The 288,358-nt window shown below is 31.2% G+C and overlaps 2 protein-coding genes and 2 long non-coding RNA genes across 9 annotated transcripts in view; 1 reads left to right on the top strand and 3 right to left on the bottom strand.

The window, feature by feature from the left end:
- The window catches only part of LOC127713992 (uncharacterized), a 24,958-nt gene extending 15,425 nt beyond the window's left edge, over positions 1-9,533 (top strand). Inside the window, exon 7 of the mRNA XM_052219942.1 lies at positions 9,416-9,533. Coding sequence (XP_052075902.1) covers positions 9,416-9,533 — 118 coding nt within the window. The remainder of the gene's footprint in view (positions 1-9,415) is intronic.
- Positions 9,534-56,224: 46,691 nt separating this feature from the next.
- On the bottom strand, positions 56,225-271,869 carry LOC127714802 (slit homolog 3 protein-like). 6 transcript variants are annotated; one of them, XR_007987942.1, is made up of 9 exons: positions 271,820-271,869; positions 96,622-96,693; positions 95,811-95,882; positions 94,790-94,861; positions 93,608-93,679; positions 91,561-91,709; positions 89,273-91,023; positions 58,105-58,160; positions 56,225-56,299 (listed from the first exon to the last, which is right to left on the bottom strand). XR_007987942.1 is itself a non-coding variant. In XM_052220837.1 (9 exons), coding segments are annotated over exons 1-8 (561 nt in total). In that variant the 5' UTR covers positions 271,822-271,863; the 3' UTR covers positions 56,225-56,438; positions 58,105-58,137. The 6 variants fall into 6 exon arrangements, 2 of the variants coding, with proteins under 2 accessions (XP_052076797.1, XP_052076796.1); XM_052220837.1 differs by having other exon boundaries at positions 56,225-56,438; positions 90,925-91,023; positions 271,820-271,863; XM_052220836.1 differs by having other exon boundaries at positions 90,925-91,023; positions 271,820-271,863.
- LOC127714805 (uncharacterized) lies at positions 98,633-107,077 on the bottom strand. The gene is made up of 6 exons (XR_007987945.1): positions 106,792-107,077; positions 105,257-105,328; positions 103,821-103,892; positions 102,727-102,798; positions 99,426-99,497; positions 98,633-98,804 (listed from the first exon to the last, which is right to left on the bottom strand). It is a non-coding gene; the product is annotated as an uncharacterized LOC127714805 (long non-coding RNA).
- Positions 110,166-116,006, bottom strand: LOC127714806 (uncharacterized). The gene is made up of 3 exons (XR_007987946.1): positions 115,665-116,006; positions 112,085-112,133; positions 110,166-110,731 (listed from the first exon to the last, which is right to left on the bottom strand). It is a non-coding gene; the product is annotated as an uncharacterized LOC127714806 (long non-coding RNA).
- Positions 271,870-288,358: the final 16,489 nt, after the last annotated feature.

The following is a 288,358-nucleotide window of genomic DNA, read 5'->3' as shown; positions in this document are numbered from 1 at the left end:
TTTGTTACAAATTTATAAACATGTATAAAAGGGATTATTTGATTTAAGAATCTACACTTTCGGACCATTGCTTCTTTGCTTCAAGTATATTTTATTAAATTTCTTCCCTACTTCCGAAGCATGTTGATCGGAAGTAGATGGACATGCGCATTTTCTATTCTTTAAATTTACTGGTCAACTTAAGCCAATGCTGTCCTTGGGTTCAAAGTTAATTCAAAGATCTCGACATTATCTCCACACTTATGCATTAAACTTGTTGTTTTTCACGGTGTTTGCTTCCATTGTTCAAAAAAGTATAAATACTGGAGAGTTTTGTTACATTCTAGGAGTGGCTGTATTGAGCCGGCTTGCATCGAGCCACCCTCAAACCATCCAGACGGTATCAGTCTACTTGGGCGAAAAACGTTTTTAGTGTACAAACACTCTAGTGGCCTTGACCTTAAAGGTATGTAATTATTGTTAGATAAATGTGAGGGACCGTCTCTAGAGACATAGATATTACTTTGCCGACACTATTTGATAGGTTCGTTTAAGATAAAAAAAAAAAAGTAATTACAATTGATTTAAGGACAAGTTATTAATTGAAGACCCTTTTTAAAAAGGCTTTTTTTCAGAACAGTTGTCTGTATTCTGTATTGTTAATACTTTACATTGTTGAATTTATATGCAATTTATTGAACTTTACTAATGTTGTTGGTAAATAAATATTATATTGGAAAAATTCTTGTTTAATTACATTAGTGAAACATTGAAAAGAGAGACCTTTAAGGGTAGAATGTATCCTGCTGATCGAACCTAAGCGAAGTACTACCACTACATCATGTACATGATGTCCCAGGGGGCCTATATTATGGCATTGTTGATCCCCTCCTGCTACAATAGTAATGAGTACTATACATTTAAAGATATAATATTATCTATTAATTTTCGTTTATAGTTTGATATAGACGAGTGACATTAACCATAAAAAATTATGGTTATATACATATACAAGGCGAAAAAGTAGGTCAGACAAACAAAACTTCTCAAAACACTATATCGAAATGTGCTAACACTAAATAAACCAATATAGTGATAACAGTCGCTCAGGAAGGGTATTCCATCTTAATCAATCTGAATTATTATTTTCAGTCATATTTAATAAAACAACTAATAAAGTATATAATAATGGTTTAACATTAAAAGGATTTCGCCGTATTTGATAATGAAAAGCGCATGGTACAATCAGTTTTCATTCGATTATTGAACAAGGATAAACTTCGTAACATGTCTTTACACATCGGAAAACTATTTTTTTTTACCAAATATACCTTTTAGTTCCTTTATTCAATTACGTTTTTTTTCTAAATATGTTTGATCCTTATATGCCGATATTGACAATATTATCTAGCCAATAAAAGCAAAATGATCCTCATTTGCAGATGGTGTTTTTTTAGTGCAAAAGCTTCATAAGAAGGCTGAATCTGGACCTATATCATATAAGTTGCAGTTTAAAATGATGAAAAATTTCCCTCGGCCTATAAACGATAAAAATATTTAATTTTTGACATACAAATATTCAAACTTCAGAAAACAATTAGATTTTATTGCAATTTTATCATTTTTGGAAGTTTTTTTTAAGAAATGCAATTTTCTGTAAATAAAGCGCAATCATCATTTCAGTTTGCATTTGATTTGGAATTATGGTAATCTGTTTTATAAGGTCAAGATAATTTTTAGAAAAAAAAAATCCATAAAAGTACCAGAAAATGGCATTTTGTTTAATTCTGGCAAAATTACGAATGATCAATTTTAACCTTTGACAATTTGCACCGTACGAATTATTGACGACCGGGCAAAACAGAAAGTTCAGGTAATAAGCTTTCGAATGATATATATATAATATAGCCGTATGTTAGGTGGGGTGCATTAAAGTTGTTAACTAGGTGTCTTTATGAAAAATGTAACTCGCCTAATAGTTCTGTAGTCAGTTGGTGAAAAATCTCGTTGCCACTCCCATGTGTTAACTCTTGATACTAGCAACCACAAAATTATTTACCTGTGTGACCTACCGAGTTGGAACCTAAAATGTCCCCCATGAACAATTGTGCAACGACATAAATTCATGTAAATTTACGACGCTATGTTTATAATAAAACTATTTCACTTGATACCGTTTTCTTTAAAAGTTAGGGCAGGATTACTCCGAAGAGCTACCTGTCTTTAGATAGACCTTCTGGAGTGGTGTGTATGTACTAGCAACGACTATTTTTTTTTGTTATCTGTATGTGTAAATAGTTTTGTCGTTTCTAGTAAGTAAGTAAATTTATTGAGGTGGCAGAAACCAGTTTTTTTTTACAATACATCTTTAGATTGTTATGAATTTATGATTTAATTTTGCTTGAAAAATCTTTCAAGCTTACATACAAATAAAATGTATGGTTTTGAATAACTAAGATGTGTGCGTGCTGATGTGAAAATATAGAAAACCTTTAAATGTGGGTGTCTGGGTGCTGGCAGTCCCTCAAAACTCAAGGATTCATCTTCTTTTTATAAACTATGTAATGATTTTATACTTGAAAAATTGAATGTAAAAAGTTGTAAATATATACTTGGTGTGAACATAAAGAGCACAAACAATGCTGTCATGGCAGAAGTGGGACATTTACCCATACAATTGCCTATTTTAATAAGCATCCTTAAATATTTGATAGCTTTAGAAAAATCTGAAGACATTTTATTAAAAGAAGCACTGGCACTGTCTAAAAACCTACATGAAAAAGGTCACACTTCATGGTATAGTTATATTATTAAAGTTTTGAGCTTCTGGATCTCACTCCCAACAGTTTACTACATAAGAGTAAATATTGTATTAAAAATATAGTCATGGGAAAACTTAAAGGATTGTATATAAAAGAATGGAAGATTAACATTTTTAATGATGTAAGAAGTATTAATAACCAAAAAAATTAACTTCGTACATTTCGTTTATTCAAAACAAATTTTAATTTTGAACCCTATTTAAACCTGCTAAACTTTAAACAAAGGCAGGCATTAACAAAACTCAGAATTGGGGACCATCAGCTTGAAATTGAAACAGGGAGACACAAAAACATCCCAGCTCCTGAGCGTATTTGTAAACTTTGGGAGGAGGAGGTGGAAGATGAGATCCACTTTCTCCTTCAATGCAAAAAATTAGAAAATTATAGAAAAACATTTATAAAAGAACTTTGTATTTCTTATCCTAATCTAAAGAAATGTAGCACCGAAAATATGTTTATATGGCTATTGAGTTGTGAGAATCTAGAAGTTCTAAAACGCCTATGTAATTTAATAATCAGTCTCTGGACTAAGAGGGATAATATTATGTTAGAAAAGGTAAATGATGCCGGTTAACTGACCCAGTGAATCACTCATAGGCCAAATTTGAATTTTATGGCACTAATGATATCCATAAACAGTTGAATATATGCCTCAACATTTCTATATGTTAAATATATATACATATCTGGGGTTTTGCTTTTTCTTTTGTGTTTATTTTTTCTCTATTCTATATTTTGTCATTATATATCATTAAGAATTAATAATAATCATTGTAATAAATTATTTGTAATTATACTGCTCTCTTAGGGCGTCCTTGATTGACAATAAAAATATTGTATTGTATTGTATTGTACAATATTCACGTTTCGTTTCAGTTTCTGTCCAACATGGAGATTTTAAAATTCATAAATGCATTGCTAATAAGTCTTAAATATGATACTCGGATACTAATCTAATCTTCACCTTTAGAATCATGCGAAAAGGCGACAAGACTTCTATTCAAAACTCAAGAGATTAATGATATTCAATTAGAGCCTTGTCCGTACCTATCCTTACTATCAAAATCTTAAGATATTTTTGTTTACATACAACTGCATTTTTTCCCCACTTTGATTTCATGTTAGACATATTTGATCTTATAAGGGGACGACCATTTTGCATTTTTTACATCACTGGGTCGATACCTCTGCTGGTGGACTATCAGTCCCCGAGGGTATCATCAGCTCAGTAGTCAGTACTTCGGTACTGACATGATTTATAACAAACCTTTCTAAAATTGTCTGTTTATAAATTTTGAAATTACAAAAAAAACTAAGGTTTCAACTCCCTCTGGCAAAGTTTACCATAGATGAATTTGGCTATTTGTTTTAGGTAATTTTGTCATATAGCTCTTCAACTGTTTCGGTACTTATACATCCCTGGGATTTCAAATGTTTGGCTTTGAGCGTCCTGATGAAGGTAAATCCATAAAAGCGCTTCGGACGCATGAAATTATTAAACGTGTTGTTTGCAATTTTTTGATATTTTGGGGGCCAGGAGGATTTTGAAAATAAATAACTCAGCCTTGATAATAACAAAAATAAATGGTTTGTTCTAGGGTAGTTTGAAAATAAATAACCTGACTTACGATGTATTGAAAATAAATAACTCGGCAGGTCTTTTAACCCATTTTATAATAAATGCTATTCTTAAGTATGAGATGGCACCAGATTCTTCCAAAATTCGTCTTTTTAAATATTTTTTTCGGGAAAAACGTCCCAAATCTTTTAATAATACAATGTATAAATATTAATGTACTTGAAATTTCAAAACATGGGTTTCATTTAACTTAAGGTATATTGTCTCAGGAACATTTACCTTCCTTTTATTACAGGGCTGTAAATACATCAAGGCAACCGCCTCATGTAGGAAATTTAAAAAAACAAAAGATTGTCTTCATATCAAATTGTTTTCACGGCGAGTGTCTTGCAAGAATCAAGTTCTGTTCACCCTCTGACGTAGCCCCCGTTTTACGGGATCCATGTTTCGCATTTCTTTTAGTTTTCAGTGTTATTTGTGTTTTGTTTGTTGTTTTGTATTTTATCTGTTCTAGGGTTGTCTTAGTTCATTGATTGACCTTCTTAATTATTTTCTTTGTGTTGCATCTCCATTTGTAATTTAGTAATTTTGTTTTAAACTTGAGTTTTATTTTATTTTAAAGGACTTTTTATCTAATTTTGCAAACTTCTTTAAATTGTATCTCAGTTAGGAACTACATCAAGTTGTAATTGAAATGTGTTATAAAAACTTACCTGACATAGTTATATCAATGATACTCAGCCCCTTCTTAACTTAATTTTTAAAAAAAAAACAAATAATTGACAGTTATAAAAGATTTTCTGCAAGCCAAAACACCACTAAAAAAAAACAGCAGCCACATACTTAACTATGTGAATAACATTTTTTGCTTTATCCTACATATTGGTGTTTTGATGTTGTTCCTAAAAACTAAAAGTCTAACGCTGAATATATATTTTTTGCTTTGAGACCAAAATATTGTCGAAAAATAATTAAAACAGAACTTGTTTTTCAGATTAAGAAAGGGTCTGGGAAACGCACAGATTGCATGATTTTGCATCATTTTTCTATACCTTCTTGAGGCCTTCAGCGGCCTCCAAACCTTTGGCCGATTTTTTTTTCTCGCCTCGCTCTGCTCGGCAAATATGTGCCATTACTTTTAAAAAGAGGCTAGATACAGCCCAGCTTTAATACCTTGTACTTATGCAATATATGCAGTTTGGAATTCAGAAGATTCACTTCCAGCATGTCCAGAGGAGGAGGATTAATTATGATTTAATGGTACATAATCACTTGACTATACAAGTATTATTTATTTAAGAAAAAAAAAAATGAATTTAAAATTTGTGTGTTTTCAAATATTAGAAATATAATTGTGAAAATAAATAATCGGTCCCTTGTTTTAATGAAAATGAAAAATCATTCTTCAACAGTGCAGAACATAAATAATCTGTCCTTTTAGTCCACAAAAATAAATAACTGATCCAAAACTTTTAGTCCACAAAAATAAATAACTGATCCAAAACAAATCTTCCTCCCCCCCCCCCCCCCCCGAATATCAAATGGTCGTCCCCTTATAATTCAGAAAAACTCACATCTTCCATTGCAAGAAACTTGATTTGGGACTCCACCCTTACCTAAACAACAGTCAACATTTTATTGTAAAATCTTAATAACCTGCTTATAGTATGTAACTGACCTGTTGGTTATTGTACAAAGCGATATGTCCTCAATGTATACTGTAAGGTTTTCCAATTACGTCTTGTCCCACTGGCTGATGCAAATGGAATGGCTGACCAGGGTTCCGCATGCAAATCACGTGCCTTCTTTTTCCCGCATCAGACACTGGGGAAGCAGCGTCTATAAATAGCTTACGGAATCCCGGGATTAGTGCCCAATTTCACTACATTCCTCCCCACTTTAAAAAAGAGGGAACCGCTATAAATAAACGATGAAATATATTCTTAAACCTATCGGCACCTCTCTGCGGGATTTAATTCCCAAAACTATAGGTTACCTAACTTTAACTTTTAGTCCTCAGCAAAGCCAAATGCCGAAGTTCCCATAACCAGAACTCAAACCCCAACATGAAAAACACGTGAACTTAACATGATATAGACTAACACTAAACAAGTATTATAAAATGATCTTAATGCGACCCAAGCACTGCTATCAGACTGTCTAGCGACATACGCAATTACAAGTCCTTTAATCTCAGCTATCTGGTGACAAACACAAGTAGCCATACAAGTAATTAAGTACAATTCAAGTGTACACAATATTCACAAGTTCTGTCCAAACAGAGACTTACTCTGCAATCGCGACTTATTTATGCTAAAAGGGTAAACATATTAAAACAATATAAGGGCAATATTTACCATAAAGTTTTCTTGGTTATATCACGTTCCAACCCTGGGGTTTACATCCATCCAATGAAGCAACTTACTTAACATAATTAACTTAATACTAATCACTATTCCTTAGCATATTAGCACAGATACTATCTCTGTTGTATCACTGTCCACTATGCACAATCCAAATTCATTCTGCTGTACATAATTTCCTATTTCTATGTGACTGGCACATCCCGCGCTAAAGGGGGTACAATGGTTCCCAACGATATAACACTATAAACAGTTCTTGGATTTTTTCAGTAAATCCAAGACACTCTTCCGGGAACATTTCGCTAACTGCTGTTCCAAATATCCAAAAACATATAAACAGATGACTCATTTGTCAATGATCACACGTACCATACATTTATACTCTATTCCAGAATACCGGAGAACTATAACCCCAAAGGTGACTGGGGAATAGAAGTATGGTCACCATTGGTCTTCCTCCGACCGGCAGTAAAACCCTTGCTAAAGTGGGGCGTCCGTTTGGCTCTGCGGGATGTACAAATTTGCAGCCACGTCCGGTCAGAATGAGGACGTTAAATCCGATGCCTCGTGTAAAGAGAGTGCCACGCTCTTTGTACGTTAAGAACCCTTGAAACAACTCTTTGAGGGGTCCCGCAGGTGAATATGCATGAAATATTTGCCACTAGACGTTAAGCAACCAATAATCAATCCGGAGAACTATGTCCGTGTCCATACATGCTCCTTTTAGACCAATTTAAATGGGAAATCACAGTTCGTATATTTATATAAAGTCCACAATAATATTCACATCACAGTTCTGTATGTGACGGGTAACTGGGGGTAAGCAGTCACCCAGTCGTCCCTGTCACACACCCAGTATTCGGTGAAGTGCGGGAGAGATATCAAAAAGAATATCCACTGTCTCCTGATATATTAACACCGGGTCGTACCTGAAGTTGACCTCCTCATCATCACTGCTGTAATTTCCTTTGTATTCTGCCCTACTACTACAAAATAAAGAAAAGTTATAAGTTTAATGTCAACTGCACATATTCCACTTCTCCTTACTATGAAAAAATAACCCCTTCCCTATCGGCTCACTTTATTACAGTGTGGACACACATAAGTGTCTAATTCATCAGCCGCTACTTGTGATAAATTAACACATATAGACCCCTCAAAGAGTTGTTGTAAGGGGTCGTTTCGTGCCGAGAGCGTGGCAAAGGTATTCCTGCCCATCGGAAGAAGAGATGAAGTGACCACATTTCTATTCACCAGTCACTCTTGGTGTTTCCAGGTTTCAAAACGGAATTCACTTCATGGTTATTGCAGCAATAATGATAAGGTGCAGATTATTTCGGATGGAAGGGAAATAGTTTGAACTCTTGAAAAACCTATGCATGTTTTCAAGCAACTGTTCTATTTGAATTATGAATTTCCTTTTTTGTCCCAGCATTTTCATCTCAAATATAAACAGCTGTCCCCTTTTCAATATGGCAGCAATAACTGTTCTAGTTCTGACTGCGGACAATTATAAGAGATATTTTCATGAAGTAAAATGCTAATAACACCTGAGGACCATTACAATTTTGTTTGACTTGAAATGTTAATGGTATTATCTCTATAGATATAGTTCCTTATCATGATCTTGCTACCTTCTTTTAGCATATTTATCCCCCCCTAATCGTAGCTTAGAGCTAGCATGGCTCTAGTTACATCTGCTAGTCAAAAATTTGCTGTGGATTTGTTTCTAACAATCATGTTGGTAATGTCTTGTATGGCTAGAGTTGCCTTTAGTGGAACATGGTATGGTTGGTTCTTTCCAGTTGACATTAGGAACTGTATTGCGTTCATTCTGGAAGTAAAATGCAAGGTATTAACTCAGCTTGTAAAATTTTAAGTTTTATTTTAACTGAATATTTACACAAGGTAAATATTTAGCCGATAGCTTGGATATGGATTCAGTAATTTAAGAGATATACTACTAACTTAATAGAGTTTGTAAGTTGGTCTGACAATTAAGAATATGTTGAAGTGGTGTGGTTGCTATTTAGACTACTCTCCTCTAGAGACAATTTGACATAGAAGTTTACATGTACAAATGGCTTTATACTTACTTTTTAGCGTGTCAATACTGGCTGCTGGAATGCAGAGGTATTGATTTGTATATAGGTCAGGTCAATGACCTGAACCTGACGCATAATTTAATTGTTGATAACATCAAGGAGTGAGCAGACAGTAGGGACGAATTTAAAAAAAAAAATGAAATAAACATGTAACATGTGAAATAAAATGATAAACATATTATGCATATTAAAACAAAATGTAATAATATCTAGTGTAAAATCTAAAGCATATAAAAAAAACCATCAGGAATGTTTTGAATATCATATGATAATTACATGATTTTGTTTTACATCTTGATCATTACGGATTCCATAAAGAAGGAATATAAAGAAAGTAACTTTTTATCAGTGTGCGGTAAGTTCTGTGCAAGTAATATGTGTTTAATGCATAATTGTATTCATGAAAACGATCTTTGTAAATATAAAACAAAAATTTATCTAATTTGTTCTGCACTGTCCTCAACTGAGCAAAAAACTTACCTAAAAACGCATTGCCTCCATCTCTAGAAAGTCTAGTTTGTAGTCAGTTGACATCATGTCTTCAAAATTCATTATATCTACTTGAAGTGCACCTGGTGTTGGTGAAAGTGCTGGGGCTGGTGTAACAACTGGTGTTGGTGAAGGTACCTGGTCTGGTGTTCCCGCCTGTATTAATATGCAAATGAAATATAAGTTGTTATCTTAAGATTTCTTGTATTGGTAATCAATTAATATTTCTGATAGAATCTTACAAAAACAAATGTTCAGCAACACATCGGTACTTGTACATACGATTTTGAAAAGTTGAACATGCTTTACAAATAGTGCCATATTATGTGAGACCTAAAGTAAAGGGTTTTTGTTGGCTACTACATTGAACTGTTTGTCATCGAGTGGTGTTAGGCACATAATATTACCTAATGATTTCTGGAGAGATGGACTTTTAATTCCTCTTTCCTTCGGTACACTCTCTGGCATGTGTCACAGGAAAACGTGCCTGCTCGCTGCTCTGTCTGCTGCCTGAATAACTATAACAAAAAACATTGGAATTGTCTACAGATCCGTCCTTATTTTTTACTTATAACAAAGTATTTCGTGTATTTTCGTTTCTGATTGATTTGGTATAATCCATAGTCGAAGAACTGATTTATTCATTATTGAAATTTGATAAATGATTGAACTCGAATAAACATTTGACGAAGGTAGGCGCAGAAAGTGCGCTGCAGATGCAACAAAAACGATATCTCTCATTAACATTGTCGATAATAAAATCAGAAATCTCTTTTGTATTCATACATTCTGCATTTGTATGTATCAATTATATGATGTAATTACATTTCACTGGTATAACACAAATTACAATAATATAAAATCGACTCATTTTGTACTTAATAATAATAACCTGATGTACTTTTCGTTCGTGCCTTCTCAAAGTCTTTAGAACGGAATGTTTTGGTACATTTTCCACACCCTAGTTGATGCTTTGTATGGACAAATCGGACGTGCCTTGACACCCGATCTTGAAACAAATTCCTTATCACAAATATTGCACGTGTAAGACTGAAATATAAAAACAAAGCATTTAAAATATATGATCACATTTTACTCGTTGCCATCCCTACTAAATATAGGACTTACTATTAAAAATCAGATTTAGCAAACAATTTACTGCATGAAAGTTGCCGTTCAACAATATGAGATGCATAAATAAAAACCATAATAGACTTTGATGAGTTACACAAGTTCTTTAGCGCCATTATGATTGTCTACTTTTTAAACTCAATAAACGAAAACAGTTGACTTAAAGCTTGTAACTTGCCTATTATTTTGTATACATGCTGATAATATTCATAACCCCGATAAAAAAAGTATTACACGAAGTTTATATATTAGTACATGCAAAAATGAAATGTTTGGTATATAGGTAAATGTGTTAATATTGATGTACAACACTTCTTTTCAGATTGGCTTCCCAATATCCCACTTATGTGCTTGTCAAGGAAATGATAATAGGAATTGACATTGCCGCAAACTACTCGCCTTATAAGTTAATTAATGAAATCTGCCAGGACACTGAAAAATATTTGACAACTGAAAATAGAAAGCGAAGAAAACAGAGTGTAAACCAAGAATGATGTTCGCTGTTGTTATTTTGTGAAGAATGTAATTATATTATAGTTGATGAGGAATTGTTTTCTGTTTTTGTTCTCGCAATTTAAAAGATAACATTTATTTTAATTGTACGATATCGACTTGATAGTTGGTATACAGCTACATCTTACAGTTTAAATTTAAATTTCGTTTTGAATCAATGATTTATGGCTCATTTATGCGCCTTTAACTTGCATGTGTTGTTCAAATTTGCAATTGTTAACATGGTATTTCGTATGTAGCTATATCTTGACGAGTTACAGTTTACGTTCGAATTTCGTTCTGCTCCGCTGTTCCTTTAACTTCTATATACTGTTCAAATTTCCAATACACAAATTATATTGGCATGAGTTCTAGCCAATGAATTATTACTTTAAAAGGAAGATGATACTGTTTTATAAAAGTTTCACTTATATTTGCAGCTAGTAGGGAACACTATATTGCTATGTTCAATACTACATTAATACATACACTCTCCTCCACTTTTATATAACAACATCAAACATATACACCCCCAAGGGTGACTGGGGAATAGAAGTATGGTCACCATTGGTCTTCCTCCGACCGGCAGTAAAACCCGTGCTAAAGTGGGGCGTCCGTTTGGCTGTGCGGGATGTACAAATTTGTAGCCACGTCCGGTCAGAATGGGGACATTAAATCCGATGCCTCGTGTAAAGAGAGTGCCACGCTCTTTGCACGTTAAGGACCCTTGCAACAACTCTTTGAGGGGTCCGTAGGTGACCTGTTGCAAGGCTAAATTTCTGTCCCTATCCAATATACCCTCATTTCCCGTGGTAGTCTAAATTTCTCCGACCTTAATCCCTTAATCTATTACAGAACCTACCTTATTGTATTTATTGTGAACTTGTTCTCATCCTGAATATGCATGAAATATTTGCCACTGGACGTTAAGCAACCAACAATCAATCAATCAATCAAACATATACTTAAAATCCTATCAGTTAGCACTAAATACCTTTTATTTAACAACAAAAACACATGCTTTATAACTAACACATACAAACTACTACACACTCATATAGCACAAAAAGTAGATCTAAAAGCCTTTTTACTTAGCAAGCACTAAAAACTATTCTATTTGCATTTAAACATCAAACATTCAAACAACTATACACTGACATAAAATAATCAAAAAGCACTGCAAAAAAGTCCTACCACATATCTTCTCAATATACTAACACACATCCACCAGAAGAACCAGAATTACTAATAATTACTACTGTGTCTCCTACTACTAGTGGTATGTCCGTATATTTGTTTTTTTCTTTTTTTTGGGGGGGGGGGATGGGGGGGTTTCATTGAAGGAAAATTAAAAAGAATGCAAGGTGTGATTTTGTTTTACATCTTGATCATTACGGATTCAATAAAGAAGGAATATAAAGAAAGTAACTTTTTATCAGTGTGCGGTAAGTTCTGTGCAAGTAATATGTGTTTAATGCATGATTTTATTCATGAAAACGATCTTTGTAAATATAAAACAAAAATTTATCTAATTTGTTCTGCACTGTCCTCAACTGAGCAAAAAACTTACCTAAAAACTCATTGCCTCCATTTCTAGAAAGTCTAGTTTGTAGTCAGTTGACATCATGTCTTCAAAATCAATTATATCTACTTGAAGTGCACCTGGTGTTGGTGAAAGTGCTGGGGCTGGTGTAACAACTGGTGTTGGTGAAGGTAGTTGGTCTGGTGTTCCCGCCTGTATTAATATGCAAATGAAATACAAGTTGTTATCTTAAGATTTCTTGTATTGGTAATCCACAAATACACAAATTATATTGGCATGAGTTCTAGCCAATGAATTATTACTTTAAAAGGAAGATGATACTGTTTTATAAAAGTTTCACTTATTTTTGCAGCTAGTCGGGAACACTATATTGCTATGTTCAATATTACATTAATGCATACACTCTCCTCCACTTTTATATAACAACATCAAACATATACTTAAAATCCTATCAGTTAGCACTAAATACCTTTTATTTAACAACAAACACACATGCTTTATAACTAACACATACAAACTACTACACACTCATATAGCACAAAAAGTAGACCTAAAAGCCTTTTTACTTAGCAAGCACTAAAAACTATTCTATTTGCATTTTAACATCAAACATTCAAACAACTATACACTGGCATAAAATAATCAAAAAGCACTGCAAAAAAGTCCTACCACATATATTCTCAATATCCTAACACACATCCACCAGAAGAACCAGAATTACTAATAATTACTACTGTGTCTCCTATTACTAGTGGTATGTCCGTATATTTGTTTGGTTTTTTGTTTTTGTTTTTTTTTGGGGGGGGGGGGGATGGTCATTGAAGGAAAATTAAAAGAATGCATGGTGTGATTTTATGTCCGTATATTTGTTTGTTTTTTTTGTTTTTTTTTTGAGGGGGGGGGGGGGGGGGGGGTCATTGAAGGAAAATTAAAAAGAATGCATGGTGTGAATTTTACATCTTGATCATTACGTATAAAGAAAGTAACTTTTTATCAGTGTGCGGTAAGTTCCGTGGAAGTAATATGTGTTTAAATAATTTTATTCATGAAAACGATCTTTGTAAATATAAAACCAAAAGTTATCTATTTTGTTCTGCACTGTCACCAACTGAGCAAAAAACTTACCTAAAACAGATTGCCTCCATCTCTAGAAAGTCTAGTTTGTAGTCAATTGACATCATGTCTTCAAAATCAATTATATCTACTTGAAGTGCACCTGGTGTTGGTGAAAGTGCTGGGGCTGGTGTTGGTGAAGGTACCTGGTCTGGTTTTCCCGCTTGTATTAATATGCAAATGAAATATAAGTTGTTATCTTAAGATTTCTTGTATTGGTAATCAATTAATATTTCTGATAGAATTTTACAAAAACAAATGTTCAACAAAACGTCGGTACTTGTACATACGATTTTGAAAAGTTGAACATGCTTTACAAACAGTGCCATATTATGTGTGACCTAAAGTAAAGGGTTTTTGTTGGCTTCTATATTGAACTGTTTGTCATCAGTGGTGTTAGGCACATAATATTACCTGATGATTTCTGGAGAGATGGACTTTTAAGTCCTCTTTCCTTCGGTACACTCTCTGGCATGTGTCACAGGAAAACGTGCCTGCTCGCTGCTGTGTCTGCTGCCTGACTAACTATAACAAAAAACAATGGAATTGTCTGCAGATCCGTCCTCATTTTAACTTATAACATAGTATATCGCGTATTTTCGTTTCTGTTTGATTTGGTATAATCCATAGTCGAAGAACTGATTTATTCATTATTGAAATTTGATAAATGATTGAACTCGAATAAACATTTGACAAGGATAGGCGCAGAAAGTGCGCTGCAGATGCAACAAAAACGATATCTCATTAACATTGTCGATAATAAAATCAGAAATCTCTTTTGTATTCATACAGGACTCGGAATGATTTTTAGCCCTTTTGATAATATGTTAATATCTGAATCAGATAACTTTTCTCTTGTGAACATTTTCACATAATTTTCTGCCTTTCGATGAGAAAAGTTATCTGATTCAGATATTAACATATTATCCAAAGGGCTAAAATTTATTCCGAGTCCTGTTCTAAAAAGAGCAAAAATGACCTTCTGTGTGACTGGGAAAATTTATCTCGTAGAATGAGATTAAATTACTCATTTAGAAACACTGAAAATTCTTTTGAAAAACATCCTTTCAAACTAAAGTCACAATTCACTCCTGAATTTGCAAATAACGCTGTTAAAACTTATTTATGGAAAACCAAGGTAGAACTTGAAAGATTACCTATGGTTAACAGTAGAAACAACCTGACAAAAAATGAATTCAATTCATTAATTTCGCTAAAGATAAACGAAAACATAATAATTAAGAATGCAGATAAATGCTCCTCGATAGTAGTATTAGACAAACATATGTATATCAAACAGGCAATGACTCAACTCTCAAGTGAAATCCATTATCATAAGCTGTCAGAAACACACAGCCAAGATATTTACAACAAGATAATTGAAATAATTATTCCTCTACACAACATGGGTCATATAGACAAACATTCGCTAGATTATTTGACATCTGGCAAGGAGTTCAAACCAGGTCGTTTATATATGCTTCCAAAAACACATAAATTAAGCATTGATCAAATAAATGACATCGAAAAAGACAAAAATCTCATTAAAGATATAAATATACCCGGAAGACCAATTATATCTATGTCAGGCAGTCCTACAGAGACAACTGCACATTTTATAGATTATTTCTTACGGGAAATAGTCTTTCAACAATGGACATACACGAAAGACAGGACTGCGTTTATAAATGAGATAGATTGATTGATTGATTGTTGGTTGCTTAACGTCCAGTGGCAAATATTTCATGCATATTCAGGACGAGAACAAGTTCACAATAAATACAATAAGTAGGTTGTGTAATAGGGGCTTCCGGGATTAAGGTCGGAGAAATTTAGACTGCCACGGGAAATGAGGGTATATTGGATAGGAACAGAAATTTAGCCTTGCAACAGGTCACCTACGGACCCCTCAAAGAGTTGTTGCAAGGGTTCTTAACGTGCAAAGAGCGTGGCACTCTCTTTACACGAGACATCGGATTTAACGTCCCCATTCTGACCGGACGTGGCTGCAAATTTGTACATCCCGCACAGCCAAACGGACGCCCCACTTTAGCAAGGGTTTTACTGCCGGTCGGAGGAAGACCAATGGTGACCATACTTCTATTCCCCAGTCACCCTTGGGGAATAAATGAGATAGAAGAACTTAAGCTTCCATTTGAATTTATCATGGCATCATTTGATGTAACAAGTATGTACACAAATATGGAACATTCCGAAATTATTAATGCCATTGATAGAGCTTGGAATAAGCTAAGATCATGCAATTTGAAAATAAAAATTCCGCTTAAACAAAGTATGTTAGAACTTATAAGAATCATACTAAAAAATAATGAGTTTGAATTCAATGGTGAATTGTTTCGACAGAAAATAGGGGTTCCGATGGGAAGTCCTCTATCGCCTTCTCTCACAGATATCAGGATTTTTGAACTTATCAATGAGATTTTAAACAAGTTTACGATGAGAGACAAAATCTTGCACTTATCAGTGTACCGTGATGATCCATTCTTGATTTTCAATAAACTAAAGCAGAATTAACTGAATTCTTTGACATATCGAATAGCATACATCCTCTCCTTAAGTTCACTTTTGACATTAACGAGAGTCACATTACATTTGTAGATGTGACCGTATTTAAAGGAGAGAAATTTAAGAAAGAGAGGACTTTAGATTTTCAAATATACAGAAAACCAACAAAAAATTTCAATATTTGCATCAAAGTTCATCGCACACAAAATCAGTTTTCAAGGGACTGGTTATAGGCGAAACTGTCAGAATAATTAGATGCACCAGTGAGTCAAAAACTAAGGCCGAAATTAATTTCTTTAAACAAAAATTAATAGAAAGAGGTTATAAAAACGACGAATTGACTAACTGGATAGCGAAGGCAACAACAATTAAAAGATCAGAAGCTTTTAAATATAATCAACGCTCCAATAGCAAAACTGCTCCTTTGGTATTTTGTACAAAATACAACCCAATGTTTAAACAATTGAACAGAGTAATTAGAAAGCATTGGAACATTATCGAAAAAGATGCAACCGCTAAGAGTCTTTATGAGAGACCCCCCATGATTGCATACAAACAACACAAAAATCTCAAAGAATACCTGACATCTGCTAAACTGAAAGAAGAGAAATAACTCTAAAAAGTTATAACAAATGTATAACATCATTTCAAATATGTATATAAGATCACCTAGTGTCCGACTCCTTATACCTCTCTGTGTAATAACAATTGATTACTTTATTTCTGCATATAGGAAGAACAATAAAACCTATATACAAGGCTAGAGTCGCTGATGAGGGTACGGCCTCGATCAAATTAAAATATATAATTGATCTAAATAGGTACCCGAAACACTTTGGCTGGTCGAATATATTGGAACGGATTGGGAGTGATCTCATTTCAATAATACTCCACGTCAGGGTGGTTCAACACGCCGTCTTCTTTCTTAAGGTGCTTCTTCGTCTGCATCAACTGGGGGACGCCTTCTCAAATTCCTTACAACTGGTTGTGGCTGTTGTGCTTCTTTCTTAGGAGCCCTCTTGACCCGTTGAGGCAATTAATCCGACTTCCTACAGGGTCCTGTCGGCGACGCCTATCTCTTCATCCTGGCATTGTTATAAACTATTATAATTATAAAATAGACAGAATAGATACATACATCAAGTCTTTAAAGCCCGGTTCATATTCAAAATATGAATTCAACTTGATTAAATTGAAATACCAATATATATATATATATACACTACATACTCTTAAAAAACTTTAAAACTTGTTAAGGCATTAAAACATACGAGGTTGATTATAAAAACATCGTTAATTAACGGTATATTTCCTTCTATTACCAAGAACTACTTTCACTGACGCATGTTATTGTGTCGGTCATTTACAGTTCGTCTATCCATTTATAAATACCAAATATGTACATGTATGACAAATTAGTTTAGAAAAACATGGTGAAATATAAATTAACTCGAGGGTTGATATTTTTGCCTCAATAATGCCATGTGAAGAACCATTTGAACTTCAAAAAGACACCACTCGGTACAATACACAGTACAAAGTTGAGTGAACTTGACTAAACTATTAAAATAAAAACAAATAAAAAAAACAAACGGTAAAATAATATAAATTGAATTTAAATACAAAACTTAGGACAGGTGCATAAAAAAACAGCGGGTTTAATCGTTTTATTTTGTAAGTGTACTTTATATTTTATACAAACAATATCGTGTACGACAAGACAACCTCATCAAAATACTTAACTTAACATGATTAAAGAACTAAGTGTGGTAAACATTCGATAACTGTAAAAAAAAGTATTTTCAAAAGTGTCCATTACATATAGATATTCTAACCGAGGGAAGAAACACAATTGAGAGGTTTAGCTAGCTATACAACCAGATTTAATCCACAATTTTCTACATTAAGAAATGCCGGTACTACGTCAGGAATATAACAGTTGTTTTCCATTCGTTTGATGTGTTTGAGCTTTTGATGTTGTCATTTGTTAATGAAAGGACTTTCCCTTTTGATTTTTCTTTGGATTTTGGTATTTTTGTTATTGTACTTCTTTTGATATCATACATTAAGGAAAATTCAAAAAGATTTAAGAGAATGAGCAGTATTGGATTCCATTTTGAAAGAGAGTTAAATGTTTTACTTCATAAATTATTAGTAAGATTGAATTTTAACAAATGTAATATGTTTTGTCTTCTTATTATATTTCAAAAAACACTCAACATGATACGACAAATCAATGACGAATCATGAACATAAAAGTTTACCAAAAAATCAATTATATTTCCCAAACAGAACAAAGAGTCGCATCAAAGCAAAGCAAAGCCTTTTATTTAGGCGACTTGACTGTTATTGAATGCTATGACGGTTCTTTCTGCTTTACAAATATGTTTGATGTCGATGTCTGGTGGGTTTGGATTTACAACTGTGTGCCATAAGAATAACTTAGTCTGTTGGAAACAAAATATAAGGCAACCGGGTATTTTACAGTTTGAAAGATGCCAATCTGCTGATATACTCCGACGATTGAGTCGTATAAGTATCCTGGAATGTGTGAAAGAATGTATGGTAACCTCACATTGTACTGGCATAAATTATAGACATTTCTGGCTGATGTGTGATATACTTGGGGATTCAAAAGATCTGACTTCTGAGATCAACTGTGTTTATAGCGCAATCAAAACATGGGACCAGGTAGTCTTAAATAATTTTAGATGAAGGTCATACTTAATGAGGTCAAATCAAACTAAATTGTCGATGTCTCCGAAGTGAATAGAAATCATTTGTGCAGCATTTATCTTTTTTATTTTATTTGTTTTTTTTTGTTTTTTTTTTCCGTTTTACCCTTTTTTTATTTGAATAAGTATATGTAGTTGTCTTATTTGTATTGTGATTGGTGTTTCTTTTGTGTATCCTGATGTTTTTTTTTTCTTTCTTTTCAATGTAAACACGAATGGCTTTTAAGTCAGTTAAAATTTAACTTTTAGTTTGATTTATTACATAGAAAATGGGAAGGAAGATACCAATGATTCAAAACTAAAATCGATAGATTAGCAAACGACAGTTCACAAACTATGGTCAATTTTGAGTTCTTGTCTTTCATTTTTGCTTATTCACTTTGTCTTTATGCCATTTTGTGTTTCTTTGTTGAAATAGTTATTTGTTTTATAGTGATTAAGATTATATTACAATGTTGACTGCTGTACCCTAATTTTTTGACATTTTTACCTATTATGTCTGTTTGTTTTGCTCACACATTGTTATCAACATATTGGTTTTCTATGCGACTGTCATACAGGTGAGAGGTTTAGCTAGCTATACAATTAGGTTTAATCTACCATGTTCTACATACGGAAATGCCTGTACCAAGTCAGGAATATGAAAGTTGTTTTTCATTCGTTAGATGTGTTTGAGCTTTTGACTTTGCCATTTTATTAAGGACTTTCCGTTTTAAATTTCACTTGGAGTTTGGTATTTTTATTATTTTACTTTTTACATAAAACACTACAAACTGTACAATTCGAACTAAAAAAAGACAAAAGAATGAAGGGTGCTTCACGAGGGTTAACATATTCTGCTTCACATGGTCAATTCAATTAGCTTCATGTTTTTATGCATGCTTCTTAAACTTATTTGGCTGAATACATATATCAATCTAAAAGGAATTAATCAAGAGTTCTTAGTATACTTATCGAACTTTTTTAATTTAATGTAAAAAGTAAATATTAATAACTGTTCATGTTTCAAGATATAGAATGCAACGTAACAGTTCAAGATTTTAATCAGATTAGTGTCACAGTAGATTATATTTTTTTTTCTAATTGACATTGAAACTTCAAATGCAATTTTTTTTATTTTCCAGAAGACATGACAAATAAGATGTTAACATCAGATATTGCAAAGCCTGATGTGTCTGTGACTCGAATTAAAAGCGACACGTTTTTGCGGTATTCTACCTTTTTTTCTACGATTCATTCGTATTTTTTTATATTCTTTGGAATCAAAATAATAAGTGGAACAACTTTTAACACAACGTATTAATACTAAATGCATGTGCATTAAGAACAATGAAGAACAAGACTAATGAAATAAGAAATATTTTAAAAAGTTATATTACAGATGACAAGGGGTCTTCGATTTGAGGTAGACAAATGTTGTTGTGGTTTTTTTTTTTTGGGGGGGGGGGGGGGGGGGGGGAAGTTATGCATGTTATGTAAAATGTATTTTTTTTATATTTTGGCTTTTATTTTTATTTTTATCCGACAACATATCATTTTGATACATATCAATTGTGTCAATTGTATTGAAAAGGAAACATGTAATTTGGTGTGAAGTTATCTAAAACACTTCAAACTAATATATTCAGTATTGCTACATTGTATCTTGTTTTCATTTTTATTTAGGTCCTTCAAGATCCGTCCTTTTCCTTTGATCGATCGACTCTGCGTTAATACGATATATTATTGGCGACTTCGAATATTGTATCAGTGTGGGACTAAAACAGGTTGTAAATACAATAATCGGCATTTTTTTACATATAATGTGCAAAGTCTCGTTACAGGCAGGACATATAATGTAACATGATTGTTTTATCTTTTGTTGAAGACATACTGTGTTTTGTTACCATTGTCAGATACGCTTTTATATACTTGATAATCTGCTTACCCTTCCATGGCACCTGTCTTCTTCGAACGATGCTTATTTCACTATCAATATTAAATCACGTGATTTGTCTTTTGTTCTCCAAGGTTGTGTTAAATCTAAACCAAGTTTTGTTTAAATAATGATTGATTAATTGATAAGTATTTAAAGCCTTCTTCAGCACTATTGGCTAGTTTGTGGCAATCAGTTTTGCATTGGAAGAGGAAGCATGAGTGCCCAGAGAAAACCATCAATCGTTGACATTGGCAGAAAAAACTGACAATCCTGGTCAATTAGGATTGAAGTCAAACACACCTGTTATGTGCGAAGTTCGATCTAACAACCTTAGTGTTGACAGGCTAGTAATACTGTTGTTGACACACTTAGACCACTCGGCCACCGAGGCACCGATTGATTAAGGAATCACCTGTTTTCTTGAATAGCATATGCATCATTATTCAACTATGATTAAATAAAAATGAAACATTTTAGGGATTTTCAGGTGAATGTGAATTTCATACCTGTAACAACGGAGAGAAATGTTTTTTGACGGTGAAATTCCGAAATGTGAACCTGTATGTAAGTAGCATACCTTCACGTTAATATTTAAAAAACATAGAACATAATTATACAAATACATAATGGATTCTAAAAAACCTACATGATCATTTTCATTTACATTAGTGTTGCAGATCGTCTTTACGTTAAGGTGTACAGAAGAGAAGAAGAAATAACTCCTATTCATTTTTTGCATTGTCGACCCTGATTTTATTTTCCTTTATTAAAATCAGGTACAACATACAAAATTTCCAGAATGTCATGAAAGTTTCACCTGTATTTAAAAACATTCAATATGCGTATGATAGCAAATCTATGAAAGATCATGTATAAATATCCATTTACAGAAATAAAAAAATAAAAAAACATCATAAATGGCACTCTCTCAAATGTTTCAATTTGTTATGCATGTCAATATTTTAATTGAAATTAAATTATAACAAGCCTGTTATATGTTAATGATTTTGCATAAAAAACACATATGTATTGACTCCCGTTGACATCTTCTTCCGAAAACAAAATAAATGTTTAAGTTAATTTGGGACGATGATTGAAGAGGACGGGTGTAACATGTGGAGCAGGATCTGCTTACCATTCCGGAGCACCTGAAATCACCCCCAGTTTTTGGGGGGGTTCGTTTTGCGCAGTCTTTCGTTTTCTATGTTGTGTTTTGTGTACTATTGTTTGTCTGTTTGTCTGTTGGTCTTTTTTTTCTTTTTTTAGCCATGGCGTTGTCAGTTTATTTTCGACTTGTGAGTTTGAATGACCCTCTGGTATTTTTCGCCTCTCTTGAAAGCATGTGATATAAAAGTTATGGTGTGGATAAATAAAGATATTTTCACTACCAATAAAACATAAATCCTTTTTAGTCTAGTTTTTTTCTAAAATATGTATCCCTACATTCACACGCTTTGTGTCTATTAAACGAGCCTTTAACTATTGTTGTCATTTAAAAACAGTTAAATGATAAGCTATCCTTTAAAACAGTAGTTAAAGCGAGTGAATTGCTACATAAATCAAAAAGGGGAGGTAACATGTATTAACATGATTGTTTTAATAATCATTTTTTTTATTTGAAAATTGTTTTAATTTTTATTAACGAGTTTGCTTAATCCAAAATCAAGCGTTTTATCATTTTATAGAGGCATATTGTTTCTATTCAAAAGACGGGACTAATAATGTTGATAGTGTATTGACATAAACACCATATAATAAGGTTTATAGTAGTGTTCCCCCCCAAGGGTGACTGGGGAATAGAAGTATGGTCACCATTGGTCTTCCTCCGACCGGCAGTAAAACCCGTGCTAAAGTGGGGCGTCCGTTTGGCTGTGCGGGATGTACAAATTTGCAGCCACGTCCGGTCAGAATGGGGACGTTAAATCCGATGCCTCGTGTAAAGAGAGTGCCACGCTCTTTGCACGTTAAGAACCCTTGCAACAACTCTTTGAGGGGTCCGTAGGTGACCTGTTGCAAGGCTAAATTTCTGTCCCTATCCAATATACCCTCATTTCCCGTGGCAGTCTAAATTTCTCCGACCTTAATCCCTTAATCTATTACAGAACCTACCTATTGTATTTATTGTGAACTTGTTCTCGTCCTGAATATGCATGAAATATTTGCCACTGGACGTTAAGCAACACACAATCAATCAATCAATATAGTAGTGTTCTGTTTTGCATTGATGTTAAAATTGTGGCATTACTATAAACTTGTGTATACTTAATTTTATATTATATATATAGTTTGCGTAGACAGTCCATATGCCCTAAATGCAGTCAGTGCTGAGAGATTTGGTACATATAGAAATATTGGAGCCGCAGTTAAATTCAAATGTGAACATGGTTATGAACTGAAGGGACAACCGTACTCAGAATGTCAGCCTACAGGGCAATGGGAAAACTGGTTTTCATGCGTGAAGAAAGGTAACATTGTAATGCAAATTTACTAGGGAAAAATGCGAATCTTTTTATGTTAAAAAGGAGAAGGGCTAGAAACCCCATTATATGGGCCTGCAAAGGTGTTTTTTTTTACTTCAATAAAGGCAACGGAAGTATACCGCTGTTCAAAAGTCATAAATCGATTGAGAGAAAACAAAGCCGGGTTACAAACTAAAACCGAGGGAAACATCTCAACTATAAGAGGAAAACAACGGAACAACAAACACTGAAGTGCTACAAAAACAAACGCCAACATACACAGAAACGAACTATTTGATAACAACTGCCATATTCCTGACTTAAGACATTTTAAGAAAAATGGTGGGTTGAACCTGGTTTTATGGCTAGCCAAACCTCCAGCTTATATGGCAATGTTAAAAAATATCGCTAAAATGACAACACTACGTTACATAAATACAGCACAAACAAACGCAAGAACAGTCAGTACAGAGAAACGCACAAATACATAATATAATAGTCGTTACAACATGTAAACAGCAGAATAACAACAAACATCTTCAATTAACGACAGCACAGGACATCACAAACAGTGACGTTTTTTTGTAACGAATATATAATCTTGAAAATTACACAATTATTTTTTCAAAAATAGTCCAAAAATTTGTCATGATTATGACGGTATTATAAGACTATTTTAAGTAGATGCTGTGACGACGTTATAATTATTTGGACTAGCACAATACTTTATTCATGGAAAATGGAAATTAATTCGACTATACTGAAAAATAAGACATACGTGAAATATACCGAAAATACAGAATTCAAACCACAAACGATAAGACATAACACAACATCTAACCGAAACAACAGCAGAAACATCATAAATGAATACATGAGTGTCGGATGTATAAATACCGAGACACGTCGTAAAGCACTGCAAATTCACACTCAGCAAAACAGTCATATTCGGGAATAGGTCACGTTCGGTACTTATAAGACAGACGACATAGATGTTAAACCTATTCATACAGTAAATCTAACGTGTATGTATTGCTAAACGTATGAAATTTAAAAGTATAATTAGAAAAATGGTATATCTGCTTCATATTTATGAAGATGTCAGCCTAAAATTGAAAAAAAAAATATTTTCGTCCATTTTCCTAAATATGTTCAATTTTTTCCTTCTTTTTTCATGATCTTATATTATTTTTTTGTTTTTTAATTAAGGAATATTGTATATAAAGAAAATTTTATTTGTGGGCAAAGGGTAGCGCCAGAGTTAATTTTTCAGAAAACTGTCATAAATTTTGCAGAATTCTGCAAAAAAATAGGATTTGACGAAATTCACCAACATAATGACGTCACATATACGTTATGCATGGCGCAATTGGTGAACACATTTTTTTCGCAGCAAAACTATTGGACATTTTAGCATATGTTTTCATTAAATTTTCACTAAATTTTTGGAGTGAATTTTTTTTTACATTTTTATGGCCAACAATTTGAGTTAGTGAACCAACTCCTTTGAGATGGCAATAAGAGGCCAATCGATAATCACAGTATCATAAACAAAGTGAAAGGTCACAAACTGTTTGAACCATTACCAAAAAGAATTATCTTTTGAACATGCATTGCGGCTGATGGATTAAACTAGATTGGTCCTTATGATTTTAGGGGAAGTTTGTGATTTACGAAAGATATTTGGTAGTCTTGAAAATATATTCCCATCTTTAAAACACAGGATTGTTAGAAGAGCAACATATTATGCATGCATTTCTCTACTGTAAGAAATAGTGTGTGTCTTATTTTAATTCTATGTCGTGTTGACCCGTCGTATGCATGTATACATTGCATATAATTCCACATTTCCTCAATTTAGGTACACGGAAAAAAAGCATAAAAGAGAGGCAAAAAATACCAAAATAATATTTAAACTCACAAGTCGAAAACAAACGGATAGCGTCATGGCAAAATACTAAAAACGATCAAATGGCAAATGTTATGCAAAACACATCACAGGTTAAAATATGTTACAGTGTATAACATGCAATAATAACTCATCTACTAACGTCGTTTCATGGTTTTTTATATGATGATATTATATGTATATATTATTGATTGATCATGATTACTGTATGTACGAATTTACCAAATTATCTGTTTTTCTAAATCAAACTAATAACCATGATAATTTTTTCAGAATCATGTCCTGATAAATGGATCAGTTTTTCAGACACATGCTTTCTGATTGAATATGAAAAGGTTGAATGGAAACAAGCTGTAGTATGTTGTTTTATTCGGTAATGCCGTATTTATAGAAAGCATTGTTTATTATCGATCATCTCATTCTTGAATTTGTTTGTCTGTGTTTATCATTCAACATACACATGAATAAAAAAAAAGAGTGTATTAATCAATAATTGATTTGCGTCAAGAGCTGATACTCGATGTTTAAATTAAAGTTAGAAAGTATAGGTGAATTTAGTAAAATTTAAAATGTGCAAGTCAAGGAGCCAGTGCAATGCAAGCGTTTTCTGTTATGAAATACATCTCCAACTATGCATATCGGAAAGCAAATCTGAAATGAAACAGTCACCAAACGACGACAAAATAGAAAATAGAAAACATGGAAAATAGACAAGTTTCTACACACTATTTGAGATTGATTTTTTTTTAGTTGTTCTTGTTGAAAACATTTCAGTTCTTAAAACTCATACGTTAATCACCGTAAATTATCAATATAACATAGCATGACCAACTTAATATTAAATAACATATTTGTGACATACATTAGATAGCTTTCATATTGGCAACTTCCTATTTCTCAGCAGCAACATATCCGCTGTCCATTGTATGGCGTTACTTTGTTTACAGGTAAAGGGTGTTCCTTACACACTAAAAACTGTACCTGCATAGAAATGAGGAAGAACGACTTAAATTGATACTACATTAGTCTTAAATCCAAATGTGTTGGAGTCTCAACTCATAGATATACATGTTGCATTTTTAGATCTTTAGATACTAGTAGAGTCGTTTGATATTGATTTTAACCACGCAATCGATTTTTTTTTCTTTTAACTTTTGGAGTTCCAACGATTCTCTCATAGTTTTTTTTTTTTTTTACATTTCTTTGTCTCTTTTTGATCGATGTAGGATATTTGACCATCACTTAATTACTGTCGCCTTAATCTACATACGAACAATATAAATACAGATCGATGTTTTTAAATTATAACTGAAAAATATTCAACTAATTTTCAATTGACTGGATTTGGTCTTCACTGGACATTGTGATATATCATTTGAATCAACGTTTAATGCTTTAGTTTTTGAAGAAGAAAAAAATCAATGCTTACGTAATTGTACAAATATTACGGTATAAATTCAGGTCGCCTTTTGAGCTTTTTCAAATGTTTTGTTCTCCTACTAAACAAATGTTGAATACAATACATGTAATCTTCAACAAATTAAACACGTTTAATATTCCTAAATTTAGCATGTTAATACAATTTTTTTATACGCCAGTTCAGATTAGCTAGATTAAAAGCATTTATAAATATTGTTTGTGTTTTTTTTTTTTTTTTTTTTATTATTATTATTTGTTTTGTGTTATTAATCAAGAGCTTTGCTTCACCACATTCTCAGACACATTTAATTTAATTCACCGTGAAGGAACACATTTAAGTTAGAAAATCCCTCCATGAGCTGCATCTTTATTTTTACAGATGAAATGTAAAGAATATGGTGGACATTTGGCAAAGATTGAAAATGACCTCGAACACTCGTGGTTGATTTTTCAATTAACAGGTACAACCCTCTCGTAACTGAATTCTACACATCTAATTCTTTTTTTATAGTAAGCTATTGACCAGTTTAACAAATGGCATATAATGTGTATGTTTTAATGTATGTAGAAGAAATATGAAGTGAACATAATGAAATATATTATTTAGGCAATAACACACATACCATGCTTGTATAAATACATATTCTGGGATTTTTTTTCATACGGCAATACCAACACGTGTATGTACAACAATAATGCATACAAACAGTACTTCAATTGTCTTCATTTTTTGAATTCCTGATACTATGTATACTAGTCAACAAAAGTAACAATACACAAGTTTGAACTCCAATTTATCATAACATATTATAAATAAGACAAAACTGTTAAATTATCTGATTAAAAACATTCATTTGCAAAGCAAATCCATATGATTAAAAGAATCTGACCAAATTGGAAAGTGAAACAATACCGTGTTATTCAACACAGGGGTCAAATTTATTTTGCGGAAAATGATGACAAAAGTTGGCACTTAATTTCGAAGATGAGAATAAAGTATTCAAATTTCGGCAAAGACATTCAAAATTTTAAGCAGACCATGTTTACGTTTAAAGTTTTAAGTTCTAATATCGATTTTTGAATTTTTGGGTGAAAATACGATTTTTGAAATAACAAATATTGGAAAAAAATAGTAACGTTTTTGCCTCAAATCAATGGTTTTGATAAGAAAATAACACTCTGTAAATATTAAACCAATTGGGCAATTATTGACCTTGGTACAGTGTATCCAATTTTATTATATATGGAATTTACACTGCCTTGTATCGTTTCATTTGTTGACTAGTATATAATGCTTTATACTGAATCACACACATTTCCACAGAATCTGTAAAGCATTATCCGATAAAGTAAAATATCACACGGCTGACACATGCTGTGTTGTCGTTTGTTTTTGTAGCAGTTCAGTGTTTATGTTGTTCCGTTGTTTTCCTTTTATAGTTGATGTGTTGCCCTCGGTTTTGGTTTGTGACCCGAATTTGTTTCAGTTAAGACGATTTATGACTATTGAACAGCGGAATACTACTGTTGCCTATTTTTACGTAATGTAACATTCATGACGTTATAATATAATGTCCGTCTAAACAACAATATCAGATAAAAATGTTATTGATACGTGTAATAGTGTTGAATAAAAATTGCAAAAACTAATAATGAATTTCCGATCAATTAAGTGATTGTTACAACTGCAAGCGTCTGTGCCTAATTTCGAAGAAAATAAGGGTTTATAAGATATCTGGACCAATATAACTTGTTTACTTTATAGCGCTACCTTACTTTCGAAAACGGATATATATTATTTATTGAAAGCAATTGTTCAAGAAAACAAGTACATTTCACACCGATAAAAAGGTTCCGTTTAATACAGCATGTGTCAAGCGTGTAATTTTTTTCCAGATGGTGCATGGATTGGATTAAATGATATTGAAAATGATGGCCAATGGCGCTGGATTTCAGACAGTTCCGGAATTAACTATACCGCCTGGCTACCGGCTGAACCTAACGGTGGAACAACGGAAAATTGTGTTAATTACTGTAAAGAATATTGTGGAAAGACATTTTATGGATGGAATGATACAAGGTGTAAAATGCTACTAGGATATGTATGCCAACGTAATTTAAATTAAGTGTTCGTCTGTTGACTATCATTAGAAAACAAATTGATTCATTCTAAAATAAGGAGAGACATTTGAAAAAAAAATGACGTAAGTGATACAATCTACTAAAATCAAACTTTCCACTTTGTCAACAAACGGAAAGAATTGAAAAACTCTGACGATGATTTTTTTTCTCGATTATGGCAATTATTACTAATCATATTGAGCTTAATATATTTGAAGGATGCTTCATAAACTTGTTTGCTGCATAAATATATTGGAACGTATTAAAAATTAACTATTTAAGAAAAAGATTAAATTGAAAATTATTATTGCCGGTAATAGCATTTAAAAGTAATACTAAAAAACTCATTTGAGTTTAACTTTCTTGTAAACTTAACAACAAATAAGAAGGTATATAGATAAATATCCCAACCACAGCCAAATATAATTTGGTACCACGAATGTATTTTGCAACAAGACCTTAATAAATTTATATATTGTTGAATGTCTGCCGTCACACAAGAAGTTTCATATGAAACGAGTTTCTTGTAATTCAAATTTTAAAAACTTAGTGAACTAATGCTTGCAAACTAAGACCTCTATACCCATGTTTTACATTTATGATAAATCTATAACGTAATATAAACAATATATATAGTGATTGTAGATCGCAAGCTCAGTAACTTTCAAGTATGTTGCCGACGGTTGGCGGAAAGTGACATTGATAAACATTCATTCAACACAGAATCGTTGAGCACGTGTAAAAATAGTATCGATTGTGAATTTGTAATAAATCATTATCATTTCATGTGCTTACATGGTTCTTAAGCGGGAAAGATTTTGGAAAGCATTTGCACCGATATCTGTTCTACTATTTCCATAAAGATTCCTGAAAACAAAAATACTCCAATTTAATGTGATCTGTAAAAGTATGATGCAATTGTTCCATTTTTTGTCAGAAATAAAAATTTTCGACGGTATATAAGTCAGATAATTCACATTTTATTGTGTTTCTTGTCGTTGTCAGGATTGTCAATCGGTGTTATACGACACAAAATTAAAACGTTTATATATGCATTATCTATAACATAAGTTACTGTATGTGTTAAAATTGATGTTTTTTGTAGTAGAATGTGGGGAAATAAGACATCAATGTAAAACGAACAGTTATATTTCATCAAAACACATAGAGGTACAAGCTACTGGATTGTTAAAACTGGCATAAACACAACATTTAATCGTGATTGGACATGCAAGAAGAAAAACAAATTCTACTTTTATTAGAAATAAAAATATATTAACTTTAAACATCAGAAGGTATGCCTTCCATATTCAACTGATGTAATTTCAATCACGTTCGTAATGAAATAGTACTATCGAAACGTCAGGAGTATCGTTTTTCATATTAAAAAGGTAGATATAAATAAATAATACTTCAGGCTAAAGCGTAAATAACGATCGAACAAATGAAGAAAGATCATTTTCTTATGATTTATTCCATTGTTCATGCTTATCATATTATCAACACATACGCAGACATACACACATATCCACGCAAGTTTATAATTAATTGTTGTGTATGCTAAATTTGAAAGCTGCTACATGATATCTTACAATTCGTACAAGTTTGGCATGTCTTTGATTGCTCCACTTTCAATCTGTTTCACTTTACTCTGTTGTAACCGTCTACGTGGTATTCATTAAGACAAAATATAAGTAATAACCAACTTTGATTAAGTGCGGTACAGCTGAGATATCAAAATAAGAATTAAAACAGGACAAAACGATTTTCGACTTCTGGTTTTGTGTATGGGCGGTTCTCCATTCAGCTAAAAAGTCAGTCATGTCTTTTTCTGATTGGAAATCCCTCATTTGTACATCACAAAATGAAAAAAAAATCAGAAATTAGGTTATCTTGATTCCTTAATGTACACGTCTTTTTTTTTTTACTCTTTTTTCATATGTGTTCTATCTTGTCCTTGTTCTGATAGGTATAATTTACTCTGGCCAATAACGTTTATATATGAATATGAATAAATAAAACCTAAACAAATGACCGAAAATCTTATATGTATTAATAATTGGAGATATCAGTAGGAATTACTGTATTCTTCAAATACAATATTCTATCAAGCGATAACATACATCGTGTATATGCTTTCCAGTCCCACAAAAGTTTCTGCTAATATAGTACTGATACTGTTATAATGTAGATCTCTGCAATGACAAAACGGCAATATTATTTCAAACATGGAACAAGAGCATTTATTTCCGTTATACACTTAAAACTAATGTGGAATATATGTAAGAATATCTCGGACGTCGGTTGCCGAGTGGTCTTTATAGTTCATATACTGTTTCACTAGCTTGTCAACACTGCAAGTTCCGTTATACACTTTGAACTTATGTAAATTGAATGTAAAATTATCTCAGACGTCGGTTGCCGAGTGGTCTAAGTTCTTCGTATACTCTTCCAATAGCTTGTTAACACTGCAAGTTTTGAGTTCGATCACCGCATGTTTCAAGTGCGTTGGACTCCAATCTGATGTGATCAGGATTGGTAGTTTTTCGTTAGAAATATATGATAACAATGGCAGAGATATTGTATAAACATTACAGCACCAGTAATTTACCAACGTTTAAATGTCGTTAATCGATTAAGAAGAGAAAGGTCAAGATAGAAAAGAAAACCTGAGGAAATCGCATGAACTTCAAACAACCGACACTGGTGTGCGTTTCGTCATTTCATCAACATTGGTTTTACGGAAAATCAACATACATGTATCAACGATATAGTTCATGTCAAACAAAAGTGCTGACTTCTGAGCTGATGATATCCTCAAGGCAACAATGTTTGCTAATAATAGAATAGTATCAGTTGTACTGAAAACTCATCAAAGATAGCAGGCTTAGTATTTTGTACCATGCACGACTTTTTTTTTCTATAGAGCATTCGTAAGTGACGCTGTAAAACAAGACAGTGGGTACAAAGTCTAAGTTGAAGAGCTTTAAACTTCAAAAATTTCAAACTGTTGTGCAAAATAAGACTACGGCATTATACATTTGGGGCTAAAGAAAACATAGTGTTTTAAATTTCAATATTTTATTAACGGTATATTTTAAGAACATGAACATATACAAGATAGTTCATGTCAACACACAAATTATAATTAATAATCTGCACTAGTTAATGAATTCTAATCACAAAAGGTCATTTATATCTTAAGATCTTCTGATGAGTATAGAAATACATTATTCGGTCATGTTCAGTCTTGCAGTCTATTTATAGATTTATCCATTGCCAAAGATGCATTACTGTTCAGACAAATCGCTGACTGTTAATTCAGTACTATTCAGCAGCTTTTCGGACAACTTAGTATTATGTTGATGTGTAACGGTTAATATCTACTATTGAACAGTCCGAACATAGACTGGGCAGATCTTAGATGACCGCAAGCGAACAATCTTATTTGTCTGCAAGTTTAGATTTGCCGAAATGGACAGGTCTGAAAATTTACTGCATGGCTGAAAATTTACTGCAAGGCTGAAAATTACATACTTATTTATTGTAACGTATTTTAAGAGCTGTTCGTACCAATATGACCGTTTTAGATCAAAATTGGTTTAGTAGTGCTTATTTCGCCCTTGGGACTAGCAGTTGCACCATCCGAATTATTATTAAACGTCATCAAATATACCGGACGCATGTTTCGTCTACACAAGATTCATCAATGACGCCCGAATTGAAACAACTAGAAGTGCAAATACTAAACGAAAGAGCATTAAAAACCAAAAACAAGAGTAAATTTACAAAAGTAGAAGTATTGTTAATGTCAAATCAACGTTTATAAACTATATAATATTACAGTTTTTTTTTTTTTTTTTTTTTTTCACTCTGAGATATATTAAAACACATATGCATCTCCATTATTCCCAAATCATACGTTTGCATTATATGGTCAAGAGGTTAGGATTTGACATAATGCAATCATCCAAGTCGGATATTTTGTGTGATGTCAAGTTAATTATGTCTGTATGGGTTGTTCACGCCATTATTTGTCTTTATAACAAAACTAAAGACAACTGAACTGTTATACCTGTGGGAGGTTTCGACATTATAAAACTATGTTTAACCCGATATGTTCTTTTGAAAACATATTTACCAAGTCTGGAAAATGACATTTGTGTTCTAGTCATTCCATTGGTTGTAATAGTCGAGTGTTTGGTTTTGTCAAGTTTATGGAGTTCTCCATTTTTGACTTTAAATTAAGTTCTGTATTTGTAATATTAAATGTATAGTTATTACCGATTAAGATACTAAAATGTTCCTAAGATTATAATGTATAGGTTATGAAAAATATATGTATATTGATAACAAAACATGTGTATTTATCAGTAATTTAAAAAACAGATAAATTGAATTTCAAATTAGGCTTTAGACTAAGGTTTAATGAAATTGTAAACTGATATTATCCAATTTCTTGGACAGCGATGAAATCAGTATATAACTCAGAAAAAATCATGCTATAAAAATAACCATTCGACATGTATCTTAAATTCTTTGGTTATCTTTGCATATAACATTCATCTATATAAAGTATTTATATTTTTTTTATACTTATTCTTATTTTGTCAACTAACGTTTAAAGTATTTTAATTAAAGGCAAATACATATGCAAATGCGACGAATTCAATGTTCCTGTCTGATCTTCGAATATGACGACATCAGTTAACAACAATATTACTCAAGAATCAGAAGGTTACCTTAAAAAAGAAGTGTAAAGAAAAAAACAAATATGAAACAAAACTGTCAGAATAATGAAAGAGAAAACAGTATGTAAACGGTATGCTTCCGAAGCGCATGTTCTGGATTTACCTTCATCAGGACCGCTAAAATCAAAATAAATGAAAGCCTAGGATGTATAACAGTTAACATGCCATTGAAAAAATAAACTCAAAATGAGAGCGTCAGCACCTTTTGATTATTTATAAGTGTAACAAATTCAATAAGTGATGTGTTTTTAACGAAAAACGACAATTATATTAAAATCTTTTTTTTTAAAAAGAAGATACATACTTTAATAACATATATTTTCTGGCAACAACTAATCTGTAGTAAAACCTGAAAATAAATATTAACAAATGAACCAAACAGCATACAACTAGGCATAAAAAAAGGGTAAAATAATATCGTGAAACATGCGTGAAGAATAATTCATTATATTTGACAATATCAAAAACATAAAGTTTATGTTTTACTTTGTAGCGGCATTAGCCTCATGATATCTGTATTGTTATTGTACTTGCATAATTAGTATCCAAATATTCACATACTATGGATTGAACGTGTTAAACATGTGAAATCAACATACTAAATATTTAAAAAAGGGTAACAATTATAAATGCTTATGAATGGATGTGTGCTTGCACTTTTAGTTTGTTCAATAAATAACGAATCTCTGTGTGATTAAATATACTTACATAATCGTCAACTTCGAAAGATTTTTGAAGGCATTCCCGTCAATTTGTGCTATGCTATTACTATATAGAGATCTGGAAATTTTTTTATTCATATTTGACTTTTTGTATCAATAGTTATTATTATTACTGAAATGCATGCACACAAAGACGACAAATTGATCAGCATATTTATAACTAAATAATATGAAATAAGGTTTAACACCAAAAACAAGACAGCAACATATTGTCCGTCCTGTTACACAATTTGGTGTATACATGTATAAGTATATTAGGCAGCATGATGTGTTCAAAGTATTAGTAGTAAACACTGATGATATATATTATATTATTTAAACATTGTATAATAATTAATTTCAGGCAAAACATGTAACAAGAAGACTGATTTATTTGAGAGAAAACAATCGAAGTAAATCAAATAAAAGATGACTCCTTCAAAGTTTTCTGTTGCAAAAATTAACATTAATATTACAATAAACACGAATGATTAACTGTTTTTATTGTGTAACCATTTTGGATCTTATTTTGACCTTTTGCTTCTTTTTTTTATAATTCTGAATGTTATTTTGCTGTACGTCATTCTGTAATAACTATCCATAGATCACCTGATTCGATATCGTTAAACAAATCCTGTATATTTTGTTATGCTATGAAAGTACAAGAAGACAGCTTCAAACTAATTTTAAGGGAACTGAAGTTAAATCAGTTAAAAAAAAAGAAATATGTCTTTTGACATTTCCATTATAGATTAATATTTTACGAATAAAACGTAACATTGAAGCCATAAGCGTATTCCACATGTGCTTCCAAGCTTTTTGCGGCTGTTACTTAATGCGTAAAAAAGAATCATAAATTTGAATTCTATTTGACAAAGTTTGAAATACATATATTTCAATAATACTTAAGCAACCAAAAGTATCCTTGAAACTGTTTATTTTAAATTGAATATACATTGCACTTTAAATAAAACAGTATATACTTTAATAAGAATGTATAACCATCGGTAACAGATCTTTTTCGATAGTAACTACTAAGTATGCTAACAGATGAAAAACTTACATGTAGTCCAAGTTGGGCAAGTCTTTGAAAGCTCCAGTTTTCGTGGCTTCGGTATAGTTCTCTAAATAGTCAAGGTAGTGTCGTGGTATACGAATATTAAAGATTCAAATGATAATGATAAATTGATGAAACATGAATAGATATCACTGAATTGTTTTGTAAATCATTAAAAAAAAAAACCCCAAAAAAACGCATAAGGTAAAAAATAATAACCTTGAACACCGAACAAGTTTTGTTTGATTAGTATACCTTATACAAAGCTTTGAATATTTCGGAAATGTCGGACTGTTTCTATGATATGACTTGTCGGGGCTATAATCAAAATTTTTTTTTTCCAATTAGACCTATTTACACATATTCCGCCATAAATGCATCCCCAAAAATGGCGATTGGTTGCCTTGTGTTTTCGAACCCCTCATGTTTCATAACATTTCGTCTTATCATTTGAGTCTGATATCGTTTGTAGTGAACCGTACAAACATCATTCCTAAGGAATTGGAAAATGCAAACACGTTTAAGAGGGGAAATATGTATATATAAAACAGACGACATACTATTCTCCATGACGATAGACACGAATTTTGTAGGCCAAGTAATTTCAATATCAGTTACAGGTCCTATTTGAGTACTTCTATATCAATTTACTTTTGAATTTTAAAGTGCATTTGCTTGACCTATTTTGTTGATTTGTAAGATTACAAACTGAGACTGACGAGACTAAAAACCAAATATTTAGTTAGGTTTTAATGCGGGTTAGAGAGGTCATTTGTTACTTCGACAGCACGGTTTCTTTTCAGTCTGTTTACATAAGTATCATACGTAACTGTTAACTGCAGATCAATCATTTGCTTAACACAATTATGGTACCTAATTCTTGTAATAAATCTTTGATAAAAAAATACGTTTCGTTCAAAATAATTATTTAAAGAAAAACTTCAACCTGACTATTTTGATAACCAAACAATGATCAACCAATTTTGATCTAAAACGATCATTTTGATCGTAATATCTTCTGAAATGGCTGAATAATAATTTATTCCGTCTTATTGAGTGAAGGTTCAAATCTATCTACTGTAAATTCAGAACTGTTCATATAATTTGCTTGCAGTCAATTCGGTACTGTTCGGTAGTTTTTCAGACGATTCCGTATGTTGTTGATCTGTACAGGTATATAACAACTACTTAAAATTCTGAACATAGACTGAACATATTGACTGCAAGCAAATTGTTTGAACTGTACTGAATTTAACACATTGGATTCAACTGAAAATTGACTGAAAGACCAAAAATTATTTCATAATATAATGTACAGTCTTTTAATGGTTGTTCAGAACAAAATGACAGTTTCAGATCAAAATGCGTGTACTAGCCGAAAATCTTGATAACTATGATGGTCAATAGATAAATACATACGTTCCATGAATGTTTTTCAGATCAACGAATGCTTCAGCTTCTATAGTTTGGAAATTGTTGTAAGACAGATCTCTAGAAAGAGATCAGCAATATTCTGCAATGGAAATTACAATTACATTGTACCAATTTTCTGTAAAGTACTTGAAACAATACACCAAGCGCAATTTTTTGTTCATGAATATTATCTTTTATTTCAAATCACCTGGAATACACAAACCTTTAGCAGTCCCTGCTTTTATTGTACATATCCCATTTACATTTTAATTCCCTATCTCCGTAAGCATAATAATATGCTATAAAATTTCCTATTTGAAGAAGTAGAAAAAGCAGAAGTTATAAGCAATAACTTGAACACTCGTAATTAAATAAATTTATTTCACATACGACCCATGTAATGTATGTACAAAGCATATAATAAACGTTTTTCTACAGGATCTGTTTACGTTACTTGTTGACTAAACTAACGCGCTTAAATTATGGTTTTCATATTAATCTTATGATTACTCATTACTACCGTAAAGTTCATGAAATACCTTTCGTATAAGTTATGTGTGGGAAGAAAAATTACAAAAATTAACTTTCATAAATCGTTTAGTAAGATCGTTACATGTGTTCTTGATTTCTCCACATTTTCTGTTTGGCATGATGAAATGTAACAAGCAAATGCAACAGATTATTTCGATTTTTTAATGTATGCAGTCACGATATTTGATTAAAAACCGAAAAAAAAACATAACGTTTTAAATAATCTTCTTTTTTTCTTGGGACAAGATAACAATACCGAACAAGCTCTTGTAATTTTTTTTCATCGTGCAATATGTTATGGAAGGTTTACTTGAGAAAAAACGTAAAAAACACCAGTTTTCGTTTGACTCAAATAGTCTTTGTAATTCAATAAAACGTCAAGAGTTTTTTAAACACTATAATGATATGAAAAATGCATAATAATATAACAAATATTAAACAAGTCAAATAGAAATCAAGTTAATGTTTTACTATAATTCGAATTTTACCTTTTGATTACTGTTAATCATAATTATAATTTTAGTTTCGTCTAACGGAGATAGCGGGAGCGATATGCATGGCTCAAAACCGCAGAAATAGTTGCCTTAAAAATTTGTTTTATCGTTTATAGATGATTCTCTCGTGGTGACAATGACTGTTCTGTTATCACTCTATTTTATTCATTTGGCATACATAATCGTTAGTTTTACTTTTATGTCAATGCGTACTAGTTCGCGATGCTGCCTTTGTTGCCAGAGATTTAGGATAGTGAAATATTTAGTAGTCAGAGTTTTTCACATTTCCTTATTTTTATGGCATTATTATGCATGTCATTTTGTTATAATTTAGCAGTAGTTTTCAAAATGTAATAAAAAGAACGATGATCCCGATATAATTTTTTTTTTTGTCAAAATGAGAAATTTGATTTATATTTGATTTCTAAAATTAAACTCTTCCTTTTTATAGGTGACTTTTTCTACAACTTATATTTCACACTTTTATTAGAATAAACTAGAAACAAATAATCAAAATATAAATGTTAGAACACGAACATGACATCAACAACTTGTGCGGACGTTATTACAAAACGGTTATAGTTCTTGATACGATCTGCAAATCTTGTTTCCGAACAGAAAAAACTTTATAAATCATTTCATTCATAAAAGAAGATCTTAAGTACTTTTACTACCAATTTTTATTTTCTATGATCAAACCATGCTTATCTGAAATATAGCCGGTCTAACCTTAATTTTGTTTAACTGTTTTGTTTTCTATTGTGACAAGATGGAATTACTTTCTGGAGGGATTGCGGTATTGACTATACTCATGTATCCGGCAAAAAAAAAATATCATGAACCAAGAATAAAGTACATGTTTTTAATACACTATTTATACCATTCCTCTCACAATATCTCAGCTTGTCCTGTTTCACGATATGAATGCAAAAACATGAAATATGCTTACTCTGCGTATACTTGACTATTTTTCAGACCGTTTTCAAACAAGCCATTTTCCGGTTAATGATTTCAGCGATGTTGATTTTACTTTAACGTGCCAAATACTGTAACATAAGCAATATTTTTACCGAGTTTTACGACGATTGGAGAAACAAAATACAATATAAAGACATAAAATTCTGATCTTTTGCACACAAAAATGAAACGTTTGACATACCGTTTCTGAGTTTACGCCCCTATACAATTACAAAAAGACAAATTCTGAATACGATAATTTAATCATTAATCGTAATTGATGCACATTTATTGAAGTTCATAAAATTAATATGTACACTAACAATATATATATAATATACGATAATTATGTTTGTAAGTGTATTTTATATTATGTACATGATGTATACAATATCGTTTATGACAAAACCACCATATCAATATAACTACTCAACAATATTATTTGTTTTCTATTTCTATGTCGAATTGCCTATTATAATGAACTGAACCCACTGACGTGATAACCCAGGTGTGTATATTCAATGAAACAAAACAGAATAAAATATATATTTTAATCATTAAATGACATCTTAAAAATCAATTTGTCGCACCATTCTATATCTTTCTGTCGAAATGTAATGTACTAACAACGACAATGTTTCAAATAAATTAGAGATTTATAAAAGATTGGAAAAACATATTTAGTTTATAATGATTTACTTTATACATGGTAAATGTATAAATGATTGTTAATGTTTGTGTACTGGAACTACCAATTTGTCATAAAGGGAGGATTTCCAATAGATAACAAAATTAACATTTATAAACAAAAGAACAATATATGCTGTATAGTTGTGTTGATTGCTATATTGGTTTTAAAACTGATAAGCTTTTATACCGATTGAAAGTTTCAAAACAGAAGTAAAATAACAAAAATACAGAACTCCATCAGTTCAAAACGGACGGTCCCTTATCAATTTAATATTACATTTAACGTTGTGAAAAAAAAAATGTACTTAAAGAACTGAATGTGATTAACATTCTATATAAATTAAAGCAAAACATGTATGAGGAATACAGTTATTTTGGATGACAGTTTCTTGAATATTAGTTCAAAAATTAAAATGAAAATAAAGTATTGAGTCAGACATAATTTATTCAACAACATTTTATGGGATCAGCTAAATTATACTTCATTATCAAACGTAAAAAGGGAAAGTATTTTTCAAAAGTTGATTGTATAAAAAATACAAAAGTAAATATACAAAACTCTAACAATTTGTCAGCTTAGAGGAAATTTCTGTTATGTTTAACACATAGTATCATATACCAATGCAATATGTAGACAGCTCCCTCACAAGCCAAAAAATCTAACTGTAAATTATAAGTGCAAACACTACAGGCACGGGGACACACTCATCTACTGCATCCACACAGCACGAGAAACAAACCCTGCAGTAAATATGAAAAAAAGAAGATGTGGTATAATTGCCAATCAGACAACTCCCCACCAGAGACCAAATGACGTACTATGATGGAATATGTAGACAGCTCTCTCACGAGCAAAAAAACCCTATAAGTAAAATATAAGGACATCAAGGAAATTACAAAAAGATTAAAGAATACTAAACAGTATTGGATTCCATTTTGAAAGACGGTTAAATGCTTTACTTCCATCAATTATTAATAAGATTGATCTACAACAAATGTTATCTTTTAATTTTTTTTTACACTTAACATGATATGGCAAATCAATGACAAATCAAGAATAAAAGGTTCACTCAAAAATCAATTATATTTTCCAAACAGAACCATTAGTCGCATCAAAGCAAAGCAAAGTTTTTTACTTAGGCGACTTGACTGTTAGTGACTGCTATGAAGGTTATTTCTGTTTTACAAATGTGTGTGATTTCCATTTCTGGTGGGCTTGGGTTAAAAGCTGTATGTCATAAGGATAACTTAGACTGTTGGACACAAAAAATAAGGCAACCGGGTATTTTACAGTTTGAAAGATGCCAATCTACTGATATACTTCGACGATTGATTCGTATAAGTTTGCTAGAATGTGTGAAAGAATGTATGGTAACGTCACATTGTACTGGCATAAATTATAGACATTTGTGGCTGATGTGTGACATACTTGGGGATTCTAAAGATCTGACTTCTGAGATGAACTGTGTTTACAGTGCAATCAAAACATGGGACAAGGTTAGTTCAATAATTAAAGATAAAGGTCATACTACAAGAGGTCAAATTATAATAAATTGTCGATGTCTCATTAGAGAATAGAAAGCATTGGTTTAACATTTCTCTTTTTTGGATTATATTTGTCATTGCTTGAATTCATTTTCTCTTTTTTTTTTTTTCGTTTTAGCCCTTTTTTTTTAATTAGTGTTTGTCGTTGTCTTATTTGTATTGCTATTGGTTTTTCTGTTGTGTATCCTGATGTTTTTTTTCTTTTCTTTTTCAATTGTTGTATTAACGTTTAAAATGTAAAAACGAATAGTTTTAAAGTCAGATACAATATAAATAACTTCTAGTTTGATAAATTGCGTAAATAAGCGGGCGGAATATATCAATGACCCAAAACAAAACAAAAATCAGATTATGACAAACAACAGTCTACATAAACATTACATAAAACCCTATAAACTGTGCATCTCGAACTCCAAAAAAGACAAGGGAGTTAAAGGTGGTCCAAAGGGTTAACATATTCTGCTTCGCATGCTGCAGCTTTCCCTTGATTCAATTACATTCAGGGTTTTATGTGTGCATCCTAAACCTATTTGGCTAATTACATTGAGAAATCTAATAAAAATTAATCAATGGTTCTTAGTGTATATATTGACGAAATAAATGTGAAATATTTATAAGTGTTAAGGTTACAAAAGATGGATTGCAACGAAAAAAACTCAAGTTTTTAATCAGATTCATGTTACAACGGATATATTCATAAAATCAAAACTGGAACTTTAAATGCCACAGTTGTTAATTTGTGAATGACAAAAAAACACAAGATGCTAAATTCAGACATTTTATTTGCGGTCTTCGACCTTTTTTTTCTTCTTCGGTTTATTCGTGTTTTTATTTATATTCTTCTAAATAAATGTAACAAGTGGAACAAAAGAACATTAAACAAGAAGTAGTTATACCAAGTGCACGTACATTAAGAACACGATTAAAGAAATAGGAAATGTTTAAGAAAATTGTATTACATATGAAACAGAGTCTTTGATTCAAATAATAAAAAAAACATGGTTTTAGTTGTTATGGACATCACGGTGTTGCAACTGGATTAGCACGATCTACCTATCGTTAAAAGATGCTAATATCTTCCCCGGATATCTGTCGCATTCTTTGTGTTCTTGTGCAGTGTGCAGTTATTTATTATTTGTTTATGTTTTGGCTTTCTTATCATCATTTTGTCAATGGTCCTTCGTGTCAAGTTTACTCAAGTGGAATATAAACATAAATTTCGACCTGAAGTTATCTGGAAGACTGCAAACTAATATATTCAGTATTACTACATCTTGTCTTTTCTATCACTTATTCCTTTTGTTTGATCGACGAAGGGGTTTTAACGACCTTGACTACCCATGAGGGTCTTGCACTGTTCGATCGACTCTGCGTTAATACGATAGGTTATTTTCGAGTTATACTATCGTATAAGTTTACGAATTTTGCTGATGAAGCAATCGGCATTTCTTTGACATATAATGTGCAAAGTCTCGTTACAAGCAGGACACATCATACTGTATCATGATTTTCTTATCTTTTGTTGATAACATAATCGTGTTGTGTTAACATTAATAGATACGCTGCTATGTACTGGATTATTAGTATAGTGGAATATAGTAAATATGTTCATCCTTAAATCAAATCCATGTTATGCCTATCATTGAACGTTTGGAATATGTAATGGTCTTGTTGTTGGCTTATACTGTTGGTTTTTTTTATATTTGCAAAAGCCTGAAATAAAATTTGCACCTAGTTTTTTTTTTCCTTTTACGAATTATAAAATGGAGTGCTAGTTACATTATAACATACTTGTTTGGAAGCTGAGGGTTAAACCCTTATGAATATTTTATTATTCACAAATATTATATTTCACCAGTAAATGGTAATTGCTCCATATACCTAAAAGACAGATTCTAAATTCTAATTTCGTGAAAATCAAATGACTGATTTATTTTTTTTTTATATATATAGGTCAATAACTATTGAAAATACAAACGAAAACAAAATTGAGTTTGAGTTGACATTTTTCAAAATAGCAAGCAATCACTTTGAACCAAATATGATTATCAAATCAGTATACAGTACATCTCTCCGTGGGTATAAACATAAACAATAGGTGCAAATCCTCCGTTTTTATACTAGATACCAACACTTGCAAAAATCATTATCAGGCACGATATTTAACCGTGTCCTCAACGTATCATTCTATAGTCCTACCTAACTCCAATATAGTTCTTAAGATCAATGACAAATGTGATGATTTTACTTTTTATTTGTCAGCATTTACATACCCTCTGGCCCATCATATAGAGTTTATATATTTCAGTTCACATCTTACGGACTTCCTTACCAGGTACTGACAAACAGTATGATCCAACCGATGTAACAGAGGAATATCGACTAAAATCGACACTTCATACGTTTTGGGGTCAACATGACAACTACGTTTAACCAATACAATGTGTCAAATTGAAAATCATTGAAAAATATATTTCCGTATATGTTCTACCTTGTATGAATCCCCAAATCAACGTAATAACAAATAAAAAATCCATTTATTCAAATATCGAAAAATATTCAACACTTGACAGGAAAACACTGATAAATTAACCGTTCGTGAATAAATGTTTTGTTCGAACACTTGTTGAATCTTTTTCCATATTTGAACTTTTGGATTAGTTGTGTCTTTGAGTTATTAAATTTAGTATCTTTTCTCCTTGAAGCTCACTACATTATCTCTGTTTGTATCTTAATCCTTTCCATTTCACACAATTGATACAAATTTTAAGACATTTTTGTTGCGTTAAGTATTGTTTTTGTCGACATACTTTGACGTAGAAATGGTGTTAAGGGCTCAAATTAATCCTCAAAATACAAGCAATGTGATTTGATCAAACGTCTATCATTATCTGTTTAAAGTCGATTTGCCTCTTAATGACAAGTTTTTTTTTTTGTTTTTTTTTCTGTAAAAACCATCTTGTTTACCAAATGTTTACCCTATTAGCGCAACAATATGTCTCCAGACGAATCCCCCTCCCCCACCACCACCCCTTCCCCCATCATGGATATTGTACTTTTTTCACATTTTCCCCTCAAGTCACGTGACTTTTGGAACCACACCAGAATTATTCAATCAATTATCTTTCATATGCAATATGACCAGTGTATGACCTTTGGTGCGAATGCAGTATTCAATTGAACTTGGTAGTGTATTTTCGATAGGTAAAGGTCTAAAATGCATGAAAGAGAAAGGGTTAATAAGAACAAATCAAAAACAGTAATGCGGTAATGTTCGCACTCTTTCTATAACACAATTGATAAACTTGCCAGACACTCTTTGTTTTTATTAAAGTTGTTTGAACTCTGTATCACAGTTAAAAAAAAAACAAAAAACAAAAAACCAACACTTTATAAATGTCATACGTCCGGCGCGCTTTTCTGGATTTACCTTCATCTTGAACGCTTATAACCAAATATTTGAAAGCCAAGATGTATAAGAACCCAAACAGTTGACATACATTATAAGTAAAAAAAAACATACAAATAATAGTCAAATCCATTCAAGGTCAACTTTGCCATTTCAGTCAATGAATAAGTTATATTGTTTTTAATGTGTTAAAAAAGGGCATTACCATAGGAAAGAAATAATATAATTTTCTGGTTTTAAATTCAAAGTCCCAATATTAAATTACATGTATTCTTCGGATAATGCTTATTTCACTAACACTATTAAATGCACGTGATTTTAGGTTGCGGGATATCTTTTGATTGAATCGGGATTGATTGAATGATTAGTATTATACGCCACTTTCAGCCTTATTGGCTATTTCGTGGCGGTCAGATTTTAATTGTTGAGGAAGCCAGAGTGCCCGGAGAAAACCATCGACCATTGGCATCGACAGAAAAACTGTCAATCCTTGACAATTAGGATTGTAGTCGAGCACACCTGCCACGTGCGGGGTTCTAACTCACCACTTAAGTGTTGACAGGCTAATGATACAGTAGTTGACCAACTTAGATCACTCTGCCACCGAGGCACCGATAGAATAATGAAGGGAATTACCTGTTTTCCTAAAGAGCATGTCCATCATTTTTTAGCTATGATTAAATGACAATCAAACATTTTAGAGCATGGCAGGTGAGTGTGAATATCATACCTGTAACAATGGAAATAAATGTTTTTTCGACGGTGAAAATCCGAAATGTGAACCTGCATGTAAGTATCATATCTTCATCATATTCATATAATATTAAAAAAAAAAAGATTATATATAATCTTACAAATACATGCATGTAATGTATTTAAGAACCCTCGCACGATCCTTTTTATTTATGCAGTTGTGACAGATCGTCTTTACGTAAGAAGACATAATTCCAATTTATTGTTGCATTATTGACCCTGCATTATTTTTGTTAATAAATGTCAGGTATAACACACAAAATCTCCAGCATGTCACGAATGTTTTACCTGTTTTTTAAAACCTAAAATATGCGTATGATTGTGAACCTGTGAAAGATCATATAGTAATATGTTTAAATGAAAAAAAAAAATAAAACATATGCTATGCATTGTTTCGATTTATTTCAATTTGTTTGATAAATGTCAATATTCCGAATCAAAATATGATTATTGTATATTAATGATAATGCATAACAACATGTATGTACTGACTCCTGTTGACAATTTAAAAAAATGAGCAATTTAAAGTAACTTCGGGACTATTTTTGAAAACATGTGATATAAAGGTTATGGTGTGGATTCAACATGAAGATATTTTCACTCTCTAAAAAAAAACAGATTCCGTTTTAATCAAGTATTTTCGAAAAGTGCTAGCGTTTTCTCTACACTCACACGGTTGTTGTTCATTAAACGAGCATTTAAATATTCTTGTCATTAAAAAAAAAAAAAAAACAAAAAAAAAAATAAACATGTAAATAATATGCTTTTCATAAAAAAATACTAGTTAAAACGAGTGAATATGTACCTAAATGTAAAAAAGGAGGTAACATGTAACACCTCAAACTGATTTATATGATAGTTTTTATAACCATTTTTGTATTTGTAAATTATTTTTATTATTACCAAATAGTATTCTTGTTTGCTTTAGCTCAAAATCAAGCATTTACCATTTCAGGGACAGCTTCGTGAGGCAGATTGTTTCTTATCTGCTGTATTAAAAAATGCACCGTGTAATGCTTATAGTACTGTTCTATTTTTTACACATGTTAATAGTTATCAAATGTACCAGGATTATAATTTAATACGCCAGACGCGCGTTTCGTCTACATAAGACTCATCAGTGACGCTCAGGTCAAAATAGTTATAAAGCCAAACAAGTACAAAGTTGAAGAGCATTGAGGACCCAACATTCCAAAAAGTTGTGCCAAATACGGCTAAGGTAATCTATTCCTGGGATAAGAAAATCCTGAGTTTTCCGAAAAATTCAAAATTTTGTAACAGGAAATTTATCAAATATGACCATATAATTGATATTCATGTCAACACCGAAATGCTGACTACTGGGCTGGTGATACCCTCGGGGACAAAACGTCCACCAGCAGTAAGTTGTGGCATTACTATATCAATGTGTTTACCTATTATTTTACATTTTTATATATAGTCTGCGTAAACAGTCCATATGCCTCCAATGCAGTCAGTGCTGAGAGATTTGGTACCTATAGAAATATTGGAGCCGCAGTTAAATTCAAATGTGAACATGATTATGAAATGAAGGGGCAACCATATTCAGAATGTCAGCCTTCTGGGCAATGGGAAAACTGGTTTTTATGTGTAGAGAAAGGTAAAATTGTAATGATAATTCTACTGTAAACCAAATAATTTTTGCAAGCGATTTATTTTCGCGACTTTCGCAAGTAGAAAAAATAACACGATCACAAATCGTCGCGAACACGTAGAACGTGGATCCTTCCTCATTTAACTACATTAATAAATTTTAAAATCGCAAAATTAAATTTCCGCGAAGTTGGCTAGTAAGGGATAAACGCGAAGTATAGTATTCGCTAAAATAAGTTGGTTTAGAGTATTTACCGCGATTCAAAGGGGAAAATAGCAATGCAAATAATAATCAACAAAACATACAAAAAATTAGAAAAAGTCATCATCACAAATCAAATCAAATATGCTAAACTTTCTGAATCAATAAGACATCGCATTACTTTTTAAACATGAAGTGTTGTTGGTGGTTGGAATTAGGTTTGTCTAAATGTTATAGGGGAAATTTGTGGTTTACGAAAGATATGTGAAAACCTTGTAAATTTCAAATTTTAAACACAGAACAATTAAACAAGTTACAAATTGTGCAGACATTTGTCTATTGTAAGAGACCGTGTGTTCTTTTTTTTTTTTTTGTTTGTTAATTCTGTGTCGTTTTGACCATTATTATACATCCATATGTCACATTTCCTTCATCGGGATACGAACAAAAGCCCAAGCTATCCAATTGGCATAGTTAGAATGGTGTACACAGGAAAATGTATAACATTCTTCCATAATTTGTTTGCACACCTCGTTTTATGGTTTCTCACACATGCACATGCTGTTGTATAGATTAGTGTGTTATTGATTTGTCTCAATTATTGTCCGATAAATTTACCAAAAAAAGTTCTTCTTCTAAATAGAATTCTTTTTTTCAGAAAAATGTTCTGATGAATGGACATTTGTTTCAAACAAATGCTATCTTATTGTATATGAAAAGGTTGAATGGCAACAAGCTGTGGTAAGTTGTTATATTCGGTACTGCCGTATCCATAGAAACATGAAAAATGAGCTTTTATTATCGATGATCTCATCCGTGAACGTGTTTGTCTGTGTTCATCATTTCAACGTAAACATGAATAAAGAGTGAAGTATATAAGAGCAGATACTTGATGTTTAAATCTAAGTTTAAACACAAAATATAAATGAATTCAGTAAAATTGAAAAAGTTCATTTCCAGGAGCGTGTGCATTGTAAGCGTTTCCTGTTATGCATACATATTCAACCATTCATATTGGATAACGAATTTGGAATGAAACAGTCACCAAAAGACGACGAAGACGACAAAAAAGAAAATAAACAACATAAACAATGGGCAAAGTTTCAACACACTATATGAGATTTTAACCGCGCAAGAATATTCCTTAATCTTTAAACGAACGATATAAATAAAGATCGATGTTTTCTAGGTAATAACAGAAAAAGAATCCATTAATTATAAACTGACTTGATTTGGTATTCACTGTATATTGTAATATATTATCTAAATCATAATTCAAGGCTTTAGTAAATGAAAAATATTTGATTGTTAAAATAACTGTATACACTCTTAGCAAACAAATAGTATTGAATAAATTCAAGGCGTTTTTGAGCTTTTTCTAATGTTTTGTCCTCCTTCAAAAAATGTTGAATACATTTTAGCTAAAATACACGTTCAATATTCCTAAATTTAGCATGTTAAACTAAATTTTCGCGATACGGCAGTTCCAATTAGCAAGATTAAAAGCAATTATACATGTTGGTTGTGTTCATTGCCATTTAATACTTAAAACATGTGTGTATCACGTTTCGATCACCATAGATGAAGACACAACTTCTTAAATGGCTCAGGTTTTTTTTTAAATGTATCAATTGTATTTTTTTATAAACAAGTTTTGTTTAACTATATTCAACGAAAGGTTTAATTTAATTCACCGTGAAGGAACAATTAAAAGCTAGAAAACTCCTCCATGATCTACATCTCTATTGTTGCAGATTAAATGTGAAGAATATGGTGGTCATTTGGCAAAGGTTGAGAGTGAGTTAGAAGACTCATGGTTGATTTCTCAGTTAACAGGTAACTGAATTCTACACTGAATTATTTAATACTTTAGTTATGTCAAGCTATTGATCAGTTTCAAAATAGCCACAACACGTGTATGTGGAAGACATATGAAGTGCATATATGGAAAAATTGGGTAAAGGCAATTACACAAAAAAACATGCAAGTTTATAAACACATGGAGTTCATAAATAATTCAGCATACGTCAAGATCAACACGTTAACATGGAACAGTCAAACATACAAAATATACTTCAATTGTCTCCTTATTTTGAATTCCTGATATAAATATATCATGTATATGATGCATTATACTGAATTACATTGATTTCATCAGAAAGTGTAAAGCATTCTCTAAGATCTTATTAAGTCAGATAAGTTATAACTTAAAATACACCTGTGACGTAAATCTTTTGTTCAAACTCTCCATTATTTTTCAGGAGTTATTTTCTTTTGTTCATCTTCATTCATTCGGACGTTTTGCCCTTTGGGTACTTCCATGGGCACTTTCTTCAAAAGTGTTCACCCATGGAATAATTCTAAAGGACGTAAAAATGCGATATAGAATGAAGATGAAAACTTACTAAAACGGCTGATACTGGAGTTTTTTTGTTTTAATTGAGATCGTAGTAATACAATGAACACCAAATATCTCATTATTAGTAAACAGCTTCTGTGTGCGAAATGTAATTCCATCATATAACATATAGTATCGTTTTCACTAAAATTCCACAACATTATCCACAATGTGTTTTCCGATGCAAATCTTGGCTGAATTTCAGTCACGGATAGTATCCAAGCGGGTAAAAACGAATATTTCCCATTGAGTGCCATTCCTCTTGTGTGCATCTATAAAATATTAAATGTGCTAACTCAGTTGAATTCTTTTGTAATATTGAACACATTAACATTATTCAATCAGGAAAATTAGAGAAAAATATACTTCACTTACAGATTTGATTTTATTTTTCCCGTTTAAGATATCATTTGCTTGAAATTCAAAGTGTTGTATTTTTATTTTGTACAGCAAAAATCGTTTGTTCGATTTTAATATGTACATTAAAAAATGAAATATTACTCGGATAGTTTCTACAATAATATTGTGGTTAAATAGAATAAATAGATGAATATAACATTAATAAATAGAATTTGAGGGGTATGGATAACATTTGAATAACTTTAAGACTTAAGTGAAATATTGGGTGGAATTTTTTTTCAATTTTCAACAGAAATGCCTCCTTTCTGGTAATAGGGAAGAATGAAAAATATTTTCAGTTTGCTTGTAATGCTATTTAAAACTCATCTAAAACATGTATAACATTTTTTTCGTTGTTATAAGCAAAAAGAAAGAAAAAAATGTTGGGTTATGCATGAAACATGAAACACTGTTTTCTTGTTAAATTTTATTTGATCTAATAGAATGGTTTGAAATATAGAATCATATTTTGTTTCAGATATGACTTATAATCGAGCACACCCTTATTAGTTAAATAACCTATACTAGAGTGTTACATACCTGGAAATTTATTCTAGTTGTACCACGTCATTTTGATCAGACGATTCTACATCCAAGATTTATCAAACAAAAAACACACATAATCCATTAACATATATGCATGAATACTTGTTTTTTCTCTCTCCCGAAATACCACTTAAAGACAAAAATAAATATCCTTTTAATCCCACTACAAGAAAGACGTGCGTATCCAACGACTTAAAATATAAATCGGGATAAACTGTATTCAATATCTTTTTATAGTAATTATTTTACTGTTCATAAATACTTCGCTAAGTGAGTAGATTGTCAGCTTGACCTTAAATTTTGCCTGTGGATTATTGGGTACAACACGGGGGAAATGAAAAGAAAACAATTACATAATGAAATAAAATTCTTTAAAAGGTTATAATCTGAAGATTCGTTCTTAAAATTTAAGGTGTATTTTAATTTAGCGAAAGTCCATATAACTGTCCATTCCTGGAAAATAATGGGCGTCGGCACTACGGGCCTCCGCTCCTTTATTTCCAAGGAATAGACAGTTATTTGGACTTTCTCTATAACATAATGTTCCTCTAAACAACGTTCAGATATAAATGTCATTGATATATGTAACAGTGTGAAAAAAATGCAAACATAGGTAATATATTTTCGATAAATTGTGTTATTCTTACAACTGCCAGCGAATGTGCTATATTTCAAATAATGGAAAATTGTGTAACATATCGAAAACAGTAAAACATATTTAAATTTATAGCGCTACTTAACTTTGGAAAACAGATATTAATAGATTATACCACTGTAGCAAGTGTGATACGATATTTATCCAATCGAGCTTGTTTAATTTTCAAATTTAAAACGCGAGGCTCGCCGAGCGTTTAAAATCTTTAAAATGTAAGTGTTGAGAGTGGATTCATATCGTTTGACAAGAGATTTGGTGGTGAAATCTGTTTCTCTAATGATTTTTAAACAATATACAGACATTCCCAATCCATCTTTTCGAATGATCTGCAAACAGATGTTTTCTTTCTATGGGACGTCATCAGACAAGATCGCTTTTTTCGTGACGTCACAATAGGAAATAGGAAAATCAGAGAAAAGTAAGAAGATTTGACGTCATATTCGAATGTTGACCAATGAAGAACTGAGATAAAACAAACCACACCTTGATTCAATAAAAATAATCAACCAGTAAGGAAAAGGATAAATCGCTTAAGAATTAGAGAAATATTGTTTCGTGAAAGCAAAGGTAAAAGAAAACAATGCACATCTTACATTTTACTTGTAAAATGGAATGCCCGTTTTGTATCTTTTGCTTTTCTTAAACACTGCTTTAAAGGTTCCGTTCATGACTTAATACAGCATGTATCAAGCGTATGTTTTTTTTGTTCTTTTTTTTGTTCAGATGATGCATGGATTGGATTGAATGATATTGAAAATGAAGGCCTATGGCACTGGATTTCAGACAATTCCGGACCTAACTATACCAACTGGTTACTAGCTGAACCTAACGGATTTGAAACAGAAAATTGTGTTAATTACTGTAAAGACTATTGTGAAAAGAAATTTTATGGATGGAATGATGGAAAGTGCAACAGGCTGCTAGGATATGTATGCCAACATCACTTCATTTGAGTGTTCGTCTGGTGACGTTCTTTAAACAATAATTAATTCATTTTGAAATAAGAAGAGCCATTTTAAAAAAAAAAGTTTAGCAGCAGTTTTCAAATTAACATTTTTATTTCAAGAGGACTGTTTGAATTTGCTGATATCATTAGAATTAATCATGATTAATACGAATGGGTTGTCATAATCTAGTTCATTTCTATTACAAGAAAATGTCGTTTTAGAAATTTGGGGTATTTGTTGCTCTAAACTTGATTTACGATATAACCTTCAGTATGTCAAACCCAAAACTTTGCAAGCCATGAATGTATATCTACTTAAAACTACTTTTGGAACTTTATGAGTTAAACTAATATAAAACCCCTAGTCAAATCTCAAATACACATGTCCTGATGGACATGGAGATATAATTTCTTAGACATTTCTAAATTTGTCAATGTTATCATAAGCAACCGTGTAAAAAGGTTACATTCTGATGAATTTTATAGTGTTTAAATATTCTACCCCTGTGTTTTTAATTAATTGGGTTATTTGAAAAGTATTAACAACTCCAAGGTAAATTCAAACAGAAGGAAGTCCATAAAACCAGACAGAATCAAACGTTACACTATATCGAAGAACGGAATGGAGGATGAAAAACAATTGTCATATTTCAGACTTGGTACAGAAACTACCCGGGGAAAATGTTGGTAAAACCTAGTTTTAAAGCTAGCTTAACCACCAACATGTCTGCCAGATGTTATTGATGTCGTTATATTGTGACAATTGGATGAGCAACCAAAACAGACATAATTAGTTAATGTGACAATAATTGGGATCCAGCAGTTAAAATAAACTGTATTGGACATTACAGTTTTAATTTTGTGTATGCTAGTGGAATTTTGTATGTTTGATTAGCCATTTCTTCTCGTTTTCACGATTGAAGACCCTTAGGTCAACGGTACAGGGATTCGCTCGTTTAAGCAAACGTCAGGTGTTTAATGTATAACTCTTTAAAATGCACAAATCGTTCCTGTGGATGCACAATGCTAATCTTACTCTTAATTGTACGGTATTCTTCTTAACATAATTTAAAAGTTTAAAAGGCTGATAGACATTTGTATATTAATTTGCTTTGTATATATGGTATTGTCAATATTTTATTAAATAATCGTTTATTTATCTTTAACGCATTTATACACAACACTGATATATCATTTTTTTATTTATTGATATGTCTTTCATCTGTTGGTAATTTCGAAAGGTGGCACAACTTTGATAGTGTCTGTCAACAATGGTAGACGTGTATCAACACTTTTCATATTAACATGAAGTGATGCAGGGCTTTCCACACGGTATATATAGTTACATCTGATTGAATTGTGTGATGAACATCAGTTTACGTCACCGCTGGGCATGTGTATTGAGAATATGAAATAATAATAATAATAATAATAATAATAATAATAATAATAATAATAATAATAATGTATACACTGAAGCAATCCAGTTGAATGATAAGATAATTGAATCCCATACGTTGTAGAAAACAAGAGAAAGCACCGTCGGAGAAAATATAAGTTATGGATCCACAGTATTATATTTTTGAATAATTGTACTTGAAATGTTCATAGTTTTTAGTCTTAGCTATTTCGATGTGTTCAGATTGATTGGGTTTTTATTCTTAAGAGTTAGGTTAGCCGTAGAAAGTATTCAAGCTACAATTTTGGTCTTTTCTTTTGAATCATTTTACTAGTACTTGGAAATAATTGTAATATAGGAACATTTTACAATTTGGCAAGTGCAGTTGTTGCATTAAATGCATAATTCAAAACACAAAGCATGTGTGGATGATTAATTGTTAGTGTTCAACGCCACTATCAGCACTCTTGGCTTTATCGTGGCGGTCAGCTTGTATTGGTGGAGGAAGCCGGAGTACCCGATAAGAACCACCGACAATGACACATGCATTGTATGTACCTTGACGACTTTTGCGTCGATGGCATTAACATGTTAGTGTATTGGTATCCATGGGGGATAGATTCAATGAACGTTGTAACTAAGTTATTTGATCAGTGACAGGACGTCATCTTTATACCGCAACTTGATGTTAAAGGTTAATGCTAGATTCTTTTCGCTTGTGTTGAGAAGTTCTGGTATGAATTGTGCCTTAAAAGAACTAAAGAACGAGGTCTGCATATGGCCGCAATTTAGAAGATGCTGTATACTTTCATCAAAGACTATATTGAAACGATAACATACGGGTTGGGGACCATTGAAGTCACTTCTTTATTGAACTTAGTTCTTTTTTCTTGCAACTTTGTTTGGTTAGTTGAACAGAGAAATAATCTGTGATTCAATCAAAAGAAAGAGATAAGCATAGAGTTTTTTTTTCATGCTACATTGTAATCAATATTCATATCCAAACAGATCTGGAATGAACGTAAAAACATGAACTAAAATATACAATTATCTAGAAGAAACTTTAATTGAATACAATACATGTTACATTGTTTAATACCATCTAAGGTTAAGTTTTAACAAAATTGATTTTAACTGAAGATCCCATGGATAACAATAGTAAATTGTAATAAAACGTTATTTTGATATTCATATTTTACGTGTGTAGCCATTAGTTTTAAAGAATCTTCCTTGAGTGATTGATGACTGGTGTTTTACACCACTTTATGTGTCAGACAACCAATTAAAAATCCTTATCTATTCAACCATTTTTTTTTTAATGTCCACAAGTTTCTAAAAATTTTACATTCATTTTAACTTCATAGAAACCAGGTATAACCTGAATTTTACAGCTATCCCCTTTCTACATGCCCATTTTCAAGCAATGTTTAAAGTTTTGTAATGAAGAATGACCGTTCGAAATAGAACTACTACTGGAAGTTACCCCTGGTTTTCTGGATATCTTCAATAAGTATACTATGGAGCGCATTATTCCCCGATTTTTAAAGCAAACTAAGGGACAAGTAAATGTTCTAAATATATTTCACTTTCACCAAAAGTTTCATTTCTGCAAATTTGTTGGTTAGTTTAAGTAAACAATGACATCAAAAGCACTATTTTTGTCAGGGAAGAGATACTTTCACATACGTTCTAAATTGGAGTCGGTGAATTGGTGGTCTGACAACCTTAATGACTACTGGCTATTTGAAGGCGGTCGGATTTTATTGATAGATAGCCTGGAGAGACCCACCGACCTTCGGCAGGAAGACTAACAATCCTTGTCAATAAGGATTGAAGTCGAGCACACCTGCCATACGCGTGGTTTGAACTCACAACCTCAGTGTTAACAGACTAGTGGTACAGTAGTTGAACTACTTAGTCCGCCGGGCCACCGAGGCCCTACAAATAGCTTCATAATAGTGATATAATCGCCAAAAACAAACAAATGAACAAAAAAACAAAATATAAAGACAAAAGACATTAAATTTGTACATTAGAAAACAAGCAATACACATGTATCAGCTTTACTTAATGATTGAAAAAAATTGGAATACTAACAATCCTTGTCAATTATGATTGAAGTTGAGCACACCTGCTACACGCGTGGTTTGAAGTCACAACCTCAGTGTTAACAGACTAGTGATACAGTAGTTGAACTCCTAGTCCGCCGGGCCACCGAGGCCCTACATATAGCTTCATAGTAGTGATATAATCGCCAAAAACAAACAAATGAACAAAACAAAAAATATTAAGACAAAAGACATTAAATTTGTACATTAGAAAACAAGCAATACACATGTATCAGCTTTACTTAATGATTGAAAAAATCGTGTAAAATCGGGTCGACTTAAGGTTGCTTAACAATTTGCTTTGTATGTTTTTAGTATATTTATTATGTAAAGATAGTTTAAAACATGTGTATCATGTAACAATTAAAACATCAAACTATCTAGCAGAGCACTATTTATGGTGTGCAACGTACTGAATGGTTTGTATTTATTCGAATTCATTTTTTGCACCATTGGGAAATGGGTTGATCTTAGGTACAGTAGCATCTTGATGTTAAGTAGCATTACATGTCTCCCCTTGAAGTTTCCAATTGGCACAAGTTAACATTGATAACGAACGAATACTTACTCGTACACAAACAATTTGAACATATTGATTATTTAAATCATGAATACTTAACAACACTGCCTCAATTCGTAAGCATGACGCTCATAAAACATACGCACAGTATGTCAAAAATGAGCATTAAAAGTATTGAGCCATAATAAATGTATAAATATATCATGTATATAGATATATAGCATTCTAAATTGTAGACACCCATGTCTCTGTATCAATTTAATATAAATGTAATAAAGATTAACATATATAATGAAAAAAATGCTTTACATATATAATGAAAAAAAATGATAATATCTGTGAATAAGATTTCATTTCGCTATTCATACAATGAAGCTTTAAACACCTATTGTAATATATTGTCTTATTGCACTTCGTAGTCATTTCTGGGTAGTTTGTACCTGTAACCATCCTCTTTTATCAGATGTTTCGTTGTCCTTTTTGGTCTGTTTTCCTTCGTTTTTATCGTCTGTTTGTGTTAAAAAAGAGACATAGCATGACTTTGCATTGCATAGAGAATGGACATAAATTTCAATGTCAGTAGGATTTTAGTAGTTTTCTCATCTATAGCGAAATAACAATTAAGTGCAAAACCATACTGCAAATGACTACAAAGAATAAGAATAAAAAAAAGAAAATTAACGAATAGTGTATATATATATAGAAGGATGTCGTGTGGCTTACAACACAAGACGACACCAAACTGACAATCAAAACTCACACTTCGAAGATAAACAGTTTAAAAACAAACTACTTAGAGATGGTTTCAGCTTCCCAATCGTGGATTTTCATTTTTAAACCAAGAGTTCCAAATGGTGAAGTTGAAATCATCACTTTGTAAATTTTACGGACGCCATCACGAGTTGGTTGACCGTAATGGAATATCCGTTTCAAAGATGATATCGGATGTGTTCCTTATGTCGTTACTACAGTCCCGTTCCCTTTTCACGAATGTGACCTGCCGAATTCGACTATTTACCCCTATTTTTGAAATTTTTACCTATTGTTTTTGTTTGTTTTGTTCACACATCGTTATCAATATAATGGAATTTGATGCGACTGTCATACAAGTTAGAGGTTTAGCTAGCTTTAAAACCAGGTTCTATCCACCATTTTGTACATAAGAAAATGCCTGTACCAAGTCAGGAATATGACAGTTGTTATCCATTCGTTTGATGTGTTTGAGCTTTTTAGGGCTTTTGATTTTTCCATTTGATTAGGGACTTTCCTTTTTGAATTTTCCTCGGAGTTCAGTATTTTTTGTGATTTTACTTTTTGGAATACTAAAGACTGAGCAACTCAAAAACCCAACCAAAAAAACAGGGATGCTCTAAGGTGATCCGTAAGGGAAGCAATTATTATATAACAAGAGAACTATGTAACGTACAAATTTGTATATCGTTATTAACCCGAATAAATCTAATTGTGTAAGTTTTCAATGCGCTAAGTTAATATCCCCCATGTTCACAATCCAGATAGATAACACATGATAAATTGAAATTAGATGAGATATAAAAATAACTTTGAACCCATTCATTACTATCTAGCCCCCAAGGGTGACTGGGGAATAGAAGTATGGTCACCATTGGTCTTCCTCCGACCGGCAGTAAAACCCGTGCTAAAGTGGGGCGTCCGTTTGGCTGTGCGGGATGTACAAATTTGCAGCCACGTCCGGTCAGAATGGGGACGTTAAATCCGATGCCTCGTGTAAAGAAAGTGCCACGTTCTTTGCACGTTAAGAACCCTTGCAACAACTCTTTGAGGGGTCCGTAGGTGACCTGTTGCAAGGCAAAATTTCTGTCCCTATCCAATATACCCTCATTTCCCGTGGCAGTCTAAATTTCTCCGACCTTAATCCCGGACGCCCCTATTACAGAACCTACCTATTGTATTTATTGTTAATTTGTTCCCGTCCTGAATATGCATGAAATATTTGCCACTGGACGTTAAGCAACCAACAATCAATCAATCAATCATTACTATCTAACTTGATAAATAGAAAGTTCACATCTAGATAAACGAGGTTAGTATTAACAATTAAATATATTTAAACATTTGCATGTTTTATATAATAATGGTATTTTAAAACACAGCTACACCATAACTTTTATCTCACAGGTTCAATTTCAACCTACCTGAAATGTTTAAGTCATTAGCAGAAAGGAGTCTGCGTGTTTTTACGTTATGAATTAATACGTTTTGCATAGTTTGAGTTAATATTGTAAGACATGGAAGGTTCTCCTGACAATTTGCTTGTTTCATATCGTTACTTACCAAATGTATCAAATAAGTCATAGTATGTGCAAGTCAACAAACACAATAACCAGTACCTAAAAAAGATCCGTTGAAAATCAATATAAATTTCAACTTCTTTACATTTTTAACGAAACTAGAATATGAGGTAGTATCAACAATAGTGTAACTAGGTAGTATTATGACTGCTTTAATAATTTGTATCTTCAAACTACATAATGTGTAATAGTTGTGTCCCTAAAGACAAGGAAAATCATTTCAATATATCTTATGAGTTTGTTTTCATTTTTTTCTTTTCCTTTTTTGAATCAATTTTCAGACTGTAAGTGAATTATATACTTGATGGTTTCAATATATTATGAGTTTGTTTTCATTTTTTTGCCATTCCTTTTTTGAACCAATTTTCAGACTGTAAGTGAATTATATACTTGATGGTTTCAATATATTATGAGTTTGTTTTCATTTTTTTGCCATTCCTTTTTTGAACCAATTTTCAGACTGTAAGTGAATTATATACTTGATGGTTTCAGTATATTATGAGTTTCCATCTGTTCTTATGAGACCTAAGGGATTTGTACTCGTGTTTATTTGTCGATCCAATGTGTTCATAACTGTATATAATTAGATCATACCTGGACTGTATTGACTGTTTTTTTTTTTTTTTTTTTTTTTTTTTTCTCGTCAAGCATATTGATGTTGTATATACCACTAGAATTTACGTTATCAACATTCAATCAATCATTCTGTTTGTTAAGAAATCATTTAAATAGCTCAAAGTTTGTATAGGGTTTTGCATTTTGTGGGTAGGTCTCTTTATCGATTAGGTAAAACGTGACAAAAATATTATAGGAAATATCATGGGAAACCAGAAAAAAAACAATAATGCTACTGTTTTGATTCATCGCTAACATTTTAGCGACAGTGGCGTTGTGGACTGAAAAGAAAAAAAAATATGAAATTATTCATAAAAATATTGATATTTAGCAAATTAAAGGCTTATCAATTTCATATTTAACAAAATACCTCAGTAATAACAAAATTGGGATCTTTATAATGAATGTTTACAACCACAAAAAATCAATGAGAATTCAGTATTCCAGGTACATACATTTAACTTTACATAAAGGATTATATACGAACAAAACATAATCGGTTATTGATTTGACGATCTATCAAAATCGAAAATATATCATTTTAGATTTTAAAAGTTCAGTAGCAATAATCTAATTATTGTAAGATTTTAACTTAAAATTGTTATGAATTCAAACGGATAATAGGTCATGAAAATAAATTGTAAATTAGAAATATTCAATTTACATTTGCTTTTCATGTAGTTCTTGTACTTGTTTACCTCTTAAATTATATTGAATAACATAAATTATTTAAAATATTTTCCGGCCGTTTATTTGATAACAGCAACAAAATAAAATAAACAAAAACGTCATAAATAATCATAACTGATACAATCAATACAACAAAATATACTTGCATCATACAAACGCAGCCTTTATCGTTAATGAAGCACATGTATAACTCTAATACTACAACTATGCATGAGTCAATTAAACATAAAGCTACAACAACTAGAAAACACCAAACACCAAACATGTGCACATAACGTATATAGTAACAATAAATATAGATTGAAATATAACATAATTTATATTTGTAGAAGGTGAATTCTTTCCAAAATGTACGTCATATGTGTACTTATTTTTTTATTTTGTGTGCTACAAAATAGAAAAAGGAGATAAAATAAAAACATTTGCTTACAAACGTTTTAGCACCCAAATATTTGACACATTTTTGTAGTTTTAAATTCGGTTTTACTAACTTGATATTTTGTATTCTGACATAATACTTTAAAACTACAATTGTTCATATATACATAACAACTTATATAGTAAAGGATTTGAATAACAGTTCAATGTATCTACTAGTGCACTGGAGGTCTTGTTCGTTCCGGCATATGACATCTCCTGTATAGTTATAATAGCACATGCTCTGGTTGCATACTATCGTTGAACATTGAGGTCCTGTAATGTGTTATTTAAAAGTATTTTAGTTTCCTACAGTTGTACATGTATATATCATAAAATGTATATATCATAAAATGTATATATTTTCCTGTGCAATGTATTGTAAGTGTCATTATCTTTTCCATTATCAATTTTTCATATGCCTTTATTATGTGTGCCTGTAGAAGTTACCATTAACCAAAAAAGTAGACATGTCATACATGTTTGTTTATATGTAAAAGCTGTTTGTTTTTCCGAACAAAATTGTTGTTAGAAAAGTGTTTAGCACCAAAGAATGGTATCTCATTCATATGTATATTCACATTTCTAGAGAAAATTTGCCTGATTGTTTCAAGTGTAGGGTTCGTTTCCACAGTTTTTCTGCATGTACTATTAACATTGACTACTGTCGCTTAGCATGTTTAGCCTTGTGTTTATTTTTCTTTTTTAATTTGATACGAAGACACGCAATCGTTATTGTTATTTTTACTTTAACATGTGTCGATAAATATAATATCTGGTTGATAATTGTACAATATGTATATTCAAATATATTCTTAAAAGTATGCATTTACCATTGCATTTGTCGAAAAAACAGGAAGACAAACTTGTAAGAAGAGCATCATCTAGATACATTTTACAGATGACTCATACCTTTCGACCAAATTTAGCCAATTCCTGAACGGCTTTATGTTGCAGTCACAATATACGTCAAGAGTACTGTACAAGATGTTTTATGTTCCTTTAGTGAACACTTATATGATTTGCTCTTTGTAACCATACGCAACGTTCGGGTTTTATTAGAGAGTCAATGTTATTTTGTTTGGAATGCTATGCAAACTATGCTTTTTTATGTTAGTTGCATGTGTCTTTTTTTATTTAAACATAATGTTTTCTGTCATGAGACATGTGTACGGGCCAATCTAAACAGGTGACTTCGAACATCTGTTATGACAAAAGGCAAGCTCTTTGAACAAACAAACAAATCAGTGTAGCCATCCATGAGGTCGAGAAAGATGCTTTTCACTCTTAAGAGGTTAGAATCGTTGTCACCTGTTATCAACTCAGGTTAGCAATATTGGCGGAATAAGTATTTTTGTGCAAGTTGTTTAAACGGAATTAAAAAAAAATATATTCAGAGTAGCTATAAAAACACACATTTTGCTGTTTATCAATAATTCATTTTCTCAGAAACAAATTTTCGTAAATTGCGGTATATCGTATTTTCGTAGATTTTTAATTTCGTGGCAACAAGACGCTGCATACAAACAATCAGATAATTCCCTATTCGTTTAACATTTACTTTCTTGTTACACCTTCACCTACGAAATCATTGAAAATGAGTATCCCTCGAATATTAATGAATCCAAAGTACTGATTATCTCGTGGAAAATCATTTTCTCAAAGTTATAAAGTATTATTGTATCGTATTCATAAAGCTGATTTGTCCCTGTAATTATCATATATCGAAAGTATATCCGAATTTGATGATGTTGTTTTTATTACTTTTAATGACGAATAAACCCTCATCTGTTTTTTTTTTTTTTTTTTTTAAGTATATGTCTTTTGTCTTTCTGAGTGATTTCTTTATGCAGAAATTGTTCTTTTATGGCAATTATTTCATAAATTCTGTTTTATTCATCCATTCATTCATATTTTTACCAAATTCTGAGACGTTTTTATTTTCAGACTAGTTTTCTTTATTGCGTTTTGTATACTGTTGTTTGTCTTTTGGTCTTTTTTTGCCATGACGTTGTCAGTTTATTTTAGACGTATGAGTTTAAATGTCCCTTGGTATCTTTCGCGTCTCTTTTATCAGATTGTCATGTTTGTTAGTCATTGAGGAAGCATAATGACACCGAATATCATTTTTTTATAAGTAGGTCATTTATTCATGGTTTGTATATTTTTTGGGAATATTGTTAACTCGATTACTTTATGTCTAAAAGGAAGATGCCAATTTCGATAAACAAAACAGATATATTAGAAAGTATGTCAAGTAAATAATTTAAGGAACAAGCTAATGCATACATGTACATTGTTTTATATATTCATAAAAGGAAGCGAAAACTTACACCGTTGAGTATAAACTGTCCTACTTTTAGCAACAAAGAGTTTAGTGCCAGTTTTAACATAGTTTTGACATTCGTAATCTTCAGTTTTTTTGTCTAGTTTTGTGTCGACCTGTGTATCTAGGTAAACTTCTGTCGCCTTAAATTATACATTGCTCGTTGTGTTTCTGCTGACCAAGAGTCATTGAATACACATCATTTGTGTTTTCGTTATCATCATGTAAACTTACAGAGCAGTTAAGTTTGTCATATTTCGAAACGCTCCGTCCTCAACAAATGTTAATTTATTTCCATTCCATTGTTTGTATATATAAATTTCCGTTCAAACAACACCAAACCAAGTAATAAAAAATAAATGAGTTTGAATAATCCTCTGGTATATTCTGTCTCTCTTCTGAATTTTTGTTAGTTATCTTTTGTATTTATACCTTGATATTTTGTCCACTTAGAAAATCAATGTGTTTTGAACAGAGGGTCAACTGAAAATGCTGCTTACCAAAACAAATTGTAAACATTGATTTGTATAGATTTTTACAATGATCAACCATCGTCTGTTAATAACCTAAGCAATCTGTTGTTCCGGTTTTTCATATAGCACCATCGCTGCATTTTCAACATGTAAGCATTTTATTTTATTTTTTTATTTATCAACTGCAAAAAAGTGCTACTTTAACATTTGATTCATAATTATCATAATTAAATAAAATGTGACTTAGTTAAAGGATTGCAGGTAAATATTTTCCTTGTAATTAAGTATTTTTTTTTGTCATACAGCTCCTTCAGGATTGGATTCCATGTATTTATGAATCCTAGGTTTTCGTATGTTTCGGTTTTAAAGCTTCTGATAAACGTAAATCCGGGTGAACAATTCGAACACACGAAGTTATAAAGTGTTACATGTAGTTTAAACTCAGAAGTTTTAAAATTAGAAATGAACTCATATCGTTCTTCGTTTTTCCGTTAGACTTGTTGACATATCTTCGTCAAATTCACCAATATCGTGTTATTATATTTTACATTTGCCACCGGAACATGTTGGGAACTCCCTGCGGGTAAGAATCTATCAAAAGCAATAGGCAATTTGATATTGAATTATTTCAGTGCTAACGTGATCAGCTGGAAAATTGCATAATGTATATTTGTTTTATATTCGTAAATAATTTTTGATTTCTTTAGTTGATGTCATAAAATGACATATTAATTTGTTTTTCTCAACCACTAGTACATAACAAAAGCGTTGAACGGCAGTTTTGATCTAAGAACAATCAGTAAAGAATGAACTTCAGTACGTTAATTCTCGTAAAGAGCTTTCCTAGTGATCGTGACGCATGTGAATACATATGTTGTTCACTCTTTTCCTATCATTTTGCGATGATTCATTTTATATCTTATAAATAGATAATACCTTACAAACTATACAGGTTAGGCAAGTCTTTGAAAGCTCCACTTTCGATATGGTTCACTTTATTGTTTTGTGGGTTTCTAAGTCGATAAAACAATATAAAAGTATCCAATTTAATAAAAGCAGGTAAATATTATCGAATACATGGATTTGTGTATAGGTCCTTGATTTTTTTGTCATATATAAAAGACAACCAAAGTTTGCCGATGTTCAAATCACATCAACTCCTTTTTCATTATTGAAATCAAATGAGAGAATTACATTAACTCAAAAAAGGACACGATTCGTAGATCCGTTGAAAATGTACCATGTACTAGGCGAATGTTCAGACCAATTCTCATGTATCGTTCAAAGACTGTTAAGTTATGAAGTTTAAAAGTTAATTTATATTTAAATCTTTGACTGAGCTTTTTGATAAGAATTTCAAAAACTTATATATGTTTGTCCTTTTTTTTAATTTAAAGAAACACATTGTATTGAAAAAAAATCGTAAAACATAACGGGACTGACTTATATCTCCGGAAGTTAAAACTGCTTACTTATCATTAATCTATTGATTTGAATAAATAGAGAATATCATATGGCTTTTTTCGATATCACATCTGTATCAACACGAGACACCAATATAATCCCAAGAGCTCTGCCCGAGGGATTATATTGGTTGAGGGTTGATACGGTATATAATATTGAAAAAGCCGTATCATATACACTTTATTATATACATTTGAACCTCAAGTAGATGTTATTCACATGACATGACGTAATACAAATTAGGTATTTGATAAAGTCTTCACTGATATTGATGACGTGACGACATACAGATTAAGAGTGTAATAAAGCCTTTTCAACCGTGACTGATATCGATATCATCACGGATGGTTGATAAAGCACGATTTTACACATACAATTTATCTGTATTTACTACTTATTATATAATAAATGAAAATAATCATTATCATAATAGATAAATATCATAAGCACAATACATACATCACTTTTAGATATGCGTGTCCTTCAAATGAGCCTGCTGTTAGTGTACTGATATTGTTAGTGTCTAAACCTCTATGAAAACAAACAAAAGGTATTGTCAGTAGAGGAAACGAAATGAGTTTATATATTATTTTTATAAATCAATATAAAGAGTCGAGCGCGGTGCAGTTTATGCATAACTTAAATAATATGTATTGCGCTTGCAAAGTTACTGTCAACAGATACTGTTTAAAATCATGTTGCAGCTTTTCAAGGTAATATTGACGTTGGACAGTTCTATATGAGTAATGTATCGATTTGTAGACTGGCAAACGTGTTATAATGTTAGCTTCAAAAAATATAATATGATTCTGAATCCACTTATCCTTATTGGTTTTACTTAACCCAGTTTCTGTAAAACAGTCGTCTAATAAACGTTTTGAATCAAGGAAATTAACTTGAGATAATTCTTTGTTGTCTATTTATTCATATAAACTCGTAAATGGGTGTACCGATAGCCAGGATCGTACAGGCGTTGGTAATAGAAGATAAATGTTCAGGTACGGAACTCGATTCCTAAACCCGGATAATAAAATGTTTGGAATTATTCTTAGCTTGAAAAATTTAATTATAATCACTTTGAATATAATCTTTTTTTTTGTTCACCATATTGGGATATTGGTCTTCATTTTAACTGCCAAAGAAGGCAGTGTACAATTTACAAAATGTAGGTGTCATATAAAAGTTAATTTTATATACTTTCATTTTAATGTAAACATGATGTTCATTCGGACAACTTATGTCAGTTGGTAAACGGTGTCTCCCTCGAGTTAAATATATAAGAGCCATAATAAATTAAATCAACAAGCAAATGAAAATATTGATCATGCTATTTATTGTTCGGAGAGAATGTTCAATAAAAGTCTCTAAAAATAACATATTAACAAAATTACAGCATGTGTTAGCTATACTAAAAACTATTTTTTATTTGAAAGTGAAGAAGTAATTGAGCTTAAACATTTGGAAGTTTTAAAATGTTAATTTTCCATGTATACGAGTAAGGCATCAATAGCCTTAATCGTATAGGCTTTGTTAATGCAAAATATTGTAAAAACTGTTTAAGGTACGGTATTCAAATCCCACATCCGGAATGAAAAAAAAAGTCTGATTACTTTTGTTTTCGAGATCAATTATTAATCACACAGAGTATAAAGTATTTCTATATTCACCATGGAGTGAACAAACAATGTTCTGTTTGACTCTCGAAGGAGTAATTTCACCATTGTACCTGGTATGTTAGACTTTATTTCATTTTAATGTCGACATGATATTTGTGGACCACTAATGGTCATAAGAAATAAAAACGATTGATAACATGTATCATAAAACTAAAACCATAATTAAAGGACAAATATTGTAGGTACAAATTTACGCTTGACATCAAAGCTGGCGAGGTCAAAAAGTCAAAATATTTCAGATCAATTAAATGGTCCACGGAAAAATTAAAGGGTGTGTCGTCAACTTTAATTTGTGTACTGAAGTTATCATCTTCGGTTTGAATCAAATTTAAATCCATACTAATGCAATCATAATCATAAAGATGCTACGATTCCAGTTTTATTACTTTGCACCAATGAACACAAAGAGACATGTAATGACATTGAATGAGAAAAACAATCCTTCGAGACAAATATATGTTTAATCTTATTGCCTCTCGTTCCAATAGCACATTCAAAATATATCTAGCGGATCTTAATAAAACATGGTATACCTCAGTTATATTCAAAATAGTGTACATGTAATGTATGGACGACCAAACAATGCATACTTAAATTTACTTCTAAAACGACTGACAATCTAACTATTTTTTTTTTCATATAATTTTAAAACTTAGAGGCTTTCTTCATGTCCGAAATACTCCAAACATATTTGTTGAATTTGGAGCTAGACTTTTACAACAAATTGTCGGCATTCCTATAGGAACGAACTGTGCGCCTCTCCTTGTCGACCTCTTCTTATTTTCATATGAGTCGGAGTTCCTTCAGACACTTGTTAAAACAAGAAGATCAAAGAAGCCAGATCAATTCATTTCACATTCAGATACATTGATGATGTTCTGTCCATTAACAATCCCAACTTTTCGGATTGGGTTCCATTAAAATATCCTCCAGAACTAGAAATTAAAGAAACAATAGAAACGGCTTCCTCCGCCTCGTGTTTAGACTTATACCTCGAATTTGACATAAATGATCATCTCAGTACCAGAGTCTATGACAACGAGACTATTTTAATTTTGAAATTATCATTTTTCCCCTCCTTAGTAGCAATATACCAACTTCACCTGCATATGGGATATACATTTCCCAACTCATTCGGTATTCAAGAGCTTGCAGCTGCTACCTGTTTGGTGCTTATCTGTGTTCTTAACTGTAAAACTATTAGACGTATTGTTTTCCTCCCGTGGACATTCGTCTTCCATATCTGGTTGGTTATCACTCAATGCTAGCTTGTAATTTCGGACGAACGAAATGAAGCGTCTGTTCAACGAAATTGTGAGACTTATCGGAGTACATGAATATATATCTATACTGATACTGAAATATGTAGGATAAGTACTTTAAAGACATGTCATCTTTTCTCCTCACTCCCCCCCCCCCCCCCCCCAAACCCCCAACCCCCAGTTTCCCTCCCCTAAATCCAAAACCAAAAAATGTACCGAAAAAAGACATCTACACGGTAAGCAACAGACTAATGACTTTTAAAATTAACAGAAATTTGAAAAAGCCATTTACACTCTTATTGAATTAGAATTTTTTCGAAATACTAAGGATTTTTTACCCCAGGAATAGTTTATCTACATCTTTCAAATGTTGAGTCCATTATACTGTTTAACTTCTTAGTTTATTTGGCCTTGCATTTTTTTTTTATTCGAGCGTCACTTATGAGTCTTTTGCAGAGGAATCGCGCGTCTGGCGTACACAATTTTATTCCGGGTATCTATGATGAGTTCATTGAAAATCAAAGAATACGACTCAGTACATCCATGATATCGCTATGCAATTAACTTTAAAAGAACCCATAGATTTGGTGTAAGAAATTGTTTTATTCTTTTTACGATCTTATATCTTATATAAGTATAATGTCAAGAAATATACATAGTAAATTGTTTCTTATAGTATGGTAATTTCAGTGATATCGGTGATCCTGAATTTGACAGCTAAGGCCCCTTTATTTATTCATTAGAATTATAATACATGCTTGTACGATTTTTTTTTTTCGTATCTATTTCTTATATAAATGTCTTCCTGACCATATGAGTATGTGGACCATACGCGTATGGTTGGACCATATGAATATTTTACTCGTTTGGTTATTAACGGGCCGGACCATATAAGTATTTAGACCACATACATAATATAGGTATTTTTCTAATAAATTCGAACTTCCTTCGCAGGAGCACACAACTTATTCTCTGAACCCAAACCGGCACACGTTACTAATTTTAAATATTGTCTGAATCTTGGTGCACCTGTTATCTTGCCTTCGCTAGAATCATTTAAGAGTGTTTTATCTAGCATGTTTATCTATTGTCATAAAAAGTCATAATATAAGATAAAATTATTAGATTTGGCTAAGTGAGTACTTCTAATTGAATAAAGTAACATTCATTTTTAGTGGAAAATTGTGTTAACGTTAATTATAAAAATGAAGGCTTAAATTAATAATTGTTTGCTATCCCTGCTTTGTGAATAATGTAAGATAAGTCTGGCTAATTTTCCCAACATTTCATCATTATTGGGAGATAATATATTTCGGTTTTCATATATAGTCTTTTTGAAAAAAGTTCAGATGCTTTATATAGGTTACAATAAACCATAAGATTTTATGGGCGCAGCCATTTTATGAAGATAACATGGTATTCAGAATTAAGAGTATGCTTTAAGAAAAGCAACGGGAACCTATATTTTTTGGACTAGAAAATACTGTTCGAATTATTTTTCTTTATTCTAGCAAGGATTCGTTCTAAAAATCAACTTGCTACGGTCTGTATCTCGAAAAAAACTACTATTGTCGCCTTTGGGGAAATCAATTTTTGTTTGCAATCTGTAGGTTCCAATCCTAATTTCTCACTAAAGGATTCGACATAAGTTTGAAGTTTCTGGATTAAGAAGGTGGTTATGGTGTTCTGTTTTTGTGTTTGTGCGTATGTGTATCTTGTGTGTATTTGTGTTTGTGTTGGGGGGGGGGGGGGGGGGGGGGGAGTTACAGAGTAAACATGTTTTTGTCTTTAGGGAATCAAGTAATGCAGATAAATTAAGACAATATGTCTGCTTCGTTTTAATTCTGACATGATTATATACACCATATTATGGATGTCACTCTTGCATACAAATGACACATCAAACGAATTATTTAACACAATATTCGTCCTCCAGCTTTAATGCAGATTCTAAATGATCAATATAGCCAACAGTTGTTAATCTATAAGATAGTGACTGCTAACGAAAGCCAACGCACAGTAAAATATATTGGTTTGAATTTTTTAAACCTACTCAGAAATATGCTCATAGCTCATAGTTGTGTACAAATTTATATAATATAGTCGTTTACATTATTTGCCTCTATTAGTATAAGACGCAATAAAGATCGTATGCTTGCATCAACTTAACCAAATAAAGATTTATTTACAGCCTGAATATTTTGACATTTTTATTTTTTTTTATCCGTATCAGTTTTTTAATATTATCACAACTTCCTGTTAAGATTTGACTAAATGTCCTTATCCCGATATCGTCAGTTAAATACGTAATTTAATCTTGTCGGCGTTTTCGTCCGCAAGTGAAACCACGGTTTTTTGTTTTTTTTTGTTTTTTTTTTTTTGGTAAGGACCTATTTTTCTTTTTTCTTAGTGTTTAAATTATAATTTCTGAAACAAAATTTCTTCTAATCTCAACTTATTTCCGTTTAATTATTGTGTTTTTCTCCCATTTATACTATTTTTCTGTTAATTTTAGATCGTATAAATAGGAGCAAGAACTCATTAAAACATTAAAAACAATTTGAAATATTTAAGAAATTTTGATTTAATAAAAACACAGAAAAGAAAGAGGGGATAAGGACCAAAGTTCCTGTGAATGAAGCAATTGGCGCCTTGTTTAACAGTTCATTTAGTTATTTCTTGACGTTATTCGACATATTGAGTTTCAAACAAATGAACAGACAAAGCAATGATGACCATGTAAAATTGATTTTACTATATTTCTTATTTGTAAGTAAAATTCACTTTATTTCATTAATCATGTAACAATGATAACAATATGATAGAATAAGTAAACATTTCGTTTTTAGAAGCTCTTAATTTATGGGAAACCTTTTCAACGTTCATTGTGTTAATTAACCGGACCATATGAGTATATACGCATATGGTCATGATCATACGCGTATGGTTCAAATACGCATATGGTCCGGAACAAATACACAACGTATATTCTACTACTTGTTTTTTAATTGTTTTTTTAACTGCATGTAACATTTAAGAAAATTACTAGATTATATGAGAAAATCGCTGTCGCTAGCGTGAGCTCAGGAATTCAGTCAACAGATGCTAGTAATTTACTAGACGAAGGGGCACTGAGGGCATTCGTCACAGAAGCACTCTCCAAAAAACTAGATATAGGTATAAACGGGACCGAAATAGTTCATCTTTCTGGATTCGGAAAGCAAAACAAACAAGTAAGGCATATGCAACTGGCAACGATATACTTAAAAACTGACGATGGAGAAAACATACCACTCGATGTACTTATCATACCTGAAATAGCACTACCGCTGCAGACACACATTAAATCAGTAGTTAAGATGGGACATTTGTGTGGTTTGAAATTAGCGCATTCAATTACCGAAGATGACATGTTTGATATCAATTTACTTATTGGAGCAGATTATTACTGGAGTATAGTTAGAGATAAAATCATAAGAGGTATCGGACCGACTGTCGTCGAATCTAAATTAGGATATTTACTTTCTAAACCAACGACATGTATAAGAGGATCAAACAGAAATACAATATTGAACGTTATTGTGTCTCATCAAGCAGAGGGATGTAACTTATCAAAGTTTTGGGAAATCGAGTCCCTTGGTATAGAAAGCAAGAACACTAATACAGATATAGACTAATATCAAACGATGTAAGAAAACTCATCAGTGTCATTTCTTGACAACAAGTATAATGCAAAACTACCTTGGAAAACCGGGGATCCGCCATTACCGACAAACAAAGCAGTTGCCTTGCGTAGGACAGAAAATGTTATTAGACGTCTTAGTAAAGAACCTCAATTATAACAAAAGTATGGAGAAATCATCGAAGAACAGGAAAAGCGAGGGTTTGTATAGAAGGTCGACAAAGATTAAGTTAAACCAAATACCAAGTTACATTATATCCCTCATCATGCAGTGATTCCGCAACTACACCTATCAGGATCGTGCATGACTGTAGTTGTAGACAAACTACGAACACCGCCAGCTTAAATGATTGCCTACTTGACGTACCTCCAAAGTTGAATGATGTAACCGCAATACTTTTAAAATGAATAAATGAATAAATACGCCGTATGTACAGATATTGAAAAGGCCTTTCTCAATGTTGGACTAGATATTGAAGATTGTTCTGGTTAAGCAATCCAACAGACCTAAGCAGTTGTATTACGACTTACAGGTTTAAGTCTGTATTATTCGAAGCCACGTGCTCACCCTTTATATTAGATGCTGTTTTATCAAAACATATCAAAAACCACCAGACAGAATTTACTGACAATTTAATGAGAGATTTGTACGTATACAATATTGTTTCTAGTTTTAATTCCGCAGATGAATTGTCACGATATTTCAAGGTTATTCGCTAATCATTCACAGATGGTGGATTCAATCTACGCGCGTGGGCATCAAATAACAAGTTATAACAACCCACAACTTGCAGAATCTGAAAGAGTTCTCGACACAGCACAGGTAGTCAAAATATTAGGCGTGCGTTAGAATACAGATCACTATACACTAAATTATGCTGAAAATATGCTAGATACGGGAATAGACCTCATAACGAAACGCGAAGTACTAAGAGAATCGTTCAAGATTTATAATCCACTCGGGATCATCAGTCCAGTAACTTTGGAGCGAAAATATGAAATGGGACGAGCCATTGCCTGATCATATGATAACAGAATTGATTGACATCAGACGAGATATTAATGAACCTACAAAAGACCGTTATACATCGCAATTACTTTACAAAACCTCTTGAAGTGTCAACAAATATAGTCTTTATAATAGACAATACTTGTGATTTCAATTATCCTTCTACTTCTAGAAGCTTAAAGTGTTGCCATGGAGGACATTACGAAATGGACAAACGAAAATAATTCATAATTCAGAGACTTTAAATTCAATTTTATTTAGTTTTTCATAGAAGTTAACTCATTTCAGAGATTTTAGAGTTTCTCAATAATTTTCTAGTCAAGTGTCAGATAATCTTGTAGCTTTAATATTTGTAATTTCATCTTTTGCTCGGCCCCAGGATGTTGTGAAGTCCGCTTACTAGACGTACAGTATAGCGTGCCGTTCAATTATAACGTCACTATCGTTGACGTACTTCCTTTGGCTTTTTTAATACATTCATCAAACTAGCAAGACGTCTGTTCTTTAGTTCATGCCATTAGACGATATCTTAGCCACTATACGCAGTACCAAACAAAATTGGCTACGTTTTTTTCGAATTAGTTTGTTTGTTTTTTTTTATCATTAGTCATTAGTCCTTGTCACAACTGTTTGTCCGTAGACATTGATAAACAAACTAGTGCTGAGAAAGAGTGACATTCAGAATTGCAAAACATAAGTATTCCCCTTTTGCCTATAAGCAATAAACATAAATAAAATATAAATACTAAGACCAATCCAGGCCTCAAACTATATTCAGATTTACGTTTTTACACGAATTTCAACCTCTTGATTTTGCATAGACGCTGATTTAAAATCTATTGTTACATAAAATTGCCTTAACTTGATTCATTTTTCTGACATACCACTGAAATTTCTAAAACCTTACTACCAATATTTCTATATTGACATAACAATGGAAGGAAGACACAATTTAAGTTGAATTACTTACCTAATATAAGGGAGGTCCTCCGTGCAAGAAAGTTGTGTTTAAATGAATAACATTTGCAAAGATTAAAGTATGTTAACGTATTTGGTTGTTAGTTATAAGAAGGCTCTTTGATTTGGGATAAAAGAACATTAACAAGTTTGTGCTCTATTGATTAGTAAACTCTTCCTGGTTCATATTTTACCTATTTCATATCTTTTATTCCTCAGACTAATGTATGTAAGTGAGCAGCCATTTTGTTATTGACTATTCGATATATTTAACCTTCTTCCGACTTCTAGCTAGAAGTTGATTCGATATTTAGTTTTTCTTAATCATAAGAAATATGATCTCGAATAATTATTCACTTAAATTTGAAATTCATATCAAAACCAGTAATTGTATAAGCAGGAAATTCTTTTCTTTCTGGAGAATTAGGCGAGTGACATTTTTCAAAAAGACGCTTAGTTAACGACTTTAATGCATACACCTAACATACGGCTATATTGTATATCATTCGAAAGCGTATTACCTGTACTTTCTATTTTGTCCGGTCGTCAATAATTCGTACGGTTCAATTTTCGTTAAATCAAGGTTAAATGTCAAATATGAATATTCTAAAATTTTGCTAGAATTAAACACAATGCCCTTTTCTGGTACCTGTATGATATTTTTCATCTAAACATTGTCTGAATCTTATAAAATCTTATAAAACAAAATACCATAATTCCAAATCAAATGCAAACTAAAATGTTAATTGCGCAATATTTACATAAAATTGCATTTCTTAAAAAAACTTCCAAAAATGATAAAATTGCACTTAAAGGTAAATAATTCTTCAGGTATCAATATCTATATGTCAAAAATATAACTAATTTATCGTTTATAGGCCGAGAGAATTTTTGCATCATTGTAAACTTAATTAATATGATATAGGTCTAGATGCAGCCTTCTAATGAAACTTTGCAGTTGCCCTATAAAAACACCATCTTCAAATATGGATCATTTGGCTTTTCTTTGGCTAGATAATATAGTAAATGTTGGAAGAAAATGATTAACCATATTTGAATAGGTGTAATGAAAGTGCTTTAATGAATAAACAAGGTATATATAGTAAAAATGTGTTTCCGATGTCGAAAGACGAAGTTTATTCTCGATCAATATTCAAACGAATACTGTTCGCACAATGCGCCTTTTCAATCACAAATCCAGCTGATTCTTGTAAATGTTAGTTCATTATTACATATGTTATTAGTTGTTTTACTAAATATGACAGAAAATTAATATTGTGGAAGATTGAATATATTCTTACTGAGCAAATGCATTTACCACAGGTGTAATGTAGTGTTCGCACATTTCGGTATAGTGTTTTAAAAAGTGTAGTTTGTTTGCCCGACTTTTTTGCTTTGTTCATGTGTTATCTGTTTTTTTTTAAATTGAAAACCAGCTAGATCAGATATCGATGTATGATATAAACCTTGCGTCTATACGTCGGTTTGTCTTTAAAGTGAAAATATGGAGATTGTACATGAAGGGATTTTTTTCATGATAAAAAAATAGTTAAATAATAAGCAAATCAAATGTACCATTACATCTCATAATCTTACCTTAACACAATCTTATTACTATATGGATCTCTGATTTCGTTATCCTCATTTATTAACATGCGAGTTGCAACAGATCTGAATTTTAAACAGATTGTTTTAACCAATGTTATTTACACTTATGCATACCACTTGGTATGTTTTGTTTCACGCCAACTAATATCACGTTCTATTGATATGAAACCTATGCACGAAAAGTTATGACTATAGTTTTAGACTGCCTCATTCTTATATATGCCAATGTATAAGCAATGCATGGCAGATGATCTACTAAAAAGTAAAATGACAAACATACCGTACTTCAAGGGAAATTCAGAACTGAAAGTCCTTTATAAAATGGCAAAATTAACAGCTCAAACACATATAACGGACATGGAAAGCAACTGCCATATTCCTTACTTGATACTACATTTTCTTGCGTATAAAATGGTGCATTAAACCTGGCTTTATAACAAGCAAAACCTATCACTTGTATGAAACGGCGCTCTTGTTTTCTGATGTCTTAAATGAGAATATTCTGTGGTACAGTTACAATTAGATTTAAATGCAAAACCATAGGCAATTGAATTTAGAATAAAATCGGTTTAAATGCATATTTATACATCAGTTTTTATTAAGAAAATTTACTTGCAACATGTAGTTGTAGTAATTTATTTAACAACATCTACATCAAAACTGCTTTGTTTGATTAGAGGTTGCCTACTTTAACAAAAGGCCATTGATGATGGTTGGTTGCATTTTTGTATGACACCTACACAGTTATTTCGTCATTCATACTAATAAATATAATTAAAGTATTACTAGACGAAAAGGCAGATTTACAACAATTTGGGCAATCATGTAAATGTTTGACAAATGTAACTACTTTTCTGCCAGATATATTTGCGGACCTACTAATGTATATGTAAATGTATTATTCCTTTGGCATTATTTAGGACGTCCTCGAAGATATGCTAGAGATAATTATTTCATTCCCATAGCTTTATTCATATTCCAAAGATATGGCGGATTTACCGGGGGCACGGGGGGCACGTGCACCCCCCCCCCCCCACAGTCGGGGTCAACAAAAAATTGTCTGACAGAGTTTTATTGCTATTGTATCTGCTTATCTAAATTGAAAATCAAGACAGCTTGATTTGACTTCCTAAACCGGCCGTTAATTAACCCCAGCTTCAACATGTGTGACTTATGACAACTTATCGATTGGTGTGTAAATATTGACACCTTTGTTGTGGTAATGTCTATATCCAAAAGCATTTATGTAAACTACATGTACATGTACATGCTGATTGGAATTATTACGAACATATTTATTGGTTTCTAATATACAATATTACAGGATCAAGATCGATTAACAAGTGAAATCTTCTGATCAGGAAATAAATTACCAACTAAAATCGGTCTTAAAAGAATATGTAAAAATAGATGTTTAGTGACAAGAATGTTAGTTTCGATATGAGATAGGTCTTTTTTAACAAATACTAACATTGTATACGGTTTCTGGGGAAGGTGCCTGTCTCAAAACAGCCTTTTTCATACTTTATTAAACAACAAACGATTTTTTTCAATGCATACAGCATTTTTTTTTTAAAACTGAATGTCGTGTTTTTTTCCTCTTATTTTGTTTATGGAAACAAAACCTTCCCCCTCCCCAAAACATGAATGGTCTGTGCCTTATATATAATCATTAATAAAATTATATTGTATCATAGAAAACCTACTTATATTTGAGATGAAGAACAGCAATGAAAGGTTATTGCGTGTTTTTTAGCTGTGCATGTACTGATTTTGTGTCATGCATGGATGAATACCCCATATCCTTTGTTTTTCTATTATAGTACAGTAATATGTTTATATTTTTTTCTTGTTTTAATTACCATGTATGAGGGTACGAATAGGTTAAAAAGTTAAGGCTAGAAAAAAAAAGGGCCCAAAAAATATAGAAAACAGATTAAAGCTGTGATGAACTGTAAAGAATAGACGACAATTGGCAACAAATAAAAGAGTAGAAAGAAATGGACCAAAAAATAATGAAAAGATATAAAAATGAAGACACGACCCCACCCCCCCCCCCCCCTAACCCCTCCCCCATACGACCACCATCATCCCCAATACATGACTCCACCACCACCCACACTCGCATATATGCATATATAAAAAAAATCTTTAATTTTGGTTTCATGGTGCGCCCCCCCCCCCCCCCCCCCCAGACATCGACGTCCTGGATCCGCCCCTGATAGTTCTAGTCTTAGGTTATTTTTTACTTTAGTGGACCATTTTGTTCATGGTATTCATCCGCTGGCGTTGTTGCATGTCTCCTCTCTACTATGACGTCTTGGGTAGCATTTTTCATTTCTGTACTTTTGTCTTTGTGTTGTAAACGTTTACACTTAATTTTTTCTGTAAATGGTTAATGAAACTTGGTTGATAAAAACGAAGCACTTAGTCTGCCATAAATTAGTTTTGGCACAATCTTAGTGCTAAAGATTAATCGCATCTGCTAAGAGTGTCTCTAGTAGCAAATTTAGAAGGATTGGCAGCCTTTAAACTCATGTTGCGCTTGCAACCCTTAGAGTACTCTTTATCTTCCTCGAAACGCTCGGTTAATTTTTATTTGATCTACTTGAATCGTCATTTAATTCTCATAGCATATGATATGTGTCAACATCCTTTTTTTACTGAAAACTTTACAGAAAATTGTAAGAGCGGTCAGGGCACCTTTTACACCTAGACTATGACCTGCAACCCCCAATGCTAGTTAATACGGGTGCAGTACTAGTCCATAACTTATGTGCATTGATTAGTAGATACAATCATGAAATGAGTGTGCGTCTCTTGCCAAAAGCAATTCACTTTTACATTCTTTTTGCATTTTTTACAATGACTATTAATTTATGAACTAACCTCACATTTTGAATAGTCATTTGAATATATATAGGCATTTGCATTGATAGATTCTTGCAGATTTGCAACTTGCATAATTAACTAATTACAAATTAATTAAATTATTAAGGTCACGTTTGGTACCCAAAGAACTAAAACTTCAATAGATAAACCTTTAAATTGAAGTTTAACCTGCATAGGTATTACAACATCGTGAACGGAGGAGTTGTATGTAAGGGAGGAATACTTATATCCGCCAGGGACCAAAGGAATTGATATTAACAGCTTCAACGATAAGCATGATGCGAGTTAAAGATTTTAAAATCAAAAATGTGCCTATATATATATATATCATGTATATTGACACAGGGGCTTCTCACCTTTTTTGTTTTTTTTATTGGAAAATACTTTTTTAATATTTCAACATATTAGAGTTTTAAACACTTATCAATGCGGTTTAACAATAACGGTAGTTTATGTATGTTGCCCCTCTTTCCTTATTTTCCGCCTGTGTAAAAAGCAAGTACAATGATACATGTTGTAGACTCGGCTGTTAAAGGACAAATAATACATGTAGTTATTTTAAGACTTTGCGTAAAATATGTATAAGAAAGAAGCGCAAGATATTCCATTATTCAAACACAAGTCATATACATTTCCGCTAAAACTATAAGTCTAGACTTCGTCTTGTTGTACAGGGTACAATTGCCTTATATTTTTTAAAGATAGGTTTCCCATGATACGAGCCCCTATCAACGTTAGTGTAACATGTAATTGTCGTTTACAAATCTTCTTGAATTATGTTAAAACAAATTTATATCAATTTTGTGACTTATGTAACCTTCAATCTTGTTTCAATGTTATTTCAATTGAAATGTGTGCAAAGTATGTAAAAAAAAAAAACAAAAAAAACAACTTATTTGATCATGATAGAAAAAAAAAGATTCCTGTCAAAGTACATATGAAAGCTGTAAAATTTTAGGATAAAATAGGCGGTAAATGAGATATCGAATAACTGATAGTTCGATAACTTATTTTAGTTTTGCGTATTTAAAAACAACACAATCAAATGACATCGGGAGCATTGTTTTAAGACAATTTATAAATCATAAAGAAATGATAATTATGTGTGCCTTATTATATTGATGGATATTGATGCTAGCGGTGGTCTTCTATTGATCTTTTCGGACCAGATCTTTCTGTAAAAGGTGATAATTGTCACACTTAACTGCTGATAAACCCCGTTGATCGGAGGAAGGACGACATCTCGTCGATGGAATGATATTATCTATCGATTTTGTTTGATTTCATTGGTAAATTGTGTGTCAATTATGACATGTGACTCACTGGTTCTTTGTATGTAGTTTTTAACTTTCTTTCTCACACACAAGAAAGTTTTTGCAGAGGACGCTTCATGAAGCACACGGAGTTAAACATCTCGTGACTGGACTTAACGGATAAGGAAAACAAATGTTACAAATATTCGTCAATAGATTTAACGTTTATATATGTGTGCAAACTAGCCGATTCTTTAAAAAAAAAAAAAACATTCTCTCAAGATGTGTTATGTGTCAAATATTTTTTGGCAAATAATATACCGACGAAGGAATATTTCTAGACATTTTTCAGAAACTTGGACTTTCTATAAAAACTTGATAAATCGCTCGATAATCTTCCAAATGCTACCGATTTTAAATTTGATACTGAGGCCGCATATCTAGTATTGTTTAGGCTTAATTTGTATATGTGTATTATTTTTACCAGTAATCAGTGACATATATATATAGAATGTATGTCTCTGCAGTAACACATAATACATATTGTAGTATATGTCTCTTTTTAAAAAAATTAATTCTATGTTTTATAAACAGAGTGAGTTATGACTCGTGCAATTCCAGAAGTTTCAAAGAGGTACTCAAAGATCGTTTTATGCTATGAGAATGAACCATTATAGCTTCCCGAGAATAGAAGATTTTTATGGATAAAGAAATTCACGCAGTACATCAAACAGAGAAGAGACCAAGAACCGATTTTGTAGACCCGATTTTTTAAATTTTTTTTTATTAAAACGAAATTATTAAAATACATGTATAATAAATGATATTACCAATATGCCAAAACCAATCCCAAAGCAGCTATATTTATCATATCATAGCTTGACCAGTAAAGCTATGGCAATATTTTGTCCATATATATACTCTGCACCTTTCAAATATATCAGCAAATTAAAAGCAAATATAACTATTTAACATACATTTCTAGCTGTCTTAAATATCTTTCTTTATAATATCTTTGCATACATATTCAAAGTTACATATGCCCAATATATTTACACATACATTTCTAGCTGTGTGAAATATCTTTCTTTATCATTTCTTTGCATATGTATTCAAAGTTACATATGCCCAATATATTTACACATGTCATTGATATTATCATTTGACCACATTTCTTAATTAAACAAATTGTTTGCAAATCTATGTATTTACCATACATTTAGGAATATGTTCAAAGGCTTTTGATATGTTCTGATTTGACATACATTTCAGCCGACTATAAAGACTAACAAAAATATTCCTTTACAATACATTTGACAGGTCTCTGCAGATTAAAGGAAATGATGCTTTACACCCCTCTATAAAGTTCTCGTTTTGAATTGGTTTACATACCAGGCAAATGTAAATGCACCTTACACTTTATAACCCCTATAAAATTATTTGAATGATGATGCTTTGCTACCTTGACAAAGAAACACATTTGCGGATAAATTTACATCATAGAAAAATATATGACAAAGATTTCCATTTGCAGAGGTATACAAATACATAACTTTGCGAAAGTTTTGAGATGGTCATAAATATATGCAAATTCTAAACTTTAAAATGGTTTGATTAGGTGTTAATATATTTTATAAACCGCGGTCTCTCATAACCGCCCATAGGAGGGTATAGCACAAGAGATGTTGATATTTACTACATGTTAAGACAAGATAAACTCAATGTTTTGTAAATATATGTAAATGTCGGTCTCTGAATACATTTACATAACATTTGCATACCTCTTGAAATCCGGGATTTCGTGTAGTGTATAATTGACGGGGATTGTCAGCTTTCTGCTGAAGGTCTCTCAGAGCACTCCGGCTTCCGCCTCCAATAATAACTGATCGCCACAAAATACTGTGTAATTGTGATGACGATACATGATGTCTGGAGTTGGCATGTCAGTAATACTGCTGTAGTCCTTTGTTAATTTGTGTATCACCGTCATTTTGCTAATTTCATCAGTTACCTATTCTGACATCGGACTCGGACTTCTTTTTAACTGAGTTTTACTGTGCGTATTGATGTGTGTTTGTTTAGTCTTCATTTGCAAGAGGTAAAGATGATGGTTGAGATCTCACAAAACATGTTTATCCCCTCCGCATTTTTGCGCCTGTCCTAAGTCAGGAGCTTCTGGCCTTTGTTAATTTTAATATTCAATTTTAGTTCATTTATATGTTTCAGAGTTAAGTGTGGCGTCCGTTTTCACTAAACTAGTACACATTTTTGTTCAGGGGCCAGCTGAAGCCTGATTCCGGGTACATGATTTTTTCGCTGTGTTGGAGACCCATTGGTGGCCTTTGTTTGTTTTCTGCTTTTTTTCGCGGGTTGTTGTCTCGTTATAACATTCCCCATTTCCATTCTCAATTTGATTTAGTAGCCAGTAGTGCCGAAAGTGGAGTTAAACAATCAATTATTCATCTTTACACTACAGTGTAATATTTTAACTACTAGTACTCAGGAAGTGAAAGTGTACTTATAGTGAACTGCTAGAATTTACATAAGTATCATACGTAACCTTCAACTGCAGATCAATCATTTGCTTAACAAAGTTATGTTACCTAATTCTTGTAATATATCTTTGATAAAAAAATACATGTTCGTTAAAAATAATTGATTAAACAAAAGCTTCAACCTGCCTATTTTGATAACCAAACAATAGTCAACCAATTTTGATCTGAAACGATCATTTTGGTAGTAATATCATCTGAAATGTCTGAACAATAATTTATTCCGTGTTATTCAGTGAATGTTTAAATCTGTCTACTGTAAATTCAGAACTGTCCATCTAATTCGCTTGCAGTCAATTCAGTAATGTTCGGTAGTGTTTCAGACGATTCGGTATGTTGTTGATCAGTACAGGTAAATAGCAACTACTTGCTATGCATATAGTACAAACTATGCGTATCGATAAACGGATTGGGACTAAAACATTCACCAAACAACGCCCAAAAACGAAATTATAGCAAAAGAACAATAGGTAAATTTCCATATAATATGTGAGATGTTAATAGCTTAAGACTTGTTTTCTTGAAGGCGTCATTGACTAACACATTTAAGTTTGTTATACTCGCATGTTGATCACTGTTAATGACCAAAGTAACATATCATAAGCTATTTAATATTTAATCATATATTCGTGATATAGATGATGAGTAGATCTTGAGATGCTTCCAGTATCGTCGTTTGGTATTTATCTAAACCATGTGTGTTCCTTTCCTGAAAGTGATATAATAATTATGAATGAATGGGAATTTGCAAGGCATATAATGAATACATGTCAAGAGAAGCTTACCCTATACGCACACTCGGTTTGTCTACTTTTGTGATTCAAGCGATTCCCTCATGTGTTATGTTTTTACATTGATTTTCACTTTGTTAAAGACGAAGAAGATTTGAACATCGGTAAACTATTGTCGCCTTAATCCACAAATAAACAATATGCATACAGATCACTAGTGTTAATGTATAACAAATAAATTATAAACAAAATTATAAACTGACCTGATTTAGTCTTTATTGAACAATACAGTATATTATTTAAATAATTATTTAGTGTTTTAGTACATTGAAAGTTATTCTTATGTGGAAGTAATTGTATAAATTTCTTAGTATAAAAATATTACTGTATAAATTTACGGCGCTTTTGAGCTTTTTCCATGTTGTAGTCCCCCCATGAAATAACTTGAATATATTAATAGCTTCAACAAGTTAAAACACATTCATTATTCCTGAATTAAGCATTTTGTAACTTAACTTTTACGATACACTATTGCAGACTATCTTGATTAAGAGTATTTATACATAGTAATTGTGTAAGTAGCTAATTAGTATTGAAAAATGTGTTTTTCACCAGAGATGAAAACATAACTTAGCAATGCGAAATATTGTCCACGTTTTTTTTTACCATATTCACAGAAAGGTTTCATTTAATTCATTGTGAAGGAGCAAACTAAAGTCAGAAAATCCATCCATGTGCTTCATCTTTATTGTTGCAGATTGAATGTGAAGAATATGGTGGACATTTGGCAAAGGTCGAGAGAAAGTTTGAAGACTCATGGTTGATATCTCATTTAACAGGTACAAACCTCTCGTAACTAAATTCTACAGATCTAAATCTAAATTTACATTAATGTATTGATCAGTTTCAAAATATGCACATAACGTGTATGTTTTAATGTATATGAAGTGAATATAAGGGAATATTTGGTAAGGTAAAATACACATGGAGTTCGTCATACAAAATCGGCACGTTAACATGAAACAATAAAATATACAAACATACTTCAATTGTCTCCTTTTTTTGAATTCCTGATACAAATATATCATGTATATCATGCATTATACTGAATTACACAAATGTCATTAGAAAGAGTAAAGTATTCTCTGAGATCTTATTAAGTCAGCTAAGTTAAAACATAAGGTTCCTCGAAACAACGTTTAGATAGGAATGTCGTTGATATATGTTATAGTGTGAAAACATGCATGCAAAAATAGATAATATATTTTCGACGAATTGTGTTATTCTTACTTCTGCCAGCGAATGTGCTAAATTTTAAATAATTTAATATTTGATAACATATCGAAAACAATATTACCTTTTCGATTGTATAGCGCTACTTATCTTTCGGAAAAAGATATATATTATTTCGTGAAAGCAGGGATAAAAGAAAACAATGCACATCTTACAATTTACTAGTAAATTTGAATATCCGTTTGGTAGCTTTTGCTTTTCTTAAACACTGCTTTAAAGGTTCCGTTTATAACTTTATACAGCATGAATCAAGCGTGTAATTATTTTTTGTTATCAGATTTTGCATGGATTGGATTAAATGATATTGACAATGAAGGCCAATGGCACTGGATTTCAGACAGTTCCGGACTTAACTATACAAACTGGTTACTAGCTGAACCCAACGGTTCTGAAACAGAAAATTGTGTTAGTTACTGTAAAGACTATTGTCTTAAGACATTTTATGGATGGAATGATGAAAGCTGTAACTTGTTGCAAGGATAGGTATGCGAACGTCAATTCGACATGTTCAATTGAGTGTTTGTCTGTTAACGTTCTTTAAAAAAATATTAGAATAAGGAGAGACATTATAAAAATAAATGTGTAGCAGCAGTTTGAATTTTCTGTTGTTATTAGAATTAACCATGATTAATACAAATGAGTGGTAATGAATTTCTCGCTGCATTGAAGACCTGTTGGTGACCTTCTGCTGTTGTCTGTTCTATGGTCGGGTTGTTGTCTCTTTGACACATTCCCCATTTCCATTCTCAATTTTATAATCTATTTCCTTTTTGTTTTATTATTTGGGTTACTAGAAAAGTATCAACAACTACAAGGTAAATTCAAAAAGGGGAGAGTCCATGAAACCTTACAAAATTAAATGTTACAGATGGGTGTAGTCCTAACCTGTACACAAGTTAACTTGGAGCAGACTTTTTGATTGCTTTCCAAGTTAACTTGAGACATTTTTAGCAGACAATCAAGTTAACTACGTCGTTGGTATACCAGACATAGGTCTGCTTTTTTAAGACTGCTGCAGACCTATTGAGAAGTCTGATCCAGACCAGACCTGTGGACACGTCTGCTATGGACCTGTCCTGAGGACAGGTCTGCCCCAGACCAGACATGAGGACAGGTCTGCTCCAGACAAGACCTATGGACAGGTCTGTTTATGACAGATTACCGTGTTTAAGACTTTTCATATTAGACTTGAGCTTTTATTATGTAAACAAAAATCACATTGTTCTTTTTTTTACAGTATAGCAAATTTCTATACCGTACTCGTAAGTGACTCTGTGTGCATATTATACACATTAAAAATTACTTTTTTCATTTCATTTTCTAATATACATTAAATAATGGCAATAAAATTACACACTTGTGATCGACAAATCTATCATGCAGCTATCATGAAAGAAATTATTATTGTTTTATCTTTTTTCAATAAATAGACTCGTAAAGTATTGTATATTTTGAAATATTGCATTCTCATATTAATAATGTATTGTTTTTTATTGTTATTCGGAGCGGACTTTATAAGTATTGTTTACTTAAACATGTGTCCAATCCGTTTTACTTTGAGTAGATAAAATATGTTTAAACTAAAACTTTGAATTTATATATGGGCTTATCATTTGTTGGTAATTTAGAAGAATGACACAACTTTGATAGTTTCTGTAAACAATGTTAATTTTTTATCATTTTTTTTAACATGGAGTAATGCAGGGCTTTCTTCATGGTGTATATAGCTACATCTGATTTAATTGTGTAAGGAACATCGTCTAAAGTCACCGCTTGGCATTCGTATTGATAATAATAATAATAATAATAATAATAATAATAATAATAATAATAATAAAAATAAAAATGATAACAATAATAATAATAATAATATAATAACAATAAAAATAAAAAATATAATAATAATAAATAATAATCTATATACTCAAAAAATCCAGTTGAATGAAATGAAAATTGAATTCCATACGTTGTAGAAAAAGAGAGAAAGCACCGACGGAGAAAATATCAATAATTAATCGACAGTATTATGTTTTTTAAATAAGTGCAGTTGCAATGTTCATAGTTTTTAGTCTTAAATATATCTATATATCTATATGTTCAGAATGATTGTTTTTGTTTTCTTGAGAGTAAAGTCATGTCAGTTTAATTCGAAAAGTAACATTCAAAATGTTTGATTTTTATGAATAAAAGACATCTATCAGATTTGTGTAGGGCAGCAATTACCTTTTGCTTGTTTGTATGCGTTTATTTATTATCTTTATATGAATGACAACTGCAATTTAGTTATTAGGAAAATAGCCGTAGAAAGTATTAAAACTACAAGCTTGGTCTTTTTCCTTGAATCATTTTACTGGTACTTGGAAATAATTGTAATATAGGAAATTTTACAATTTGGCAAGTGCAATTTTTGCATCAAATGCATAATTCAAAACACAAATCATATGTGGATGATTGATTGCTGGTGTTCAACGCTACTACCAGCACTCTTGGCATTATCGTGGCTGTCAGCTTGTATTGGTGGAGGATGCCGTAGTTCCCGATAAGAACCACTGACACTAACAAATGCATGTACCTTGACGACATTTGCATCGATGGCATTAACATATACGTGTATTGGTATCCTGTCTTACAAGTCCATGGGGGATAGATTAGTAAACGTTGTAACTACGTTATTTAATCAGTGAAAGTACGTCATCGTTACATCGCAACTTGAAGTTAACGGTTAATGCTAGGTTCTTTTCGCTTGTGTTGAGATTTTCCTGTGTGAATTTTGCCTTATGCGAACTAAAGAACAAGGCCGCAATTTAGAAGATGCTGTATACTTTCATCAAAGACTGTATTATATTCTTCTTGAAATGATAACATACGGGTTGGGGACCATTGAAGTAACTCCTTTACTGAAGCATTGTTCTTTATTCTTGAAACTTTGTTGGTTAGTTGAACAGAGAAATAATCTGTGATTCAATAACATGAAAGCGATAACTATATAGTTTTTATTCATGCTACATTGTAATCAACATCCATATCTACACAGATCCGGAATGTACGTAAAAACTTAAACTAGAATATACTATTATCAGGTAAATTTAATTAAATACAATACGTGTTACATTGTTTAATATCATCTACGGATAAGTTTTAACAAAAGTTGATTTTAACTGAAGATCCCATGGGTAACAATAGTAAATTATAATAAAACGTTATTCTGATATTCATATTTACGTGTGTAGACGGTAGTTTCTAAGAATCTCCCTTTTAGTGATTGATGACTGGTGTTTTACGCCACGTTATGTGTCAGACCACCAATTTAAAATTCTTATCTATTCAACCATTTTTTTTTTCAATTTCCACAAATTTCTAAAAACATTAACTTAATTGTAACTTCATTGAAACCAAGTATATCCTGAATTGTATATGTATCTACTTTCTACATGCCAATATTCAACCAATGTGTAAAATCGTGTAATGAAACATGACCGTTCGAAAGGCAACTACTACTGAAAGTTATCCCCGTTTCCGGATATCTTCGATAAGTATAACACAAGGTACTATGGAGCGCATTATTCTTCAATTGTTAAAGCAAACTCAAGGACAAGAAAATGTTCTAAATGTATTTCGCTTTCACCAAAGTATCGTTTCTGCAAATGTGTTGGTTGGTTTAAGTCAACAATGACATCAAAAGCATTATTTTTTTGTTAGGAAAGGGCTACTTTTACACACGTTCTAAATTGGAGTCGGTGAAGTGGTGGTCTGTAACCCTTAAGGACTACTGGCTATTTGAAGACGGTCAGTTTTTATTGATGGATAGCCTGGAGAGACCCACCAACCTTCGGATGGAATACTGACAATGCTTGTCAATTAAGATTGAAGTAGAACATACATGCCACGCGCGTGGTTCAAACGCACAACATCAGTATTGGCAGACTAGTGATACAGTAGTTAAACTACTTAGTCCGCCAGGCCACCGAGACCCCACAAATAGCTACATAATAATGGTATGTTCGCCAAAAGCAAACAAATAAACACACAAAAATAAATCTTATGACAAAATACATTAAATTTGTAATAAAGGAAAAAAAAACAATACACATGTATCAGTTTTACTTAATGATTGAAAAAAATACAAATGTAAAATCGGGTCGACTTAAGGTTGCTCAACAATTTACTATGTATGAGTTTAGTGTATTTATTATGTAAAGATAGCTTACAACATGTGTATCAGGTAACAATTAAAACATCGAACTATCTATCAGAGCACTATGTATAGTATGCAATGTACTGAATGGTTTGTGTTTTTTGTCGAATTCATTGTTTTCTCAATTGCCATTGGGAAATGGATTGATCTTAGGTACAGTAGAATCATTGATGATCAGAAGCATTAAGTGTCTCCCCTTGAAGTTTCCAATTGGCACACATTTACTTACTCGTGCACAAGCAATTTGAACACACATTATTTAAATCATGAGTACTTAACATGTCTCTGTATCAAATTAATATAATAATGATTTACATATATAATGAAATCAATGATAATATCTGTGAATAAGATTTCATTTCGCTATTCATTCAATGAAGCTGCTTTAAACACTTATTGTAATACATTGTCTTATTGCATTTCCTAGTCATTTCTGTTTTTTTTTTTGTACCTGCAACCATCCTTTTTTATCAGATGTTTCGTTGTCCATTTTTGTCTGTTTTTTATCATTTTTATCGTTTGTCTGTTTGCCATGTAAGCCTTGATTCTACTAATAGAAAAAAAAAAGATATGGGTATCAATCCATGATACAATATCAGTACATGTACAGCAAAAAAAAACCCACATAAAAAGCAAAGGAACATCGCTTTTACTGTTGTTCGTCATCTTAAAGTCATACTCAGACCTTCAACACGGAGCCAAAAAAAAAACCCAAAAAAACTATCGCCTTACTGCAAGTTTAATACGGCAAGCAGGACCGGTTTGACCAGAATTCTTTGCAAAATGATTTTGACAGACTTTGTGAGATGTAACACCACCAAATCGGGCCCGGTAAAAAAAGAACATACCCGAAAGTAGTATATAGATTAAACAATATAGTTCCTACGCATAGGCGTAAATATAAAACTATTTAGAATATATTTAGTAATTAGGTGAGTATATGAAATATTCAAATTGCAATGTGTTACGCCATTGATAGGCATGCATATAGCTAGAACCATTTTAACAACCTCCATTGTTTAGTAAAATCTTCTACCATGTTTCATTTGATCACAATAAAGCAGTATCAAAACTTCCGTGTGGGCTCGTCTCATGTTAATCGTTCACTTAATTAGCTGTAGTTGTTTTAATGTCCTTGTTTTAGTTTTCAGCTAGATGTATTTTGTCTTCTGTGTTAAAAAAGAGACATAGTATGACTTTGTATTGCATAGAGAATGGACATATATTTCAATGTCAGTAGGATGTTAGTAGTTTTACCATCTATAGCGAAATAACAATTTAGTGCAAAACAATACTACAAATGACTACAAAGAATAAGAATGAAGAAAAGAAAACTGATTAATAGTGTATATATATTCAGAAGGATGTCTTTCGGGTTACAAAACAAGACGATACCAAACTGACAATCAACACTCACACTTCGAAGATAAACAATTTAAAAACAGTTAGAATACTAAAGACTGAGCAATTCAAATCCAACCGAAAAACAGGGGTTCTCTAAGGTGATCTGTAAGGGAATTAGTTATTATATAACAAGATAACTATGTAACGTACAAATTTATATATCGTTATTAACCCGAATAAATCTAATTGTGTAAGTTTTCAATGCTCTAAGTTAATATCCTCATGTCCACATCCAGATAGATTACACATGGTCAATAGAAATAAGATTAAATATGAAATAACTTTGAACCCATTCATTTATATCTTACTTGGTTAAACAGAAAGTTCAAATCTGGTTAATCGAGGTTAGCATTAACAATTAAATACATTTAAACAATAGCAATTTTATATCATAATGGTATTTTAAAATCCAGTTACACCATAACTTTTATATCACAGGTTCAATTTCAATCTACCTGAAATGTTTAGGTTATTGGTCGAAATGAGTCTGCGTGTTCTTACGTTAAGAATTAATAAGTTTTTTGCCTAGTTCGAGTGAATATTGTAAAACACGAAAGGTTTTCCTGACAAGTTGCTTGTTTCATATCGTTACTTACCACACATATCAAATACGTCATAGTATGTGCAGGTCTACAAACACAATAATCAGTACCTACAAAAGATTCGATGAAAATCAATATAAACTTCAACTTTTTTACATTTTTAACGAAACTAGAATATGAGATAGTATCAATAAAAGTGTAACTAAGTGGTATTATGACTGCTTTAATAATGTGTATCTTCAAACTACATAATGTGTAATAGTTGTGTCCCTAAAGACAAGGAAAATCAATTAAATATATTTTATGAGTTTTTGCTTTCCCTTTTTTTAATCAATTTTCAGACTGAAAGTGAATTATATACTTGGTGGTTTCAGTATAGTATGAATCTTCATCTGTTGTTATGAGACCGAAGGGATTTGTACTCATGTTTTCTTTTATAATCCAATGTATTCATAAGTGTATATAATTATGATCATACCTGAACTGTATTGACAGTTTTGTTTTTTCTCGTCAAGCATATTGATTTTATTTATACCACTAGACGTTACGTTATCAACATTTAATCAATCGTTCTGCTTGTTAAGAAATCATTTAAATATATCAAAGTTTGTAATGGGTTTTGTGTTATATTGGTAGGTTTCTCTCTGTTTATCGATTTGGTAAAACAGGACAAACATTGTAAGGACAAATCATAGGAACCAGAAAAAAACATAATTCTAATGTTTTGATTCATCGCTAACATATTTCCGACAGTGGCGTTATGGACTGAAAAGAAAAAAATATCCAATTAATCATACAAAAATTGATATTTAGCAAATTGAATAATTATCAATTTCATATTTAACAAAATACCTCAGTAATAACAAAATTGGGATCTTTATACTTAATGTTTACAAAAAAGAATCAATGAGAAATTAGTATTCTAGGTACATATATTTAGCTTCACATAAAGGATTATATACGAACAAAACATAATCGGTTATTGATTTGACGATCTATCAAAATAAAAACTATATCATTCTAGATTTTAAAAGTTCAGTAGCAATAATCTAATTATTGTAAGATCTTATCTAAACATTGTTAAGAATTTGAACGGATAATAGGTCATGAAAATAAATTGTAAATTAGAAATATTCAGTTTGCATTTGTTTTTCATGTAGTTCTTGTACTTGTTTATCTCTAAAATTATATTGAATAACATAAATTATTTAAAATATTTACGGCCGATTATTCAATAACAGCAACAAAGTAAAATAAACAAGACGTCATAAATAATCATAACTGATACAATCAATACAACAAAATATACTTTCATCATACAAACGCAGCCTTTATCGTTAATGAAGCACATGTATAACTCTAATACTACAACTATGCATGAGTTAATTAAACATAAATCTACAACAACTAGCAAGCACCAATCACCAAGCATGTACATAAAACGTAAATAGTTATAATGAATATAGATTGAAATATAACATAATTTATATTTGTAGAAGGTGAATTCTTTCCAAAATGTACGTCATATGTGTACTTATTTTTTTATTTTGTGTGCACCAAAATAGAAAAAAGGAGATATAATAAAAACATTTGCTTACAAACGTTTTAGCACCCCAATATTTGACACATTTTTATAGTTTTAAATTCGGTTTTACTAGCTTGATATTTTGTATTCTGACATAAAACTTTAAAACTACAATTGTCCTTATATACATAACAACTTAAATAGTAAAGGATTTGAATAACAGTTAAATGTATTTACCAGTGCATTGGAGGTCTTGTTCGTTCCGGCATATGACATCTCCTGTATAGTTATAATAGCACATGCTCTGGTTGCATACTACCGTTGAACATTGAGGTCCTGTGATGTGTTGTTTAAAAGTATTTTAGTTTCCTACATTTGTATTTATCATAACATGTATATATTTTCATGTGCAATGTATTGTAACTGGCATTGTCTTTTCCATTATCAATTTTTCATATGCCTTTATTATGTGTGCCTGTAGAAGTTACCATTAACCAAAAAAAAGTAGATATGTCATACACGTTTGTTTATATGTAAAAGTTATTTGTTTTACCGAACACAATTGTTGTAAGAAAAGTGTTTAGCACCAACGAATAGTATCTCAATTATATGTATACCCATATTTCTAGAGAACATTTGCCTGATTGTTTCAAGTGAAGGGTTCGTTTCAACAGTTTTACTACATGTACTATTAACATTGACTACTGCCACTCAGCATGTTTAGCCTTGTGTTTATTTTTCATTTATAATTTGATACGAAGACACGCGATCGTTATTGGTATTTTAACTTTAACATGTGTCGATAAATATAATATCTGGTTGATCATTGTACAATAGTTTTATTCAAATATATTCTTAAAAGTATGCATTTACCATTGCATTTGTCGAAAAAACAGGAAGGCAAACTTGTAAGAAGAGCATCATCTAGATCAATACATTTTACAGATGACTCATACCTTTCGACCAAGTTTAGCCAATTCCGGAAAGGCTTTATGTTGCAGTCACAATATACGTCAAGAGTACTGTCAAGAGAAGGTACAAGATGTTTTATATTCCTTTAGTGAACAATTACATGATTTGCTCTCTGTAACAATACGCAACATTCGGGTTTTATTAGAGAGTCAATGATATTTTGTTTGGAATGCTATGCAAACTGTTGCTTTTTCATGTTAGTTGCATGTGTCTTTTTCATTTAAACATAATGTTTTCTGTCATGAGACATGTGTACGGGCCAATCTATACAGGTGACTTCGAACATCTGTTATGACAAACGGCAAGCCCTCTTAACAAACAAACAAATCAGTTTAGCCATCCATGAGGTTGAAGAAGATGCTTTTCACTCTTAAGAGGTTAGAATCGTTGTCACCTGATATCAACTCAGGTTAGCAATATTGGCGCAATAAGTATTTTTGCAAGCCGGTTAAACGGAATTAAAAAAAATATTCAGAGTAGCTATAAAAACACACATTTTGCTGTTTATCAATAATTCTTTTTTTATCAGAAATTTTTATTCGTAAATTGCCGATAATCGTATTTTCGTAGATTTTTTATTTCGTGGCAACAAGACGCTGCATACAAACAATCAGATAATTCCCTCTTCGTTTAACATTTAATTTTTTCTTGTTACATCTTCACCTAAGAAATCATCGAAAATGAGTATCCCTCGAATATTAATGAATCCACAGTACTGATTATCTCGTGGACAATCGTTCTCTCAAATGTATAAAGTATTACTGTATCGTATTTATACAGCTGATTTGTCCCTGTAATTATCATATATCGATAGTATATCCGAATTTGATGATGTTGTTGTTTTTATTACTTTTTAAGGCAAATAAACCCACATCTTTAGATTTTTTAAAAGTATATGTCTTTTGTCTTTCTTTGTGATTTCTTTATACAGAAATTGTTCTTTTATGTCAAATATTTCCAAAATTCTGTTTTATTCATTCATTCTTTCATATGTGTACTTAATTCTGAGACATTTTTATTTTCAGACTTTAGTTTTCTATGTTGTGTTTTGTAAACTGTTGTGTGTCTGTTGGTCTTCTTTTTTTTAGCCATGGCGTTGTCAGTTTATTTTTGACCGATAAGTTTAAATGTACCGTTCGTCTCTCTTTTATAGATTATCACGTTTGCCAGTCGTTGGGGAAGCATTATGACGTCGATTATCACTATTTTATAAGTAAGCTAATGGTTCATTGCTTGTATATTTTTTTTTGGAATAGTGTTAAGTCGATTTCTTTAAGTCTAAAAGAAAATGTCGATTTCGATACCCAAAAAAATATATTAAAACAAATGTCAAATAAATGAGCAAGGGTCAAGCTAATGCCTATATTGTTTTAAAATTTCATGAAAGGAAGCAAAAACTTACACTTTCGCAACAAAAAGTTAAGTGCCAGTTTTTACATATTTGTTTGTTTTTCTAGTGATTAAGATTATAACACAATGTTGACTGATGTACCCCTATTTTTGACATTTTTACCTATCATGTCTGTTTGTTTTGTTCAAACATTGCTGTCAATATAATGGAATGTTGTGCGACTGTCATACAAGTGAGAGGTTTAGCTAGCTATAAAACCAGGTTTAATCCACCATTTTCTACATAAGGAAATGACTGTACCAAGTCAGGAATATGACAGTTGTTTTCCATTCGTTTGATGTGTTTAGGCTTTTGATTTTGAAATTTGATAAGGGACTTTCAAATTGAATTTTTCTTGGAGTTCGGTATTTTTGTTATTTTACTTTTTTTACGTGGTTTTGAAGTTCTTAATCTTCAGTTTTTTGTCTGATCTGTGTCGACCTGAGTATATAGGTAAACTTCTGTCACCTTAAAGTATACACATGCCCATTGTTTCTTTTGACCAAGAGTAATTGTATACACATTATTTGTGTTTTCATTATAAATATTTAAACTTACAGAACAGTTAAGTTTGTCATATCTTGAAACGCTCCTTCTTCAACAAATGTTAATTTATTTCCAGTCATCCATCTGCATGTACAAATACATGTAATTGTATACATGTATTGTAATAGTATTGAAAAAAATGTTGCATTTATACATTTATACATTAATTTTATAGTAACAATAAATTAAGGTGATGTGTACCGTATACATCTACATTGTGTGCATGCATATACATTTATTGTTTCTTTTGACCACGAGTTATTGTATACAAATTATTTGTGTTTTCAGTATAAATATTTAAACTTTCAGAACAGTTAAGTTTTTCATATCTTGAAACGCTCCTTCTTCAAGAAATTCTTATTCCTGACTTGGTACAGGCATTTCCTTATGTAGAAAATGATGGATTAAACCTAGTTTTATAGCTATCTAAACCTCTTACTTGTATGACAGTCGCATAACATCTCATTATATTGACAGCAATGTGTGAACAAAACAAAAAGACATGCTAGATACAAATGTCAAAAATAGGGGTACAGCAGTCAACATTGTGTTATAATCTTAATCACTGGAACAACAAACAAATATGTAAAAACTGGCACTAAACTCTTTGTTGCGAAAGTGTAAGTTTTTGCTTCCTTTTATGACATTTTAAAACAATATAAGCATTAGTTTGACCCTTTGCTCATTTATTTGACATTTTTTTAATATATTTTTTTGTTTATCGAAATCGACATTTTCTTTTAGACTTAAAGAAATCGACTTAACAATATTCCAGAAAGTATATATTTGTATACTTCAATTTATGCTCAAACATCAAAGTTTCAGCTCTCACCTATTACATATGGACTTTTCCATGATTATGTATTTTATTCAGTTTAGAATGACACATTTGTTTTTATCTTAAAAAAATCGGTAAAATTGTATAGTCGCAAAGGCAAAATTGTAATGTCCAATGTAACACTTCTATCGAAAGTTTGACATAGATGATAGCCATCAGTCTGTTGATGAAGACTGCTAATTCTTATATGTCTTCCTTTTGTGTGTGTCTCAAATTCTAATAAGTTTTTTTTTTTTAACCTATTTTATTATATCACACCTCATATTATTCAATGCATTCTATAAAATTGAATGTACTCTTTGAGAATTGTTTAACAATTTTAACACACATGTGTATAATGTTTATCGTTAACTCACATTTCCTGTATATTGTCTAAGCCATTGAAATAGACCTTTTTCACATCACTTATTCTATTGTCGGATAATTTCCTGTAAAGATTTTAAATTTAAGTTCTCTTTTTTTTTTAAGATAATCCGAATAATTCAGATCCTCCCAGGTACGCTTGACTCCATTTCTAATTGACTAGGATTGTCAGTTTTTCGGCCGAAGATCGATGGTTTTTCTCTGTGCACTCCGTCTTCCTCCACCAACAAAAACTGAATGCCAGGAAATAGCACAACAGTGCTCAAAGTGGCGTAAAACACCAGTCAATCAGTCCCTCTCATGATCAACTCTGCCATTTGCGAGGTCCTGTAGACTTTATACGACAAAACGCGTCATGAATCCAGGATTTTGATTGCAGCTCTCCGGAGGAGAGAACCAATTAGTGTGTAGCTTAATGTTATCGAAATAGGTAAATCCCGAGCTAGTTCCGAAAGAATATTGGACACTTGTTTTTTAACCAGCATTTTTGGTGTAAATTTAACCATAGTTGAGCAAAGGAATATAACGAATGAAATTTTCGTGTTTACTTTTTAGTCATAATCAATATATATTTAAGCTTTTAACATGTATACAAAAGACAGAAAATATATACAATACTAAATATTGATGTTCGGTTATTTCATTAGTCTGGGATTTTTAAGTTATAGAGCAAATTAATAAAATGGCATCACTCTATATAAGATGTGTCAGTCTTGTCGGAAACACGACGCATGTATTTCTTTTTTCTTACTTGAATATTTTTATGTTAAACCTGCAACATTGTTTTGAAAAAATTATCAGGCTATCTTGGATTAATGTTTTTTTGCAAGCGAACTGCACCAAACACTTGAGTGCTTTATATGTTTAATGATTGTTGTAAAGTAATCTGTTGGTGGGGTTTACCAAACATTTCACCGTTTCATAGTCACTGTGATGATACACTTCCTTTATTCCACGTTTTTTTTCATTGCATTTTGTAATTATCAACTAGATTTAACGTGTCTATAAACTTACAAAATAACCAAATTTGTTAAATGAGAAAACGAATTTGGCTGTATTACTGCTATACTATTAATTTGTAAATCCCTGCAAGAATTAAAAACATGAACTATAATTTATGATTACAATATATATATAAACATGAATAATAAAAAGAAGAAAACAATGATATTACTTTAAAATAGTTTTGCTAGTTTATATAGTACGTATTTTCTGTATGTCTTTGTTTTTTTATTCATCACACCAAACTTACGTTCGATACCGTATATCTTTTGATTTTGTATTTATCATGTTTATCAAAATTAAGTTACACTTTATGTGTTCCTATACTTTGATGTGATTAAATATTATATTATGCTATATGATTTACCTTTCTACATTTCCTACCGTGAAGATGGTCTTTTGTCTCCTCTTTACCATTTAGATTTTTCAACATTTTGAATCTGTGGATGCTTTCTTACTATATAGTTACTGTAAACCAAATATTTTTTTTCGACCGATTTATTTTTGCAACCTTCGCGAGTAAAAAGATTATGCGACAATGTAAAACTTTGATCTTTCTTTATTGAACTTCATCAAATAAATCTAAGATAGGAGAAATTAAATCGCTGCAAAGTGGACAACAAAAGACAAAGCGCAAAATAAAGTATCCGCAAGAATAAGTTGTTTACAGTACCTCAATAAATAACTAATCGAAGCATTTCCACAAGTACCTAATAACTAAGATGATTTTTGTTTTTGTCATAAGCTAACGGTGTAAACTAACCAGATTTGTTTGGTAACAAAATAGAATTACTACTAAATATTACTTGTGATTCGTACTTACAGCATGAACAAATTCGGTAAACCAGCGAATGTTGTATTTCCAATAACTGATATAGAATTTCTATTCAGGTCCCTACAGGAAACAATGCAATATAAAAGTGCAAATATTGATAACTTCTTTTTCATTAATATTTCGAAACTTAAACAACTTTAATATTGTGTCGTATTCATGTTTAAACATGTTCACTATTGGGTGAAGAAAAACCAATGGAAAATTGGAAAATAATAAGACGAAATATCGCTATTTGTCATTTGAGTAACGTGAAACATGAATAGACTATGAAAACATTTTCCTGGTAGACAACATTCTACCACCAATTATGCCATCCGCAGTTCATTTTCATATCAGTATTTCAATACGTACAAAGTAGGTTTTAAAATCAGTCCAGTTTATAAAACCCAAGTTTCCAATCCCTAGGTCAATGTTCATTTTACATAACATTAGCTGTAATAATTGTGTTGTTGTATTTTATTTTACTTATTTATTAACTCGTTCAACTCCAATCATGGTGATGTATCTGGTAGTATTTTTCGGTTGTATTGTATTTACTTTTGGTTAATATTTCCTATTAGTCCCAATCATGTTCTTCCTATAGATATCTGGACTATTACTATTAGTGTAAATGATATGTACTTGATGGATAAATAATTCATGTGTTTGCTGCACAAATAAAACGCAATACTTTGTAACGTATTTTGATAAACTATTTAAAACATTAAACTAAAAATTATTATTGCATAAATAACATTTTTAAAGTAACCCTAACACTAGCTACCTTAAATTTTGCGTTTTTGTAAATTACACAAAACGACGGTACTTAAATAAATATCAGATACAAAAACCAAAGCACAATACCACAGCAAGTCAATTGATGGAACAGAATACCGTTTGTAGAATCAAGTACAATAATCAACACTTCAATAATAATACTGGTAAATTAGATAGCAAAATATGTTGCCCAAGCCTAATAGTTTTATAAATATCAACCAAAGTTGATAAAAAGTAACTGACAGCACGAGTAAATTACTTGATGAACTTACAAAACAGTTAACAATTCAAACCTGTTGTATATAACAGTATTATTTATGAACGCAATTTCTCTCTCTCTCTCTCTCTCTCTCTCTCTCTCTCAAATTGGTCAATACGTTTATTCTAAAAGTTCAGTAATGGCTTGGTATCGATTATGAATTTGTAATGTCATCATTATTTCTATCATTTACTTACATGTTTCTTAAACTGGTAAGATTTTGGAAAGCATTTGCACCAATATCAGTTATACTATTTAAATAAAGGTTCCTGAACAAAAAATATTCCAAAATTATGTGATCGGTAAAAATAAGATGCAAATCTGGCAATTGTTTGCAAAAGATAATATGTTGATGGTATATAAGTCAAATAATGCATATTTGAATGTGTTTCGTGTCGTATAGCACACCTTCGGGTGTCAGGATTTCCTAAGGTTTTTTTTTTATTTGATTAATCCCGAAACCCCTCGGTTTGGCATGCGACAAAAACACCCTTGATAAATGCTGTATCTATAACATAATTGACTGATACTGTATGTATTTAAAGTATTGCTTACTTTCAGTAGAATGTGAAGAAACAAAAGATCAATAAATAACGCACAGTAGTATTTAATCAAAACACTTAGAGGTACAAGCTAGTGGATAAAGTGTGATTGTTAAAACTGGCATACACAGTTAACTTTGATTAACAACGCACGTAGAAAAACAAATCAAAGTAAAATTTTAAATTACAAAATACTAATTTTAAAGCTATAAAGAAGTATGCATTATACCTCTTTATTCAACTGATATAATGTAATTCAAGTTTGTAATGAAATAGTACTATAGAAACGTTAGGGGTATGTGTTTTTCATATTTAAAGCCTAATGAAAATAAGTTATACTTCGAAAGCTAATGCGTGAATAACGAATGAACAAAATAATGAAAAACAATTTGTCAATGATACATTACACTGTTCATACTTATCATATTGAGTTTTTGGCACCAGTGCTTACCAACGCACACGCACATAAACAACCCTATCCACGCAAGTGATTATTATTTTGTGTGTATGCTAATTTTGATAGCTGCTACATGATATCTTACAATCCGCCCAAATTCGGAAGGTCTTTGAATGCTCCACTTTCAATCTGTTCCACCCCACTTTGTTGTAACCCTCTACGTGGTATTCATAAAGAAAAAATAACATGCAGTAATGATTAAGTGTGGATTTAGAGTATGTCTTGTTTATCTGTAAGTGTAAATAAATAGTAAAAAAAATAATAAAGTAAAAGAAAAAAGTCGTGTATATGTAATTTTGCTTATATTGATGAGTTAAATTAATCATCTTATGTAAAACACATGAGGAAATCGAAATTAATTTCAGCAAATCCAAACGCGGAATATTGATTGTTTATACATCTTAAAATCAAATACAGTTGAGATATAAAAATAATAATCATACCAGGACAAAACGATTTTCGACTTTTGAGTGTTGTGTGTTAGGTATAGGCGGTTCCCCATTCATTTAAAAAGTTAGGCACGTGTTTGTGTTTCGAAAACTCTCATTTGTACATCACAAAGTATAAAAGTCAGGAATCCTGGTTTAATTGATCCCTTATGTGTTCTATCTTGTCCTTTTTCTAATACTTATAATTCATTTTGGTCAATAATGTTTTCTTATGAATATGAATAAATAAAAACTGAACTATGTGCTAAAAATGTTATATGAATTATTGGTAGGAATTACTATATACTTCAACATGTTCAAATACAATATACTATCAAGCGATAACATACATCGACGAAAGGCTTTCCAGTCCCACAAAAGTGTCTGCTAGTATTGTACCGATGTTGTTATAATGCAGATCTCTGTTAAGAAAAAAAGTCATTGTTATTTTAAACATGGAACAAGAGCATTTGTTTCCGTTATACACTTATAACTAATGTAAATTATATCTGAGAATATATCGGACGTCGGTTGCCGAGTGGCCTAAGTAGTGCATTTACTCTTTCACTAGCTTGTCAACACTGCAAGTTTGGAGTTCGATCCCCGCATGTTGCAAGTGCGTGGGACTCCAATCTGATGTAATAAGGATTGGTAGTTTTTCGTTAGAAATATATGATAACAATGGCAAAGATATTGTTTAAACATTACAGCACCAGTAATTGACCGAAGTTTAAATGTCGTTAATCGATTATTAAGAGAAAAATCAAAATAGGAAAGAAAACCTTGAGGAAATCGCATGAACTTCAAACGCCCGAGACCGGGTGCGTTGACAAGGTAAGCGTCGTCTGCAATGCATGCAACACCTGCAATGCGAGTCCACACTTAGTAAAATGTTTCACTATCAGGAATAGGACAAACTCAGTAAAATAACAGATCAGACGATTATACTTCAAAAAAATTGGTACGTCAGACGTGCGTTTCGTCATTTCATAAACAGTAATTTTATGGAAAATCAACATACACGTATCAACAATATATTTCATGTCAATACAAAAGTGTGCTGACTACCGAGCTCTTGGTACCCTCAAGGCAAAAATGTTTGCTGATGGATGCATAGAATCAAATGTAGTGAAAGCTCATCAAAGATAGCAGGCTTATCATTTTGTACCATGAACGACCGTTTTTTTTTCTTCTTTTATAATGCATTCATCAGTGATGCTGGGTACAAAGTCGAAGTTGAAAGGCTTTAAACTTCAAAAAGTCCAAAATGTTGTGCAAAATAAGACTACGGCAATCTATACTTGGGACTAAAGAAACTAGTGTTTTAAATAATTCAATATTTTATAAACGGTACATTTTAAGAAAATCGACATATACAAGAAATTTCAGGTCAACACACAATACTAATTAATGACCTGCACATCAAATATACCGGACGCATGTTCCGTCTAAACACGATTCATCAATGACGCCCGAATCGAAACAACTAGAAGCACAACAAATAAATTAAAGAGCATTAAAAACCAAAAACAAGAGTAAATTTACAAAAGCAGAAGTATTGTTAATGTCAAATCAACGTTTATAGGTTGCAATTCTGTAAATATAGACAATGCAATTTCCCATAGGAACTCCCTTTGCGGCTAAAACTGTGACACTTTTACTATGAAGTTTCGTGAAAAATAATATCCCAGAACGGAAAGTTTATATGCACTACTATTTTATTCAAAGGTCAAAAAATAGGGCTGTGCGGCATATTTTCAACATTTATATGCCCTGAACTTCTAAGAGTTTAAACTTATACTAAAATTCTATACTACCCTTACCTTCATATTTGGACTTCCTAAGAATTAAAATTTAGGCGCTACCATGTTTTTCTATACTGGTTACATTTCCAAGTGATGTCTCTTTGAGATGAAACACAGAGATCATAAATGGGAACCAGTACATTAACAAATTAACATATCTATGAATATTATATATCTCCCCAAAAGAGGTGTGGTTTGAGAAACGGCTGTATTTACAAAGTGCAACCTATAAACTATAAAATATTACAGGATTTGTTTTTGTTCTCTCTAAGATATATTAAAACACATATATATCCCCATTATTCCAAAGCCAAACTTTTGCATTATATAGTCAGGAAGTTAGGATATGACAACATACAATCATTAAAGATGGACATTTTTTGTGATGTCACCTTCATTATGTCTGTGTGGGTTGTTCACACCATTATTTGTCTTTATAACAAAACTAGACAACTGAACTGTTATACATGTGGGGATTTAGATATCTATAAAACTAGGTTTAACCCAATATTTTGTTCTGAAAATATCTGTACCAAGTCGGGAATATGACATTTATGTGATGTCATTCCATTGGTTGATATAGTCGAGTGTTTAGTTGTGTCGAGTTTATGGAGTTCTCCATTTTTGACTTTGAATTAAAGTTCTGTTTTAGTAGTATTAAATGTGTAGTTATTACTGATTACGATACTAAAATTACAATGTATAGGTTATGAACAGCACATGTATATTGATAACAAAATATGTTTATGTATCAGTAATTTGAAACACAGATAAATTGCATTTCAAATAAGGCTTTAAACCAATTCTTCATGAAATTATAAACTGATATTATCCAATTTCTGGGACAGGGATGAATACAGTGTATATCACAGAAAAAAAAACCATGCTATAAAAATAACCACTCGACATGTATCTTAAATTCTTAGGTTAGCTTTGCATATAATTTTCATCTATTTTAAGTATTTATATTTTATTATAATTCTTATCATTTTGTCAACTAACGTTTCAAGTATTTTAATTGAAGGCTTATACATATGCAAATGCGACGAATTCAATTTCCCTATCTGATCAAAATGATGACATCAGTCAACAACAATATTACCTAAGAATCAGAAGTGTATCTTAAAAAAGAAGTGTGTAAATAAGAAAAAACAAAATATGACACAAAACTGTAAAAAAAAAAAATGAAAAAAAAAAACACTATGTAAACGTTATGCGTCCGAAGCTCATGTTCTGGATTTACCTTCATCAGGAACGCTAAAATCCAAATAAATGAAAGCCAAGGATGTAAAACAGTTTACTTTCAATTGAAAAAAAAATTAAAGTAAGAGCGTCAGCTCATTATAATTTTTTATAAGTGTAACAAATTAGATAAGTGATGTGGTTTTAAAAAAAAAAAAACGATAATTATAGTAAAATATTTTTAAAGAAACAAACATACTTAAACATTTTTTAATAACATTTATTTTCTGGCAACAACAAATATGTAGTAAAATATGAAAATTAACATTAAGAAACAGCATACAACTATACATAGGAAATATAAAAGTAAAAGAATATAGTGTAACATGAGTGAAGAATAATTCATTAAGTTTGGGAATACTATAAGCATATAGTTTCTTTTTTTTTACATTGTAGCGGCATTAGCTCAATGATATCTGTACTGTTATTGTACTAATATAATTAGTATCCAAATATTCAGATAATATAGATGAACGTGTTAAACATGTGAAATCTACATCATAAATATGTAAAATAAGGGTACAAATGTTTATGAATGGATGTATCCTTGCAATTTTAGCTTATTAAAAAAATAATGAATCTCTATATGCATAAATATGCTTACATATGTGTCAACTTCGAAAGATTTGTGAAGGCATTGGCGTCAATTTGTGCTATTATATTACTAAAAAGATATCTGGAAAATATCAACATAATGTTCACATTTAATTCATATTTGACTATGTGTGTCTATAGTTATTATTATTAAAGAAATTCATATAAACAAAGTCGACAAATTATTCAGCATAAACCTAATATTTATAACTAAAATATTATGAAAATAGGCTTTGCAACAATAACAGCAACAACATAGTAACCGTCTTGTTACGCGATTTGATGTATAAATGTATAAGTATATTAAGTAGCATAATGTTTTCAAAATATTGATAAAATAAAATACTGATGATATATAATATATTATTTAAACATTGTATACCACTTAATTACAGGCAGGACATGTAATAAGAAGACTGATTTATTTGTTAATCAAATTAAATATGATTGCTTCAAAGTTGTTTTTGTTGTTGGAAACATTAATATTAATATTATAATAAACATGAATGATGAACTGTAATTATTTTGGGTCGTATTTATAACCTTCCTTCTTCTTTTTTGTAATTGTTAATGTAATTTTGCTGTACGTCATTCTGTTATAACTATCAATATATCACCTGATTTAATATCGTTTGACAAATCCTGTATATTTTTATATGCTAGGAAAGTACAGGACGACAGCTTCACACTCATTTAAGGGAAGTAAAGTTAAATCAGTTTTACAAAAACACATTATTAATGAGAAAGAGGGGACGTATTCATTTTGAAATATGTGTTTGGACATTTCCATTATAGATTAATATCTTACAAACAAAACATAACATAGCAGCCGTTAAAGTATTCCATATGTGCATCCAAGCGTTATTCGGCTTTTAGTTGCTTATTAAAGTATCATAAATTTGAATTGTATTTGACAAAGTTTGAAATACATGTTTAACAATAATACTTAAGCGACAGAAAGTATCCATGACACTGTTAATTTCACATTTAATATGCATTGAACTTTAAATGAAAAAAATGGATACTTTAATAAGAATGTATTTCCATCGGTAACAGATGTTTTTGATAGTAACTACTAAGTATGCTAACAGATAAAAAACTTACATGTAGTCTAAGTTGGGCAAGTCTTTGAAAGCTCCAGTTTTAATTCGTTCCACATGGCTTTTATATAGTTCTCTAAATAGACAAGTAAGTGTCGTGATATACGAAGATTAAAGATTCAAATGTTAATGATTAATTGAAGAAACCTAAATAGGTAACACGGAATTGTTTTGTAAATCGATTTCGCTATATTGATAAAAAACATAAGGTAAAAATTAATAACCTTAAACATCGAATAAGAATTGTTTAATTAGTAGACCTTATACAACGCTTTGAATATTTCGGAAATGTCGGACGGTTTCTTTGATATGTCTTGTCATAGCTATAATCAAAATGTTGTTTTTAAATTGGACCTATTTACACATATTCCGCCATAAATGCATCACGAACAATGGTTGTTTTGTGTTTTCAACCCCCTTATGTAACATTTCGTCTTATCATCTTAGCCTGAGATCGTTTGTAGTGAACCGTACATACATCATTTCTACTGAATTGGAAAATGCAAACAAGTTTTAGAGGGGATATGCATATATAAAATGCAACAGACGGCAGACGATTATCCACGACGATAGACGCGAATTTTGTAGGCTAAGGAATTTAAAAATCAGTGTCAGGTCCTGTTTGAGTTCTTCTATACAAATTTACTTTAATTTGAATTTTAAAGTGCATATGCTTGAACAATTTTATTGACTTGTAAGATTACAAACTGAGACTGACCAGTCTAATAATTGGTGTTTGAACCTAAAATTTAGTAAAGTTTTCACGTGGACTAGAGAGGTCATTTGTTAATTTGACAGCATGTTTTTTTTTTCTTCATTTTGTTTACATAAGTATCATACATAACCCTCAATTGCAGATCAGTCATTTGCTTAACAAAGTTATGTTACCTAATTCTTGTAATATATCTTTGATAAAAAAATACATGTTCGTTAAAAATTATTGATTAAACAAAAACTTCAACCTGCCTATTTTGATAACCAAACAATAGTCAACCAATTTTGATCTGAAACGATCATTTTGGTAGTAATATCATCTGAAATGTCTGAACAATAATTTGTTCCGTGTTATTCAGTGAAGGTTTAAATCTATATACTGTAAATTCAGAACTGTTCATCTAATTCGCTTGCAGTCAATTCAGTACTGTTCGGTAGTTTTTCAGACGATTCGGTATGTTGTTGATCTGTACGGGTAAATAACAACTACTGAAATTTCCGAACATAGTCTGATCAGATTTTAATTGACTTAAAGCGAATTGTTTGAACTGTACTGAATTTACAACAGTGGATTTAACTGAAAATTGACTGAAAGACTGAACCTGACTTCCTACTATAAAGTTCAGTCTTTTAATGATTATTCAGAATAAAATGACCGTTTGAGATAAAAATGCGTGAATTAGGAAAAATCTTAATAACTAAGATGGCCAATAAATAAAAACATACATTCCATGAAGGTTTTTCAGATCGACGAATGCTTCAACTTCAATAGTTTGGATGTTGTTGTAAGACAGATCTCTAGAAAGAGAACAGTAATATATTGTATTAGGAATTACAATTATATTGTACAAATTTTGGGTAAAGTACTTTGACCAATACACCAAGTGCAATATTTTTCATGAATATTATCTTTTATTTCAAATCACCTGGAATACACAAACTCTAAACAATCCCTACTCTTATTTTACATATCCCATTTGCCAGGGAAAATACAAATGGGTGAAAAAATTACTCTCTTCATCATGCATTCTATATTAAAACTTACATCTGTTTTCAATTAGTAGTCTACACACTTTGCGAGTTTGCATAAGAATATACTATAAAATTACTTATTTCAAATAGTAGAATAAGCAGAAGTTGTAAACAATAACTTACATCATGAACACTTATAATCAATTTAATTTGTTTCATATACGATCCATGTAATGTATGTACAAAACATATAACTAAACTCTTTTTTACAGGATCTGTTTACGTTGTTCGTTGACTTGACTAACGCGATTAACCTATGGTTTTCATATTAATCTTATGATTATTCATTACTACCGTAAAGGTTATAAATAAAGGCAACAGTAGTATACCGGTGTTCAAAAGTCATAAATCGATTGAGAGAAAACAACTCCAGGTTACAAACTAAAACCCAGGGAAACACATCAACTATAAGAGGAAAAAAAAGGAACAACAGTAACACTGAAGTGCAACAAAAACAAACGCCAACGTACATCAAAAACGAACTATTTCTTAACAACTGCCATATTCCTGACTTGGTACAGGACATTTTAAGAAAAATATGATGGGTTGAACCTGGTTTTATGGTTAGCCTTTCGGGAAGTTATTGAACTCAATATGTTTCCTATCTAATGACATTGATTTCTATTGAAATAGCGATAACACTAAAACAATAAACAAAAGTTTGAGATCCAAGAGAGCGACACTGATGCACTTTTTTATTTTTTTATACCATTTTGATAACACTGGAATCGGTTGTTTAAAGTTATGAGTGAGAAGAAAATTACAGACATGAACTATAATAAACCGTTAAGTAAGATCGTTGCATGTGTTCCAGATTTCTCCACATTTATTGTTTGGCATGATGAAATATAACAAGCAAATGCGACAGATTATTTCGATTTTTTAATGTATCCAGTAACGTTTTGATAGTCTTCTTTTCTCGTGGGAAATGACGAGCAAGTCAAATAGATGTCATGTTTATGTTTTACTATAATTCGAATTGAACTGCGACTTATTTTAGTTTTGTCTAGCGGAGATAGCGGGAGCATCATGCATAGCTCAAGACCGTATCATATGTTACCTTTGTTTTATAGTTTATAGATGATTCTCCCGTGGTGACAATGACTGCCTTGTTATCACATTACTTTATTCATTTGGCATACATTATCCTTAGTTTTTGATATAATTTTAATTCAGATACTAAATAAGTGTTAGTTCAATGTAAATTACTCAAACACACAATTACTCACATTTTAAACGTGTCATTCGGAAAGTTCAACGGAACTTGCGTAAGTCCTCTACTTTTACAGAATACTGTTAATTCGCTATTCAAATTATATGAACAGGTACATTTATCAGGACACGATCCAACTAAGGTAACATGAATAAAGTAGATTAAAAACAAGGTCGATACATAAAACATCTTCATCACGGTAGAACTATACTAAAACAATAATTAAGACTGATTAGTTACAGTTTAGTGTTCGACAAGGTCGTTACACAGCTCCAGACTAGCAGTTCGTGTAGTTCCAATAATACCTGTAAAAACCTGCATAACGTTAAAAGATTTATCATTTTAATACGTAAACATATAATGAAAGAACAAAATAACGATACTTTCAAGATGTTTTTATATATATATATATATATATATATATGATCTCAATGTTTTAATTCTTTTTTTTTTCAAACAGATCAATTTACAAAAAAAAAAAACATGGAACAACGTACAAAAAAAAGTCAAGAAAAGTTACATAGCCATATAATTTATGTATACTAAAAAAAAAGATACAAACAACCCACAATAATTTACTCCGTTACCTTTAAAACTCAATTATCTCAACCAAACGCCGTAATGCGGTTAATAGCCCATGGTTTGCACACTGCAATGTTATGAACAGTCCCGGCAGATAAGGACTACACGATCTTGTTCTCTGATTAAAACATGTTTGTTAACATTTTGGATGTAGACAAACAGAATTATATATATAAATACAGAATTCGTATCATTACCAATGCTACAACTATTCACCAGAGATACTTAGATGTTATTACTGTAATTCAACGTACGATTTTCAACAATTAGCAGATCCATATCGTATGTTCAGCTATAACATACCCCCAAAAAGACGATATTTCAAACAATTAAAGCAACAAAAAAAACCCAACAAAGACCTGATTATTGTTTTAACAAAACTTGGAAATCAAATATGGCACACAGCAACCTAAGCACGGAAAAAACTTAAGACAAGACAAAATACAGAACGTAGGAATTATAGAGTACTTGCAGCTACTGAAAGCTAACGTTATTGCAACCATTGTACCTATGAGAATATTTATTATTGGTTATTATGGTTATGGAATTTCTGGTAACGACTTTGAAATTACCAGTTATAGAAAGATTACGTTTCATCAAGTCTATATTGTCACAACATACAACGGCATAGCAAACGGGAATGGAAGGGAAATATACACACAATCAAGAGGGCTCAAAACGAACATCGCCTCTCTTTTTTTGTTTGTTTGTTTATATGCAAATAAGAAGATGTGGTATTACCAATGAAGCACTTTCCACTTCAGACAAATGCAAACGTTACCAACTATAAGTTACTGCACAGCTTTTAACAAATGTTCAACGATGAACAAACCCATACTGCATAGCAATCTAAAAAAGGCCCCGTCCTCATCAATATAAAACCATTCAAATATGAAAACTAACAATATCATTTATGTATAAAATGATAACGAAAATTAAAGATGATATACAGCAATAAACGACATCAACGGATTACCATTATCCTGACTTGGGACAGGCACATACACAATGTGGCGGGGTTAAACATGTTAGTGGACGCCCATCCCTCCCTTTCCTAAGGACAGTGTTACAAATAAAGGCAACAGTAGTATACCGCTGTTCGAAACTCATAAATCGATAGAGATAAAAACAAATCCGGGTTACAAACTAAAACTGATGGAAACGCATCAAATATAAGAGGAGAACAACGACACAACAAAAACACAACATTAAAATGTAACACACACAAAAACGAACTATAATATAACAATGGCCATTTTCCTGACTTGGTACAGGACATTTTAAGAAAAAAATGGTGGGTTGAACCTGGTTTTGTGGCATGCCAAACCTCTCGCTTTTATGGCAACGTCAAACACAACATTAAAACGACAACATCATATGACAGGACCACAATACAAATAAATGGGAAAACATATAGGACAAAGAAACACACGAATAATAGCTAACAAAAGGTACAAGGCTTACAATTCAATACGCCAGACGTGCGTCTCGTCCACAAAAGACCAACCAGTGACGCTCAGACGAAAAAAATTTGAAAGCCAAAACAAGTACAAAGCTGAAGAGCACCGAGGACCAAAACTTCCAAAAAGTTGCGCCTAACACGGTTAGGGTTTTCTGCCAGGGACAAGAACATCCTTATAATTTAGAAAAATTTATAATTTTGCAAACAGTAAATTTTATAGAATGACTATATAATAGATATACATGATAAAACCGAATGGGGACTAACTACAGAATAACAACAGTAAAATAAACGGACAAATTGTACAAAACAATGAACGAAAAACAAATATGATAATCAGCAATTTGTTTTATCAAACTCTCGAAGTGCAATGAGTATTCTGAAAAATACTAGAGGCAATGTTTAAACAGCAACATTATAGTTAATTCAACTGGTTAGCAGTTTACACACACTTCTGAAGAATCTATTTGTGATATCATTTTTGATTAAACTTATCTTCCCTTTTGATTAAATTCCCTAAGGTGGATTCATACTTCCGTAGAAAAAAACATATAACAGTTGATATACTAATTGACTTATTTATGTTATATATATATTCCTTATAAAATGATGAAAGGGATATGATAGCTGATTAATAAATGCAAATGTATAAACTAGGGTTAAAAAAATGTCCACTGGAAAACATCAATTGCACGTTGCACTTATATTTTATAACAATTATTTGATGGTATCTTCAAATATTAAAATTGGAAAAATGCCATTCATGTAGAATCGTATGTAACTATAAAGAACAAAAATGTCTATTATCTGCCACTGTAAACTATATATCACAACACAAAAACAAAATACAGGTATTATTTTTCAATATACATCTTGTGCCAATTCTTTTATATTTTGAAAGGCCTCTATAAAGGAAAGGCGGGTTATTGCGAGGAGAAAGCAAAGAAATAATATGATAACAATAAATTTTCGAAAGTACATTTAGTCATATATCAGAAATTTAAGAGAAAATGATAAATATGCCATTGACTTTTTTTCTACATAACAAAACATGAACAGCAGTGCTGCACATTTCATTATAAGAGTAAGTATTCTGAATAATCTTTCATGGTGAACCATACTCTAAAATCCAAAGCAATTTTCGTAATTGGGAACAAATCACCATAAGACATATTCATTTTACAATGAAAAGTCCAACGTGTAAATGCCCCTGATGTTTATCACTAAATTGAGAAAAGTGCAACTAACGCTGGAAATTTTTAACATATGTTCACAGTTATTAACTTCTTAAATCAATAAAGTTGTATACAGGTTGATGAATAAGTTGTATCAGTACAATTCAAACGTATACTTATTGTAATGAGTGATTGTTTTAGATTGATTTGGACAGCTTTATTAGAAATATTTAATATTATACAGTTTCTATAAATGTTTCTTTTATTCTATGTTGAAAATCAGATTCTGTAAAGGTTAAATCATTTTATTGGGACGATTCGCTTATCACTTGAGTTGATTGATGAGGGTCTGAGGTAGCTGGTAGTCTTTTGTCAATTTTCCAATGATCTAGGATGCATGTGTTCAGATTTGTAATGTTTGACAGCTTCACTTCAATCAGTTGTTTTCAGAATTTATAACCAACAGTTGTGCAAAATTAAAAAAATTAACCACCAGTCTCCCCGTCAATTATGTATTTTTCTATCACGTTTTGTAAAATGATTAATTTTTTAGGCCAAAACACTCATTTTCCAGAATAATTAGGGTGCCATCGTACCTTACTTAAGAAAAACTCTGATCTTGTATGCTCAGCAGCTCTATTTCACATTGGTTTATGCCCACATAGATCGATCCTACTGCGGTACTCCGTGAAAATCAAGTTCGGCTATACAGACCAGGAACCGATGACAAAATTATTCTGCAAAAAATAGGCAAAGTAGCAGTACATTTTTCTTCAATGGTTGGTTAAATAATTTCTTTTTAACTGAATTGATCAAGCGAGAGTATACAAAATCATTTACCATCTATGATAATTGAGACAACAGACGAAATGGAATTGTACTTAGATATTAAATCGTACACCGAAATACTAGGGATTTCCTACACCTGAAATAGATTATTTTAGCTGTATTTGGCAAACATTAGGAAGTTGGGGTCATCAGAGTCCTTCAACTTCGTTATTGCATGGCCTTTTAACCGTTTTTTTATTCCGGCGTCACTGATATTTTATTTTTCGAAACGCTCGCCAGACGGCGTCAGGCATACATAATCTCAAGCCTGGTATCTATGATGCATTTTTCTTATGTTAATTTACTATAGTTCAAAAGTTATGATGCAGAGTTATACGTTCATTTTACTAATTCTTTATGACTAACTACTGAAATTTCAAAACGTACGCATCACGTTTAAAAAATTACTAACCCACCATTGTGAAATTTTCCCACAAAACATACTGAAATGAATACAAATTTTAAAGTTTAAAGCTGATAAACATATTCGGTTTCACAACAATGGTGGTTCATAAGATGCATTTTTAACACGGACAATGAAACAAAGACTTGTTTGTGCCTTTAATAATGCGGACGTTTTAGTCATGTCGTCTTGTTAAAAAACAAGACTTAAACAAATTATAATATTCACTGTAAAGCTACATAATTTAAAGGCGAAAAATCTATATTGTATTTACGAAGGAATAATACATATATGCGTATGTAACTCATGTTTTAAAGAACTAAATCATCGATGTATCATACATAATATCTCAATCACGAATACATTATAACTGTTGCAGACAAAAGCCCGAGAAATATGTTTTGCGACGCAAAATAACTAATTGTTATGATTATTCAGAAGAAGCAATATTTGTTTATACGAGACAATACAAAGGGTTTCAGAGTATAAACTAATGGAATCAATTCTGTCCAGGTTATTCTTCAAATTCAAAACATGCACGATTGCAATTACACAGTATGTTTGTTTTAATAGGATGTTACGATCTAGTAGTGATGTAAGTTAAGTAGTAAATATTCCGGTTTCCTTTAAAACCAGTGATTTTGAGACTGAAAAACAATCTCAAGTGTGTCTTTTTAGTAACAGAGTAATGCGCTTAAAAATGTGATTCATTTCTGTTAAGATAGGAATAAGTTATTCTAATTTGAAAAAAAAAAACACTGAATGAAGTTTGTTTGCCCAAGGGGATTTTTATATTTAGTAACACTAGAAGTTGTTATGCTGTGAAAATATAGATAACAAATAAGATCACCAAACTTACTGTTCTTAATGGATGACTACTGAAATGTCCTTCCAATTGATTTTGAGTCCTGAAATAGTCAATACGTAATGTACGTGAGGCAATTCTTGATATTCATCTCATTATAGACATAGTAAAAGCATCAGATTTAAAGTAAAAAAAATAGTCGCTCGAGAGCGCATGAAAAGAAAAAGATTAAACAAATCCAATATGTTCACAACATTTGTCATCTCATATACGCTGTGTTGGAGCAAGTAGTTGTGTGTGTAAAAAAAACGAAACTTTTTTCTAATGTATCTGGTAAATGCATGTCTAACATGTATTTAAAGGGTAAAGCTTAACTCGCTGATATATACTAATACATTTTCTTCGACACTACACATTCAGTTTTTTTTCCGTTTTATCATTAGTCCTTGTCACAACTGTTTGTCCGTAGACATTGGTAAACCAAATAGTGCTGAGAAAGGAGGACATTCGGAATTTGTCCGTCACTGGTAACAAAAAAAAAACATAAATATTCCCTTTTTGCCTCCAAGCAATAAACATCAATAAAATGTAAAGGCTAAGACCAATGCTGGCCTCGAATTATATTACGATTTACGTTTGTACACGATTTTCAATTTCTTAATGTTCTATATACGCTAAGTTAAAAGCTAGTATTACATAACCTTACCTTAACTTGATTCATTTTTCTGACGTTCATACCACTGAAATTTCTAAAACTTCCTTTTCAATATTTCTATATTGACACAACATTGGAAGACACAATTTCAGTTGAATTACTTACCCAATATTTAGACGTCCTCCATAAAAGAAAGTTGTGTTTGTATGAATACAGTTTGCAAAGTTTAAAGTCTGTTAACGTATTTGGTTGTTTGTTATAAGAAGGCTCTTTGGGATAAAAGAACATTAACATGTTTGTGCTCTATTGATTAGTAAACTCTTCCTGGTTAATCTTTTAACTTTTTCATATTTTTTGTTCTCCAGACTTTTTGTTATTGACTATTCGATATAGTTAACATTCATCATCCGACTTCTTGCTAGGAGTCGGTTCGGTATTTATTTTTTGTTAATCATAAGAAATAAAAACTCGAATAATTATTCACTTAAATTTGGCTCTCATATCAAAACCAGTAATTCTATATGCAAGAAATTCTTTTTTTATATAATTTTACGACAGAATAGTGAATAAAGTTTCATTTGGAATTTGTTTATATCGTTTGTCTTGTAAACGTTGATAATTTGCGGTCGTATTTTTCACCTAAACATTTCGCGTTGTTATTTAACATTGTCTGTTCTAAATCAGGTAAGATTGGTATAAAATCAAAATAATAATATTAATCATAAAAAAGTGCATTTATTGCAAAATCTTGGTTTTAATGGAAAATTTCGTACTTTGTACCATTCAATTTTGCACATAAAAATAAATCAATTTCCGTCTGTTGTTTACAAAAAAATATTTTCATACAAAATTAGCTTCTCCTATTACTACACTAGTATTAAACGGCTGTTTTGATATGATCAGGTCTTAAAACATGTTAAATACCGAACAAAAATATTGAGTCATTTATAGTATTTCGGTCAATTTTCAGGCTTATCCATTGATAAATTCAGTGCTGCTAAGACCATTGATTGTAGTCAATTAATATCTGTTCAGTCTATGTTAAGATTTTTCAGTAGTTGTTATTTACTTGTTCACATTAACATCATACTGATTTGTCTATAATGATATTGAAAAGTAGAAAATTTACCGCAGTGGATAAGTCTCAACAAGTAGAATAACAAAATGGCATAAGACACTCTATAGACAAAGCACTTAATAAGAAATAAAAGACAATACTACAAACATGAACTTGGCACGTTAACAAAATGGTGGGATGTATAAATACCGAGCCACGCCAAAGTATATTACCAAAATAAGCTAAACAGCAAAAGCAAAAAATATACAAAATTGGCCGAAAGAATTGGCATAACTCAATAATATATTGCTCAGATTTTTTCTAATGATGTAAAGATCAAAATGATCGTTTCCAACTTATATCTGATTCGTTAGCTAAACAAACGAATAACACCCTCAATTTTTATCACGATTACCACTCAATTTTGATCTAAAAAGCATAAGTATAAGGTCACGTGAACTCAAGTTTGATATAAAAAAAAAAAGAAGTTTTGAATGCATGTTATTCAACTATCATGTCAAAAGTTGGGGTACAGCAGTTAACATAGTATTATATTCCTAAGCATCTTTATCAAAACAACTATGTCATCAAAGAAAAAACAAAATGGCATTTAGACACTCTTTAGGAAAACAACATAAGCAAAAATTACGGACAAGCATAAAACAATGACCATAGAAAAATAACACAATGGCGGACTGTATAATCTATACGTCAAGACCATCATGTATTATTTGTGAGGTTGATATGGAATATTCATTACCAAAGTCTTGGTTTCTTCCGATGAACTTTTTTAAGAAAAAAGACGAGACGTTCTTTGACATACAGGACTCTTGTTCGTCAACTTTCTGCTCAGACACTGGTGACGTTTTATAAAGTCTATGTAGCAGCTGCAAGCGCTTGAATACCAAATGAGTTCGGAAATGTATATCCATATGCAGGTTAAGTTTGTATATTTTGCCTCAAAGGTTTGGGAAATTTTATAATCACAATCGTCTCGTTTGTCATATATTTTGTGATCGAGATGAGGTATAAGTCTAAAATGAGGTGGATGAAGACTTGTTTGTTTTCACAATTTATAGTTCTGGACAATATACTAATTGAACACAATCAGAAAACATTGCATTCGTAATGGAAATAGATATAAGAAGATGTGGTATGTGTGCCAATGAGACAACTCTCCATCCAAGTCAAAATTTATAAAAGTAAACCATTATAAGTCAAAGTACGGTCTTCAACACGGAGCCTTGGATCACACCGAACAGTAAGCTATAAAGGGCTCCAAAAATTACTAGTGTAAAACCATTCAAACGGGAAAACCAACGGTCTAATCTATATAAAAAAAAACAAGAAACGAGAAACACTTATGAACCACATTAACAAACGACAACTACTGAACATCAGATTCCTGACTTAGGACAGGTGCAAACAAATGCAGCGGGTTTAAACGTTTTAATTGTACCAAACCTTCACCCTTTTTCTGAAACAATAGTGTAACATCACAACATAGAATATCAATAGTATGTCTGGATGTGAAATAAAATAATCTGACTTCTTATATCTTCTTATTTTTGAAAAATGTCTGAAATATGAAATCCGACTTATATGAAATGCCAAGATGTCGGCACTGAGAGGTGCACAGTTCGTTCCCATAAGAATGTCGACAACTTGTTGAAAAAGTCTACCTCCAAATTCATCAAATATGTTGTCAATAAGAAACTTCATCATACTGTTCACTTGTCCCTTAGTGTAGTATGTTTTACCTTTCTGTATATTATTAACAAAATAGGTCGTATGGTATCCCAAAGCAGTTCATTTAAAGCGTATGCTACCATTTTTATATTGACAAGCATTATTGATTATTTCTTATAGAAGATTTTCACTCTCACGTGGCGAATGATGGTATAATGGCTAGTGAAACTTACCTCTTTGCTATTACAGTGCAACTTACTTAATCAGACATCTGAGTATTCCGACAACTCGTGACATGCGACAAAAATATCCGGTCCCCAAAAATATATTTAACAATCCTTGTTAAAAACATGTGTATTCCAAAAACTGTCACTTCCGTAATCCGACACTGTGTTCAAGTCCCGAAGTGATTAGTTATCTCTAATTAATTCTGTATAATCCAACTCTTTGATCTGCTGATCAATAAATTAAACTAAATATTTATCACATGTTAGTGTGTAGTATGATCACTGAACCGTCAAACAAATTGACATGATTGTGTACATTAAAATTTATAGATCGGAAGATGAGTTGAGGCTCGTCAAGGGTTACAGGTAAGTTTACATTTTTGGAAAAATAAACTTTAATTGTGAGTTGTTTTTAGTTTCTTTGTAAAAATCATCAAATATTATACAACATGGCTACGGCACCTAAATCTAAAAAGAGAATTTTTTAAAATGACTCTGCTTCGTCTTCACTAAAATGGGCTAGAACGAATTTAAGGTAGATCATAGGTATATATTTCTTGAGATAGAATTTTCTTATACTTTGCCAAAATGAAGATTTTACTATGCTTTTTTCAAAAGTATAATAAAAAGTATGGGTTACCGTGCTATTTTCCAAGCTATGAGTCGTTGAAAATTGCCTAATTTTGGTAAGATTGTTCATGAAAAAACACATTTGTGTGCATAAAACAAAATCTATGAGATAGAATTTTGAAATAAATTGTGAGAAGATAGGTTTTATAATATGTTTTCAGAAAATAAAAAGAAAAAATGGTGTCACCGAACTTGTTTTCATGCTACAAGTGAAAATTAAAAATTTCCCCATCAGTTCAGTATATATTTTTTACTAAAGGAGTTATCTTCCCTGAAATGGCGTATTTGAAAAAATTGATTCTAAAAACACAAAATTTGATATTTGTTTAAATATTTGAGTTATACAATAAATCACCAATTTTTATTTACATAAATAAACAGTCTAACCAATAAATTGTAAATCTGTCTCGGAATTTACAGATTTAGGCAAATAACTAGACTGATTTTGTACTGGAATTGTACAATCCAAAATGGCTGTATACCATGGATCTACCTTAAGTTTGGAAGAAAAGTTAAATTTGATTGAAGACTCCGATGAAATTCCAAAATTAACCCAAAAACAACTTGGCGAGAAGTATGGGATCGGACGTGCAAAAGTATCGGATATTTAAAAAAAAAAGAAGGAGTTTTATAACCAGCAATATGCCGATAATTCTGCAGGAAATAAAAAATGGTTTACGATTTCTTCGAAATATGGAGAATAACACGATCTGTTTTTCAAATGGTTAACACGAGTTAGAGCAAAAATCGTTCCTCTTAGCGGTCCATTGTTACAGGAAAATGCTTTAGATTTCGCAAAGGAATTAGACCTCAAAGATTTTAAAGCCTCTAACAGATGGCTAGACAATTGGAAAAGTAGATTTTCGATTGCACATTTGAAAGTTTGTTGCGATATGTGTTATAATAAATGTATTTCATCCTATAACTTATCATATTGTTGTGCATACTTGTGCTGTTCAAGAGTGAAACCTGAGTATTCCGACACCCTGTACAATCCGACATAATTCTCTGGCCCCTCATCGTGTCGGATTGGACAGGTTGCACTGTATTACAAAACTAAAGAAATCGCAATATTTTTTTAATTCACAGGAGTTACTTGTGATTCGTAACATATTTGTTATGAATTTAAAACCTTTTTACTTTAGAAAAGCCTATAAAACGTGAAAACAAGTTAAGCTACAATTATATTTTCTGATCTAAGGTTTATAGATTCGATTTTTTTTTTATAATTAAAATGTCTAGTCATGTGTTTCAAAAATGACATGCACTCATCGGTATGTGTGTGTTTTGAAGATGCACTATTGTACCCTAATTTGAATGATTGATTCATTGAAAGATCCAAAATGTCCATTTGACAAATATAAAAGACACAATCAATGTGCCAATGTGAAGCAAATATTACACTGCTTCTACTTGACGAACACAATGAGTCGAGAATTTGACATGCAAGCCCACAAGGTACTGAATCTATGACCTGTTATCCTTTTTATTTTTGGCGAAATTTGACAATCATTAATCTCAAATCAGCTGTGGAGAAATAAAAGCAATGGAATTTATTGATGTTTTTTTTATAACTCGGTTTTTTTTTCTTTTGAAAGAAAATCCATATAAATATACATACTCTCTTTTTCGTCTCTTCAATTTCCTAAGGTTAACAAGTCAACCAAACATGTAAAGGACACTGATAAAACCACATTGAGAGACTTGTTAAAAGAATGGGTTATTCAAACAAAAAATATGAAAAAAAAATCTCTTGTTAAATAAGGATGATGATTACAGTTAGAAAATATAACATGTATAATGAGTCTCTTAGTGATATTTCAATTGTGCAGAATATGATATGTTTATAAAAAGATAAATATCTTACTTTACATTATAGAAAATCTGGCATCTCATTAGTTACATGTCTTGAGAATATACGTCGCAGCTATTCGAAATCTTTTAATTAAAATTTATATATAAAAATATGTACAGTATACACCATAGAATTGCAAAATACTAAGGATGTCATATACTGATGTCGTTAGTTAAGAACGAAGTCTTTTGTAAGTTTCAGTGTTGTCATTTCTAAAGATTTCATGTATTGAATAAAGACGATGAAAACAATCATAAAATCCATAAGTCTCTGTGTGTGAATTTAATTATACTGCATGTGATATGTAATAATAGATAAATATATGAAGTAAAATTTAAATGAAAATTATACATCGCATTTGTTATTTAGAAAAATGCGTCATCGCCTGTCAAAACGCTCTTATATGTATAATAGCTAGGTCATTGATGCACAAACTCATTAAATAATACTACGCATTTGAAATACAAATAGGATAATTATTTTCGAAAATAAAATTATGCTTTACATCGTGAACACGTAGTCGTATAAATGTCATTTAAATGGAAAATAGAAAAAGAAATACTTTTGCGTCGTAATTTTAACACTGTTAAATACTTTGTGTAGATGTTTCTGCACCATTCAAGGTAGTGAAGTTGATGTAATAGTTATTACCAATCAATTACTTTATCTTGCTATGATAAGTTAATTGTAAGATTTTTAATGTTTTTTAAAGATATAGGTGTTGTAGTGTTTTGGTGTAATTTCTTATGTTGGATAGGGCTGTTAGGAGGTTGTATCGTGCACCTGTGTTACACGTCATGTACCCGCGGTAACCTTCTTGGACTGATGGATTAATTATCTGGAACTGTCTATCGAGTTATCTTAGTATTTTCTACCAGTACAGAATTTTCTTGTTAACAGGTATGATTTTCATCAAGATGATGAATTATCTATTGATTGATTGATTGACTGTTAATATTTAGATTTTAGAATTTTAGAATTATTGGTTATATCACGGCGGTTATTTTATATTAGTTGAAGAAGCTTAGGAACCACCGAACATCGACATGAAAACAAACTGACATTCGTAGTTAATTAAAAAAAGAGTTGCACGCACCTGCATCTTCAGTGAATCAAACTCGCCTGTAATTCAGTGGTTGTGGTTCGTTGCTGTGTAACATATTTGTTTTTCTTTCATTATTTTGTACTTGAATTAGGCCTTTAGTTTTCTCGGTTGAATTATTTTACATTTGTTATTTCGGGGCCTTTTATAGCTGACTATGCCGTATGGGCTTTGTTCATTGTTGAAGGCCGTACGGTGACCTATAGTTGTTAATTTCTGTGTCCTTTGGTCTCTAGTGGAGAGTCTTCTTATTGGCAATCATACCACATCTTCTTTTTTATATTCACAACATCAGTGTTGAGGCTAGTGATGCAGTGGACGAACTATTTAGTTCAAACAAGGATATTTAAAATACAGTATGTTTTGGTAAACGTAACCATTATACAAGTAAAGCATGATATATTTCAGTAGTGACATTCTTACAGGTTAATAATTTGTTGAAAGGAGATCGATATCATTAAGCATGATAACATTAAGGTTAAAACCATTGGGGACAGTTTATAGTATCTTCTATTTGAGATGTACTCACTTAGGCACTTATCCAAATTTAGATTTTGAATATAGTAAAATCGTCTGGAAACACATTATTTAAAACAACGTTGAAAAGATTACAGAAATAAAGTACCCCCAGCCAGATCATGTCCAACAGTATATTGCATGATAAATATGGAGCAGGAAGATAGTACAGTTCCCAACTTCCAAACTTTAATATTTCAAAATTTACTGTTTCCAACTGAAAAATATTTCCTAAACTTAAAGTAAAAACTAATTTATTGTCTTGTCTTCTTCGCAATACACTGTTGATCGTTAACATTATGTAAGTATTATCAGCTGTATTATGTCACTGTTTCCTTTAATTTTACTACTAAGTTCGTTTCTTGAAAGGTATACGTCGTTGCGCTAGCATCTATAACGACTTACTCATCGGTTAGAGACACGATTCAAAAGAAAAACTTTTAAAAGTTATTATTTAATTTATTAAACCGTGTGTAGACTTGACTTATATAACTCTGCTATACTTAGAATCATGATAAGTTTAGTGTTTACATTCATATGTGTTTGTTTTGTTTATAGACGCCTTTCCATTTTCCCTAAGTCTCAAGTACATTCAAGTCTATTCAAATAATGTTGATTTAAAGTCAGTACAATATTTATACAAATAACATAAGCTGTCTTTAATTGTTTGTACCGTCATTCAAAAAAGTATAATGATTAAACAATATATGATTTGCAACAGTAAGCAAACTTGATATTACCATGACAAAGATCAGAATTAAATGCATAAGATGTTAAATCAGGAATTAAAAATATACATATACCTCATCAGAAGCAAATATTGCCAGCTCTCTTGTATGTCTTTTACTGAACATACATCAAAGAAATCAAGGTGCATTTAGATCAGTGGGATAATTCTTCGTATTACCACACATTAGACAATGCATTCAAATAGCTGTGTAGTAATGGATAACAAAAATAAACATGATGAACAAGCAGTGTGTATTGCAACGTATATATAATAAAACCTTTATGATCGGTTGTGTGTTATATATTAACTATAACCTACCTTTTGTGGTGAGTGTCAAGAACAGCGCTACATAGAACTAAGATACCGATACTCTCAATGAAGTTAATTATGAAAGATGTTTTGGTGTATGGCTTGGACTCAAAGAACGACACAACTTTTCACATGAACTGAATGTTAAAGATACTGTCTAAATTATATCAAAAATGCAGTTGTATGCTTGATGTTGTGTCACAATAAAACTGTCGTTTCTTACATTTTTATTTCTATGTACTTGTTTATGCAAATACTTATGCTTTCTATATTTTGTCAAATGATATAGATTTAATTACCGTAAGTATAAACAATATGTGTGTTTGACCAGCCGCTTCAAACGAAGATCGGAAGTATGCCAAACACTATCAAATACTGTAATGTGATTTTATTAGTTGATTGTTGGTTTTTTTAACAGTCAGTTACAAACATTACAATCTTAAACGCATAAATCTTCCCCGTACCTGATACATGTTACTAATAATCTCATTGTCAAACCATTTCATGGTCTGTTGTTATATATCGGACTTATCTCTTCAATCAAATTTGTTTGTGATAACTTGCTTGGACATAATTTGACTCGTGCAAATATATGATTTTAAAATTCCGAGATCGATATGGTAGGAAGAAAGTACATATATATATATATAGCCGAATTCAACATACAAAAATAGAAGTGTTTAAGATTGTATTTGCTTTATTTAAGTATTATGACTTTATTTATTTTGTATTAGGTACATGTATGATACACAACATTTCATACAAGTGTCATCATATATTAATGGCTGTATGGTTAATGCAACCAATGTTCCTCTGTAACACTCAGAATAAAAAGTTGTCAGGACAATATTTTATGACATTTATTCTGTAGACCAGCATTCCTTAAACGGAGAACGAAATAAGATTAAAATTCCAACCTTTTCTGCAGATAATACAAATTTATTTATACAAAAAAGTGCTGAAACTCGGGACTCCTACTCCTAAAAATTTAAGGAAAAGAAAAACTTGTAATGCGAAATATTAAGAAAGCGGACTTATCAATGATTTTTTCTGCATTTGATGAGTAGCTGTGTACATACTTCAAGACCATTTGGTAGAAGACTGAAAGGTATGAAAAAGATTGTAAGTTTCGTTGATTTTATTTCAACAGGACGATGAATACAATTATATAATATATGAGTTTCTGTGTGGTAATTAAATTATACAGGAATTGATATGTTTTTCAAAAGTTGAATATTTTACGTTTCATTATTAAAACTTGGACATCTAATTAGTTATTGAGAATATGCATCGCAGCTATTTAAACTCTTTCAAATAAGATGTTGTTTGAAACCATATGTCAGCTAGGCCATTTATACACATTATAATTGTACAATACTAAGATTGTCAAATACTAATAGCGTTATTTGAGAAAAATGTCTTTTGTAAGTTATAGTGTTATCATTTTAATAAAGACCATTAATATAAACAGAAAATAAATTCAAAATTCCCTGTATGTGAATTTAATTATATTTAACGGATATGTTTATACACATATAGATATATAATACATCACTGTAAGTATAACAAATTGTACACCTCATTTGCTAATTAGAATGATATGTAATCATGGTAATAGCTATTTAAAACGCTCTAATGTTTTGTCGAAACCATATAACTGCTGGGTTATCTATTCACAAAAGAATAGCATAATATTACGGATGAGAAATTCTTATCGGTCCATTATGATCGAAAATAAACTATTGCTTTACATTGTAAATAAAAATATTTATTTCGTATTAATTTCATTTGAATGGAAAAGAAAAATAATATAATCATTCGCGTCGTTATTTTCACAAGAAATGAAAATTCAAGTATTTCAGTTTTCCGTGTGTTTTGGTTTCTTTTTGTTTTTTTTTTTTTTGTTGGTGATGTAGAAGGTATAATTTGTGGAATATTTGACATACATAAACCAACACTGTCAGTCCTTAAAATGTATTAGTTTAACCTTTAAAAATAATATATACACGCTTGAAGAGCAGGTTATGCGTTAGTTGCCCTTGTGATTTCAAATGAAACATTGTGTATTCCCATACACAAGCAGGCAGTATATTAAATGTAGTGGTCACTTCAGGTCAGATATCTTATATATATAATATAAGTCAGATCGTTCAGTGAATAAACAGGTTTTCACTGTCAAGTATTTTATACAAATGTTTCTGCAAAAAAGTCAGGTAATACAGTAGTTGTAGTAATTATTACCAATCAAATACTGTATCTAGTTATGAAAGATCATTTGTAAGATTTGTATATGTCTTTTAGAAATGGATGCTGTTAGGTTTTGTTAGAATTTCTTATGTTGGATAGAACTGTCTTGTCGTTGCATCGTCCCCTTGCGTTATACATTTAAAACAATGTATACCCGGTTACATTTTTTACTAAATGATTACTGGAACTGTTTATCTAGTTATGTAAGTACTTTCTAACAATACGGAAATTTCTTGCAAAAATGTATGATTTTGAGCAAGGTATTGATTGATTTATTGATTGATTGATTGATGGATTGATTGACTGTTGATATTGAACGCCTTTTTCAGAATAATTGGTTTTATCACGGCAGTCAGTTTTTATTAATTGGGGAAGCCGAGGAACCACCACATTTCGACAATAAACTGACAACCACAGTCAATTAAGATTGAAGTCGAACGCACCTGCAACTTCAGATGTTCGAACTCATAATATCCGGGTCGACAGACTAGGGATACAGTAGATGAACTACTCGAACCAACCTGCCCCTCAAGATTATCTAAAATAGAGCATTGTTGGTCAAAATGACCCTACTGTATAAGTAAATAGATATAAGAATATGTGCTATGAGTGCCAATGAGACAACTCTCCATTCAAGTCACAATTTGTAAAAGTAAACCATTATAGGTCAAAGTACGGCCTTTAACACGGAGTCTTGGCTCACACCGAACAGCAAGCTATAAAGGGCCCCAAAAATATGTTGTATGATATACTCCAGTAGTGAAATTCACAAAGGTTAATGCATTGTTGAAAAGATATCAATATCATTACAATTAAGAGTGAAGACATTGGGGACAGTTTACAAAGGCTTCTATTTGAGATGTAACAACTTCGGCAAATTTGTAAATTTGGATTTTTAACTATAGTGAAATCGTAAATACAAAAATCGTTATCAACTACAATGCTGAAAAGACTGAACTGTTTGTTTTTTCTGAAATTACATATTATATGTATATAATATAGTTGTGGACATTTTATGGAAATTAATACCAGGCACATTGTATTTAGTATTTGTTATTGTTTATTTTCAAATATTAATAGGTAAATTGCCGTTATTTTCGTTACTGTTTGGATTCACTTTTGCATTTTGCTAAAAATAAATCCTTAGTAGTAAGATTACTTAGTAGTAAGATTTTTTTTCTGAAATTTTAATATGTAAAATGTTGAGACTACATACATTCGTCTGAGATATAAATTTCTTAAGCAGCAGACGTTTACTTATTTTCTAATCTCATCAATCGATTAAGACAATAATTCAAAGGAACATAAATGATGGATGCTACTCACTGGCAAAAGATGCTGCTCACCGTCTATGATTCTTATTTTAAAATGTCAAGAAATGTTTGTTCTTCTCATAACAGATAACACACATACATTGGTCTGTTACTTTTTCCAAAGACATGTGCGTTATCAGAAACAGATAAAATTTAGAAGTATTTATATGCTGTTCTTGGAATATGGCAAATAACATTGCATTACTTATTTCATTTCAATTTGACTATAATTTACAGAAATCATTTGATTTATCAAGTTAACAAGATAACAACATTTATTCTATGTTTATGTTACAGTGTGTGTGTCCGTTTCACCACTACAGAACTACAAATCATCATAAGTAGCGGAAGATATTCCTGTTCCAAACATTAATATTTAAAGGTCATAATACTGTAACAAACAGTATTGTCTTCAACTGAAAAAGCAATTTCCAACTTTGAAGTATAAACGAATATTATTGTCGTGTCTACTCCGCAGTTAACAATATATCTTGAAGGTTATGCAATTCTGATAGTAAGTAAAACATCATGTCATAGGTATAATCTGGAATTAATTATTTCCCTAACGCAGAGGGAGATAACAATCTATATACATTTGAAACTTGGGAATGAGATATAAAATTTAAACTAAGACCCAAATTTTGAATCGAAATAGTAAATACAATGATTGCAGCTGTAGTCCTAAGTAAAAATAGTAAACAAAAAACAACTATCATGTGTTGTCAGTAAATACTTTTATTCTCTTGAATGATTTCACAACTTGAAACTGGGCTTTCCTCAATATATCAGTTGTAGACTGTATATATCTAATATAGCAAACTGAGGACCATCTACCTCGAAAGTAGAAGGCTTAAAAAATTTAAAACAAACTTACCTCAAAATATCAACAACATCCTTCTATAGTAACGTATTTTTGTTGGACGGTTGACACTGAATTCTATCATAACAAGGTATCCGATCAGCTGTTTGTGATAAGATCAAACTTGTGGTCGACGAAACTTTTTAGCCAATCACGTGTCGCATAGTTTAGAAAAATGACCTCAGATTTAGATTTCGATGCTTGCGTAATACAGTTCCTAACTTCCAAACTTTAATATTTCAATCTTTACTGTTTTCAACTTAAAAAAATAACTCCCAACCTCAAGGTGCAAACTAATATTATTGTATTGTCTTCTTCGCAATAAACCGTTGATCGTTTACATTATGTAAGTATTGTAAGTTGTATTATGTCACTGTTTCCTTTTAAAGTACTAATAAATTCGTTTCTAGAAAGGTATACATCGTTGCTCTAGCACCGATAACGCATTACACATCGGTTAGAAACACGATTTAAAAGAAAAACCTATCAAAAATTATATTATTTTATGTATTAAACCGTGTGTAGACTTGACTTTTTTTTTTAACTCTGCTATGTTTAGAATCATGATAATTTTATTTTTTACATTCACATTTATTCTTTTAACTTTTTTTCTGATAGATGTTAAAGTATCTATTTTATCATATATTCGAAAACTTTGTATAAAATGTTTAGAAAACAATATCATGCTTACCTGAAATATATAATGAAGTTCGTAGACTACTTTGCAATGAATGGTAATACATGTTAGTACATTTTGTATCTTAATATATTCCAATCAGATTTATTCCGAGAAAGAAAAAAACTCTGTGATTATAATATTTACAGTTATCTTATATATATACTACGATTAATGCGGATGGACTAAACATAGCCAAATAAAACATGTTTTGTTTATAGACGCCTTTCCATTTTACCTAAGTCAATTCAAATAATGTTGATTTAAAAACAGTAGAATATTTATACAAATAACATTAGCTCTCTTTAATTGTTTATATTGTCAAAAATATAATGATTCAACAAATTGTTATTTGCAACAGTAAGCAAACATGTATATTACCATTACAGACAAGAATAGACATATGTAAATTTTCAAGATTGTATTTGCTTTATTAAAGTATTATGATTATAATTATTTGTATTAGGTATGATACACAAAATGTCATACAAGTGTCATCATTTAGTATTGGCTATATGTTTGATGTCGTTCCTCTGCAACACTCAGAATAAAAAGCCGTCGGGGCAACAATTTATGATAATTTATTCTATAGATCAGTATTCCTAATACGGATAACTAAATAATTCGAAATATCAAACCTTTTTCTGTAGATCATATAAATATAATAATAGACAAATATAAGTGCTATATCTATGTCCGTCACTCTGGACTCCTACTCCTAAAAATATATATATACTTTTAATGAGATGTATTTGAAGAAGCGGAATTATCACTGACTTTCTTTCCATTTTATAATTAGTTGTTTACACATTTCGAGAGCGTGTGGTAGAAGTCTTGAAGTTATAATAAAGTTTTTAAGTTTCGTTGATTTCATTTCAACAGGTTTCACTTTTTTTAATAAGGACGATGAATACAATTATATAATCTATGAGTCTCTTGTGTGGTAATTTAATTATGCAGGAAATAATATGTTTTTCAAAAGATAAATATCATACGTTTCATTATAGATAACTTAACATCTAATTAGTTATTTAGAATATGCATCGCATATATTTAAACTTTTTCAAATAAGATTTTGCTGAAACTATACATCAGCTAGGCCATGTATACACAATATAATTGCACAATACTAAGGCTGCCAAATACTTATAGCGTTATTTTAAGATAAATGTATTTTGTAAAAAATTTCATTGTTATCTTTTCAATAAAGACCATGAATAAAATAAGAAAATTTCAAAGTCACTGTGTCTGAATTTAATTATATTTAACAGATATATTTATACAAAGATAGATATATAATACATTACTGTAATTATAGAAAATTGTACACTTCATTTGCTAATTAGAATGATATACAAAAGCCCATTAAAACGCTCTTATATTTTGTTGTAACCATATAACACCTGGGTTATCTGTTTACACAAGAATAGCATAGTATTAAGTATGTTAAATAATAATCGGTCGATTACGATCGAAAATATACTATTGCTTTACATTGTAAATTAAATATCTATTTCGTATTAATTTTATTTGAATTGAAAAGAAAAATAACATAATCATGTGCGAAGTTATTTTCACAAGAAATGAAAATTCAAGTATTTCATTTTACCGTGTTTTTTTTTTTTTTTTTTTTTTTTTTTTCTTTTTTTTTTTTGTCCTGGTGATGTAGAAGGTATGGTTTATGCAATATTTGACATTCATCAACCTAGACTGTCAGTCCTTAACATGTATGAGTTAAACCTTTGAAAATGATATAAACACGCTGAAAGGGCAGGTCATGCAATAGTTGTACTTGTGATTTCAAATGAAAGATTGTGCCTATACCCATACACAAGCAGGCACATTAAATGTAGCGGTCAATTCAGGTCAAATATTATGTTTGCGGTATACCATCTTTTCCGCAAGTTTATTGTTTTCTGTTTGGTAATAATTTAATAATAAGATCTATTTTATTACATCTTCTGATCCGTTTATTTGGCAATCGCCAATGGCAGTCATCAGGGTTTAAGAACATCAGTTGTTCGACCTGCTAGTCAATTGCGTTTTGTTAAAATATACTTGTTCAATCATTTGGTCTTTTGGAAAATGTTGTTTTTTGCTGTATTTAGATCCCTCTACCAAGAAATTTGTTTTGCATGCACACATATAAAAATTGCGGTTTTTATCCAACGCAATCATAGGTTTGAACGTTGTTTTCAATTTAGACTTGTTTATATTTTTTCGTTTGGCTTGTATTATATTTGCCTTTGGGTTTATGTGATCCGTTCATCCTATTTTGAATCTTTCAAAATTCAAGAGTCTATCCTAAATTGAGGTAAATTATATTGTTTTCCAAATACTGTTTCGATTCCTAAAATCACTGAAGAGACATTAATTGTCGAAATCCGGATATGGTGTACAAATTTTTGCACCTCATGTTTGCGGATACCATCTTTTCCGCAAGTTTATTGTTTACTGTTTGGTAATAATTTAATAATAAGATCTATTTCATTACATCTTTTGATCCGTTTATTTGGCAATCGCCAATGACAGTCATCAGGGTTTAAGAACATCAGTTGTTCGACCTGATAGTCAAATTCGTTTTGTTAAAATATACTTTTTCACTCATTTGGTCTTTTGGAAAATGTTGTTTGTGCTGTATTTAGACCCCTCAACCGAGAAATTTGTTCTGCATGCACACGTATACACATTGCGGATTTTATCCAACACAATCATAGGTTTGAACGTTGTTTTCAATTTAGACTTGTTTATTTTTTTTTTGTTTGGGCTTGTATTATATGTGCCTTTGGGTTTAAATGATCCGTTCATCCTATTTTGACTCTTTCAAAATTCAAGAGTCTATCCTAAATTGAGGTAAATTATATAGCCTTCCAAATACCGTTTCGATTTCTAACATCGATGAAGAGACATTAACTGTCGAAATCCGGATATGGTGTACAAATTTTTGCACCTCATGTTTGCGGTATACCATCTTTTTTGCAAGTTTATTGGTTTCTGTTTGGTAATAATTTAATAATAAGATCTATTTTATTACATCTTGTGATCCGTTTATTTGGCAATCGCCAATGGCAGTCATCAGGGTTTAAGAACATCAGTTGTTCGACCTGCTAGTCAATTGCGTTTTGTTAAAATATACTTGTTCACTCATTTGGTCTTTTGGAAAATGTTGTTTGTGCTGTATTTAGACCCCTCTACCAAGAAATTTGTTTTGCATGCACACGTATAAAAATTGCGGTTTTTATCCAATGCAATCATAGATTTGAACGTTGTTTTCAATTTAGACTTGTTTATATTTTTTCGTTTCGGCTTGTACTATATTTTTTCGTTTGGGCTTGTATTATATTTGCCTTTGGGTTTATATGATCCGTTCATCCTATTTTGACTCTTTCAAAATTCTAGAGTCTATCCTTAATTGAGGTAAATTATATGGCCTTCCAAATACCGTTTCGATTTCTAACATCACTGAAGAGACATTTATTATCGAATTCTGGATATGGTGTACAAAATTTTGCACCTCATGTTTGCAGTATACCATCTTTTCCGCAAGTTTATTGTTTTCTGTTTGGTAATAATTTAATAATAAGATCTATTTTATTACATCTTGTGATCCGTTTATTTGGCAATAACCAATGACAGTCAGCAGGGTTTAAGAACATCAGTTGTTCGACCTGCTAGTCAAATGCGTTTTGTTAAAATATACTTTTTCACTCATTTGGTCTTTTGGAAAATGTTGTTTGTGCTGTATTTAGACCCCTTTACCAAGAAATTTGTTTTGCATGCACACGTATAAAATTGCGGTTTTTATCCAACGCAATCATAAGTTTGAACGTTGTTTTCAATTTAGACTTGTATATATATATATATATATATATCTTTGCCGCAAGTTTGTTGTTTTCTGTTTGATACTAAATTTATAATTAAGATCCATTTATTACACCTTGTGATCCGTTTATTTGGCAATCACCAATGACAGTCAGCAGGGTTTAAGAACATTTGTTGTTCGACCTGTTAGTCGATCACAAGATTTAACAAAATGGATCTTAATATTAATTTAATACCAAACAGAAAACAAAAAAGGTGCAAAAATTTGTACACCATATCCGGATTTCGACAACTAATGTCTCTTCAGTGATGTTAAGGATCGAAACGGTATTTGGAAGGCCATATAATTTACCTCAATTTAGTATAGACTCTTGAATTTTAAAGAGTCGAAATAGGATGAACGGATCATATAAACCCGAGGGAAAATATAATACCAGCCCAAACGAAAAAATATAAAAAAGTCTAAATTGAAAACAACGTTCAAACCTATGATTCCGTTGGATGAAAACCGCAGTTTCTATACGTGTGCATGTAAAACAATTTCGTGGTAGAGGGGTCTAGATACAGCACAAACAACAATTTCCAAAAGACCAAAAAGAGTGAAAAAGTATATTTCAACAAAACGCATTTGACTAACAGGTCGAACAACTGATGTTCTTAAACCCCGCTGACTGCAATTGACGATTGCCAAATAAAATGATGACAAGATTTAACAAAATGGAATTTTAATATTTATTTAATACCAAACAGAAAACAATAAACTTGCGGGAAAGATGGTCTACCACAAACATGAGGTGCAAAAATTTGTACACCATATACGGATTTCGACAATTAATGTCTCTTCAGTGATGTTAGGAATCGAAACGGTATTTGGAAGTTCATATAATTTACCTAAATTTAGGATAGACTCTTCAATTTTATAGAGTCGAAATAGGGTGAACGGATCATATAAACCCGAGGGAAAATATAATTCAAGCCCAAAGGAAAAAATATTAAAAAGTCTAAATTGAAAACAACGTTCAAACCTATGATTGCGTTGGATAAAAACCGCAATTTCTATACGTGTGCATGTAAAACAATTTCTTGGTAGAGGGGTCTAAATACAGCACAAACAACAATTTCCAAAAGACCAAAAAGAGTGAACAAGTATATATCAACAAAACGCATTTGACTAACAGGTCGAACAACTGATGTTCTTAAACCCTGTTGACTGCAATTGACGATTGCCAAAAAAATTGATCACAAGATTTAACAAAATGGACCTTAATATTAATTTAATACCAAACAGAAAACAATAAACTTGCGGGAAAGATGATATACCACAAAAATGAGGTGTAAAATTTTTTATATACGGTTTATATGATCCGTTCATCCTATTTTGACTCTTTCAAAATTCAAGGATCTATCCTAAATTGAGGTAAATTATATGGCCTTCCAAATACCGTTTCGATTCGTCACATCACAGAAGAGACATGAATTGTCGAAATCCGGATATGGTGTACAAATTTTTGCATCTCATGTTTGTGGTATACCATCTTTCCCGCAAGTTTATTGTTTTCTGTTTGGTATCAAATTAATAATTAAGATCCATTTTTATATCTGGTGATCCGTTAATTGGCAATCGCCATGGCAGTCAGCAGGGTTTAAGAACATCCGTTGTTCGACCTGCTAGTCAAATGCGCTTTGCTGAAATATACTTTTTCACTTTTTTTTTTGTCTTTTGGAAAATGTTGTTTGTGCTGTATTTAGACCACTCTACCAAGAAATTTCGATTGCATGCACACGTATAAAAATTCCGGTTTTTATCCAACGCAATCATAGGTTTGAACGTTGTTTTCAATTTAGACTTGTTTATATTTTTTTGTTTTGGCTTGTATTATATTTGCCTTCGGGTTTATATGATCCGTTCATCCTATTTTGACTCCTCAAAATTCAAAAGTCAATCCCAAATTGAGGTAAAATATATGGCCTTCCAAATACCGTTTCGATTCCTCACATCACTGAAGAGACATTAATTGTCGAAATCCGGATATGGTGTACAAGTTTTTGCACCTCATGTTTGCGGTAGACCATCTTTTCCGCAAGTTTATTGTTTTCTGTTTGGTATCAAATTAATAATTTAGATCCATTTTTACATCTGGTGATCCGTTTATTTGGCAATCACCATGGCAGTCAGCAGGGTTTAAGAACATCAGTTGTTCGACCTGCTAGTCAAATGCGTTTTGTTGAAATATACTTTCTCACTTTTTTTGTTCTTTTGGAAAATGTTGTTTGTGCTGTATTAAGACCACTCTACCAAGAAATATCCTTTGCATGCACACGTATAAAAATTGCAGTTTTTATCCAACGCAATCATAGGTTTGAACGTTGTTTTCAATTTAGACTTGTATATATATATCTTTGCCGCAAGTTTGTTGTTTTCTGTTTGATACTAAATTAATAATTAAGATCCATTTATTACACCTTGTGATCCGTTTATTTGGCAATCACCAATGGCAGTCAGCAGGGTTTAAGAACATTTGTTGTTCGACCTGTTAGTCAAATGCGTTTTGTTAAAATATACTTTTTCACTTTTTGGTCTTTTGGAAAATGTTGTTTGTGCTGTATTTAGAACCCTCTAACAAGAAATTTGTTATAAAATTTGCGGTTTTTATCCAACGCAATCATAGTTTTGAACGTTGTTTTCAATTTAGATAAATCGAACATTTCCGGTAGGAATAGTTTTATTTCACAAGTACTTTCATGATACGGCAGCCAGAATACAAAAAAAAATCCCCCTACATGTAGACGAATGTGGCGGGGGATTTTTTTTAAATATTCCCATTTCATAAAATGAATATGGGATTTGACATTACACGGGAAGTAAATGAAAAATATTTTATTTCAAAATTCAAATCACGATTGAATGCAAAATATGAATTTTCTATTGTGTGATCATGACGTTCCGTACTTCTATATATAGACTAAGGGTAATACGATTTATCTCCCTTTTTATAATCAACGACAACTATGACGTTACATACATGTACCTACCGTTACATAGTTACGTTAATCATGTATAGTTTCACCTAAAGATTGTTATGTAAAAACATGAAAGTACTTGTGAAATAAAACTATTCATACCGGAAATGTTGGATTTATCAGTAATCTATATATATAGATTCTACCACTGCATCGAGTGTGATACGATATTTATCCACTCGAGACAGTTAAATTTTCAAATTTAAAACGCGAGGCTCGCCGAGCATTTTAAATATTTAAAATTTAACTGTCGAGAGTGGATAAATATCGTATTAGACGAGATTTGGTGGTGGAATCTGTTTCTCTAATGATTTTCAAACAATACGCAGGCAATTTTATTCCTTCTTCTTGAATGATCTGCAAAAAGATGTACTCTTTCTATGTGAAGTCATCAGGCATGGTCGCCTTTTTTCATGCCGTCACAATAGGAAATTCAGAGGAAAGCAAGAAAATTCGACGTCATAATCGGATTTTAACCAATAAAGAACTGAGATCAAACGAACCACACTTTGATTAAATTTTTTTTATACAATGGGTGCAAAAAGGGATAAATTGACGAAGAATTAGAGAAATATATTTCTATACACAAGAAATCTTTATATATATATATATATATATATATATATATATATATATATATATAAGTCAGGTAGTTCAGTGAATATACAGTTTTTCGCTGTCAAATACTTTATGTACATGTTTCCGCACCAAGTCAGGTTTGACTGTCCCTCTGGTATCTTTCGTCCCTCTTGTATTACACACAAGTTTATAATCTTTTTCAATGTTTACCATAAATGAATGCAGGTTTCATTAGGAAACACACAATTTTTACCATATTCCATATTTTTATTATTATAATTGACAAACAGATCTGAAACACATTTCGGGAAAAATCCCCCCAAAAAATAAACTAAGTGCAAACTTTATAACACAGATGTCTTTAAACATTTCGGGAATTATCCCGATAGCCAAACGTATATGCTAGAACTCATGACTAATAATTTCTTTTCACATTTCGGGAAAAATCCCTAAAATATAAATCTATTATCAGGTACACACTTGTTACATGGTTTTTTTTTACCCATTTCGGGAAAAATCCCGAAATAAAATCTACAGGAAAAATTATGTTACACATTTCTTAAACATATCGGGAAAATTCCCGAAAATCAAAATCTATATGCAAGATTTTACAACACAGAATTTTGATACCTTTAGAAAGTTTTCATGTAAATTTGATTCCAACATTTGTTGAAATTTTATGATTATTAAAAAATATGTGTCTAACTGAAAAAAATATGTATTTTATTTATAACCATACTTTTCATTACAGTTCCGAAAAAAGTATTTTCTAAGAAATATAAAGGTTGCTCTCTACAGCATCTCTTTTGCAACATACTATATTTGATAAAGTGCATATTACAGTTTAAACATAGAAAATAAAATTCCACTAAAAAAACTGTTAACACAGATATTTATCTCACCTACATGTACATCTATTTTTTATTGTATATTTCAAATGTGGAAATTAAAAGGCAGTACTTAAACTTGTAAACTATGCAAAACAATCATAGTCAATAACAAAATAAAATGAGATTTCAAATGCTAATATACAGCTGCATACCAACTATTATTGTCTTACCATAAGTGGTCCATTTTAAACTGGCGTAAGCATAAACGTTAACATGTAAACTATGCAAAAGTTTCTAAGTTATTAGACCATGATTGAAAAAGGGTAAAAAATCTTTAAGCACATGCGTTGTTCAAAAGCTTATTCAACTGCATATAAAATATCCCTGACTACTATTAGTGGTTCTCCTTAAACTGACCTAATCGCAAACATTTCAATGTAAACTAATGAAATTTTCAAAGTCAATATACAAATACTGAGAGGTGGAGGAGTACGGTGCTCTATAGAAATGAGATGTGTGTCCATAACACATTATACCCTGCTCCCACAATCACATTTCCATGTTCAGTAAAAATCGTATTTGTAATCACTTTAAAAAAATGACATCATAATGAACACTTGTAAGTACAAAGTTTTAAGTTTATTTGACCATAACATCATAGTAAACTAATGTACACCAAAAACTTAACCTACTGTACTGTTTGTACATCTTGAAACAAAATGATTGATAAAAACTGATTTCAACTCATTACTTCAAATACCAATGAAATTTTAAAACAGGATGTAAAAAAACCCTCAAACTCAAAAATATTTAGTAATATAGCTTCATTTCATTTTCCTAATTTGCACATTTTCTTTTGTCACAGAAAAAATGGAAGAAACTATCTTTTTTTTATATTTTCATAAATTCCTTTGATGATCTCCACAGCAAAAACAAATAAAATACATGTATTATATAATACTACAAATACATACAATAAAATATAACTACAAATCAGAGTAGACATGTGAATAAATCTTCATAACATGTGCAATGTTTGTTATATTTAGATGGAATTATTACATGTTGTATAAATTGATCTGTTTCTTTACTGATGGCTGGTTTTTTCCTTCCTGTCACTCCTGCCTATAAGAGGAAAGTAAAATAACATATAATAAAAGATAACAAAAACATTCTATACCACTGTACATGCTAAATGTAAATATCAATAGTGAAATCAACAATTTTGATAGGTTGAGACTATCCCACTAGACATTAAACAAAACTTCATTTCCCTTTCAGAACATTTTGACTGCCTTGTGTGACGTTTCACACAATCAACATGATCAATGTTCATAAATTTTCAAACATTTTTAAAATAAAGATAGTATAGCCATTATAGTTTTCAAAATTATTTCAGTGTAGAGTTGAGTACTTTTCCCTTTCCCCAATTGAATGTTACTGCATTCTTCTATGTAACCTTTTTTCATTGTATTATACTGATCAAGATTTAAAAGGGGAGCAATATTGAGTTTTCAGAAACTACTGCAAGTTCATGTGCCTATCCAAAGTTAAGACTTTTCCAGTCACCTAAAGTTGAATCTTAAAGCTTTTGTGTTTAGGGAACTTGGTGTTGATAGTAGTTGTTTGTTTGTTCTTGGCTTTTCAATTGACAATTGAGATGTGTATTAAATTCTACAATGACCTATAACAATATGATGAAACCTTTTCAACTGATTTTTAAAGTGTGTTCTTATGTTGTGCTGTAACACTACTGTACCAGGTTAGGGGAGGGTTTAGTACTCAAAAATTTGATCAACTTGCCACATTCTTTATGTGCCTGTCCCAAGTCAGGAGCCAGTAGTTCCATGGTAGTCGTTGGTTTATGTATGTTATATTTAATTTTCACTACTTGTTTGTTTTATAAATTATGCTGTTATTTTTCTCAATTGATTTTTTTCATATTTTTTCTTATTGGGGCCTTTTATAGCCGACTTTACAGTATGGGTTTTTCTCATTGTAGAAGGCTGTACAGTAACCTATAACTGCTTACATCCACTTTATTTAAAATTAAGTGGATAGTTGTCTCATTGATAATCATGCAGCATCTCCTTATTTTTATATAAAAATAGGTCAAAACTTCATCTATGCTGTTTAGTTATTTTTGGGTTGTTGAGTTGCATTTCATCTGTAATAAACAGGTATAAATTCTTGAAACAATATGTGTTATCTATGGGAAAATCGTGGATTATTTATTCCTTTCAAAAGTTTATGAATACATAAATGGGGAATGTGTCCATTGGGCAGAGATGATGCCCCGCTTGCATATAACATTATAAAGGGTCATAACTCAAGAACGGTAAACGTGAGGCTACCCAAATTCAAACTTGATCAGTGTTTCCAGGTAATAAGCATTATGTATAAGTTTCACAACATTTAGTTGAGGCAAACTAAAATTGGAGAAAGGAAACAAAAAATTCAGCAATGTTTCCATTTGTAAAGGGGTATAACTCAAGAATAGTATTGTGACGACATCAAAATCCAAACTTGATCTGTGTTTTGTGGTAATAAGCATTGTGTATAAGTTTCATATTTGGTTTAGGCAAACTAAAGTCAGAGAACAGAAACAAAAATATCAGCAATTTTTCCATTTGTAAAGGGGCATAACTGAAGATATAGAACGGTACAAGAGACGCTTACAAAATTCAAACTTGATCTGTGGTTTGTGGTTATAAGCATAGTGTATAAGTTTCATAACATTTGGACGAGACAAACTAAAGGTGGGGGGATATATCATATCATCAGTCATTACATATATTAAATGAAAATGGTATATTTGTTCACTTATGCTTAATAAGATAATTACCGATATGTAATTAGTAGATGCTTATTTGTTAAAGTTGATTTGTGAAACTATCAATACAACACAACAACCAACAACCAAGTGTATATCATCAACATTATAACTTTATCCTTTCAACCAAGGTCAAATTAAAGCATCAATCTATGGGTAACTCTCGCTGCGTTTTTTACTTGATCATTAAGTCGAGAGTATCAATGTTACTTGTACCTGAAAACATTTGAAAGAAATAGTAAATAAAGTTAGGTAGAAATAACGGTGTTTGGTGTCAGTATAGTCAAAGATCAGAATATATCCTGCCTCGTCTTATATATAATTTGTTATTTTTACAATTTCATCTTACATTTTCCATCTGAACGCAGCACGTTCCGTGTAAGGGCAATTTGTATCTTTTAATTATGAGTAATGAAACTGAAAGCCAAATAAAAGTATTCGGAAATTACTTCTGAAAAAAGTTTGTTTTCTCTAAAAATCATAAAAAAAACAAATATTGAACAAAACAAAAACTAAAACAGTATTGACGTTAGTTCATGATACAGCAAAGCATTCCTAAGCTTTTTATGTAAAGTTAAACTTGTAACTGTTATCAATACTTACAAAAAATATCAAAATAGTTTTTTTATGTCCACTCGTCAAAGACAGAAAACACACGTCATAAAATTATATTTAACTTCCATCTTGAACGCAAGTAAAATTTGGTTTAATTGAATAGTATAATTACGTACTTAAAGAGATTAAGGTAGATTTTAATATGACTGTGTCATCGTGTTTTTAAAAGGATAATCAATAACTAGGAGGAATGAAACTCGAATTCCGAAGGCAGCCAATGCATACATAAATTGGTGACAGTGTAGTATTTTTCCGTTTGAAATACGATTATCAAGTTTGCATAACCATATAAATATAGTAATCTGCGCTAATTGGATTTCTCAAAAATATACATATATGCTATATATTTTTCTTATCATGTTTTTAGGTTTATGTCCTTGTAGCAGTTATGTAAAATGATGAAAGGAAATGTCATAGAAAACTAAAAAAACATAACGATTCTGAGTGTTACACATGAAAATATAGTGCTTGATGCAAATTGTCAAAAAGAGTTTTGGCCAATTAACAGAAACTTTTGGGGAAACTTAGAAGAGTATCCAGTTATTCAGTGATCGTTGTGTTCTGAAAAAAAGAAAGTTCATGAAGTTAATATAAAATCATTATGAATCACTATCAAAAGTAATACTACTCAACTTCATATATTTAAAAAAAAAATAGGTTTAACTTGGTATTCAAGAAATTAAATGAAATAAAAAAGATACGTTAAGTAAATAATATCAAGAAATACGTACCAAAACGGACAGAAATGTAACTTCATATTAAAAAAATAAAGATTGAAAAACAATGTGTTTTTTTAAACAATCAATTTAATAAAGAAATACATACTACTATAAGTATTACACGTTTAAACTCAATGATTTCAAGATTTGTAATTGATTTGATATGAATATAATCATAACATAGCTCATGTAAAGTATAGGTTATGCATAGTTTGGTTATGATTTAATTTATAGTTTCAGTACTTTTTTTTGCGATAAAAAAGTAACGTAAACAACATTATTTCCTACATATACTTTTTTTACAAGGCTAATCGTTTAAAGGAGATGAATTAAATAAACATAATGCCTGTTAAATCAAAAAAGGATCATACTAGCACATACATGCAGCTTCAGCAGCAAATTAAGCACATATATATCAATATAAGACACCTATGCTTATGTTTTTTATATACAAAGCTGGAAAAACCTAGCATCTACAGTCTTTTAAAAAAACAAACAGCAGTAAGTTGAATACATTAAAAAATCACATAATTGTTATTTGTAGAATAGAATAAATTGAAAAAAAAATAATCGAAACTTGTGTTTTATTTGTTCACCCTTGTCATAACTGTGCAGTTATGCATACATTTATACTATTAACATGCACATTACTCAAAAAGATGTCGATACAATTTAGAATACTTGCTTTTTCACATCAAATTATAAATGTTGTATGTATTCTATTGTAGTTTGCAAGTTATATATAATTTGTTAACATATCAATACCATACTGTTATTATATGTATGAAATTAGAACTTTAATAATGGGTTTGTACACATATCAAATGTACTTACCAGTACACTGGATGTTTTGTTCGTTTAAGCATATAGCCACTCCTGTATCGGTATAATAACACATGCTTTGGTTACATACTCTTGTTTCACATGGACTTCCTACAAATTTATATATATACTTTTATATTTCTGCATATATACATATTCACAAAATGTTGTATATTTTTTAATGTCTTGCTATATTGCAATATAGAAAACATATTTCGATAAAGATGTCGTGCAATTAAGTTGTTTTCAATGTGTCCTAGCATTTTATAATTATGACCATGTCTCAATCTCTTAAAAATAAATATTATTAAAAACAGACAACAATTTAATTTTTGAGAGAACGGTTTAAAATATGCTCACGTTAATCGGTTTTTAACGGACAGGCAATCATACCCCGTCTATTGCTATGCTGCTATGATACACTGGACATACAACGGAAAAAGATCAATTCATTGAATATCGGTCTTTGATTATGAATACTGAATGGTTCCATTTCACTTAGTAGCAATCGTGTCATACTTTACTGAACAGCAAGTTATAAATTCATTGGTGTTAATTTCTAATAACTTGAACATAATTGGGGATATAAATATCACACATTGTTGAAGGTTGAAAAAAAAAACTCACTTTCGCAGAATTTCCCCGTCCAGTTTCCATTACACTGACAAACAGCATTTTTATAAAAATCCACTTCACATACACCATTAATGCCACACGGATTATTATGACAGGGGTTGACTGAAGAAGAGAAATTATTTTTGTTTTTGTTTGGTTTTAGCTTATTCACAAGTTAATTGTTTACAATTGACAAAAAATGAATCCACATTGTGTATTAGATATTGAATAATTTTACAGACTATGACTAGTCTAAATGTATGATGTTTCTCTTATTTCGTTTACGTTTCAAGGAGATAACTGTTTTTTATAAATTGAATAAAATGATAAAAAATTCTAATATGTATGATTGCCAATACCAATTGTGCAGTGTTCATGATTTTTCCACAACTAAACCACTAGGTTGTTTGCTTTGCATTCACACAACATATAACAGATCAAATGGAATGCAAATAATATGGTTTTTGTAATATAATTCCATGTTGAAGAATTCTTGGATACAAATTTAATTACACGTGAACAAATGATTACCGGTTTCTTAGGAGACAGAGCATTCCAGAAGGGAAACACATAACAGAAGTTTGTAATAACCTGAATGGGTTTAAACCTAAAAGCATCAGTTTGCGCTACAACCTTGTATATTTGCTTCAGTACACGTAGTAACTGCTTGAATGTGACGATTTAGATAAGTGGAGTATCGTTACAATAACTCTAGAATTATACATTTTTGAACTGATGAATTAGAAGCAGTGATTGCAAAACAAAATCATTAAATTTTTCAACATTCAAATTTACCTAAAAATATCCTGTTACAAATGGCTTTTCCGTTTAGTTCGTTATTATAATGTTGTGTCCGATTTAGATTAGTTGTTCACTTCAAACATGTATGTATTTTGTACTTATTAAATGTAAAAAGTAATTCCACTGGGATTATCAGACATTTTATGTGTTATTAAATATTTGATTTATAGTTACCATTGCATGTTACCCCTGTCCAATCTCCAGGACATAAGCAAGATAGGTCACCAAAACTGTTTACAAAGCATGTTCCTCCATTCGTACAGAAGTTATCGGAACAAACTAATCATATAACAATTTAAAATAAAAAGATGAATAAAACAGCTACTGTATCAGAAATAATTTATAACAATACAATGTTTTATATCATTCGATATAAGCAACGCGTTTTGTTGAATGCATTTTGGTCGCACTAAAACATTCACAGAAGTAATTTTTGTTAATTGTTTCTGTCAAATGTGTCACAAGCGTTGAAATTTGAAAGTTATATTTCACGGGTAAATAAGCATTGAGAACATATTTGTTAATAACAAAGATTCAGTCTGAATATTTTACAACAGATAACATGTCGTTGTCTATGTTATTTTGTCAATTTGTAATATTGTTTTAAGTAACGTGTGATATCCGCTACAAGTCAAAATGATAATACTTCAAATGTTTGGGTTTTTTTTTTCATTTGTTTATTTTTTATTTCTAACATGAATTTTTGATTGAGGCTTTTTTTTTTTTAGTTTGTCGTTATATTTGTTTCCATATTTAAATTTTGCAGATTTTTTTATAATTTCTATATTCAAAATATCGTCTGTTTACCTTTGCATTTGTCGAAAGCACAAGTAGGCAAATTTTGAATAGATGAGCCATCCCGATCAATGCATGCTATAGTTGACTGGTGCTTCTCTACCAATTTTAGCCAATTCCAAAACGGAATTATGTTGCAGTCACAATATAGGTCAAGAGTGCTACAAATATGAAGTAGTTCCATAATATAGTTACAAGTTTTTTACCGTTTTGTATTGCAGACAAAGTAAAGATATCATTTTCTTCTGATTTAAATGATGGCTATGAACAAAAATACTTAATATCCGATTTTTTTTCGGCAATTGATGATGGTTTTAGTTACAGCAATTTATTATGTCGTGTTAAAAGTTAAAGCTAAAAACGACTTGTCATTTGAGCTGCGTCGGATAGAAATCAACCTTATGCAAGAACCCTACAAAACGGACCAACCAACATTCATGTTTTATTTCGTATTTGAATGTTCCAAACTCAATCAAAGTCTTAAACATGTACATATATACGTGTACTTGCATAATGTCGATTTCTATCCGACGCAACTCATTTATTGTTTATCAAGCTTATTTCATGTACGATTCATCTATTACCTTTACAATGCTTTGTAGACCTGTGTTTGTATTTGCATTTTTTCTTTGTTAATAACCTTTGTCACCAGTTTATTGAAGTTTCTTGTTTTGTATCTCTACCTGTATTATCGACACCAAAACTTACAGCTCAGTTAAGTATTTCATGTTTTGAAACGCTCCCTCTTCAATGTATGTAACATTATTTTCGGCCATCAATCTAAAAATTTAAATCACAAATCACTTCGATAAGAAGTGTTGAACAAAACTTACTAAAGGTTGATTTGAAGCAAAACATTCTGATAAGCACATTTTGTATTTATGATTGTGTAAAAACTCCTTTACACGTAACGAATAACAGCTATCTCTTTATCTCTCTATCTCTCTCTCTCTCTCTCTAGATAATGTGTTTTGTCTGAGACAAAGTACTTCTGAAAAAAAAATCGTTTACTTTTCTGCTTCGGCTATACTTTGTTTCCTTTATATAGATAGTTTTGAGCAATATCGGATTAAAATAAATAGTTTAAATGAGCAAGTCTGTTAAATTTAAAATATATATAAACACTCAAACAAAATCAAATATAATTACATTCTTGTCAATGCAAATTTGCAATTCTAATTACGTTTGAAAAAATGAATAAATCTACCGTTTCTTACATATGTCTAATAGAGTTCAAACCATTGAAATAATCTTGTTTTACATCGCTGATGCTATTGGTTAAAAGTGTTCTAAAAATATAAAAAATGAGAATGAGCTATTCGGGGAAATATATCACCAAGATCAAAAGAAGTAATATACGAAATAAGAGAAATAAATAATGCAAAAATCGAACGCGTTCACATTAACTTAGTGTACTGAGAGAGCATAATATAACGGATTTCAATTTTCAAACTCGAGTGTGATTTTCGCATTTTTAGTTTTAGCTTGGATAGCTATAAACAACTGTCATGAAATATATACAGCTTGTAGCAGTCCATCGTACGTTCTAATGTGTGCTTTTTAGTTTTAGATCCAATAAAATGTTTGTGCTACCCAGACATTGCATATCATTTAGGAGTAATTAACGGTGCATTTTCTGCACCAGGTGCTCATTTCGACAACAAATGTCTCCTCAGTGATGGTCTAGGCCAAGATATTTGAAAATGCAAAGCTTATTAAAAATTAAGATCTTGTATCAACTAAAAAGGATCAAAAAAGTTTAGTCAAAGACGGACAAGGAATCATAGCTTTGTATAAAGGATATATATTCTTTAATTTAGAATATTTCCAAAATTTTGTAACAGCAAATTTTAATAAGAGATATTGTTCTAATGTATCTTGCACAGCGGTATACGTGTTGACATGGTTAAGCTGATTAATACACGTTCACCTAATTTGTTCGTGGTTTAAAATATAAAATATTTTTTTGATGGACAATGTTTGCGGCTATTTTGTCGTTTTTAGAGTTGTGAATGATACGTGTTGTTTGTTAGTGTTATGTTTTTTATGTCCGAGTTAAAATCATCTTCACTCTCTTTAAAACAGACAAATTTAGAAGTAAGTTTCATCAATTAAAAAAACTTACAGAACCCTTAAATTTACTAAATTGGCAAACGAATTGGGCTGTATCACTGATATATCGTTGTTCTGCAAAGACCTGTAAAAATTGGAAGTCAAGATTAGGTTTTGTTCTGTTTATCTTAATACCGTATATAAAGACATAGCCCTATAAAAATAAATGCAAACAGTAAAACGGACTGAAATGATATGAATATGGTGTTTCAAACATTTGTTAAAAAGCATCTTTCAAAGTCATATTGCATTTAGTTTTAAATTATGTCGTACTAGTACATGTTGTACCTTTATTTGAAAGATCAGTATAGTCAACCTTATTTAGTGTGTGTTTGACTAAATTTGTATATGAGTATGACGATATGGACTCTTAATTGTTGTCTTTTTCTTGATTCGGGCACATATAACCTTTAATTATTTCAATGTTTTCATTTATAATGTATACCAGTTTTTCAGTGTGAGTATAAATTTGTGTAACTTCTTCCTTAAAGTCATTTGAGACAAGTTTTTCATGCTTATAATGTTAAGTAAATTTTGCTGCTTATTAAATTACGGACTGAAGTTTACTGATCCTGATCTTGGTACCCTATCAACACAGAATTGTGGAGTACGGGATGACAATATTTCAACGTGTTCAATAGCAGTTCGTTTTTTAAGAGAAAACGAATAATTAAGGGTTTTTGTCTTTTAATAGGACGTCTTTGTTCACGAAAATATGTCTATAAAAAAACTTAGCCGTTCGAGTGTTTGAAACATATTTAATTTTGTTAGATTAAAAGTAACATTTAACTTCAATATAATGTGTTATTCCTATAACTTGACACAATTACACATGTATATACACATGTGTAGTATCGAATTTAGGAATGTTGATACCAATTGAATAATTGGAATAGAGAACCATTTAAATCACCTAGTATGATGCAATCATCGCATATTTCGGTTAGTTATACTTACAATTGGTTAAGACTGGGTAAAACGGGAAAGGTGGTATTTTCAATCACTGATATATCATTACTAAACAGGTACCTACAATGTATTTTCAAAAATCTATAAAACCATAGAAAGTTAATAAACTGCTTCGCTCAATTCTAATTTCAAATTGTTTCTTGGCAGCAGATATTGAAGTCTCTGTTACAAAAGTGTTACACTTTAGTCAAATTGTAAACACTGTCCGTTTGTTTGTCATACACATTGCAAAATTATGTCAACAACCATCTCTCATTAAATGCTGCATACGAACCCGCATCTATTCTTTTGTTTTTGTTCAATAGCACCGCCGTTGCCTGCTTATCATATCTTACTCTTATTTTTCATATTTATCAACTGAAATAATTGCGACAGTAGGAATTGAATGTGTGTTTAACCTGCTTAGATATACAACGACTCAGATATGGAAAATAAATTGCATAAAACTTTTCTGAAGTGCTTGAATGGATTAACCTTCATCCGGCACGAAAACATCAATATCTGAAAGCCAGGGAAGTATATATACGTAGAAAAAAGGGAATTTTATGACTAAAAGGAATCTTAAAAGACTAGCCAAATTCATCTGAGGTCAATGTCGCCTTTGGAACATAGATTCAGCAATGAGTATATTATACTTATGGTAAAAACAGGTTTTAATCCACTTATGTAACTTCATACTTAGGGTACTTTGAAGTATTAAGTTCAAATACTGCGGATACATTTATTGTCGTTGGTAACAATGCCTGTTGGTTGATATTAAAAACGTTATGTTGATGTTTAATTTCGTGATTATGACATGATTTCACACAAGCATATGGTATATTTCTATTTTGTGTTTAACACTTTAATGCTTTCTTTTCTTTTGTAAATACTAACGATATTGATATAATACGACATATATACCAACAGTGGACAAATATACGTCAGTATATAACATGTATATACAAAATTGAAGACATTCTTAAGCAATTTCAAGCCCCATCTACATTTTAATTAAATGTCGATTTCTGATTTAAAGCACGAATGAGTTGTTAAGGACTATTGAAGATATAGTATTGCAGCTTGGTTGCATTTTGTACATACGAATTAATGTTATTTGTTTCAATCTATTGAAATATCTCTTTCAAATTCACCAATATATTCACATAATTTTACAGTAAAATTATATGACTACCAACATATGACTAACAACATTATGATTACTCCCTATGATAATACTTTCAAATAGGCGAGAACTTGGACGATAGTTTGACACATACAAAACGATTATTTGAAAATTTGTGATTTTTACGTTTAACAAGTGTTCTCGCCTTTAGTTGATGAATATATCCTACCTTGAAGTTTTGAATTTTTTTCCATTTATTAACGAATTTGAATACATGTATTTTTCAATCTTGTGTCAGATTCTTTTCAATGATTCACTTTTTTTATTAGAATTATATTATATCTTACAGAGTATAGAGGTTAGGCAAGTCTTTGAATGCTCCACTTTCGATTTGGTTCACTCTATTGCCTCCTATTGTTCTAAGTTGCAACAAAAGTTTACATTAATACAATCAAATAAGTATGTGTCAATTATACAGAATACATGATCTTTTAAGTGCATTTACATTATTGCTATATATAAAAGACAATAATAGTTTGCCGAAGTTGAAATCTAATTAATTCGTTTTTGAATATACAAATGTAATGAAAATAACTGCACGAATCGCAAAAACTAACTAAAAAGCGAGATCGAATATATCGACAAAGTAAACGATTGGAAATACTAAACGAATCGGTAAATGTTCATATTAGACCACTTTTCTTGTATTTTAAGAGAAGTAGTTTAAAAACTAATAAGTATTCAACACTCAATTGTCATCTCAAAGTATTTGAAAATAATTATTTTTTTTTATTAATATATTATTTTGTATAAGTTTGTATTCACAGTGGAAAGTGCATTTTGCAAAACAAATATTAAAACAGTACAGTACTTACTTATATGTACTCTTATGGTAATTAAATATGTGTATTCATTTTATTAACAATTGTTTGTAATAAATAGCAATTTTCCTGATGATAATATATATAGATATTAGAACAGGACTACTCACAACCTCCTCAGATTTTCAAGTCCAACAAATGTGCCTGCTGTTATTATACTGATGTTGTTAAAGTCAAGACTTCTATAAAAAATAGTTAGGTTGTGTCAATGACTAAAAATATACGACAAAGGTAATAAGTTGAAACTGAATAAATAGTAAAATTATTCAAGATTTTCCCCATAGTATTAATTTTGATTGACAAAAGAATAGGGTATTATAATCTAAATGCCTAAATGCGAATAAGGTCAATTTTAATGTCTATATTCTGACATGAACATTTTCAAATATTCATGTTTGATCACAATTGCTACTTTCACTTAAGGTTTGCCCAACATACATAAAAACCAAGTCCTTCCCCAAAATGATATTGTGCACAGTCACATAAACGCCTTAACGATGTTGAACTTAACTCATATTAAAATGGGATGAAAATATCTCAAAATGAGTTCATATTGGAATTTTCTGTAACGTAGCAAAAATACAAGAAATGTATACCTCTTATGCAAATAATCAATACAAAACTTTACAACTATATACAGAAACATAAGGGCTGTTATTCAGTAGATTTTCAATACGTTTTTATTATGTTACTCATGTACTTGGATGAATCAATAAGTACATTTGGTATGCAGTTTACTTTAAATAAAATTAAAACTCTCAACGTTGAAATTGAGTGATTTATGCTATTTTGTGTAAGGTTTTAATGAATCTGTATGCTGCTCAATAACTGATAATTTTGTTAAATCGTTCATTTATGATATCCTCTTGGTCTGAATCTGAAATAAGTTTTTATATCTTCAAAAGTAATCTCATACGTAAGTATTTCGTCTCAATCTTTTATAAATACAACAGTGGAAAAGATAAGTGGAACAGATAAGACGTAAACGTACAAATGTTGAGCAAACTGAAATTCATCATGTTGCTGACCGGCACACAATGAATACAAATTTGTGTCCATGTCTGTTTAGAGTACCAGCATTTCCTTGTGTATTCAAAATACTGAACCGTCACTGCAAGCAGCAGTTTGCATGGTTTTCATAACAAAAAAAAGTTTATCACATCTACATGTTAGTACCAAAACTGCCTATATGTGTACTTCTGAAAATTAAATAGCGGTATCGTTAAACAGTAAATTTATTAATTCAGGATGGATTGCATAATACAAATGAAAGCAAGAATTGGAACAAAGTGATTTCAAAAATGTATATGGCGGTATCATGAAACAGTGAATTTATTAATGCAGGATGGATTGCATAATACAAATGCCAGCAATAATTAGAACAAAACGATTACGAAAATTTATCAGTATCAATTTAGTGTATCAGGATTTCCTTTCTTTTTTTAATTCCAAATACAGAACAGTCAATACAAGCAATTGTTTGCATACATGTCTCTCAGAATGTTTATCATGACAAAATTGACATTATTTGTACTGTATGCTGAAAGTTTAAAACTTGTGCCATAAAAAGCCGAAAGGAACGAAATCATTTACAAATATTACTATTTACAGCGAATACATTTAAATGTTACCTGCATTATCGTGAAGACACTTTGTTTATCAGCTCGAGACAAAGTCTTAAGTAAACATAGTGTGTATACAATGTAGTTATGTAACAAATATACATTCAACAGTTAGAAGCTGATACATTTTAATGTAAAAATGCAAATCATCCATATCTTATATTTATTTAAAGCTTAATCATAATTCAAACGAAACGCTGATTCAAAAGTTGAGAAATAAAAACTAAGTGTATACCATGTATACAGGTCGTTTCAGTATCATGCAGACATAAAATATACAAAATCTTTTAGGAAAAATGTGTAATATTGAACTATAATACATCATATTATATAACCATTCACCGTGGTTGAGTACTGCAGACTTTTCTTTAATATGTTGATTGATTGTTCCTTACGTAAAATCACAGTGGAAAATGTTTCATACAGATTCAGGAAAAGAACAATTAACAATTAATTCAATAAGCAGGTTCTGTGATATAGGTGGACCGGTATGAAGGGTCAGACATTTGAAATGCTGCTGAAACATGAGGTTACATTTGTTAAGGACCGAAATTAAGCCTTGCAACAGGCCACGTACGAATGTTAGAGTTATTAACCTGCAAAGAGTGCGACAAGTTTATTACACGAGGCATAGGATTAAATATCCCCATTCTGAAAAGATTTTGTAGCGAATTCATACAACCCACACAGTCAAAATGACGCCTGAATTTGGCAAGTGTTTAACTGCAGTTTGGAAGCAGATCAAAAGTGATCATCTGTCTTAACCCCAGTCAGCATAAGGATTTATTTTCTTTGAGCAATAACTTTAATACCGGCTTATCGTTTATCTGTCTGAAGATTATCCGAATAATCGGTTAGGTAAAAATGTACAATTTGACAATACCACACATAAGTAAAACTCAGGAAAGATTGCTCAAAACGAATCACAGCAATACTAGTTCACAATTACTACAACATTTTGTCTCATCAATTGAGAATGCAATACTTTCCGTTTTTTATTCAAAAATTATGAACCGTCACTGAAAATAAGTAGTTTTCATATCTCATGGCTTGTATAACAAAAATATGTCCTTCCAACAAAACTGACCATATAATGCAAATGAAAAAGGCAATGTCATACATCAGTAAATGTGTTATATATTCGGACGGATTGTATATTTCAAATGAACGAATATTGGTAGACATTGACTTAAAAAAAACAGGATCAATTTAGAGAGCCAGCATTTACTCTTTTTATTCAAAACACTGAACCGTCACTAAAAATCAGTAGTGTTCATATTTCACAATATTTGTCCTCATCATTCAACATTGACCATATTTATACTTTATAATGATTTTTTTTCTAATTATCATAATTGAGCAAAATTGACTGCAGAAATATACGACAACATTTAATAGTGCTTCAGAAATTATACAAATATACATTATATATTCGGACACTATACAAATTTCATTTCGTCGAAAATACAATATTATAATTGTAGATCAAACATAATTGCACCCATCTATATTTTTTCATTGCACTTAATATCGCTACATTTGATAGTATTTCCGTATCTTATAATCATTTTTACTTATTAAAATCAAAGATACTTATCCCGTCTGGGGACGTGCTAAATCATATTTTGTTTCAGCAAATTATTATGATGAAGGAATCCAAATTAAATGCTTTACGTAAGCGAGTACTAAAAGATCAAATGGACGAAAATATTGAAACAACGATCTTTATATAATACACAGGTAAATTAGCTTCAGACGTAAAACGTCCGTATTAAACGGATGTTTTACAGACGTATTATTTTATTTGTCTTTGTAAATTATTACTTTTACTGTTTAGTCTTTATTTGGTAATATCCGTTTGACGTACTAAAACATCCCGTTATTGTGTTATTGTGCTATGGTAAACATTTGTGTATTCTTGTCTTTCGTTTTTGCTAATGTGCTTTGTCTTATTGCCTTTTTGTTTTTTTTGTTGACATATTTGTTTGTTTTTAAAGTGATTAAGATTATAACACATGTTGACTGCTGTATCACTATTTTTGACATTTTTACCTATTATGTCTGTTTGCTTTGTTCACACATCGTTGTCAATATAATAGAAATTTTATACGACTGTCATACAAGTGAGAGGTTTAGCTAGCTATAAAATCAGGTTTAATCCACCATTTTCTACATTAGAAAATGCCTGTATCAAGTCAGGAATATGACAGTTGTTATCCATTTGTTTGGTGTGTTTGAGCTTTTGATTTTGCCATTTGCTATTGGACTTTCCGCTTAGAATTTTTCTCGGAGTTCAGTATTTTTTTTATTTTAATATTCAGTACCACGTCTATTTTACGGACTTTTGAATAATAGTGCCATAGCTCAGTATAAACACTGTATGAAACACAAATATGATATAAACATAGTATTTAAACTTGTGTAATTTGTTTGAACAAAGAGAGAGCCATAACATATGTTTAATTTGTGTTTCTTATTCCTCGGTTGTTCACAAACAACCTTGTCCGGTTGAAAACTGTTTTATCTTTTCACCAATGTTTGAAGGTATATTACTACAAGACGGTGTGCATATCATTATGATCGTCATCTGACCTTGACCCCTAACATCAATTTAAAAATACTTGACTTTTGTTTTCACATTTTTTGTCCGTAATATAAATTTTTAATCCTTTGCTTTTGATAATTGATATATGATGTGTCGCATACTATTGAAGGTGACATCATAGGTTGATCTCTTTTAATGTCAAAGTATTGATAACCTTCGCCCGCCGGTAAGATATCGTGAAATATTTAAAAAAAATATGATTCATATACCTTGTAATAAAAAAAGTATCTATTCTTAAGCATGATGTCAAAACCGTTCAATACACCAAAGAATTTCATGGCCCCATTGACTTTCTTACGGGTGGCCTATTTTGATCAAAATGTCTGTCTGTCCGTTCAACACATCTATATATTTTGACACGTCAAGATTGTATCAACAGCTATTTTAAATCTTTATGCAAAGAGTAAATATCTGTAAAAGGAAAGAACCACATTTTTTGTGAAATTTATACAATAATTGTAAAGTTTGAGAAAAAAATCTTTCAGAAGTATCTTCTTGCTCAATAATTTCATTGAAAAACAAGTTGTGATGTAGGTTTCATATGCTTTCGAAAATTGTTTCCCACTGTCAAATTTAGTGTTTTAATTATAATATAAAAGAAAGGGATAAAATTTAGGGAAATACATAATATTACTTACAATATTTATTTAAAATTTACAATGAATATATAAGTACCGTAAAAACTTAATTGTCGTTACAAATAAAATTCTTGGAAATTTCTTTTAGTCATGTTAGTGATTTGATTTCAAGAAAAGTTAATGTAAATATGTATAATATGATATTCAAGATTGTATCCAGGTGTCAACATTGTTTTGTTTTTGTTTTTATTTAAAGCAGGGGATAATATTTAATGTTGGCTACTTATGTTTTTCTCAAAATTCACAAATTGTGTAAAATGTCTTCTCGTGTTAGGATTTAAAAAAAGTGATATACAGGTACAATACATTATTTTAAAGTGATCGAAGGTACCAAAAATTATAAAAGAGCTGTATGAAAAACCTCTTTCCTAAAAAATCTCAAATTCAGGGAATCGTCTGTTTAAGTAAGGATTTAAAATTGATGTATATATATATAAAATTATATTACAAATTGTTATTCAATGTCAAATATAGGGTAAGAAGTTAGTTTTTGCGAGAAAGAAAAATCGCAAATTTCGAGCATTTTTGTGTTTGGATGTAAAGAGATGATAGACTTTAAGATATATCATTATATATCGTATTAGGTCACTAGCACACTGTGTAACGAATTTATCTTACCGACTATCTTCACATGTGGTATTTAGACTAGTGGCCTATCAAAGTGATTTAGTCTTCAATACTTAGTATTAAGAACCTACTTCCATTATATTAAATTTGTCTATACAAAAACAAATACCGAAAATAACAACTAATTACCTTTAAATATGTTTTATGAATGTATTTCAATCGTTTATCATCAATTTCTTCGTCTGATGAAACCTTTCAGATTTTTCTTTAACACCGTGTTGTTTTTATAAAGGGACGTAACACCACTACTAACCGTGTATTGAAATAAGCCCGCCTACTAACCTAATATGAAATATACACGGTCTCCACGCGGTTGCTTTTAACCAATCATATACCTAGAAATGTATAGGAGGTAAGATAAAAAATTAATATACGACCTCAAACAACGTACGACTCATTCCGTATAGTAAGCTATCAAAGACCCCAATTTGATAAGATGTGAAAGAATTCAAACAATACAATCGGCATCTTCATGTACAAGACAATAAACAACATTAGGTAGAGAGCAACATGCGAAAAAAACAATTATTAACAAGATCCCGAAAGAAGACAGGTACATTTAGAATTTGGTGGTGTTAAACCGCCTATTATTATCCTAATAATGGACAGTTTTGAAACAGCAAAACATAACAATAAACTGCCAATTGCCAGTTTAAAAAGGCTTAATCATTCAGATCGACACAAAGTACAAACCCAACACAACTGATACAAAGACGGATGTCACAAGGCACCAATCTAAGAGTACTCACAGTTACTTAGAGCTAGCCCAAAGCCAATAACATCTAAAATGTCAATTATAGTAGTTTAAAACTTATTACCAATCAGTGCACGTTAAATGGGTTCAATATTTAGACAGCATTAACATGCTTAACACATGTAACAGTTTAGGGAGAAATACATTGTATAATGTTGAATAATGGTATACGTGTCAAATACATATTTAGTCGTGTTTCAATTGAATGATTACTAGATAATGTTAATTCTGATGACAACAAAAGTTACAGTTCTTCCTGACTGCCGCACCACGATGGTTGACACCTATTATGTTTGTTTAATTTGCTCACACTTTGTTGTCGATATCATGGAATTATTTTCGGCTTTCATATAAGTAAGAGGTTTAGCTAGCTATAAAACCAGGTGTCAGCATGTTCTTAAAAAAGGAAATGTCTGTACCAAGTCAGGAAGATGACAGTTGTTTTTCCGATTCGTTTAATGTGTTTGAGCTTTTGACTTTGAGATTTGAAGTGACTTTCCGTTTTGAGTTTTCATTGGAGTACGTTATTTTACTTTTTACAGTGTAAAATGATCACAAATGTATTCAAATGATCGATAAGTTTACATCGACCGTATCCTTATTAAGGTGCTCTAATTACAACATCACCGTAAAATTATGACTTGTAATTATAGTTTCTTACAGGTGCAGCAAAACTTTCTAATGATTCGGTTGTGTGTAATAGAGAAAGTCCAAATAACTGTCCATTCTTGGGAAATAATGAAGCCTGAGCTTCATTATTTCCCAGGAATGGACAGTTATTTGGACTTTCGCTAACTTAAAATACACCTTAAATTTAAAGAACAATTTTCAGTTTATAACATTTTAAAGAATTTTATTTCATTTTGTAATGGTTTTCTTTTCATTTTCCCCGTGTTGTACCTATTAATCCGCTGGCAAAATTTAAGATCAAGCTGACCATCTACTCTCTTAACGAAGTAGTGATGAACAGTAGAATAATTACTATAAAAAGATCTTGATTAAAGTTCATATAGATTTACAGATGGGAGCAGTCCTAACTTGTACAGCAAGTTAACTTGATAACCAGTCATTTGGACTGGTCAAAGTCAACCTGTGACAGGATTTAGGAATGCTCTAACCAGTCCTAGGACCACAATCTAGTTAACTTGAAAAGCGAACTTGGTCCTAGGACTGTTTTTATGTCTGCCGAAAAAGTTAACTTGGAAATAGGTCCGCTACTGATATAAGTTAACTTCGAAATCAGTCCTGCCATAAGTTAACATAAGTTAACTTTGATTTTGACAACTCCGATTGAACCAGACCTGACCACACCAAAGAGCAGAAAACAGCCGAAGGCCACCAATGGGTCTTCAACACAGCGAAAAAATCCCGCTTCAGCTACGTGCCATACCAGAATACCGCCATCCCCTACTCTCTTCTGTCACGGTCATAAGGGTCTACGGTATAAGTGCTATAGACCCGTTCAGAGGCCATATCTACCTTTATTTCTGGCACCACGGTCCACACGAATAATGTCTTAGTTTGGCTAGCGGAAAATAGTAGAGTTGGACTTTGTGCCATACTAGGTTACCCCAACCCCCACTGTTTGCCCTCAAATGCGTTAGGGTCTAATGTATAATTTTTTCATAAATCCATGTTAAAATTTGAAAATTTAAAGAACTTGCGACAGGTTTAGGATATCTTTGCTATGATAACCCTAAGGCAGCTTCGAGGCGAGGTCTGAGATTTGTCCTACGATAGTCATAAGAGGATCATTAGACATGTCCTAAGATATATCTTATGACAGGTCTTAGGATAGCTTCGTGAAACCGGCCCCTGTATCTTATTGTAAATGTTATACACGTGCTTACCTGAATATCCATGCTTCTTTGTTGATTGTTTACAAAGGTGACAATCGGTAAACTTCGGTTTCAAAACACGACCATTAATTAGCTGCCATATTTTCACAACTTCACTGACCAAGTAAAATATTTTTTTGACGATAATACGATATGGATACGTGAAAAATGAAAAAAAAATCGTGCACAGAAGACTTAATTTATGGTAAGTGCATGCATTGGTTAAATCATTGGATTAACATTATTTTTCACCAGTCACTCGTTTCATATTACTTTAAAGAAAACAAAAATTTTGAATATAAATTGCCAAATTGTGTGGATGACGCTTTAGTTATTTGCGTTCATGTCACCTCTAAAATTTAATAACTGTGTTTAAAAACTAATATCAAAGTTTTAATACTTAAAAAAGTCGAAATTTCAAGACTTCAAAAGTTAAGAATTCGAATTAAAGTCGAAATTTTTAGATTTTGAAATGTCAAAAGTTCGACTTCGAAACAAATGTGCACATTTTATTTTTTACTATGACCCTATATTTTTCGCATTGTTGATTAACGTACAGTTGCCTATAATTGCATACACCAACTTCATTTGAACTTTGGTGGGATAGTTGTCTCATTGGCAATCATAGATTACCACAAAATATCTCCTTATTCTTTATATTGCTATGAAGAAATATCGTGTCACTGTAATACTAGTTTAACCTAGACACGTCATTTTTTTTTTGATAGAAGAAACAAGGTAACTGTATGCATGGTACTAAAAGTTTGTATGTTCGCATAGTCCTGACTCCAGGTTAGGGAAATCGTATTACAAAAATTTGAATGTAAAAAAATGGAAGGATGGAAATTCCGTGTCTTATTTGACTAATAAAAAGATACCTACAAATCGCTTATGCGGCGACCCAAGTAAAAGAAATAGATCGGGGATTTAGACGGTGGTAAACATGAATGTGACACACTACGTTTTGATTTTTTCCTGAACTTTAATTCTGATATGAAAAGATCTTTTCAAAGCTCTGATAGGGGCAATGCAGAATATTTAACCACGTGGCTATCGGCAAAAGAGTAAAAATGTCACATTATGTGGTATGATAAATTCCACAACGGCTTGCCATACGAAACAATTGCTTAGTCTATAGGTTTGCCTCTGGGGACCTATAAATGTGAGTCAATGCTAATTTGTTTTGTCCCTAATACGCTTCTGTAGGATTGAGTCCATTCACATGGATCAAATTATCAATTATTGAAATTATCAGCAACATTTAAAAGATATTTTAATTCGAAATTCAATATTAAATGGTTTATAATCATAAAATAGTTCAAACTTTCTTTAAATACTTTTCTGGGTCGATAAAAGATGGTCCGAGTTGACTTTACATTGTCGGTCCAAAATTTCTCCGGACCGACTTGACCAATAATCATCATTAGAGCGTTTGGCAGATATTGATTGGTTTGCCTTATATTAAACGCTAAGGTAACATTAATGTTGATTTTTTAATATTAAAAAATCAGCATATTATTTGATATTAAAAAATCATTTATTAATATTAAAAAATTCGAATGAATATTTAATATTAAAAAATCCGAATGAATATTTAATATTAAAAAATGATTTTTTAATATTAATAAATGATTTTTTAATATTAATAAATGATTTTTTAATATTAAAAATTCATTTATATATATATATATATATATATATATATATATATATATATATATATATATATATATATATATTCAATATATTGATACGTAACCTCAGGTTGACTTGTACAACAAAATTATTTGACCGCATCAACCAAAACTGACCATATTTGCACTTTATTATGTTAACCTATATAGCCGCATAGTAAATCAGCAATATGTTTATGTCAGGATAGAATGTATAATACAAATGACAGCCATATTGGAACACAATGACTACAAAATTTTGTCCACATAAATTTAGAGTGCCAGCATATCCTCCTTTTGTTCAATATATTGATACGTAACACAATTTCAGTAGTTTTGATACCTCAGGCTGACTTGTACAACAAACTTATTTGACCGCATCAACCCAAACTGACCATATTTGCATTTTATTATGTAAATCTATATATAGATATAAGAAGATGTGGTATGAGTGCCAATGAGACAACTCTCCATCCAAGTCAAAATTTATAAAAGTAAACCATTATAGATCACAGTACGGTCTTCAACACGGAGCCTTGGCTCACACCGAACAGTAAGCTATAAAGGGCCCCCAAAATTACTAGTGTAAAACCATTCAAACGGGAAAACCAACGGTCTAATCTATATAAAAAACGAGAAACGAGAAACACTTATGAACCACATCAACAAACGACAACTACTGAACATCAGATTCCTGACTTTGGACAAATGCAAACAAATGCAGCGGGTTTAAACGTTTTAATGGTACCAAACCTTCACCCTTTTTTCTGAAACAATAGTGTAACATCACAACATAGAAAGACACACTATAAAATATCAACTGAAATAGCTTAACTCAATCAAAGGACATATTAACATCATTGAACATACACTGAACAAATAAATTTGACCTATGATACAATGTAAATACAAAATAAATAAACTAAGGGAAGAATAATAAAAGTAACATGCTATATCGGTATGAAATGTTAAACAATTAAAGAAAAATAATCTGCTCGAACAAAAATATCAGCCGTGTGCAATAAGTTTAAACACAGGTAAATGAAAATAATTTTGTTGTTAGGTATACGTATACAGTTCCAATAGAGAAAGGAAATATTTTTACAAAATAAATAATTTTGATGTTCATAGTACAAAGTGAAAATTTATAGTAATACCAAACACTTATAAAAGCTGGTATATAGACCAGATATAACCCTGAATAACATTAAATAACAAAAAAGCAATACAATTAGTATCAACAGGTCAAATAAACAAGAAAGTACGATCTGAGAGTACTCGCAGTTATTGACAGCTAGTTAAAAGCCAAAACAATTAATAATAAAAAAATCATGCAGCAGAGACTAAAATCAACTAAATGTATATAGCCGCATAGTAAATCAGCAATAATTTTATGTCAGGATAGAATGTTTAATACAAATGACAGCAATATTGGAACACAATGACTACAAAATTATGTCTCCATAAATTTAGAGTGCCAGCATATCCTCCTTTTGTTCAATATATTGATACGTAACAAAATTTCAGCAGTGTTGATACCTCAGGCTGACTTGTATAGCAAAATTATTAGACCGTATCAACCAAAGCTGACAATATTTGTACTGAATTATGTAAATCTATATAGCCGCATAGTAAATCAGCAATATTTTTATGTCAGGATAGAATGTATAATACAAATGACATCAATATTGGAACACATTGACTACAACATTTTGTCCTCATAAATTAAGAGTGCCAGCATGTCCTCTTTTTATTCAACATATTGATATGTAACAAAATTTCAGTAGAATATGACAGTTGTTGTCCATTCGTTTGATGTGTTTTGTCATTTGATTTTGCCATGTGATTAGGGACTTTCCGATTGAATTTTCCTCGGAGTTCAGTATTTTTGTGATTTTACTTTTTGATACCTCAGGCTGACTCAAATAGCAAAATTATTTGACCGTATCAACCAAAATTGACCATATTTGCACTTTAATATGTAAATCTATATGGCCGCATAATAATTCAGTAATATTTTTATGTCAGGATGTATTGTATAATACAAATGACAGCAATATTGGAACACAATGTGAATACAAAATTTTGTCCGCATACATTTAGACTACCAACATGTCCTCTTTTTTTTCAAAATATTGTCTCGCAACAAAATTTCAGTAGTTTTGATACCTCAGGCTGACTACTATAACAAAATTATTTGACCGCATCAACCAAAACTGACCATATTAGCACTTTTATTTGTAAATCTATTTAGCCGCATAGTAAACATGGTAAATCAGCAATATTTTCATGTCAGGATTGAATGTATAATACAAATGACTGCAATATTGGAACACAATATGAATAACTACAAAATTTTGTCCGCATAAGTTCAGAGTCCCAGCGTGTCCTCCTTTTTGTTCAATATACATGATATATTGATACGTAACAAAATTTCAGTAGTTTTGATACCTCAGGCTGACTCGCATAGCAAAATTATTTGACCGTATCAACCAAAACTGACCATATTTGCACTTTAATATGTAAATCTATATAGCCGCATAATAATTCAGTAATATTTTTATGTCAGGATGTATTGTTTAATACAAATGACAGCAATATTGGAACACAATGTGAATACAAAATTTTGTCCGCATAAATTTAGATTACCAGCATGTCCTCTTTTTATTCAAAATATTGTCTCGCAACAAACATTTAGTAGTTTTGATACCTCAGGCTGACTCCTATAACAAAATTATTTGACCGCATCAACCAAAAGTGACCATATTTGGGGTTACACTAAAGACCTGAACGTGGACCTGAAAAACCTGAATAGACCTGAAGATATACTACTCGATTTATTCAAATTACAATTACTTTTTTATTAATTCAAAGGATTTTCTCTAATTAAGAATTTTATAAAACGTAAAGATTCACGTGATAATAAAAATAAATGTTTTAAATAAAAAACAAATTTTTGATTCCAAAAATCGAAACTTAGCGGAGAAATGAAAAGACCTGAACGGACATGAAATTCTACGATCAGACATATTCAAACTTCACTAACTGTTTTATTTTTGAATGGAATTCCTTCACGTTTAGATTTTGTGAAACAAGAAATTCAATAGATTAATAATATCTAAAAACGAATTATAAAAAATATTATTGAGGTGTCAAAACTCGGACCTGAACGAGAAATTAAATTACCTGAATTGACCTGAAAATCTCTGGTCAGATTTTTTCATGTTCTATAACTGTTTTAGTTTTCAATCAATCTCCTTGTAATTTGAATTTTGTTATAGAAAATGTATAATATTTTATTGAAATGATAAAGAATTTTATGAAAACCATCTTTTTAGTTCCAAAAATCGGACCTTAACAGGGAAATAAAAAGACTTGAAAAAATACGGGTAGATGTATTTAAACTGACAGACATTTTTTTAAATTTTTTAATTGATTTTATTCTAAATTAAATTATATTGAAGAGAAAGACTGATTTTATGTATACAGGAATATTTTTAAGTAACAAATACCTTGTTGATGTTAAAACCTGAACCTGAAGGGTACACAGGTTTGTCCGAGGAAAATTATTCAAACTACTTAACTTGTTTGAACTGTAGCTATATAAACTTCTAAAAAAACAGGTTTTAAATTGTAATATTTATATATTGAAATAAAGTATCATTTGCACATGCATAAACCATGTAATCTAAAGACATGTGTTCGTTGATTGGAATGTATTAATTACATAAACGTGTGCCAGCTTTAATTCACACCTTGTATTAGGTGATAACTGGATCTTTGATCTAAACAAACATTTCATTTTAATTTTTTAATTGGATTATCAAGTAATCTTGTTCAAAACCAAAACATTGCTCAGTTACAAATTTTACTATGAACTTTTTCTTTTGATAAATTATTACAAAGGCTTTGGCTATACTTTAAATTTTGTCCTATTTGGTTAATAGCTCTTCATCTTTTAAATAAGCTTAGGATTTGCAAATGTTTTGGCCTTGAGCATCAATGAAGAGACATTGATTGTCAAAATACGCATCTGGTGCAGAAAAGAAGGTACCGTTTATGTTCTTATAAAAATTAGAAGATGTGGTTTGATCCCAATGAGACAACTCTCCACAAGAGAGCAAATGACATAGAAGTTAACACCTATAAGGTCATCGTACGGCCTTCAAGAATGTATTTTCAGTTTATGCATGTCTTTTAATTCTCAGGTCCAAGTCTTGTCACCAAAATAATATTGTACATTAATATTTTTTTTTTTTTTTTTTTTTTGGTAAAATATTTAATTTGTACTTTAACAAAATCTAGATTTCAAGAAAATTCTTTGAAAAAAAGTAAATGAAGTTTGAAAATTATATAAGTTGAATTTCAGGTTCATTCAGGTTTCTAATTCTCCGTTCAGGTCCGAGATTTGGCACCCAAAACATATTTTTCATTATTTAATTTTTGATTTTAACAAAATGTACATTTTTTTCATTTTACAAAATCTAAAGTTGAAAGAATTCCATTGAATATTTAAAAAGTTATTGAAGTTTGAATAAGTCCAACCATATATTTTCAGGTCGTTCAGGTCTTTTCCTTTCTCCGTTCAGGTCCACGTTTTGGCATCAAAAAATTGTTTTCTATTTGAAACATTTTATTTTCAATAAAATGTGGATCTTTACCTTTAATAAAATTCTAATTTGAAAAAAATCCATTGGAAAATGAAATAGTAATAATTATTGTAATTTGAATAAATCGAGTCTTACATCTTCAAGTCTATGCAGGTCTTTTCAGGTCCACGTTCAGGTCTTTATTGTAACCCCCATATTTGCACTTTAATTTGTTAATCTATTTAGCCGCATAGTAAATCAACAATATTTTTATGTCAGGATTGAATGTATATTACAAATGTCAGCAATATCGGAACACAATATGAATAACTACAAAATTTTGTCCGCATAAATTCAGAGTCCCAGCGTGTCCTCCTTTTTGTTCAATATACATGATATATTGATACGTAACAAAATTTCAGTAGTTTTGATACCTCAGGCTGACTCGCATAGCAAAATTATTTGGCCGTATCAATCAAAACTGACCATATTTGCACTTTAATGTGTAAATCTATATAGCCGCATAATAATTCAGTAATATTTTTATGTCAGGATGTATTGTATAATACAAATGACAGCAATATTGTAACACAATGTGAATACAAAATTTTGTCCGCATAAATTTAGATTACCACCATGTCCTCTTTTTATTCAAAATATTGTCTCGCAACAAACTTTTAGTAGTTTTGATACCTCAGGCTGACTCCTATAACAAAATTATTTGACCGCATCAACCAAAAGTGACCATATTTGGGGTTACACTAAAGACATGAACGTGGACCTGAAAAACCTGAATAGACCTGAAGATATACTACTCGATTTATTCAAATTACAATTACTTTTTTATTAATTCAAAGGATTTTCTCTTATTAAGAATTTTATAAAACGTAAAGATTCACGTGATAATAAAAATAAAATGTTTTAAATAAAAAACAATTTTTTGATTCCAACACTCGGAACTTAACGGAGAAATGAAAAGACCTGAACGGACATGAAATTCTACGATCAGACATATTCAAACTTCACTAACTGTTTTATTTTTGAATGGAATTCCTTCACGTTTAGATTTTGTGAAACAAGAAAGTCAATAGATTAATAATATCTAAAAAGAAATTATGAAAACTATTATTGAGGTGTCAAAACTCGGACCTGAACGAGAAATTAAATTACCTGAATTGACCTGGAAATCTCTGGTCAGATTTTTTCATGTTCTATAACTGTTTTAGTTTTCAATCAATCTCCTTGTAATTTGAATTTTGTTATAGAAAATGTATAATATTTTATTGAAATGATAAAGAATTTTATGAAAACCCTTTTTTTAGTTCCAAAAATCGGACCTTAACAGGGAAATAAAAAGACTTGAAAAAATATGGGTAGATGTATTTAAACTGACAGACATTTTTTTAAATTTTTTAATTGATTTTATTCTAAATTAAATTATATTGAAGAGAAAGACTGATTTTATGTATACAGGAATATTTTTAAGTAACAAATACCTTGTTGATGTTAAAACCTGAACCTGAAGGGTACACAGGTTTGTCCGAGGAAAATTATTCAAACTACTTAACTTGTTTAAACTGTAGCTATATAAACTTCTACAAAAACAGGTTTTGAATTGTAATATTTATGTATTGAAAATAAAGTATCATTTGCACATGCATAAACCATGTAATCTAAAGACATGTGTTCGTTGATTGGAATGTATTAATTACATAAACGTGTGCCAGCTTTAATTCACACCTTGTATTAGGTGATAACTGGATCTTTGATCTAAACAAACATTTCATTTTAATCTTTTAATTGGATTATCAAGTAATCTTGTTCAAAACCAAAACATTGCTCAGTTACAAATTTTACTATGAACTTTTTCTTTTGATAAATTATTACAAAGGCTTTGGCTATACTTTAAATTTTGTCCTATTTGGTTAATAGCTCTTCATCTTTTAAATAAGCTTAGGATTTGCAAATGTTTTGGCCTTGAGCATCAATGAAGAGACATTGATTGTCAAAATACGCATCTGGTGCAGAAAAGAAGGTACCGTTTATGTTCTTATAAAAATAAGAAGATGTGGTTTGATCCCAATGAGACAATTCTCCACAAGAGAGCAAATGACATAGAAGTTAACACCTATAAGGTCACCGTACGGCCTTCAAGAATGTATTTTAAGTTTATGCATGTCTTTTAATTCTCAGGTCCAAGTCTTGTCACCAAAATAATATTGTTCATTAATGTTTTTTTTTTTTTTTTTTTTTTGGTAAAGTATTTAATTTGTACTTTAACAAAATCTAGATTTCAAGAAAATTCTTTGAAAAAAAGAAAATGAAGTTTGAAAATTATATAAGTTGAATTTCAGGTTCATTCAGGTTTCTAATTCTCCGTTCAGGTCCGAGATTTGGCACCCAAAACATATTTTTCATTATTTAATTTTTAATTTTAACAAAATGTAAATTTTTTTCATTTTACAAAATCTAAAGTTGAAAGAATTCCATTGAATATTTAAAAAGTTATTGAAGTTTGAATAAGTCCAACCATATATTTTCAGGTCGTTCAGGTCTTTTCCTTTCTCCGTTCAGGTCCACGTTTTGGCATCAAAAAATTGTTTTCTATTTGAAACATTTTATTTTCAATAAAATGTGGATCTTTACCTTTAATAAAATTCTAATTTGAAGAAAGTCCATTGGAAAATGAAATAGTAATAATTATTGTAATTTGAATAAATCGAGTCTTACATCTTGAAGTCTATTCAGGTCTTTTCAGGTCCACGTTCAGGTCTTTATTGTAACCCCCATATTTGCACTTTAATTTGTTAATCTATTTAGCAGCATAGTAAATCAACAATATTTTTATGTCAGGATTGAATGTATATTACAAATGTCAGCAATATTGGAACACAATATGAATAACTACAAAATTTTGTCCGCATAAATTCAGAGTCCCAGCGTGTCCTCCTTTTTGTTCAATATACTTGATATATTGATACGTAACAAAATTTCAGTAGTTTTGATACCTCAGGCTGACTCGCATAGCAAAATTATTTGATCGTATCAATCAAAACTGACCATATTTGCACTTTAATGTGTAAATCTATATAGCCGCATAATAATTCAGTAATATTTTTATGTCAGGATGTATTGTATAATACAAATGACAGCAATATTGTAACACAATGTGAATACAAAATTTTGTCCGCATAAATTTAGATTACCACCATGTCCTCTTTTTATTCAAAATATTATCTCGCAACAAACTTTTAGTAGTTTTGATACCTCAGGCTGACTCCTATAACAAAATTATTTGACCGCATCAACCAAAAGTGACCATATTTGGGGTTACACTAAAGACATGAACGTGGACCTGAAAAACCTGAATAGACCTGAAGATATACTACTCGATTTATTCAAATTACAATTACTTTTTTATTAATTCAAAGGATTTTCTCTTATTAAGAATTTTATAAAACGTAAAGATTCACGTGATAATAAAAATAAAATGTTTTAAATAAAAAACAATTTTTTGATTCCAACACTCGGAACTTAACGGAGAAATGAAAAGACCTGAACGGACATGAAATTCTACGATCAGACATATTCAAACTTCACTAACTGTTTTATTTTTGAATGGAATTCCTTCACGTTTAGATTTTGTGAAACAAGAAATTCAATAGATTAATAATATCTAAAAAGAAATTATGAAAAATATTATTGAGGTGTCAAACCTCGGACCTGAACGAGAAATTAAATTACCTGAATTGACCTGAAAATCTCTGGTCAGATTTTTTCATGTTCTATAACTGTTTTAGTTTTCAATCAATCTCCTTGTAATTTGAATTTTGTTATAGAAAATGTATAATATTTTATTGAAATGATAAAGAATTTTATGAAAACCATTTTTTTAGTTCCAAAAATCGGACCTTAACAGGGAAATAAAAAGACTTGAAAAAATACGGGTAGATGTATTTAAACTGACAGACATTTTTTTAAATTTTTTAATTGATTTTAATCTAAATTAAATTATATTGAAGAGAAAGACTGATTTTATGTATACAGGAATATTTTTAAGTAACAAATACCTTGTTGATGTTAAAACCTGAACCTGAAGGGTACACAGGTTTGTCCGAGGAAAATTATTCAAACTACTTAACTTGTTTAAACTGTAGCTATATTAACTTCTACAAAAACAGGTTTTAAATTGTAATATTTATATATTGAAAATAAAGTATCATTTGCACATGCATAAACCATGTAATCTAAAGACATGTGTTCGTTGATTGGAATGTATTAATTACATAAACGTGTGCCAGCTTTAATTCACACCTTGTATTAGGTGATAACTGGATCTTTGATCTAAACAAACATTTCATTTTAATCTTTTAATTGGATTATCAAGTAATCTTGTTCAAAACCAAAACATTGCTCAGTTACAAATTTTACTATGAACTTTTTCTTTTGATAAATTATTACAAAGGCTTTGGCTATACTTTAAATTTTGTCCTATTTGGTTAATAGCTCTTCATCTTTTAAATAAGCTTAGGATTTGCAAATGTTTTGGTCTTGAGCATCAATGAAGAGACATTGATTGTCAAAATACGCATCTGGTGCAGAAAAGAAGGTACCGTTTATGTTCTTATAAAAATAAGAAGATGTGGTTTGATCCCAATGAGACAATTCTCCACAAGAGAGCAAATGACACAGAAGTTAACACTTATAAGGTCACCGTACGGCCTTCAAGAATGTATTTTAAGTTTATGCATGTCTTTTAATTCTCAGGTCCAAGTCTTGTCACCAAAATAATATTGTTCATTAATGTTTTTTTTTTTTTTTTTTTTTTGGTAAAATATTTAATTTGTACTTTAACAAAATCTAGATTTCAAGAAAATTCTATGAAAAAAAGAAAATGAAGTTTGAAAATTATATAAGTTGAATTTCAGGTTCATTCAGGTTTCTAATTCTCCGTTCAGGTCCGAGATTTGGCACCCAAAACATATTTTTCATTATTTAATTTTTAATTTTAACAAAATGTAAATTTTTTTCATTTTACAAAATCTAAAGTTGAAAGAATTCCATTGAATATTTGAAAAGTTATTGAAGTTTGAATAAGTCCAACCATATATTTTAAGGTCGTTCAGGTCTTTTCCTTTCTCCGTTCAGGTCCACGTCTTGGCATCAAAAAATTGTTTTTTTATTTGAAACATTTTATTTCCAATAAAATGTGGATCTTTACCTTTAATAAAATTCTAATTTGAAGAAAATCCATTGGAAAATGAAATAGTAATAATTATTGTAATTTGAATAAATCGAGTCTTACATCTTCAAGTCTATTCAGGTTTTTTTTAGGTCCACGTTCAGGTCTTTGTTGTAACCCCCTTATTTGCACTTTAATTTGTTAATCTATTTAGCCGCATAGTGAATCAACAATATTTTTATATCAGGATTGAATGTATATTACAAATGTCAGCAATATTGGAACACAATATGAATAACTACAAAAGTTTGTCCGCATAAATTCAGAGTCCCAGCGTGTCCTCCTTTTTGTTCAATATACATGATATATTGATACGTAACAAAATTTCAGTAGTTTTGATACCTCAGGCTGACTCGCATAGCAAAATTATTGACAGTATCAACCAAAACGGACCATATTTGCACTTTGGTATGTAAATCCATATGGCTGCATTATAAATCAGAAGGTTTTTTTTTATGTCAGGATGGTTTGTATAATACAAATGAGGTTTCGGGTCCGTTCGCGCCCAATACACGTTCGCACCCTACACGTTCGCACCCCACATGTTCGCCGTAGGTCCGTTCGCACAATACCGGTTCGCACCCTTTTCTTTTATTCTAAAACCTGATAAATTTTTAGATGTTTTGTAGATGTTTATATCAAAATATTTTTATTTTCATAAATATAAATTCGGGAATTTTTAAATGAAATATTGTTTTAAATTGATTTGATGATTAATTATTAAATGTTAATTATGTATGATTACTGCTAACTGGTATTTATACACAGCCTAATTTGGTGTTATTGTTGAGTGTTTAAAAATCATGATTGTTGTTTTAACTTGCTTTGATGTAAATACTGCATGTATTTAGCTTGGTATGAGTAAAACTTTGAAGATTTTAAATAAAAACATGAAAGATAATTGTTTTTAACAGCTTGGCTCCTTTGATCTCATGTGTGTTTGGACAAGTATAATATATATGATGGCTGAATACCACTATGAAGCATTTGTCAGAATCCCAATAGACCAATTTCACATAAGCGACTTATCAACGCTGATCTCGAAATTATATGCGCGTTTTAGTTTAAATCCCGCGATAATTAACGATATCATACGTGACCGGGGGCTACATCAGATTGACTCTGATATTTAGCAACACAATAATAAATCAATCGATAATAAACATCTCTCTCTCTCTCGTGGTGTATGCTGGAGATTATTTAACTTCAAGATATTAATGATCGTTTATTTAATATATTCAGAATAAATAGTTTGACCGTTTATACAGAGAATAACATAAACTTAAAATAAAAAGATGTGGTATGATTGCAAACGAGACAATGTTCCACCATAGCCAAATGACAGATGAAAGCAACCATATGTCACCATACAGCACTCGACAATGAGAAAATCCATACCGAATAGAAAGCTCTAAAAAGTCCCGACACAAAACAATTCGAACGAGAAAATAAGTCTTCCTGTAGCTGTAAAGAGTTCATAACAGTTCGGTTTATGAATGAAATGGTTTAAAAAAAGTATTTATCTTGCAATTGCTTTCTTTTGCTTACTGTGCTACATTGCTGTATGTCAGTTTGATTTTTCGCGAAAAGAGAAAAATATTTTGTTTAAAAGAAAACAACCTACACATCAGAAATTCATTTAATTTTAGTTCTGTTTTAGTATCAATTCGCAGTTTTTCTTAAATATTTTTTACATCTTATTGTGACATGTAAAGGGTTACGGCCTACAGTTATGTTTAGTATCATAGACTCGAACTTTTAATTTTCTTTTAAACAAAAACAGGTTACTGTTATGGTGACATTTGCGTGAAATTTTATGGGTCACAGGGACAAGTTACCGGCACTACTAAAAAATCGAAAATTTCCACTAATGGTAGTATGGAAGTATAAACGAAAATTGATAAAAAAAATTCCTTATATCCTTTGTCAAAGGTGTAGTATATATTGTGATATGTTAAAAATTTGAAAAAAAACAATTATAGGTCACCGAATTTGTTTTCAAGCTACAGACCGTGAAAAAATGAAACATTTTGTATGGATTATACAGTGAAAAAGTTATCATTATTCGAATATTTGAAGGTAAAATGAATGATAGAATTTCAAAACAAAATGTAAGAAGATAGCTCTTATAAAATACTTTCAAAATATCAACAGAAAAAATGGCCACTGAGTCACCATGCGTTTTATCCTGTTTAGCAAACATGGCATATAAAATAGAACACTTTCCTGTTAATTGTAATAGACATGTAGTAGACAGGGCCCTGGCTCCGTATTGAAGACCGTACTTTGACCTATAATTGTTAACTTGTTATACATTGTTACTTGGATGGAGAGTTGTCTCATTGGCACTCATACCACATCTTTTTATTTGTATGTACATTTGTTTCAAATATTTCTGCTTCAGTGATGTTTTAGACTGTTATGATAATGAAGTGAGATATAAGGCAGTTTTAAAATACGTATCAGAAATACAGGTTTATCTGTATGCATTCCGTACCATCTTAATTTCTAGGCTATGTTCATGATCGATTTCGTCTAAGCAGAGGTTCAGTGCCAGCGGCCAGTGTAATTTTCTACATATAATACCAAATTTAACATTTTTCATGTCATTAAAAGTAATTGAATATCCTGTATTTACCACGCTTTACCATAAAATAAGATCAAATTGCTGAATGACCCCCTCCTAAATTATTAAAATATTCCCAGTGACATTATCCGTAAAATAAATAATAATAATTATGAGAAAGAATAATCTGCAACACAATATGCAGGAAATAAGTGTGTGCAAAAGTTGAATAACTTATTCAAATGTCGCCCTTTTTCAGTAACTGTATGTAGAAAAGGGAACTTTTTTTATCAATTGTCACCTGGTGAGATTGTACAAGGTAAAACGCGGATTCCACATGGCTAATGTGTTAATTGACTTCTTAATTTAATATGACATAATACTATGTATATGAAGTGAGCTCCGCTTATTGATCTAATTTATTCTCCCCGTTAGGTGAACGACCTCAGCTTGAATCCAAGTACTTCAAGGTACAATTAAAGCCATGCGGCGTATCAGATTGTATATTACTGCAACCAACAACACAGCAGTAGTCCGTCTTAAAATCTTTTAATGTGTCATTGTTAATAAAGTTGTCTCGTCAATATATTTTTTATATTTTGATTCAAATGATGCTCATGTTGCTTGTACATGTAAACGCAAACACTTGATGATAAATCGGGTGATTGTTTTTCCAAGTCTGCATGGTCACTGCTTATCAACCGTAAGCCCCCAGTTGATGAACTCTCGGGCATTATCGCGTGATTTCATAGTTTGGCTAATTAGATTAGACATGTGCAGTTGAATGTGAAACTGGTGTATTCCTTTGAAACAATGAAAAAGAAATATTTATAGCAATTCACTAACCAAAACATGATTAAGATTTTATCAACACATAAAAAAACGTTGTCAGAATCTCACTTTATTTAGAAACAATGAAAAAAAAATCTTATATAAATATATATATGTATATATATAAACAAGTCAAAATTGAAAACAACGTTCTAACCTATGATTGCGTTGGATAAAAACCGCAATTTTTATACGTGTGCATGCAAAACAAATTTCTTGTTAGAGGGGTCTAAATACAACGCAAACAACATTTTCCAAAAGACCAAAAAACCTATAAAAATTGCGGTTTTTATCCAACGCAATCATAGGTTTGAACGTTGTTTTCAATTTTGACTTGTTTATATTTTTTCGTTTGGGCTTGTATTATATTTGCCTTCGGGTTTATATGATCCGTTCATCCTATTTTGACTCCTCAAAATTCAAGAGTCTATCCTAAATTGAGGTAAATTATGTGGCCTTCCAATAACCGTTTCGATTCCTTACATCACTGAAGAGACATTAATTGTCGAAATCCGGATATGGTGTACAAAAAATCCTTGAACCTTTGTTTGCGGTATACCATCTTCGCCGCAAGTTTATTGTTTTCTTTTTGGTATTAAATTTATAGTAAATATTTATTACACCTTGTGATCCGTTTATTTGGCAATCGCCAATGGCAGTCAGCAGGATTTAAGAACATTTGTTGTTCGACCTGTTAGTCAAATGCGATTTGTTAAAATATACTTTTTCACTTTTTTGGTCTTTTGGAAAATGTTGTTTGTGCTGTATGTATATATATATATATATATATATATATATATATATATATTGTTTTCTGTTTGGTATTAAATTTATAGTTAAGATCCATTTATTTCACCTTGTGATCCGTTTATTTGGCAATCGCCAATGGCAGTCAGCAGGATTTCAAAACATTTGTTGATCGACCTGCTAGTCAAATGCGTTTTGTTAAAATATACTTTTTCACTTTTTTGGTCTTTTGGAAAATGTTGTTTGTGCTGTATTTAGACCCCTCTAACAAGAAATTTGTTTTGCATGCACACAATTAAAGAGTTTATTCTAAATTGAGGTAAATTGTATGGCTTTCCAAATACCGTTTTGATTCCTAACATCACTGAAGAGACATTAATTGTCGAAATCCGGATATGGTGTACAAAAACCTTTGCACCTTTTGTTTGCGGTATTTATCTTTTCCGCAAGTTTATTGTTTTCTGTTTAGTATTAAATTTATAATTAAGATCCATTTATTACATCGGTGATCCGTTTATTTGACAATCGCCAATGGCAGTCAGCAGGGTTTAAGAACATTTGTTGTTCGACCTGTTTGTCAAATGCGTTTTGTTAAAATATCCTTTTCTACTTTTTGGTTCTTTTGGAAAATGTTGTTTGTGCTGTATTTAGACCCCTCTAACAAGAAATTTGTTTTGTATGCACACGTATAAAAATTGCGGTTTTTATCCAACGCAATCATAGGTTTGAACGTTGTTTTCAATTTAGACTTGTATATATATATATAGATATATATAGAGCAATACACTTACCTAAACATGATTTATTCAACACATTAAAAAACGTTGTCAGAATCTCACTATATTTAGAAACAATGAAAAAAATATATTTTAGCGATACACTTACCGTGCTTACCATTTATTCAATACCAAAATAAAGTTGTCAGATTCGCATTTTATTTACTAGAAACAATGACAAAAAATATTCATAACAATACACTAACCAAAACATGATTAAAAATTATTCAACACAAAACCAATAAAAATTGGGCGCGAACGTGTAGGGTGCGAACGTGTAGGGTGCGAAAGTGAAAGGGGCGAACGTGAATGGGGGCGAAAGTGATTGGGCGCGAACGGACCCGGATTTTACAAATGAAAGCAATATTGGAAAACAATGAATGCAAAATCTTTTTCTCATCAATTTAGATTGTCAGCATTTCATCTCTGTATTCATAATATTGAACTGTCACTAAAGTTAGTAGTTCAGGATGGTGTGTATAACAAAACTATTTGACCGCATCATCCAACACTGACATGTCTGATTTCATTTGTACTTTATAATGAAAAGTGTAAGAAGTTCTCTTCTTGGAATAGTATAATGTTAATATATTATGTCAGTTTATTGATTTTGTTTGTAGCTAAACGTCAAATGGCAACTATTTCATTCATGTGCACAACGAGTATATTTTTCTGACGTCCCATATATAAAGACAAATCTGACGAAATTGACGAGATTGTTCATAATTATACACCACCGTATGTATCCGGACACTGTACCCTTTTCGTAAGAATATTTTGTCGAAAACAGAATCGTAAATCCTAGGCAAACAAGGTGAATTACGATGAAATATCCATGTAATGCATAAAGTTAATTTAGGAAGAGACTGTAAAAAATGGGGAACGAAGCAACATCGACAATGATGTTAATATCCCATGATTTAAAAATATTGTTCCGATGCGTTGGATAACCTTTCTATCCGCCTTTTAATTAACAAAAACTTTCCTTTCTTTTATGATAGATGTATGTGATCACAAACGTGTAATGTTATAGCCATTGTTTGATGTATATAAGAATATGAAATGAAAAAAAGATGTGTATAAGGGGCCGTTCAATATTTACCAGATGGATGGGCCGGTGCATTCTTAATATTATTTCATTAAAAAAGTTAATGCCCATCCTTTTAAATTCTGCAAACAAGTCTTTGCCCATCTAAAAAAACTATAAAAAGAGTCCTTGCCCCTCTAAACTTAAAGACAATCAAACATGATTTAGGTTCTTTTTCTATTTTAATATTTGCATGTTTATGTCTGGAAATCAAAGAATAGACTTTGGTGTATAAATACAAACTTCAAAATGTGCTAGTTAATTCCACATCTATATATATTTATGTGAGTATCAGAAACATACATTTTATTAATTTTAAAACCATTATGAATATACATGTATAGATTTGATTTTATATGTGCAGCCTCAGATACAATATCATTATTAAATCTCAAGACATAAGTAATAGCATACCTTATCAGCCAGCCTTTCATGCAAGTCATAAAACATATGAAGAAATATTAACCATACTATTAAATGTACTTTGAGTTTATATTTTTCTGAAATCATCTGAGGTCATCTTAAATTTGAAACAGTTTAATGTATCTCTTCTTACGTCTTTGTTCTATTAAGTCATTGAGGGTCACCACTTTTTTCCCCTTTTGTGACCATAGGACTTAAAGATGTATTCAAACTATTGTTAACAATCAAAAAAATATTAACTAACTATCCAATTTGTATACAATTTTTAAAATACCATATTAATCTAAAAAAAAAAGGGAATAATTTAAATGAAGGGACAATAACTCTTAGACTAGTAAACATATTTCCATATGTTGAATTACCAATTATTGTCTTAATAATAGAGCATGCATATATTTCAAATATGCAATGTCCCTTTATCTATTCTACTTTTCAAGAAAGAAATTATGGTCTTTTTAAAGCAATTTAGGCAGACATGTTTTTGACTTTGATGCAGCTTTTTTTACCTATTAATTAAATCCCAAAGGGGGATTTAGCAGGAGTTGGCTATGGGGCCCGGGTCCCCCTTTTTGTGGAAAAATTTAGTTGCTTGTAAAGGAAATCACTGAAGCATGACTGGAGCGGGCCCCTCTTAGGCAGTCAGTGGGCCCCTTCTTATGAAAATTTCTGAATCCCTAAATTTGTCAGCAATACATGTACACCAAACTACCAAACAACATGGCATTCTGTAAGATCAATATATAAATGATATGGCTGTAGAGTTTTATGAAAATCAAAGTTGATTTGGAAACGTTACACCAATTTTTAAAGATGTCTATCTGAATTTAGCCTAAATTGAAAATTGTAGCTTTTTTTTAACTTTTAACTAAATCCATAAAAATGACAACAATAATTTTAAACCAAAGTACCAAACAACCTGGTATTCTGTAAGATCAATATGTTAATGAGATAGTTGTAGAGCTATATAAAAATCCAAGTTGATTTGAAAACTTTATACCAATTTTTAAAGATGACTATCTGAATTTAGTCTAAATTGAACATTTAAGCTTTTTTAACGTATTTATTAAATCCATAAAAATGACAACAATACACCAAAACTATCAAACAACCTGGCATTCTGTAAGATCAACATATACATGAGATAGCTGTAGAGTTATATATGAAAATCTAAGTTGATTTGAAAAAAGTTATAAAAAAGTTTAAAGCTGACTATCTGAATTTAGCCTAAACTGAAAATTGTAGCTTTTTTAACCTATTAACAAATTCATAAAAATGACAGCAATAAACCAAAGTACCAAACAATCTGGCATTCTGTAAGATCAATATGTTAATAAGATAGCTGTAGAGTTATATGAAAGTCCAAGTTCATTTGAAAATGTTATAATTGTTTTTAAAGATGACTATCTGGTATTAAACTAAACTGAAAATTTAAGATTTTTTTTAACCTATTTATTAAATCCATAAAAATGACAGCAATACACAAAACTCCCAAACAACCTGGCCTTCTGTAAGATCAATATATGAATGAGATAGGTGTAGAGTTTTATGAAAATCCAAGTTGAATTGAAAAAGTTATAAACAATTTTAAAGGTGACTATGTGAATTTAGCCTAAACTGAAAATTTTAGCTTTTTTTTCTTACTTATTAATTATTTGCCAGCAATACACCAAACTATCAAACAATCTGGTATTCTATAAGGTCAAAATACAATTGATATGAAAATCCAAGTGGTTTTAAAAATCTATATAAACTTTTAAAAGTGACAATCTGAAATTAGTCCGAATAGAAATTCTAGCTTTTGTATTCTTTAATTTAATCCTTAAAATTGACAGAAATGAACCAAGCTACCAGTTTATTGAGACCATGTCTTTTATGTTTTGTGTGCCTGCAAAAGAAATTTCCTACACACCGATAAAGTTGATAGCAAAATTGTTCCTAAAAAACAAGTTCCGGCCCATCCACTATACATGTAAAACAAAGTTCTCGCCCAAATATTTCCACAAAAAAAGTGCTTGCCCCGCCCCATTTTGCACCGGCCCATTCATCTGATAAATATTGAACGGTTCCTAATATCTATAGAGTCTAACGAATAAAGAAATTTGCTATACTGGGAAAAAAGAACAATGCGATTATTGTTTACATAATAAAAGCTCAGGTCTAATATGAAAAGTCTTAAACACGGTAATATGTCATAAGCAGACCTGTCCTCAGGTCCAGTCAGTAGCAGACTTGTCCACAGGTGTGGTCAGGAGCAGACCTGTCCACAGGTCTGGATTGTGGCAGACCTGTCCTCAGGACTGGTCAAAATCAGACTTGTCCACAGGTCTGGTCTGGAGCAGACCTGTCAATAGGTCTGCAGCAGTCCTGAAAAAGCAGACCGTAGGTCTGGTCTACCAACGACGAAGTTAACTTGCTTGTCTGCTTAAAATTTCTCAAGTTAACTTGGAAAGCAGTCAACAAGTCTGCTCAAAGTTAACTTTTGTACAGGTTAGGACTGCACCCATCTGTACGTTTAAAGTCATTGGATACGCATGTCGTTCTTGTAGTGGGATGAAAAGGATATGTATTTGTGTCTATAAATGATATTTCGGGAGAGAGAGAAAAAAACTAGTATTTATGCATATTTGTTAATGCATTATGTGTAATTTTCGTTTGATAAATATTGGATGTATAGAAAAATAGGAAACGGTACCACTAGAATAAATTTCCAGGTATGTAATACTCTAGTCTATGTTATTTAACTAATAAAGTTTGCTCGATAAAAAGTCATATAAGGAACAAAATGTGTTCCTAAATTTCAAAATATTTTATTAGATGAAATAACATAAAACAAGGAAACAGTGTTTCATGCATAACCAACAATTTTTCTCCCCTTTACTAATAACAACGAACAAAATCTATATGCATTTTTTAGATGAGTCTTAAAATTAAGTTGAAGCTACTTCTTAATTTCATTTAAACATTTCATGATAAACGACGTCATTTGCACTGTCGATTCAACTGTTATATTTTCCACTGGACATTTAACAAGATTTAATTGATCTATTTACGTTACGCGTTTTTGTTGAAAATTGAATAAAAACCCCGTCCAATATTTAACACAAGCATTATTCAAATGTTATTCATACCCACTCAAATTCTGTTCACTAGTATTATATTCAAATTATAACAACAACCAATCAAATAATATACCGAATACGCCATTTTGACCTTTAAAGTTTCATGAACTATAATTTATTCTCTGCTGGTGGACTGATAGTCCTCGAGGGTATCACCAGCCTAGTAGCCATTACTTCGATACAGGCTTGAAAATGCGGTTTTTGTGGTTTTAAATTGGCTGTTACAAAAATTTGGAAATTATTTTATATGAAGGAATGTATCTCCCTTATGCAAAGCTCTGATTCCTTGCCCGGCTTGGCCAAACTTGTTTGTCCTTTTTTGTTTATAGCTCTTCATCTTTTTAATACGCTGCGGGTTTTCAAATATTTTGGCCTCAAACATCACTGAAGAGACATCGATTGTCGAAATGCGCATCTGGTTCAGAAAATTTGGTACCGTTTCTGTTATTCTATTAAACCACAATATTATTGTAGAATCTATCCGAGTAATTTTCTGTTTTAATGTATAAATCAAATTGCAACAAACGATGTTTTGCTGTACAAAATCAAAATACAACATTTTAACATCTTTATTTACGCTCTATTTAAAAGCAAATCTTTAAGTGAAATATATTTTTCTCTAATTTTCATTAAGGAATAATGTTAACTTGTTCAATATTACAAAAGAATTCAACTGCGTTAACACATTTGATATTTTGTAGATGCACAGAAGAGGAATGACACTCAATGGAAAATATTCGTTTTAACTCGCTTGGATACTATCCGTGAGATACATTCAGTCAATATATTTGCATCGAAAAACAAATTGTGGATAATGTTATTAAATTCTAGTGAATACGAAACTATATATTGTACGATGGAATTACGACTCGAAATATGTTTTTAATAATGAGATATTTGGTGTTCATATCATTATTGCGGGCCTAATTTAAAAACAAATCCAGTATCAGCCATTTTAGTAAGTTTTCATCTTCAGTTAATATTGCATGTACTTGCTTTACAAGTATTTCTATGGGTGAACACTTTTTAAAAGAGAGTGCTCATGGAAATATCCAAAAGGCAAAACGTCCGGATGAATGAAGATGAACAATAGAAAATAACTTTCCTTTCTTGAAAAAAAATGGGGAGTTTGAACAAAAGATTTACGTCACAGGTGTATTTCAACTATTAGAGAATTTAGAAAAAGTTTAAAGAAATATGTGGTATGAAAATTCGATACATACCGTATAAGGGCTTATTTGTGTGGGGATGATTTTTTTTTTTTTTAATTTTTTCAATTTTTTTTTAAATGTTAGCGGAAAAACTATAATCGCAAACATAATGGATGCCAATTCATATCATCATATACGGGTCCGGATTAAAATGATGTTCTCAAATGCCACGGTACAATTGAGTGTTTAAACATCATGAATTCTTTAGAGAACATCTCCAATTAGCTAAATGCCGTTGTCAGTTCCTTTAACCTGACTCATCTTATATAAATAATCCTTTTCCCGGTCATCTTGAGTTTCTATTACATGGCTGTAAAGAATGTAAGCCTTCATTACACTACAAACAAAATATATTGGTAATCTTATTACAGAAATCAAAATAACAACAACGGGATGATGCCAAAGTAATCACAAGTTTAAACGTATTCTGAAGTAAATGTAAACTATTGAATAGTGTTTTGTACAGGTTATGAAGTTTACTGTAACCGATTTGTTCACTCTATTATCTTTATCAATGCACCTTTGTTTTCGTTTGTATTGATAACATAAACATTTATTTGTTTATTTGAATAATGGATTTATCCAGAACTCTATCTATATCGAGAGGATCTTACAATCCATTGTAATATGCTTATTAGCTTTAAGTTTCACATACACTGAAACATTTATTTAGAAATTTTCAATATGCCAAAAAAATTAAAATAAAACACCAAAAGACTTCGTATACTATTTTCAATCTAAACCAGCTGAATTTAACACCTGCGAAAAAAAGCTTATACAGTTATGTTTTACTATTGATATATAGATAACGTTCAGTAAAATCTATAGCGTCACTACGGAAGCGGGTATAGTGAACAAAGTGGGTTATACAATGAAAAATATAACCAAAGGGACGCCATCGTCTAAACAAGAATTAATTATTACAAAGAACGAAAAATCATGCATTGTATCGTACGTGTGTGTTGGCTTAGGGTTTCCTTGTGAATCTGTAATATCTAAATCGAAAGGACAGTAACTGTTGTTTATAATAGATCTGTGTAAGTACATTGATGAAATTACTCATATTAAACATGTTAAAAAAAACACAAATATAGCTGTTTGGGTTTCGTTAATATAATAGCATTCTATCAAACACATTTGGTGAATTGGGTTACAGTTGAGGATAGACATTACTGTTCAACTGGTGGCCCATTGCAACATTCTTTTTGTAAAATTTCTGTATGTTTTAGTCACTTATTCAGTCAAACTGTCAAACTAGCAGTACTTAACGGAGTTTTTGAAATAGGATCTCCTCGATCGAAAAACAATCCGCACCAATATTTATAACACACAAATTATGTAACATTGCTTATTGGGAAAAAACAGTACGTACATTGTATGTATTTGCTTCAGCCCTGCAAATGCATCTGCTGATATTGTACTGATGTCATTAGAAGGCAGAGATCTACAAATAATTTGAACATCTAAAGAGAGTATACTGAGATATTACATCCCAAATATTTAGAAAATTGAAAACTGCAGGCTATGGCATTGGCAAACGTGTATTGTATATACATTTAACATTGTCCGAAAAATTATAATAGTACCGTATAAATTGTGATTAAGAAAACCGACTTGTTATTAGATAAATACCTGCGGACAAAATAAGACTTCCCTTAATAATCTGTATGTTTTTAAAACAATTACTTTTTGTCAAGATAGTTGTATATGTGTTGTTCATATTTATAAAGTAACATATTTGTCAAAGTCCTGTCACTCTTCTGTTGATAAAATATATACCTAAGATCTATCTTATATGTGCATATATATTAATTTCTTATGATAACTATTTGCAAAAGCTATAAACAATATCCAAGGTAACTACATAAACATCAAGTAATAATACATACAATTGATTTAGGTTTTCCAGTCCAATAAATGTTCCTGTGGCTATGGTATTTATATTGTTGTCTGCTAGATTTCTAAGAACAAGAATATTGACAAGGTAAGGGAACAAAAAAAATGTGTTTTTATAGTTACTTTTATATAATATTTTGTATGTTGAAAGGTACCTTTACCCCATAAACTGTAAATATCTCCAAAAAATTCAGTAATGGGGATTCCATGAAAATTGACAAAACGAAATGCTCGATTAAATAAACCAACGATGGAAAGGATAAATATTATTTGAGCGATTAAACAGACATTATTCATTTGATGAGTTCAATTGATTTGTATAGTTCGTTCTTATGTCGTACCGTTATACCACTGTCCCATGTTAGGGGGAATTGGGATCCCACTATCAGGTTTAACCCCGCCACATATTTTATGTATGTGTCTGTCCCAAGTCAGAAGCCTGTAATTTAGTGTTGCTTTGCTACGTATTTGTTTTTCCACCATTTTTTTGTACATAAATTAGTCCGTTAGTTTTCTCGTATAAATTGTTTTACCTTTGTTATTTCGGGGCCTTTTATAGGACAAACTGTTATATGTTGGCCAATAAAAGGCAAACCTACAGATAATTTAGGATAAACGTCAGCAACACGATAACGAAAATATTCATTATGCTAACATAAAGAGGTGAACATTCAAGACTTGAAAATAGCAGGTTTCATGAGAGCAGTAGCCAGTCCTTCGGTATTGACATGCAATACAAATACAAAAAAAAAATTAGGAGATATTTCTCTCTCATGTAAAGCTGTGATTCGTTGCCCGACTTTGGCTGTATTTTTTGACATTTTTCTGTTTATAAGCTTTTCATTATTTTTTGTTAATTAGGTATTAGACTTTCAAATATTTTGACCTCGAGTATCACCGAAGCGACATTTACTGTCCAAATACGCATCTGGATCAGTACGATCGGTAGCGTTATTGTTATTAAGATATATTCACTGTATAAAACAACAATTGATGATATATTCCGATTGTCTTCACCACTATCTCAACCATATTTTCTCGAATCTGACCTTCCAAATTAAACTATTCACCGGTTTTGTACTAAAAGTAGCAACATGACGTGTACCACATGTGCAGGATCTCCTTATACTTCTGTGCATTTTCAAAGCAATTTTGGAAAACCTGAATGTACTTTTCCTTGTGAACGTTTCATAAGATTTACTCATTTAAAAAAGTCCAGAGTTTTTATCTTTGGCAGTAATTATGCGATATTTTCTTCTTATCGGTTAGAACTTCAAATGAAATTTCGGTATAATTGCTTTACATATTAGCAGGTGTTGTGAAGTCGAACGAAGTTATTGCTTAAGTGCATGCTCTTCAAAGATCGGTCCCTTGGCAAGGTTACATCAATTATCATCAACGTGTTAAGAATATAGAGTGGTTAGTTGTCAAATGGAAATTTTACAGCACTTTAATGTTTGTTTTGATTAGCCACAATCAATTTTGTTGATATTAAATGCAACAATCTACTGATTGTTTTTCTAATTATTCATGTAAATAAAACTTGATTTTTACACGACGAACTCTGTAGATTGTTTGGGTTGACAATGATCATCAACTCATTCTTCATTTTGCCTTTCATCTGTTTACTTTCTGAGGGTATCTTAAGACTCTAAAGTAGACTAAAGGTACGCCCGTCTTATTACATTTTAGGACTTATACCTTTCAACCGGATTTTGTTTTAGAATATGTATGCAGTATAGGAGATGTTCACTCTGTCGATGAAACTCGTTTGATTTCTAACTAGTACCATTTCGAGGTTGAAGCACATATATTTCCCAAATATAAGCATAAAAAACGTTATGCATGCATTATATAGATAGTATTAAAGTCACATTTCTAACTAGAAATTTTATTGTAAAGTGAAAGGACCAATTGCATCTGTATATATTTCACTCAATGGTCAAAATCTAAAAATCCTACTTGAAATTAAATATTAAAGTGTCGATTTGATGAACATAAGATATTTTTTCACAATTAAACATTTATCCAGCAAAGCAAAACTTATTCAGTGCTGGTATGTTGCTGTCGAACAATATTTTAATTCGATATTCCAAATTTGACAGGTTTTTGTCAAATTTGCATCGAAGGGTATCGCTTATCACATTGATTTAATTGTATCAGAATGACAATACATAGCTTTTATGTCCCACAGAGTTGTGTTTTGTAAACTTGTCTGTCAGATAATTTCTTTTATTAATTCAAACATTTGCAGAAAATTATCATGGTTATTGTTTGTTTTACATGTAGGTCATGAATTTACATCTCATACATCCCATTGAACTTAAGATTAGGTATACTACCGAAAATAGAAGGTATCTTGATCTTTTTCACTATATTTACCAGAAGGTCGACTACAAACTAGAATCTCTCAAACTTGTAAAGTCAACTCCACAATTGTCAACTTTCCATTTCTCAACAGTAGCATACCAATTGATACATCGAACGGCATTTACATGTCTCAGTTGATATGTCAGTACTACATAGTACTAATCAACAAGGCTTTGCTTCTTACACATAAACCCCTCCACCAGAGTCATGAAGAACACCGACTGAAATCGACACTACATATGCATTAATGTCACTTTTACGAATTTTATATACGTCAAATCAAATACTTACAAGTGTCGTAGCTTAAACAAGTAAGCAAAAGCCCCTGACTGGATAACATTAATTCTACAACCAGCAAGGACACTGAAAATATAATGAACATATTAGTCATTTTGCTTGGTACAAAATGTATATTGATATCCCAAAATTTTGAAAAAGGACTGCAACTGCATTTTAAATATCCCTGTTTACACTTGTGTAGGATAAATATATCCTTATAGTTTCAGTCAAGTTAAAATGCTTTTTATATCTAGAGTTAATGGGTTTAGAGAACATAGAATATGGGTTAAAATATCTATTTAGAATTATGAGGTGCTAAAACATGTGTTTCGTCTGCGATTGCTGCTGTCAGAGCAAAGGTGACAAGCTGGTTGCCATAAACAATGTCCATTTACTGAAAAAATATTAAAAGATTGTTTTTTTCTGAAACAATCAAATTTTCATAATGTTTCGTTTTCTTTAAAAAAAAATTAAAATATTTTTACCTAGACTCCATATACATGTAGATGCTAACTGCAAAAAATCCAGAGATGGTATCCGTAATAATCTTTCTTGAGAACATTCCGAAAACGCCCCTTTGGCGTACCTTAGGTGATTTGTTTTTATAGAGCTAGCATAAACAGACACATACCACTCTAGTGCTGTCATGATTCATTTTAGTGTCCTGTACATTGTTCTCGAATAGAACTGTCCTGGATTGTGCCAAATTACATTTATATGATAAACATTTACCGTTGTTTTGGTGATATTTGTTTGTTAAATTACCAAGAATTTTCTAGATATACTGCGAAATTTACCCAAATGAAATTACTCTAAGTAAATCAAATATAAAACGGCTTTAACTGTTCTTCAATAAATTAAGATTTGTCAGTTTAACACGGGAAACTCTACACTAAAACTAACGATAAAAAAGACAATTTTTCGTTCCCTATTGTTAATTTTCCTATGTTGGACGGTGATTTGCCTTTGTCACTATCTTACGGTGTTTATATATCACAATTCATTAGCTCTGCAAATGTCTTTTGTAACGTTTTGGATTTCAATGAACGTATTCATAACTGAAAAAAAATTCAGTCAGGGATTTCGTTACCAAAAATTACTTTCAACCTGAACTAAATTCTTCTACGAATACAGAGATTTGTTTTTGAAGTTTGATAATACCTGTAAAAAACTTATTTCAAACGGGATAGCACATCCTCATTTTTTCGGAGATGTTGTTTACCGTGCCAGGAAATTTGGAAACGATAAGCTAGGGTAAAAATATCGATCTGTTAAATAAATTACTCTAAAAGGTTATCAATTCATCACTGTTATTGTATCTTTGAGTATTGTTTTTATTTGTATTAATATATTGATTTTGTAATCAGTAAATTAATATCGAAATAAATATTATTTCTATTCATGCCTCTTCAATCTGCCGATACCTGTATCTTGGCATTGCACAAGGTCATATTTTTCTCTAACTGTGTATGATGTCTTTAAACTATGTTCATTGGAAGTTTGATGTGCACTGATTGATATGTTAGTCTAACAAGCATGATTTGTTTTATTATTTATTATTTGGTTTTAACTAGTACTCTCAGGTCTGTACTTGGTGTCTTTCTGTGGTGTGTAAGTGTAAGTACGTTTCCACGTTTTCTCTGTGTTGTTTTAGAAGTATTTCTATGTGTATCTATCTGATGAAGTAAGCCTTTCTCAACTGACTTTGATAGGTTTGTCTTATGTTGCAGTGTTACACCTTTGTCCAAGGTTAGAGGGAGGGTTGTCGCCTTCAAACCCCGTATGAATGTGTTAGTCCAAACTCAGGAGCATGCAATTCAGTGGTTGTCGTTTGTTGCTGTGTAACATGCTTGTTTTCGCTCAATATCTTGTACATATATTAGGCCGTTTTTTCTCGTTTTTTTTGTTTTACATTTGTCATTGTGGGGCCTTTCATAGATAAGCTTTGTTGATTGTTGAAGGCCGTACGGTGACATATAATTGTTAGTTTCTGTGTCATTTGGTCTCTTGTGGAGAGTTGTCTCATTGGCAATCATACCACATCTTCTAATTTTTATATAATATTTGACGCTTACACTGTCGACGCGCACGATCTGGCGTTTTTAGAGTTCATGCAATGGCCCCGAATTGTGAGTGCATATGCTCAAATTTCTTTGCTTTGAAGGCTTGAAAAAGGTATTAATGTCTTACACTGATACCATTTGCAAAAGGTGTATAATACCACATCTTCTTATATTTATATTAACCATTGATTGTATTATCTCAAATTGTTTTCATGAGTCAATCGAAATCGTGTTAAAGGTATGGTATCTCATATGTACAGGCAGACGGGGTTTGCTAATGATCACTAATGACCATACCAACCTATTATGTCAAAGAAATATCATGACACAATGCAATTTTAGAGACAGGTTTACTACTGCAGCTTTTACTGTTAACCAAGAACTGGTTGACTATTTTGTCAATCGTATAGGTCTTCGTTTCAAACAGTATATGGTTTCGACGTTTACACACCCTTTGACAAAGAGTGTATATCACCTGAGTGAATATAAAACATTACCTAATCAATTCAACTTTACAGCTGAAAATGTGATTTAGACTATGAAGTAATGAATGCATTGTATACGTTTATAATTAAATATTTGGAAATAAATAATCTAGTGTTGCGTTTGTAAAATCTGGTAGTTCATATTTTTTAAACAACCGTAGAACTAATTGATATTCCTTGTACTTGTACATACATGAACAAACAATCTTAAACTTTGAAATGAAATAACTAAACTTACATAGTTTCAAGAACAGAATAATTTTGGAAAGAACCCGTTTCCACAATCGAAAATTCATTTCCTGCAAGGACCCTGAAGAGAAAATTGTCAATTGATTGTGTTTAAAGTATTTACAACAAGATATACATAACTTTAGGTACATATAAATTGTTGTTCTAAGTGTGAGCATGTTGAATTATCTTTTTTATTTTTACCAGTTGCGCTTTATATTTATTACTTTGCAATTATGAGTCATTGGTAAAGTAAGTTCAGTTTTATAAGTAACGTATTAACTAAACTGAACGACTGTTGATATTTGATAGTTCAGATGTAGAATCATGGTGCATTAACCTTATTGCAACAACGGCTCATGCGTAACATTGTTTTTTTGTTTAAATTATGTTCTTGAAATTCGTCAAAATTGATTTAATGTGTTTTGTTTTGTTAACTGATTTTTCTTGTTGTCGTATTTTATTTCGAATAGTACTGGCTGGGTTTGTATTGCCCTTTCGGTATGTTTTGGCACGTTCGTAGCATGATTATATCACAATAACGTGTAGAGCCATTTTCAAGAAAATCCGATTGTGTATTAACAAATTATCAAATATAGTTGAATAATAAACGTCTTAATTTTCTTGGGAAAAAAAGAGTACGGCAAATTTTATCTGTATTTGTTTTGCTGACTTTGTCATCAATATAAAGATATGAAATCATATTGATATTGAAATTTGCATCAAAGGGTTTTTAACATTAACTTGGACATTTTCTAAAATCTTAACATTTTGTCAAGAAAACAAAATTGTTATTCAGCGCTGTACGCTGCTGATGAAAGCATTTCAATACTAGAAAATCAAGTGTATGCATGTTTGCAAAATATTCATCAAAATACGTGTTTGATCCGTCACATATAATGCATAGTTGTGTTTTATATTGAACTAAGGATATTTTTTTCAGAATATCGTTCGCATGTATATATTGGGGAAGTTCTTATCATTAAGTCATCATAGTGGTCATGGTGGTAGATGTACCAAGTAAAAAATATACTGAAATACTGCAAAACTAAACTGAAAGCTTATTGAAAAAGGCGTTAGTGTACTTTACATAAAAGTAAAATTGGCCACATCTTTTTTAATAAACATCATCATAATTTTGGGACTGCTATAAACAATCTGTATCATTCATCTCTTACTTCCCCTTTTTTTTTGGAAATGTGAAATTTTGGAAGTGTTATACTTAATTTATTACCGGAAGTTTTTTAAACAGGTTTATCATCTGTTTAGGTGAACATAACATGTTATATACTACTATGTAATATTCGTCGCATGATAGTGTATCACATATATATTAAGATGCGACTCAAAGTCATTCAATTATCATGATGTAGCCTTTCGTTGCATGCTATACATAACAATGATCATATACTCACATGCTAACCGAATCGCTTGGAAAGTCCGACGGAATGCTTGTCAGTCCTTTATCTAAACAATCCACAGCAATTCCAAACGTTCTATTTGAACATGTACATTTTTCTGGACAGGAGGAAGTCATATTAAATTGCACGGACGTTTTTATAAACAGGACCAAAGTCAACAAAATCTGAAACCTAAAAGAACTTAATTCAGAAAAACTGAAAAACAAAATGTGCTTTCGGGATAAAATCATAACGAGTTTCCTTTGTTTGATTATAATGATTACATTATTGTATATAACGACCATTACAGAGGCACTAAATACGAGATATATAAAAATTTCAAAATATGATTTGTTTTTGTTCAATCATTAATGAAAATGAAATAGTGAAATAGTAATTCGCTTTTAGCAGCTAGTATGGTTCAATGTTGTCAACTTAAGCTAAAAAACATATATAATGAATTATTCACGTGCAAGTGAATCCTTCGACTGCGTTGAATCCGTATTCATGTGAACTTCAATTTAAACCCTTAGTTAGAGATTGATAACTCATGATTTGTGCGTGTTCGAGTTATTAAAAGAAAAGAATGTCAACATTGAAAGTGAAACTAAGGAAAATCATTTGATTGACTGATTCGATCCACAAAAACTCATTGTTATACATGTAAAAACGATAATTAAAATATATGTTTAACCTATAATATGAAATTGAACAGGCCTAGAAACATCCAATTGAACGAGTTCGCTATCTATTTATATCTATATTTATGTTTATATCGTTTATATGACCATTGGCAGTATTCAGAGGTCAACTATGTAGTTGATTAGATGGCGTCTTATCTCAAATACACACGAAACGATGAAACATATTATCAAGCCCATGCCTTGTAAATTGTTTATTTTAGACTTTTTATAATTTGAATAAATGTTTCATTATGTTATAAATCAAATTTGAAAATTTGAGTCAAATCGGTGAACATGAATTTGACAGCCAGTGCCCCTTTAAGTAAAATCTTACAATTGGCATGTGAAGTTTGAAGGTGTACATACACGAGTACACTTACACATGTACGTTATCACGGCTTGATGTCAGAAAAAATATACCATTTAACTCCCAGCCGCCTAAAAAATGGCTTATGCTATAATTTTGTATTTTATTTTTTTTTTTAAGCTCTTTATTTTCATAATAAGGAATGGATTTGCATATGGTTTGGTCTATGGTATCCCAAAAGAGACATAAGTTGCTGTTGAAATGCGCAAGTGGTTCTAAAAAATAGAACCTTTAATGGTTTGATTGTAAATGATAATAACATATTTTACAACTATCATGACTATAGTATTCGTATTAAGGTGGCTCAACCCAATAAGGACCCCCGGTAGAATTTTTTTATTTTCACTTATTTTGTAGATTATTTTATGCTGAATCCAAAAATGAAAGGAAAAAAGGGGGTCACAAACTTTTCCACCCTTAAAACAATAACGACTACATCAAATTCAAAGACTTTTAGAACCATGTCAGTATAATTATTATGTGAAAAAACAATTAAATTTGAAATATAAACGTTCCCCTTGGTTGTTTTAGACTTTAAAATCCTTTTATTTTCAGATTTATGTCTAAATTTGGCATTTTCTAATTTCAGTTTAAGGCTAAAAATATTGGTTAAATTGATTTTTCGTAAAATTTCCCCGGTAGATTTTTTTAAAAAACGTATATGTCAAAGCTATGAAATTTTTGAGCATTTTAAGGTAAAATAAAATGGGTGTCACCAGGCTTTTAAAAAAGTTACGAGCTTTTGTTTAACCCCTCTACCCCATGAGGTCTGATTTCAGTGCACTCCATTAATTACTTTCTTGTGAATTTTTATTGATGTCTTTAAATAAAATAATGTTTGTAATTATATCATTGAACCACAGCAGAATATAAATGTGATTAACATTTTACTGTTTGTTATAAAAAAAGCGAAATTTTGATTATTTTGGTGAAATACGGTAATTTTTTCTGGCGCGAGTTGCTTCCCTGTAATTTGGCGCCATAATCGGACAACAGAAATTTCAGGGTCGCCATTGCTGAGCAGCATACTGCACTGATAAATACGACCATGTGCATGAATAACAGACATATTGGCGAATAGTCAACGATAAAGGTAGAGTCATTACATAAGAAAACATAGATTTCAATATATTAGACAACCAAATGTTATCAGTAATACCGAAAATACAAAGTGGGGGTTATCTCAAAATACTCGCTACTGTAGAAAATCACTGCGGCTGAAACCTTGCATGTGCTAAATTTCTGTTCTATGTATAATCGTTATGGCTGGTATCTTATGTTTGTGTTTACTTGACCCTTAACATGTTAACTGGCAAGATTTGAACATGTATAGCTTGTTTTGAAAAATATCAGTGTCAAACAGTCAAAGTGGAGGGGATGGTCATTTTCAGCATCTCCCGTTAGCGTCAAATGAGTCTTGATTTTATATCGTCATTCGTAAAATCTAATTTTGTAGCCACGTTAGGGTCAAATGGAGTAAAATATTTATCGTTAACGTCTATAATGACTAGTAAAATGGTGTACCCCATAACTTCCCTCGGACAGGGCCAGGGGTTCATGTAGTCCAACATGATTCCCACTCCCCATCCGCACCTCTATTTCTCTTCCCTTTTACTCTAAAATTTTCTCCCCTTACTTCTACTTTCATCCCCCTTGCTCCCAGACAAAAAAATGGCAAAATATATTTCCCAGATTATTCATCCCCCTCTTTTCGAATTCTTGTCTTTTCACCCAAAATCATGTTCGCTCCAATTCACGTTCATCCCTTTTACATTCGCACCCTGAGTCTGTTTGTACCCTTCCTTTAATCTAAATCATGCTTTTGTTAGTATAGTTCTATAACACAATAAAATAAAGATATATTAAGTTTTTTTTTTTTTAAATAAAGTGACTCACACGAGATCAAATGGTGTTTCTATTTATAATCTTCATAAGATTTACTTCTACCAAATTAGTTACTTTTATTCTCACTTACTTACCAGGCTTACTAACGGACATGCACATAATACCCCCTTTTCTCACTCCTTGATCCCTCATTCCCATCTTCCCTTACCCCTGTCCACCCGCTCATGGGGTTCGATGGTTTCGTTTTTTTTTTCTGAGAATATGAATGGCCTAATTTGTAAACATTTTATTGATGGATTTGTCTTGATCACAATTTGTTTACAATTACAAAAATTTGTGTATTCCATATTCCAAACAAGGTACAAGACACCTCAGCATAATTTTGTTGACGAGTAGTACAAATGTAGCTCAGCTGCATTTCAGAATTTTTAGGGAGAGAAATAACTTGTCCCTGGCAGCGAAACAGCATGCCCTGAAAAGCCTGCATTCAACATATAAAAACAAAATCACTATTTACACTTGCTGTGCATGTAATTTTATTTTGTTTGCTCAGTATTGTTGCCACAAATTCTTCTTTTTTTTACGCCGTAGCGGAGGGGGCATTAAGTTTTACCCTTGTCTGTCTGTACGTACATGTACGTCCCAAAATTGGTTTCCGTTCTCTAACTTTAGTTTGCCTCAACCAAATGTTATGAAACGTATACAAAATGCTTATTACCAACAAACACAGATCAAATTTGATTTTTTTTGGTGGTGTCACTTTTATTGTTCTAGAACTATGCCCCTTTCAAATGGAAAAATTGCTGAATTTTTTGTTTCCCTTCTCTAACTTTAGTTTGCCTCTGACATCCAAATGTTATGAAACTTATACACATTACTTATTACAACAAAACTCAGATCAAGTAAAAAGTTGGGTAGTGTCACTCTTACCGTTCTTTAGTTGTGTTCCTTTAATATAACTTTATATGCAAGCGGGGGCATCATCTGTGTCCCATGGACACATTCCCCATTTTATATGTAAAATATGAATTAGATTGTGCTTTTAAATGTCAATCATGGTTGATTTTCTGACAGAATTACTCTGACATTTAATTTCAGGCTTCAAGTACATGTAATAGGAAGGAGTGATGTGTTGTGAAAGGTCCTGGAATGTTCAACTTTACTTGGAAACTATTGGCAAAGTACTGACAGAATTTACAGGAGAAGCCAGTATCATCTTGTCTTGCAATTAGGAACTAAATGTAAAGTGCTGAAACTTAAGAACAACCAACATTAGAAGCCAATATCAACAATACTTGGAACTACATGTATAATCAAAGTACTGTCAGAATCCATATGAGAGAACCCAAGATCATCTACACTTGGTGTCTACATGCAATGTGTTGTCAGAATCCACTTAAGAAGCAAAGATCAACTATAATTTGGAACTATATCATGCTTTGGTGCTGTCAAAATCCAAGATCAAAAGGACCTACTTTACCTACATGTCCCAATGATGAATACAGATTATTGAGTCTCATAAAAAAACACTGAAGATTAATATTGATATAAAGATATTGAAAATATAGAGCTAATGATTGTACATGTACATGATGTATACATGTCAACAATGACTAGTATATTGAAATTAACAATGCTAATAAATGTTTTATAAATTTGATCTCATAGACATTTGAGGAATAAAAATAAAAAATGTTTCAAAAAATGAATTTTAATAGAGCTGAATTAATTATTTTTTTTGCTGTCTGTAGTGAATTTTGCTGCAAACACAATCATTGATATGCAAACTGCAATATATGCAGTTGTCTTTATTACAGAAGGTAGCTATGAGATTTGTAAATTTTGGAAAACATGATACCAAGTGGCAGTTGTGGTAAATGCACATGCCTTTGCCTCATCTTTTACCTCACCAACCCCTGCAACTTGAATTATTTTACATCATTTGGCATTTGTTTTCCATCCATATGCTATTCAGTTTCTATTTCAATAGTTATATTTTCTGGATAAAAGGAGAAATAAAATACAGTTTTGTTCACTGAGACAGCACCCAAACAAAAAAAAAAAAAGAATTATATATTGTCTGGGAAAACTTGTGTCTCACTATTAACTGACAACATTTTACCAACTGTAAATTCAGAAATTATTGAGTGCATTTATTATTGCGATTTTTGACGAATGGACTAAATTGCAAGTTTAATTATTGCGATTACAAAACAAATCTGCATCAAGATCTATAATTGATTAATTCAGTTTTCAGAATGCAAGTTCTTATATGTGATATTCACCCTGTCGCATTATTTGCATTAATAAAAACCTCACAATAATTTCTAAATTTACAGTATCACAATGATCCAGATTAATATTGTTTTGTAAATTTAGATATGCACTCAAATTGATATAGATTGCTACAAAGATCTCAACCTCATTTCATGGATCAATGATCAAGGTTAAAGTTACCTGATTAGGGTTGTTTATCAGATACTGTTAGCAATAGGTCATTTGTCAATGTCATTTTTTTTTTGTGATTTTGTCTGTTTTTTTCTAATACTAAAAGTAAATGTAGTAGATAAACTATATGTACTATGCAATGATTCACAAATGTAAGGAGTACATGTCTGTCTGGCAGTTGTCATTGACCACATTTGCAAGGTTCATTGGTCAATGGTAAGTCCTCTTTTAACATGCTACATTGTATAATCAATAGGTTATTATATTGGTGTATGGTATGATTATTAAATGTATATATTGAAATATTAAGTAAAAAGATGTGATATGATTGTAAATGAGACACTCCACAAGAGACCAAATAACACAGAAATAAACAACTAAATGTCACCATACGACCTTTGACAATGAGTAAAACCTATACTGCATAGTTGGGTATAAAAGGCCTCGAAATGACAAATGTACAATTTAAAACAATTCAAATGAGAAAACTAGCGGCATGATTTATGTACAAAATAATGAATGAAAAACAAATATGCCTGTCTTGCAGGGTCTATCCTAACTTAACCTCATGTTCATGGTTTTGTCTGTTACTGGCATACTATATATATGTTTCAAAATAGTTGGTTGATGGGGTGATTGTAACAGAGGCGGATTTAGGGGGAGGGACCATTTGTTGATTAAATAGGTAATCACTGAATCGTGACTGGAGCAGGCCTCTCTTAGGCAGTCCCCCTACCCCTTTCATGAAAAATTGTGGTTCCGCCACTGTGTAAGGCTGGCTTGGATTGGTTTATCTGATCATTTTCATGATCATTGATAATATTAATTTTTTCTGATACTTGTAGTAAAACTTAATCTTTAGGAATATCAACCTTAAAACAATCATGAATGGAGATTAGTAAAGCAGGTGAGACATTTAAGCTTGTGCACTCTTGTTAACACAAAAATTATATGGACTGCTGCCACTAGAAAATGAATGGACAATGCATGCTTGGTATGGACGAAGTTCCACCTTTTTACCCTACGAGGCTGCGTATTTATCTCGGGGTGAGTGGGTGTATTTACTATATTCAAGGTGATAGGACGTGCCGCTGGAATAGGTCACCTTTTCAAGTTTGAAAATATGTGAATAGGTCGAGAAAACTATCAAAAACATATGATAAGGTCAATAAAGTTTCCATAACTGTCATCTTTCTTGGTGTTCCCGGGTGTGATTTTATCCACCAAATTTTCTCTTTTAACATTTTGGTATTCTTGTCTTACATTACACTACATAAAACTCAAGCATTATAGGGAAAAGATTACATTTTTACCTACGCATTATATGAAAAGTTATACATTTTTGAAATATAAATTATATGCAAAAGGTGGGCCTAAGCGGCACCCCTATCAATTAAGTATTGAAGTGCCCCCCCCCCCCCCCCCCCCCCCCGAGGTATTTATACATTCATCTGTATGAACACCCTGTCATAGCAAGGGATTATCTGTCAGATTAGGAAAGTCATATTTTCATACCCTACGATATGAAAATAAGGAGATGTGGTATGATTGCCAATGAGACAACTATCCACCAAACTTCAAATTTAAAAGTCATCTCCATATTATCATCATAGGCCGATAATTACGTTTCTTTGCAGCTAGCAGGTGGGTCAACAAGTGTTCACACATCATTAAAAAAGTCAGTTTCATATATATTTCTTGTCCCAATGACACACTGCGTTTTATTTTTTTTTAAATCGAGATCTTCCCTTATTAGCCTCCCTTTTGAAAAGAACGCATGTCAAAATGTAAGACAGAAGTTAAAAGTTTGCTAATATCACCGACTAATATAGCGTCCCTGTGTACTGGGCGGAGTTTTTAAATTACAATCCCAACTTTTCCTGAACCTAGTAAGTAGTATAGATTTTGTTTATATATAATGTCTTTAACTGGTAGTGTTTGGAACTGCCCGGTAGACTGCGGATGTGTGTCCTAGGCAATATCCCGACTTGATCAAACCTAATATTTTGCGCTTCTCCGCAAAGCATGCGGTATTGAGGGATAATAGCATATACCGATTTATAAGGTCAGAATACTAGTAAGGTCCCGGTTGCTTTTGACCAATTTTCATCTACATGATCAAAGGTGGAAATCTGCAAATTATTGAAGTGTCCGGTTTTTTTTCTGCGTAAAACAAAAAATGTGTTGCTCCAGTTCCGTTAGACTATTATAATAACTCATTCTTAATCAATTATTTTAGTTTTTATGCTGATATTTCCTCTTTTTTTTAATGCGAACTCTGTTGGCATATTGAAAGATACAACAGAAAATAGAAAATTAACAAATTAACAAATATCGAAATAAGTAAAAGGAAAATATCATAAATAGAAAACATTGCCCCCGAGGTCTCATATTATAGGACTAGAGTTCCAAAAATCATAGAATCTTGATACGAGAAAATTTGTAAGTTATATTTTCGTGCCCATTATTTGATAAAGTATATAAATCTTAAAATAAAAATGTTATGTGTGACTGTCAAGTATTTAGTCTTTGTTTGAAAATTGTAATGTCCAATTTTTTTTTTGGATAATAAGAAATACTTAACTATTATCAAAATTTTGCAGTGTTAAAATATTTCACATACTCCGGAATTGTTATGTTCAAAAATGTATGGCAAATAAAAAATACGTAACTATTATCAAAATTTTGCAGTGGGAAAATATTTCACATACTCCGGAATAAGATCCTACCAATTCTTGGAAATGAAGATATTTCAAGTAAAAAAGAAATTTATGACAGTAACAAAATGTTATAATACGCCAAGCGGATAAAACGGTTAAAAGCTCATTAGAGCTTATTTTGACTCGATTTGTATACTTTGCCGACTCTAAAAAAACGCTTATTTACTATTATTTATTTATTTATTATTTATAGCGTGCAGATGATACCCGATGCCTTTATACTATAATAGCATACTATATGGGTTTTACTTGTTTTTGAAAGCCCATAGGCGGATCCAGGGGGAAAAGGGGGGCTGGGGGGCCCGCCCCCCTCCCCTTTGTGGGAAAAAAATTGGTTGATTATATAGGGAATCACTGAAGAATGACTGCAGTGGCCCCCCTTAGGTCAGTCAGTGAGCCCCATATTACAAAAACTTCTGGATCCGCCACTGAAGCCGTAAGGTGACACTGACGCATTTGTTTACATCGCTATCCTTTGTTTACGGTTAAACGTTGTGTCATTGGCAAAATATTTGATATATATATATATATATATATACAAGTCTAAATTGAAAACAACGTTCAAACCTATGATTGCGTTGGATAAAAACCGCAATTTTTATACGTGTGCATGCAAAACAAATTTCTTGTTTGAGGGGTCTAAATACAGCACAAACAACATTTACCAAAAGACCAAAAAAGTGAAAAAGTATATTTTAACAAAACGCATTTGACTAACAGGTCGAACAACAAATGTTCTTAAACACTGCTGACTGCCATTGGCGATTGCCAAATAAACGGATCACCGATGTAATAAATGGATCTTAATTATAAATTAAATACTAAACAGAAAACAATAAACTTGCGGAAAAGATGTTATACCGCAAACAAAAGGTGCAAAGGTTTTTTGTACACCATATCGGATTTCGACAATTAATGTCTCTTCAGTGATGTTAGGAATCGAAACGGTATTTGGAAAGCCATACAATTTACCTCAATTTGGGATAGACTCTTGAATTTTGAGGAGTCAAAATAGGATGAACGGATCATATAAGCCCGAAGGCAAATATAATACAAGCCCAAACGAAAAAATATAAACAAGTCTAAATTGAAAACAACGTTCAAACCTATGATTGCGTTGGATAAAAACCGCAATTTTTATACGTGTGCATGCAAAACAAATTTCTTGTTAGAGGGGTCTAAATACAGCACAAACAACATTTTCCAAAAGACCAAAAAAGTGAAAAAGTATATTCTAACAAAACGCATTTGACTAACAGGTCGAACAACAAATGTTCTTAAACCCTGCTGACTGCCATTGGCGATTGCCAAATAAACGGATCACCGATGTAATAAATGGATCTTAATTATAAATTAAATACTAAACAGAAAACAATAAACTTGCGGAAAAGATGGTATACCGCAAACAAAAGGTGCAAAGGTTTTTTGTACACCATATCCGGATTTCGACAATTAATGTCTCAGTGATGTCAGGAATCGGAACGGTATTTGGAAAGCCATACAATTTACCTCAATTTGGGATAGACTCTTGAATTTTGAGGAGTCAAAATAGGATGAACGGATCATATAAACCCGAAGGCAAATATAGTACAAGCCCAAACGAAAAAATATAAACAAGTCTAAATTGAAAACAACGTTCAAACCTATAATTGCGTTGGATAAAAACCGCAATTTTTATACGTGTGCATGCAAAACAAATTTCTTGTTAGAGGGGTCTAAATACAGCACAAACAACATTTTCCAAAAGACCAAAAAAGTGAAAAAGTATATTTTAACAAAACGCATTTGACTAACAGGTCGAACAACAAATGTTCTTAAACCCTGCTGACTGCCATTGGCGATTGCCAAATAAACGGATCACCGATGTAATAAATGGATCTTAGTTATAAATTAAATACTAAACAGAAAACAATAAACTTGCGGAAAAGATGGTATACCGCAAACAAAAGATGCAAAGGTTTTTTGTACACCATATCCGGATTTCGACAATTAATGTCTCTTCAGTGATGTTAGGAATCGAAACGGTATTTGGAAAGCCATACAATTTACCTCAATTTGGGATAGACTCTTGAATTTTGAGGAGTCACAATAGGATGAACGGATCATATAAGCCCGAAGGCAAATATAATACAAGCCCAAACGAAAAAATATAAACAAGCCTAGATTGAAAACATCGTTCAAACCTATGATTGCGTTTGATAAAAACCGCAATTTTTATACGTGTGCATGCAAAACAAATTTCTTGTTAGAGGGGTCTAAATACAGCACAAACAACATTTTCCGAAAGACCAAAAAAGTGAAAAAGTATATTTTAACAAAACGCATTTGACTAACAGGTCGAACAACAAATGTTCTTAAACCCTGCTGACTGCCATTAGCGATTGCCAAATAAACAGATCACCGATGTAATAAATGGATCTTAATTATAAATTAAATACTAAACAGAAAACAATAAACTTGCGGAAAAGATGGTATACCGCAAACAAAAGGTGCAAAGGTTTTTTGTACACCATATCCGGATTTCGACAATTAATGTCTCTTCAGTGATGTTAGGAATCGAAACGGTATTTGGAAAGCCATACAATTTACCTCAATTTGGGATAGACTCTTGCATTTTGAGGAGTCAAAATAGGATGAACGGATCATATAAGCCCGAAGGCAAATATAATACAAGCCCAAACGAAAAAATATAAACAAGTCTAAATTGAAAACAACGTTCAAACCTATGATTGCGTTGGATAAAAAACCGCAATTTTTATACGTGTGCATGCAAAACAAATTTCTTGTTAGAGGGGTCTAAATACAGCACAAACAACATTTTCCAAAAGACCAAAAAAGTGAAAAAGTATATTTTAACAAATCGCATTTGACTAGCAGGTCGAACAACTGATGTTCTTAAACCCTGCTGACTGCCATTGGCAATTGCCAAATAAACGGATCACAAGTTGTAACAAAACAGATCTTATTATTAAATTATTACCAAACAGAAAACAATAAACTTGCGGAAAAGATGGTATACCGCAAACATGGTATACCAGCGGTATACCATCTTTTCCGCAAGTTTATTTATCCAACGCAATCATAGGTTCGACCTGTTAGTCAAATGCGTGTTGTTAAAATATACTTTTTCACTTTTTTGGTCTTTTGGAAAATGTTGTTTATGCTGTATTTAGACCCCTCTAACAAGAAATTTGTTTTGCATGCACACGTATTAAAATTGCGGTTTTTATCCAACGCAATCATAGGTTTGAACGTTGTTTTCAATTTAGACTTGTTTATATTTTTTCGTTTGGGCTTGTATTATATTTGCCTTCGGGTTTATATGATCCGTTCATCCTATTTTGACTCTTTCAAAATTCAAGAGTCTATCCTTAATTGAGGTAAATCATATGGCCTTCCAAATACCGTTTCGATTCCTGACATCACTGAAGAGACATTTATTGTCGAAATCCGGATATGGTGTACAAATTTTTGCACCTCGTGTTTGCGGTATACCATCTTTTCCGCAAGTTTATTGTTTTCTGTTTGGTAATAATTTAATAATAAGATCTGTTTTGTTACAACTTGTGATCCGTTTATTTGGCAATCGCCAATGGCAGTCAGCAGGGTTTAAGAACAAGGTTGTTCGACCTGCTAGTCAAATGCGTTTTGTTAAAATATACTTTTTCACTCATTTGGTCTTTTGGAAAATGTTGTTTGTGCTGTATTTAGACCCCTCTACCAAGAAATTTGTTTTGGATGCACATGTATAAAAATTGCGGTTTTTATTTTTCAAAAGACCAAAAAAGTGAAAAAGTATATTTTAACAAAACGCATTTGACTAACAGGTCGAACAACAAATGTTCTTAAAGCCTGCTGACTGCCATTGGCGATTGCCAAATAAACGGATCACCGATGTAATAAATGGATCTTAAACATAACTTTAATACTAAACAGAAAACAATAAACTTGCGGAAAAGATGTTATACCGCTAACAAAAGGTGCAAAGGTTTTTGTACACCATATCCGGATTTCGACAATTAATGTCTCTTCGGTGATGTTAGGAATCGAAACGGTATTTGGAAAGCCATACAATTTACCTCAATTTAGGATAGACTCCTGAATTTTGAGGAGTCAAAATAGGATGAACGGATCATATAAACCCGAAGGCAAATATAATACAAGCCCAAACGAAAAAATATAAACAAGTCTAAATTGAAAACAACGTTCAAACCTATGATTGCGTTGGATAAAAACCGCAATTTTTATACGTGTGCATGCAAAACAAATTTCTTGTTAGAGGGGTCTAAATACAGCACAAACAACATTTTCCAAAAGACCAAAAAAGTGAAAAAGTATATTTTAACAAAACGCATTTGACTAACAGGTCGAACAACAAATGTTCTTAAACCCTGCTGACTGCCATTGGCGATTGCCAAATAAACGGATCACCGATGTAATAAATGGATCTTAAATATAAATTTAATACTAAACAGAAAACAATAAACTTGCGGAAAAGATGTTATACCGCTAACAAAAGGTGCAAAGGTTTTTGTACACCATATCCGGATTTCGACAATTAATGTCTCTTCAGTGATGTTAGGAATCGAAACGGTATTTGGAAAACCATACAATTTACCTCAATTTAGGATAGACTCCTGAATTTTGAGGAGTCAAAATAGGATGAACGGATCATATAAACCCGAAGGCAAATATAATACAAGCCCAAACGAAAAAATATAAACAAGTCTAAATTGAAAACAACGTTCAAACCTATGATTGCGTTGGATAAAAACCGCAATATTTATACGTGTGCATGCAAAACAAATTTCTTGTTAGAGGGGTCTAAATACAGCACAAACAACATTTTCCAAAAGACCAAAAAAGTGAAAAAGTATATTTTAACAAAACGCATTTGACTAACAGGTCGAACAACAAATGTTCTTAAACCCTGCTGACTGCCATTGGCGATTGCCAAATAAACGGATCACCGATGTAATAAATGGATCTTAAATATAAATTTAATACTAAACAGAAAACAATAAACTTGCGGAAAAGATGTTATACCGCTAACAAAAGGTGCAAAGGTTTTTGTACACCATATCCGGATTTCGACAATTAATGTCTCTTCAGTGATGTTAGGAATCGAAACGGTATTTGGAAAGCCATACAATTTACCTCAATTTAGGATAGACTCCTGAATTTTGAGGAGTCAAAATAGGATGAACGGATCATATAAACCCGAAGGCAAATATAATACAAGCCCAAACGAAAAAATATAAACAAGTCTAAATTGAAAACAACGTTCAAACCTATGATTGCGTTGGATAAAAACCGCAATTTTTATACGTGTGCATGCAAAACAAATTTCTTTTTAGAGGGGTCTAAATACAGCACAAACAACATTTTCCAAAAGACCAAAAAAGTGAAAAAGTATATTTTAACAAAACGCATTTGACTAACAGGTCGAACAACAAATGTTCTTAAACCCTGCTGACTGCCATTTGCGATTGCCAAATAAACGGATCACCGATGTAATAAATGGATCTTAAATATAAATTGAATAATAAACAGAAAACAATAAACTTGCGGAAAAGATGTTATACCGCTAACAAAAGGTGCAAAGATTTTTGTACATCATATCCGGATTTCGACAATTAATGTCTCTTCAGTGATGTAAGGAATCGAAACGGTATTTGGAAAGCCATACAATTTACCTCAATTTAGGATAGACTCCTGAATTTTGAGGAGTCAAAATAGGATGAACGGATCATATAAACCCGAAGGCAAATATAATACAAGCCCAAACGAAAAAATATAAACAAGTCTAAATTGAAAACAACGTTCAAACCTATGATTGCATTGGATAAAAACCGCAATTTTTATACGTGTGCATGCAAAACAAATTTCTTGTTAGAGGGGTCTAAATACAGCACAAACAACATTTTCCAAAAGACCAAAAAAGTGAAAAAGTATATTTTAACAAAACGCATTTGACTAACAGGTCGAACAGCAAATGTTCTTAAACCCTGCTGACTGCCATTGGCGATTGCCAAATAAACGGATCACCGATGTAATAAATGGATCTTAAATATAAATTTAATACTAAACAGAAAACAATAAACTTGCGGAAAAGATGTTATACCGCTAACAAAAGGTGCAAAGGTTTTTGTACACCATATCCGGATTTCGACAATTAATGTCTCTTCAGTGATGTTAGGAATCGAAACGGTATTTGGAAAGCCATACAATTTACCTCAATTTAGGATAGACTCTTGAATTTTGAGGAGTCAAAATAGGATGAACGGATCATATAAACCCGAAGGCAAATATAATACAAGCCCAAACGAAAAAATATAAACAAGTCTAAATTGAAAACAACGTTCAAACCTATGATTGCGTTGGATATATTCAACCAGTGTTTAGATGAAATAGGGTGCGAACGGATCCAAGGGGCGAACGTGTAGAGTCAGAATTTGTTTTTGGAGCGAACGCACCAGATATAGTCGTACATGTCAATATTTATATATTCTTTTTTTTTAATGTTACGCTTTAATATATCATGTATAATTCTGTCCTTTTTATATGAAAAATAAACAAACCACTGTGTAGTCCTAACCGTACGTATAATTTCATGTTTTGTAGAACGTTTTGCATGGTTTGTTGACATCGAGGAAAGGGTGCTTTCATACACGCCCGCGTTCCAATGTCGTCAAAACTTTTTTTGAGAAAACCCCTCAGAGCAACCGTTTCCAAGGCGCTCGTCGTTAGAAACATGCGTTAAAATATGCGCACTGTTAAAGGGCCGAGCCACCTTAAGACACATAAAAACAACAGCATTTTAAAAGTAAAAAAAACCAAACAAACAAATATAGTACAGTGAACAGCAATATCAAAGATAAATCTTAACATATTAAAGAAAAACAGCAAAATTCTTACCTTTGTCTGTTCCTCATAGTTGCTTGCTCTAAGTTCTAGTAATAAAGTATGTTTAAGTAAGTCACTTGTCTTATTCACTACTTTGTGTACTTAAAAGATAAATCATGCAGTAAAGTGTGTCATTTTGGAAGGTTTAAATAAATAAACGGTTATGTAATACAGCAGACTTGAAAGTCTTGGTAAATTTTTACTAACTACTATATTACACGCAAATGTCACATGAAAGGAAAGTAAATAATTAGCGTTTAAGGTATGGTCATGTTCTGAAGGAGATTTACAACTTATTTATTGCAAAAAGAAGAAAAAAACGTTTAAACGATACGTTTTTTCCGATATTGGTTACTCAATTGTTTGCCTTTGTATTGAAAGTGATAATATTGATCTACAGTTTACACCTTTGAAATTACAAATACTTTGAATTTGATATATGATAAATATGAAATTATATCTCCTATTACATGCATTTTATTTTTTGTTTGTTTTCAAAGTGGAATTGAATAAGAATATCCTTGAAGTGATCAAAAAAGGTCTAAAATAGTCCAACTAAATTCAAATACAGCTGGCGAAAAGGAAGTGATTAAATAGTAATTATCTTTCGCTATAGCGAAGCTCGAAATTACATTTATTCGATGCAACAACAAAAAAGAAATCTTCATCTACATTCTCTAGTGCTTTTAACATGTTCAAAGCCAGTTGTTCCATAAGATAAACTATGTCACATTTTACCATACCGTTATATTTGTTTTCTTAATTATTTCTAGATATTGTACTCTGATTGTTTATAACATATAACGTCTTGCAATTGGTTAGCATTACAAATTTACAGGATACAATAACTATTTTCAGATTTGTATTTTTTATCCGGTTATTTTAATTTTGAGAAAAAATAGTAAGTTCTTTTTCTTTTTTAGTTTTATGTATTTATTCCTAAAATCTTTTTTATTGATAAGATGTATAATTATGTAAATGTCTAAATTATAATTAGGTAAACCAATTTCACACTCTTGATTTTAAAATTGATCAGGTTTTCTTCAGTAAGATTTTTACTGAGGAATTCAACGGTTAATAAGTCAAACGTTTACCACCCACAACACACCCGTATATTGTGCAATTAGTGCTCATAACCACAAGTTACTTTTTAATGGTGCAGTTGCACATCAGCAAATGAACTGTCAATAGTATTTTAAACGTAGTGTGAAGCAATATAGTTGTAATGTTCAAACATTATGAATGTGTCAATAAAAATAAAAAAAGTAATCGCATTCTTAACTTTGTTTGGTGCTTAGCTTTGTTTTTAACTGTAAACCTATCAGACTTATTGTTCACATCTAGTGCACATTGATCTTCAGTGTCTCAATGGTAATCATACAATGCTAGTCGTAATTATGTCCGACACGATACGTGTAACGTCATTGCAACGAAATTGGAAGACCTTTTGGAAAAACGATCATATCGGAGTAAATGAATATATCTATCATTTCTATACTGACAATGAAATATGTATGATAAGCACTTTTAGTATATGTCACTTTTTCTCTTTGCGCCTCCAACCCCCCAACCTCCGACCTTGAAAGTACCGACAAAAGACATCTTCAGCAAACTAAGGATTTTCACAATGACGAGTTGGGAAAAGTCATGTCTACTCTTACTGAACAAGTAGTTTTTGAAATTATAAGGATTTCAGTACCCCAGGAATAGAATAGTTACCTTATCTGTTTTTGGCAATATCTGTCGGAATTATGAGTCCGCGATGCTCCTTAACTTCTTAGTTTATTTTGTGGTAAACTTTTTTTTTCGAGAATCTCAAATGAGTCTATTGCAGAGGAAACGCGTGTCTAATTATAATCCTGGTATATGATGAGTTCATTTACAAAATGTACGACTCATAACATCCATAATATCGATATCTGTATAATTTTTGAAGAAGTTCTCGCTTTCCTTAGATTTGGTTTAAGTAAACGTTATATATTTTTACGATCTCACATCTTATATTAATATAATGTCAAAGAAATTCTGCATTTTATTCTTCTTTTGTGATATCTAATCTTTATCATTTCATGTGAGCATTTGTAAACGGTAAAGGTATAAAACATGTAATTCATATCCTCATTGCTTTCTATGTTTAATTTTGCAATTTCAAGCATTAATGGCTACTTTGTCTTAAGTTTTAATAAAGTGGCAGTCATTTCAATTCAATACTATACCTTATCCTGACTTGTGCTAAACAATTCAACATACTTTTAATTGCATATTAGAGCTTACTGGTTCCCGGAAGTTTGACAGTACAAAAACAGGTACTTCTGATCTGAACAAAAGAGCAAATGTGCCATCCTCTTATTTTGACATACTTTGTTATTATTCAAAAGAAACTTTCAACAGGCGTTCTACAGTGATCCCAAGTTTCCAATCGTTCATTTGATACCAAAACAACCCAAATAGTTCACCTATTGACAAAGATACAGCTATTCGTATGAACTATTTTGTTTAAAATATGTCATTCTTTCTTGTATGTTCGTTCTGACTGGGCCTAAATTAGTGGTTCTATTCCTTACATGACTGAGCACGGCAAACCATACAAAATAAATACTTACGGACAAACTACCTGGATCAAGTACAAATTTAACACTTCAAACAAACCTCTATCATATTATCACTTGAAACTTTATATCTTTACTGTACTGATTATGTATAGTAACTTTTTAACCTCCAGAAGAGCAATGCTTTTTATGGTTTTACACCAACCTAACGGAGCAATAGAACTACACCAACAAATATCGAATAAAACCAAATAGACAAACGCTTCTGATTTTAATTATACATTTGTAATTATTAAGTGGGATTTTGCAGTTGACCGATCTAAGACTTAATGAATCGTCAGTTATGTTATTTTAGGTTTATGCCCCACACATAACACTTTTCATAGCGTTTGACCATACGTATTATTCACGAAATACTTGTTGTTCGTTCGAAAATTAAAAACTTTGTCTTATCTTCCTCTTTCCAAGATTGCTGCTAATACGTATTCGTATAATACATATAAATCATTTGTCTGTAATTTACAAGGCATATAATTTAAACATACAGATCTTATACACTTACATTTTTGCAAGATGTAGCAAATTCATGCTTTTAGCAGACAACAAACGGCAAATGACACTTTATCTGCTGATTGATATTGAAGGCTGGGAATACAGGATTTATTTACTAGTTGTTATTGACTTCAAAATAACTTTTATGAAATGCAAGTACTCTTAGATCGGTAATTCGTGTATGAGAATTTCAGTCAAATCAGCTGATGCCCCTTCAAATTTTCATTGCAAATACTAAGTGAAAAAAATGTATTATAATACATGTACATGATTGCGCAATTTTGTTTTTTAATTATCTTTTTCTTCTATAAATGCACTACGTATATTATACTACTTTTTTATTTAATGCATACACCATTTAGGAAAATTACTCGTTTTTCGAGTTGTTATTGTCATTGATTTCCTTCTTCCTCTCCTCACCGACCTCTCTAGTTCTATCATTCACTCAATGACATCCAATTTCTCTTATTTCACTATTCGTTAGTTAACTAATTTACCCACTCAATATGTGTCGTTTGCTCACTGTCATTCACTATTTCTCGTTTCTTCGTACTGTTTCTCATTCACACCCTATCAATCACTTATCTATACAAAAACATTTTTCACTCAAAATCCATAATTCACAACATTAATTCACAATCACTCACATATAACTTGTACAACCAATCTGTTACACACAATCACTCGGTCATACATTTTACTCAGCCACACATAGTCTCTAAGCCAGGCATAGTCACTCATACATACCTAGTCATTAACTAAAAACCAATCATTCACACCCCATTACTCACTCTCACCAATTCAAAATCACTCATTCATACATATTCACTCATTCACAACCATTTATTAACAAACAATCACTAAAACAAAACCATTCATTCACACATAATCCCTCATTCGTAGATACTCACATACAACAACTCATTAAGACACAAACACTCATTCACAACCAGTCACTCACTCAGTCATACCCTATCACTCATTCATTCCTAGTCACTCACATCCTGTCACTCCCCCATATTCAGTCAATCACTCACTCACATCTAGTCAGTAATTGACACTCAGTCAACTGTTCACAAACAGGCACGTATTCACTTTGTAGTCATTCACTCACATCCAATGACTCAATCATATCAAACTCATTCACATTCAGTCACTTTTTGACCAATTTACTTCACTCTGAATCTAACCCAGTTATGCAAGTTCACTCACTTACATCTTTCAATGTCTTCAAATTATTTCTCTCAATACTTTTCAAGTGATTAGAATATCCAAACGACTACATTATTATAGAACTTATTCTGCTTCAGGGCTGTTGATGCCACAGTCACTCTAGAAACACCATTGTCTACCATTAACTTGGATTCCTTGGTACACATACCTTCAGTTTTCTTTATGAGGCATGCTGCCGACGTTTGTAGATATATGTTACGGTAGATTTTTCTATTACAAAATAAAGTAGATATAATGTGGTATTTTAACATTTCATATCTGGTAAATATATTCGAAATTAAGAACAAACTTTGGATTGATCACATTTGCTCTTCGCTTGATAAATAATATATTACTTTCTCATCTTAGTTAGCGTTCTATATTTCGTGATATCTTGTATCATTAAATTTTTTTATCAACACAAGGGTGGTATCTTTTTTTTATATTTCATTGTTTTTCAACATGTTCAACAACACAACAATGAAGGGCGTCTAGCTTATACTTTAAATAGTTTAAACCAGTTCAATGTAAGCAGCCAACATCTAAACATAAATGCCTATTTTAATTCATATCATAAGATTTGTTTTTTATGGATGAAAGGAGTCAACATCAATCGTGTAACTTCTTCTTAATCTCTCTCTGTTGACGGTAAAGCTTCAAACTCACACAAAAAGGGTTTGGACGTTATCCTTGCAGTAAAAACGGAGTATTTTTTTATTACAAAAAAAAAAAAAAAGAAAGAAAGAACAGAAAAAAAAAACATTAGGCATGACACCACTCGTTTTAGTTACGAATTATGAGATTATACTAAGTCTAGTATTTAGTGTTCGCATTTCAGAAGAACATCGTCTCAGACAGCTAGATCTTCTTTAACAAGGTAATCAAATATAACTGACTCCAATATAATTGACTAGTTAACACTCGGTTATCATAACATTTAAAAACAAAGTATGATTTGTTTAGTTGTTAACTTTGTTTACAGTGTGTACCAGTATTGCAGTTAATTTTACTTACATAGTTTAAAGTTAAATGCTAAAATTTTCTCACATTCCATAAACAAACTTAACATCATGGCTAGGTTTGTTCATTAAACGGAATAGCTTAAACTTACTGACAAAGCGGGTGTAGGACGACTGTATTATCTGTTATGGCGTTTGTATAAGTACAAGACCACATCCGGTTTGGATGTTGACAAAATGACAAAACAAATACGACTCGTGTGTGAGTTATATGCTCCCCAAAGTACCCAGGTATCCTTGTCGCAAGTCCTTTGTGGATATTGTTTGTTTATTCCTTTCTTGTCAAAATATCTCAACTCCATCGGGACTACCAACTTTACAATACGTGTGACATATGTGACACTGAGTGTTAAGAAATCAACGTCCAACAAAAATATCAAAGTATTGTCAAAGTACCACTTATGAAAATGTACTATTTTTAAATTATCAAATGCATGTATCGGAAATAAACACATTTATTATAAAAACAGTTGTTTGCATGATACGGGTTATGTTCTTCTCATATATTTTATGATGGTATGAAACTAATCCATTAACGGGATGGATTGTGCTTGGTTTTAATATGACGAGGCCATAGTCTTTCAATCAATTTAATTGAGGTCTGGAGCTGGCATGCCAGTAACTGCAAGTAGTCCTTTGTTAATTTATGTATCATTGTCATTTTGCTTAGTTTATTTTGTTACCTATTCTGACATCGGACTCGGACTTCTTTTGACTTCTACTGTGTGTATTGCTGTGTGTTTCCTTTTTCTACATTGGCTAGAGGTATAGGGGGAGGGTTGCTATCTCACTAAACATGTTTAACCCCGCCGCATTTTAACGCCTGCTCCAAGTCAGGAGCCTCTGGCCTTTGTTAGTTTTGTATGTTTGTTTTTAATTTTAGTTCTTTTGTATGTTTTTGAGTTTAGTATGCCGTCCATTTTCACTGAACTAGTACACATTTTTTAATTTAAGGGCCAGCTGAAGTCCGCCTCAGGGTGCGGGATTTTCTTGCTGTGTTGAAGACCCATTAGTGGCTTTCGGCTGTTTTTTATAGACTTTGGTCTTTGGATTCTTGTCTCTTTGACACATTCCCCATTTCCATTCTCAATTTTTTTAATGTAAATTAACTTATAAAACAAATCGACATTGTTTTTGAATAGTTTCATAATCAAATTTTTTAATGCTTTTTAAATGAATCACCAAAAAAAATCCCCAAAGCAAAGTATACCTTTATTCAATTGTCTTGTTTTTTTAAGTCAACATGTTGAACACATGTTGACCAACCTGACATCTATCAACAAATCCAGATGAGTTTCGGTGATTAAGAAAGTCAATTCAAAAGAAATATTGTCTAAGTGTCTAAGACTCCTTTAACATTAACCTTTATGCAAGCGAGACACATGTTATTAATTTTATTTAACCAGTATCCTCATACATGTATTTGTTATTTACTGTCATCCATCTTTCTTTCTCTGCTCTGTTTATCTCTTGGTCTGTCCGTCAATGTGTATGTGTATAGGTCCCTATTGTCCGTTCGAATTTATGAAAATTTCTGTAAATTATCATTTTTATGTAATATATAACATTTAATTTTTTTTCTTGACAGCGGAAAATTGATGACTCGATTGCTAGCATGCGGTTGGATTTTGAGTATAAGATAATGATCCAGGTGCTAGTTTCACATTGGCTAAGTCAGGAGTCTGTAACGCGGTGGTCGTCCTTCGTTGCTATATATCATAGTTGTTTATCGTTTGTTGTTTTGTACATAAGTCTGACAGTCAGTTTTCTCGTTTGAGTTGTTTTTAGTGTTTTTCAAGATGCCTTTTATAGCTTACCATGTAGTATTGGTTGTGCTCATTGTTGAAGGCCTGCGGTGACCTATACATATAGTTGTTAACATCTACGTCATTTTGTCTATTACTGGCGGAGAGTTGTTTCCTTGATAACCCTACCACATCCTTCCATTTAAAGAATTATCCATTGGCCAACACGTTGCGAAAAATCATAGGTATAATAAAGACTCATATAATCATGCCAAAGTGGTAGTGATTCATATTAATTTGGTATTGTACAATATAAAAAAAAGATGTGGTATGATTGCCAATGAGACAACTCTCCACACGAGACCAAAGGAAAAAGAAATTAACAACTATAGGTCACCGTACGGCCTTCAACAATGAGCAAAGGCCCCGAAATCACAAATAAAAACAATTCAAACGAGAAAAGTAACGGCCTAATTAATGTACAAAACAATGAACGAAAAACAAATATGTAACACAACCACTGAATTACATGACTTGGGACAGGCACATACATACAGAATGTGGCAGGGTTAAACATGTTAGCGGGATCCCAACCCCCTCCCTAACCTGGGGCAATGGTGTAACAGTACAACATAAGAACAAACTATAAAAATCAGTACAAAAAGGCTTGACACATCAGATGGATACAAAAAGAAATACATATAACAAAAACGTGTGGACGTGACTGGGTACTTGTACATCCCAACAACGAAAAGATACGAAGTACAGATATGAGAGTAGTCGCAGTTACTGACAGCTAGTTCAACGCCAATAACAACTTATATACAAAAGCATGCATCTAAGACTAAATTATCAATCAGTACACATCCAACATCCAATGGATTTAGTATAAAGACGTCATAAACATTCAGAGAAAACATGACCAAGATACAGGAGTCGACCGATTGTAGATCCACGAAAGTGCATATGCATATAACAATAATATTTAGTTTGTTTTGAATTTTCTGATAACAAAATCAATATTAATACCAATAAAAACAAGATCTGATGACAGTGTTGAATTGGTAACCTTTTAGAATAAGTTTGTTTAAAGGATCGATAAGTTTACCAGGATCGTTTCTAAATTTCCGGACATGGTAAACAACATCTCCGTAAAAATGAGGATGTGCTATCCCGTTTGAAATAAGTTTTCTACACTACAACCGAACTTCAAAATCAAATCTTTATATCTATGGAAGAATTTAGTTAAAGTTTTAAGTATTTTTTGGTAATTTCAAAATGTTACTAGGCAAAGGAGTCTGATCAGTCATTCGACAAGGTAGCTCTAGAAATGGTGGCACACATTTTTAAAATCATTGGAATTTTTAATTTAAAAAAGGATGTGTTTATAAAATAAAAAAGTGTTACAACTCGTGAGAATTTGATATCATTATTCCATATAGATAGAAATAAAGACAAAAACATTTCTTTTTTTTACATTTATGATTACAAAACTACAAGTTACTGATATGTGTGTACATATATCTTGTATATTTGGACTGGTATTCATACGAGATCATTACATTATGTGTCTGTAATGTCTGAATTTGTACAGAAATGAATAAACATTTCAGCAGCACGTTTGTTTCTTGAAAAACATGTCCTTAAATGTATGTATATTCTTAGTACGATGACATATGAAACATATTGAAATTTGAATAAACAAAACAAAGTTCGAACAATTAATAACTATACAAACAACTAATGCATAAATGTACAACTGCTTAACCATGTTAACATCATCAAAACAAAAACTAGTGTAAAACAGAGCAATAACTGTTTGATTACCTACAGAAAGAAAAGAAAAACTGTTTGGATATAATTAAGAAGATGTGGTGTGCTTGCCAATGAGACAAATCTTCACAAGATACCAAATGACACATACATTAATCATTATAGGTCATCGGTCGGCCTTCAACAATGAGCAAAGCCAATACCGCATAGTCTGCTAGAATACATATTTTATTGGATTGCTGTCAAAGTCATATGAGAAATGTATAAATATATTTTTAAACGGTTTAAATCATATACAGTTTTCTTACTTGTCGAGGTTATTTTTAAACTCAGTATAGTATACGTTCATGATGGACTGACTCTTTAATGTACATGTAAAGATTATGAAAACACCACTTTTTATACATGTTATTTCAATTTGAATACTTCGAATACATGTCATAGACTGAAATGATGGACAGTACATAAAATGAACAGGAAGAATGTTGCTGTACAATTCATTTTTTCTGATGATGAATAGTGATTATCGGAAGCTATTGAAGATAACTCCTGAATAAAAGAGGTACATTGTTGACATTTCCAACTAAAGCGTCAAAATATAAAACCAAATCAAAAGGTTAACATGATAAATCAAAATAGGAAGAACATAATTATTGTTTTTCGGATATATGAAAATGCATCTGTTAAATCTTTTAACTATTTATATGGAGCACTGGACGCATTTGACCTAATATCAGACAATATATACATTGTAAATTGTAAACTCAAACAAAGTAATTGTTCTTAAAAAGACGATATATAAAGATATTTACATAATTGAAATTTCTCAATATGTGAATTATCGCTTATATACATATATGTATATATAAACGAATATTAAATAATTCAATGCACATATGAGTTTATCAATTACTTTACAAATATTTATAGTTTCAAAACACTGCATTCCAAATCCAAATAAGGCTATTTGGAAAAAAATAGCGGCTCTGGAGTTTTAACATTGTTACAGTGAATGGTTCTTCTGGAAATTGTTTTTTTTCATAACGTATTATTCACACATCAACAAAAACAATAACACGTATCCAAATTTACAGCGTTGAAATGCAAAGAAAAAAAATAGAATAACAGATATACCGAACTCCAAGGTGAATTATAACAGGATAAGTTCATGAAAACTGCAAAAATTGATTGGTCATAGAAAGAACATCATTAATAGACAGGTATATACAATTTAATAATTTAGTTTGTTTGATATTACTGTTTTTACAAGTGCCCGATGGTAATCCGACTCAAATGAAAAGAAGAAAACGTCGACCAGTAGAGATGTACAGTGGATTGCTATAAGAAAATTAATAGAAAATTCTACCACCAAATTCAACAAAATCAGCATAATGATCACTTTTTCTTCGGTGTGCCATATTTATTTTTGGACTAAACAAATATGCAGATTTATATTGTAAACACATTTTTATTGATCAAAGAGAACGATTGAAGTATAATTTGTTTGCGATAGTCAGTAGAAATGATAGCAATAAAAAAACATAACGGTCTGGGTTAGTTCTTAATTTATATTTGTGATTTCTGTTATCTGACAATCTATACTCGCTATAAACCGGTTTTTTTTTTTAAACAGAGAGCAGTAAATCACAAAGAAAGTAAACTGCATCATTCCTAAGAATGTGTGCTAACAAATTCGAACGTTGTCACTAATAGTTGTGTTAATTTCTACCATGTCTATACGTATTTACACTTGTATTACATTTATATCAAACAATATTGTCATAGTCTCGAATGCATTGAATTGCATCTTGTTTTATATATACATGATAAGGTTGACGTCAGTCTAACATTGCTTTACTTACTAAACATATAAACATAGTGTTAATATTTCCACTAGGTACTAACGTCTGCGAATATACCTAAATTACATCTATCAATTCGAGTGCAAATAAAATGAGTAGTAGCGTTAGAGTGTAAAAATGATTGAGAATTAAGTTTTGTTACGTTATGAGTTAAAGCACGAAAGGAAGTTTGTAAAGGTAGACAATGATTGCATTCATTGCTGACATATCAGTATAACTTCGTTTGATACTTCTACTGGCAGTTCTAACTATTATATGTGTAATTGTCTGCACTCATTGACCTTTAATACTGTTGTTAATCTAAATACACTTGCTATAAATATATAGATATATTTTTGATGACTGAAATGGTTGACGTAATAAATATCTGCTAGATATATATGCATGATGAAGTCCGCGTATGTCTAACATTGGTGTACATATACTTACAAAACATATAAAAAGTCTTGATATCTCAACGATCATATCACGTCTGCAAACAGAACGAAAACACATACAATATTTTAACTCATATATTGTTAATAGCAAAAAATTAGTGGTGCCGTGATAGCGTTAAAATGTAAATTAATTGAGAACTCAACAACGTTAAGTTCTGAACAATAGACGAAAGAAGATTGTGAAAGGAGACGATTAATGCATCGATTTCTGACATATAAGTATGTTTGTGTTTTATACTTTAAATAGCTGTTCCCATGACGACATGTTCAAGTGTCTACACTTATTACCCCTTAAGTAAATTGTCATTCTAAATAAATATGCTGTACATGTTTTTAAGACCGAAATAATTGACGTGAGTATTTGATTGTAGGTATTCCTGAACTCGTGCAAAAATACCTGTTACACAGGGAAGTTCATATTGCTGCGCAGAACATATACATATTCGGCAATTATGAGACAATAAATATGATGTCTAGTGAAGGGTCAAGTTGAAATTAAGATGCATTTTAAAATTGTCTCTCTGTGGTTTGGAAAATTGTGTTCTACTTTGTTTATGATTATCAGTAAAACTTTGATATATCAACAAAAAATACATATAGATTAATACATGGCCTTTTCCATATCGGCCAGGGTATCATCCCGAGACCCCGATATCAGCCCGAGACGTAGTCGAGGTGCTGATATGGGTCGAGGGATGATACCCGGGCCGATATGGAAAAGGCCATGTATTAATCTCTTTATCATATACTTCCGACAATTGTTTTATGTAAGGCAAATAAACAAATGAAATAACTAAAGCAGTCAACAACTTTTTAAAGAAGTTAAATCATGAATCCAACAAATACACTTGTCCAACAATAGCATCACTACCTCCATATATATTATGGAACCATTTCCTATAGAGACATTTTTGAAACATTAAAAATTTGGAAGCTGGAAGCATGGAGGAATTATTTACAGTTTTATGATCATTATTACTACATGTTGTACTATATGAGATGATTCATAATTGTCAAAGCCATTTATTCGCAAGTATTAATTGTAAACTAGCATCATTTTGAAAATCTATATCATCGGTTTTAGCCATGTTAACATCTTTTTTTTTCAATAACAGCTGGTTCTGTACAAACAGATTTACCACTGGATCCAATAAACCTTATCGCCATTACTGAACGTCCCAAAAGTTCCCGTAAAATTTTGACGTCATAATAAAAAATATCTGACGCCACAATGGAAAAGTAAATATACGATACCGGAAATACAGGAAGTAGCTTGCACGAGAGGCACTGTTATGGGGTTTTTGCACGAGACGCCCCTGATATGGGTTATCAGCCCTGGTAGGAAATTATGGCTTGTGTACTTCCGTTCATTACACATATGCAAAAACTATCATATTAATGCTAAGTATATGATAAATCAGAATAAACAAAATGCAAGGACACAACATAAAATTGTTTCAAATTCGCAGGAAGATCTGACACATGATGCGCATTGAACAATGAGGAACATTAATCAAATATTTAAAAAAAGAACTGCAACGTTGGTGGTCATTTCGTTATCTAATTATGTACGTTGACTCTGTATTCTGAAAGAAGAAGGTCATAACATTATTAATCGAAAACTATTTGTTTTTTATGAACAAATGCTCATCAACTTCCAATACTTTACAAACAGCGTATTAAGTAATCAAGAAGAATCAGTTGTTAAATGGGTGGATGGTATCGTGTTACAGCAAATATGTATGAAACACCATCAATGATATAAAAATGTTTATATAGCCCATGTTGTTTGTAAATTAAAAAAAAAACAACAGGAAAACTGTAAAATATTTAAATAGTATTTCAAATGTTATTAATCATATCAAATTTACTACTGACAATATGTATTAAACAAAACGGAAATTATATGTAAAGAACAATTATAAAAACTAACAACATGTATTGCATTGTTATTATAAAATGGTAAACTAAACTACATTCATATAGTCTTGTATCATTGTAAAGCTGGAAAATATAATAACATTTACTATAAAACTATGGTTAAACGTAAATTGCAATACAGCATATATTGCAGCAAATGAAGCATGCAGCACATAAATATATAACAATAGCACTACTATGATTGTATTGTATATAAATAAGCTGTAACACATTAGCAACTACATGCATCAAGTACACGTTCATATAAATTATTATACTGTATGCAAACTTTTTATATCATCCATTATTTTTATTGGACACGCGGCATTTTTTACTTTTCACTAACGTTTCATAAGCCCCTGCCCAAACATAGCAACATTTGATAATATAAGCAACGGGTGTTACTTCCTACAATTGACACCCGCCAGAGCCCGATGTTTGCCGATCCGATTCGGAACAATTAAAGGTTTAGAGGTTTACAGATTCTTATTTCTGCATTATTTGTGTCGTTTTGTTGTTGTTATCGAAATAACATAGAAAACAACAATAGCAGTGGAACGTAAAATACGAATCAATATAAGAAGGCATAACAAAGCAAACAAGGATGTGACATGTATACGGAACCCTCAAGTATAACTTTACGTTACGTGTAAAGTAATTACAGTTATTGGTTATAAACTATTTTAATTTATGACTTTCCTTTTTACAATTGTCCTTCTAATAATATAGTGAACACTTTGAACATAATGCATTCAGTATCATAAAAAAAAACATACAAGGCCAGTATGTTTATATAACAACCATAGTTATAAGTTTGAATATGATATAAATATTTGTTTTAGAAAGGAACGTTTTGCTGAATATACAGTCATTTTTTTGGCGTTATATTTTGCTGATATTAACTACGTAGCTATGATTGATAAACAAATATATATTGCTCTGTGTCTATGTTATAGAAAAATTGATAGTACGGATTGTCTTAACTTAGATTGCTTATTAAAGTGTTGTCATATGTTATGTTAAATCATATTTTTAGATAACAGATTTAAACAAATCAAATTAAACTGACCAGTGCACTCGATGTCATGTAAGTTCAGACATATCGACGCGTCTGTATCGTTATAATAGCATATGCTTTGGTTGCATACCTGCTTTTCACATGGACTTCCTGCAAATAAATAAAATATATTTTTTTTGAATATTTTCCTTATACTTTTATGAATAGTTTAATAACGTTTATTTAAAATGTGTATTGAATTATCGTATGGTATCAAATCATGAACAAGTGGGTTGACGGATAATTAGATTCTACTGTCTAGTGTGTGTTTGCTGCTTGTGGAGTTTTTATTCCCCCGAGGGTATCACCAGTCCAGTAGTCAATACTTCTGTGTTGACATGAATTATCATTGATATGGTCATAATTTTAAAATAACTGTTTACAAAACTTTGAATTTTTGAAAAACTAAGGCTGTTCTACCTCATGCATAGATTACCTTAGCTGTATTTGGCAAAAGTTTAAAGAATTTGTGGTTGTCAATGGTCTTCAACTTCGTACTTTATTTGGCCTTTTTAACACTTTTTGATTCGAGCGTCACTGATGAGTCTTCTGTAGACGACACGCGCGTCTGACGCAAATATAAAATTTGAATCCTGTTATATATGATGAGTTTATTTGACTACCAAAAGTAGGTTTGCTTACCAGAACAGAAGGCAACAAACAAAATTAAAACAAATATACAAATTATGATGACGTGTTGTTGCATTGACAATCATACAACATCGCACTTTGCTGCTGCATGTATAATTTCGATAATCCTTGTATTAAAAGGACAAAAACTATATGAAATACATGATATCAAGACCTTATAATGTTCTTGCACACGGAGTGCTTTTGTGTGTTTACCTTCATCAGGAACGTTAAAGGTCCGTGTAACACTTCAATTCAAAAGTTTTCAAATTTTAGATTTTTGGAATTTTGATCAAAGTTTTAAAATATCAAAATTCCAAAAATCTGAAATTAGAAAAGTTTTAAAATGTTGTATTGATAAGTGTTACACGGACCGTTAAACGCTGAATATGCAAAGACAAACAAACAATCGAAAACGTTGAAGAGCAATATAACAAAAAATAAAATTCAAAAATGTCGAAATCTACATAAAGTCAACTCTACGACAAGCAATATTATTATGACTGATATAAAAAGGACGGCCACAACGTATTTCATATTGCTAATAATAAATGGTCATTACTAGTAATAGGTGTCATTCCGGGTGATTACAACTCGGTCTTGCAAAACATCTTGTCGAACAATATAACTATTGAGACAAGTATCAAATAAGGCAATTTTGCACTAAATGGTATCGAACTGACTGCATATACATACCGGTTAACACATAACTTACTTTCGCAGAATTGCTCCGACCAGTTTCCATGAAACTGACACGTAGCAGTTTGATAACCGTTAATTTCGCAAACTCCATTTGTTCCACACGGATTATTATGACAGGGATGTACTGAAAAAACAATACATTTGAAAGAAGACAAAAACAGATTCTTTTACTGTTTCAAAATTAAAAACATTTCAATATAATAATATCTAATAACATCATCAAATATGTGTATTGGGAACGCGTCAAACCAGCATAAAGCCAGGTTCGACCAATCATTTTTCTAAAAATGTCTGTACTACATGTAAGTAGGGAATATGACAGTTGTTATCTACAGTCCATTTCTTATTATGTTGGCGTTTGCTTTTGTTGTAGTGTTATGTTTCTGTTGTTACGTTGTTTCCTCCTATAGTTGTGTGTTTCATCGTTTTATGTTTGTTACTCTGATTTTGTTTAGGGGGTGGGGGAGTTAATTGAATTATGACTACTGAACAGCATTAAACTGTTGTTGCTTTTTTTTTATTATTATCAACGGGATACCATACAAGACAGTTCTCGGAATAACCTTGCACAAAGGATCGAAACGGAACAAATATATACTAAAGGACCGCACAAAATTCTTCTTGGGGAAATCTTTTGAGACACAGCCAGTGTAACTGCAGCGTTAACGACTTAAACATGTATTTTATGTGCGGTATAATCATAATCATTAATCTGATTCTATCAGGTAATTTGTTTAAGAATATAGGGTGCGTGTTGTTTTTAATTGCATAACATGCGGTCAAATATGATGGTAAGTTAAGATTCATGACAAAGTGGTATGATAGCACTCCTTCTTAGAGTAGTTTCTGTTTTTTTTATCTCGTTTGTTTGTTCTCATGATGATCATTCCAATAAAAGATTGGTTACAGAATAGTCTAAAACTTTTGTTTATATTTAATTTATGAATTTACCATTGCATTTTGCACCTGTCCACTCTCCGGGACAGAGACATGTAGGCTCACCAAAACTATTTACGTAACAGGTTCCTCCGTTGTTGCAGAAATTGTCGGGACAAATTGTTCGTAAGACAATTATAAAGAAATATAAGAATAAAATAATTGTCACAGAGATCAGAGCGCGTGTTGATAAACCATCTAAAAACAGTAGTGTTTTTAAATATTTCGGTATTTTATAAAATATTTGTAAAATATTTATTTGTATATTATAATGGATTCAACTTGAAAATTGTGCAAAGTACTTGTGAAACAAAGTTGAGTCTGTATTTAAAACTATAATATCCCCAACTTCTATAATATTTCGACTTTTTTATTTGATCTTTTATCCTTCTTATCATATTTTCATATGTTCAAAAGTTCGGCCTCATGGTTGAAACCTCGGAATGATATTGATCAAAATATAAAGAATGGAAATGACGCAGGTATCAAATAGACAACAACCCGACCAAAGAGTTAATACAAAACCGAAGGGCACCAATGGGTCTTCAACACAGCGAGAAAATTCCAAACCATGAGGCAGACTTCAGCTTGCCCCCTATACAAAAATGTGTACTACTTCAAAAACATGAACGTCATACTAAACTCCTAAACATATAAATTAACTAAAATTTAAAAAAAACATATATAACTTACAAAGGCCAGAGGTTCCTGACTTGGAACAGGCGCAACAATGCGGCGGGGTTAAACATGTTAAGTGATATATCAACCCCTTCCTTATATCTCTAGCCAACTAACATTAAACAAACACACAGCAATACGCACAGTAAAACTCAGTTTAAAAGAATTCCGAAGTCAGAATAAGTAACACAAGACACTAAGCAAAATGACAATGATACATAAGTTAACAAAGGACTTCTATAAGTTTCTGACATGCCAACTCCAGACCTCAATTAAACTGATTGAAAGATTATGTCTTCCTCATACATGCATGCATTCATAATCACTGTCAATAAAGAAATTCAGTTTTTGGAATCACCAAGTTTTTTAAATCCGTACACTGGAGGCCTTTCAATTAGGCGTTTTTTTTTTTTTGCGATTGAGGGGGGGGTTATCGTTTGGTATCATACAAGTGTTAATACAGATAATACTTGCTAAATCTCACAATTTTGTTTTCATAGCACAATCTTGTAAATATGTAATTTACCGTTGCATTTGTCGAAAGCGCAGCTAGGTAAACTTGGCAAAAAGGCACCATTTCGCTCAAAGTATGTAATGGTTGACTCGCATTTGAATTCTTATAGGAAGACTTAACTAGAATGTCAACTTCTCGACGCTAGCAGTTTTCTTTATTGTCAACTTGAAAGGGCATAGTAATGATCTAAAATCGGCATTTTTGCAGGAATCTAAGGTTCTAGGGGCTATTATAATGGCAGGTGCGTGCCTATTCTGTTTTATCATACGGGATTCATGTATGACGGAGAGGCATCGATACTTTCAAAAGCTGCACAGGTAGTTCAAAAACACACAATGGAAACGAAGTATACAATCTAAGGAACCTAAGAGACAGGATGCTGGTAAAAGTCTTTCCCACAGTCATTGGAAAGATTAGTTGAACATCGTTTGGCCACATATCGAAGCAGCATCAACTGAGCACAAGAGTCTGAAACCTTTTCCAGAATCGTATCCAGTCGTGTTGCTTGCTATTCTTCCAAAGAAACCAGCAGATAGACCAACTGTTCATGGATATGGTCTAATGATGAGTAACGGCGACAACATTATTGGTGCTTTAAATTTGGGTATAGGTTTGTTCATTCTTCAAGGTGTATTCTTATTGCTAGGTCATGTTGAGAATCGTATTATGATGTTAGCGGTAAATACTAATTATATAAAATAGGACCTTGGCAAGTGTGTAATAACCTTATGATTTGAAATATATTTACGTAATGTATATCATGTGGTACTTTAGCCAATTATTACGTTTTAGGAACAGATTTTTGTCACAACGTTTCGACAACCCATGATTATAAACAAGCAATTTAGATTATTAGAACTCAGCTTTCAACAAATAAAATCATCATAGAAATTACCACTAGTAGCAAGATTTGAGTCTGAAACTGTTATTTTGGTCTGATCAAGTCTTAATCGATTGAATGTACCGCAAAGAAAAAACGTTAAGACTTTTTCAGACTTTCAGACGCTGTTCCAATCAATAGTGAACAGTCCGTTTAGTCGTGTCCAGATAAATAAGACGGAAGGCTCTAGCGTTCGATTAAGATCTGTTAAGACGGTTTGGACGAATTCATACCAAACATAAAAAATAACGTTTAATTTTTCAAGATCTATTTTATTATAAAACATTTATACATGTATTTTAACTGAGGGTTTCTAAAATTACCGTTTATAACATATTTACAATAAACGGTGTGGATTGGAGTAATCGGTTAACTGTGCAATCGTTAATCACAAAACATTTTTTGTTGTACTTTTTAATTCAAAATGGCGTTAACTCGGTAAAAGTGAAGTCCTTAATAAAATGTGTATGATAATAGTTTTTCGTCTTTGAAAAGAAGTAATTGCTAATTCTTAACGTAACAACAACAAAAAAGTGATAATAAAACTTTATAAATTTTATGCGTCCGCAGCACTTTTTTGGATTAAACATCATCAGGAACGATCAACGCCGAATACAAGTATGTTTTATGTCAGATAATTCATTTGGTTAATTTCATTTTCTTTCGATACTTTCCACTTACATGTCTTAAACTAAATAATTACTTCTGAAACTGCACTTAGACAGTGACGGGACAGTTAAAGCTATAAATAACATACAATCGGATAGAGATTTTCATTAAAACAATTTAACTTTAATCTTAAGTTTAGTATCGAGTATAAATCGTATAACATCTGTTTGTAAATGCGTCTACCTTTTCTTTCATTTTAGTAACAAACTTACATTTTGATTCCAAAATTAATTTTCATGATTTAGAATAGACTATTACTCTTAGAAAGTGCATCATACGCCTATTTGACTAGCTGATTATTTTGTATTATAAAACATGCATTTATTTGTTTTTTTCAGGTTGCACTGTAATAAATAATTCTTCTTTGTCTTCTTCTTCCTATAGTAATTTTGGCGTTATTTAATATTTTCTATCTTTAAAGATAGAGTTCAATGGCACGTTCCAATAATCAACATGTAATAGAATCAATGATCCATAAAATATTATGGATAATATAATATTATAATAGTATATAGTCAAATACTATTACCAATAAGTCAGTTATATTTGGTGTATGGAATGGTTAGAAGATGAACATGTTTGTCTGGCAGGGTTCAAGTGACCTTAACCTCATTTTATGGTTCATTAGTCAATATAAAATGTAGGTGATACGTGTAGTAAAACCCTCAAATTACAGTTATAAGTAAAACCGAGGCGAGACATTTCAGTGTCTGCACTCTTGTATGATTTTGATGATCAGCAATGAGAATATGTATAATAAATAGTAGCTATAAGAAGATGCACAGGAAATATCTGCTGTGAATTATTTTCATATTTCATTTTCAAATTGTATGACATTTTTTTAAAGATTCAATACAATTTATTTCCAAATAGCTGTTACGATTACGAAAAAAAGAACAATGTTACTGATAATAAAATGAAGATTAAATGTATAATTGGCACACCGTTAAATTAATTATTTTTTGAAAGGTTTGAAAGATCAGTTTATCAAAGCAGTATAAAATGAACTAAGTTAACATTGATTGAATCATTGATTGATTGTTGTTTATGCCACATTCAGCACTATTGTGATATTTTGAGGCGTTCAGTTGTTTTTGGATGCAATACGGTGCCCAGAATGTCAGATGTCAACCAATCAGAATCAATATTCAATAGTATACATTTGTTTCCCTTGCCCGAGGGAGATATGTAGATGTGTTCACCTGATAAAATTGATGTTTCCCGAGGGCAATGCCCGAGGGAAATATGACTTTTTTAGGGTGAACAAGTATTTATATATCCCTCAGGCAATGAAAATAAATGTTTTTATCGATTGTCTCTATTTTTGTTTACTTTTTGAACATAAAGAATCAATTCATATACATGAACAATGTTTTATCTGCTTGCTTTAATAAATAAACATGACATAAACATTGATCAAAAGTTAATTATTCATTCTAGTATGACAAGTATTTCTCTGAATTGTTTTTACGTCTTTTATGTTCTTTGAACACAAAAGTAATTGAATATCGCTATATACAAAGTAGTCAAAACGTTATGTATATTAACCGCTTGTTACGTCTAACGAGATATTCCCGATCTTCAGAGGAGAATATGAAGTTTTGTTCAATGTCACATGTGATCCTGACAATCAAACTAATGTTGAATTCGTTATCAATAATTACATACAGTGGAATGATATTTTGTATGAAAATGTGTATTTGTTCAGGAAACGTAACCCAGAAGCCGACTGATTATAGTGTGCATGTTCCTTCTTTGCAAGACCAAGTAGTGAATATTCATAATATGATGACAGTGTCACTAGACCGACAAACACATCTTGAGTAAAGATGTTTCTGTTTGCTCCAGCGATCATGACATGACTTTTTTCTAAATGCATTGAATTAGGAGAACAGAACTATAGATAACTGTCAACTTAAGCTTGAGAAAAAACAAAGTTGAAGCAGTCAACATTTGTGTTAATATAATTACGAAAACAAATAGCAATTGCCTCAATTAGTGCACCATTTGTTTTATCAACATATTACCGATGGACGATCGAATTGAAGGGAGGTAGACAAAAATGTGAGATTCCCTTACAAAAAAAATGGAATTTTTTATTCCAAAAAATAGCAATGGAATATTGTGTAGGTACCAAGGAGACAATAAAAGTGTATGAAAGTACTTGATATTTTCGACAAAGCTTGAAAGCAGTAGAATATTTGATATGGATGAGTTTATAACATTTCAACAAATAATTATCCTGTTTTCCCGTCATGCAAGAAAATGTGGTGCGACTAGAGAGCAATATATTACAATACTTATCATATATTTATCATATTTGTGTCAAGTATTTTAATCAACAAACTGTCAGGCATTTTTTTATATTAAAACAGAAAATCCCACCCCCACCCAAATAAAAAAAGAATAAAATAAAAAAAATAAGCAACCCACTTCGATTAAATAGATTTATAGAATGTTACCTATGTTAGTCTTTCCACTTAAAACTCCAAAATAATTATAAAGTCATAGCAAAGTTGTTTTATTGTTTCACATCAAATAGTTTAGGAAATGAAACCAATGTTATCGATATTCATTTCTTTGCCTGATATACTTGTTATCTTATTATAATCATTGCTGCATCTACGTTTGTAGAACTTGAAGTATGTCTTTAAATTTAAACTTCAATCTCTTAATTTTACTATGTTGGATTTAAGCTTAGTAAAGTATTTGGATCGACAAATGTATGCATTATACGACAGAGATCAGTGGTCAATAGCTCAATTTTTAATCATTTCTCGTATCTAAACATGATATTTATATTTAATTATCATTGACTACATGTATGTAAGGTATCAGAGTGTGTGTAGTTTAATTTCGTAGTATTGCTGGAACATAACTAATCATTTAATATGAAATAATTGCCTAAATAACATGAATGTCTGGAATTTTTTTTTAAATCAAAAGTGATCTTTTTCAATCAAAATCTAAAAAAAAAACTAAAAAAAAAATACCCTCTTAGATTTTTTTTGTCTTGAAAGCATCAGATGCAATATTTCTTAATGGTGATATTCGTTTTTTGCCACAAAATCCGGAATAAAAAATTTCGGAGCCATAAAAATGGGTTATTTGTGAATTTTTGCAAATCATGATTTTAGGAAAAACTTCCAATTTAAATTTTTTTTTTTTTTTACTTTAGATGAAAGAATTTTCCAAACTTTCAAATATATTTTGAAACACTAATATATAATAATTTAATAGCAATAGAAAAAATAGGGATCCATGTTTCCATTCTGTTACATTAAAAGTGGGACAAACACGAAAAAATTGACTTTTCATCGAGCATTTCTGACGTTTTTCAAGCAAATTCAAAGTAACTTGTTTCCATGGCAACCAACACTTCAACTTTTGGAATGATTATTATTTTTGTTGTCAGTGCACCATGACAAACCTATGATAAGAAAACAAAGGACATCCCGGAGTATGCATTTCTGATTTTCTATGAAATTCTATGAAGCTTACAGAGAATAACTCTTAACGCGTTGATTATCATTTTTAACGCGTTGATTGTAAAAACTAACGCGTTAATTCGTAATTCATATGGTATGAAAAATCAAAGCGTTCTTTAAAAGTTCGTCCAAACTGGTTTTTATATCAAGTCTATACTGAAAAAATATGTTTATTTTTTATTTATTGTATATATTATTATAATGTCTATACAGAATATATATCGTTTATGCAATGTTCAAAATGTTGGGAATTTTTGTCCCTTCATTATATATAACATGGATAAATCTGTAATAAAAAACTGATATCAGAACAAGTCATGCATTTTCACTCGTAGTTTGTTATGAAAAATAGATACATATGGGTGCAGTACTAACCTGTACAGCAAGTTAACTAGATAACCTGTCATTTGGACTGGTCAAAGTTAATCTGTGACAGGATTTAGGACTGCTCTGACCAGTCCTAGGACCACAATCTAGTTAACTTGAAAAGCGGACTTGGTCCTATGACTGTTTTTATGTCTGCCGAAAAAGTTAACTTGGAAACAGGTCCGCTATTGATATAAATTAACTTCAATACCAGTTCTGCCATAAGTTAACACAAGTTAACTTTGATTTTGACAACTGTAAAAAATGAGGAACGAAGCAACGTCGACAATGATGTTGATATCCCATGAAATAAAAATATTGTTCCGATGCGTTGGATAACCTTTCTATCCGCCTTCTTATTCAATAAAAACTTTCCTTTCTGTAATGATAGCTGTATGTTATCACAAGTGTGTAATTTTATAGCCATTGTTTAATGTATATAAGAATATGAAATGAAAAAAAGATTTTTTTTTTAATGTGTATAATATCGATAGAGTCTAACGAGTAAAGAAATTTGCTATACTGGGAAAAAAGAACAATGCGATTATTGTTTACATATTAAAATCAAAAGTCTTAAACACGGTAATCTGTCATAAGCAGACCTGTTCCCAGGTGTGGTCAATAGCAGACTTGTCCACAGGTCTGGTCAGGAGCAAACCTGTCCACAGGTCTGGTCTGGGGCAGACCTGTCCTCAGGACTGGTCAAAAGCAGACTTGTTCACAGGTCTGGTTTGGAGCAGACCTGTCAATAGGTCTGCAGCAGTCCTAAAAAAGCAGACCGTAGTTCTGGTCTACCAACGACAATGTTAACTTGCTTGTCTGCTTAAAATTTCCCAAGTTAACTTGAAAAGCAGTCAACAAGTCTGCTCAAAGTTAACTTTTGTACAGGTTAGGACCGCACCCATCTGTAATTATACTGTAGACAAAAGAAAACAAATATTAAAAAAATAAAAAAAATGTTATTTCTACTTTGCTCAGATTTCAATCTTAACTTATTCTATTATAAATTTTTGATTTTCATACTTTTAATATTTTGCTGGCTTTCAAAATCTCCTTTAATACTAGAAACTTGAGACAGTTATTCTTTAACTTCTTCGTATGTGATACAATTTCCGTAACTTTTCTCTATATATCTATATGTACAATTGACCATTTTCATTTTACCGACTTTTGACTCCGGGTTATATAATGTTTCGACAGGTTACCTACTTAAAGGTAGGACATCCTGGTACTCCGACAAGGAAGAGCAATCAAAATAAGTAAAATCAAACATATAATCGGTGTTATTTCCTGGGAAATTTTACTGTTTTCCGATGATTTTGTCGGGTATAGAAAACATTAAACAAATATGTTCCCCCAAAATTGTACCGATTGTAAGCTTGGTTTTACTTCTTTAAGTTGCTCTTACATGGCAGAGTACCAGGAAGTTTTTCTACAGAAAAGGTTACCTGCCAACAAAATTTAAACTCCGGAGTCAATAGTCGGTACTATGAAAATGGTTTATTTAACAGCAACTGCCAAAACAAGCAAGTCATAGTCCGTGTTATACCGATACGTGGCATCTCAATAATGCGATAAGAAATAGTCCTCCAACTTCAAAAGCTTGTTCTTCCACTATCTAGATTGTGCCACGCAATAAGGTTTTTGCAAACAGTCTTTTTCACATACAATTATAGGGGCCTGGAAGGGGGTCCTTCATTTTTGTTTTTTTAAATTTTCTAGACTTTTGTTCTCTCTGTATTCTTTGTTTATTTTGACCTTTATTCTCTATTTTTTTATATTTCAACACCCCCGTTATTCTCTGTTCTTTATTTTGTTGGTCTATTTTGAACTATTTTTTGTTTATTCGGACCTTTATGAAACCTCCATGAGCTACATCTTTATTGTTGAAGATTAAATGTAAATATAAAGAATATGGTGGACATTTGGCAAAGGTTGAGAATTAGTTAGAAAACTCATGGTTGATTTCTCAGTTAACAGGTATGACCCCCACGTAACAGAATTATATACTGTATTATCTCATAATTGAGTTTGTTAAGCTATTGATCAGTTTCAAAATAGCTACAACACGTGTATGTGGAAGACATATGAAGTGCATAGAAGGAAAAATTGGGTAAAGGCAATACAACAAAAAGCAAACAAAAAAACACGCAAGTTTACATAGACATAGAGTTCATCATACGGCAAGATCAACACGTTAACATGAAACAATAAAACATACAAAATATACTTCAATTGTCTCCTTATTTTGAATTTCTAATATAAATATATCATGTATATAATGCATTATACTGAATTATACTGATTTCATCAGAAAGTGTAAAGCATTCTCTAAGATCTTATTAAGTCAGAAAAGTTATAACATAAGGTTTCTCTAATCAACGTGCAGATAGGAATGTCATTGATATACGTAATAGTGTGAAAAAATGCAAACATAGGTAATATGTTTTCGATAAATTGTGTTATTCTTACAGCTGCCAGAGAATGTGATAAATTTCAAATAATGTAAAACTTTATATAACAAATCGAAAACAATATAACCTTTTCTCATTTATAGCGCTACCTAACTTTCGAAAACAGATATATTTTATTTCGTTGAAGCAAAGGTAAAATAAAACAATGTACATCTTACATTTGAACTGTAAATTTGAATGTCCGTTTTGTATATTTCGCTTTTCTTAAACACTGTTTTAAAAGTTCCGTTCATGATATAATACAGCATGTTCCAAGCGTGTATTTTTCAGATGATGCATGGATTGGATTAAATGATATTGCAAATGAAGGCCAATGGCACTGGATTTCAGATAATTACGGACTTAACTGTATCAACTGGTTACTAGATGAACCTAACGGTTTAGAACAAGAAAATTGTGTTAATTACTGTAAAAACTATTGTGGAAATACATTTTATGGATGGAATGATGAATGGTGTAACACGCTGCTATGATATGTATGCCAACGTCACCTCAATGCATTGTTCGTCTGTTGACATGGTTGATGTTCCTTACAAAATAATTGATTCATTTTGAAATAAGGAGAGGCATTTGAATAAATTGTGTAGCAACATTTTCAACTTAACATTATTTTTATTCAAGAGGACCTTTTGAATATTCTGTTGTCATTTTAATTAACCATGATTAATTCGAATGTATGGTCATAATCTAGATCATTTCCTTTACAAGAAAATGTTGTTTTAGTAATTTGGAACATCCGATGCGCTAAACTTGATTTACAAAATAACCTTCAGTTTGCCAAACCCTAGACTGTGCAAGCCAAGGATGTATAGTTACTTAAACTTTTTTGGAACTTTATGAGTTTAACTGACCATAAATGCCTAGTCAAATGTCAAATACACTTGTCCTGATGGAGTTGGAAATGTAATGTCTTAGTTGTTTCTAAATTTGTCAACGTTATAATACGCAATTGTGTAAAAAGGTTACATTCAGATATATTTATATTGTTTAAATACTATAGCATTTTTTTAATTAGTTTGGTTATTAAAAAAAGTATTAACAACTCCAAGGCAAATTCAAAGAGAGGGAAGTCCATAAAAGAGGTACGAAAGATACCAGAGAGACAGTCAAACTCATATATCGAAAACAAACTGACAACGCCATGGCTAAAAATAAAAAGACAAATAGACAAATAATATTACAGATGACACAACATAGACAACTAAAAACTAAGTAACACGAACCCCACCAAAAACTGGGGGTGATCTCAGGTGCTTCGGAATGGTAAGCAGATCCTGCTCCACATGTGGCACCCGTCGTCATGCTGATGTTTTTACAAATCCGGTAAATAGTATAATTCGGTAGGTCACATTCGTGAAAAGGGAAGGGTATTGTAGTTACGACACAAGGAACATATCCGATATTATCTGTGAAACAGTTATTCCATAACGGTCAACTAAATTGTGATGACAAAATCAAACGATACACAAATCGACCAACGGAACGAATGGAAAATATCTGCCATATTTTTAACTTGGTACAGTCAATTTACAAAGAAATATGGTGGTTAAACATGGTGTTATAGCTAGTTTAACCACCCACATGTATGAAAGTTGTTCATAATTCCGTTATATTGACAAAGTTGTGAGAGTTACAGATATAATAAGTTAATATGATAATAATTGGGATTCATTCATTAAAAAAAAAACCGAATCAGGCATTGTTGACGTTTTAATTTTGTGTATGATAATGGTGCTTGGTATGTTTCATTGGCCATTTTCTTTCGTTTACACGATTTGAGACGCTTAGATTAACAGTTAATTGCCACGCTCGTTTGAGTAAACGCAAGGTGTTAGATGTATAACTCTTTAAAACCAACGAGAAACGTCGAGATGATTTGTTATGGGACTTCCAGACTTTGATTGAAATATATATTTCTGTAAAAGTAATGTATATTTTTTACATTTGTAGAGAAAATAACAACAAAAAATGTCTATAGTATGGAGGTGCATAATAATCTATTCTGTTAATATCATGTTAAACATATATGAATATTAGTTAATGTTGATTCTTATAGTATACAGTTATATTACAGTAACGCTGAAACTGACAGGTCAAAATTATAAAACATGTATTGTATCCCACTTTAATACCATTGTATGAGGTAAAGAAAAACAAAATGAAGAATTATAAAATAAAATCATATTTTACATTCATTTGTTATTATATTTGCACCTTGGATAAGCATTTTAAAAGCACCAACCTTAGTATTTTCAACACTATTTGAGTTTTCACATACATGACATAAGCTTAGTATTACTCTTGCATATGAAGAACACATTACAAATGGATTTTTTTAATTAAATACTAGGGTTTTATTATGCCTCATTTATGTACTATGTTTAACGCACTATTGAATAGTGGGTATTTCCGATCAGCATGGTCTGATGCAATCCCTGTACCAATTTTCAAATCTGGTGAAGTTAACGATGCAACAACTATCGTGGTATAAGCCTTGTCAGCAATGTAGGTTACTTTTTTTTGTAAAATTCTGAATAGAAGATTGTTAACTGGAGCAGCTTGTAATGGTATATCATCTGACGCTTAGTTTGGTTTTCGTGTGGTCACAATTGATGCTGGTTTGTTTGGAAAAACAAGAGATTCTATTGATCCTCTTTTTACTTCTTGAGAGCTTGTCAATTGATCGATTGCTTATGTTGTTTAAGGAATTACTTAATCTTTCGACATGTGTCTTGATATGATATATTCGGCTGACTGTTTTAATCAATACGCTTGTGTTAGTCAGCGATTGTATTTAAACAAAACAAGGTTCTGACAATATAAATAAGAAGATGTGGTATGAGTGTCAATGAGACAACTATCCATCCAAGTCACAATGTGTAAAAAGTAAACAATTATAGGTCAAAGTACGACCTTCAACACGGAGCCTTGGATCACACCAAACAGCAAGCTATAAAGGGCCCCAAAATGGCTAGTGTAAAAGAATTCAAACCGGAAAACCAACGGTATAATATATATATAAAACGAGAAACAAGAAACACTTATGAACCACACCAACAAACGACAACCACTAAACAACAAGCTCCTGACTGAGGACAGGTGCACACGAATGCAGCGGGGTTTAACGTTTGAACATGCAATAACCTTCACTCTAACCTGAAACAGTAGTGTAACATTACAACATTAAAAAGACACACAATAGAATATCATTTTAAATGGCTTAACTCGATCAAAAAGACATATCAACAAAAACAAGTTAGCATACACTGTACGAATAAGTTTGATCTATGACACAATATAAATACAATATTAATAAAAAAAAAGTGTAAAACAATGTCATAAAGACAACTTTAACCTGGGATAAAATGGCGTTAAATAAAGTAACGTACAATGGTAAATTTAAACATAATAATTTTGTTGTTAGAAGTACAGAAACATATTTTACAAAGTAAGTAAATTTATTGTTCACAGTACGAGTACAGAAGTGAAAATTTACCGTTATACTAAATACTTGTCAAAGGTGTTACATATCAAATATAGTGAGACGAGATACACAAAATAAGTAAACATTGAATAACAGACATGTATTATAAATTGTGTAAACAGGTAAAAAAAAAACACGAACGTGCGATTTGAGAGTACTCGCAGTTACTGAAAGTTAGTTAAAAGCAAACAACCATTAATAATAAAAAAAACATGCTTCATTAATAATAGAAATTATGCATCTGACAAGTCTTTTTAATGCCGTGAAGTTAAAAGTCATGACTCCGGTCACCTGTATCTGAACCAATTTAGCGGTTATTCTGTTTCCCAAAAGAATCAGTGTTGTGCTTTTGCAATTACACTTCATTTTTTCTATGGGACACTATATCTATACGAAATGTTAACCCTTGAACTGTCATCAAGTCACGCGCAACTGGGTCAATATCGAGAAAAACTAGTCGAGATATGAAGTAGACCTTCTACTTTTTGAAGCATTCATAATGTCATGTTTCTGTGAAAAATTATATCCAATCCTTAACCCATATGATGGTTGTTGAGTGACAGGATATCATCGACATAACTGAATGTCCAATTATAGAACTGTACACTATTTTAATTATTGATTGTAATGTAAAGGTTCCGTATAAACTGTATATGAGTACACAAGCAAGTTGGCAAGTATATTTGTCCAACAAATACCACTTGGAAGACCGTCTGTCTTTAAATATATATTTATATATATATATACAATTCTTAATTTAAAACAACGTTCAAACCTATATAATTATATATATATATATATACAACAACATCAACAAATAGTACATATGTTTTGTAATGAGCGATGGACCATAGTTCAAGTTGAATTATCACCATTCTACATGAAAACAATCTTGAATTAAAGATAACGTAGCTTAACAATTGCATTATATTTGTGCAAGATTGTTTCCGGGTGTCATTAGAAATGTGCATTGGTCAACGCGTTTACACCCCAAGACAATTAATATAATAAGCAATCAATTCTTAACAAAATCATAAAATCGTACTTTATGCACCGATATTGAAGTTCAAAACATTAAGATATAAAATACATTTACAAAAACGATTTTGATAAGTGTAGGTTATGTTTTGTATACAACCTCATATAAGTATATGTAAAAACACCTTATCAATAAAAGAACAGAACCAAAACATTGTTTGATTAATTTTTCTATTTCAACGTCAAATTGTCTATGTTAATTCACTTAATCTGTCATTATCTAACCCAATTGTATATATCCATTGATGCAAATAAGAATTAGAAGAGTTGTAAATTTTCAAATGACATCTAAACAATCAGTCCGTCACATTATTCTATAAGTGTCCGCATATAATGTATTAACATCGACAACGTTTCGAACTAAATAGAAATTTAAAACAGATTATATTTTATCATAAATAACCTAATACATAATCAGTATATTATGTGTATATATAATTGTTCATTTACTAAAGAGAGGATTTTCAGTAAATATTAAAATGATCATTGGTAGATACAAGAACAGTATATGCTGTAAAGTTGTGTTCGTTGATATGTTGGTTTTAAAACCGAAACGTGTTTATACCGATAGCTTGTTTAAAATCAATTTAATATGAGATTTAACGTTGTGAAAAAAAAAAAACACTTAAAAAACCGAATGTGGTAAACATTCGTTTTCAAAAAAAAAAAATATAAGGCAACCTGGTATTTTAAAGTTTGAAAGATGCCAATCTACTGATGTACTTCGGCGATTGATTCGTATTAGTATGCTAGAATGTGTGAAAGAATGTATGGTTACGTCACATTGTACTGGCATAAATTATAGACATTTATGGCTGATGTGTGACATACTTGGGGAATCAAAAGATCTGACTTCTGAGATGAACTGTGTTTACAGTGCAATCAAAACATGGGACAAGGTAAGCTTACATAAGTTTAGATAAAGGTCATACTAAAAGAAGTCAAATCACAGGAAATTGTCGATGTCTCATTATTGAATTGAAATCATTGGTTTAACATTTCTCTTTCTTTTATTCTTTTATTATATTTGTTATTGTTTGTATTCCTTTTCTCGTTTTTGTTTTCGTTTTTGACTTTTTTCTTTTGAATTTGTGTTTGTCGTTGTCTTATTTGTTGTATTGTTATTGGTTTTTCTCTTGTGTATCCTAATGATTTTTCATTTGTTTTTCAATGGTTATACCTTGTTATAACTTTTGAAATTTAAAAAGGACTACTTTTTAAGTCAGATAAAATTTGAATAACTTCTAGTTTGATTAATTGCATAAAAGGGGAGATACCAATGATTTATAACAAACATACAACGATAAAATAACAAACAACGACACAATAACAAACTACGACAAAATAACAATCAACAGTCCACAAACCATTACATAAAACACTACAAACTGCACAACTCGAACTTAAGAGAAACAGGATGGAAAGGTGCTCAATGACAGTTAACATACAATTATTCTGCTTCAGAAGCTGCAGCTTTATCTTAATTCAATTAACTTCATGTTTAAACGAGTGCATCTTAAACCTATTTGGCTGATTATATTAATAAATCTGAAACAAGAATTAATCAATGGTTCTTATTGTAAATGTTGTACATAATGACCTTTTCGAAATTAATATGACATATTGATAGAATAACTAATCGAATAATTTAAATATAGAAAAATATTCAGCGAGTGACCGAACAACACATTAGTTCACGAATGCGCGTAGTGCATGAGTTAAATATCAGTGTTGTTCGGTCAGGAGTTGAATATTTTTCGATATTTTAATTCTTCGATTAGTTATTCTTTTTATTACATTGACAATGGGCTTTTTTATCAAATTGAAGTAGAAAATGTAAGGAACTATATCTTTTGTTATGCATTCACCATTTGCTTTGATGCGACGAAATTGACAGCACCTATTGTTGTATGACGTCAGAGGAGTAAAATAACCAAGTTTATTTCACAAAAGAAATTGTCGGTTTTTATTTCACTGGGAAATCACGGTAATTCATTGCAACCAATGTTTTAACAATATTTATAAATGTTTAGAAAAAAAAAATGACTGCTACGTGGTAACTCCAGTCTTTAATGAGATTCATGTTACAAAGGTTATGGACTGTGAAATTTTAAAAATTGATACTGGAACTTCAAATGCCACATTTTTTGTTTATATATGAATGAAATGACAAATCAGATGCTAAATTCAGATATTGCAAAGCCTGATTGTTCTGTGTCTTGAATTACAAGCGACCTGTTTTTGCGGTCTTTGACCTTTTTACTACGATTGATTCGTGTTTTTTTTATCTTTATTCTGTCTAATCCATGTAATAATTCGAACATAAGAACTTTTAATGCAAAGTATTTATACTAAATGCAATTACATTAACAACACGAATAAAGAAACAGGAAATGCTTAAGACAGTTGTATCACATATGAAACATGGTCTTTGATTCGAATTTAAAAAAAAAAAAACTGTTTAAGTAGTAATGAACATCACGAAGGGTGCCACTGGTCAAGCAGAATCTGCCTATCTTCGCAAGCTACAGATATTTTCAATCGGCTTTTTTTACATATAATGTGCAAAGTCTCGTTACAAATTGGACATGTACTGTAGCAAGGTATTCTTATCTTTTGTTGATAACATAATCGAGTTTTGGCACAATTATCAGATACGCTTTTATATACTAGATTATTTGTATATAGTATAGTGAAATATAGTAAATATGTTTATCCTTAAATTAAACCCATTTTATGTTTGTCATTGAATGTTTTGCTTTTGCACTGGGCTAGTCGTTGGTTTATACTGTTGGTGTATTATATTTGCAAAACCGTGAAGTAAAATTTACACCTAGTTTTGTCATTTGACGAATTATAAAATGGATTGCTAGTTATATTAAAACAAACTTGTTTCGAACCTGAGGGTTTAAACCCTTATGAATATTGTATTACATGTATTATTCACAAATATTGTCTTTCACCAGTAAATAGTAATTGCTCTATATGATTAAAAGACAGGTTCTAAATTTTAAGTTCGCTAAATTCAAATGTTTGATTTTAATTGTTTTCATGATTTAGGTCAATAACTATGAAAAATATAAACGAAAACGACATTGATTTTGATTTGACTTGTTTCAAAATAGCTAGCAAATACTTTAAACCAAAGATGATTATGAAATCCGTATACAGTACATCCCTTCGTGTGTATAAACATAAATAAATGATGAAAATTTCCCGTTTTTTGATACTTGATACCAACACTTGACAATAATCATTATAAGGCACGATATATAATCGTGTCTCGTCGTATCATTCTACAGACCTACCTAACTCCAGTATAGTTATTAAGATCAATGATCAATGTGATGATTTTACTTCTTATTTGTCATCATGTTGGCCCTTATATAAAGTTTACATATTGCAGTTTACTTCTTACGGACTTCCTTACCAGGCACTGATACATAATATCATTCAAATGATTTAACAAAGGGGTGACGACTTTAATCGACACTGCATACATTTTAGGGTCAACATGACTTCTACGTCTACCAATACAATGTGTCAAATTGAAAATCACCGAAAAATATATTTCCGTATGTTCTACCTTGTATGAATCTTAAAGTCAACGCAATAACAACTGATAAATTCACGTATTCAATTATCGAAAAATATTCAACACACGACAGGAAAACACTGATACATTACTATTCGTGAATAAATGTTTTGTTTAGACACTTGTTGAATAACTTTCCATATTTGAATGTTTGGATTAGTTTTGTCTTTGCGTTATTATATTTAGCATGTATTTCTCCTTTAAGCTCACTCTACATTATCTATGTTTGTATATTAACCCTTTCCTTTTGTCACAGATGAGACAAATTTCAAGACATTTTTGTTGCGTCAATTCTTGTTTTATCGACATTCTTTCACGTATAGCTGTGGTTAAGCTCAAATTAATCCTCAAAATAGAAGCAATGTGATTTGATCAAACGTCTATCATAATCTGTTTTAAGTCGATTTACCTCTTATTGACAAATGTTGTTTTTTTGTTTGTAAAAACATTTTTTTTCTAAATGTATACACTGTTAGCGCTTAAATATGTCTCCACACAGTATCACAGTTAGAAACAGAAACAAAACAAAAACACGAAAAAACAACACTTTATAAATGTCATAAATTCAGCACGCTTTTATTGGATATCCCTTTATCATGAACGCTTATCACCAAATATTTGAAAGCCAAGATGTATAAAGCCGAAACAGTTGAAGAGCTTTATACATAAAACGGACAAACAAATAACAGCCAATCCATTCAAGGTCAACTTTGCCATTTTAGTCTTTTTAAGGGCATTGCCATTGGGAAGAACTAATATAATTTTCTGGTAAAAAATCAAATCAATTATTTTAGAGCATGGCAGGTGAGTGTGAATATCAAACCTGTAACAATGGAGATAAATATTTTTTCGACGGTGAAAATCAGAAATGTGAACCTGCGCGTAAGTATCATATCTTCATCATGTTCATATAATATTTAAAAAAAAACCTATTATATATAATCAAATACATAATGTATTTAAGAAACCTTGTATGATACTTTTTAATTATGCAGGTGTGACAGATCATCTTTACGCTAAAGAAAAAGATATAACCCCTATTTGTTTTTGAATTATTGACCCTGCAAGAATGTTTTACCTTTTTATTTTAAACCTAAAATATGCGTTTGATAGTGAAACTGTGAAAGATCATATAGTAATATTTTTGAAAGAAAAAGAAAACTAACACATAAGCTATGCACTGTATCGATGTATTTCAATTTGTTTGACAAATTTCAATATCTCAAATCAAAACATACCAATTGTATATTAATGATAATGCATGGCAACATGTATGTACTGACTCCAGCTGACAAATTCTTCTCCAAAAAAAAAGCAATTTAAAGTAACTTCGAGACAAATTTTGAAAGTATGTGATATAAAAGTTATGGCGTGTATTCAACATGAAAATATGTTCACTCTCTAGAAAAAGCAGATTCCGTTTTAAGCTAGTATTTTCGAAAAGTGCTTGGTTTTTCTCTACACTCACAAGTTTGGTGTATATTAAACGAGTTTTTAAATATTCGTGTCATTCAAAACAAAACATGTGAATAATATGCTTTCCATACAAAATATTTGTTAAAGCGAGTGAATTGGTTCCCAAAAGTAAAAAGGGAGGTCACATGTAACACCTTGTATTACCAATTAGTATTCTTGTTTGCTTTAGCTGAAATACAATCGTTAACCATTTCAGAGACAGCTACGTGAGGCAGATTGTTTTTATTCAATAGATAGGACGAACTCAAGTTACTGTTATATTAAAATAGGCACCGTTTAATGCTTATAGTACTGTTGTTTTTTACACATGTTAAATTGTGGCATTATTATATCAATGTATATAACTATGTTTACATTTTCATATACAGTCTGCGTAACAGTCTATATGCCTCCAGTGCAGTCAGTGCTGAGAAATTTGGTACTTATAGAAATATTGGAGCCGTAGTTAAATTCAAATGTGAACATGATTATGAAATGAACGGACAACCATACTCAGAATGTCAGCCTTCAGGGCAATGGGTAAACTGGTTTTATGTGTGGAGAAAGGTAAAATTGTTAAGCAAAATCTACTGTCAAACAACCGATTTTTGCGAGCGATTTAGAAAATAATACGAACACAAATCGTCGCGAATATGTAAAACTTGGATCCTTCCTCATTTAACAATATTAAGTACATTTTAAAATTGCAATATTAAATCGCCGCAAAGTTGGCTAGTAAGGGATCAACGCCAAGTATAGTATTTGCTAAAATGAGTTGGTTTACAGTATTGAAGTTAACATTTGAAATAGTAACAATAATGCAATAAAGGGCAAATAGATATTCAGACTAATAAGCCTTTACAACAATTCAAAGTGGAAAAATAGCAATGCGAACAATTATTAACAAAACATACAGAAAATTAGAAAAAGTGATCATCATAAATCAAATAAATGCGCTAAACTTTCTGAATCAACAAGACATCGCATTATTTTGTAAACATAAAGTGTTGGTGTTGGTTTGAATTAGGTTTCTCTAAATGTTTTAGGAGAAGTTTGTGGCCTTAAAAATATATTTCAAACTGTTAAAAAAGTTACATATTGTGCAGACATTTGTCTATTGTAAGAGACAGTGCGTTTTTTTTTTTTTTTATTTATTTTTCTCAATTTTTATCCGATAAATTTACAAAAAAAAAAGATTTTGTTCTTAAACTAAAATATTAAATTCTTTTCTTTTCAGAAAAATATTCTGATGAATGGACATTTGTTTCAGACTTATGCTATCTTTTTGTATATGAAAAGGTTGAATGGCAACAAGCTGTGGTATGTTGTTTTTTTCGGTAATGCCGTATCCATAGAAATGAGCTTTTATTATCGATGATCTAATTCTTGAATTTGTTTGTCTGTGTTAATTATTTTCAACATGAATAAACAGAAGAGTGGATTATACAAGAGCAGATACTCGATGTCAAAATCAAAGTTTAAACACAATATATAAATGTATTCAGTAAAATTGAAAAGATGCAAGTCCAGGAGTGAGTGCAATGTAAGCGTTTCCTGTTATGCATACATCTTCAACCATGCATATTGGATAACAAATTTGAAATGAAACAGTCACTAAAACGACGACAAAGATGACAAAAAAGAAAATAAACAACATAAACAATAGTCAACTTTCAACACAATATATGAGATTTTAACCCTGCACAAATATTTTTTACATCTTAGTTATCAATACTCGCACGTGTATCACCGTAAATTATCACTATAAAACGTCATGAGGTACTTGATATTTGTGACATACATTTAATAGCTTTCGTAGTGTTAATTTCCCGTTTCACAGCAGTAATATATCCGCTGCTCAATTGTATGGAGTTTACAGTTAAGACAAGTACAGAGTGTGTTTCCCAAATCTGTGCCTACGTAGTTACGAGGAAGAACGAATGAAATCGACACTACATTATTTTTAGATTCACAATTATAAATTGTTTGACTGATACGATACTTTGGAATGTCAAATCACTAGCGGTACATGTTGCAGTCCTAGATCTCTAGATACTAGTACAGTCGTCTGTTGTGCATTTTAACCGAGTGTGTCTTATTTCCGAATGTGATATTATGACTGAGTGTGAATTTATAAGGCGGGTTATACATGCATATCAAGAGACGCTTACTCTGGCCACGCACTCGTTTTTTTACGCTTCCCTCATGTTTTTTGTTTTTCTTTTTTTTTACATTTTTTGTTTCTCTTTGATCGATGTAGAAATTTTCAACATTTCTAAATTACTGTCGCCTTAATCTTTAGACGAGCAATATAACTAGAGATCGATGTTTTTTTTTTTAGGTTATATCAGAATGTTTTGTCCTCCTGACAAAATGTTGAATACATTGTATCTTCAACAAATTAAAAACACGTTCTATATTCCTACATTAATCATGATAAGTTAAATGTTCACGATACGAAAGTTCAGATTAGCTAGATTAAAAGCGTTTGTACATATTGAGTGTGTGTATTGCTATTTAATATTTAAAAAAGTGTGTATCATGTTTCTATCACCATAGATGATGACACAACTTATCCCGGAAATGGCTAAGGTGTTTTTTTTTCTTAAATGTATAAATTGTATTTATATAAATAATTGAGAGCTTTGTTTAACTGTATTCACCGAAAAGTTTGATTTAATTAAACGTGAAGGAACCAATTAAAGCTAGAAAATCCCTCCATTAGCTACATCTTCATTGTTGCAGATTAATTGTAAAGAATATGGTGGGCATTTGGCAAAGGTTGAGAGTGAGTTAGAAGACTCATGGTTGATTTCTCAGTTAACAGGTATGACCCCCACGAAACTGAATTATACACTGTATTATCTCATACTAGAGTTAGTTAAGCTATTGGTCAGTTTAAGAATAGCCACAACACGTGTATGTGGAAGGCATATGAAGTGCATAGAAGGAAAAATTGGGTAAAGGCAATAAAACAATAAACAAAATACAAAAAGCACGCAAGTTAATAATCACATGGAGTTCATCATACGGTAAGATCAACACGTTAACATGAAACAATAAAACATACACAATATACGTCAATATTCTCCTTATTTTGAATTCCTAATATAGATATATAATGTATATAATGCATTATACTGAATTATACTGACAAATTTCATCAGAAAGTGTAAAGCATTCTCTAAGATCTTATTAAGTCAGAAAATTTTTAACATAAGGTTTCTCTAAACAACGTGCAGATAAAAAATGAAAAAATGCAAGCATAGGTAATATATTTTCGATAAATTGTGTTAATCTTACAGCTGCCACAGAATGTGCTAAATTTCAAATAATGTAAAACTTTATAACAAATCTAAAACAATATAATCTTTTCTAATTTATAGCGCTACCTAACTTTCGAAAACAGATATATTTTTATTTCGTTAGAGCAAAGGTAAAAGAAAACAATGTACATCTTACACATGTTACGTTTGAACTCTAAATTTGAATGTCCGTTTTGTATATTTCGCTTTTCTTAAACACTGCTTTAAAAGTTCCGTTCATGATATAATACAGCATGTTCCAAGCGTGTATTTTTCAGATGATGCATGGATTGGATTAAATGATATTGCAAATGAAGGCCAATGGCACTGGATTTCAGATAATTACGGACTTAACTGTATCAACTGGTTACTAGATGAACCTAACGGTTTAGAACAAGAAAATTGTGTTAATTACTGTAAAAACTATTGTGGAAATACATTTAATGGATGGACTGATGAATGGTGTAACACGCCGCTAGGATATGTATGCCAACGCCACCTCAATTGATTTTTCGTCTGTTCACATGGTTGATGTTCCTTACAAAATAATTAATTCATTTTGAAATAAGGAGAGGCATTTGAATGAATTGTGTAGCAATATTTTTAACTTAACATTATGTTTATTCAAGAGGACCGTTTGAATATTATGTTGTCATTGTAATTAACTATGATTAATACGAATGGATGGTCATAATCTAGATCATTTCCATTACAAGAAAATGTTGTTTTAGTAATTTGGAACATCCGATGCGCTAAACTTGATTTACAAAATAACCTTCATTTTGTCAAACCCTAAACTGTGCAAGCCAAGGATGTATAGTTACTTAAAATATTTTGGAACTTTATGAGTTTAACTTACCTTAAACGCCTAATCAAATATCAAATACACTTGTACTGATGGAGTTGGAGATGTAATGTCTGAGTTGTTTCTAAATTTGTCAACGTTATAATAAGCAATCATGTAAAAAGGTTACATTCAGAAATATGTATATTGTTTAAATACTCTAGGTTTTTTTTTTAATTATTTTGGTTATTAAAAAAAGTATTAACAACTCCAAGGCAAATGCAAAAAGAGGGATGTCCATAAAACCTGACAATATCAAACGATACACAAATCGACCAACGGAAAGAATGGAAAATATCTGCCATATTTTTGACTTGGTACAGTCAATTTCCAAAGAAATATGGTGGTTAAACATGGTTTTATAGCTACTTTAACCACCCACATGTATGACAGTTGTTCATAATTCCGTTATATTGACAAAATTGTGAGAGCAACAGACATAACAATAAGTTAATATGACAATAATTGGGATTCAGCATTTAAAATAAACCGTATCAGGCATTGACGTTTTAATTTTGTATATGATAATGGTGTTTGGTATGTTTGATTGGCCATTTTCTTTCGTTTACACGATTTGAGACGCTTAGATAAACAGTTAATTGCCTCGCTGGTTTGAGTGAACGCAAGGTGTTAGATGTATAACTCATTAAAACGCACGAATCGGTCTTGTGGATTCACAACGAGAATCTTTCTATTGAATGTACAAATGTACGATAATCGTCTTATAAATAAGAAGATGTGATATGAGTGCAAACGAGACAACTCTCCATCCAAGTCACAATGTGTAAAAGGTAAACAATTATAAGTCAAAGTACGACCTTCAAGACGGAGCCTTAGCTCACTCCGAACAGCAAGCTATAAAAGGCCCCACAATGACTAGTGTAAAACGATTCAAACAAGAAAAACCAACGGTCTAATCTATATAAAAAACGAGAAACGTTGAGATGATTTTTGTTATGGGACTTCCAGACTTTGATTGAAATATATATTTATGTTAAAGTAATATATATATTTTCTACATTTGTAGAGAAAATAACAACATAAAATGTCAATAGTATGTAGGTGCATAATAATCTATTCTGTTAATATCATGTTAAACATATATGAATATTAGTTAATGTTGATTCTTTTAATATTACAGTAACGTTGAAACTGACAGGTCAAAATTATAAAACATGTATTGTATCCCACTTTAATAGAAGGAATGCATATAATTATTGTATGAGGTAAAGAAAAACAAAATAAAGAACTATAAAAATAAAATCATATTTTACATTCATTTATTATTATATTTGTACCTTGGATAGGCATTTTAAAAGCATCAACTCTAGTATTTTCAACACAATTTGAGTTTTCATATACATGACATAAGCTTAGCATTACTCTTGCATATGAAAAACCCATTAAAAATGGATTTTTTTAATTAAATACCAGGGTTTTATTACGCCTCATTTATGTACTATTTTTAACGCACTATTAAATAGTGGGTATTTCCGATCAGCATGGTCTGATGCAATCCCTGTACCAATTTTCAAATCTGGTGAAGTTAACGATGCAACAACTACCGTGGTATAAGTCTTGTCAGCATATAGGTTAACTTGTTTTGCAAAATCCTGAATAGAAAATTGTGAACTGGAGCAGCTTGTAATGGTATATCATCTGACGCTTAGTTTGGTTTTCGTGTGGTCACAATTGATGCTGGTTTTATGGGAAAAACAAGATATTCTATTTGTCTTCTTTTTACTTCTTGTGTGCTTGTCAACTGATCGATTGCTTATGTTGTTTAATGAATTTATATAACTATGTGCAGTATTCTTCTTTTTGCAACATTGTTACTTTGGGTGCGTCATTACACGTGAGTATCTTTACTTAATCTTTCGACATGTGTCTTGATATGATATATTCGGTTGACAGTTTTAATCAATACGCATGTGTTAGTCAGCGATTGTATTTAAGCAAAACAAGGTTCTGACAATATAAATAAGAAGATGTGGTATGAGTGTCAATGAGACAACTATCCATCCAAGTCACAATGTGTAAAAAGTAAACAATTATAGGTCAAAGTACGGCCTTCAACACGGAGCCTTGGATCACACCAAACAGCAAGCTATAAAGGGCCCCAAAATGGCTAGTGTAAAACAATTCAAACCGGAAACCAAAGGTATAATATATATACAAAACGAGAAAAAGAAACACTTATGAACCACACCAACATACGACAACCACTAAACAACAGGCTCCTGAATTAGGACAGGTGCATACAAATGCAGCGGGGTTAAACGTTTTAACAGGCACTAACCTTCACTCTAACCTGAAACAGAAGTGTAACATTACAACATAAAAAGACACACAATAGAATATCAATTTAAATGGCTTAACTCGATCAAAAAGACATATCAACAAAAACAAGTTAACACACACTGTACGAATAAGTTTGATCTATGACACAATATAAATACAATATTAATAAAAAAGATGTAAAACAATGTCATAAAGACAACTTTAACCTGGGATAAAATGGCGTTAAATAAAGTAACGTACAATTTTAAATTTAAACATAACAATTTTGTTGTTAGAAGTACAGAAACATATTTTACAAAATAAGTAAATTTATTGTTCATAGTACGAGTACAGAAGTGAAAATTTACCGTAATACTGAATACTGGTCAAAGGTGTTACATATCAAATATAGTGAGACGAGATACACAAAATAAGTAAACATTGAATAACAGAAATGTATAACAAATTATGTAAACAGGTCAAAAAACACGAAGTTGCGATTTGAAAGTACTCGCAGTTACTGAAAATTAGTTAAAAGCAAACAACCATTAATATTAAAAAACCATGCATCATTAATAATAGAAATTATGCATCTGACAAGTCTTTTTAATGCCGTGAAGTTAAAAAAATCATGACACGCGTCACCTGTATCTGAATCAATTTAGCGGTTATTCTGTTTCCCAAAAAAATCAGTGTTGTGCATTTGCAATTACACTTCATTTTTCTATGGGACACTATATCTATACGCAGTGTTAACCCTTGAATTGTCATCAAGTCACGCACAACTGGGTCAATATTGAGAAAAACTAGTCGAGATATGAAGTAGACCTTCTAGTTTTTGAAGCATCCTTAATGTTATGTTCTTTGTGAAAAATTATATCCAAGCTTTAACCCATATGATGGTTGTTGAGTGACAGGATATTATCGACATAACTGAATGTCCATTTATAGAACTGTAAAATATTTTAATTATTGATTGTAATGTAAAGGTTCCGTATAAACTGTATATGAGTACACAAGCAAGTTGGCAAGTATATTTGTCCGACTAATACCACTTGGAAGACCGTCTGTCTTTAAATATATATATATACAACAACCTCAACAAATAGTACATATTTTTGTAATGAGCGATGGACCATTGTTCAAGTTGAATTATCACCAGAAAACAATCTGAAATTAAAGATAACTTAGCTTAACAATTGCATTATATTTGTGCAAGATTGTTTCCGTGTGTCATTAAAAATATGCATTGGTCAACGCGTTTACACCCCAAGATAATTAATAGGATAAGCAATCAATTCTTAACAAAATCATATTATCGTACTTGATGCACCCATATTGAAGTTCATAACATTAAGATATAGAATACATTTATAAAAACGATTTTGATGTGTAGGTTATGTTTTGTTTACAACCTCATATAATTAAATGACAAAAACACCTTATCAATAAAAGAACAGAACCAAAACATTGTTATGTTTGATTAATTTTTCTATTTCAACGTCGAATTGTCTATGTTGATTCACTTATGTAACCCAATTGTATATATCCAATGATGCAAATAAGAATTAGAAGAGTTTTTATTTTTTTTTTTAAATGACATCTAAAAAATTAGTCCGTCACATTATTCTATATGTGTCCACATATAATGTTCTAACACCGACAACGTTTGGAACCTAATGGAGATTTAAAACAGATTATATTTTTTCATAAATAACGTAATACATAGACTGTGTATCATGTGTATATATAATTGTTCATTTATTAAAATGGATTTCTCGATTGTTCATCAAGAGAGGATTTTCAGTAGATATTAAAATGATCATTAATAAACAAAAGAACAATATATGCTGTATAGTTGTGATGTTGGCTATGTTGGTTTTAAAACAGTAACGTGTTTATACCGATAGCATGTTTAAAATCAATTTAACATGAGATTTGACGTTGTGAAAAAAAAAAAAAAAACACTTCAAAAAACACTTCAAAAAACCCTTAAAAAAACATTCGATATCAATAAAAAAAAAAGTTTTTGAGGGAATACAGGTATTTTGAATGACTTTTTTTTACAATTTTATATCAAGAATTCAGATGAGAAAAAGTATTGACATAAATTATTTAACACCTATTTATGGGATCAGCTCGCAAGACAGTGTGCACCTAAATTATAATTCATTATAATACGTAAATAGGGCAAGTATTTTTTAAGAGTTGAAATACTGCGTAACAAAAAGTTATAGAGTGTAAATCATATTTTAAATGAGGGAAGAAACACAATACTCCACATCAGGACATCAAGGAAAATACAAACAAATATTAAAGAATAAAAAGTAGTATAGGATTTCATTTTGAAAGAAAATACATTTTACTTCATAAATTATTATTCAGATTGATTTTTTTATACATTGAAAATGTTTAATCTTTTTTTTATTTTACCTTACAAACATTTAAAATGATATGGCAAATCAATGACGAACCAAGACCATTAAATGTTGTTGCCCCAGAATCAATTATATTTCCCCAAAAAAAAAAAACAGTCGCATCAAAGAAAAGCTTTTAACTTAGGCGACTTTACTGTTACTGAAGAATATGAAGGTTCTTTCTGTTTTGCATTTATGTTTGATGTCAAATTCTGATGGGCTTGGATTAAAAGCTGTGTGCCATCAGGATAACTTAGACTGTTGGAAACAAAATATATGGCAACCGGGTATTTTACAGTTTGGAAGATGCCAATCTACTGATGTACTTCGATGATTGATTCGTCTTAGTATGCTAGCATGTGTGAAAGAATGTATGGTAACGTCACATTGTACTGGCATAAATTATAGACATTTATGGCTGATGTGTGACATACTTGGAGAATCAAAAGATCTGACTTCTGAGATGAACTCTGTTCACAGTGCAATCAAAACATGGGACAAGGTAAGCTTACATAAGTTTAGATAAAGGTCATACTAAAAGAAGTCAAATCACATGAAATTATCGATGTTTCATTATTGAATTGAAATCATTGGTTTAACATTTCTCTTTCTTTTATTATTTTATGATATTGGTTATTGTTTGTATTCCTTTTTTCGTTTTTGTTTTTGTTTTAGCTTTTTTTATTTGAGTTCGTGTTTGTCGTTGTCTTATTTGTTGTATTGTTATTGGTTATTTTGTTGTGTATCCTGATGATTTTTCATCTCTTTTTCAATTGTTGTATTAACTTTTGAAATTAAAAAAAACGAATAGATTTTAATTCAGATAAAATTTGAATAACTTCTAGTTTGATTAATTGCATAAAAAGCGGAGTACCAATGATTCAAAACAAACAAACAACGACAAAATAACAAACAACAGTCCACGAAACATATTACATAACACATTATAAACTATGCAACACAAACTTAAAAGAACAGGAATTACAGGTGCTCAATGACAGTTAACATATATTAATCCGGTTCAGAAGCTGCAGCTTTATCTTAATTCAATTAACTTTATGTTTAAACGCGTACATCTTAAACCTATTTGGCTGATTATATTGATAAATCTGAAACAAGAATGAATTAATCTATGGTTCTTGTTGTACATGTTGTACATAACGGCCTTTTCGAAATTAATATGAAATATCAATATCATATTTAAAATTGATACTGGAACTTCAAATTCCACATTGTTTTAATATGTGAATGACATAACAAATAAGATGCTAAATTTAGTTATTGCAAAGCCTGATTTTTCTGTGTCTCGAATTACAAGCGACCTGTTTTTTTGGTCTTTGACTTTTTTTCTACGATTGATTCGTGTTTTTCTTTATATATATTCTGCAAAATCAATGTGATAAGTCTAACATAAGAACTTTTAACACGAAGTATTAATTATAAATGCAAATACATTCAGAACACGATTAAAGAAATAGGAAATACTTAAGACAGCTGTATTACACATGTTACATATGAAACAGGGTCTTTGATTCGAATTTAAAACAAAACAAAAACAAAAAAACAATTGCTTCAATAGTAATGAACATCACGAAGGGTGCCACTAGTTAATCAGGATCTGCCTATCGTCGCAAGCTATGGATATCTTTCCCGGATATCTTTCGCATTCATATTATTCTTGTGCAGTGTGCAGTTGTCTGTATTTTTCGATTTATTTGTTTTTTTATATATTTTTTTATCCTTTATCCCACAGCATATCATCATTTTGACAAAGGTCTTTTTTCCAAGTGTATTCAAGTGGAAACATAAACTTCGATATGAAGTTATATGGATAACTGCAAACTAATATATTCAATATTGCTATATATCTTTCTTTTCTATTCATTATTATCTAAGTTCGTTCAAATTCCCACTTTTTCTTTGTGTTTGATCGACTCTGCGTTAATACGATATGTTTTTTTCGAGTAATAAGCATGATAATATCGTATAAGTTTGCGACTTGAGAAAATTTGCTGATAAAACTATCGGCATTTCTTTTACATATAATGTGCAAAGTCTCGTTACAAGCAGGTCATGTATTGTTACATAGTGTTCTTATCTTTTGTTGATACTATAATCGTGTTTTGTCACAATTATTAGATACGTTTTTTATATACTGGATTATTTGTATAGTATAGTGAAATATTGTAAATATGTTCATCCTTAAATTAAACCGTGTATGTCTGTCATTGAACGTTTGGAATATGCACTGGGTTAGTCGTTGGCTTATACTGTTGGTTTTTGATATTTGCAAAACCGAGAAGAAAAATGTGCACATAGTTTTGTCTTTTGACGAATCATAAAACTGATTGCTAGTTATATTATGACATACTCGTTTATAAGCTGGGGTTAAACTCTTATGAATATTGTATAATCAAATAATAATGTATTTCACCAGTAAATGGTAATTGCTCCATATAATTAAAAGACGGGTTCTATATTTTAAGTTTGTGAAATTCAAATGATAGATTCCTTTTTTTTCCTTGATTTAGGTCAATAACTATGCAAAATATAAACGAAAACAACATTGATTTTGAGTTGACATGTTTGAAAATAGCAAGCAATCGCTTTGAACCAAAGAAGATTATCAAATCCGTATACAGTACATCTCTTCATGGGTATAAACATGAACATAGTTGAAAATCTCCCGTGTTTTGATACTCGATACCAACACTTGACAACAAGCATTTCACTGCACGATATATGACCGTGTCCTCCATGTATCATTCTACAGACCTACTTAACTCCAGTATATTTATTAAGATCAATGATAAATGTGATGATTTTACTTCTTATTTGTCATTATTTTGGCCCATTGTATAAAGTTTACATATTTCAGTTTACATCTTAGGTACTGACACATAATAAGATCAAACCGATTTGACAGAGGGGTAACGACTTAAATCGACACTGCATACATTTTTGGGGTCAACATGACAACTACGTTTACCAATACAATGTGTCAAATTGAAAATCATCGAAAAATATATTTCTGTTTATGTTCTACCTTGTATGAATCTTAAAGTCAACGTAATTACAAATAATAAATTCATTTATTCAATTATCGAAAAATATTCAACACTTGACAGGAAAACACTGATAAATTACCATTCGTGAATAAATGTTTTGTTCGGACTCTTGTTGAATATTTTTCCATATTTGAATTTTTGGATTAGTTTTGTCTTTACGTAATTGTATTTAGTATGTGTTTTCTTCTTGAATCTCATTCTATATAATCTCTGTTTGTATCTTAATCCCTTTCCTCTTCACACATATGGTATAAATTTTAAGACATTTTTTGTTGCGTTGAATCTTGTTTTATCGACATTCTTTGACGTACAGATGTTGTTAAGGGCACAAATTAATCCTCAGAATACGAGCACTGTGATTTGATCAAAATTCCATCATTATCTGTTTGAAGTCGATTTGCCTCTTACTGAGAAGTGTTTTTATTTTTTTCTGTAAATAACAATATTTTCCCAAGTGTATAACCTATTAGCGCAACAATATGTCTCCATACAACCCCTATCCCCCATTGATATTGTATTTTGTCACATTTTCCCCACAAGTCACATGACTTTTAGAACGACACTACATGCCCAAGAAAAGACAAATTATCTTCAAATTTGATTTTCTGAATTATTCAATAAAGTATCTTTCATATAAGCACAATACGGCTAGTGTATGACTTTAATTCGAATGCAGTATTCAATTGACCTTTTGTAGTGTATTTTCGATAAGTAAAGGTCTAAAATGCCTGAAAAAAAAAGTTAATAAGAACACAATCAAAAACAGTAATGCGGTATTCGCAATGATCGCTCTCTGTTTATATACATGTATAACATAATTGATAAACTCGTCAGACACTCTTTGTTAATATTAAAGTTGTTTGAACTCTGTATCACAGTTAAAAACAAACACACAAAAAAAAACAAAAACAAAACTTTATAAATGTCATACGTCCGGTGCGCTTTTGTGGATTTACCTTCATCAAATCCATTCAAGGTCAACTTTGCCATATTGTCATGGAATAAGCTATATCGTTTTTAGTGTTTTAAAAAGGGCATTCCCATAGGAAAGAAATAATATAATTTTCTGGTTTTCAATTCAAAGTCCCAATATTAACATGCAAATATTCTTCAAAAAATGTTCATTTCAATAGCACTATAAAATTTACAAATTTTGCAAGATATCTAATTTTTGAATTGGGATTGATTGAATGATTAGTATTTTACGCCAATTTCAGCACTATTGGCTATTGTGTGGCGGTCAGTTTTTGTAACCCAGATTTGTTTTCCTTCAATCGATTAACGACTTTTGAACACCGGTGGTATGTTGTTTTATTTGGTAATGCCGTATCCATAGAAATGAGCTTTTATTATCGATGATCTTATTCTTGATTTTTTTTGTCTGTGTTTCAACGTAAACATGAATAAACAGAAGAGTCAGTTATACAAGAGCAGATACTCGATGTTTAAATACAAAATATAAATGAAATCAATAAAATTGAAAAGGTACAAGTCAAGAAGTGTGTGCAACGTAAGCGTTTCATGTTATACTTATATCTTCAACCATGCACCTTGAATAACAAATTTGAAATGAAACAATTACTAAAACACCGACGAAGATGACAAAAAAGAAAAACACCAACGTAAACAATAGGCAGGTTTCAATACACAATATGAGATTTTAGCCCCGCTAGAATATTTTATTTAAGTTGTCCTTGTTGAAAACATTTAAGTTATCAGTAATCGCACGTTAACCACCGTATATTCTCACTCCAACCTATTATAAGGTAATTGATATCAAATCATATATGTGTGACATACATTTGATAGCCTTCGTATTGTTAGCTTCCTGTTTCTCAGTAGTAACATATCCGCTGCTCCATTGTATGTCGTTTACAGTTAAGACAATTACAGCGTGTGTTCCTCACACACACAAATCTGTGCCTAAATAGTTACGAGGAAGAACGAATGAAATCGACACTACATTATTTTTAGATTCACAATTATAAATTGTTTGACTGATAAGAAACGTTGGAGTGTCAAATCACTAGCGATACATGTTACAGTCTCGGATCTTTAGATACTAGTATACTAGTGTATCGGGTTTCTATCACCATAGATGAAGACACAACTTGTTCCGGAAATGACTAAGGTGGGTTTTTTTTCTTCTAAAGGTATCAATCGTATTTATATAAACAATTGAGAGCTTTGTCTAACTATATTCACCGAAAGGTTTGATTTAATTCACCGTGAGGGAACCAATAAAAGCTAGAAAATCCATAGCTGAGCTACATTTCTATTGTTGCAGATTAAATGTAAACCATATGGTGGACATTTGGCAAAGGTTGAGAGTAAGTTAGAAGACTCATGGCTGAGTTCTCAGTTAACAGGTATGACCCCACGTAACTGAATTATACACTGTATTATTTCATACTTGAGTTATGTTAAGCTATTGATCAGTTTCAAAATAGCAACACGTGTATGTTGAAGACATATGAAGTGCATACAAGGAAAAATTGGGTAAATGCAATAAAACAGAAAACATGCAGGTTTATATACACATGGAGTTCATTATACGGCAAAATCAACACGTTAACATGAAACAATAAAACATACAAAATATACTTCAATTGTCTCCGTATTTTGAATTCCTGATATAAATATATCATGTATATAATGCATTATACTGAATTACACTGATTTCACCAGAAAGTGTAAAGCATTCTCTCAGATCTTATTAAGTCAGATAAGTTATAACATAAGGTTTCTCTATACAACGTTTAGATAGAAATGTCATTGATATATATAATAGTATGAAAAACTGCAAACATATGTAATATAGTATCGGTAAATTGTGTTATTCTTACAGCTGCCAGCGAATGTGCTAAATTTAAAATAATGTAAATCTTTATAACATATCGAAAACAATATAATCTTTTTTTATTTTTTCTCTTATGTGTAGCGTTACTTAACTTTCGAAAACATATATATATATTATTTCGTAAAAGCAAAGGTAAAAAAAAAACAATGTACATCTACGATTTTACCTGTGAATTTGAATGTCCGTTTGGTATATTTCGCTTTTCTTAAACACTGCTTCAAAGGTTCCGTTCATAATCTAATACAACATGTATCAAGCGTGTAATTTTTTTCAGATGATGCATGGATTGAATTAAATGATATTGAAAATGAAGGCTTATGGCACTGGATTTCAGATAGTTCCGGACTTAACTATACCAACTGGTTACCGGCTGAACCTAACGGTTTTGAAACAGAAAATTATGTTACTTACTGTAAAGACCATTGTGAAAATACATTTTGTGGCTGGAATGATGGATGGTGTAACACGCTGCTAGGATATGTATGCCAACGTCACCTCAACTGAGTGTTCGTCTGTTGATGTTCCTTACAACATAATTGATTCATTTTGAAATAAGGAGAGGCATTTTCAACTTAACATTATTTTTAATCAAGAGGACCATTTGAATATTATGTCGTCATTATAATTAATACAGATGAATGGTCATACTCCAGATCATTTCTATTACAAGAAAATGTCGTTTGTAGAAATTTGTGACATCCGATGCGCTAAACTTGATCGACAAAATAACCTTCAGTTTGTCAAACCCTAAACTGTGCATGCCAAGGATACATATTTACTTAAATATTTTAGAACTTAATGAGTTTAACTGACCTTAAACGTCTAGTCAATTATAAAATAACTTGTCCTGATGAAGTTGAGGATGTAATGTTTTTAAGTTAGTAGTTTCCAAATTTGTCAATGTTATAATAAGCAATCGTGTAAAAAGGTTACATTCAGATAGATTTATATGGTTTTAAATACTCTTTCATTTTTTTTCTCAATTATTTGTGTTATTAAAAAAAGTATTGACAACTCCAATGTAAATTCAAAAATGGGGGGGATCCATAAACCGGACAAAATCAAACGGTACACTATATCGTCCAACGGAACGAATGGGAAACATCTGTCATATGTTTGGCTTGGTACTGACAATTTCCAAAGAAACATGGTGGCTAAACATTGTCTGATACATGTAGCTAGTTTAACCACCCACATGTATGACATGTGTTTACAATTCCGTTACATTGACAACATACAGTAAGCAACATACATATTAAGTAATGTGACAATAATTGGGATCCAGCATTTAAAAAACCGTATTAGACATAGAAGTTTTAATTTTGTGTATGATAGTGGTGTTTGGTATGTTTATTTGTTTAGGGGCCAGCTGAAGGACGCCTCCGGGTGCGGGAGTTTCTCGCTGCATTGAAGACCCATTGATGGCCTTCGGCTGTTGTCTGATCTATGGTCGGTTTTTTGTCTCTTTGACACATTCCCCATTTCCATTCTCAATTTTATTGATTTGCAATTTTCTTTCGTTTACACGATTTGAAACGCTTAGATTAACAGTTAATTGATTCGTTCATTTAAGTGAACGCAAGGAGTTAGATGTATAACTCGTTAAAACGCGCGAATCGTTCTTGTGGATTCACCATAATAATCTTTCTTTTGAATGTACGATATTCTTTTTAACACATTTTGAAAGTTAAAAGAGACGGTAGACATTTTCTTATTTATGTGCTTGGTATTTCTGGTATTGTCAACATTTCATTTAATAATCGTTTATTTATCGTTAATGTAGATCTCTAATTTCTTTCTCCTCGTACGATATATGAGCATCTATATTTCAGTTTCTATTAAGCAAATTAATTTGTAACATGTAGCTGAAGTAAATATTAATATCAAAATTGCTTTGCTTGGTAAGAGGTTGCCTATTTTTACTTGATACGGATTGGTAGATTTTTTGTTGTGACACCTTCACAGTAAGTTCGTCTTTGATACGAATAAATATAACTAATATATTGTTGACGGGGATTGAAAGCCGAAGGTCGGTGGTTCTCGGGCCCTCTGTTGGTCTCCGCTTATAAAAACTGATCGACGCAAAATACTTTAGAAAATTGCGTTAAACACCAACAATCAATCAATTATCTTTATATCACAATGTACTAATATGTTAACTATTCGGTTATTTTAAGTATTGTTATTGCGAATTGCTATAACTTCCAAATCTAAAAAATGAATGTCATTAAAAATAATTACTAGATGTCTCAATGTATTTACAAATTACGTAGTTTGATAGGATTAAATACTTCGGCCAGGCATGAAGTTTTCTGCTGTTAGTCGATCGTACTGACAAATCAGACGAGTCTTTTTAAACTAATTCTGTAATTTTGTTCTTAAGTTGTGCTTTACACCATTGTCTCAAAACATGATAACTCTGGCCCATACAGAATGTGGTCGTTTTAAATAATTTTGTATTACAAGTGAAATGCCCGTATTTCACTGGTTTCCGTTCGTTGGTGATTCATTTCTCATATTATTTTTTTTTCTCGTTCATCGTTTATCGAAACAATCGGATTTGTTTTTATTTTCATTTTCACATTGTCGTGCTGGAAACTTTTGTGGCTTTCTACACGGTGGTATTGCATTTTCTGGAAGCCGTAATGTTAGTGAAATTCGTGTTTTTATTAACGGGTGTATAATTGGTCTGTTTGCAGTCATTTAATTTTTTCTTATTTTCATTTAAACTCACCTAAACAATTATAGTTAACAAATACACCTACTTTCGCAGAATATCCCAGTCCAATTTGCTTGACACGGATATTGAACATGTTGGTGTACATCAATTGTGCAAATACAATTCCTACCACACGGGTTATTATGGTACGGATTTATTTCGCATGGTGAATAGCTTTTTTTTTAAGTTCATGTGGCCTTTGTTTTCACATATATCTTATTGCAATTATATCCCAGTGTGTTTACATATTGTGACTGATTTTCCTTTAATGAAATTTTGAAATCTCTAGTCGACAATATTTTAAAGAAAAACTTCACATGAATAAAAGTGACTCTTCAATTCAATAACACGTGTTTCCATTTGACCAAAAAAAAAAACAGTTTAGTGTCGGTCTTACGAATAACTTATTGTTTAAAAGGGAGTGAAACAGACAAAACAAAAGAAATTTAAATAAACTAAGCACATTTAACATATAACACATCCTTTTTTTAACAGTGTTGTTGCTTACTGGCCCTGTAAATTTCCATACGATCTGGATAAATTTATCGATCTTTTAAATATTCTTCTGTTAAAAGGTCACCCATTCAACACTGTAACTAGATCCTTAAAATAATTTAAACTGTATAAACATTGATGTTGTCATGAAGGTCGTTCGGATACCTATTGTATTACATATCTACGACAATTGGTATCTGATGGAGAGATGTCTTAATGACAATCATACCGCATCTTTTTATCCTTATATACAAGGTTGGCGCCTGTTTTTTTTTTATATATATATAGATAAGACTGTTGATCACCCAATTGTATTTTAAATGTGTTTGTCTGATTAGAGTTGATAAAAGTAAAAATGCAAAAAATACCATCTTCAAAGACAACAAAAATGTGAAATTCCGTTATCAAATGGTAAAATTAAAAAGCTAAAATACATCAGCAGTTGATATCTTCTCCGATATTCCGTCGCATTATTTTTTAGTCTTTCGTGTCTTGAACTGTATGCAGTTGTTTGGTTCTTTTTCTTTTCATATTTTGGATTTTTTTGTTCTACAACATATTATCATGTTCATAACTATCGTGAGTGTCAAGTGTATTGAAGTGGAAACATGTACTTTGGTATAAAGTTACCTAGAAAAATGAAGACAAAATATTTTCAGTTCTGCTACATTTATTTTAATTATTCGTTGTTTAAGTTCACACTTTTTCTTTTAATAGACCAATACGCTAAAACGATATGTTTCTTTTTGAATTCGAATATCGTACTAGTATGGAACTTTAAAATGTGTGTTGATATAATAATCGGTACTAGTATTTCGTTAATGTAAAATGTGCAAAGTCTCGTTACAATAATGACATATACGGTGACATTCTGTTTACCTGTTGTTGATAACATAATCTTGTTTCCTTACCATTATCTGATACGGAATATTTGTAATTTAAGTAGTATATAGCATGTATAGTAAATATGTTAATGCTAGAAATAAATTCATTTAACGTCTGTCACTGGAATTTGGGATATTTAACGGGATTTGTCGCGAGATTTCACTGTTTTCTATAGGCCTGAAATAAGAATTGCACACAATTTTGTTATTTGACGAATCATTAAGTGGCGTGTTAGAATTTTTTGGAAGGTTAGGGTTAAACGTTAATGATTATTATATTAGTCACAAATACTTTAATTCATGAGTTAATGTAATTTTTCCATAAAAATAAACCGATGGATTCTAAATTTAAATTTGGAGATTTTTGTTTGCTTTGTTTAGGTCACTTACTATATATGATAGAAACGATTTTTGTTTTGTAAGCATATATTTTTTTCATGAAATCATTTTGAACCAAAGGAGAGTGTTAAGTCAATATAAAATGCATCTCTTCATGAGTATCAGCATAAAATAGACGAAAATCCCCCTTTTTGGAAGATGGATATCAACACTTGACATCAATCAGTAATATGTACGATATATAACCGTCTCCTCCATGTATTGATCTAAATATCTACTGAAGTCTAGAATATGTATTAATATCAATGACTGCTGTGATAATTTTATGTCTTATTTGTTAGCATTTACATTCCCATTGTAATGTTGTATAAGGTTTGTAATATGTTAGTTGATACATAACGCTGATTTGAATCTGTGTCTTATGGACTTCATAACGAGGTTCTTTAACGGAGGAGAAACGACTTGAATGAACACTACGTTAATCAATGCGATGTGTCAAAAGGAAAATAATTGCAAGAAATGTAGTTCCAAATAGTAAATGTCTTGTATGCTTTGTGCCGATAATTACATGATTGTAATGAACATGCTAAGGCTTCTGTTATTTTAAAAGGAATGGGGCTAATCATAAAAATAACGGAATTACAAATAATGCATCTAATAATTCAATTATCAAAAAACATTCAACACTGAAAAACACTGATAAATCACCATTTGTCGGATACTTTCGAATATTTTAAATAATTATTGTGTTTGATAAGTCATTCTATGTTATTGATAAATGTATTTTTTTATTTATTAAATTTAGTTATTGTTTTCACATTATCTCAGGGTCTCGGTGTTCGAGTGATCTAAGTAGTCGAACTACTGTATCAGTAGCCTGTCAACAGAAGGTCATTGGTTCTCTCCGGGCATTCAAATTTCCTCAACTAACAAATACCGACGACCACATCATATCACAATATAAGTTAGGAGCTTTAAACACCATTCGATCATTTAATCAATCGTCGTGACTCTCACTCTGCATCGAAAAAAATAATGACAGTCCTTGTCAACTAAGATTGAAGTCAGATCACGTTTGTCACGTAAGGGTTTCGAATTCACAACCTCAGTGTTGACAGGCTAGTGATACAGTAGTCGACCAACTTATAACCACTTGACTGCAGAGTCATTGAATGATTCAGGAAGAACATTACATGTTAACTTCAAAAGCATGTGCATCTTTATTTCAATATGATTAAATGTCAATAAACAATTACACAGCTTTGTCAATATAATGGAATTGTATGCGACTGTCATACAAGTGAGAGATTTAGATGGCTTTCAAACCAGGTTTAATCTACCATTTTCTACATAAGATAAAGCCTGTACCAAGTCAGGAATATGGCAGTTGTTGTCCGTTCGTTTGATGTGTTTGAGCTTTTGATTTTGCCATTTGAATAGAAACTTTCCGTTTTGAACTTTCCTTGGGGTTTATTATTTTATTTTACTTTTTACAGAGCATGGCAGGTGAATGTGAAAATCATACCTGTAAAAATGGAGAGATATGTTTTTTTTTCGACGGTGAAAATTTCAAATGTGGACCTGCGTGTAAGTTTCATAACTTCCTGTAAATATTAGAAAAACAATTATTTATAATTATACAAATGCATGATAAGTTATGAAAACTTACACGATCCTTTTTATTTACACAGGCATGACAGATCTTTTTTGTGTCAAAGTGTCACCTGTTTTCCAAAATCTAACATATGCGTATGATGGCGAACATGTGAACAATCATGTACATGATGTAGTAGTATTCTATTAAATCAGAACATAACTTTGACGTATGCTTAGCACTGCCTCGATTTGTTTCAATTTATTTGAAAAATGTCAATATTTTAATAGAAATTCAGTTAAAAAGGGCAACACTAAACCGCTGTTCAAAAGTCATAAATCAATTGAGAAAAAACAAATCAAGGTTAACAAACTAAATTCGATAAAAACATATTAACTAAAACATACATGTGATATAATTATGATATTGCATTAAAACGTGTATGAAGGAGAGTTGTCTCATTAGCACTCATAACAAAATTTTCTTATATCTATTTACCGATTAACGTTAAATAATTCTCCTGAAAAGGAATTTAATGGTACGTTGGGACGATATTAGAAAATCGTGTGATATTAAGGTTATAGTGTGGATTAATAATGAAAATAAATTGATTATCCAGAAGAATGATGCACGTCCTAGAGCGTTTTCCATGTAGAAGTTATTGCTATGCGTATAGGTGAGTGGATTTGGACTGAAACAGTAAGCGTTTAACTTTATCAAAGAATGGAAAGCATGGATAAAACTGCCGTATTACTGTCTTGGTACATACAATTCCCGAAGGAAAGGTTTATTTAACCTCATTGTAAAGCTATCTGAACTACAAACATTTCTCACAATTGTTTATAATGTCTATTTATTGACAAAATATAGTGAGAACTGACATAATTGGTTAATGTAATAAGTTAAAATATTAGCTTTTTTGGATATTGAAGTTTTAACTATGTGCCTATTATTGGTGTTTTGTATATTTTATTAGCCATTTATTTGTCTTTACATGGTTTAAGACTCTAAGGTCAACGATGCAGGGATTCGATCGTTACAGCAAACACAATGTGTTAAATGTATAATCCTTGAAAATGCTCCAATCATTGCTGTGGAGGTACAGTGTTTATCCTACCTTTAAATGTACGTTATTCTTCTTAACATATTTTTCAATTCTAAAAGTCTGATAGACATTTGTATATTAATTTTCTTGGTTTTGATAGTATTCTACTACTAATAAACCTACTACTACTACTAGTACTACTACTACTACTTCTACTACGATTACTACTACTACTACTTCTACTACTACTACTAATTCTACTACTTCCACTCTTACTATTAATACAATTACTGCTACTACTACTGATGTTACTACTACTGTTACTACTACTACTACAACTACTGCTACTATACCTACTACTACTACTACTGCACATGTTACTACTACTACTAATAATACTACTAATACTACTGCTACTACTACATCTACTACTACTACTACTACTACTACTAATAATAATAATAATAATAATAGTAATACTACTACCAATCTACTATTACTATTATGACTGCTACTGCTACTTTTACTATTTCTAATAATAATAATAATAATAATAATAATAATAATAATAATAATAATAATAATAATAATAATAAATAATAATAATAATAATTTCTTATGATAATAACAATTATTATAATAATATTAAATAATGATAATAAAAAAAAAGAAATAATATTAATGTATATACTGAAGGAATCATTTTTTAGTTAATTTCAGGTAACATTTAAAATGTTTGACAATATGAATGAAAAGACATCCGATTCGTGTAAATATTTTACCTTAATCAAGTTAATGTTCGTTGCATTAAAACTTAATATATTCTGAAATTGAAATGTATCCCTTTTTACATGTAATTTTTTCAACCGATGTTTATGTTTTGTAATACAATGGAATAATATAGAAAAAATCTGTTCGGAAGGTAACTACTTCTGAAAGCAACCACTGGTTTCCTGGAAATCGTCGATATGTATACAATGGAGCGCATTATTCGTCAGTTTTCAAATTCATGGACAGGTACATTATAGCTCAAATGGTAAAAACATATATTTCAAGTAAATGATAATATAAAAAACAGTAATATTGTCAGGAAAGGGCCACTTTTTCATACGTTAGAGTCGAAGAGTTGGTGTGACACCTTGAAACACTACTTGCTATTTGAAGGCGGTCAGTTTTTTTTGGTGGATATCCTGGAGAAATTTAGATTGAAGTGTCAGGCTCTAGGTTTGCACTTACAACTTCAGTGTTGACAAACTAGGGAAACAACAGTTGAACAATTCAGTAGCCGGTCAAAAAGGTCCTACAAATATCTTCATAGTTATGTTATGTTTGCCAAATAAACAAACCAAACAAAAGATCAAGACAAAACACATTAAAGTTGCATTTTATATAAAACCAATACAAATGGGTTGGTTTTACTACATTTTTGTGTAAATGTTGAAACAAATATATGTGTAAATTTCGGTTTACTTAAGGTTGTTCAACAATTTACTGTGTCAGAATAGCTTAAAAATCTGTATCATATAACAATAAAAACATCGAACTATATATCAGAGCACTAATTCCTTTTGAGTACTGTAGCATATTAATGTTAAGTAGCATGACATGTCTACTCTTGAAGTTCACAATTGCCACACATAAACATTGATAACAAACGAGTTCTTATCCGTACACAAATAATCTTAACACAAATTATTTAGATAATGAATACTTAACAACTTTAATACTGCCTCAATTCGTAAACATGACTTCGTAAACAATACGCACAGTTTATAAAAAAATAGCATGAAAAGTATTGAGCAAAAATGAATATATAAATATACGGATATACATTTCTAAAATAAAGGCACCAATGGCTGTGTTTCAATCTTATATAATAATGATGTGATATACATTGTGATACAATATACTTGTCTATGAATAAACTTTCATTTCGATATGCATACATTGAAGTTTCAGACACCTATTGAAACATATCGTGCAATTGCACTCCTTAGTCATTTCTGTCTTTTTGTTCCTGTAACCATCATCTTTTAGCAGATGTTTCGTTGTCTCTTTTTGCCTGTTTTCCTTCCTTTTTTATCATCAGTCTGTTTACAATATAAGTCGTCATTCTAACAATAAAACACAAAGAATTATAGGTATCAATCCATGACACAAAATGAGTACATATACAGTAAAAAACACAACAAAAGCAAAGGAACAGCGATTTTAATGTTGTTCATCATATCAAAGATTTACTGAGGCCTTCAACAGGAGGCAAAAGAATATATTTATACATACCTGACACCTCATAATTTCGGACGACCTAGGAAGGGTTTGACCGGAATTTACAGCAATTTTTCTCTGATAGACTGTGCCTGATGTAACACCACACATTTGGGCCCGGTAAAAAAAGAACAAACTGGAAAGTAGTATATAGTTAAAACAAAATAATTCCTACACATAGGTGTAAATTTAAAACTTTGTTTAATATATTCAGTAATTACATGAATTAGGTGATTATGAGATATGTTTAAATTGCAATGTGTTATGCCATTGATAGACATAAAACAGCTAGAGCCTTTCAAATAACCTACTTTTCTTTTCTATCAGGTACCAATTGATAACAAATGAAGCAGTATCCAAACTTCCGTGTGAGCTTGTCTCATGATGACCATTCACATAATTAGCTGTAGTCGTTTTAGTTTCCTCGTTTTACTTGTATTAGATAGATGTATTATTTTTTTTAAACAAATGACATAGTATAACTTTGCATTGCACAGATAATGGACATATATAATAATGTTATCAGGATTTTAGTACTTTTTTCATCTATAGCTTAATAACAATTTAGTAAAAAAAAAAATACTACAAATGACTACAAAAAAATAATGTGAAAACACAAAATTAATAAATAGGGTATATATATATTTTCAGAAGGATGTCGTGTCGGTTACAAATCAAGACGATATCAATCCGAGAATCAAAAATCACACTTCGCAGATGAACAGTTCTAAAAAACAATACTGTAAATTTAGAAATTATTGCGAGGTTTTTATTATTGCGAATAATGCGACTATGTGATAATCGCAATACTAAGAACTCGCAGTTTGATATCTGATACATAATACTTGTATGCAGGTTTTCCTGAAATCGCAATAATAAATCTTGCATTTTTGTCCTTTCTTTAAAAATCGCAATAATAAATGCACGCAATAATTTCTGAATTTACAGTACTTAGAATAATTAAGACTGAGCTACATAAACCCAACCGAAACATGGATTATCTAAGGTGATCCGTATGGAAATCAGTTATTATCTAACACGAGAACTATGCAACGTACAAACTGTGTAAATCGTATCAACCTGTATTCAAGTAGTTGTGTATGTTTTCAATGCCCTACGTTAATATCTCTCATGTCCAACACATCAAGATAGATAACACATCTGAAATAGAAATAAAAGAAGATTGGAAAAAAAATTTGGAACCTATCTATTATTATGTAATTTGCTTATTAGTAAACGGAAATTCCACACATTGTTTATCGTGGGAAGCATAAACAATTAAATGCATTTTGCATCTTCATATCATAATGATATTTCAAAATCCAGTTACATCCTATAAATGTTATCTAACATGTTCTAATTAAACCTACCTGAAATCTTTAAGTCAATAGCTGAAAGGAGGGTTTTACGCTATGAATAAATAAGTGTTTGCTAGTTCGAGTGAAATTGCGCAAATACAAAATTTAAATCCAGGTATCCATGATGAATTTATTGTAAGACATGGAATGTTCTCCTGACGATTTGCTTGTTTCATATCGTTATTTATCAAATGTATCAAATACATCATAGTATGCGCATGTCACCAAAACAACAACCAGTACCTACAACAGATCTGTTCAAAATTAATATTAACTTACATATCTAACAAAACTATAATATGAGGTAGTATCAATAATAGTGTAACTATGTAGTATAATGACTACTTGAATAATTTGCATATTTAAACTATTAAATGTATAATAATCGTTTTAAATCATTTCAATATATTTTATGAGTTGTTTTCATAATTTTGCTTTCCTTTTTTTTTTTTGGAAATATTTTCAGATTGTAAGAATGGTAAGTGGATTATATACTTGATGGTTTTAAGTATATTATGAGTCTTCGCCTGTTCTTATGAGACCTAGGAGATTTATACTCATGTTTTGCGTTGTTGATCCAATCTGTTCACAACTATATATAATTATGATCATACCTGGACATTTATTCTATCACGTTAGAAGTATAACAGTTGTTATACATTCGTTTGAAGTGTTTGAATTTGCCATTTGGCTTGGGACTTTCCGTTAAGAATTTTCTTCAGAGTTTGGTATTTCTGTTATTTTACTTTTGACTGCTGTGTTTTTCTCGTCAAGCATATTAGTGCTGTATATAACACAAAATGTTACTTTATCAATAGTTTTTTTTGTTTTGTTTTTGTTAAGAAATCATTTAAATAGCCCAAGGTTTGTATAGGGTTTCTCTCTGTTTGTATCGATTTCGTAAAACGGGACAAAAATATTAAAAAAAACATAATGCTAATGTTTGGATTCATCGTTAACATACACCCAACAATGGACTGAAAAGATAAAAAAGATATGAAAAAAATCATCAAAATATTAATATTTAACCAATCGAATGCTTAACAATTTCATATTTAATAATATACCTTAGTAATAACTAAATTGGTTTCTTTTTTATGAATGTGAACAAAGTAATATTCAATTAATTCTTCTAGGTATACAGATTTAATTTGACATTAAAGAGCACATGAAAACAAACGTGTTTATTGATTTGGCGATATATAATAATATTAATATATATCATTCTATATTTTAAAAGCTCCATAACAATATAGCAATGAATGCAAACAGATAATAGATTATGAAAATAAATTGTAAATTATAAATATTCATTTATCATTGGCTTTCATTATTGTATATTGTAGTTAATATAGCTTTTGAACCTAGTTTATCTATAAAGTAATATAACATGTCTTTTTTAATACATCATTTGATAACAGTAACTAAATTAGATAAACGAAACATTACTAATAATTATGTTTGGTACAATCAATACCAGAAAATATACTTTCATCATACAAACGCAGTTTAAATCGATAATCAAGCACATATCAAACTCTAATATTACATCAATGCATGGGGTGATGAAACATAAAGCTACGACAAATAGCAAACACCAAACATCAAACTTGCACATATAACGTATATAGTAACAATAAATTGAAATTGAAATATAACAAAATTATTATTTGCAGAAGGTGACTTTTTTCCGAAATGTTTGTCATAGGTTTTTACTTATTGTTAGGAGATACAATAAAACATTTGATTAACAACGTTTTAGCACACCATTATTTTACAGTTTTAAATTCGGTTTTACTAACTTGGTATCTTGAATTTTGACATAATACTTGAAAGTTGTCCATATATACAAAACTACTATTAATGATAAAGGATTTAAATAACAGTTAATTATATTTACCAGTGCAGTTTATGTCTTGTTCGTTCTGGCATATGACTTCTCCTGTATAGTTATAATAGCACATATTCTGGTTGCATACAATCGTTGAACATTGAGGTCCTGTAAAGTGGTGTTTTAATGTATTCGAGTTTTCTACATTTTATTAAGGAATGACTGTAATATTTTTTCTGTCTATGAAGAAATAACATAAAAAATGTGGTGCACACATTTTTTATGTTATTTCGAATAGACAGAAAAAATATTAAAGTCATTTCTTATAATTTAATTCTAAAAAGGAGTAAATCATGATAAAAACGTTGATGACGTCGCGGTCACATGACAAAATTATGTCTATGAGCTGATACACAAAACACTTTCAGCCAATCAGCCAATCAGAAGACGTGTTACATCCAAAATTAAATTATTATATCATAACATGTAAATATTTACATGTGGAATGTATTGCAAGTGTCACCTACTTTTCCATTATCAACTTTTCATATGCCTTTATAATGTGTAAATGTAGATGTTACTAACGAAAGTAGTTATAAAATACGTGTGTGTATATATGTAAAAATAGTTATTTAAAAAGATGTGTGTTTACCGAACTAAATTGTTGTTAGAATAGTATTTTGCACCAACAAATTGCATCTCATCTATACTATATCTAAAATATACCAATAATTAGAGAGAACATTTGCCTGATTATTGCAAGTGTAGTGTTCTTCTATAAACAAGTTTACTATTAACATTGACGTCTGTCACTTAGCCTTGTTTTATTCATTTCTTTTAATTTTATACTAAGACACGCAATCCTTATTTGCACTTTACTTTAAAATGTGTCGATACATATACAATCTGGATGACATTTATACAATAATTTACTTAAAAGTGTGCATGATTTACCATTGCATTTGTCGAAAAAACAGGAAGGCAAAGTTGTCAGAAAAGCATAATCTAGATCAACACATTTTACAGTTAACTCATGCATTCCGACCAAGTTTAGCCAATTCCGGAACGGTTGTATGTTGTAGTTACAGTATACATCTAGAGTCCAATCAATAGAAGGTACAAGATACAGTATATTCCATTCTCATTCATTTGCACTTTCCTTCTATGTGCAACATCCGGGTTTTATAAATAAGTCGTTGTTGCTCGTGTCTAAGTTTTGTCTTACGTACTATGCGAACTGTTGTTTTATCCAATGTGTTGCATGCGTCTTTTTTTTTTTTTTTTAGTTTACACATAATGTTTTGTCATGTGACATGTTTACGGACAAATGAGTTCGAACATCAGTTATGACAAAATTGAAGCTCTTGGTCTAACAAAATCAATTCAGCCATCGATAAGGTCGGAGAGATTATTGTTTCTTTTAAAGGTAAGGATCTTGTCATTTGATATTAATTTTGGTTATCAATATTGGCGCAATAAGTATTGGTTGCAAGAATTGGTTAATTTGAATTTGAAAATAGATTAAAATAAAACACACAATTTAGCTTTTTATGAATGACTGGTGTTGTGTTGAACTGTGAATATTGGTAAACTAATGTTGCCTTACTGTATATCAATGCCAGTTGTCTTTATGTTTACAATTAGCCTCTCTGTACACATAATCAATGCTATTCATTATCAATATTTAGACTTACAGGACAGTTAAGTTTGTCATATCCCGAAATGCATCTTCTTCCACAGATGTTAATTTATTACCAGCCATCAATCTGCATTTACAAGTACATTTTATTGTAAAGATGTATTGTGGGAGTATTGAAAAACACATATTTTGACATAACATTTCATTGCATCTAAGATAATAACCAACACTAGAAGTTAACCGACAAAATTGTAATCCCTTTGTTTTTGTTTAAAAGCGTTAGTAACAATGTAGCCACATATTTTCAAACTACAATTAGTCTCTCTGTACACATAATCAATGCTATTCATTATCAATATTTAGACTTACAGGACAGTTAAGTTTGTCATATCCCGGAATGCATCTTCTTCCACAGATGTTAATTTATTACCAGCCATCAATCTGCATTTACAAGTACATTTTATTGTAAAGATGTATTGTGGGAGTATTGAAAAACACATATTTTGACATAACATTTCATTGCATCTAAGATAATAACCAACACTAGAAGTTAACCGACAAAATTGTAATCCCTTTGTTTTTGTTTAAAAGCGTTAGTAACAATGTAGCCACATATTTTCAAACTACTAGTATTCTACAGACACACCGAATAAAACAATAAAATGGTGCTTCGAAACTCCAAGATATATGTGCATGACTCGTATATCTTTTTTCTGCAATGTAATGCAGGGTAAACTTCCTACTACCGTCAAATTCAAAGACATATTTTTTTAATCCTATTTTGTACAAAACTGGATGTGACGCACTATGATTTGGTGGTTTTACACCTAGATTATAGCCATCAGTCCATCCATAAAGACTATGATAATTTCTTGATATCTCTTTTTTTTTGTCTCTATAACAAGTTGATCTTTTTTTTTCAATTTAATATTGCACACTTCATTTTATTCATTCATTAATATTACTGTACTCTTTATAATTTGTTAAAACATTTAATAAACATATACATACTTTATGTAGTGAACTCACATTTCCTGTATACTGGCTAAACTATCAAAATAGATCCTTTTCACATCAATAATTGCATTGTATGGTAATTTCCTGTAAGTATTTAAAATTAACGTATTCTGTTTTTAGATCACATAACAATTTCACGCAGTCAGGAAATAGCGTAATAGTGTTAAAAGTGGAAAAAAAAACACCAATAAATCAATCAACCAATTAGTCACTCCCTCCTATTATCAACCCATTTGCAAGGACGTGCTACTATATACGATGAAAATGCGTCACGACTCCAGGATTTGCTCTCTGGAGGAAAAAGACAATTAGCACGTAGCTGACTGCTTTTGATATAGGTTTGTCCCAAGCTCAATCCGAAAGATTATTAGACAATTGTTTATTAAACAGCCATTAATGAAGCCATACAAGAGCAGCGGAATATAATGACTAAACTAATCAAGTCATCTTAAAAACTTACTTTTAGTCATTACCAACTTATAAATCAGCTTTGTAAGAAAAAACACAGAACATTTAAATGTTGTTGGTGCTTTTTATAGACTATTTTTGTTTTGTAAGCGCACTTTACCAAAAGGCTTCAGTGCATAAAGTGTAATATATGTAATAATGATTGTCGGAGAGTGGTAATCACCATATCTTTACCCGTTTGATTGTTACTATGTTGATATAGTTATTGCATTTTAAAATTATTAACTAGATATAAAGTGTCTATAAACTTACAAAATAACTAAATTTGTTAAATGGGAAAACGCATTTGGTTCTATTACTGATATATTATTAAACCCTATGTCCCTGAAAGAATAAAAAAAAACGCTATAATCTATAAATACAATTAGGTATGAATGTGAACAATATCAACCCAATGGGTATAGAAAGTATTTTCGCAATACAAATGAATGATAAGAAGCAATACACAATAAAATTAATGTTGAATAGTTTTGCTAGTTTTTGCTGATATTTCCTTAATATCTTTTCTATTTTATTCATCATTATCAATGTTCATTCGTTACCATCTATATTTTGATGTGCTAAAATATTAACTTCTGCTAAATTATTTACAATTCGTATATCGGTCTTTCATTCCATATAGTGAGGATTGTCTTTTTAATATTGAGATTTTTGTTAATTTAGAAATTCTCTATGAGTTATGCATTGTCGAATATGTGTGTTGTGAAATATCTGATACCTATCCAGTTACTGTTAAATTACTAATTTTTACGACCGATTTATTTTCGGTAGTAGAAAAATAACGGGAAAATGTAAAACGGGTTTTTCTTATTTATCTGAATGAAGTAAATTTAAGAAACGACAAATCAAATCACCTGCGACATGAAAACAAAGGGCAAAGCGAAAGCATTTCGTTAACAGTACCTAAATCAATGAATAGAGAATGGAAATTGGGAATGTGTCAAAGACAAAAAGAACCAAACATAAGAAGAAAACAGCCAAAGGCCACCAATTGGTCTGCAACACAGCTGTCCCTTAAACAAAATTGTGTGATATTTCAGTGAAAATGGACGTCAAACTGAACTCAAAAAGCATACAAATAAAAAAAATATAAAACAAAATCATACATTAAGATAAACGAAGGCAAGAAGCTCCTGACTCGGGACAGGCGCAAAAATACAGCGGCGTTAAACATTTTTTGTGAGATCTCGACCCTTCCCCAATACATCTAGTAAATGTCAAATAAACAATCACACAGCATTACGGACAGTAAAATTCAGTTTTAAGAAGTCCGAGTCCGATGTCAGAATAGGTAAAAGAAACTAAGCAGAATGACAATGACACATAAATTAAAAAAAAAACTACTAGCAGTTACTAACATGCCATACCATATTAAATTATACCACCAGGTCCCGAAAATTAAGATGAAATTACAGATTATTTTTGTTTTTGCAATATACAAACCATGTAACTGACCACATTGTTTTGATTATAAAATAAAATTACTTACTACTAATTATGACTTTTAAGTCGTACTTACAACATAAACAGATTCGGTAAGCCAGCGAATGTTGTATTTCCAATAACTGATATAAAATTTCTATTCAAGTCCCTACAAGAAACAATCAAATATAGATGTCGAAATGTTTATTACCAGGTTACTAATGTTGTGATGATATAGCAAAGCTTAATTAACGTTAACATTGCATCGTATCAATGTATTAAACATCCATTCGTTTGATGTGTTCCAGCTTTTGATTTTGCCATTTGAAGTAGGATGTTCCATTTTGAATTTTCTTAGGTGTTCGGTATTTTTGTTACTTTTTTTTACTACTAAGTAATGAAAAAAACATTGTTTTGTGCTATACTGGTTGTCTTATTACGCATAGTTTGGAAAGTAATAACATGGATTAAACGAAATGCCTGAATTTTAATTTGAGTGACTAGATAACGCATTTTGCCAGAATGGAACAAGGGAACATATTGCCGCTAGACATCATTCTGACATCCTTTATTCAATGTGCATACATTTTCTTATCAGTAGTTTAATACATTTGTTTAAATTTCTATGTTGTGATGTTACACTATTGTTTCATATTTTCAAACTACAATTAGTCTCTCTGTACACATAATCAATGCTATTCATTATCAATATTTAGACTTACAGGACAGTTAAGTTTGTCATATCCCGGAATGCATCTTCTTCCACAGATGTTAATTTATTACCAGCCATCAATCTGCATTTACAAGTACATTTTATTGTAAAGATGTATTGTGGGAGTATTGAAAAACACATATTTTGACATAACATTTCATTGCATCTAAGATAATAACCAACACTAGAAGTTAACCGACAAAATTGTAATCCCTTTGTTTTTGTTTAAAAGCGTTAGTAACAATGTAGCCACATATTTTCAAACTACTAGTATTCTACAGACACACCGAATAAAACAATAAAATGGTGCTTCGAAACTCCAAGATATATGTGCATGACTCGTATATCTTTTTTCTGCAATGTAATGCAGGGTAAACTTCCTACTACCGTCAAATTCAAAGACATATTTTTTTAATCCTATTTTGTACAAAACTGGATGTGACGCACTATGATTTGGTGGTTTTACACCTAGATTATAGCCATCAGTCCATCCATAAAGACTATGATAATTTCTTGATATCTCTTTTTTTTTGTCTCTATAACAAGTTGATCTTTTTTTTTCAATTTAATATTGCACACTTCATTTTATTCATTCATTAATATTACTGTACTCTTTATAATTTGTTAAAACATTTAATAAACATATACATACTTTATGTAGTGAACTCACATTTCCTGTATACTGGCTAAACCATCAAAATAGATCCTTTTCACATCAATAATTGCATTGTATGGTAATTTCCTGTAAGTATTTAAAATTAACGTATTCTGTTTTTAGATCACATAACAATTTCACGCAGTCAGGAAATAGCGCAATAGTGTTAAAAGTGGAAAAAAAAAAACACCAATAAATCAATCAACCAATTAGTCACTCCCTCCTATTATCAACCCATTTGCAAGGACGTGCTACTATATACGATGAAAATGCGTCACGACTCCAGGATTTGCTCTCTGGAGGAAAAAGACAATTAGCACGTAGCTGACTGCTTTTGATATAGGTTTGTCCCAAGCTCAATCCGAAAGATTATTAGACAATTGTTTATTAAACAGCCATTAATGAAGCCATACAAGAGCAGCGGAATATAATGACTAAACTAATCAAGTCATCTTAAAAACTTACTTTTAGTCATTACCAACTTATAAATCAGCTTTGTAAGAAAAAACACAGAACATTTAAATGTTGTTGGTGCTTTTTATAGACTATTTTTGTTTTGTAAGCGCACTTTACCAAAAGGCTTCAGTGCATAAAGTGTAATATATGTAATAATGATTGTCGGAGAGTGGTAATCACCATATCTTTACCCGTTTGATTGTTACTATGTTGATATAGTTATTGCATTTTAAAATTATTAACTAGATATAAAGTGTCTATAAACTTACAAAATAACTAAATTTGTTAAATGGGAAAACGCATTTGGTTCTATTACTGATATATTATTAAACCCTATGTCCCTGAAAGAATAAAAAAAAACGCTATAATCTATAAATACAATTAGGTATGAATGTGAACAATATCAACCCAATGGGTATAGAAAGTATTTTCGCAATACAAATGAATGATAAGAAGCAATACACAATAAAATTAATGTTGAATAGTTTTGCTAGTTTTTGCTGATATTTCCTTAATATCTTTTCTATTTTATTCATCATTATCAATGTTCATTCGTTACCATCTATATTTTGATGTGCTAAAATATTAACTTCTGCTAAATTATTTACAATTCGTATATCGGTCTTTCATTCCATATAGTGAGGATTGTCTTTTTAATATTGAGATTTTTGTTAATTTAGAAATTCTCTATGAGTTATGCATTGTCGAATATGTGTGTTGTGAAATATCTGATACCTATCCAGTTACTGTTAAATTACTAATTTTTACGACCGATTTATTTTCGGTAGTAGAAAAATAACGGGAAAATGTAAAACGGGTTTTTCTTATTTATCTGAATGAAGTAAATTTAAGAAACGACAAATCAAATCACCTGCGACATGAAAACAAAGGGCAAAGCGAAAGCATTTCGTTAACAGTACCTAAATCAATGAATAGAGAATGGAAATTGGGAATGTGTCAAAGACAAAAAGAACCAAACCTAAGAAGAAAACAGCCAAAGGCCACCAATTGGTCTGCAACACAGCTGTCCCTTAAACAAAATTGTGTGATATTTCAGTGAAAATGGACGTCAAACTGAACTCAAAAAGCATACAAATAAAATTAAATTAAACAAAATCATACATTAAGATAAACGAAGGCAAGAAGCTCCTGACTCGGGACAGGCGCAAAAATACAGCGGCGTTAAACATTTTTTGTGAGATCTCGACCCTTCCCCAATACATCTAGTAAATGTCAAATAAACAATCACACAGCATTACGGACAGTAAAATTCAGTTTTAAGAAGTCCGAGTCCGATGTCAGAATAGGTAAAAGAAACTAAGCAGAATGACAATGACACATAAATTAAAAAAAAAACTACTAGCAGTTACTAACATGCCATACCATATTAAATTATACCACCAGGTCCCGAAAATTAAGATGAAATTACAGATTATTTTTGTTTTTGCAATATACAAACCATGTAACTGACCACATTGTTTTGATTATAAAATAAAATTACTTACTACTAATTATGACTTTTAAGTCGTACTTACAACATAAACAGATTCGGTAAGCCAGCGAATGTTGTATTTCCAATAACTGATATAAAATTTCTATTCAAGTCCCTACAAGAAACAATCAAATATAGATGTCGAAATGTTTATTACCAGGTTACTAATGTTGTGATGATATAGCAAAGCTTAATTAACGTTAACATTGCATCGTATCAATGTATTAAACATCCATTCGTTTGATGTGTTCCAGCTTTTGATTTTGCCATTTGAAGTAGGATGTTCCATTTTGAATTTTCTTAGGTGTTCGGTATTTTTGTTACTTTTTTTTACTACTAAGTAATGAAAAAAACATTGTTTTGTGCTATACTGGTTGTCTTATTACGCATAGTTTGGAAAGTAATAACATGGATTAAACGAAATGCCTGAATTTTAATTTGAGTGACTAGATAACGCATTTTGCCAGAATGGAACAAGGGAACATATTGCCGCTAGACATCATTCTGACATCCTTTATTCAATGTGCATACATTTTCTTATCAGTAGTTTAATACATTTGTTTAAATTTCTATGTTGTGATGTTACACTATTGTTTCAGATAAGGGTGAAGGTTTGATACCATTAAAACGTTTAAACCGGCTGCAATTGTGTACACCTGTCCTAAGTCAAGAATCTGATGTTCAGTAGTTGTCGTTTGTTGATGTGGTTCATAAGTGTTTCTCGTTTCTCGTTTTTTTTTTGTATACAGATTAGACAATTGGTTTTCTCGTTTGAATGGTTTTACATTAGTAAATTTTTGGGGCCCTTTATAGCTTGTTGGTCGGTGTGAGCCAAGGCTCCGTGTTGAAGACCGTACCTTGACCTAGAATGGTTTACTTTTATAAATTATGACTTGAATGGAGAGTTGTCTCATTGGCACTCATACCACATCTTCCTTTATCTATACAAAGAACACTATCCGAACATTCTTGTACTAAAGATGACTTATAGTTACTGACTGAGAACACGAGTAAATTAGTTATTGAACTTGCAATTAATTTCTCTCTCTTTTTTTTTTCTCTCTCTCTTTCTGTCTCTCTCTCTCTCTCTCTCTCTCTCTCTCTCTCTCTCTCTCTCTCTCGTTTGCTAACTCGTCAATCGACATGATTCTTTTAATTGTTTACATGTTTCTTAAGCTGGAAAGATTTTGGAAAGCATTTGCACCAATATCCGTAATACCATTTGAATAGAGGTTCCTGAAAAATAGATTCTAATAAAATGCACATCATGAAATTTGTACAGACAGTAATAAGTGTTGACAATATATAAATCAGTTAATGCTTATTTATTGTATTGTTGGTGTCAGTATTGACACTTGACGTGTTATGGGACAACAAAAACCTTAATACATGCACTATCCTCAACGATGAAATGTAAAGAAATGTAATGTCATTGTAAAACACAAATTATCATTTAAAACATACAAAAGGTACATGCAATTCGGTATAGTGCGATTGTAAAAACTAGCAAAACAATTTAGTGTAAGTTTAAACGCGCGTAGAAAACACACATCATATTTACATTTAACAAAATACTAATTTCAAAACTATAAAGGAGTATACATTATACTTTTTATACTGTGGATTCCTTTAATTTCGTTGGATACCAATTTTCGTGGATTATGTGGTTACAGGTGAACCACGAAATTAAATGATCAACGAATGACACAATTTTCTATAGGCTTGTATGTTGACTTCATCAAAACCACGAAATTAAATATCCACGAACATTCAAGTTTTCCCAAATCCACGAAAATTGGTTTCCACGAAAATAAATGGATTCATAGTATTCAACTGATGTAATGTCATTCACGTTCGTTATTATATAATACTAAAGGTACGTTAGAAGTCTCTTTTTATAATTTCAAAAAGTGAAATAAAAAAGTAATACTTCGAGTAAATACTTGAACAACTTCCAGACACATAACGAAATTTCTTTTTAAAAACGTATTACAATATTAATATGTATCCTATTTGAGTTTCGTGCGCCAGTGTTTACCAACACGCACACAAACAAACTTATTCACGCAAGTTTATAATCATTTATTTTGTATGGTAATTTTGATAGCTTCTACATCATATCTTACAATTCGAACAAGCCCGGCAGGTTTTTGAATGCTCCACTTTCAATATGTTTCACCCCACTGTTGTGTAACATTCTATGTGGTTTTCATAAGGGAAAAAATACAGTAGTAATTAATTTTGAGTAAGTGCGGTTTTATCAAGTACAGCTGAGATTTCAACATACGAATGATAATAGGACAACAAGATTTTCGACTTCTAATTTGTAGTAAGTTACGCATTACAGATGAATTTATAATTCGTTTTATAACCTTCGAACCATTCAAGTTTTTTTCTGATAGGAAAATTCTCATTTGTGAACCATAAAATGGTTAATGATCTCAAATCCAGGTTTGCTTGATCCCTTTATGTACACGTATTGTTTTTTTTTTTTTTTTTTTATTTTTCTCTCATATCTGTTATAATATACTTATTATTTATTTTGGTCAATAATATTCATATACGAATACGAAAACGTAAAAACTTAACTAATTACTGAAAATGTTGAATAAATTAATACTTGCTATATACTTCAAATACAATATACTATCAAGTGATAACATACATCGTGGAAAGGCTTTCTAGTCCCACAAAAGTGTCTGATGATATAGTACTGATACCGTTATAATGCAGATCTCTGTTAAGACAAAACATTATTAGTATTCTTGACATGGATCAAAGACAGTTATATTCGTTATACAATTTGGACTAATGTGGAGTATATGCTAGAATATTTCAGACGTTGGATGCCAAGTGGTCAAATTCCGTTTAACCTGTCCATCCCTGCAAACATAGAAATTGTTTTCTTTTGTTTTTTTTTTTAAATCAGCGAAATAATCCTTTCTAAGGTATAAACAGATAATTGACCTGACCAAAAGTTTACCCGCGAAAAAATTAACCATGTTTACCGTGGACTTTAAAAGCTATCAGTTTGTGTAAGTGTGTCCCCCCTTTTGTACCAAAAGAACAGAATTATAATAATGTAACATAAAATATTTTTACAAAAGATAAAATAATCACACCTTATTTTGGTGCAATATTGTGTAATTTTAAACGTTAATTTTTTTACTTTAATGTCTAACAATCCATCCTGAAGTATACAAAATACTCAAATATGAGGCCAGTACAAGGAATCCACATACATGTATCAACGATATTTTATGTCGTAGCAAACTTGGCTGCTGTTACCCTTAACAACTTTTACAAGCAGACATAGTTCATGTTTTCATGCTACCATTTTCGTCTTAAAATACCTCTACCAAGTAAGGAATATGACAGTTGTCTTCTTATCATTACATTGGTTGATAAAGTTGTGTGTTTGTTTTTTTTTCATGTTGTTTGTCTATCAATCTAGTTTAATTTACATGATAATTTAGTGCTTTTGTTATGACATTTTGAGTTATGTACGATAATTATAATAATGTGATGAACTTTACTTTGAATCAAGCCCTGAATGTGTATTGATTACTATTTTAGCCTCAATGCATGCTGTTTGCATTAGTTGATATTTGCTTTCAAGTCTGTACTCAGTGTCCTTCTGTTGTGTGAAGGTATATGTTCCCCTCAGGTTTACTCTGTGTTTTTGCTAGATGTATTTCTATTTTTATTCTCCCGATGAGTTGAGCTTTTTCCAACTGATCTTATTGTTTTTTCTTACGTTGAACTATTACACTACTGTCCTAGATTAGGAGTAGGGTGTGTGCCTATAAATCAGTTTCATCCGCCGCATCCTTTATGTGACTGTCCCAAATTATGAGTGTGTAATTCAGTTGTTTTCGTTTGTTGCTGTGTATCATATTTAGTTTTCATTCATTAGTTTGTATATAAAAAAGGCCGTTAGAATTCTCGTTTGAATAGCTTAACATTTTTCATTTCTTGGCCTTTTACAGCTGCCTATGCGTAATCTGATTTTTTCATTTTTAAAGGCCTATTGTGATCTATAGTTGTTAATATCTGTGGTATTTGGTCTTTTGTTGAGGGTTGTCGCATTTGCAATCATACCACATCTTCTTATCTTTTTAAATGTAGATTGAACTTTCATGAAATCGCAATCATATCCAATGTCTAGATCACTGATCAAGTCAATTTTTAAAGTTTTAAAGGCAATCATGCTATTGTAAAAACCAAACTGATATCTACTTTGAATTATTATGCCATCGTTGCATTTAACGTACATCTTTTGAAGGTTATTGTTTTTTATAATAGTGCTCTTTAGTATATTTGCGTATAAAGTGTTTATTCATAAGAAATGTAGTTCGATGTGCAAATGCGATCAATTCAATATTCAATATTGGGTTTATCAGACGGACAACATCTATAAACAAGATCACTACACTGGAAGCGAAAGTAAACCTAACAAAGAGGAGTCGGAAAAATAACATATGGTATAACACTGTCAAACAGTTAACTTTCATTTCAAAACAAAACTAAAAAAATTCATTCAACACATTTAATATGTACTAGATAATTGGTAAATGTAGTGGATTCGTACGTAATAATCAACGAATGACTGTTGTCGTAAGTTGATTATCGTTTCTGAATCCACTACTTTTATCTAGATTAACCCGTTTTTAGTAAATCAACTGTTTGGTTTACTTTTGACACTTAAACCACCGAAATCTTTTAAAGATAATTTCGTATTTTGCCTTTTTTATACTATTATAGCTAAATATAATTATATCCACACGGTTCACATCTATATTTAGCATATGCCAACGATAACTTGAATGGGGAGTAAGATCCCTTTTTTAATACGAAATTTCATATTGGTAAAAGACTCTCAAGAGTCAGGGTCGTTACAACCACCCTTGTCGTAATAATATTAGATTGTCTGAGTGCAGGCTACTTTTAGTCGTACTTATCCAAAATCTATAAGATTAGGTTAATTGCCACTGATCGTTTTGGTAACGAAAGTCATAACGGTGAAATAGACAGTAAGAAGTTCAATTCGTATATCCGGAATTAAGTTTCTTTCATCATCATTTTGTTCGCAACCAAAATAGTGTTTTCACATAGTATTACATATTTCAAAATGGCGTTGATTTTGCTTCCGTGTTTTACTATTAAAGAGATAGTTGTACGGTCAATGTTGACGTGAATCATATTTAAACCATTCATAATCAAACAACGATTAAGTGATGGATTGAATGATAATGTTATATGCCTAAAACCATTAATACTCATTTGCAATGATGAAACGGAAAACTGAAAGTCGTTGTACGTCAAATGTGACAAGTTTAATGGGCATATGGATGTTTATTATATCAAGGAATGTTTCTAATATATACAATCCCTAGGTTATATGGTGGTTACAACTATTGTGTAATAGCCACAATCGAATAAAGGTTTATCAGTGTATTATAACGATGTCCAAAATCGACCAATATTCAAACGTGATATTCGGAATAAATTCTATTTTATGATTTTAAAGAAAATATTTAACTATTTTTTCTCTTGTAATTCTCTATTTGATATAAAGTTATACTAAAGAGCGTTCAAATGTTGAGCATATACTTCCTTCAAAAATAACACCAATATAAAACACATAAACTACATTTGAATTAAAACAAGCCAATACATGAAATAAATATTTCCAAGATTACAAATTTAATCGAATTATCAATGAGACAGAACTCCAGTTTATTGACATGTATTGACAATTAAGCGCTTTAAGAGTATAATTTAAATATTGATTGATGTCAGCACTCCGTGGTTTAGTGGTTGCATGCATAAACTGCAGACTCAACTGATTAACGATACTAATACGCGCGAGTTTGAACCCTTCATATGAGAATCGTTTCAACAGGGTAAAAGGTCGTAAATTAAAAGTTTAAAGTTAAAATAAAAATTATCTTAAGTTAACACAGTGGTTAGTGAATTCTTATGACAATTATATACAGTAAGAAATACAGTCTGAGAAATGGTTTAAGTGTACCTCAAATTGGATGTTTCAACTGAAAACGACTGGTAGTGTTAATCATTTATAAAATGAACGAATTTGCTGTAAAATTATTTGTTTTCTACCAACAACAAATATGTAGTACAGCATAATACTAAACATTTACAAATGAAAAAAAAAAACATCATGCGACTAGTCATAGGAATAAAGGAATAAGCAAGTAAAAAATATCGTGTAAAGAGTAATTGAAACATGGTTGGAGTCCAATATTATATAGTTCGAATACATAAATACTTGGTAGTAGTCTTAGACTGTCCCAAATTATGAGTGTGTAATTCAGTTGTTTTCGATTGTTGCTGTGCATCATATTTAGTTTTCATTCATTAGTTTGTATATAAAAAAGGCCGATAGAATTCTCGTTTGAATAGCTTAACATTTTTCATTTCTTGGCCTTTTACAGCTGCCTATGCGTAATCTGATTTTCTCATTTTTAAAGGCCTATTGTGATCTATAGTTGTTAATATCTGTGGTATTTGGTCTTTTGTTGAGAGTTGTCGTATTTGCAATCATACCACATCTTCTTTTCTTTTTAAATGTAGATTGAACTTTCATGAAATCGCAATCATTCACTGATCAAGTCAATTTTTAAAGTTTTAAAGGCAATCATGCTATTGTAATAACCAAACTGGTATCTACTTTGAATTATTATGCCATCGTTGCATTTAACGTACATCTTTTGAAGGTTATTGTTTTTTATAATAGTGCTCTTTAGTATATTTGCGTATAAAGTGTTTATTCATAAGAAATGTAGTTCGATGTGCAAATGCGATCAATTCAATATTCAATATCGGGTTTATCAGACGGACAACATCTATAAACAAGATCACTACACTGGAAGCGAAAGTAAACCTAACAAAGAGGAGTCGGAAAAATAACATATGATATAACACTGTCAAACAGTTAACTTTCATTTCAAAACAAAACTAAAAAAATTCATTCAACACATTTAATATGTACTAGATAATTGGTAAATGTAGTGGATTCGTACGTGATAATCAACGAATGACTGTTGTCGTAAGTTGATTATCGTTTCTGAATCCACTACTTTTATCTAGATTAACCCGTTTTTAGTAAAACAACTGTTTGGTTTACTTTTGACACTTAAACCACCGAAATCTTTTAAAGATAATTTCGTATTTTGCCTTTTTTATACTATTATAGCTAAATATAATTATATCCACACGGTTCACATCTATATTTAGCATATGCCAACGATAACTTGAATGGGGAGTAAGATCCCTTTTTTTAATACGAAATTTCATATTGGTAAAAGACTCTCAAGAGTCAGGGTCGTTACAACCACCCTTGTCGTAATAATATTAGATTGTCTGAGTGCAGGCTACTTTTAGTCGTACTTATCCAAAATCTATAAGATTAGGTTAATTGCCACTGATCGTTTTGGTAACGAAAGTCATAACGGTGAAATAGACAGTAAGAAGTTCAATTCGTATATCCGGAATTAAGTTTCTTTCATCATCATTTTGTTCGCAACCAAAATAGTGTCTTCACATAGGTATTACATATTTCAAAATGGCGTTGATTTTGCTTCCGTGTTTTACTGTTAAAGAAATAGTTGTACGGTCAATGTTGACGTGAATCATATTTAAACCATTCATAATCAAACAACGATTAAGTGATGGATTGAATGATGATGTTATAAGACTAAAACCATTAATACTCATTTGCTATGATGAAACGGAAAACTGAAAGTCGTTGTACGTCAAATGTGACAAGTTTAATGGGCATATGGATGTTTATTATATCAAGGAATGTTTCTAATATATACAATCCCTAGGTTATATGATGGTTACAACTATTGTGTAAAAGCCACAATCGAATAAAGGTTTATCAGTGTATTATAACGATGTCCAAAATCGACCAATATTCAAACGTGATATTCGGAATAAATTCTATTTTATGATTTTAAAGAAAATATTTAACTATTCTCTATTTGATATAAAGTTATACTAAAGAACGTTCAAATGTTGAGCATATACTTCCTTCAAAAATAACACCAATATAAAACACATAAACTACATTTGAATTAAAACAAGCCAATACATGAAATAAATATTTCCAAGATTACAAATTTAATCGAATTATCAATGAGACAGAACTCCAGTTTATTGACATGTATTGACAATTAAGCGCTTTAAGAGTATAATTTAAATATTGATTGATGTCAGCACTCCGTGGTTTAGTGGTTGCATGCATAAACTGCAGACTCAACTGATTAACGATACTAATACGCGCGAGTTTGAACCCTTCATATGAGAAATCTACATTTGTAGAGAAGAATGAAATGCCTATAAACTTCAAATACTCCCAAAACGTATGCCTGTACATTAATGCGTACACGACGGAAATTTGTTTTATGTTTCAAACTTAGCGACAGATAAAACATCAATAGGCATAGTAATAAGTTACAATAACCCGTAAAATAAACCTAATTTTACATATTTTGTCTAGTAGAGGTTGACCAAAAGATTACGTCTCTGATAGTCATTGTTAAACCGAAAGATAATAAAGAAAAGGTTCCAGGCAAACTATGCTTGCATCAGAATGTAGACGCTTTTAAATGGAAATTACAAAGACAAATATTTTTATACTTAGATACAAGCAACATAGGTACTATTTGTGCAAACGCCCAAGTTTTATGAGTTTTAGTCATCTAGATGTGAAACGATTTGTTGTAATGCATGAGTCATAGAAAAATGGTATACCTGATTTTGTTTAAAAATTAATATTTTCAGTCTATTTGACTGTTGATGCGTGTTTGTAACATTGTATATTTTTTAAAAATATAAATGTGTATGTAAAATTTAAAAAACGTAATACTTTTGTCATCAAATTTTCACCGTGCGATGAAAAGGATTTCAATGGATATAAGGTTGGAATTATGGTGTTTTCTGATCAACTGGGGTGGATGTTCTTTTTAGAAAAAAATAAGTATAATAACTTTCAACAGTTATAAATGTATGTACTATCATTCAAATATACAGAAAAGTGAGTTGATGGAATAATTATCAAAATACGCTAGTTATTCGCAGCAGGCTACTAGCCATCTAGACGCACTAAATATGAAATTAAAACAAACCTTACACATTTATAAACTGTATATAAAACTGGTATATATCCCTAACCACTGAAACATTTTAATGGATTTTATTTAATCAGTATATGGTAGATGTGTTATGAAATCAGTTTGTTCAGATATATTGACCTCAGTAAGATTCGTCGACAAATACTCAAGAACAATGAAAAAAAAAGTTCACCATTCTATCCGAAGAGGCGAGTTTGAAGACCCATTGGTGACCTTCGGCTGTTTTCTGCTCTTTGGTCGGATTGTTGTCTCTTTGACACATTCCCCACTGTCATTTCCAATTTTACCTATATTGTAATTTTGCCATGTTGCAAAGGTCTTTGAATTCCCTTGGGTTTCGGTATTTTTTTTTTATTTTTTTATTTTTGAATGTGTAAACAGATGAGGTGAAAATAATTAATATGTATAAAAGGTAAGAATGTACAAATACTTATAAACACAATTTTCATAACGAGTATGTGCTGGATTGTTCAGATCTTTACAATATTAGTATGTATTTATATGTATAAATGTGCTTACATAGTTGTCAACTTCGAAAGATTTGAGAAGGCATTCCCGTCAATCTGTGCTATGTAATTTTTTCGTAAGTATCTGAAAAATATTGTATAATGATAGAATTGAATACATAACTTATGTACTCCATCAATAGTTACTATTTCGTAAGGGAATACGTCCAGAAAAAGTCGAAAGTAGTAGCAGCATACGCAAATAATTATGACAATAACAATAATAGCGACGAAATAGCGATTCAGTCTCAATACTTAATATGGTGTTTACTTGTGAACATAGTGTACATTTTGAGTCAATGGTCGTTTATATCAATCTATGTCGTTTTTAGGTAAAACTGTCAAATCATGTTCTTTAGTATGGGGTTACAATCACTGGCAAAACTTGTAATACGACTAATTCATCAAATTTAGGAAAGCGAATTATACGGAAATCCACAGCTGTTTTACATGGTTCTCTGACACTACCAGACCTTATGCGGTTTTGCTAAAACTCAATATGGAATAGTCATTGCGTACATTTTGTATTATATTTTTGTCTTAATTTAATACAGTTTTGTATTGACTGAGTGTGATTTCATTATTACTCCATGTGGTTGTGCCATAAGTTAATGTGTTTTTGACATTTCATGATATGAATGTGGGTTAAAGTAATGTAGATGATCCAGTTTTGTTTTTGGTAATGATGATTTGCCAATTCTTTACATAGAAAATAAAATGTTTTTATTTTTAAAACCGATTGACGTATGTTTAATGATGCTAGAGTTCAATTTAAAGTTCTGGTTACTGTTTGCTTTAAATATCGTGTAAGTCTTTGATTTCGATTAATATTGCAAGCCATACTTATAATTAAAGTTGAGTTAGCATTGAGTTTCGAGTTGAACATCGAGCTTAGTCCGATTAGAAATATAGTGTTAACTTTAACTCAATGAATAAGACACTCATCTGGAGCACATTAAACAATCGAGATATGGAAATCTCTTTGAAAATTGAACTCTTTTTATCCAATATGGTCACGTGGATTCACTTCTCCAAGTAATGAGATAACCACATCAAAGAATGGCATACCAAATCACAGAATAACAGTACCACATCAAAGAATGGAACTAACACATCAAAGAATGGAACTAACACATCAAAGAATGGAACTAACAAATCATGTAGTGTGAAATCGTCAAATTTGGAAACATTATTATGTAATATTAAAGTCATATAAGATGTATAAAGAATTAACAAATCATCATTGCCAAATAACAAAACAACTCATGTAATGAAACAACTACATTACGTTAAGCCTTACATACATTAAGTAGTGATTAAACCACCTTACCTAATGACACAACCACATTGAATAATGGTGAAACCACATTGAGTAATGACAAAACCATATTAAGTAATGACAAAAAGATATTAAGTAACATCAAGTAATGACAAAATCATATTAAGTAATAACAAAAAGATATTAAGTAACATCAAAACATTAGTAAGTTATGTAAAATACATATAATGTAAAGACTTATATCATCAAATAAAAAAAACAATTTTATATCGCTGTGGTGTTCCATAGAAAATGGCACTGTTTTTAGTTTTAGTTTTTTTTTATTGCTTTTTTTTTTTGGTGCTGTTAATTTGTTTCCAATAACTATCCAAAAACTCCACTGATTCGATTTTATTTTAACAAGCTATGCACACCATTTATATTTCCGAATGTTAAGGGATATACAACAAGGATGATTCAAACTCATTTACAAAATAAAGTAAATTTAGATATTTAGTTTAACAACATAATCAATTAGTAAAAGGGTAAACATTTATTTTCAAATGCCATACATTAAAATTTTACAGATAAAACATAATAATAAGACGTTAGATTATCACCAACTGTTTATCCCAGCCTTTTTCAGCTCTTTATAAATTATAGAATCATAAAATATTGAAATACGGTCAATAATATATACAGACAATGATATACAGCCACATTTAATATCCATGACACTGTGAAGTTCACATTGCATATTAATTGAACTTTGAATAACATTAGATATAATGTAATAAGAATAAAATAATATCGGTCAATAATTACTCAATTTGCTTTCAAATGAAAAACTTACATGTAGTGCAAATTTGGCAAGTCCTTGAATGTTCCAGTTTTAATTCGTTCCACTTGGTTATTGTATAGATCTCTAAATAGTCAAGGTTGTGCCATTATAATCATGTACTTTATTGATTTGATTCTTTTATAACTGTTTTTAATTTCTTTTATCAAAAACGGTGATGTTGATATGAACAGCTCTTAAAAGACGGATCATTATACTGTAAATTCATTTTAATTTTTATGCGTATCCACTGCAGAAATTTAGTACTTGTCAGACAATCCAGATTTGCTTAGTCTATGTCCAGTCTATTTAATGTTTTTTTCTTTATCGGTACATACCCGTATTAATAACAAACGGAAATGTAAAAAAAAACACTGCACTGAAAACATTGCAAGAACATTTTGTCTAGACAGTACTAATTTGACCTTTGGTTGAACGGTATATACATGTAATAGAGCTATGAATACTTCGCATAATTATGTCTAATAGTTTCTGTGATTGATATGTCTGGTAAAAAAGAAATCAAAACTTGGCTTGTGGTGGGAACTCTTTACATTAATGCCACCTTGTTTCCAAAAAACATTTCGTTTAATAATTTGAGTTCGGCATTGTTTGTAGTAAACTTATTATGCATTATTCTTCCGGTTTAAATGAATAATCAAAGAGTATCAGATAAATATGCAAAATCTAACGGACGACTATCGACGATAGTGAACGCAAGGTTTATAGGACAAAAAAGTCCTGTTTTCATGAATTCATGTTTTTAATGATTTGTAAAACTGCAGAAAAATCATAGTCTAAGAATGAAAGTTTGAATCAAAAATTTCCAAAAATGGGAAAACATTTATAAGAGAGGTAATACATTAGTCGGAAACTGTGTTTTATCAGTTTGTTCATATGAGTCTCTATGCATATATCTGTTACATAATTCTTAATATAGAATTATAAAATATTTCCGTGATTAATAATACCTTTTCGTGCAACTTAATCATTAAAATAATACGTATTTCAAAAACATAATTGCGTTTACTATAACAATAGCTATGTTAACTAATACATACATTTGATAAAGGTTTTCTAAACCAAAAAATGCCCGGGTATCTATGGTACGGATAGTGTTGTAGGACAGATCTCTAGAATGACAAGAATATTTTCATATTATACGAATTAGAGGACAACTGTCCAATATACATCTGTGTTCAAAGTATTTTGAACGAAACATTTAGAATGTATTCATAAATTCTGATAATTTCGTTAATATTTTTCTCGATACATACATTTAGTTCGCTAATTTGACTTACTATCTACGCTACAATCAGTCTACTATTGGTGTTATGTTTTACAGTTACAGCGACACCTATTATACATACTGAAAAATATGTCCTTATCAATTTCATTGAATACTACCTAAAATGGCTTTAACGTTAAAACGAATAAAGTACTCGATAAATTAAAAAAGAAAAATTAAGTTTGACCTACATAACCTATACAAAATAACTCTGGTTACATTAATTGTATTGTTTTTCTACAAAATATTAAGGTCAGGTGGCCCAAGTTTCATATTGAAATTTGAAAGAACATTGGCCCATAAATCTTTTACAGAAGTTTAAGAAGAACAACTCTATCGTGGAACATTGAGGCACTACATATATCTTATTAACGAATTACTTTACTTTATATATCTGAAGAGATGGTTTATTGACAGGTACGGTGTTGTAACATTTGTATATACAATAAAAATGAGAATGGAAATGGGGAATGTGTCAGAGAGACAACAACCTGACCAAAGAGTAGATAACAGCCGAAGCCCACCAATGGGTCTTCAATGCAGCTATAAAATCCCGCACCTGGAGGCGTCCTTCAGCTGGCCCCAAAACAAAAATGTATACTAGTTCAGTGATAACGGACGTCATACTGAACTCCGAAATATTTAAAAGAAACTAAAATTAAAAATCATACAAGACTAACAATGACCAGAGGCTTTCACTTGGGACAAGCGCAAAAATGCGACGGGTTATACGTGCATATCACACATCACTCGTACACTTTGTTTTTCATTTTTGTTCCTTTTGAATACTCGAAAGTATCATTTATATAACAAAAACTGCATCAGCCCAGTGGTTTTATTCTTCTATAATAGTTGTTTACATACCAAGGCTCCGTGTTGACGACCGTACTTTGACTTATAATGGTTTACTTTTACAAATTATGACTTGGATGGAGAGTTGTGTCATTGACACACATACCACATCTCCGTAAATCAATTGACTAAATCGAAAAAATAAAATTGTTCTGTCATCACTTGACTTTTATTTTTTTAGCAGACATCCTTTTGGTTAAATACACTAAGACTTTTCAGTTGCATTCAGTTCGAATGCATATTAGTTAGATGCAAATCTAACCTCAATCCTTCTTTAACCGATTACTCTAATAACCCATACATTCAATTACTTACATGGTATACGTGTCATTTGGAATGTCCAATGGAATGTGTGTAACTCCTTTACCCTTACAATAAACTGCTCTTCCGTTTTCGTTCAAATAACAGGAACATTTATCAGGACATGGTTCAACTATGGTAACCAGCATACAGTAGGTCATAAGCAAGCTTGGTACATACAACATGTGCATCATCGAAGAACTATGTTAAAACAAGAATAAATACAGTTTTATTTCAGTTTCCTAGGAACCAAAGTCGTTAATATTTCCATTAGTAACATTGACATCAGTAACAGTTATATCAAAACTTTTAATTTTTAAACCCTGTTTACCACTATTCCCCATGTGAAATTGAAAACTTTTCTCTAAATGAAATAATCGACAATGCTGTTCAACATAAAAATGGTAGCATACGCTGTTAATGTATTACTTTGGGATTGCATACGGCATATTTTGTAAATAGTGGTCAAAAAGGTAAAACATGCTACACAGAGGAACAAATGATCAGTATGCTGGAGTTTCTTCAATATAAGGGGATTTTTTGCGACTGGCATACAAGTGAGATGTTTAACTAGCTTTAAAACCTTTACATACCTGCTTGTGCATTGTTGATTGTTATTCAACGCAAAATAATTATCTTCGATACCTGGGACGATCTCATTTTACAAAGGATTTCTATTGTCTACTTATTGTACCTCGAACTTATTTACCCAGTGTAGGTCTTTCAGTTGAGATTCAATTTACTAAAAGTTAATCGGGCATGACTAATCAGATACGTCCTCTTTAAATCAAGGGGTACGAAATAGGATTGGGAATAAACACCCAGCAAAATACCATTATTTACAATTTGTTTGATTCAAAGTGCTGTTGGTTGCATTGATATCTCCGGTCAAAACTCAAACGGCATTTTAGTGTAAGTACTAACCTGTCCCTAACCGGGAGATGTTGGCTGTAATAGGTATTTATGTACCAAAAAAGTCCATATCTCATTTACGTGTAGGGACCGTTATTGATTGTAAATTCATGACGTTTTGTTTTTTGCATTCGTCTACCGTGTAGAAAAAAAGAGGGAAGGAGGGCTAATAGCTTTACTTACGACTCCGATCAGGGTTCAACTTTATTCTATTACGGCATACTTTTTGCCTTTAGCGAACGCTCTGCCTTATTGTAAAAAGTGCCACTCTAAAATTGTTATCATTTGCTTCAGGTTGATCCGCTTCGCATCTTGTCGTGAATATGCATAATATATTTGGTACTGATCATAAAGGAGCAATTAATTAATCAGCTTCATTTAGTCATGTATAATCATTTGTCTTTAGTTGATAATTTTCCCAAACAGTTTTTCAATTTTTATATATTTTATTTTTATTTGCAATTTGAATTTTTAAGTGTAAATAAATCTTAGCATTTTTTCCAACATTTTTCTCTTTGCATTTAATCTTTTTTTTCTAACATTAAAAAACGTTGTCGTAGTACACATAAGAGTTACATTGTATTCTTTCCATAGTAGAGGGGATACGAACAGAAAAAAACATCTTCTTTGAGTGGCAATAACTCATATATTGCAGCGTACAATGACAACGGTATCGTCTAGGTGACAATTGTCCTAGCAAATGTCGCCAAAAAATCAGCCATGCGACTTATTTTAAAAGATTAAGCTGACCGTTCTTGTTGTTTACACATTTCAATCATTCAACTCGGGCGTAGATCGTATTTTCCTCTAATGTTTTTTAACGTATAGATAGCGTAAAATTCTCAATACACCAGGCATCAGATATACATTCCTATGTCGATCGGACACAGTTGCGTATTTATATATCCGATAAGCCCCCCCCCCCCCCCCCCCCCCATCCCCACCCACCCCCTATTAACAAGGGTATACTGTGAGACGAGAGTCTAGAGATGTCATTATTTCTTAACCCTAGTGAAACATTTGGTTTTGAATAAAAGGAGACAAAGGTATACATTAATGCGACAGCAACACAAAGACACAGACTTATATTGAGAGTCATCATTTATGCCTTTTTTTTAAAATATGCGTATACAGAATAATAAGCTCAAAACCGCCCCATGACTAAATAAAAGTTACCCGGAGTTAATTCAATAATTTTTACCGTCAAATATTAAATATATATCCCGAAAGGCACATTTGATTTGATATTATTTACCGTCAAAGATATCCTAACAATAAAGTGTTTGGTTGAAAAATTTCACCTGCCCTATTTTAATTTTGATCGGTGAAAATTTAAGAAGTTGTAATATAAACAAGTAGAAGAAAAACACTTCACTGTTTACAATAACGGTAAAATAAATGATGATAATGGATGACGAACAGCGGCAAAAAAATTTGAATATTTAGGACGACAATATGTAAATATAATATGAGTATTAACTCCGCTTTTTACTAGACTGACATGCTGAGTCGGTTTTTCTAACGTGTAAGTTTACAAGATATTAGTTCGTAGGAAGAAAAGTCACCCGACCCGGACACATTTCCGACTTTGAGCCGACCAGTATTTGCTCTTACTCTATGATGCCACGTGTTTAGCGTTGAAAAAGCAAATACCAATGTTAACGTCTTTGTTTGACCCAGTCGTGATTCGAACAAATGACCTCCCGCTCTCGAGGCAAACACCCTCACACGAGACCAACAAGGAGAGCGGTAGTACAAAATATCATACTAAGTACTCAAGTACAATTATCAATACAGTTTCACAGAATTCTCACAGTTACTAAAGCGAGCTAAATTAAAGTATCTAACCTAAATTGGATGCGTGAAATGATATTGTAAACTACACATAAACATCGAGGATCGACTTTAGAGTAGATTTCATGGATCAACTCTCTCGGCAAATTAAAAACTCTTGCACCTATTGTTTGAGTGGTCCGAATGTGGCCAGCTGTTGCAAGTCTAAATGTCTGTACTTATTCAATATGCCCTCATTTTCCAGTGGTATATTAAAGTTTCACGTCCAACCTCACTGTCAACCTCCTATTGCACGACTTACCTATTGTATGTAATGAACATGCATTAACTGTTTTCCTCTAGACGTAAAACAAACAACAATCAATCAACTTAATAAATTGTTCCATGTGCTAGTACTAAGCACAAAAAGACAAGATATTGTAAAATACTAAAATGTACAATGTCCATAAAAAAATTTATGTTTTATTGTTGTGTTTTTTTCAGTTTATTACATAACTGACTGCTTATAAAAATGTTTTAGTTATTTTTTAATTTAGTTCTTATCTATGTTCTGATACGATTTATACTATATCATGTATATGTTTGTTTGTCAGGCAAGAATAAAACAAAGAAAGGTAACAGTTTTCTCAGGTATTTTTGCTTCATTTAGAAATGGAATTGGTATAACGAGCAACTAAACTTAAAGAGTTTGATTTCATATAATATATTGAACTTGCGAAAATATCTCACTTCAACACGTTTTGATCGGGCCAGCGAAACCTAGTTTAATACGATTTTATTCATTGAGGTTTGCA

The sequence above is a fragment of the Mytilus californianus genome, unplaced genomic scaffold (genome assembly GCF_021869535.1).
Source record: "Mytilus californianus isolate M0D057914Y unplaced genomic scaffold, xbMytCali1.0.p SCAF_9, whole genome shotgun sequence".
In the NCBI taxonomy this organism is placed as follows: Eukaryota; Metazoa; Mollusca; class Bivalvia; order Mytilida; family Mytilidae; genus Mytilus; species Mytilus californianus.
Note: the sequence above shows the minus strand (reverse complement) of the source record. Positions and strands in the feature narration are given on the sequence as shown.

Excerpts from the sequence above, each read along its gene's own strand:
- LOC127714802 (XM_052220837.1), bottom strand. Across the intron at positions 93,680-94,789 it reads TTAGACAATATACAGGAAAT|ATGGATGACTGGAAATAAAT; the intron begins GTGAGTTAACGA and ends TTGTACATGCAG. Across the intron at positions 91,710-93,607 it reads ATGACAAACTTAACTGTTCT|TACTCTTGACGTATATTGTG; the intron begins GTAAGTTTAAAT and ends TTCTCTTGACAG.